Consider the following 245,971-nt stretch of genomic DNA (forward strand, 5'->3'; position numbering starts at 1 on the left):
TTTTTTTTTTTTTTTCTCCCCCAGTTGTTTTGTTGGCATGGAGTTTTCCTCTTAACGGCCCGAAGCCGCCGCAGCTGCTTGTTTTACAGACGAGGCGTTGAAAAAGAAAAGGTCTGTCAGATTGTCCCTCGGAGACGAGCCGTCAGGAGTGACAGCCCACTGATTCCCTCCTAGGAACGCAGATGGATCGCTCCAGACGAGTGTCCGATGTAGAGCTGCTTCCTCCTCCTCCTCCTCCTCCGCTTCCTCCTCTTCCTCCTCCTCCTCCTCCTCGGCGGCGTGTTGCGGGACACGAGCCCAGAGGCCGGTGAGATGCCGAAGCCTTGGGGGGGAATCTGAGAGCCGGAGCGGCGACCCAGCGGAACTTCTCAGGCGGCGGCCGGAAAGGAGACCGACCATGGACTTGTTATGGTTTGGCATCGGACCCAACGTGCGCTTTTGACCCATTGGTAGTACCCCTCCGCCCCCCCCCCCCCACTCCACCCCTCATCCCTCCGTAACCCCCTGCCCCCTCCGCCCCATGTCACACACCTCCCCTCCCCAGAATTATGGAAATTTTGTGGAAGACGCTGACTTGGACACTGAGCCTGGTGGTGATGGCCGCTTCCGAATTCCAAACCATCAACAGACTTTCCCAAAACTCTCAAGGTAAGGGAGTTTCCCCGCCCCAAAGTAGATCGATCGCGAGGGCCGGTCGATCGATTCCGATATTGATATCGAGCGGTAGCTAGACGCGGTACGACCAGAATACCGTTGAGAGTCTTTGGCATCTGGATGAAATGCATCGCTTTGTGAGAGTAAACTTCGGGAAAAAATACTTTTATTTAATTTTTTAATCTTTAATTTTTTAGTTCAGTAACCCGAGGATTTTAATATTTGTTTAAGATAGACAGACTTTACGACAGAATCCAGTTTATGGACTTAAAAACCAACGCATCAGCAGGGAAAGACGTCAGCGTGTGTGTGTCGATCATCAACATCTGAACATCGGGACGACGTCGCGTTTGTTTGCGACCCGGTCGAAAAACAACCCAATCGACCAGATCTGACCGACTAATCAGATCGTTGGCCGATTGATTATTGATCTCTAATGGCCTCATCTACCGATGCAGATGTGTGTTTGTGGTGAAGTCGTCCAACAGGCCGACCGATTATTAAGATATTGATGTTTTAAGTCGGTCGTTTGTGCTCGATGATTAACATCGATACGGATATTGATATATCCTCGAGATATTGATTACTGTGAAATGCCAATTGGCTCCGTTGACGCCGCTCTCTCTCCCCGCCTCCAAAGAGGAGTTCCTGTCCTACCTTCAGAACTACCAGCTGACGGTCCCGGTGCGAGTGGACGAGAACGGCGAGTTCCTCAGCTACATTGTGAAGCACCACCGGCCGGGCCGACGGAGACGGGGCGCGTCTGACCCCCCGGCGGGCCCGCTGCCCGACCCCCCCGAGGCCCGGCTCTTCTACAGACTCTCCGCCTACGGGAGGCACTTCCACCTGAACCTGACGCTCAACCCTCACCTTGTATCCCGGCACTTCACGGTGGAGTACTGGGGCAGAGACGGCCTGGAGTGGCGCCACAACACCGTGGAGAACTGCCACTACGTGGGGTTCCTGCAGGACCAGCACGGGACGTCCCGGGTGGCTCTCAGCAACTGCAGGGGCCTGGTGAGTGCCCACCACCCCATTATTACACATGTATAAACACGTTTTTGAAGTTAAGGGTCAGCACCAATCTTGTATGAGGTGCGTTTGATCGACAGAATCTGGGTCCGCTTTTAGCCGACTCTCGGCAGGAGGATGTGTTAGCATAGAGACAACCGTTAGCAAGGAGCGTCACCGCTATTAAATCATTTTTACCGATATGTCGGAGTTCTTCGGGTGAAATCTGCAGCGCCACGTCCAGAGGTTGGGAGAATTACAGGACAGACCGGAGTTGGGATTGACATCTCACAAAATGATATGCCCCAGATTAAATGGATATCCATGCTAATCCAATCGTTTTGCCATAGAATGCAAAGGCCTTCTTTATCAATCTTCATTTAAGAAACTAGAGCTCATTAAAATAATACGAAAAGTTTATTTTGATAATGTAGATCCAAATGCGAATGTAATCTAGTTTAACAATCCAAAATGTCTCTTTGCCAATCAGATGGTTTATTTTTCTTGATCCGAAGGTTGATTTGATGATTTAGCAGATTATTTGAACATTATTCGAACATTGCCACGACAAAGCTAGAGGGGGGGTGAGCAAGGCCTCGACATAATCCTGGAATATCTGGACGGCTTTTGACGAGTCAAAGAGCCGCAATCCTGACTTGTTTTGCAAAGAACCATGAGCTTACCGTAATGAAATTCAAACCGGTCAAACTTTGGGTTTTGCTAAAACCGAACTTTCCTTGACATCATCATTCGCGAATATTGTGTCAAACTCAGGTCCAATGTAAACCCAACCCCCAATAGCTTCCCCCCCGCAGAACATGAGGCTTGCTCGATGTTACCTTGGTGCTTCTCTCAGACTCCACCGGCTCAACCACACCGGAATTTAAAATCTGGCCAAGGGTCGCAGAGGTCGTGTGCGTTTATAACAAAGGAGACACTAATTGGCCCATTTTGCAAATGAGTGCTTTTGCTTTTGATACTTTTAGTGGATTCTGCTGACGGCGCTGGAGCGCATTTAGGTAATGTAGAAAGAATCCTGGCCAATACATATCCGTTAGAACCCCCCCCCCCCCGCGCCCAAAATATCGGAACGGAGTCCAAAAATCCTTTGATTGAAAAAGCCTCGGTAGCAGAGATCACGTTTCTTCCCCCGACCGATCCCTTTTGTCATCTGTGCAATAATGCCACTTTAGGCAATAAGTCTCAATCGCAGATCTCGCTCCGATAGTATTTTTAAAAACGCTTCGTCCGAAAAAGCAAAACAAAACAAAAAAAAAAACAAAAACAAAACTGCACTAACAAGGCATCTAATTATCCTGTCTAAGCTTTTAGTCCTCTGGCTCAGGGCCATGCGCCGCGCCACTGTCCAGCTTCTCCTCGCTAATCAAGAAATTGGAAGAAATTTTAATAGCTGCCGTCCCTCCGTCCTCCAGAATAACTCTAAAGAAGGCGAAGGAGAAAAAAACAAAAAACAAAACACAAGGAGAGGAGGCCCCGCTTTCATATTGGCAGATGGAGCGGCGTGGAGAAAACATGTTCAAGCCTCCTCGTAGCCAAAACTGTTGGCAGGACCTCCGGCGAGTATCATAAATTCAATTAGCGTTTGCCCTTTTTTTTTCTAACAGCACCAAAAATGGGCAAAACTGCGTCTGCTGGAATGTGATCAGCTGCTTGGACGGTCAAAGATCTTGACATCACTCACTATTAAACCCCCCAGATATATATAAATATAATTTTTTTTTTTTTTTTTTTGTTATGCTAGCCTTTCTGAAGGCTCAGCGTGTGGTTTCGGTCCAACAGCGAGGGTGTCCGAAAACGGGTCCTGTAATCGATATAATCGATTACTTTGCCGCAGAGCGCCGCTCCCATCCGAAGGTAGAGCACAAGTGAGATGTTTAAATCCCAGCGACGGCTCATACCCCAGGATATTGACAGTTTTTGGATGAAGAAAAAAAAAAAGTTAGGTTCTGCATTTCCCATGATGCAGTGTAGAAGCAAATGCTGGGAGACGTACTGAATAGTTTCTGGCGTTCGCTCATTCATTCATTATCTATTCTGCATATCCTGTAATGGCGAGGGTGGGACGCCGGAGCCCATCCCAGCTGTCATTGGACGAGAGCTGCGGTTTAACCATCAGTTGGGCCTCATATAGCGACACTCACTCAATCGTCCAAGAGACGTATAAACTTCTACTCTCTCATTCGCTTGTTACGCAGAGAAAAAAAAAAATCCATTATCCCTCTCATTCATATGTCATATAGAGACAACCAATCATTCAGCTTCTCATTCACGTCATAAACAGACATGCGACCAACCATTCATAGGTCATATAGACGTAAATCCATTCACCCTCTTATTTACATGCCATATAGAAACATGCAACCATTCATTCTTTCGTTCACTTATCTTATAGAGACATAAATCTATTCTCTCTATCATTCACATGTCAGGGCAATTTCGGGTTTCCATCCTCAAGGTGGAGCTGAAGAGGTTCCAATGAACCTCCTGCTTTTTTTTTTTTTGGACTGCGGGAAAAAAATCGGAGAATCCAAAAGAAACCCACGCAGACAAGAGGAGAACAACTTGTTTCGCCTCAGTGAATGTCCAATAAAAACCTCAAAAGATATAAATAAAACAAACAAAAATTATGTTTGAACGTCTATTTGAATGTTGGCCTGTTGATGTTCTCAATGAGTTTGAAATAAACCAGCAGCTTCTTTACGAAAAACCCCACCGTTCCTCTACGTTTGCTCCGAACCGATCTCTTCGGGACGGATGTTTAAAGCGATCTGGTCCTTTCTACAAAAGCGTCTCGTAAAAGTTCTATATGGAAAAAGAATCATCCAAGCAGAACAAACTGATTGTTAACGTTTTACAGATGCTTCCTATGTAACGTCTCATCAGGTCATGGATAAAAGAGATGTTTTTAAAGCAGGTATGGATGCCGTTTGGCCAAAAAAAAAAAAAAGGCAACCGAGCGCTAAAGGGGGCAAAACATTTGAGTCCGAAACGTTCGGACGAAATGCTTGCATGCTGAAAAAACAGTGTCCGGTTCACTCCTCTCCTGACTTTCGAGGGAAGATTTCCACTCTAGCAGCAAAACGTCATGGAAACTGAGCTGTGACAGCGGAAAAAAAAAAGGCAATGTGACATGACGGCTAAATGCCAGGCTCAGAATATATTTACACCGGCCCCGTAAAATGGCTGATTCACCTCTAATGACAAGGTTCGTTACGACGAGACGTTCGCAGGTTGTCATTAGAAACGCCGTCTCGGCAGAAACACCGGTTATTTTCACTGAGGTCCGACAACGACGAAGACCGTCCGAACCTTCGTTTCCTTGGTCGAAAAAAAAAAAAAAATCACCCCGGCGAAAATGACGGGAACGAACTATTTCCTGTTTGTTTTGTGTTTTTGTTTATCGACCCCTATTCCCATCCGTCTTCCCTTCTCTGTACAGCACGGCGTCATCACCACAGAGGAAGACCAATTTTTAATAGAGCCATTAAGGAACGGTTCCGCCGCCACCTCCAGCGAGTGGAACCTGGAAGGAGTGCAGCAACATGTTATTTATAAAACGTCCGCCATCCCGTCGCCGCAGGAGCACAGCCAGGAGTCCAGCTGCGGCATTTCAGGTTGGTGAGCCTCCATCTGGGTCGGACCCTGGATGTGGGTTGGACTGACGTAAAGGGATGGCTATACATAGCAGGTCGGAGGAAGCCGGGTCTGGGTTTGGTCCCGGACTTGGGGGGGTTCTGGTGGATGTGACCGGGCCTGGACACCTCGCAAACCTCATTACAGCTTCAATAAAAGAAGAAGAAAAAAAAAAAAAAGACGGTCAGCATGTAAAGGCTTTTATAGATTCTATATTCAGACAGGCCAAAAAAAAAAAAAAAAAATAGCAGAAAGGAGCTCTCGCCTCCGTCAGCGGCTCCGCGGTGATTTGGAAACCAGGTGGATTTTTTTTTTTTTTTTTTTAGGCATTCGGCCCCAGAGAAGTGGCCGAGGGTGGGCAGGAAGCTAGCGAGTCCAAACATGTAGCATCCTTTAGCTTACTCTTTGTTCCCAGAGCATCTGGGTCATAAAGAGGGGCGAGGCAGGATCTGTGAGACTGAAACGGGAAGATCGTCCTTCCTGATCCTCTCACTTTCCTTCCCCCGATGTCTCCACCCTCAGACCTGGCTAAGAGCGGCGCCCCCTGCCCGCCCAGCACGCCCTCCCCCCCTGTCCGAGAGTCTCCGACCCCCCGGGACGACAGCGAGGCGTCCAACAGCACCCACCGACTGCGGCGCTCCATCAGCAACGAGCGCTTCGTGGAGACCCTGGTGGTGGCGGACAAGATGATGGTCGGTTACCATGGACGCAAAGACATCGAGCACTACATCTTGTCTGTCATGAATATTGTAAGTTTGATCCTCTTTTTTTTTTTCTTGCTCTTTATGATGTCGGAATGCTTATATCAACACACGGTTTCGCACTCCAACCGAGTGCAGGGGCAGGACGTGGAGAAGTTGAGGTATCTCGGGGTCTTGTTCATGAGTGAGGGAAGGATGGAACTGGAGATCGACGATCGATGTGGCGTCTTCAGTGATTCGGACTCTTCCCCGATCTGTCGTGGTGAAGAAGGAGCTCCCATTTGCCGGTCGGTCAATGTAATGTTCCTACCCTCACCTATGGTCACGAGCTGCGGGTCGTGACCGAAAGAACAAGCGGCTGAAATTAGCTTTTTCCACGGGGTGCCCGGGCTCTCCCTTAGGGATAAGGTGAGGAGCTCGGAGTAGATTTGCTGCTTCTCCACGTGGAGAGAAGTCACATGAGGTGGCTTGAGGATCTGGTTAGGATGCTTCCCGGATACCTCCCTGGTGAGGGACTATGTCCGTAGGCTGGTCTGGGAACAGCTTGGGGCTCCCCGAAGGAGCTGGATCAAGTGGCCGGGTAGAGGCAGATCTGGGCATCTCTGCTTTGGCTGCCGTAGAACATGGATGGATGGTTTAACAGATAGCATTTTTATTGATTTGTATTTATTTCTATAATTTTCCTGTTGTTTGTTGACTTCTCTTTTTGTTCTCAAAATTTGTTTTTGACCACCTATCTTCCTTACATTGACGTAAATGAATAATTTGAATATTATATGTTTATTATGATCATCATTATCATCATTGTAATAAGAATACTAGCTCTAAATAAAAAAAAATCGTAATAAATTGTATTTAGATATTATCTTTTTTTAAATGAATCGATGGTAGCTGGTATTTTTCTCCTTTCTAATTTTCAGGAAAATTCCTAAAAGTTTTTACGTTTGTTATTACTATTCTTATCAATTATCATTATTATTTCTCCTAATCACCTGTAACTTCCATTCAACCAGACGTCACCTTCGATTCCTGCCAATCATTCAGCATTATGTAATATCCCACCAACTGGGCCTGTAACACATGTACTCTATGTAATAAACAGTCTATTAATGCAAATAAATCTAGCCCTCTCTGAAGCCTTTATGAAAGATTCCAGGGCTCAATAGATGCTGTTCATAACAGTCACAGTCACATGATCGGTTAATAAAAACGCCCCTTAAGGGTAGGACGAGATGACATTCGGACGCAATTTGTCTGACTTTGTGTCTTTTCTTCTTTTCTGGAGGTCAGGTTGCCAAACTTTACCGTGATGCCAGTCTAGGAAATGTTGTGAACATTATCGTGACTCGGCTGATCGTCCTCACCGAAGATCAGGTAAGGAAAAAAAAAAGAAATAAAAGAAAAATCAAGATTTTGGTAAATCGCGGTTTTGTGAGTATCACCTAGAATTTTGCAGATAACTTCATTGAAAGAATAAGAATAAGAGTAAGAACAACTTTATTAATCCCGAAGGAAATCGTTGTGCCAGTTTCAAGTAAAACATAACAATAATAAATAATAGTAGGAAAATGTATAAACAGTAAAAAAAAAAAATTTAAAAAAATGCCATTGTTATCAGGAAGTTATGTTAAAAAATAACATTAACAAAAATAATCTTTCAGGGTTTAAATGGGAAATATTAACATCTTAGATAGGCCTGTTTGTCTTTGCACCTCCATGGCCTCGGATGTTCGGATGTTGGGACGCGGCTTATTCACTTAGGGGGTGGGACTTTCGAAGTCAATGGCGAGGAGCCTTGATGACGGGGGGGGGGGGAGGTTGCTGCTGCTTTTCAATGCATCCTACCTGCACGTGATGGGAGAAACAGCGTCTCCCCCGGCATCTGTTTTCCTGAAAGCAGGTCACGGCAGAATCAGGTCCAGCAGAGAAGAATGTGAAGTCGAGCCGCGCTTTGATCCAACAGGAAGGAAGTCCTTGTGCTGGATGAGCCGAGCAGCGAAAACAAAGTGACTCGCTGACGGCCTGTCGAGTTGTCCGGGGTGGGAGGAGAAGAGGGTAGCTGGAAGAAGAACTGCATGGTGACGGTTTCCTGCAGTGGGGGCGGTGGCATGATGAGACGTTTCTAGAAGCGCATATCCAATGGTTTATTTTTTACTTTTAACTTTCCGAAGAAACGAAACAAAAATACCATCTAAACAATCTATTTCTTATATAAAAAAATCTCTTTGACCATTCCGCCGTTATGTAAGTATGTATATTTACAATTTTACAAATCAAGAATCTATGAAGAAATCACCCCAAAAAATTGTGCGATGTTAGGAGTCAGGATTCTGCAAGAAATCACCCAAATAAAGTAGCGAATAAGCAAAAAAAAAAAAAAAACTGCCAGTTTGAAGGTGAAGCAGTCTTCCTCTCCTCAGAATCCTGACATCCAGGCGTGGGAAGGGCCTGATTTCCTCTCTGGCACCTCGGTTACAGGGGTCGGGACCCCAGAAGCTTGCAGCCGGGGGCCTCCAGATTATCGCCGGCGGATGCGTTTTGCAGACTCGGCTTCAGCTTCCCCCGCTAATCCAAGAGTTCTACTCCTCTTTCCACCTCTGTTTCTTTTTATAAAGCTGCCTTGTCCTTGTGCAACTCTTTATTTGAGTCATTGAACCCCTGTAAATGGCTTTACCTTCCCCACATCTGCCTCTGAATCACACAGCAGCTTGCTCCCCCTCCCCCCACGCTCTCCTGCCCGGCTCCTTGGCACCCTTTATTCCTTTTTGGTATTTTCATTTGCTTTTATCGCACTAAACATTCGAGATGTATGGAGGTAAACCCTGCAGGGCCGGGCCACACCATTCCATGGGACATGGGCGCAATAATTTAAACTCCACTCCAGAATAAAAATATAAACAGAAAAACAAAAACAGTGGTGTAAATATTTTGCAGTTTTTTTTCCCCCTAAAGCCATCTTTCAGAACACACTACTTGAGAAGGGGGGGGATTCTCAACTTAGCAAAAAAAAAACAACAAAAGTGCTCCTGGCAGACTTTTTCTATTTTTACTTTTTTTCATCACTCTTCAAGCTACCTCTTCCTCATATGTATGCTGCGCGTCTCCTCTCTGCAGCCGAACCTGGAGATCAACCACCACGCTGACAAGTCCCTGGACAGCTTCTGCAAATGGCAGAAGTCCATCCTGTCTCAACACAGCGACGGCAACAGCATCCCTGAGAATGGGATGGCTCACCATGACAACGCAGTGCTGATCACGCGGTGAGCCGGAGCCGTTTCCTTCATGATCGCTCTCGAGTCCTCGGTGGATGTCAGCTTCAGTTTGAGTCAAAGCGGGAGACACATTTAATGCTATCTATCTATCTAACTATCTATCTATGTATTCATCTATTTGGCTAGCTATTTAGTAAACTATCTAGATATCTGTTTAACAAGCTGTCATTTTTGGCTAGCTTTCTAGCTGACAGTATCTGCAGTATCTGTGGATCTATTTGTGCTTTTCTGCAGCACAGTTCCAGCTTGATTGTGTTCAGGTGGTTTACCGTTAGTTCCATGTACTTCCTCAAGGAGGGCTGGGTTGTCATAGCATGGCCGCGCTAAACTGTGACAATGTTGTTTTACATGCGTCCCTAAACACAAAAACAATGGAGAACATAGAGATGATGGTTGACTTACTGCCCCACCTGTGACTTGTAGTCAAACAAAGCAAGAAAAGAGTAAGAGTAGGCTACAGGCAGCAAGACACAGCAGCAGCCATGCTAGCACTCTTACAGGATGTTTTTTTTTTAAATGGCGGGTTTGATTTTTGTGGCCGGCATTCTGGTGATAACATGTTTTAATATTGGCTTGGCAAGCTTGGAACCTCACTAGAGCAGGTACCTAAAAACTACCGGGCACCAGGTACTATCCCTTATGAAAACGCAAAAAGAAAAGCTGTGCGGGGTCTTTATTGTGGAAAAACGGCTTATCTGTTTGGCTAGCTGTCAAGCTAACTGTCTGCCTTACTGTCTAGCTAGCTGTGTGTCTATCTATTTGGATAGCTCTCTAGCTAACTGACTACTCATCTGTCTAACTAGCTGTCTAACTGGCTATCTATTTGGATAGCTTGCTAGCTAACTGACTACCCATTTGTTTAGCTAGCTGTTTAACTGATGATGTAGATGAGTCTATAGCTAATAGTCTATCTATCTATTTGGCTAGCTACCTAGCTGACTGTCTATCTATCTATTTGGCTAGCTACCTGGCTTACTGTCTATCTATCTATTTGGCTAGCTACCTTGCTAACTGTATAGCTACCTATTTGGTTGGCTATCTAGCTCCACCATCGACTGGTTAGCATCTATGATGGAAACAAGGGATTAAAGCAGACAAATTTAAAGTTATCACCAATAATTACGGGTATGTGTGGTAGAACGATCACTGTCTGGATGTTGCTGTTTGATTTAGATCTTGGGGACGCTGGAAGCTGATCTTGGTGTTTAAAGCTGTTTTTAATTTGAATTGCTAACTTGCCAAAGTTCCACGGTCTTACAAACTTCCAGTTAGCCGCTACCAGGTAACATCTGGGCCGCCATCATTCAACGTCAGACATTAAATTGATGTCTTTTTGTTGACGTTATTGCTTGTCTCGGATTATTTATGGATCTAATACAAAGTGTTCAGTTGCCCGTTGCCGCCTTAGATCATGCGTAGAAGCTAAACGCAATCACGATTATCACAGCATTATTAATGCTGTACAATATTTTCAAAACAGTTTTTCATACCAGCAATGTTTTCACACGTGAGAATCCGGCGGGAGGTTTTGTATTTTTGTTACCTTGTATGATCCTGCCGGCTGACGTCACGGAGGGATGTTTCCCGCCTGGTTGTCCTCAGGTGATCTCTCATGGGTGGGTCAGTATCATTCGCCTTCAACGGCAACGCACATAGTGAATAATACAGTAATGACCACATCACAATGTGTCAGCTGTCCATTGCATAACCAGTCAGACCACGACGGCAAGAGGTACTTCTGAAGTTACTGCAGTGATGGGTGGGCGCCGCTCCATCAACAATCAATAACACTCTAGTAGCGCTAATGAAAGCTAGTTCCTTGGAACCACCGTCCACTGCTGCTTTATCTCCTCATGGTCGCGGCTTGGCGCGGATGATGTTCTGAGGAGGCAGTGATGATCTTGTAGGTTCAGCGGATCCATCCCGGGAAGAAGATGACGTACTAGTTTCCGCCGAGTGTTTTTGAAACGCGAGTTGCCATTGGTGAGCTTAAGTGATTTCACCAAGGGGGACTTTAAATGAAACCCAATCAATTCTTGGAATCATGGTCAAAATTACTAGATAAACCAGAAGTTAAGAAAAAAGCCCTTACACGTGGGTAATATGCTGAGTTTTTGATGAAGTCAAATTAGCTGGTTTCTTTCAGTCTTGCACAAGACGCCAATAATGAAGGGAAATAAAGGAGGTCGCATGGGTTACCTGGCCTGTCCGGATTTCCTGTAACGCTGCTTGCCGGTGGTCGTGATGATGGTATGGGGTGCGGGGGGGGGGGTTAAATTAAATTAGCTCTGCCCTTGGTTTTAATAGATTAAAAGCTTTAGGAATGATTGGATCATTTATTTGAAATGTATGAGGTGTTCCGGCGCTCGGTCCCCCCCCATCCCCTGCCCTCTATTGGATTACCTGTATTTGAGTCACAGGGAAGAGGTGGGGTTGGTGGAGGGCCAGAGCGAGGAAGGTGGGGAGACTCGGCACAGCCGCAGTCTCAGCACTTACCGGCTTGGCGCTTCATTGGGGGGGGGGTTCAGGAAACCAGGTGTTCCTTGCAGCCAGGAGGCCAACACCTTACATGCTACTGTTAGGCTTAAAGGTCGTTTGATGACATCGTCGCCCGGATGCCGTGATTAAATATGGAAGGAATGGGATGGCGGGGTGCTGCTGGAGCAAAAGTACTGTACATGCAAAAGAAAAAAGATTCAATTCGTTTTTTTTTCTTTTCCTCTGTCTGTCTGCAGGTACGACATCTGCACCTACAAGAACAAACCCTGCGGTACTTTAGGTGAGTGTTCCCGCGTGGCCCAAAGAGTCGTCCAGTGTCCTCAGACAAACCTTATTTGGCAGGCGTCGCGGTCTCCTCCAGAGGAGCAGCAGACAACTCCTGTGTTTTATTAGCTCGTCTGCGGCTCACCTCGGGCCCAGGACGGCTGCGGTCACCTCCTCGCGCCGCCTCCAGTCGGAGAAAACCTCTGTGTGTCTCCAGCCTCGGTTTGTCCAAGGTGTTTACGCTTCCACACAGGCGCAGGGAGGGAGGAAGGGAGGGAGGAAGAGGTAGAGGACAAGGGTTTGGGAGTGGTGGAGCGGGAGGGGATGAGTGGGGAAAATCAGAATCAGCATCAGATTTGCGCTGCGTTTACGTGAAGTCTAGCAAACCGGGCGCTGTTGTCGCAGCCGGGGTTTTAAAATACTCGCCGTCATCCACCCCAGGACGGAATTTACAACTGGACATCATGTAGCTCCATCACACAAGGACCAAACAGAAGAAAACATCTGGACAATTTGGACGAGGAGAAGCTAATAATTTTGTTGCAACAATACCCGGAATTATGTCCTTAATTACAGGCTTCAGATCTTTTCTTTTTTTTTTTTTTTTTTTTTTTTAGAAAATCTTTTTTCAGACGTAAATGAATGAGGCGAGCGCAGCTCTCTCTCCGCCGTCCCGGTTGGAAATTAGGTTTGGGCTCAGAGGGAATTTACATTTGGGGATGGGATAAACCATTCATTTTGGAGCTTCGAGAATTTCTGAACTACTCACGTGAAACGGCAGACTCAAGACGAGCCAATTCAGTATATTTTTATCCAATTGTCGATTACATCACTGTAGCGATGTGCAGTCATTTCATCTGCCGCCCTGCTGTTGCGTCAGGATTCTGGTTGGTTTTCGTCGCGTTTGCGGTCCGTCTGAGAGCAGCGACGTCGACCTAATACGCGTACCGACTGCGGTTACCTCTGATGTGGGTGTACATAGATAGAGTGGAAGCACAGTGGAAAAGACGCCAGACATGACGGGGCGCCTCTAGGTAAACATCAAAAATAAGAGTCATTTTTAATAGCATAGCATAAGTGCTTTTCCTAGTGACTCAGTGATCGACGGTGATATCATCTTTATGACCTGTAAAGCTAGGGGACAAGGAATTATTTAAATGTGACTTATGAGTGACAGGTGGGTGAGACATTATTTTATACGGTATACCCTTGTTTTTGGCGGGGGTTACGTTCCAAAAAGAACCCGTGATAGGCAAAATCTGTGAAGTAGAAACCTTTATTTTTTTTACAATTATTATACAATTAAATACTCTATTATACATTGAAAAGAAAGAACAAACCATTTTACAGGCTCAATCATTTGTTTCACAAATAAAAGTACTGTACCTAGAAACGTTTTTTTCAACAAATAACTTCTGTACTGTACTGTCAAATAATAATTTTAATCATCAATGTGAACAGAAGACTTCAAATTGCGGAAATTGGCACCGCCCACCGCGACCCGAGTAATTGGATTAAACGAGAGAAAATTAAAAATGATTATGAAAAAAATTGCGGACAGTTGCAACCCTTTTTGCATCCTTATTAAAACTTATTGCTGCTGTCGTCCTTATGTTTTTTTCTTCCTTCTTTACGGAACGAACGGAAGATTCATGAATTCCGTAATGCCAGCCTACAGCCGCATAGCTTTTACCTTCCCTTAGCATGTCCAGAAGTTTAACTTTATCTGCGATAGATAGCATCTTCCGTTGCCTTTTGGGCCCTGCCGCAGGTGCTTTTGTCGGTCCAGAGCGTTTTGTCAACATTATGGGTTTTAGAGAAATTCGAAATTGCGCGAGAATCTGCATGTACATAATGTAAATTTGGCAAGCTGTTTTACGTACGTGTACATATTAAACTGCAACGTTATTGACGCACAGGTAGAGAAGAAGAGGAGTGACTTTTTAGCCAATCAGAATGCAGAACACAATGCACGATGCAAATCCGGGAAGAAGGGAAACCGTGAAAAGTAAACCGCGTTATAGCGAGGGACCACTGCACTGTTAAGTGTTTTCAAAAATATCTTTGTATTCCTGACTCCTGTCATAGGAGACAGCTGCAAAGGCCCATAGGCCTCTGTGGCGCTTAGGGGAATTGTTAAGAGATGCTACCAGGTTTTAGCAGATTTTACACAATCGTATCTGTTGGGAGAGAAATATAGTTGCGTATCATCTGCATATCGGATGATATCGGCTAATGGTACCCTATTAAAAACTAAACAGCAGAGACCCGAGCTTGATCCCTGAGACGAACTGGGTCCAGGTGGACGGTCAGGGGATGAGAGATGATCTTGGGGAAGGAAGAGAGGGTGAAGTAGAGGAGGAGGAGGAGGAGTTGAAAGGAAAATGGAAGGGGAAAAGGACAATTACAGGGAGTGTTTGCAGGAGGAGATAAAGTAGGTGATATTGTGGTACAATTGGGGGTGGAAAAAGGACAGCAAGTAGCGGCAGATACCCCCCCCTCCCGCCATCACCGCCACCTTTTCCTCCCCACCTCCTCACCCACTCAAACCCTCAGCCCCTCTCTCCCAATCTTATCTCTGTAAAGGCCCCGCAGGCTCCACAGTATATCTTGTAGGTAATATTGTGACTTCAGGGGTGGTTTGACAGATTGACCGCATTCGTCACATTCCCCGGTAGCTTTAATTGCCCTGGCATCTGCTTGGCTTCCTCGTTGTCTCGCCCCCCCACCACCCCTCCTGTCCTCCCCTCTCCTTCTCGGGGGGAGGGGGGAGGATGGGATCATGCTCCCGGGTCAGATCCTTGGCCTTTGGGGTCGCGCAGTAATCACGGTGCTGGAGATAATACACAGTCCAGCCCCAGTGTTAAGAAAACAACTTGCGGTGTCTCTGCACATTTGTGTGTGTGTGTGCTTGCGCTTTGCCACAACCACACACACACACACACACACACACATAGGCATTCTTAACCTAATCGTAGAGTAGCCACCCTCCTTCACTCCCCTCCCTCTTCAACTCCTTTCTTCACCTTCAGGCTCCTTCATGGCCTCCTGATTTGCGAGTCTATTCTTGTTTAGCCTCTTAGCCTCGATGCTACTAAAGCCATGCCGCTTTTAGCAGCCAGGCAGCGGGGAGCCTGTGCAGCGCAATCTGGGGTCGGATGAATCTGGCGTGGCATCCGGCCGCCATTCACAGGTGCGGCGCATCGTCTGGCGTGAATTTATCCTTACCAAGACCGTGGTCTAACCCTCACACTATAGACTTTTGTCGTGCTGCTTTTATGCCTCTCCTGCAAGCCGCAGGAATTGAATCAAGTTGACTCAATGCATTAGTATTTAATTCCAGAAATGTCTCGATGCCTTCTTTTCCCTTGAGGAAAAAACTGACTCACAAATAGAATACTCGGAATGGACAACAAGCTAGCAGGGAAGATTCCCATGACAACAGCTAATGATATCTGCTAGTTGTGTTTTTTTTTTTTTGAGTTCTGAGGTTTAACATTAGCGAACATCATCTCAGCTGGAAAATGTGGAGTCGGGCGTCAAACCAAGGTTTCCAGTGAAACTTTGCCGCAGAAATCCTGCTTTAAATCAACAACATGCAGGAAACACAAGTAAAAGATGCGGGAGATATTTTATGATTGATGGAAACAAAGCGGTTTGTAAATGTCCTTAAAGAATTTTCTTTCTGATTACTAAAAAGAAAAACAGCAACATTTTTTTATAAAATAGTAAGACTTGACAAAACACGGGGTTCTCTTCCATCACCTTGTTTACTGGTTAGCTTAGCTTAGCCAAGCTTAGCATATGCCCACCAAAAGTTGTTAAACATACCTTTGAAAAACGGCCATGTCTCTTACCCACATGCCGTGACTCCTTGGTCTTTTTAAATTACAGTAAACAGATGAGAAATGATGCTGAACTCATGGCTCCAGGCTGAGAACTCTTATGAAAACATGAATTCTGCTCTTGTGGGTTTTAAACGTGAGATGGCAAGCGAACGACTTTTAAATTGCTCGTTTTCTGAGTGGAGTTCTGAATGGGGAATCGTCGTAGTAAACCGGAGCATTAACCCCAAAGTTGGTTCATCCCATTAAAAGGAACATTCTAGGAACATTTATAGATTTTAAAAATAAAAAAGGCTTTTATTTTTATGGTCACTGCCCAAATTATTAGATGTACCCAAAGTAAATGTTGTCTAAAACAACAGGCCGGTGATAAATCCCTGGCCCACGAGAGAGACGCGACGTTGACTTTTTTTTGTCGGATCTGCCGGAGAGGTGCTGATTTATCCCAACGCTCTTTTTCGGGAGGCCGTAACTTTTGTGGCGCTTTTTTTTTAACACAGCGGAATCAAACCGAGCGACGCTCTTAATATTTGGTCGTAACTCAGAGAAACACACACACAAAAAAAAAAAACGAGACAATGTCTTGATGCGTTTAACCCCTTAAAGTTCATTGGCTCCACAAATAAGCCCCCCCGACCCCCCAGAAATGACCATCGGAGTAAATCAAGGCCTTTCTCAGGCAGATTCAATAAGCTCCCCTCCCATCCCCAAATATCGCGGGGGTCACGACCCGCAGGTGGGTCGCAGGATAATTGTATTTAAGTTGCCAAATAAACGAGATGGATTTCTTCCCGTCTTTTGCTGGAGATTTATCTCCCCGTTGGGGCTGCGTCACGGAGGTTTTGTCGGTTCGCGCCATAATTCTGCCACGTCCCGCCGCCAGCTTCAGTAAATCTGACCCTCCAGCACTTCAGACGAGGGGAAAATATGAGGGGATATTAAAAACAAGTCAGATAAGTTGAGTTAACTCTGCCGGAATACTCTTTTTTTTTTTTTTTTTTTCCCAAAAATATTGTTTCACACCATGTGATTTATGAAGCAAATATCTCACCTGAGGATGGTTTGCATGTTTAATGTAATCTAAGAGAATTAAATAAAAGGGTTGCGGGAAATTCCAGTCAGGAATGTGTGTTTGATGCCAAAATTTTTTAAGATAAACCCAGTGGGTCAGGGTCTTCCTCGTGGTGGAAGATTTACTGCAGGCTGGTTTGCTTTACAATTAAGGGCCGGTCAGTAAATTGTCAATGAGCACTAATGGCCGGAAATGAAGTTTAATCCGTGCGGTTTTACGACTGTGTTTGAAAAAAAAAAAAAAAACAGAAAAAGATAGATGAACATGTCCCCATTGGTCACGTTGAAAAAGAAATATCAGGAAATCAGAGAAAGATCTGGAAAAAAAAATGAGCGAACAGAATCAAATTGTTATTTAACACCAACAGGGACTGTAGGATGTGTGTGTGAATGGACACACACCCACAAACACACACACACACACCTGCTTTGTGCTTCACCTGCAGATGGAATCTGTGCCTCCTCTCTCTCTCTGACCTCTCAGGCTGTTCAGAGGAAAAAAAAAACACACATACACCCAAAAAAGGATGTGTGACACCTGGATTGTAGAGAAACTCTCTCACCATCCCCCATCTTTCTCCCTTTCTCTTAAGCCCCATCTCTTAGTCCGTCTCTCTCTGTCCCTCCCCCCTTTTCTCTCTCTCTTCCATATCTCCATCCCTTTCTCAAACCTAAAAATGCGACATTTCCCGCTATCTTTTTTTTCCAAGCAAAAAAAAACAGAAGGCTCAGACTGCAGGCTCAGCAGCTGGGAGTGTGTGTGTGTGTGTGTGTGTGTATGTTAGAGGAATCCCACTTTAATGACCGTCACTCTGAGGAATGCCGAGCGTTGACCCAGTGTTTGTGTGTTTGTCCGTGTGTGCATATGTGTGTGTGTGTGTGTCCAGGTCTGGCCTCGGTGGCTGGAATGTGCGAGCCGGAGAGGAGCTGCAGCATCAACGAGGACATCGGCCTGGGCTCTGCCTTCACCATTGCGCACGAGATTGGACACAAGTGAGTGGCGACGCTCACATAAGGCCAGCATGGCCCCCCCCCCGAGACTCTCATATGTCGCCCTCAGGTCCAGACTAAAAAGCAAAGTTATGATGATGTATTGATCTCTGTATCCCGTCGCAACCTTATTTCACTTGGAGACGAACCTCCGCGTCAACAATTTTTTAATTTAGTTTAATTGCAATAAAAATAAAAGAAAAAGACACACAATTTCATTTGGAGTCTTCTTCTCGACGATGAAATTAAAAGGCCAGAGCCTGGCGGTCGCTGTTGGTAACAGGAGAGACGAGGTCATCAGATGCCCCGCTCAGACCTGCCGGCGCTGACTGACAGGCCGCCGTCACACTGGTGATTACAACTTTCTCATTCCTGCAGAGCTCCAGACGGGCTCTGACCTTTGACCCCTGGCTCTCTGGCTACAACAGCTGTTTTAGGCGCTTAGCTTCTTAGCTTCTTTTTTTTTTGTCTAACAAGAAGAAGCAGGATTGACCCGGGCAAAACATATTATCTTATTCTTTTTTTTTGTCCTCCCGCTTTCAGTTTTGGGATGAACCACGACGGGATCGGAAACTCCTGCGGGACCAAAGGTCACGAGACGGCCAAGCTGATGGCGGCGCACATCACCGCCAACACCAACCCCTTCTCCTGGTCGGCCTGCAGCAAGGACTACATCACCAGCTTCCTGGAGTAAGTGCAGAAGGGGGGGCGTGCGCACGTGTGTGCGTGCACATGTGTGCATGGGTGAGAGAGAGTGCCTGAATGTGCCTACAAACAGCTGTGTGTGAGAGTTTTTTTTCTGTGTGTGTGTGTGTGTGTGTGTGTGTGTGTGTGTGTTAGTGTGCACATACCTGTGTCTCTCAGTGTATGCCTGTGTTTTCTGTGTGTGTGTGTGTGTGTGTGTGTGTGTGTGTGTGTGTGTGTGTGTGTCTGTTCGCATGTATATGTGTTTCTGTTTGACTATTTTTCTGTATGTGTCTGTGTGTGCTTGCATGTGTGTGTATGCATGTGTGTGTGTTGCGTATGTAAGACAGCCTGTGTGTGCCTGGATCTGTCTGTCTGTGGCTGCGTGTGTGTGTGTTTATGTGTGCGTGTGTGTGTGTGTGTGTGTGTGTGTGTGTGTGTGTGTGTGTGTGTGAGAGAGAGAGAGAGACTGAGTGCGCCTTTGTCTGTCTGGGTGTCTGTGTTGTGTCTGTGTTTGCCTGTGATAGAAAGTTTGAAGAATCTTTCTTTCTTTTGACAAACGACATAGAATCCCAAGGTCATTTCTCGATTGTTTTTTTTCCATTTTTCCCATTTTTTTCAAATGTAGATCTTGTTTTTTTTTAAATTTATTTTCTTATTTTTTTGTCCCGATGAATCAGTTTCCTCCTGACGAAGGCGATCGATCACTGTTCGCTTGACTCTTCTCAACCTCCTTGTCATTTCCTGCCAATCTATGGGCTCATGTGTTTATATACGTTGTCAGATTCTTGTTGATTACCAATAGTTTTTGTGGCGTATTAAGAACATTTACAAAATTTTTGCTGATTTTATTATCATTCATTTATATTAATCATTATTATTATTATTATTATTATTATCATTATTATTATTATTATTGTTATCCGTCTTCAGCTGCTTATCCTGCACTCAGGGTCTCGGAGGAGCCAATCCCAAGTGTGATCGGAAAAATTGCCCAGATATATGAATGACAAAGTGAACGGTTGTTTGTCTCTTAATATGGCCCTGTGATCGGCTGGTGATCAGTCCAGGCTTTACCCGGCCTCTTGCCGGGTGACAGTTGGGATAGTTTCCGGTACCCTGTGACTGACCGCAGCATAAGCAATAGATAATGGGTGGATGGATGGATAAGAATGATGATAATACATCTTGTGATTTTAATTACATGGGAAAAATAATTCATACTGATTCTCTTTCCGTCTTCTTTTTACATTTTTAATTTTAGTTTTTAATTTAAAAAAGAATATACTGTAATCTTTTTTTTTCACCACAACGAGCCTCCTCGCTTGTCGTGCCGACGTCAAAGGGGGGTCGCCGAGGCAGGGAAAGAGTTAACGCGGACCCTCCGTCCAGCGATGGTGGAGAGTGAACCTTAAAGACAGAAGAGTGTGAATAATAACAGGATTAGAGGAGGGTGGAGGAGATGGAAGGGGAGACGGGCTGTTACCTAGCGGACAGAAGGTCACGGACTCTTCAGACTCAAGTGGGGTCTTTCAGTGCAGACGCCGCACTCATTGCCCCGTCGTCCTAACACACACACACACACACACCTATAGAATACACTGTCTGGCTCACAGGTTCTTTGTCCTTTGATGATTTTCAGGGACACAGTTTTTTTTCACCTTCTATTTTGTAGAGTTTCATTTGATTCTACTTTCATTATTTGCGATTTTGTGTTTTCATTGTAGTGCGAGATGTCGTTTCTGGCCGTCAGGTTGGATCTCACCCATCATGTGTTGCTATTCGTGCTTATTATTTTTAAATAATCAGCTCAATATTAAAAAATATTAAAAAAAAAATCTACTAATCTGATTTCAAATTTTCTCCTTGGGCTCTTAAACGCCATGCTGATTCATTCATTCATTCATTCACTCAATTTCCCTCCAATTTTTTTGCAGCAAAATTCTTTGACTTTACTGGTACTTTTACTAAGTTTACTGGTACTTTTCCTGTATTTATAATTTTTTTTAGCTTACATTCAGTGTTTTTCTCATGAATCCCTCAAACCGGCGTGATATTTGATCTAAGGCTGCTAACTCGTGTAGCGGGGAGGCTCTGCTGCAATCCCGTGTACGTGTGCATGTGTGCGTGCGCTTGTGTGTACTCATGCGGGACCCTCTGGGAAAGCGGATAACGGCGTCCGTGCCTGTCAGATGATGTTTCCGGCTAAAAGCTGTCAGCCGCGGCACCGTCCAGCGCCGCTTGTGGCGGACGAGCGTATTAAATGGCGGCTCCTTATCCGCCAGCACAAAGACACGCTTTTGTTCTTCCCGTTTCCTGGGAATCCGAGGACGACCCGACCTCCACCGGCTCCCTGTCCCCAGAGGTAGAATCTCTTAACAGTGCTTTAATACCTCCGACTCCCTCCTTCTCTTTTTTTTTTTTTTTATTTCAAGGCCTTTCGCCTTCATGTCCCAAACAAAAGAGTTCTGTCTGTAAACTCCAATTATCCCCCTCTCCTCTCCCTCAATCAGAGCTCTGGAAATCGCACAGGCCCCCTCGCTGCCAAGTAAACAACGCTGGCGGCGGCGCTGGCCTAGATTTCGCCGTCTTGCTGGAGCGATGCGCGGCGCTTTGTTTGGGTTTTTAAGGGATGGTTTATGGACGCGGCGAGCCGAAGGGGTCAGTCGCAGTTTACGCTCCCGAGTCGACACGCCGGGGGAGGGGGGGGGATTGTGATGAATGTTAAAAAGCCGGGCGGCGTGGGTTTATTAACCCCCCCTCCCCCCATGGAGGAGCATCAAACATGGGCTGGCGGCTCCTAAGATCCTGCAGCATAAACTCGTAGAAAAAAGGCGGGTTTTTAATGAGCGAGAAGAGGAGAACAAAAAGAAAGCGTGAATTTTGATATGGAATCGATTCACCTGTGACCTCCTGGACACAAGGGGGCGCTATGGGCTCCTCAGTCTGCCTTCAGTAGCCTGTTTTTAACCGGAAGGATGCGCCGGTCTGGCTTTAAAGGGAAAAAAAAAATAACATTTTTATGTAATTTCATTGAAATAAATCATCTGAAATTGAAATGAAATTTATCTTTTCATGAAATTTGACTGAATTTGATTGAAAATATCCAAACAACAAGAGTAAATCAGTTTGGAGTCAGAATTATATTACGTCTTGAAAATGTCGAGAACTTCCTGGACTAAAATAGAAAAATGCGGAGCCTCAGATTGAGGGCTCTAGATTAAGGAGTAAAAAAAGATATTTAATGCAGTCAATTAAACAGGAGATAAATCTCTGAATTAAGTTTCTCCTTCTACCAGGATACTTCAGGATTGCCATTACACCTGCAAAAAAAAAAAATAATAACGGGCTACATTTTGGTGTCTTTTCCTCAGGATATTTGGTAACTTTTTTCATTTTTGTTTTTTTAAAAGATAGCTTCCTAATTTATCGACCTTTTCTTTCATTTTTCTCCAAGTTAGTATCGATGTCAAACATTTCATCTCCGTCTGAATCACTGGCAATGGTGTCCACCCATTGCTTGGAAACAGGAAACAGGAAGAGACAGTTCGGGGTGGATCTTCAGTCTTCTTGAACGCTCATTTTTTGTTTTTTGTTTTGATTCCGGAGCCCAGACGCACTGGGGGGAGGGGGGTATGAACTGACGGCAGGGGCGGGGGTCTTTTAATCCCGTCTGCTGTCTCGTCCAATCAGCAAGGCCTCTGTCTCTATGAAAGGCCGGGTTGGAGTTCACGGATTGTTGATGTTCCCGCTTATTAGGGGATACTTCCCGTCGGCGTAATGAATTTGGGCAGGATCCTCCGAGTCCAACGAGTCCCCGCCGTGGCGAGGAGCGATGGTCCCGCCCCCTTAGAGGAAAAGAAAAAAAGCTTGACTTTATTTTGTCTCCTTCTGAAATAATAAATAGAGAGGCTGGAGTCGGTTCACTGGGAGTCTGCTCCCCCCCAGCTACCCCTAGACCCACATATCAACACAGACAGACACAAACCAAAACAAAACCAATGCATATTCACGCACCCTGAAGGTTTCAATGCCAGCTGATGGGCTCCTCAAGGGTTTTCTAGGACTTTTTCCTGGACCGCCAGAAGGGCCATCCATTCATCAATCACTGAAACAAACTTTTTCAAAACTTAATTATTTTTTTTTACAATTTTGAGACTTTCTTCTTTTTAAAAGAACTTCTCAGAATTTTTCTCTCACTTCTGTGGTGACATTTTCGACTCGTCGTGTTTTCTGAGTCATCACTTGCAAACAATGTTTAGTTATTTTATTTTAGGTAGTACCACTCTGAATTGTGCCAGGGTTTGCTGTCCTTCCTTAATATTCCAGGATTCCCGGTGGTTGACTTTGTAAATATATGGAATATGAAAGAGAGGCAAGAGTAGAAGAAGTAACTATTGTAGACCACAAAGTATTAGGGATTAGTAAAAGTGAAGTGAGGAAGGCATTGAAGTAGATGAAGATTGGAAAGGCAGTTGGTCCTGATGATATACCTGTGGAGGTGTGGAAGTGTCTAGGAGAGGCAGCGATAGAGTTCCTGACTAGATTATTCAACAGGATCTTAGAGAGGGGGAAGATGCCTTAAGATTGAAGAAGTGAGATGGTGGCCATTTTTAAGAATAAGAGGGATGTGCAGAATTGCAGCAACTATAGAGGAATTAAGTTGATGAGCCATACAATGAAGTTATGGGAGAGTGTAGTGGAAACTAGACTAAGAGCAGAGGGTGGCGCTTGTGAACAGCAGTAGAAAGAGTACAACAGATGCAGTTTTTGCTTTGAGAATGCTAATAGAGAAGTGCAGAGAAGGCTAGAGGGATCTGCATTGTGTTTTTGTAGACCTTGAAAAAGCATATTACAGGGTGCGGAGGAGCTCTGGTATTGTATGAGGAAATCTGGAGTGGCAGAGAAGTATGTTAAACTGGTGCAGGACATGTATGCTATCTGTGAGACAGTGGTACGGTTTGCTGTAGGGGTAACAGAGAAGTTCAAGACGGAGGTGGGACTCCATCAGGGATCAGCTCTGAGCCCCCTCTTGTTTGCAGTGGTGATGGACTGGCTGACAGATGAGGTTAGACAGGAATCTCCATGGGCCATGATTTTGCAGATGACACTGATCTGTAGTAAGAGCGGGAAACAGGTTGAAGAACATCTAGAGTGGTGGGCGTATGCGCTGAAAAGGAGAGGAATGAAGGTTAGTCGCAGGAAAATAGAGGATATGTGTGTGAATGAGAGGAACCCGGGTTGAACGGTGAGGCTACAGGGAATGGAGATCGAGAAGTTGGAGGATTTCACGTTCTTGGAGTCAACAGTCCAACAGGTTGGAATGGGTGGAGAAAAGTGTCAGGGGTACTATGTAATAGAAGACTATCGGCTAGAATGAAAGGACATGTGAACAAGACAGTGGTGAGACCGGCGATGCTGTATGCACTAGAAACAGCTACAATGACGAAAAGACAGGAAGTCGCAGAGATGAAGATGTTGAGGTTCTCTTTGGGAGTGACCAGGATGGATAGGATCAGGAATGAGTCTATCAGAGGAACAACACATGTCAGATGTTTTGGAGAGAAGGTCAGAGAAGCCAGACTGAGATGGTTCGGTCATGTACAAAGGAGGGATAGTGAATATATTGGTAGACGGATGCTGGAATTGGAGCTGCCAGGCAAAAGGGCTCGAGGAAGACCAAAGAGAAGATTTATGGACGCAGTGAGAGAGGATATGAAGTTAGTTGGTGTGAGAGAGGAGGATACAGAGAATGGGGTTAGATGGAGAAGGTTGATTTGCTTTGGCGACGCCTAAACGGAAAAGCCGAAAGGAGAAGAAGAAGAGATGCGCGGCAGTTAGTGCTTCCATCTCATAAGAGGAAGGTCACTGGTTAAAGTCCGACACGGGGCCTTTCGTTGTGGAGTGTCAGTGTTATCCCTGTGTCTGCTAGGGTTTCGTCCCACAGTCCAAAAAAAAGCAGGAGCTTTACTGGAGAACCTGAATTGCAGAGAGAGAATGGTTTTATTTCTCTATATGATGCTTGGCTGACAGAATGGATGGTTTTATGTTTCCCTTTGACGTGTGAATACTGTATATTTCTATATGTGTGTATGTCTCTATGAGTCAGGGTGAACCCTCCCTCTGGCCCAATAACAGCAGGGATAGACTAACACACCTGCAACTCTGGGTGTAAGATAAATGGTTTAGGTTGTGAATAAATAAAAGGATTTTAATCATAGATGATAAAAAATAATGATTTATAACAAGGTTCCTTGCTATTTTTTATTTTTATATCTTAAAATGTTGTTGCCAGTGATTTTGGCGGCTAATTCCCTCTATAATGTCTGATTTATGCTCAGAACATTTTCGGAAACTGCCCGTTTTTCTTACAGTTTCCTTAAATAAAATGAATTTCCTGTCGTAGCAACGCAATGTGGAATCGGACGACCGCAAATATTCGATTTGGCTGCGGATAAGATGGAGACAAGATGATTGACTTGGGGTTAGATGTAGGTAGATGATCGTCTGTGGGTAACGTGGAGATGATTAGCGACCCCTGAAGGGACGAGCCCAAATAAAAGAAGAAGAAAACGGGATATTCAATAAGAGTTTGAATTTCCTATGTGAATTATTTCTTCCTCTTGTAGTTTTTTTTTGACATTTTTCCGATCTGAAGGTCATTTCTCTGATTTCTGTGTTCTTTTTTTTTTTTTTTTTTAATGAGTCTAGTAATTTATTTATTTTTGAGTGAATTTGAGGGAGAAAAATAAGCAACTGTGTTGTTTTTGTTTCGAGTTACTGCAAAGAATGTATCTCACACACACACATATACACACACACACACATCAGAATCAGATATGTGTGCTTATCTTCTTGTGACATTTAGCTCTTCAAAGACTGAGAAAACATTTTGCCCTGTTTTATTCTTTTTCCCGGGTACTATTTAAAATGAATCTCTTTGCATTATGTCCATTTATTTTGGCCAAAGATTAAAAAAAAGAGGAATAAATAAACTTCAACAGTAACAGAAACGTTTGTGAGTCAGCTTTGAAAATGATAGATTTATCGAAGGGTAGGCAAGTGTCCCTTCCTGTGTGTGAGCTGCACCTTCTTTGTCACCGCGGCAACGTCATCCAGTATGCCGTCGCTGGCTCGGATGACCATTACCGGAAAACAGTCTGGGATTTGTCTGATAGCAACTTTGAAATAATCAGGAAATAAAAGAGACTCACTAGAGATAAATAAACGTTCTTTGATTAGGCAGAACATTTTCTCTGAGATGAACTGAGAGATTTGGAAATCTAATATAAACTACCTGAAACTAGTAAGGGGGAAAGAAAAGGTAGAGAAATCGTCTTTGGAACTGGAAATTCCTGGTTTGATTCCCGGCTCCTTGTGTGTCAAAGTGTTTTTGAGCAAAACACTGAACGAATTTGCCCACAGGGATAAATAAAGGATAAATCATCATTATTATTTTTATTATTAAATTAATTTATTTTTAAAAATAATTAAATTTATCTGCAATAACATAGAAAGTAGATCAGATTTCAATTAACAATTATTAATATCCACACTGAAAAAAATCTGAAATGACCTCAAAACAATTGCATGGTAATAAATGATAATATAATATGATATGATAATATCATATGATAAAAGTGTTTACAATTTTTTCCAAAAGATATCAACAACCTTGCAGTTGAAAGTGCGGTGGAAGTCTAGAGACAACCTGAAGACGAGGGAAAGGGTGGCTTCTTCCTCCCCGCTCTTCGGCCAATTCCCGTAATCGGATGTTGATTTTATCTGTTTCTGGACGGACGGCTGTGAGGCTGCTCTGTTTTGTGAGAAACAGTTCTATTGTAGGTTTGTGTTTCTGACAGCTCAGGTCGGGGGACGTGTCTGGACAATGAACCTCTGAAACGAGACTTCCTGTACCCAACAGTGGCGCCGGGGCAGGTGTACGACGCCGACGAACAGTGTCGCTTCCAGTACGGAGCCACGTCACGCCAGTGCAAGTATGGGGTAAGAAACTGCTGGAAAAATGGGCCAGAAGTTTCCTGAATATTACCTTAATATTATCAATTATTTAAATGTATTGATAAATTGCCGGAACCTTATTATAGAGTTTAGAAAAATGCTGTGAAAATGTGAAATACTGAAAAGTCATGTGAAAAATAATCAATTAAAATTATTATTGTTATCATAAAGCTTGCATACATTCATTTTAAAAATTTGAAAATTCAAGAATTTTCATATTTGATCACATGAAGAAAAAAAAACCTTCAAGAAAGTCTATGAATCATAGAAAGATATTCTAAAAGGAAAAAAAAGTAAACGTAAAGATGTTTATTAACAATTTCCCTGAAATGAAAACTACCTGAAAATACCAAAGAAAGGATGTGGTTGTCGGGGACGATGGGTTAATAATAACCTGCTAATAATAAATTAGATTTTATAAAGTGACTTTGTTGGGATGACACTTACCGCTCTGGCATCAGGCCATCCCTTTTTGTCATTTGACCGTACTTGTCCTTCTTCTTCTGAAGGATTCAGTATTACTAATTATAAACCAAATGTGAACTATTCATTAATATTATGATTAACAATAATAATAATAATAATAATGAGAATTGCCATTTGAAAAAAAAAACTGAATACAAATTGAATAAAAGTTTATATGTTTATTATAAAAAGAAGATAAATATAATAAATTGTCACATTAATTATAGTATCCGTAATAATAGTAATAATAGTAGTAATAATAATAATAATAATGATAATAGTACCATCTTCTGCGGGTATAAATCCCATGTCCTGATTGGTTCAGACCCAGGGGCCCAGGTGTCCAAGGGCCTTATTGAAAGCAGCTGGCCACTTTTTTGCTTTTTTGTTTAATATCGGGGATCTGGGGTCAACTAGCTTTACCAACTGACCCCTCCCTGCCCCCCCCACGAGGGGTCGGGGGTCACGAAGGAAGTGTCGGATCGTAAGTCTTTTTCGTGGCACTGCTCTGCTGCTGCATTACTGTCCTGAAAAAGACTTTTCTGAAAAAGACTGAAGTGGAGATCGGCTCGCGCACATACAACATTGTGTATGTGTGTGTGTGTGTGTGTGTGTGTGTGTGTGTGTGCTCACTTGAAGGTCACTCACACCCACTGCTTGATGCTTGACCCTCAGCCTGAGCCATTTAGATATTTTGCCTATAAGACGGAATCTGTTTTTTTCTTTAATTCTGTTGTTATAGTCTCTTTAGTCCCTAATTTTAACTTTTTACGGTCATTTGGGGTAATTTCTGTGATATACTTCCAAAGTAATAGTCCAGATATATATCCTGGAGTCTTTATCAGTGTCTTGGTGGGAGGGGAGGTTGCTCACACCTCATTTCCCTGAAGAGGCTGGACTGGGATTCCTTGAAGTAGCATCATAATCCCGGGGGGTTCTGAGGCCGACGTGAGCAAACCTGAGTCAGCAGCTGACTATTTTTTATTTTCTAAACGTCTCATGAGAGGGAGGTTAAACCTTCCCGGGTGACCGTCCAAGCTGCCGGAGGCGCTCGCCACCACAGAGCGTCTCAACCCAGCGCCTTGGCCTGCCGATTCAGATATGAAGCAGCTGATTTATCCCCCAGCCCTTCCCGCTGTTTCTCCTGCTCTCGCTGTGTGGAGAAAAACTACAAACGCCATGGATAAATCAGCCTGGTCCTACAGAGACCCCAGCTCCTCCACAATCTCCCCCCCTACCTCTCCCTTCCTGGACTCGGCCGACCTGATTTATTCTGACCAACTTGCTGTTTTGCCTTCTTTCCTAGGAAGTGTGTAGAGAGCTCTGGTGCCTTAGCAAAAGCAACCGCTGTGTTACTAACAGTATCCCAGCCGCAGAGGGGACGCTGTGTCAGACCGGCAGCATCGAGAAGGGGGTAAGTGACCTCACACCCAGCACTCCAGAACAGCAGGGGGCAGCATTTGTCCCGCCGGGCCCCTGTAGCGGCCAACGTTAGTGCTCGACCGCTTATATCAATCGGATTAGGTTGATTATGTCGGTCGATATCGGTAGGGGGAGAAACTCACCGTTCTATATTCAGTCATTGTCATTGATTGGATCATTGTACCTACCTGACCAGCGGGGTGCTAACATCCTTACGATATTGATATTCAGTCAGTTGTGAGTTGTGATGTCAGTGTCAGGAGTTTAATTAGATCTCACTGACTTGCATTGCTAAATAATGTCTAGTAACTAATACAATGTCTTCTCAGTGCTGCTGATGTGAAGGCTAGGGCTAAGGCTAAGGTTAAGGCTAAGGCTAAGGCCTTAGGCTAACCAAAATAAAATGAAATTAAATAAAGTAAATTAAATTAAAATGAATGTAGTCTCTGTCTCTCTTAGACTTAAACATTTAGTTATTTTAACATGTCAAAACTTAAGTTTAATCGTTGTAACCAAAGTCCATCATGCTGCTACTCTGCAACTGACTCAGGTTTGTCAGTACTACATGTTTGTTGTTGTTGTTGTTGTTCGCAGAAAAAAACTACATTACTCGCAATCCCCAAAGTAGGTGAACAAAAAAGTTTTTCAATTAATTAATTTGAAATTTGTACAAAATGTACAAAAATATTTTAAAATGATCCATATATGAACAACAATCAGCAAAAAATTCCCTCAGACCAAACAAAAAAATTTTTTTTTTCATAAATCGTGGGCAATTTCCTAAAAAAGTGTGCGGAATTAATACAAAATGCTCATTACAGTCACTGAAAAGTCAGTAGGGAATTTCTTTTAGAAATCATGAAATAAAGAATTAAAGCAAAACAAACAAAAAAAATTGAAAACAATCAATTAATTCCCTAAAATAATCAGCAAGAAATTCCCTGAAACGAGGGCCACTAGCGACCCTCGATCCACCTGATACCCCCCCCCCCCCGACCCAGAATGGAAGCGTCTACTGAAACCCAAAATTTAAAACAGATCCAGAAGCAATTTTTTCCCGGCGAGTGTTCGCCCCCGCCGCTCGCCTTGTATCAGACCAGACTGTGAGGTCACGTTCGGATCTTTATTCTGAGTCGGGGGGCTGATGGTAGTGGTGGTGGTGTGTGTGTGTGGGAGGGGTAATGGAAGTTTCAACGCCGCTTTCCAGAACGTTCCCACTGGCTCCCCGTCCCGCCGAAGTCGTCAGCGCTGTCAGGTCCACTTTTTGCCGGCGCTCCCTCACCCAGGGGGAACCGTGCGAGAATGTTTTCTCAACGTAATTGTCTGGGCGCTGCGAGCGTCGCATTAACTCCTGCTCACCTACAGTGTACTTTGGTAAAAGTCCCAGAGATGGATATCTGGAAAAAAGAACCCCTCCTCCTTGCGTTCCCCCAAGCTACATCCATTGGGAAGTGCCAGATATATATGTTGTTTGGTCGCTGCGGGGTCAAATCATAACAGTAGTTACCTCAGGCCGACCGGCGCGGGGAAGCAGGTCGGCTCGTTGTAATAGCATTCGCAGACTTTTCCCCCTGCGAGCAAGCGCTTGGCGACAGTGGCGAGGAAAAGCTTTGGGTTCGGGACCAGAGAAAAAAAAAAAAAAACCTTGAGGAGAAGCAGACTTTTGTAATTGTCTGTGGATTGGGGTTGGGGGCGGGGGGCAAACGACGCCACGCTCGCGCTGCAGGGTCGAAAAATGCGGCTGAAATCTGTCTTTCGTCACGACGGTATCGGCGCGGAGCGCCCTCCGGGTCACATGACTTGAACTTGGCCGTCGCTCGGAAGATCCCGTGAACCTTGACTACTCTGGCTTCAGTCTCAGGACTTGGAAGCCTAAAATCCAAGAATATATACAGGACTGTCTCAGAAAATTTGAATATTGTGATAAAGTTCTTTATCTTCTGTAATGCAATGACAAAACATTCTGGATTCATTACAAGTCAACTGAAATATTGCAAGCCTTTTATTATTTCAATAATGCTGATTATGGCTTACATCTTAAGAAAGCTCAAAAATCCTATCTCAATATATAAGAATATCATGAAAAAGTAATATTTGTTTGTTTTCTAATATTCTAATTTTCTGAGACAGTCCTGTATGATAGTAATAAATACTAAAAAATTACTGATGACTTGTGACTTTGACCTTTGACCCAAATTCTATGATAGTATTATGTCATAAAAGTGTAAAAGGAAAAAAAATTAGGGAAAAGCGCTTCTATATCCTGTTTATTACTACCGGTGACTCGTGACTTCACTCAATCCTTGGGACTTGAAACATTCGGCTGATCGACCTCCTAATGATCCACTGAGCGAGTTGCAGAGCTGAAATATTACTAACTATTTATTTTATGTTCAGACCCAGAAAGCCTTCTTTGTTTTTTTGCTAGTTAGCAAGTTAGCCATTGGGCTGAATCCCACGGGCTCTAGCATCTGAGCCTCTTTGCTAACAGGATTCTGTCCGGTTTTAGTTATTTACTAAAAACAACTTCCTCTCATGTAACATTTACGGCCGCAACGTCTGGAACCGGACTTGAACTCGACTTGAACTCGACTTGAACTCGAGGCAATGCAAAGAAAATCAGACAAAGGAAGCTAAAGCCCATTGGCTCAGTGCTCACAGCTCCGGCGCCAACATCGTCATGGTCATTCGCCATTCACAAAAAGATCCGAAACAAACACCGTGATTCGGCGCATTGTAGCATTTTAGCCGGTTTGCGCTTGCGCTCTCACTAGCTTGCGGTACTACTCTTCCTCAGCCCTGGGAAGCGCCGCACATGAAACGAAACGATCCCACTCATTTGCAGACACACACACACACACACACACACACATGCAAACGAGGCTGGCCTTATGTCATCGTCCCGTAGCCAGGTTAGCGGGAGACAGTTTTAACACGGATTACGGCGGCCATTGTCACCGGATGGTCCGAGGTCTAAAAGGGAAGAATGGGTGAGTGTCACGAGCTGTCACCCGTCATTAGCATTAGCTCAGTGGTCCCTTTGAGGGCTGGGGCCCGCGGACAGGGTCCTGGACAACACAGGGGGCCCCAGGTTGAGCCTAGGGGGCTTTGGAGCGGCTCTTTTTTTGGGGGGGGGGATGCCTCGTCTGCGGCTTCAAAGGAATATGGACGTCAGCCATTTCTGGCCCTGTGTGTAATGGAGATAGGCTCTTCCAACTGGGTGGGTTGTGGGGAAGCGGGTCATTTCTGGCTATAAGTGGGTTCAGTTCTTGCAGTCTTTTTTTTTTTTTTATATAGCTAATTTTCAGTCGATTCTCTGACAGGGCTTATCTCACCATCTTGTTATTTATTCATTCATATGATTTGACAGACAATTTCTGTTTATTTTTTGGGGGGAATTGTCAACTCATTTCTTGGAAAATTTAAAAGTGATATCTGGCTCTTTTTCGTGATTTTTGGGAAGGGTTTTTTTTTTCAGTGCCCTGACAATTCTAGATGATATAACTTTTCTTTGTGGGGAATCTTAGATAAATTTTTCTCCCAAAGTACTTTCTAATTTTTTTCTGGCTCAGGTTCTGATGATACATTCCCAGTTTACATTAAATTACACAGTCGTTTGGCAGACACTCAACCGAATCGACTTACTGTGGAGATCCCGGGGATTGTATACATGCAAAACACGCGCTCTACCACTGAGATACGACACAGCAGGAAAGAAAAAGAAAAAGAAATAATAAAAAAAAAAAAAACACAAGACAGGAAGTTGTTCCTCTGTGTGTTTGGGTTGACTGACAGACGGTTGTCGCAGGAAAGCAGATCTGCGTGTGAGCCTGCCTTTTCGTGTCCATCTCGTCCCGCCCGCATCAGCTAATCTGGTTTACAGAGTGTTCGAGGACAACAACACCTTGACGCTCACTGCCTCTTCGTGTTCTTAGCCCACTGACACGGTGGGAGGGAGCAGGGGTCACCCTCAATCCTAGGATAGCTAAGCGTTAGGCTTTGTCGTGTGATGGACTTCAGCCAGCGGTGACACCGTAGAATGGCAGTCATGATGTCAGTAAGTGGCATCCCAGGAAGGACGTTACCTGGGAGGCCCGGTTTGATTGGTTTGGTCCTATTGCGTTAAACAGGACGTGGGATCGGATTATTTTCCTCTAAAGCTGAAGCAGTCGAAGGCTAAATCAGGTGTTCGTGGCAGAATTTTCGTAGAAATGAATGGAGATGCGTAAAATGTTTGAACCCCATCGGTGAAAGTGCACCCGCCATCCTCCAAGTTAATTCCTGGCTTATTTTCCGTGCTAACGCTTGTAGGTTTTTTCGGGGGTGACGTTCTGCTGTTTTTAACTTATTTCATTCGATTTTTAAGGGATTTGTTTTCCTGTTCTCTCATTCTAAGTCTCTCATTTCTCTCATTTCTTTATTGATTTTTTTTTAATCTATTATCAAGAGTCCTTTTCTCATTTACTATTAAATAAATTGACCGTTGTAAATAATTACTAAAATACTACATAATAAAAAGTGTTTGAAAAATGTTTAATTGAACTTTTTGTAGAAATTATAGGTTTGAATTGAATTTAAAAATGTAATTTGAAAATCTTGGCGTCAAAAAGGTTTAAAAAAAATAGGTTGTAGATCATGTGACCCCAGGTCCACATCCGATTGGGCTCAAACCCAGGATGACCCAATAAGAATGATGCCCATTGTTTTGTCTGTTCCACAGAATAACCGGTGTGCTGCCAATCACACTCTTGTTTGTCTGTTTGTTTCCCCCCGGGCCGGCGGTGCAGTGGTGCTTCCAGGGGGAGTGCGTGGCGTTCGGGACCTGGCCTCAGAGTGTGGACGGGGGCTGGGGGCCCTGGTCCATATGGGGGGAGTGCAGCCGGACCTGCGGGGGCGGGGTCTCCTCCTCCGTGAGGCACTGTGACAGCCCAGCGTAAGTAGGCAAAGTAAGCCACAGCAAGCTGAACACACACATCCAGGGCTTGTGCATGTGTGTGTGTGTGTGTGTGTGATGTCCAGTGAAAGATGTAAAAGGTTAAAAAAGAGACACTTCGAAAAGCCTCTGCGTCACGTGACCCGGCCCCCTCAGGGCTCCTCATCCGGTGGCCATCTTGTCTGTCTTTCTGATATCACGTCAAAGAAAAAGAAAAAGAAAGGTGAAACAGAGGGAATGAAAAAAATAAATAAATAAAGAGGGGTGGAAAAGGGGGGGGGGTAATGTGGAACACCTGTGAGAGGTGATCGTGAGGGGAGCAGAGAAAACACGATTATTACAGCCTGTCACAGCTTGTGTGATGGAGTGGGGAGAGGAGGTGATAAGAGGACGGACAGGACACCCACGTAAAGATGAGGAGGAGAAGACGAGGAAGAACAGGAGGGAGGAGTCAGTCGGATTTTATTTATGTGGCGCTGAAACACATCGTAGTCGTCGGATGACACTTTCCGCGTAGAGCGGGTCTGAAATGATTGACAGAAACCTAACATTCTCGGCGAAAGTGGCGAGGAAACACTGGCAGAAACCGTGGACAGATCCCAGTACAACGTGAGCGGCCTTCTGCCTCGACCGCTTGGGATAGAACGAGAGAGTGCAGAGTGTGTTGGGAACAGAGGGGGTGTGAGGGTTGGGGGCCGACGGGCACAAACGACAGCTCAAATGCATCCGCGCAAATGATGTGTTAATATCTTTAATATTCATACAAGAAATTACAATGGCGGATGCCTTGTGTAAAGTCGCAGGAGGTCAAGCCACGACCCCTGAAAACCTGCAAAATGAGAGAGACCAGGGACTCGGGAGGAGATATGAGATAAGATAAGATACGATAAGAACAACTTTATTTATCCCAAAGGAAATTGTTGAAGGTTGAGGTTATTATCATGCATTAACGAAGGGGACGTGAGAAGAGACAGGATAGGAAGAGAGAGGTACATCATGGGATATCCCTTAGTAGAATCAGCTTATGGCAGCATACTGTAACTAGGCGTTTTCCTAGCGCTAACTGTAAGCATATAGTTATATATATATATAATACATATATTGTATTTTTTTTTTTGAATATTTGAGCTAAATGACCAATCGTGCTGAAAGATTGAAAGGTTTTCAGGAGGCCGTGCAACACCATCCATAGGAGCCAAATGACTTTCCTCTTAATTTTTTAAATGAAGTGATTGAACAAGAAAAACATTTATTCATAAGACACTTTAAAACACTTTATAACCTTGACTTTGACACTTTATAGTTTTATTTGCATGTCTTAGTCTCCCTCCTTTTTTTTTACTGTTTATGTAATTTCCTACTATTATTCATTATTGTTGTGTTTTGCTTGAAACTCTGGCACAACAATTTCCTTCGGGATAAATGAAGTTGTTCTTATTCTTATTCTTCTTATCCATTATCTATAATGCTTATTCTCATCCTGGACTCAGAGTTGTGAGGAAGCTGATGGCTAACTCCTACATAGAAAGGCATAGGGTCTTCTCGTAGTGAGGCAGAAGTGCTAAACAATGCGTCACCATGCCGTTCAAAATAATAAAATAAAATGTTATTATTTTAATAGCAGTCTGTTACTATAGGAGACAAAAATGGTTTATTTTTATTAATTGTATTTTAATTTCTTACCCATCTTACCCTCAGGTGTATTTAGTTTTGGCCAGTTTTAGTATTTTGGTTATTGTTTTTATCCAAACTTTCCTGGAAGCTGCGTTTCATCTGAGTCTTATCTATTAGTTTTATTTAATCTTATTTGATTTCATTTCCTCCCCCTGGTTTCACAGAGGAATCGGGGGCCAAGAGGGACCCTGTGGCCCCCGGGGACGGGGACCGGGGGGGGGGGGGGGTTGGTGCTGGTGGTCATGTGATTGTGGTGATGTGACGCGTCCTGTGTCTCCCCAGGCCGTCTGGCGGTGGAAAGTACTGTCTCGGAGAGAGGAAACGCTACAGATCCTGCAACACTGACGTGAGTGACGCACCCGCACACACAAGCACACACACACACACCCTTGCCACACACTGCCATTCCGTCATAACCAACTGTTCTCATGATGGACAACGCGCTCCCCCTCCTCCTCCCCCGCTCTCAGACGGCTGACACCGAAGACAGTGACATGTTTTGTTAGGACGGCGTCCTGACGGCGTGCAGCCGGCCCAGTCTGACACATGGTGATGAACCCAACCCCCCATTTGTCTATCTTGCAATTTGACTGTGACACTTCTGCTGCCCGATACGGCCTCCGTGGCGCCACAAAATTGAACTGAACATGGCACAGAGGCAGGATATATTACACGGGAACCTCTACTCTTTTATGCTTATCTCAGCCAAAAAGCCAAAGTATTCCCGTTGACCGCCATTTCATCGATCACTAGTCACGTAGACCGTAGCTCAGATACGCGGAGGTTTCATTTTCATCTGTCTTTATTTTTTAAATATAGATTTTCAAACTGATTTATTTTTGATATTTCCATGTAGTTCGCTCAAATATTTTTTATAATTAATATTTGAATAATAAATTTAGAAATAAATAGTATTAAAATTTAAAAAGAGTTGTTATATTCTCACATTAACGTCGGGTGATTTTCGGGTGATTTACACCCACACAATTCTTCATTGTGTTGCCATTGTGTTTTATGGGTCCTTGGGTAGCTTTAGGCTGCTCACTGATGTTATTAATTGTATGTTTTTTTTCGACCCTCCCATCGGCCCATCTATAAATTGATGAAAACTGTATTTTATCCCGGATATTGTATTGGTTAAAATATACCCAACTTTAGTGATGGTGTTACTTATTTTTACGCCAGTGTTCTCGGGTTAAAAGTTATTTAAAAGTTGTTGTCGTAATTATATAGCCAACATTACGATCATAACTACAAATATAATCAAATAATGGCAGAAAATGAATTAATTTTAAAATCCATATGCCCCACCAAATAAAATAAAATAAGATAAAATAGAATAAAATAAAATAAAATAAAAAAAATGAAATAAGATAAAATGGGTTAAGTGACCAACTAAAATAAAATAAAATAAAATAAAGAAATGAAATAAGATAAAACGGGTTAAGTGACCAACTAAAATAAAATAAAATAAAATAAAATAAAATAAAATAAAATAAAATAGAATAAAATAAAATAAAATAAATTAAAATAAAATAAGATAAAACGGGTTAAGTGAATGCCGCCTGGATGCAGTGATGTGTGTGTGTGTGTGTGTGTGTGTGTGTGTGAGTGAAGCTGCTGTCGTCTCCCCACACACTTGTAATAATATTATTCAGTCTCTTTGGACGCCGTCTGTATCTTTGATGCGCCACTTTGAAGCTGCCATGTTGGCACAAGTCTGTGGCACCCCCCGTCTCCCCCTCATCCTCTGGAGCTCCCCCGAAATGTTGTCATGCAGCTTTTTATTTATCTTGGGGAGGACGGGAGAACTTTTTCACACCAGTAAAACTTTTAACATTTTTTTTTCACCAGCTTCTGCACTTGCAGGACACACACCTAGACGGGCAACGGAAGAATATCCATTAACATTAGATAAAGTGTGTGACCATAAAAATCTACATCTACTTTTCATTTTATTATTTCCAGGTTATTCATCAGACTTTTTTTCTAAATCTTTTCCTTATTTATCCTAACAATTAGAGAATTTCTCCTCATTTTTTTTTCTTTTTCTTTTTTTTTTTCATTTTCCAGATTTATTAATCCAACCAAATTATAAATACAGATGTTATAAACATCTCTTCCAGTCTTCAACCCACCAATATTTGTCCTTCTGCAGGCCTGCCCCGCCGGAGCGCGTGACTTCCGCGAGAAGCAGTGCGCCGATTTCGATAGCATGCCTTTCCGTGGGAAATACTACAACTGGAAGCCATACACGGGCGGTGAGTTGCAAAGATACTTTTTTTTTTTTTTTCAACCTGGACACTAGGCATCCAGTTGGATTTTCTGAAACCAAGCTACATTTAACAGAAAAGACAGGGATTAGTGGGAGTGTATTTGTGGAAGCAAGGTAGAAGCCGTTGTGTTCACTGATCCGCTCGTGTTGGGAAAAAAAAAATCCAATATCAGTGTGCAACCGAACCGGATACAGAGTCGAAGGGGAGATACCTTCATGTGAAAAGCCGCTCGGTGTCACAACTTGTAATAAAATGATAAACCAGCTAACTTTCACGTCGTGAGCTGGCAGAGCTGATCATCTTGAAGTCTTTTCGGCCGAAATGATGGACAGGCGCCGTCGCAGTTTCGCCATTTTGCCACTGGGAGGACGAGCTTTGAATACCTCCCGTGTCAAGCCTCTGATTCTTTTGTGTTTTCATTTCAACCGGGAGTCACGGAAATCCTTCCTACGTTGCTCAACGCCGTGAGAGCTGCATGTTCTGCTACAGACTCTTTTAACCGCCTTTTACCTTTTTATTTATTTGGTTTTTTTTCTCGCTGCACCACGAGAGAAGCGACGGAAGTGCAGTTGAACCCTCACCGTTCTCGGCAGGACTTTGGAAAGAACTGGGCCATCTGTCATTTCCCCCTCCTGAGCTCCCCTCCTCGATGTCTGGAGATCACGGAAAAAAAAATCCACTTAACTAAAAACACAAACAGCTCAAAGAAAGAAAGAAAGAAGCGACAGACGCTCCAAAACGTGTAAAAACAGATTATATTTTTTTTTTTCGGAGACGCCGGCCCTCGGAGCTGAGCTCCCCTGAAGTCATACGGGGGGTTTCTGTTTTGGTCGAATCCATCACCTCCCTCCGCCCGTTGGAAGCCGTCGCGTAGAAATGGCGGACAACCTGCCCGCGTGGATGTCGGCGTAATTGCTTTTGGCAGGCGCCGCCGTCTACGCTGGTGTCAGTGTTACAGTGACGTCAGGGGTTTTTTTTTTTTCTTTCTTTCTCCGAGAGCAGGAGTGCCGCTGACTTTCCCTCCACATGATGATTATTGTCAACAAGTCAAAAGGAGATTCCAGAGCTGGCTGGAAGTCTTGGAACAATAAGAGCCTCTGCTGGTTTGGAGTTAAAGGATCATTCTGGCTTTTTTTTTTTTTTTTTAAACCCCGGGTTCTATTTTCTCATGCGCTCTGACGGAGTCACTCAGTTTTGCTCCAGAGCTCGTAAAATGACGACAGATTCCTGCTCTTTTTTTTTTCGGGTGAAGTTTTACGAACTTGGCTCTTTGTCTTTTTTTTTTTTTTTTTTAAACCTCAGCAATTTGGGGAAACATGAGCGTCTGATGACAGAATTCGAAGAGAGGATGACTGCAGTGGCTGAAGATCATCTGAACTTTTTGATCATGTCTCTTTCTTGCTAATTTAAATTGTTCATAATAAATAATTCATTTGGTTGCTACCAAATGAATTAGCATGCATTAGCAAAGTGCTCTAGCCTTGTTAGCGTAGTGAGCTAGCATTACAAGCTACTTATACAACTCGCCATTAGCAACTTCGCAGAAAACTGTTGACTCATTTAAAAAAAAAATACAAAAATAGTGCCACCACCATTAAAGAGGAGTTAACAGCCACAGTGGTTTATTTAATGTAAGGGGCGAACAAAAAAAAAAAAACGCAACGTAGTCAGCGGTGGAGATGAGTCATGTTGCAGACGGACGGCTTGGCTGATCACCATCTGTTGGTCTGTGGTAAATGATAGCAAGTATGCGATGACGGGGTTAATAAAACCTACAACCCAGGCATGAGGCAGGATTAGAAATAAATTCTGTAATTATTCCGGGGTCGTAGTGATGATCTGAATAGGCCTTGTTATCAGACTGAATTGTGTGTGTATGTGTGTGTGTGTGTGTTGGGTCAGGCGGTGTCAAAGCTTGCGCTTTGAATTGCCTGGCGGAGGGTTACAACTTCTACACGGAGCGTTCTCCGGCCGTGATCGACGGCACCCGTTGTCAGGCCGACTCTCTGGACATCTGCATCAACGGGGAATGTAAGGTAAGACAGCGCTCACCGATCAACGATCGATGGCTTTCCAAAGCCAACTTGTCAGTAAATTGATCAGCTGCCAACAATCGACCTGATCACCGACCCTGTTTCATTCCAAACCGATCTCGGAGGAAAATTTCATATCATTTGAATTCATCGTCAGGAATAGTAAAATGAATAAATAAATGAAAGAATGAATATTCAAAAACTGCAAAATCCTGGCATGATGTAGGTTTACACAAGATATCTCACATGTAAGATGAGATCATTTTCCCCTTAAATAAAAATATTTGATTGTTACAGCAAATAAACACAGACAAATTAAACAATTCCAGGATCAAATCAAAATATGATGCATATTAAAGTTTAAGAAATAAATTCAGTTATAAATTTAGGATTTATCAAGGTTGTGTTTCTCAAATTTGATATTCAAAAAAAACATTTCTCCTGTGAGGTTTCATTTAGAAATAAAATACAAACACTACCTGCTTTTTCAAATTGTTGTCGAATAGCAGCAATTGTTGCGCTTAGTCGGCGTGAATCCATTTTGATCCCGTCGGCCACAGAAACACTTATCACGTATGATAAGTGGTAACGTGGTCATTACCACGTCTTCCGATCGTGACGCCGTCAACCGCTTCTTTTCCTCCATCCAGTCCTTCCTTTTTTTCCTTCAGTGTTTTGACAGCTTAGTAATACCGATACCGCGTGCGCCGACGCTGCTGCCAAAAACCGCAACGTTCTCCAGCCGAGACCAGTCCAGGAGCTGATTGAGATCAAGTGGGCGTCTTATCAGGCCCCCGCGGGGTTTAACCCCACATGAAGATGAATGTTTTGATTCAATCATAACTTTATGTCAACATTGATGCATGCATACATATATATTTATTTAAACAAGACTGATTTAATAACAAGGAAAACCGACATGCGTGATTACAAACAAATGTCTAACTCACAATGCAGTCAGAACTCGGCGGTTTAGCCGAAGGGGTTTGGTTAGCTGGAGGTCAAAGGTCAAGTGGCTGTCAGATAGTTCGGTACAGGTCTACTTGTGCGCAGAGAGAAGGAGGATCAGACTTTTTGGATAAGTCACATGCTTATTACAGAAAAATGTTTTTTTATATATAGCAGAACCTTGACTTACGAGTTTAATTCATTCTGTGACTGAGCTCGTTACTCAGTTTGCTTGATTTGCTCGCAAATTAGATTTTCCTATTGAAATGTATGGAAACGCTATTAATCTGTTCCAATGCCTCGGTTTTGTCATATGTCTCTTAGAAAAATGTGCTTCATAAATAACAAATAATGTATAAAAAAATAATAATAAATATTAAAGGAGAATGTAAAGAAATTCACTGGTTTTATTAAGTTTATTTGCCTTAAAGATTGGACAGAATCGCTGGTAGCAGCGAAGGAGATTGGCAACGGGGAAGTTTTAATTTTTTGAACGCTATTACTTAACTTACTCATTTCACACTTAATGCCAAAATGTATTGTTAAATTTAACTTGCTTTTGCTAAACTGAATGTGCGGTTTGCTCCTTAAAATGATCAAACCGTCCCTGACTGTTGACTTTCCCGCTCTCTCCGTCACCAAAGCGCTGTAAATGTGTTGTGACTTCTCACAGATGATGCTCTCGCCCACAGTATCTCACCAAACATTCACAAACATTCACAAGCCGACAACATTCATACTTAGCTCATACTTTTAGTTTATTTTCGCCGGACCACTTAGTGGCGGGCAGAGCGTCCGACTGTTTTTAGAGCGACTTCGCAGATAGCTTCGGTGCCAAACAGTAATCCTGCTCGCTCAAGACACAGATCTCAGCTTCTATCACAAAGCGAAAAATCCTCTGAGTGATTCGGGGAAACTCGTAAGTCAAGGTTCGACCGTACATACAGTATACAGGTGAAAGGTCAAAGGTCATAAATGTTTTCAGTAAAACATCCTTTCAGGTTCATTCTTCCACTCGCACAAAAAAAAAAGACACCCTTGAGTTCATTGACGGCTGATGAGCGTCCTGCTGGTTTGTCTTAAAGCACGTCGGCTGCGACAACATCCTGGGCTCGGACGCCAAGGAGGACCGTTGCCGGGTGTGCGGGGGGGACGGCAGCACCTGTGAGGCCACCGAGGGACTCTTCAATGAGTCCTTGCCCCGAGGAGGTACCACACACGACCCCCGCTGTTTTGTCCTTCCGATTGCTCAGCTCGGAACTAGACTTGTCCACCCGAGCGATCTGGACTTGGGCGCTACCTTTATCGCCTGCTGCCGGAGCACATGTTTTTAGCATTATTTTGCCATATTATAGATAAAAAAAAAAAAAAAAAAACACATTATGTTTTTCAGATAACTTCCCCCGCAGATTGGAGCTATCAGTAGTAGACATTGGGAGGCTGGGCGGCTGCCTGGAGCTGTCTATAGAAATAAAATATTTCTCCTTCCTTGGTACAGCTACTAAACTGTCTAAAAACATTGCCTGCACATGTTTGAAAAAAAAAAAAAATTGGAGGGCGCGGTTTGGCCCTGCTGGATGGATTCATCCTTCTCTGTCACCTCTGGGCCCGAGAAGTGACCCCTCCCTCCTCCTCCCGTTGACAAAGCAAATGTAAAAATGGGGTTTTCTTCCTTTTTCAGGCTACATGGAAGTGGTTCTTATTCCGAAAGGTTCGGTCCACATCGAGATCAAAGAGATCGCTGTGTCCAAGAACTACATCGGTAAGACTGGAAAGCCGTATAACCTGATAATCACTGTCATTTCCCGTTTATCACGTTCTTTCAGTATCCAGTGGATATTTGATGTTTGATTCTGTTTTGGGGGGAAAGTCCACCGTTAAATTTAAAATGAATACGAAGGAGATTATCTATTTCCATATAAACTACGACAACCAGAAGTTGTCACCCACAAAAATCAATTGGAAATTAAAATATTACATTGAAGTTTTAACCCTCTTATTATGTTAAGGGTCAATTTGACCCATTTCACCCATTGACCCAATGGGTCAAATTGACCCTTAACATAATATGAGGGTTAAAAAAATACGCTATTACTGTCCAAAGCACGCTGGCACGGAGGTTTCTGGTGTCGTTCCTGTGGCGTGGGTTCTGTCCGTCTTCCTCCCTTAGTCCAAAAACAGCCAGCGGTATTATTGAAGATTCTAGATTGTCTGTAGGTGTGAACGGTTGGATGATTCTGTTCGTGGACCTGTAGTTGACAAGTGACCCATGCAGGATTAACCCCGCCTCTGTCGCTACCGCCGACTGCCAAACCACCAACCGAATGCTGACGTCTAAAGAGAAATCTCACTGCTGATGTGCCAAAGATCCATGTCATCTACAAATCGCCGGCTGATACATATTGTTCATATTTATCACTGAATTATCGGCGTATAATTCGTATCAAAGCGACCGCAGAATCTCGCTGCCGTCAGCCCGCCACCGACAGCCCATCATTCCCCGCCACCGCGAGACAGCGTTCCAAGCTGTTCCATATTACCTCCTCCGTCTCTGTCATTATTTTTGCGCGTTCGAGGAGGAGACTCCAGAGTTTTATCTCTCTCGTCGCCCTCGCGCAAAAAACTAAAACAGAAGCGGATCTCTGCACGTGTACCCAAACGTTCTGGGAGAGGGTGCAGACTAAACAGCGAACAGCGAGTGCAACAATCAAAAACAACGGGGGATCCGTCGATGAAACCGTTCTCTGTGTCTTTTCATTAACGGGAGAACGAAATGTGACAGTGCGTCGGATTTACAGCGACCGGTGTTGACGGAGGGCTTAGGCTGCGCTTTGAAGCTGAAAGCTGCGTCAGATTTATGGGGCGGTGGTGACAGCTGCCTGCTCCGCCGGGATTACCAGGGGATGTGATGTCTATATATCAAACTTTAATTTGGGGTTATTATGTGGACCTGATTTTTTGGGGGGTGCGTCGGGGAGAGGGGATTTCGGATTCTAAGCATCTGAGGTTTTGCTCCGGAGCGGGGTTCAATCGCTCACAACGGGAGCCAAAGAAAGGGGTGGAGCGTAGAACCGGCGGATAGAAACGGCGTTGGAGAATATCGGGGTCACAACACAGAGGCGCTCGAAATCAAATTTATGCAGACTTTTTGTTGGTCCTATCTGTGTGAAATGCTGCTGCAGAAGGTTGGGAGAAGGGGGTTTGGACCATTCGGTCTCAGTTTGGCCCACTCTCAGCTCCGGGGGTTGGAAAGTGGATATTTTCAGACCTGTTTTGCCTGGAGACCCGCTTTTGTTTTGACGACCAGACGCGACGGCATTCATGAGATCTGTCCAGGGCTTTCACCTGAAGTGTGTTTTCGTTCTCCGCTTCCCCCGCGCCCCCTTCTTAAAATAGACCCACGTACATGTCATCGCACGTGTGTGTGTTTTTGCTCAAACTCAAGAGCTGACAGCAGGGGATGAAGATGAGTGATGACATCACACCGAGCGATGGCCTCCACCTGTTGCCTCGGCTACCGTTCCTGGCTTCTCCTGACCTCATCTCCCTCCTTTCTTCCCCTCTCTCTCCTCTTATCGGTGCCGCCCTCGTTTTTGCGCGATCACTCAGCTCTGAAGTCGGAGGCGGACGATTATTACATCAACGGCGCCTGGACCATCGACTGGCCCAGGAAGTTCGACATCGCGGGAACAGCCTTTCACTATAAGAGACCCTCAGACGAGCCAGAGTCTCTAGAGGCGCTGGGAGCCACAACTGAAAACCTGGTTGTCATGGTAATGCAGCACTTGAATTTTTCCCTAGTTTTTCCTAAATCATTCCAGTCGTGATCTAAGCAAAAGTCAGCCGTATTGCTAATTGCTAATTAGCGCTAAGTGAGGACATTTTGCAGAATGCCAGATGAGTCGTCTGTAGAGAAATAATAATCACGATAACAACACAGCCACCATCAACAAAACAAGAACGCTATATTATTATTGTTGTTGTTGTTTTTATTATCATTATTATTATTATTATTATTATTGTTGTTGCTATTATCATTATTGTTATTATTGTTATTATTATTATTATTATTATTATTATTATTATTATTATTATTATTATTATTGTTATTATTATTATTATTATTATGGTGCGGCACAGTGGTTAGAGCTTGTGAGAAGTCCACAGGATTTCTCCCACAGTCATTGGAGTCTCGAAACTGCCGAGACATATGAATTAGAAAATAAATTGTTATATTTATCTATTTGATGTGTGAATGAGACATATGCTTATGTGCCTATATTTGCTGTGTAAATGAGACTGAATGGTGGCATGTCTATATGATGAGGGAGTGAGCGAGCAAATAGATGTTTTGTTTCTATTTCGTGTTATTGAGAGGATGAATGGTTTTACGTCTCTATTTAGGGCCCTGTGATTGATGGGCAGCGGGTCCAGGGTGACCCCGGCCTGTGAATGAATGGATAAATGAATACTATTGATGATGAATGAAGGATTAGTTGAAGTGCAACCCGTCCTCATTATAAGGAGAAAAACAAACGAAAAGCCAGAACTAGAAAATAAGAAAACATAAGAAAAGGGAAGGGATTGAAACAAAGATCTCGTTCGCTGACCGCTGATCAGATGACCGATCAGACAACTGATCGGACCCATGCTGATTATTTCCCTGATTAATGGCCTGTTTAAAACCAAACAGCGAAAAAAAACCAATCGTTTTCCCGAGTTCCGTCTCATAATTAGTGGTTGACCAGTTTTTTCCTTCCTTTCCTTTCTAGCGGCTAATGCCAGTATCACATTCTTGATTCCTTCCTCTGATGAAAAGCGTCAATTAAGTAGTAATAACAACAATCGGAGCAATAAAAGGAATTTTTTTAAAAAATATTGAGTTCTTTTTTTCCACCAGAGCTTTCAACAGCTCTGCTTTTCAGTCCTGAATTGTAGATTTTCCCTTTTTTTGAATGTATGTGCTTCGAACAGGTTGGTAAAGGTTAATGTTTGTTAACTAAAACTGTTTTGAATTTAGGTTGTGCTTTATTTTGAAAAATCCATTGACGTTTTTTTGACTTCCTACTCCTCTCAGTCGGCTCGCCGATCTTGGATGCGGTTTCCTTAAATGTGCACTTGCCGCTGTGCTGTTACTCTGTCGTTCTTGACCACCTTTTTTTTTTTTTTTTACAAAAACGGGGCCAGTCTAATTCCTGGTCTCCTCGCTGTCTTTCCCGCGCCGTGTTTTGTTTTTGACTAGCTAAATTCATCGGTTTCAGTTTGAAGGGTCTGACTTGGCCTGACTTCCACTCTACATCTGTAGAGCTGCAGACAGTCACTGAACCTCAACCTATTTCAATCAGGATATATATATTTAAAACGCAAACACACACACATACACACACATATTTTTCTGGCTGAGCCCGAACACTGTCAGTGAAGTCGGCGATCATCGTGTAATTATCCAAGCGTCTGTTTTCGCTCTCCGTATGTGTGTGTGTGAGTGAGAGTGTGTATGTGCACGCACATATGTTGTTTTTTTTTTTTGTTTTAGCTGCTCATGTGAGGCATTCTCTCGTAGTAATAGTTGGTGGTTTCTGCCTTGACATGAACGCTGAAAATACCAGACCACACAGCTCCGCTGGAAAAGACGAGAAAATGTCCAGTCGAGCTACAGCCATTTCTCTGCGGCTTCCGAACAACCCCCCCCCCGACACACGCACACACACACACACACACACACACACACACCCTCCCCCCCCAACTCCCTTTGTCTCTTCACATCGGCAGACTAATGTAAACCCACCACATCCTTGCTGATCCCCACTGTTCACACTCCAGCTAAAGCTGCTATAATCAATATCTCATACAAACACTGGATCAAGTGACTGCAGTGAGTAATGTGCGTCTGTGTGTGTGTGTGTGTGTGTGTGTGTGTGTGTGTGTGCGCACTTAAAACGATGAACCTACAGAAAACTCACTCTTAAATCGAGGAAACTGCGCCAGCGGTTTAATTTCTGGGTATTTGCTCGGGTTGACCTCACTAGGCTTTCCTGCTTTTATACCTAAAAAGTTGAAAATTGCCTTTGGTGGATTTTTCATGTGATCATGTAACAAAACACAGAAAATCCGGTGGATCTGATATTTCATTTACATTTGCTTCCCTTCCAGGAAAATTATTTGTGCAAAAAAAAAAAAGAATCTACAAAAGGTCTACGCGTAGCATCCGTAGCATTTTTAGAAAAGATATGCAAAACTATGCAGGCGCTTTCAGGTTAGCCATCTGAACATATATGCTCATTTAAAGCTCAATTAAAGTGCCACTTTGTCAACAAACGTTAAAGTGAAGCTAGAATTAAGTACTTTTAGGGTTTTGTTGGGACGCTAACAGTGAGCATGTGCATTTTTGTGCACGCTAACTGTTAGCACAAGCATGCATTTGTGTTTGCTAACTGTTAGCATATGCATATTTTTGCCTTGTTATAACTGTTAGCATGCTCATGATAACAGTAGCAGCATACTAGACTAACACACTGGAATTGCTGTTAGCTTAGCCTAAAGCCTAAAGATGCATACCTTACTTTTCATGGTAATTGGTGTGGGAGCATACTTGTGAGTACTTTGTGAGTACTGGTGTGAGTACTTTGAACCCTCAGCCAATGACGGGCGTTCTCCTCTTGTCTCTCGGCTGCAGATCCTCCTGCAAGAACAGAACATGGGTATTCGCTACAAGTTCAACGTGCCCATTCAGCGCACGGGGAGCGGCGACAATGAGGTGGGCTTCTCCTGGCACCACCTGCCCTGGTCCGAGTGCTCGGCTACCTGCGCCGGAGGTACGTCGGCATGACACTTTCACAACCATCAAAACCTCAACCCAAAGGAAACCCTTTTTAAAAACACGCTCTCGAAACAGAAAAATGTGATGCCGGCATCGGCGGTGTGTTGATCGCCATTATCAGAATTTCTTCATTTCCCTCCCGGTGCGGCGGCCCCCGCGAATGACGTGAGCAAAGAATTCCTTCTTCTCTATGTCGACCTTCTTTTGGGTAGCTCGGTGGAACCGAGCCCCCCCCAAGCATTTTGCGTCCAATGCCATAACACACTGCGGGTGTTTGAATTCCTTCAGAATATTTCTAACCTTCTCAAATATTTAATGCCTCGTATCCCGTGTGTGTGTGTGCGTGCGTGCGTGTGTGTCATTCAGTAAATCTTCGTTGACCGATGGTTCCGCAAATGCCGAGGAGCAGCGCGCGGAAACCCAGTATCATAATTTGCGACTGGTTTTCAAAATCATTACTTTTCAGAGCGGGAGTTTCGGACCCCCTAATAAATTCAATATGTATATTTTCCATATTTCAGTCAGAGAAATGAATATGGAGTCATTTCTGTGAATGACCTGCTCCGCATAGCTTCTGGTCTACCAGCACCGCGCGGAGATACGGACGCTCTTCCAGGGCGCTCGTCCTCAGTCGAGTCAAACATTCACGATGCGACGAAAAACCGCAGCGAAATGTCGACCGCGGCCCTCAAGAATGGCTAAACCAAACCTTTTAGCCCAAAAGCAATGGGTTTCATGTAACAATAAATACTGTTTCTTCCCAGTTGTCAAGCGTGGCCTGGATGGGTTTGTAATATTTTGTAAAAGCATGACTGAATAAGCATGTGGCTTTTTCTCCCGAGGAAGGGTTTCCAAAGAAGCCAAGCGCGGAGGTTCGCAACCGGGAGTGGGATCGGGAGGGGGAGGCGGCCTCCCTCTCCCCTCCCGACATCGTAAACATGCCTCCGCGTTGTTGATCCAAATGATCTAATTTGTGTCCACGGCGCGTCTCCGTCCACGCCGGGCCCTAAATCAGAGCCCCGTTGATTAATCGCGCTGTCGTTGGATGCGGCCGGCGCCGCTAATCAACGCGTGCTCCTCGATACATCACCGCGGTAATAAAAATCCATGAAAAACACCTTCTGATGGCTCGGAGAACTCCTCTACCTTCACACTCTGGGCTGTTCCTGCGAACCGCGTCTCGCCGCGAGGACAGATGGGTAGATTTTTCTCTTCCAAACACACACGCAGGCACACACATCCATACATATCTCATTACGTCTGCCAGACAAGTCTGCTGCGGGAAGGTCCCACGAGGGTCCAGGCGGACCCGTTCTGAGCTGGTATGGTATATACACATGCCCACACGTGCGTGTGCACACACTCACACACACATACAACACACACACACACAGTAGGAGGTGTGACAGTGAGACGGTAGCCCTCACTCCCTCCGCTGGCTTCCAAAGTAAAGAGCTCGCTACTCTGTAAAAGTGATTTGCCAAGATATCCTGCAAAGAATCAGGAATTTACATGTCTGGATTTACTACAGACTGAAAGTGATACCGCCGCAGTGCACACACACACACACACACACATTCATGCACGTGTGCACGCGCACACGAGCAAAGCGCTCAACACGTGCGTCTGAGGGGAGATCAGCTGAGACTTATCGATGGGTCTTTTCCCCCGCAGGCTCCCAGAGGCAGGAGGCTGTGTGTAAGAGGCTGGACGACAACTCGGTGGTGCAGAACAGCTACTGCGACCCCGACGGGAAGCCTCCGGAGAACCAGAGAGACTGCAACACAGAGCCCTGCCCTCCAGAGTACGAGCGCTTCCCCTGTCAGCTCATCGTCGTATCGGTGATGGGTGTTATCAACGGGGGGAGGGGAGGTGTTTCGGCGGAGCAACAGGGGTACGATTCGGAAAATCTGACCCCCCTGCACCCACGGATCCTTACGGAAACAGCAGTTATGAAACACCTGAAGCGTACTCGAGAATAGACCCGTAAACCTGTGTTAAGTACATGGCGGGTACTTCTACTCCTAAAGGAGCAGTATCTGCTCCTTGCAGTCGTATCTGAGTCATCGACTGCAAAAGAGTATTTTCTCAGTCGGTTTTCCGTCCAAACTCACATATATTTGATTGCCGGAATGCTGGCGACAAGCCGTCAGGGGCCGTCAGGGGCCGTCAGGGGCCGTCAGGGGCCGTCAGGGGCCGTCAGGGGCCGTCAGGGGCCCTCGTGGGTCACCAAGGGTTGTCAGTGGTTGTCTTGAGCTGTCACGGGCAATCGGAAGCTGTCAGGGATTGTCAGGGGTCATTTTGGGCTGTCGGAGGCTGTCTGGGGCTGTCAGGGTTCATCTAGCGGTGTCAGAGGCCATCAGAGGCCGTCAGGGGTCATCTGGGGTTGTGAGATTCCCAAAGATTCCCATAATCTCACCTGCGTGAATGCGTTGACTTCATATGAAGTTTGCTAATCATGAAGGTAGCCTGGATGCTAATCGGGGCACTTGGGGCTAATGCTAACTCTTGCAGCGTTGCTGGAAACCCATCAAGCGGCCGCTTGTGGCGTCAGATCCCTTTTTTGGATCGATCCATCTCTTTTTTAGAGGGGGATCCCTCATCGCAGAAACTGGCGAAGCCTTGAGAGGGCCGAACCGAAATATGGCGTACGAGACCAGAATCACCGGGCAACTGGCGACCATGTTTGAGGCTCAAGCCGCGCCTCTTACAAAGCGTTCCACAACAGCTTTGGGTTCACACTTTCAAATCCCCCCCCAGCGTACCTGTGATATCAATTCGGTTTCAATGAGCCCTGCTTGTAAAAATGCATTTCGGGGGGAAAAATAATAAAATAAAACGCCAGTGATTTATAGCTTCATATGTTAACTATTTTCAGCGGTTTCCTGGTGCCAGAAACCGAGTGCTGTGAAAGTGACCACCTGTGTTTGCTTGTTTTGGCCTCCTGCCCCCCCATCCTCCAAGGTAACACACACGTGTACAGGTGGAGCAGTGTGTGTGTGTGTGTGTGTGTGTGTGTGTGTGTGAGAGGGGGGTGGCCGCCAAGTGTATGCAAACCCAGCACTGTCGCCGAAAAGCAAACGCCAGATTCTTCAGGGCAGAGCTTAGAATGAGAGAAGAGGTTTTTTTTTTTTTAGTTTTTTTCAAAAAGTGATAATGTGCAATATAAGTGGCGGGTTGTATTTTTTTTCTTTTTTTTGAGGCTCTCAGACGGTGCTGATTAGTTTCCCATCTGTATTAAGTGGACGCAGACCTGGCGGTGTCTCGTTTGTTTTGGTTAGCAGGTGAGGGTTTCCAGGGCACACATGATTTTTTTTTTTGTGTGTGTGTGTGTGTGGCTGTGTGTGTGTGTGAGTATGTGTGTCAGCTTTCAGAGGACAAACACCTTCTGCAGCCTCGGGGAAGGCCGACTGGAGCGGAGCCGTGTAAACACAATTGTTTGAGAACAGCCAGGGTTTTTATAGGCCGCGGTAATAAAAGCTCACCCAGATGTTTGAACATGTCGTTAATTCTGTATATATACCTCAGATGATGTAATACTTCGCTGGATGTGTTTTCGGGTTCGGGGGGGCTTGGGGTCAGCTGTTGTCTGGCCAGTTTAGACAGTTGAACGAGAACGGCCCCGTCTTTTTTTCATAATGCTGCCGTTACTCATCTCTGCCGTCTTGAGGGCTTTCCAGATCAAAAGTAACACTGTAAATTTGATTTGTTAATTTATCGTCTTCCCTAATATCCCTTCCTTAATATTTATTTTATGTGACCTAAATATAAACTCAGTTCTCATAAGGTGGTGGTGGTTTGTCAGTACAAATACCAATATTTGTAATGATTCAAATCTGATGGGGGTTTACCTACTTCAGTGTTTCAGTAACCAGATAAGAAATAAATGCATAAGGTTATTTAAACTTTGTTTATATAGAAAGGCTATCAAAATGATGCTAAGTTGATGCACAGGAAACATGAAAAACTAAACAATGCTTCTTGTGAAAAGGTAATTCTTGAAAATTAGTGTTTGGTCTGTAAGTACTGTAATACCAAGAGTAGGCTAGGCTAGCAGCTATCATAATATTAACATCTATCCGAGCTAGGCTAGTGGCTATCCCAGCAAGGTTAACAGTTGTCCTAGCTTGGCTACCAGCTTTCCAAGTACGGCTAGCGGCTATCCTAGCAAGGCTGGTAGCTGTCCTACAAAAGCTAACAGACATCCTAGCTAGCCTGACAGCTATCCGGGAATGGCTAGCAATGCTTGAAGCTACTGTAGCACGACTAGCAGCAACCTTAGCATACTCTGGCTAAACTAAAGCATTAATGGCAATTAAGTTTGCGTCTTCCCTGTAAACGAGATGTGACCCGAGTGGCGCCCCCCTCCCCACAGGTGGTTTATTGGCGACTGGTCGGAGTGTGGGAAGACGTGCGACGGCGGGACCCGGACCCGGACGGTCCTGTGCATCAGGAGGATCGGCCCGGCCGAGGAGGAGACGCTCGAGGACACACACTGTCTGACACACCGGCCCATTGAGCAGGAGTCCTGCAACAACCAGTCCTGCCCGCCCAAGTGGGTCACCCTGGACTGGTCCGAGGTGGGATGCCCATCCGACTCCACCCCCTGCCGCTGCCGCCGCCGGTTCCCTCCGCCAGGCCATTAACACCTCTCCTCTGACACCACCCCCAGTGCACGCCGAAATGTGGTCCGGGCTTTAAGCACCGCATTGCCTTGTGCAAGAGCAGCGACCTGACCAAGACCTTCCCGCCCGCCCAGTGCCCAAGTCACAACAAGCCACCGGTCCGGATCCGCTGCAGCTTGGGCCGCTGCCCGCCTCCACGCTGGATCCCGGGAGAGTGGGGACAGGTAGGATGGCATGTCCTGTCTATGTACGGATGTTGCATGGTTCTCTTCACACTCTACTGCATGGGCTCTCTACAGGTCCTCAATATTCCCATACAGTCCAAAAGCAATCATCAAAGTTGACTGGAGACTCAAAGTTGTCCGTTGTTGCGAAGTGGAGTGAATGGTTTCATGTCTTCTGTAGTGACAGAATACAGTCCATGTTAAATCCCACCTAGCCTCCTAGTGTCAGCTGGCTCCAGTCTGTGAGTGTTACATATACAGATGCATGCCAGAATAAAACTTAACAGATTCATAGTTTGCTGGAGAACGAGGGCGCAGAATGTCCCTCCACAGTTTGACTGACAGGGTTGAACGTGACCATGACAGCAGCTCCAGTCACAAACCTCCATCAGACCAAAAACAGCTTGCATCCTGATCACTTTTTCTCGTGTTACCTCAAGTCCACTTTGTCAGCTGGACTTGAAGTACTTTTACTGCATGTAAACAAATCTTATCGTTTTTTTCTTTATCGGTTCCAGAACCTCCTCCCTCCCCCCCGGGCTCTTTTCGTTAAGAGAGTCTCGACTAATCCTTTAAAAGAATGTTTAACAGACAAAAACACACTGAGATGGAGTCCATGCGCCGGCGAGTGGTTCCCATAATTTACACCCGAATGACACGCAAAACAGGGCCTGTGACGTGTGTGCGTACGTGCGCGCCCTCCAGGCCTGGAGCGTGTGCGCTCCCCCCCGGGGGCCCCTCCGGCACTTCGTCCAGTGCTGAGCAGCTGACTCATGTTGGCGAAGCCCAATTCGGAGAAAACTGTATCCACGAAAGGCGGGTTTGTTAAGTCGCGAAATGTTCGCCAAAGATCATTTTGTGCCAAAGGGGGGCTGGGGGCGGCGGTGATGCCGGTGTTTGGGGGTCAGAGGTCATCCCCTGTCTGTGGAGCCAAAGTGGAGCATCTAACATGAAATAAAGAGACTCTAGGAAAGTTCAAATCAGGTTTTTGATTGATGATTCATCAGCTTTTAAATCCGTATTCAACTTCTGTCTCACAGTGGAGAAAGTGAAAGGCTCCCACACACACACACACACACACACACACACACAGGCACGCACACGCATGCACACATAAGTGCACGCACAAACACAAACATAGCGGTCGTAAACAGAGCGCAGCGGCCCGATAACCTCGGGGGTGGTCCATCAAAGAGCGGGCTGCTTGCCACGCTGCGCCGAGGTTCACACTCCCGTAAAAACAGCTGGCATCTGATCTTACAGTGCACATTGTCTGTGTGTGTGTGTGTGTGTGTCTATGTCTTTAGCCATAATTACAACTTGCCCCGCTCCAAACATGTTGCCCCCCCCACCTTGCAAGCAGCAGATTGTTACTGTCCACAGAGTGCTGGGTCCAAAGGCTACCTGTTCAAATCCCCCCTTAAGTCGTGTCATTGACATTCGCCATCTGTCATGGGCGGCGGCGGCGGCGAGGTCTAATAAAGACTCTAATTGGGAAGGGATGACATGCGGGATCAGCGATCCGAAGCAGGATCAGTGAAGGTGACAGAAAGTCCTGGCCCCTCCTGCACGTGCAAGTGCACGTGAGGGTTGGCGATGGTGCCAAGGGTGCCTGTGAGTCCAATAGACTCCAACACCATCTTTTTTGCCGTGGTTCCAAGTTTCTGTCCTTTCGCTTTTTGGCCCCTCCTCCTTTGGCTGATGGGAATTAACCATCCCAGCTGGCACAGGCACCGTGCAAAGTTGATGTGCACAGGTGCTGTGCACGGACGCAGCTGTGCACAGTTTGCGTCCAGACCATGTCTTTTTTTGTTTTTACAAATATTTTCTCTGCAGAACTTGTCCAGCGTTATGTTTTTTTTCCATCTTTTGCCCTGAAGATGAGGCTCCCCCTGGCAACAGAAAAACAACCAATCAGTGAATACGTACGCTGTATAACAGGAAGTGATGGAATCAGTTCTTTTAAGACTTTCTAACCTTTATAACGCCGAACAAAAATCTCTGGCCCTCGTTCAGTTTTCCCATCAGTTTTAATTTCAAGGAGATGGTCGTCAATTCGGAAATAGAGGAAAAGAAGAAAAAGAACATGTCTTTCAATTTCACCCGGAATGGATTTGAATGAAAATGAACTTACGTTCATAAACGAAAATATAATACATTTCATTCATACATGAAATTGAAAATGAACACAGGTTTGAAAAATGTATTTGAAATTATTGTATATATACATGAGTATGTATGTTTTACTATATTTTAATTATAAATAATTTTTCTCAATTTTTTCAATTAACCTGCTACATGCTTTTGGACTGTGAGAGGAAACTGGAGAACCCGGAGGAAACCGATGCAGACGCGGGGAGAAAAATACAAATATACATTATTGTTGTCAATCTGTATTGTTATATTTCCAATTAATTTCCAATGCAGATCCTTCTAAGGAGAAAAAAAAATGATAGATTAAAACAGAGAATAGAATAAAAACATTTGCTTTAGTTTCTCCCACCATGCTGTTTTATTTCAAAATCAAATAAATTCTTTTGGGTATTATAGATAGTATATTGATTTTTATCATTTTTATTGATTTATTTTCTCAATATCCCCCCCGGCAATTTATTTTGGCGGTGTGAGAGCTCCTCCGTCAGCAGTGCACCTGCGGTCAGCTTTTTTCTTACTCGCCTCCGGACCCACAGCCGTGTTTGTATATAAAAGCATGAGCCAGTTTTGCAAGAGCATCCACTCCAACTCACACACACACACACACACACACACACACACACACACACATTCTGGCATCTGACACTATTCACCCCTGTCTGGTTCACCCGTGCCGTCTGGTCGCAGCTCGGGAGAAGAATTAGAGAGGAATTCCTCGGAATAAACAACAGGCAATTTTCTGTCTGACTCGACTGTTTTTCCCTCCGAAGACAAAAAGAAAAAAAAAAACAACAAAAGTTTTATTATCTGTGGAGAGAAAAACCCTCCAACCTGGATCCATCCAGGTGAGCTGGGACAAAAGCGAAGGTGACACCGGAGACTTTGGCTGATTGGATAAAGTGTGTGTGTGTGTGTGTGTGTGTGTGTGTGTGTGTGTGTGTGTGTGATTAACCCCCCCCACCCCTCATTTACCTGATTAAACCTTCTAACCCTCCGTCCGCTGTCCCCTCTGTGCCGCAGTGTTCTGCACAGTGTGGCCTGGGCCAGCAGATGAGGTCGGTGCAGTGCCTGTCGTACACCGGCCAGCCGTCAAATGAATGCGCTGAGTCCCTCCGGCCTGCCACCATGCAGCAGTGTGAGAGCAAGTGCGACGCCACACCAGTCTCCAACGGCGACGGTAAGATGGCCTGTCAAAAAAAAAAAAAAATTAAAAATTAAAGGGGGAAATAGGAGCGCCTGTTTACTGGAGGTGAGTGAAGGGTCCATGAATACTGACCTCCAGGCCACAGGGGGGCGCTGTTGCTTCACCTCATTCCACTCCTAATGAATGAAAATAAGGCATCATCTCCGTGAAAATGAGTGAGATGTGTTTGTTTTATGAAAATGAAATTTATTTATGGTTTAATTCAGCACTTTATGGATCGGTGAATCCGAAGTGCCAAACCTTCTTCATCTTTGCTTGTCGCCGCACCATGCCAATGCGCACCCCCCTTTCCCAAAGCGCCCTGCCAGCCGCATTAATCTCCCCAAAGTGGTTGGACTCTAGTCGGGTGCGGAGACAGCCTTAGCCCAGCATATACACTCGCACATGATGGATGGACGCTAAGGGGCGCTACGAAGGAACTTTTTCGATTAGCACACAAAAGCACGGACAACGTTTACGGGGCCGGCTAATGGGCTTAGCGTTGGGCTAATTGTTCCTTTACGGGCAGCAGTGAGGCAACGTCTCGTTTCATTTGGCCGCTTGCGGACCGGGGCTGAGGCCTAATAAGGGAAGACACTCTGATCGTGATAAGGCATTTAGAGCTTGGCCTGTCTGGCATCCAGCAAACTGTGTTTGTGTGTGTGAGTGTGTGTGTGTGTGTGTGTGCGTGCATGCGTGCTTGTGTGCGCGCGCGCACGAGTGTGTATCACAGCAATGGCAGGCAGCCCAGTGAGCGATCGAGGCCAGGATCTCAGACTCGGTCCAAGTATAGTTGCTTTCGTTCTGCTGAGGTGAGAGAGTTGCTCCCATCCTCCCCGCCAGCAGGTTCAGCTCCCCTGTTCGGCGCCTCGTGCGTATCGGAGGAACGCGTCGAGATTCAGCCGCGTGGCTGGAATGTGCATGCAGACAGTGCTAACATGGACATTTTCAATAGGAATCCAGAACATTAAATAGCCGGACGTGTCACTTTGCTGCTGCGGGTCGCCTCCTAAAGGGGCTTTTACTAGATTTTGCAGCCACACCCTCATTCATTATCCTCTGCGGGTGCGACACTGAGAGCGGTTGCCTAGACCAGTGGTCCCCAACCCCTGGGTTGCGGACCGGTATCGGTCCGTGGATCCTTTGGTACGGGGCCACCCAAGAAATTATCAATTATTTCCGTTGGATTTATTATCTGAGGCTGAACAATCTTTATTTTAAAAGATCTTTTATTTTTGAAAAATGACTGGGATCTCTCGGTTACATCTCGGTCACTTGAGCGCCAAAAATATAACCCACAAGCTAGCAAAATGAGTAAAAAACAGACGTCAGACGGAAAGTTTCTTTTCGAAGGGGAAAAAGGAAGAACTTCCAAGAAAAAGAAAGATTTTAACGGACAATACAAGGAGGTCTACTTGAAATGTGGATTTATCCTAACAGGTGATTCTCATAGACCAAGCCGCTCTGCATAATATGCGGCAATGAAGACTCATGTTATGTTGTTAGCGCAATGTTACGAGGAAGCTGCTATTAAATTGCATTCGAGCACACAGTGTATTCACGTTTATTATTATAGTCACGATGTAAACAATCTACATGTGCACCCCCCCGGTCTGCGGTAAAATTGTCAAGTGTTGACTTTTCCGCTGTGATAAAAAGGTTGGTAGTCAAAGAGTGTTTGGCCAGACCAGCGCCGAAGTACCATTCCTATCCTCTCCTGTACACGAGCAGATCCTGACGTGTCCTATGCACGTGCACCAGTCAGAACCCCCACCCCCCAAACACTTGCGGCGAACGGAGGAAAGTTAGCTTGGTTAGCATTGGTCCTAATCGCCATCCAGCGATGTTTCTGACCCGCCGGTAGAAGCCTCTAGCCCAATCAGAGGCGCCGATGGATGCGGTTAGTCCTCCCCTTTTCCTTTTTTCTGTATTTATCAGAAAAAGAGGCACCACTCGGGGGAGCGATTAGGTTTTTTTCCTCCTCCACGGGGCCGCAGAACGAATAAATTCCCGTCCAGATAGTTCAAAGAGGGTTCTGGAAGAATAAAAAAAAACCCTCAGAACTGCGGGGAGTTTGTTTAACAAATACTTCCAGATAAGTATGTTTTGGAAACGGACTAAAAGGATGAAAAGGAATGTCCCAACGTGACATTATTCACACTTTCATTTCTGATCCTTTTTCTCTTCCTCGCTCCAGAGTGCAAAGACGTGAACAAAGTGGCCTACTGCCCGCTGGTACTCAAGTTCAAGTTCTGCAGCCGAGCCTATTTCAGACAGATGTGCTGCAAGACCTGCCAGGGGCACTAACCGGGCAAGCCAGTGAGAGAAAGAGAGAAAAAGAGAGGCTGACTCAGCACTGAGAGCCGAGGGACAAGCAGCTCCGGAGCGGAAGACGGATTGATGCTGGTATAATTTTTTTTTTTTTTTTTTTTTTTAAATCACACCCGATCCTCCCCCAAACCACTTCTCAGCCCCGAACGCTGACCGTTATTTTATTTTATTTTTTTTTTGTTGTTTTTTATTTTCATTTTTTTATTTCACTTCTGTGAAGTGGAACTTGGAAGATGATTTGTTGCTGATGTTTATTTTTATTACAATAATAATTATTGATATCGTTGTTAGTCTTCCTCCGAGTTTTTTTTTTTTTTTTAATTTTAATTGAATCCAAAGTGCTGGACACGTCGCCGGCAGAGGAGGGTGTGCCCCCCCTCCCCAGACTGACGGACAGACTCGGGTGGAGGTGGGGTTGCGGCGAAGGGGGGGGCAGAGGGGGCGACTCATCCGTTTTTTTCCTGAACATTTTGGGATGACTGTGATGGTGCTATTGGCAGGCGGACATTTGGCTTCGGTGCACTTTTTTTTTTTTCTTTTTCTTGTGTGTGTGTAAATACTTTGCCAATTCCCGCTGGAGTAGGACGGAGAACCCCACCCCCACCCCCCAACCCACATCAGCGTACTGTATATTTATTGTACAACTTCAAAAACCGATTTGAGACTCTGTCCTCTGATCCTTCTCACCTACTGTCTCGGAAGGGAATGTGATTGAATTCAATATTCAACATCTTTGCTGGAATGAAAAAAATGATAATAATGATAATATTAATAATAATAATGATATTACATACTGTAAGCGTACCTTAAACCCTTATATACTGTAAGGACTTGTATATTCTATATGACATTGATCCAGGACCAGGACATTACGCGCGGTGAATATAAAAGGTTTAAAAGTCACCCCCCTCCCCCCCCTTCACTCACACACACATATACATACACATCCACACTCACACACACACACACATACACACACACACTTCTTGGGTGCCTTAGATCATGACGTGTTAAATGAAAATAGAGACGTTTCGCCCACCGTGAGCCAGCTGGGATTGTACTCTCACCAAACTGGCCTTAGCAGAGCGAACCATGTTGGGGCTTTCGGTTCCTGAGTGAAGGACTCATTTTGAAGGAGTTTTTCTGTCCGAGGTGCAGCCGCTAGCCTCGGGCTGTCTTTTATTTTTATTTAAGTTTTTTTTTATTTTTCTTTTTAGGGAGGCGTTACAGTCAGGTCTTGGTTGTTTTCCTGCTCGGTAACCATTTCATACACCTCAGAGTTTGACGCCACACCTGCCTTTGTGCAAAAAAGGTGCTACAAGCAAGAAGTGAGTTAGCGTGGAAACACAAAGTAAAAATATTATTTGCGGCGGATGTGTAAATATGATCCATTAGCCTGCATGGCTAACATTGCCAAATTACTACTCTCGTTGTATAAACACACATTTTCTGCGATCCAAAATTAAAGCTATATTCAAGAAATGCTTAGCTTAGCATAGCATAAACCTGTAAATAAGGGTTTCGCCTGTTTTTTGTTGAATTGAAAAGGGTGAATTAGCCAAAGAAAGCAACTGATGCAGTTGCTGTTTCGGCACTGTCATGCTAACAGTGCTAATGACGTTAGCATGTGCTCAGCTCAGGTGCTCCTATGTTTCTGTCGTGGCGAAACAAAAGTAACTAGATTTATTGCAGAAATTCAAACATTTGAAAATAACTGCAAACCAAGAAGGAAGTTTTAACAGCTTCTGGCAAATTTCAAATTGGTTTCAACATTTAGACCGAGTTCGTGTTTCTTTTGGCCATGTTAGCCGCCAAGTTGCAAGCATGAGCATACCATCGAGTCTCCCCAACTTGGCAAAACTTAATGAATTCTCATGAATGAGATTTAAAATGTTTCAGTCACTGATCGTGGCTTTGAGATTGAAAACAAATAAAAAGAAATTGTTGAATCTGGAAAAAATGACGACTCGAAAGGGCTAAGCTAACTATCCTCTAGTTGTAGCATCTCAGCACTCAGACAAACATGTGGCATTAATTCCCCCCCTCGCCCCTGTCCCCTGCAAAAAAAAAAAAAAGAGGATGGTTTCCAAAACTTCTTGCTCGTCCCATCCGTCGCGACAGTGTCGCCGGATAATCTGGGATTGTGAAAATCCCCCAGACAAGCCCCCATCCCCACCCAATAAAGAACAAAAAGCCCCCCCCCCCCCACAAAACAAAAAAAACAGCCAATTGGAGTGGCGGCCCCCCACACCTCCTCCTCCTCCTTTACTCCCCACCTTCCTTTTTGTGGGCGGGTGGGGGTTTAATTTCCACGGAGTGCTGTGTTTACCTCTCCTCTTCCTCCCGCTCAGCTCCGAGGGGTTACGGCCTTCCCAGGCTTCTGGTGCTATCCAGTGGGTGATTCCCCCTCCACCCTCTCCGTCGTGCTTTTTGAAAACGAAACGCAGAAATAAGAAAGACAGAAAGGAAGGCAGGAAGGAAGGAAAAGCAACATCACGTCAGAGTCATGTTGTCATTTCTGTTTGTGTCTGGGTTTCTTTTTTTTTATTACCTCATACTGGGATGTTATTCTTTAAAACTGTTGAACGTGCTGCCATCAGACAAACAAACAAGATGTACCTGGGTGGTGTGTTTGCGTTATGGGGGCGGGGTCATTTGAGGGGGGAATCCACCAATGAAAACGCCTCCCTGGTCTTGATGGACAGCAGCGTCTCCCATCGGAGCTGCCGACAACATCATTCCGGATTTTTTTTTTTTTTTTTGCTGCTGCTACATTTTGATTTTTTTTTTTTTTTTTTGGTAGCCGACGTCACCACGGCGACCACGGACAATTACATAACGCTACGAGCGAGGCAAGTTCGGGGAAAACAAAAACAACAACAACAACAATTGGCTGGATTGGAACGGCTTGGGACTTTTTTTTTCCTGGTTTACCGGCGAATAGCAAACAAACAAACAAGGAAGTGAAATCGACCAACCGGTACTCATTGCTGTGAACTTGGATGTTTGAATGTCACGTTGCTTCTGTCTGTACCTAAAGTGCAAAAAGAAATGAAAAAGCGTCATGTGATTAGTTGCGTATATTTTTATTTTATATTCAGTATTAATGTTGGTACACTGTTACTAATTTTTTTTTTCAAAATGTAAATTATATGCTAATTTATTGTGTTGTCTCACTCGTACGTTTATTTTCACTGCATGCAAACTGATCTCTAGCATAGTGAAAACAAAATGCAGTGGCACAGCCCGTCACCCACTTTTTTTTGTTTGTTTTATTTTTTTTTTTATTTCAAGGTAGATACAATAAAAAAAAAAAGAAGAAGAGCAGCTTTTAAAGAGAGTCCTCTTCATTATTGTTCCGCGACCGGACCATTCTGGCCGAGCCGTCGGGATTTTCAGGAATGCCATCCTTTCACTTCCAACATCGACAAAAAACACGCAACGGTCAGATGGGGCCGGTCTAAAAGATCTTTTGGTTTCTGAGGCTCCGCCAACACCGCCCGAAACCCTCGAGGCGCGATTGTTTTATTCGCTTTTCACAAAACAACAGGATACGGTAAGAGCGAGGCCAGACATACAAAACATGACAATGGCGATGGCAGTTTGCGATGATCGGAAGGGGCTCGGTGCCGCCCTCTAGTGGTCAGAGAGAGAACTGCACACAGGGAGCAGGTCCTTGTCGAAGAATCGACCGAGCAGAAATGCTCCAAAAGCAAAAAGGTGCCCTGATAATTAGCAAAATATAAAAGAAAAAACCATAATATGAGAAGGATACTTTTCTCTCTTAGGACACCCTTTGTTCAAGAATTTTTTTGAGCTATTAGCACAAGGCTAGCCTCTAGCTATGCTGCCGTAAGCTTGAAGGATATCTCATGATGCATCTCTTCTTTAGCTCATTCGTATGAGATCATCTTGCTCCTCGCCACATCTTCATCATATACTTGCTTTATCTCTTCCTTTCCTCTTTTGCTCTCGCTCTTTCAACCCCAACCGGTCGAGGCAGAAGGCCATCCACACTTAGGCGATATCTAATTAAGGTTTTGAGTTTCCTCGCCGCTGTCGCCAAAGTGCTTTTTATGTTCCAGCAAAACCATTTTAGCGGGATGTGACGCTACGACGATGTAGTTCCGTTGCCACAGTGCCGCTTCCCACCCTCCCACATACACACACACACCGTTCCACCCTCCTGCGCGACTTCTCGCTCTGAGGTTTCCTCTCTCCTTGGTAATTAATTCCAAATAAACAGTTACCGGGACGGCTGGCCGGGAAAAATCTCCGTCTCCGTCTAATCCTCGGTGTCCAATTACGGCGGGAGACAGATGGCCTGTTTGGTCTGAAGTGGTCGGTTTAGAATACCTGGATGTACCCCCCCCCCCCCCCCCCAGCTTCCCAGAGGGATCTGGGATTATGTTACCTGTTGAGCCAACCGCGACAAAATGTGGGGGGGTCAAAGAAAAAAAGGTGAAGGAATTCCGGCTGATGGACCTGCTGGTATCTGGAGATGATTGGGGGGGTTGGGGAGGTCCAGCTCTGGTAATTTATCTCTTCATTTATTTCATCCTTAAGTCACATTTTTTGTTATTTCTTGAATGGGATCATTTTAATTTTCCATTTAAATGGAGTCAAATAAATATAATGGAACATAATCTTCTGAGATGTTTACCATGTAGTCTATAGTTGTCATTTACCGATCAATTTCTGGTTGGAATGAACAAGGAATCAAAACACAATCAGCTCAAATATTGTCTCAACATCCTCCTCCTCACACTCCCCGTCCTCTCAACCTACTCGTAATCATTCTTTTTACCTCAAAATGCAACACACACACACACACATGTGGACACACACACACACACACACACACACACACATATGGCCTCCTGCTCCTCCTCCTCAGGCTTCATCAAGGTTCTACTGTTTGTGTAAGTTTGTCATAAAGATGTCCATTCTGACTCAAACTTAAATTTCTATTTGTTTTTCTTATTTTTTTAAATAAATAAATAAATTAAAAAATACATTTAAAAATGTATTTACCAATTTACTCCTGTTCAATCATTTCTCATTTATGAATTAATATATTTTTTCATTTATTTTTTTGTAGATGTTGCATCCCATTTTCTTTTTTTTTCAAATAGTTTTGTGAATAATGCTGACAAATTGCTAATTTTCTGCATTTTCTTGAAATATTTTGTTAATTTTTTGGCTTATTTCAATGTACTTTTTTTCTGATGTCAGTCCATGAATTTTCTTATTTGATTCTCACTTTTTTCGTTTGCAGGTTCGTAAAATTGTAGAGACGGTTCAGAGAGGGACAGGCTTTTAGAAAAGAGAAATCCTCCGATGGCGATCTGTCACTTTTGGGCCCTTTGCCTGTCACTCTGTGAACCGATTCCTCAAATGCTTGTTCGACACCATTCCACGGGTGCTAATCACCATGGTAACGGCTAAAACTTCAATCCAGGTTCTAGAATTATGGTTCCTTGGCTACAGATCCAAGAAAATTTGCTACTGGATGGCTAATTTATAGCAGCTAAGCGAGTGCTCTTTGGGCTACAATGGAAATTAAAGGCTGCGCTTTGCAAACAGAAGGTGAATGTCACCTGGAGAAACTGTTGCTTACCATTTTTTATAATTGCCTTGTTAGAAGAAAAGTTTTTCTGCTACTTTTTGGAAAGCAGGAGGAGATTTTAACCCCTCCGGCCTCCATCTTGGGTGGAGCCGAGCCCCCGGGTCGCCTCCTCTCCGTCCACTCTCTGTCCTCCGTCGGTGGAAAACTGCCGCAGGTAAGTGGATTAGATCCACCAAGAATCGATAGGCAATCACTCAGGCCGGTGGAGCGAAGCCAGGAGCCGCCGCCTGGTCGGAGCGGGCCGATCGGCGCGGGGCATCGTCGTCTGGCCGAGACGGTTCTCCCCGTGCCGGAGACTTAAGGGCGTGTTCCCTGAAGAACGTTATTAGATCCATCGGGAATGAATTATGCGGTAATTTAGCCGGGGCTCGCTCCCGCCGCCCACCGGCTAATGAATGACAGTCGGCTAACGAGGACAAAACGGTTATGGGGCTTCGGTGACGGTGTCGGTCAGGGAGGATTATGAGGGGGGGGGGGATTATTACTGGGCCCGCCGTCTCCCGCTCATGGGCGACATGTCCTTCAAGAGGGTGAAGATTTGCATAATGCCCAGATGAGGACATCTGGGACGAGACTTCAGCTCCAAACTTTGATAGCGCCGCCGCTACGGCGGGATCTGCTCTAATGGATCTGAATGAACCTGTCACTCATTTGACAGGGGGTTGTTGTTAACTGCCATCTGCAATATCATCTCATGATATATACATTTTTCTTAAAAATTGTAGGCTAAATGTTAGACCATGCTGGTTGGGTAATTTACAGAATGGCTAATGATCAATCAATCAACTGTGATTGTGATTGATGAGGCCATCTTTGTGCATGAGATATCAGATTAAACATTAGATTTAATTAGAGTATAATTAAGGGTTTATGTCAGTGGCGAACAGAAAGATGCTGATCGGCTGGTTTATTGAGTGATGCATTACGCAGACGATATTCCGCCGTATTTTAACATTCAGTAATGGCAGAAATGCTACTTTTAGACAAAAAGCGTTGATGCCATTTTATGTTTTTTCTCCATTTAAGTCTCAGTAGCATCGCATCAAGCTTCCTGCCTCCAGCTCTGTCAGCGGACCGATATCTCCGGAGCTTCGGCAGCCGGACGGTGTTTTTGAAAAGTAGCCGAATCCACATCCGCAAAAGAAGAAATGCTTGTCGTTAGGTCGCCGCTCGTTCTCTTACGAATCACCTTCTTTGGCCAAACCACCAAGTCCAAAAGCCTAACAGATCATCACGGAAGGCGAAGCTGTAGATGACTAAACCAGCATCACCTTCGAACTCCGAACTGCCGGTTCCTTGTCCAGGCCTCGTTTTCACCAAATGCCGCGAGGGGGCAAGAGAGGAGGTGGAGGGCGGGAGTCCGGGCAGGATGGAGGGTTGATGGGGCCTCGGAGCCGCCGGAGCCTCAGAGGTGCCGGTTCTCGGAAAATAAGCTGCAATCACTCACGGGGGGGGGTCGGGGGTGGGGACGGGGCGCAGGTTCCAGGGCAGGAACTTCCAGGAACCGCAGGAGGAACCGTCGTTTCTAGACGTTCTGTCAACCCAGACCTTCCAGGGCTTTTCCTGCCGCAGCTGCAGAGCTCAGAGCTGCGATTCATCACGGCGGAGGTCGGGGAGGAAAGTCTGGAGCGGGACAGACGCACGGGGCGGGACTGCAGGGGGGGGCGGGGCCAAGGCAGCTTCACCCAACTGCACCTTTACATTGATTTTATCTTTAAAATTTAAAGTAAATGATTTACTACCTTAATCCAAGAGTAAATTCTCATAGACGGACAGGTAAAAACATTTGAGCAATTTTGGACAGTCGAATTCTTTCCTGTTGCTTCTATTGATGTTTTTATTTTATATATTTCTCAATAATTGTGAAGTATTCTTTGTTGACTTCAAAAGAATTGCTTCATAATTTCCAATTGATCTGAAGCTATATTATGAGCTTGTTTGAATTTAAATTTTAGCTCAGTGTTTTGTATTTTTAGTGTTTTTAAAATCTTGAAAAAAAAATAGTAAGCTTACTACCTCATTCTATTTTTGTTCCCTCAGAATCTGGGAGCCATTTTGACTTTATAAAATCTTTAATCAAAGTTAATAAATCTGCAGTTTTCTGAAAATGTATCTGGAAATAAAAAAGAAAATTTAAAGTAAAAATGTGCAAAGTGACTCTTGAATGAGCTGAATAATCAACAAAAATGAGAGAAAAAAAAGTTTTCCCTCAGAGCAATAAAAATAAACAAACAAATAAATTCATGCAAATTACCTTGAAATATGCAATAAAAAAAATACAGCTTTTTTTTTCAAGAAGGTCCCTCCAACAGAAAGTATTAAAAGAAGTAATGGGGATATTTCTGAGAATACGATCTAAACTGTAAAATAGGAGTGAGAGAAATACCTCAGTTTCAAAATTGATTTGGATCAGTTCTGAAACACATCGATGCAAAGCTTTTTATCTTCATATGCATTTTAATTCTCCATTCCATATCATACTTTGAGCTCGGTTAAAATCGCTGATGCATTTTCCGTTTCTTTCCTTCCTCCTGTTGCCAGCGGTAGCGAGTTTGAACCCGGACCGGGATTGTGTCAAAGGTGTTTTATAAATAAAGCTTGATTGATGTGCTGAGAGGCCGCCACCTTGTTTACCTCTTCCTCTCAAAAAACGTCACCCTTCCCTCATCACCATCATTACAGGCTGCCTCCTGGGGGCCGTGAGGCAAAATATTTATTTTGTGTGACTCATTTATGTTTCTTTTTTTCGAAAAACCAGCCGTGTCGACGTGTTTCCGACAGCCGGCCCAAAAAAAACCTTCTCCAAAGAATGGAGGTAAACATGGCGGCGGCCGCGTCCAGAGCCACTGACTCATGAAGAACAGGGAGACTCTACTTTCCAACATTTTGTAATAAACTTATCCATTGGATTGGTAAATATCAGGGCAGCGAAGGACGCACACCTAAAATGTTTTTTAGGACCTTGTTAAGTGTTTTTGAATCTTGAATGTTCTCTCTCATAAATATCTTTCTCAATATTAATTTTCAAAATGGATGCCCCTGATACTTTTATTTGTAACGGCTTGTAATAAAAACAAACAACCAAATCTTAAGGAACATTAGCTATTTATTTTCTTGAAAAAGAGTCACGAGTAACATCGGAGAAGGAGGATGAGGACGGGGAAAGGGAGGTTAAGCAGAGGGCAGAAGAGCGGTCTGAAGGATGAACCTCCATCTGATGGAACCTCAACCTCCGGCGGCTCCGGGGAATCCAGCTGTTCGGCTGCGGCGGCATCTCCGTCCCGGGTCGGAGGAGACGGTCGGTCCAGATGTTGCTCTGCAGGCGGGAGGCCATGTGACGGCGGCCTGACCTTTGACCTCGGCAGGGGGGAGAGGAGGCGCCTCACCTCTTGGCCTTCTTCTCCTTCATGATCTTCTTGCTCTCCTCGCGGCGGCGCTTGTTGACGGGGTTCCGGGGGTCGTAGATCTCGAAGGTGTCCTCGTCCTGCATGTTGGCGTCCTTGACCTTTCTGGTCTGCTCATCGAACTGCAGGACGTGGCCCAACCTGCGGAGGAAGGGGGTCATAGGTCACGACGCACATTATCGGTCTGAAGCTCACAAAGAGCAGTGTTCAGGACATTCGGGTAAAAATAATATTCTAAAATAATATTAATAGTGATAATAATCATCATAATAAATAACAATACATTTTTCTTAAATACATATATTTTATCAAAAATAATAATAATAGTGATAATAATAATAAAAATCATCATAATAAATAACAATATATTATTCTTAAATCTAACAAAATAGTCATATAATCTTGTTTCCTATTAACATCTGTATTAACAGATGTTTCAGAGGCCTCCTGTGTTTTAACTTTAAATGAGATGAGATGAGAACAACTTTATTAATCTCGAAGGAAATTGTTGTGCCAGAGTTTCAAGTGAAAAACATAACAGTAATGTCCATTTTCACCAATTCTCAGATTGAGGGAAAACTTCCCTTTCCTGTTCACCTTTGGAATCTTCATTTCCATTTATTTATTTCTTTACTTTTTTTATTTTCTTCCTCTTTGGACAGATTATTGGATTATTTTCCTTCTCGACCTTTGACCCTGTTTACAATACCGCTGCCTAATTTGTTTGTTTCTCCGTCGTTCAGACCCACAGTCGACGCTCGATGTCTTACCCCTTGAAGATTCAAACCCAATTCTTGCTCGATGCCCGGGCCTCAAGCATGCGTGCGCGCACGTGAAGCGCGTTTGTGTGTGCGCGACCCGTTTTGAAATCGGCAGGAGTTGTGACAGCTAATCTAGAATGTCACGGCTGGACTCTGGCAGACCCTGAGGACTCCCACTGTGAGAGTAGGGGCCGCCTCTGATAATTTGTCTAGCAGTCTGGGTGATGACAGCCTGCCGGCCGAGCGGCGAGGGGTCCCGCGTCTTTTTTTTTTTTTTTTTTTTTTTTTTTGTATGTCCGTGTGTGCGCGGGTGCGTTTTTTTTTCTGAAAAAAAAAAACAAAAAAAAAAAACAACTCAGGCACCGCGTCGCTACAGAAGCCTTCTTTTCCTCCATTTATTTTCTCTGACATTTTTTTTTTTTTTTTTCGGTCTCCCGGCTGGGAGTTAAAGTACAGGAGCCCATGAGGAGGAGGAGGAGGAGGAGGAGGAGGGGGGTGAAGGGGGTGGGAAGGGAGCTTAAGTGGGAGTTTGCAGACACAGATGGAATAGTTTACCTCCTCTGGCCTAGACTTGACTTCCAATGTCTGACCTGTTGTAACCCACATTCTGCTCCTGAGTGCCACCCGCTTCCCACCGCTGTTTTTCTGCCACCGCCGGACCCCCCGACCCCTCCCCGCCCCCCAATCCCTCCTCAGCGGGTACGGCGAGGGGGGCGTCCTGGCGAGGTGTCTCTCAAATTCATTAGAAGCCCCCCTCCCCCCCTCCTGTAAACCCCCGCCTTGCCAGACACACTGGATGGAGTGAATAGCAACTCCAGGTTGTGTTGTTGTAAATCTCCCGGTCTCAGACACGCACGCGGTTCGTTTCAAAGCGCCGCCGACTTTCAGAAGCTCCTCTTCGACGTGGAGGAAGACGAGGAAGGATAAAGGAGGAGATCTCGGGCGGTCGGGTCGGCCCCCTCCGAACTCGAGATTCATAGTGACGTTTTCGGAAACGTTCTGTCGGTTTCGTCTGGTTATTCGGGCGGCGACGGCGGTGCACGTTTCTGCGGTCCCCGATTCAAATCCGACGATTTCTGTGCGGATTTGCCATGCGCTGCTTGTGTCAACGGGTTCTCCGATATCCTTCAACAGTCCAAAAACATGCTGGAGGTTCATGGAGGCCCTAAATTGCCCAGACGTGTGAAGGACAGAGTGAATGGTTGTGTGTCTCTATATGTGGCCCTGTGATTGATGGGTCCAGGATGAACCCCGCTTCTCGCCCAATGATAGCAGGGATAGACTCCAGCATCCCCGCGACCCCCTGCCTGCACGACAGGTGGTATAAGAATTGAATGTATGTATGAATGAATGTTTGGTCATTTAGTCTCTGTCACTCACAAGGTAGCACCAATCATTAATCATGCATCACATGTTGGCAGTAATGTTCACTTATCTACTGCAGGATTTCCAGTTCAAAGTTCAAAGATTATTATTCTGAATCATCTTTAAGATGATAAGTTTTAGTAGCTTTTGTGTTCATTTTACACTTTTTTCCCTCAATTTTAATTTGATGTCGATTTACAGTTAATTTCAAACAATTTCCAGGAAAACCTTTAACCAACTTTTAGGTAGTATTGTTGTCTGTCTTATTGTTGTTCGTAGATTGGTTCAACACACACGCCTGACTTTCTCCTGTTTGACTACACCGAAAGGAATATTGATTTCTAATATATGATCGATTGACGCCATGTCGATCAGACTAACCATCCTGTGTCGTCGTCCTCGGCCAGTTCCTCCACGCTGTCTTCCGGGGCTTCCGGGGCTTCGGCTATGGCCGACGATAGCTTGGACTTGAAGCGGTTGAGGAGGGCCATCGTCTGAAGCAAGGGGTTGAAGGTCAGTGTCAGGGGGTCAAAGGTCAATGGTTACCCCCCACCCCCCACCCCACCACCACTCACCTGCTCCTCTCGGCTCGAACCTTTCTTGTTCTTCCCCTTCCGCAGGTCCTCGTATTTCTTCCGCCCCTCGAAGTATTCGGCCACTGCCTCGCTGGTTGGCTTTTTAACCTCTGCGGACACGAGCACAAATCACACACACACACACACACAAACACACACACATGCAGTCATATCATAACTATAACTACAGTTTCTCATAATGCTGACGCCTGTTTGGAGTGTTAAGCCATCTTGGACTGACCCGCCCCCCTTCCCTTTTCAACTTAATTTCCTGGTTTGTGTTTTTCTTTCGGGCTGTTTAGACAAAGACGGTATTTTTTGTTGCTTTCAGATGACTCTGAAAACCATCCCTCCATCCGGGAACCAATGATTTGTGAAATTGATTAGAAGCATCCGCTTCCCCTCGCCGGCAGTGGCGGCCCTCCCGGCCCTCTGGAACACAATTCCTTCCTTCACCGGCATTTCACCCTTCGGCCCCGGTTTGGATCCCGCCGGACGCTGACAGACACGCTAACAGACACCGGTGACAACGTGGCCTCCTCAGCCGAGGTTAATTTACAGATAATAACTGTGATATTCAATGATAATAACACCGCAGCGTAATGCCTCCTATTATAGGACGCGACTGTCTGCATTGAACGCGGATATATAACGTTTCCGCGCATGCCGCTGGCAATGCAACCTCCGGCGAACCCCCCGCCCCCACCCAACCAGCTACACAAAAACACCAACTGCCAGACCAGATTATTTCTGCACTGACAGCATCATTTGTGTCAAAGAATCTGGGAACTATCAGATTCACCGAGGAAGAAGAGGAGGAAGAAAAGGAAAGGGGGGGGGAGAAGGAAAGAAAAAGCCGCAGCAGTTGTTTTTTTTTTTTTGTGAATCAGTCATTTTAGCAAAACAAGAGAGGCCCTCAAATCCCTGAGGAGGACAAGGAAAACACTTAATAGTGAAAGATTTGTCGTCGGGGTCGACGAGCCTCCGATGGGCTGATGAGCTGAGCAGACGCAGCAGGCCACTTGTGTTCAAGGCACCTCGAGCGAAGCCTCGCGGCCCAAGAGGTGACGGCGGATTGGAGATACAGCCGTAATGGGACGTGAAGCCAGGTCAAAAATAAATGTAAATTTTTTTTTTTCTCACTGTAGATTTTCCAAATGTCTCGTGTCACTTCCCGAACAAATTTTTTGACTTTTCCAGATAACTACTTGTTAATTCGAAGGTTGTTTTCTCTTAATTCCTAATGATAATGACACATTTCTTCAGCAAATTTTCTCTGATAAACAAACAAATATTTTTGCTTTAATAAATAGTTTTAACAAATAAAATCAGCTTTATATATACATGTAAGGGCTGGGACTTGAGTGCACTTCACTTCAACTAACTAATAAATTACGAAAAAAAAAAAAAAAAAAAGGAAAAGAAAAAACAATGAACACCGTGATCAAATGAGACAATGCGACAATGTTCATTGCACTTTATGGGGGAAAGAGTTTTTACTGATAATGTAAGCACTTCATTAGCATGCAGGTCAGTTAGTTTTGTACTAGCATGATGTTAGCTTTGTACGTGCAAGCAGGTTGATAATGTTAGCTTTGGACATCAGGTCTGTAGGTCCCAAATGTTAGTTGGTACTAGCAGGCAGGTCGGAAACGTTTACTCCGCCGTGGAGGACAACAGCGTCGAAAATATGAGTGAGCAGAGAGTCTCCAATCAGTACTTGAGCGCATATCAGGGCTCAAATTCAGAAACAAAACATCCAAGTTCATGTCAGATCAATCGACCCATCCACTGTCAAGATGGATCTCTGTGGAGTTTGGACCACCGTCATCTCGGTGGTACAAAGTAAATACCTAGAGGAGGTACTGCAAATCCGTCCACCTGCTGAGAATTACGAACTTCTCTAAACAAATTCAGCAGCTGAATAACGATGGAAGGGATGTACACCAGGTAATTTTGATTAATTAATTACTACTAGTCTAATTGATTCAGTTATTTTTTAAAATCCAACCAGATTTTTTTTTGGAAGAATCACACCTTTTACCTTGTTGGTTTCATCCGATCTTATGAGGTTGCTTTGCGTTAAACTACCAATCCAATTTCAAGCTTACAAACATCCCATAATTTACCAACTGGTACCAGTAAACAGCGCAATCCAGAACCTGAGAGAAAAATCGAGACGGATGACTGACACGCACTGATTGCCTTTGGAGAGAAAATATTTGCAGGCTTCACCTCACCTTCGGCGTACTGACGGATGGGGGGAGCTCAAAAAAAAAAAAAAAAAAGAAAAAGAGGAAAAAAAGGAATCGGGGACACGATCAGAGGGAAAAGATAAAAGGAGGTGAGGCATGATGTGAGGGGACGAGGTTCCACCTGGGCTCGGCAGGAATCCCAACCTCCGAGCCCCCTTAAAGACCTGCGGGAAGATGTAGTGGACCGAAGCCCCTGACCCAGTAACCCCTTTGCTTCGTCTTCCCCTCGTGACCTACATTGCAGAGCTGACAAACAGAGGCGGGAAAGCAGCGGCGTGTCCGACCCCGGCTCCCCCGGGCCAGGGAGGAGAAATTCGAGTCGGGCCGGTCTTATTACATAAGCGATAAATCACAGGAAAGATGTTCATTACATATGACCAAAGGTGCAACGGAAGGGTGAATGCATTCAACTCAAACGCGAGACTTTTATTATCATCTTCATCATTCATAAATAAAAAAAAAAAGAAAAAAAAAAAGAGTATGTTAATTTTGTTAGTTACAGTTAAAAGTGAAATAAAAAAATACGGACTAAATGTTTATATTTTTGACAAAATGTCATGTATTGCCTTATAATGATCACTTGTCACATTGGTGCTGGAGCCGATCCCAGCAAACCCAGAGGAAACCCATGTAAACAAGGGGGGAACATGGAGACTCCACACAAACGGGTCCCCTGTCGGAATCAAACCAGGGACCTTCTTGCTGCACCCTTGCTGTGCCTCCCGTATTTGGTTGTGTGATTTATTGTATGATTAATTATCAGGACAGGTTGTGGATTTGGTGCAAAAGTACATACTCAGGGAAACAAAGAGCCCATTAACGGCAAATGATGATTGAGAATAGAAATGCACGACGAAGACGAATGAAACTGCTGTGTTTCTGTGTTTTGATAAATAAGCATTCCAGCTCGGGGCCGGTAGGAGGTTTCCTCGGCAGGACGTGTGAAATAGTGAGGCGTCAGGACGGCGGCGGCCCGGCCGTCAGCGGCGTCCCAGCGGCGGTGTGGAGCTGCAGACCGCCGGCTGTGAGGCCACGGTGTCAGACAGTGAGAACGGCCCGCTGGCCACTGGCCACTCCGACTTTCCACAACAAGACGATGCGATGTTGCAGGCGCACGTGACGCCCCGATGTGTTCAGGTGCACCAATACATGATGCAACCGGAAAATCCTGCACGTCTGCTGGGAGGTGTCAGCTTTGCTGCTACTTCCCAGTGGTTTGTTTGTGTGTGTGTGTTTACCACAAACTTACTGAGTAAGAACTTCATGTAGGGTTGCAATGATTTCCTGACTGACGTCAGGTTGACGTCACCATGACAACAACTCAGCGGGAAAAGAGCTGTCAAGGCGGGAGGGGTGTCATTCTTCTAAGTTGGAAGACGTGGACTTAATGAGAAAGGAGTTGATCTAATGTGAAAGGGGGCGTGGCTTCATCCAGAGCAACAAAACAAACTATAACAGGGAGGCCTTGATTTCACGTCAGGTTTGCAAGAAGAGGAAAAAAAAAACAACAAATCGAATGATTTACGTCACCTGAAAATCTATTAAATAACCTCAAAATCTGCAACAAACTAAAAATGATTTACCTTTTAATTATTTTTTATTTACTCAATTGTTATCTGTACCACTCATCCCAGGGTTGCTGCACCTATTCCAGCTGTCATTGGGCGAGAGGTGAGGTCCACTGTGAACCATGAACAAACATTCGCCCTCCTATTCACACGTCATGCAGACATTTTTTTTTTTTCACATCATTCGGCATATGACCAGTCACTCATTCATACATATGTCATATAGAAACATACAAGCGTTCACTCTCTGATTCACATGTATACGGACATACAATTCATTCATTCATGCATCTGTCATATAGAGACATAAAGACACTCACTCTCATTCACAGATATAGTCAATTTCAGTATTTCCAATGTTTTTGGACTGTGAGAGGAAACCAGAGGAAAATCCAGGAGGAATACTCCAAACAGAAATGTCGCCTGTCAGAACTGAACCAGGGACTTTCTTGCCGTGCGCCGCCGAACTGACTCCTTAAACTTCTATTAAATAACACATTCATGAAGTCAGATTGCAAACTCCCATAGCATCAGTGTAAACGAAGCATTTTTTGGTAAAACACGATGTTTCGCAGAGAAGCAGGACAGAATCCATTATCTGATAGAATCCAGAAGCGTCCTTCTACGCTGTCAGTTTTTTTTTTTCTCCTCTTCCCAAATACAATCCCAGGAATTTCCAAGCACAGCCCTGGAAATCCAACCGGTTGACATGTAGGGCGGGTATGGGGGGGCTGGAGGGGGTTGATTTATAAGCCCCGGTGAGTGATGGCCTTCCGTGGCTGGATACTGAGTGATGACGCCCCGAGGTCCAACATGACCAACTCACATCACCCTCTCCAGCTGTTGTCGCTAACGACTATCTTTAAGTTTGATGGCCATTCTAACTACATTCCTCCCCCCTCCTGTCACCTGGACTCAGGATGCCGACAAATCACCCCCTGCACCCCCACCCACCCATGTCGTAGCAACGATTGGCCTTTTTTTAACTTCGCGGATGCCTCCCCTGCAGGACGAAGCGGCTCCTCCCGTTCTTCCATCGCTGATTATGCAACGATGGGAGTTTTAAAAGCATTTACGCAACCGAAAGGGTCTGGCTAAACCAAAATCAACCAACAATACCCCGTACTCAGTGAGACATAACAATCAGCCAGAAATTATTGTGAATTTTCGTAGAATGCGTGGAATTACGTGGAATTACGGGATAATTAGAATGTAATTACCTGAAACACCAGCAATGAATACACAGAGAGGCTACATGGATAATAATTCATGTGGGAAGTATAAGCATGAGGAATTAAAAAAAAAAAAAAACAGAGTAGTGTCAAAAAATAGAAATGAATTACAGGAAAATTAAAATGTCAGACCTAAAAAAATTGCTGGCCTATATACTAGATTTAATTAAAAAAAAAAAATCCTGCTTAGCGTTTAACAATCAGCAGGTTTTTTTTTATGAGTTAAAAAAAAAAGGAGCATGGCGCCGAGACATGAGGGCACTCATCCATCACAAATATATCAAAAATAATTTTGTCAGTTAGTGCTTTAGGGTCGGGGGGGTAGACGATCTGTCAACGGTTACACAACTGGGAAAAGTGTTAAAACTATTTCAGCGACCCGTTTTTTTCTTTTTTCTTTTTTTTTATTAAAAAAAAAAGGGGAGGAGGGGACCGGTGTCAGATGATTTACAGACGGGACAAAATAACAGGCTAATCTATATCGCATGTAATTGGCGTTTTATGTTCTTCTAAGTCAACAGAGTGAGTGACGGGGCACCAGTGTAATGAAGAACCTGGAAGTGGAATGAGGACTGTTGCCACATGGTTTCGGGCCGCGTATTGAATGGACGGTGGCTTTCTGAACGCTTCTCTTAGTTTTGGCTCCGCCACCCGGTAGGCGACGCCAAGAAAGGAGAAAACCAGACGACGGGGGAACATGCTATAATTTATTTGATGAAAACTCGAGCGATGACGGTTGAAAAAATAATCCAAATAGGTGAAGGAGAAGAAAGGGAGAAAAAAAGAAAATGCTAGAATTCTGAGGGAGGGGCTCATGTTGAGGTGAGACGCTATAAAAAAAAAAAAGAAAATAGCAGCGCATCTGGTTGGAAATCATCTAACAATCTAAAAGATGTTGCTGAACAAACTACATGAATCCGATTTCAAAGGGACTGAATATGTCGTGATAATGGAGATCGTTTCTTTCTAGGTTGAATCTTGTCTATTTCATTATCTAGCATTGGAATATTAGGATTGATATCCTTATCAATTCATGTTTTAGTATTTTTTAGTATGATTTCAACATCGGACTCAACCGCAAACGATCAATACATTATTGTATTATTTTTCATAACCAGTGGAACCTCGGCCTGCGAACCCCCCTGAATCACGGACATATCAACCAACGAACACTTTTCAAAGACATTTTGAATCGCCCCCGAATAAGCTCTCGGTGCACTAACACAGATCATTAACACCCCCGCTGCCTGTCACACTCCTACTGTCTAACTCTTTGCCCTTCTCTCTCGCTCTCTCTTTGTATCAGAGATGGTCGAGGCAGAAAGCTGCCTGCACCGAGCTCGGATCTGTCCGAGGTTTCTGGCAGTTTCGTCACCGATGTCGCTAAGTGCTTGCTCAAGGCGGGAATATTGGGTTTCTGTAAATCATCTTAAAGAGTGGTGGTCCGGACCTGCTCTACATGAAAAGTGTCATTCGACGACTGCTTTTGTGTTTTGGCGCCGTATAAATAAAATCTGACTGACTGGCTGGATGTAAAAGTCTGGACTGCAACTGATCGTTTTCTTCATTGACCGATCCGTCGATCATTTTCTTCACTAACCAACCCAAACATATCAATCAACCCCTGTCGGTGATGAATTGGAAGCTGGACAGCCAATCGATAATTTTTAGCACATTTTTGAAGAAGGAAAGTGATTGATCGGTAAGTTGAGAAAACGGCGGTCAGATTAACGGAGGGTGAAAAACAATCCCCAGCTGCAGACCTCCAAACCTCGTGGCCTCGCTGACCGGTTTGTGAGGCAGCTGAGTGAAATGTGACCCCGGAGGGATGGAGGGATGGAGCGCGGGGGGGGGGGGGGGCTTCTCGCAAGGGGTCAGAGGGGAAGCGGCGGGCCGATTCAAAGCGCTGTAGGAACGATGGTGTCGGCGTGTGTCTGCAGCTTCGGACGGCTGGGACGAGATGAAACAAGCTGTCGCGGTGCCCGCCGCTCCTCTGCAGCCGGGGTGGAGATTTACAACGCAGGAGCAGACGGCCGTCTCCCCCGGCAGCGGGACGTCTAAGAATCCCCATAATGGAATTAGCGTTCGCTTCCAACACTGAAGCGAGGATCTCCTGCCGCAGGCTGGGTGAATGCGAGGTCCCGAACAGAGTTTAAAACCATGATGGAGGGAAGCCCGAGGTGCTGGAGGGTTTTACTAGAGGTCGTTTTCCAGGACTAACAGGGGTTCGTGCACTCTGTACAAAACTCTCAATACTGCGAGTTCAAAACCGTTAAATGTCACTTCTGTCATTCATCTGGTTGAGTGGAAACAGTCTGATCCTATGAAAAACCCGTTTTCCCCACTGGAATCAACCACAACATGGGACAAACAGAAGATCCGAACTGATCGCTAAAGGAGCAACAGGTTATGCGACATACCTGTGTGATACGATGAATTAGTGCCATAAATGCACCAAAACTAATGGCGGTTGGTGTTAAATAATGGAATGGAATTCAAAAGCACGTCTTATTTCTCATTGGAAAAGATTTCGGGGGGAAAATAGGACGCTAAGGTGGTGCCATCTTGCTTCCTGTTTTGGTCCAGCCAAGATAGTAGTTTTCTCATTTCGATGAGCTTAGTGCTCTTATTTTCATTCATTCTGTCATTATTTATACCGCTTATCATGCACTCAGGGTCGTGAGCCTGAGTTGGGCTGGATCCTACCCCAGCTGTCAGTAGACGAGGTATGTTCACCCTGGGCCGGGCGCCAGTCAATCACAGGGCCACATATAGAGACATACCAGACTATTGAGCGCACCTCAATATAAGCCGCACCGGCTAGCCAATCGCTATCTCGGGCTTCCTCCTGCCCACTAAAACCGTCAAAGTCGTCTTCTTCGGTGTCGGAGTTAAACGGACTCAGAATTTCTCGGTCATTTCATCGGTCCGATGTGACCAGGATAAATGTTTTAGCAGCGTTAGCCCCCCCCAAAAAGTCCATCATATATTAGCCGCAGCGTTGTTTACATGAAAAAAGTTGTGGCTTATCGTCCGGAAATTACGGTACAACCATTCGGTTTCTCATTCACAAATCTGGGCAATTTAGGGTCTCCGATGAATCTACTGCATGTTTATGGACTGTGGGAGGTAAAAAGAGATCCCGGGGGAAACCCATGGAGATATGGAAAAAAACATGCAAACTCAACATAAAAAGGCCCCCTGTCAGAATCTAGCCAGGAACCTGCGCTAACCACTGCCGCCCCGCTCTCAGCTTCTAGTGTTGTTTCTTGATTGTGTAAAATTTCTAAATTCTGCTGTGGTGACGATCCGCAGGAGATCTCTTTTACAGAGCAAATGTGAAAAATGTAACAAATAGGGGAATTATAACGCACTAAATCAGGCCGCAATGCTAAGATACTAATAAATATCAGACTGTATCAGCTGATCTATCAATGTTGTTTTTGACTCCCGGCTATAAGAGTCAACATCAGCACATAAAACTCGGCATCCGACGGGCCCGTCTTTATGTGGTTGTCTGCCCCGGCCCCTGTGGACCTCTGCTATTTCACATAAAATCTTAAAATAATCCGCAGCCAGTCAAGTGTGGGCTCGGTGTCAACAACAACAACAAAAAAAAAAAAAAAAACCCAACCCATCAGTCGCCAAAAATACAACGTTTGGGCAACAATAGCCCATCAGTCAGTTTTGGCTGCGGTAAATACAGTGAGACTGAGTCCCTGAAGAACCTCCCTCCATGGACTATTGGGTCTGTTGCACAACAATAACACGCAACCTCAAGCTAACCTCCATGTCTTTGTCTCAGCAACAGCAGGGCCTGAGAGCTGGAGAGCCAGAGGTTAGGACACACTGACTCCGAAGGTTGATTTATTTTTCTTCTTTTGATGGAGTCACAAAGGCCCTGAGCTTCCAACTCAACAAACACAAGGGGGGGGGGGGGGGGGGCACTCTACACACCGCAAGTTTATGCCCACGCAATTTTATGCAAGGTTTAACACAAAAATGCAGAACGTTAGTGGGTTGGGTGGGACGATGAGTTAAAGACGTCTGCAACTAATTGACAAAAAAGAAAAAAAAAAAGGATCAGAAGGGTCTGTCTATCTTCGTGTCCATTAGCGGTGAATGTGGCCCAGACCACCCTCTTAGAGGCAACATTAAGGCTATTTGGCGAAGAAACCCATTTTCAAACATCATTAGAAAGCACCTAGTCGTGCTAAGATACATGTACAGTTTATTATAAATAATGGGTAACAATAATACACATAAATCAGCAGCGGCGTGGGAATAGATAGAAAAAAAAAGAAGTGTCTCACATACCCTCCTTCACTTCATCCACTGCAGGTTTTGAACTGTCCTCTCTTCTCTGTTTTATGGCCTGCAGTTCCTTCTTCAACTGCCGCGCCTCTTTCCGTAGTTCATCACTGTGAAGGGAGAAATTAGATTTCAGTGTTTAGACTGAAAACGTCTACGACCGCTTTGATGGACTTCACCTAAATGGAGGAGTGACGGCAGAGCGGCAGGTTCACCGGGGGAGAAAAAAAAATGCTGGCATCGTTAGGGATGGGGCCGGTTTCGCATCAGAACCCAAGACCTTGAAGGCATCAATCGATGGGAGACTTATTTTTAATCTAGAAATGTTTAGACCAGGGGATACACTGTGCAAATGCATGGGAGAAGAACCGCCGTGGAAGGTTCTCCAATAAATTGAATAGTCTCTCCTCATGTTGGCCTTTTAAGGGGAACTGGGTGGAGTGCGAAGGTGAAGCGGAGGAGCCGAGAAGCCGAGGGACGGGGGAATGTTTGTCTTGTTTACAGATGAGCAAATTAACTCAATAAAGTACTTGGGAAGCAGAATGACTGACCAAATTCTGAAGATATGCTAGCGATGACATCACTGAGTAATGGTAACAAACAATGACCCGGTAATGCCAGATCCTTAATGATACTTGATTTCCGGACACCGATATTTGGGAGTATCGATCCTGGATTCATTTCTTGCTTGATGTCCAAATTGGTCTTCAGATGCCAGACTAAGATTCATTTTGTGAATTTAACTGTGTATATTTACTTGTCCAACGACTTCAGATGGTGACTGGGCAGTGACTATACTCTGGTACGATGCGTACTGTGCTATTTTAGCCAAATGAAGGCTAAAATGAGCAAAGCTAAACAGCTAGTTTCACTGATGCATAGTAACACCGGAGAGATGCCCATGAAATGTGAGAAAGGGTTTTGACATTGGCGGGATATTCATTCAGCTGCAGAGAGACGCCAGTTTATAGTCAGAAAGAAGTAAACTTCACGTCTGAGAGATTTCGACCAGATGCTACATCTTTGCTGGAAATGAAAGCCTGCCAATGTTGGATTTGGAATCCCAAAAGCATCAACATCAGAAAAGATTTAAACGTTACGCCACATGCACATTAATATCTGGACGTTTGGAAGGTGTTGTATTATGGTTAGTTAACAACACGCGCTTTTAAACCCAATATTGTCCTGCCGCTGACATATAGCCAAAACATTCGACCCGAGTATCAACGCCTAAACAGCACTTGGTGTCCAGAGGGGAGCACAGATCCAACATAATGATCAGATATTTGATGGAGAAGATATTGATCAGGAACTGATATATCAGTTGGAGTTTAAAAAGACAACCTCCTCCAGATCTTTTGAAAAGTGCAATAACTTAGGGAGAATATCAGGATGCCCTGCACACTTGTGCCAGTAAAGCCAAGGGCAACAACTCTTGATGAAAACCATGTGATTATTAGTTCTCCTGTGTAACAAACTACATAAATGTCCTCAGACAAAACCTGTTAGCAGCCGCACTAACTGAAAAAATGTGACACCTCCTTTGCTTGAGTGGCCCTGCAGGCGCAGTCAGCTTTGTGAGACCTTGAAGGGGACGGCAGAGGCGGGCTGAGGCTCACTCCGACTTCCTCCACTCGAGGCGGCGTCCCTTTTGGCAGGTGTCCCAAAAAGCCCGGGCTAAACACTCGTCCAGCAAGGCTGATTATTGTTCCCCTTTCCATACGACGGAGGTTACAGCTGGTTGCAGAGTGGATATGTTATGCTAGGAAATGATAATATTTTCGTACTGCCTGACAGCTCTGTTTTGGTCCCATTCTCTCGCGGAGCCATAGAGCACAGGTAAGCTGCACAGTCTGGCCGCTCTGGCCCAGAAACATGTGAGGCATCTCCAGACCAAACAATGGCTGCCTTTGTTTCTTACATCTGCTTCTCTGGACTGACATTCATTTAAATCCCTTTTTTCTTGCCTTTTGTCTGAAACCCCTCTGTTTGTAGCTCTGCAGCCTCCCTCATGTGGCCTCCGTTTGATTCACTGACATTTTCAGTGGCTGAAAACACAAGAGGACTCAAACTGAGTGATAGTTTAACTGTAAGTGGCCGCGTAAATATTAACCGCTGTCGTCTTAGCTTTCCTGCTTGTCTGGATGATACACATGACAGATCACTCACACGATTCCAAAGACTACAGCTGCCATTTACAATTTCTCGTCTTGCGCTGTGAGCAGGGACATGATTTTTGTTAGAGTGGTATTTTTTGATTAAACACAGAATATTAAGACTTTGTTCGGTTTGCGGGCAAACCCGATACCTTCCCTTCACTCAGGGCCGTTCGGATCGTCTCAGTGTCAGATTTACGCGTCCTGACGCCAACAACCTGTCTCCAAGTAGCTACGGTAACACCAGAGGTGAGGCTAGATTGGAATTTCAAACGGAGCCTGACAGGTGAAAGTCCATCCTATCAATTTCCAGTTCTGCCTGAACAGAAACCTCAGTCCCAAGTCCCAGTGTACTGTTTTTTTGTTTTTTTTTTGGTCTTCAAAGAGGCCGCTGTTCCCAGAGTACTCTACCGAGCCACAACTACAACTTCTGCTAGTGGCAGGATTGATTCTGGTGCTCCAATTGTCCTGTGTAGCAACAGAAATCTGACGTGTGCTGCTGGACGGTCTGACTGAGCAAATTGGAATTGTTCTCTCAAACTACATCCAAGCATAACTGATTTCTTGTGAAATTTGCTGTTCAGACTTAATAAACAATACAAACCACAGATTTATTCTGTCAGCCTGAACACAGTCACATGTTCCTACATTAAATTAACCCTGTAGGCTCACTGACCATTGGATGGGCCAATGGAGCTGGGTGCAGTGTAAGCGAAAGGCAGGTACTGACAGATGCTCAGCTACAGAAGCTCTAGGGACGTGGAAGGTCACCTTTCTGGCAGAGAAGGAGCCCACGCTGGGGTACGAGGCAAATAGGTATAGGCTGGACATAATAGGACTCGCTGTGATGCATAGATTGTGCCCCTGCACCAAGGTCCTCATTGGACTCTTTTCTAGTCTAGAGTTGCTCGCACTGAGCACAAGTGGGCGTACTTATTGCCCCATGACTCGATACCCCTTACATTGGGGTTTAAGCTGATGGACAAGATGATAGCCTCCCTCTGCCTTCAGGGGATGGGATGGTAGATTCTCCAAACAGCAGCTTGCTGTACCCACCCTTCTGGAGTCCTTGGAGGGGAAAGCATCACAAACACCATACTTAGGCATAAGGGGGTGCATATGTGCACATAGTACCAGAACACTCTAGGCTGCAGTTCGATCAACTTTGTGGTAGTGACATTGAACAGGCAGTGACATGTGACACTCAGAGAGGGGTATCAAAGAGTTGGCTCCGATGGTCGGAAATGATGCTGGTCAGATCTGGCAGACCCCTATGAGTTGTGAGTGTCTGTTGGGAACAAATGGCAGAGTCCCCTAGTTTAATTCCCACCTCCGGCAGAAATTTGACCACATCCTGGGGGGAGGCGGGGGCAATAAATCAGAGCCATATTCTATGCCTCCTTTGTTGAGGCTGCAGATAGGAGCTGTGGCCATTTGACAGTTGGTGTTTGTTGTGCTGGTAACCTCCAAACCCATTGATGGACACTGGTGGTGAGGGATGCCAAGCTGAAAGGAGGAGTCCTACTGGGCTTTTTTGGCCTTTGGGGCTCCACAGGGCCTCTCTGCTTAGGCTACGGCCTTGACAACCTGACCCTCGATAAGCAGCAGGAGATGAATGGATGGTTGGCACAATATCCTAATTTTACCTTCTCCAAACAAATTCAACTACACATTGTGGGCATTTGGTCTGTGCCAATGAACTCGTGTATGTTTGGTATCATCGGATGGCCCAGGCCACTTTATTGGGGGTTGGAAATTTCTACTTATTCTAATGGATGTATTTATTTTAGTTAGCTCTTAAATAAAGTTTATGTTTGTCTTCCCAGACATTCCTTGCTGGTGAGAAACACACAGGCTCAGTAACATTATCTTATCAGCATCTGGAGAACATTTCTCAATTTGCTACTTTTTAAAATGATTAAAGGGATAAATGGTATATGGGGCTACTGAATGCAGGCTTACGTCGCTTTGGTTACATAGTTCATCTAAAGTACACCCAATAAAAAAAAGGCTCCCACTCTGTGTGAGCAAATGTGACACTGCCCATAGTGGACAATTTACCCGAGATTAAAAAAAGTGACAGGATTGGATGGAAAATTGTATTATCTCCTACATAATTAATAGTGATATATCTTGAGCACTTCTATTATACATAACAACATTTGCCCCAATAAATATAATCAAGTACTGGACATTCTGTTTATGATCAAACAGTTATCGAGCATCAGAATTGCTTTTTAATGTTCAAGTTAGCGGCTTACATAATATCAGTCATGTAATGTAACTGGCCCTGACAAGTTCATATTGATTATATTGATTATCGACCTCGACTGTTAACTTCTACATGTCCACATCTGTCTTGAGAGTATTTGCTTGTAAGTCATCTGTCCATTTTCTGACAAGCTGCAGTTTTATACATGCGTACGTTTGAGGCTCAGCTCCACTCCAACTAATCTTTCTCCACCTGCCCAGACAAGCCGCCGCATGGAAAACAAGTGTCTCTTCCATGGCAACAGCCAAACAATCAGCTCCGCGGGCTGGCGCTAATAAAGAGAAAAGAGGCAAGAAAGGACCGGAAAGAGTCCCTACAACACCTGTTAAGACGCACCTCAGGGCGCAAGCAAAATTCCTCCCGAGACCCTCACAAGGCTGTACTGTAAATTACTTAACTCCTGCTCCGAGGAGCCAAGGAACCGCAGAATGTTTCCACACTATTATGAACAATAAGAGCAGACGGCCCCAATATTTGGTTGGGTCACTGAGACATATGGTACCATAATTTGTTACGAGCTGAGAGATGTTTTTTGAAAAATCCAATTTTATTTCATGAATAACCCCACATTTTGATGGAATTTCTTAGTCACTTCTGGTCATTTTTTTTTTTAAATCTTTAAGTTTCAGAGTCAAATTCTCGATAATTTTTTTGTCGTTTTTTTGGTTTCAGCCCCCCATGAACTTTTTAGTTACATAACATTCCACCTCCATCTCATGATTTTTCCGGCAATGGTGTGTCTTCAGACTTTTTCCCTTTTAAGTCCATGAAACTTTTCATTTATTCAGGTCATTTTATTTCTATCCTGCAATTATTTTTATCAAATCCTGATTGGTTTATTTTCATTTCAGGTTATCCCTCATATATTGTCGGCTGTGTTTACATTGAAATTTTGGTTGATTTCTTGCAGTTTTTTCGGGTTATAACCCCCCCCCCAGCCCCTATTTCCTGGTATTTTCTCCTTAACGTTTAAGCCACAATAAAATATAATTTATACACTTAGGTTATATATTACAGCTGTTCTATGGCCGTCCTTAATTCTTAATGGAACAAGCAGACATATTGAAATGCTATTAAAACAAGAGAGAGCAGCTACTTAAAACTGAGGAAGAACTTTACACCGTAGCCCTATAATGGATTTACAGCCAGCCGGTGCCACTAAGGTTCAATGATGAATCAGCATAGGTGGAAAAACAACATCAGAGGGGGATTGGGGTGGGGGTGGCAATGGGGGTGGGGTGGGGGGGATCTGTGCACTGTGATTTGCTATCTGCCTCTTTTTCACAGACGACCAAGGAAAAGAGACCATCCATCCATTGGACTCTCCCTCAGCGGGAGACGAGGTTGGGTTGGCCAGAGAAATAAAGAGCGAAAGCAAGATAAATAAACCGAAACTGGGCAAAAACTGGGGTTTGTTTTAAATAAGTCCCCATCACTGCCAGCTACTGTCACTTTTTAAAAAAAAAAGGAGACCCCCCTCACCCCCCATCCCACACCCGCCGAAAAAAAAAAAAAGCTGTGGATGATTAAGTTTTCATAAAGAAAGCATATGAAGTGATTGGCAGGAAACCAAGACGTCTCGCGATTCGCGAGCGAGCATTTTAATACCGGGGTGTCTGGCAGGAGTCTGAGGTCCGCGCTGGAATTTAACAACCTTAAAATAGCGCAGCCATGACTGTACGCCGCATCAAATATTCAGACCGCAGTGTGTAAGCACCGGGGGCTTTCTCTGCGCTCGCACTCCAAAGACTTTGAAAATTACGATTATGATATTTTTTTTTAAATCAAATATATCTTTGGCAATTTATTGGCTGTTTAATTTAGCAGATTGTACTTTTGTGTGTGTTTGTTTTATGTTAAGATTCAATTCACGACCTGCTAATTCTGCAAGTTACTTTAGGTTAATCTTTGAGTGTTTGCTGAATTTCCTGCGAACCTTAGCATGATTCCACAAAGCTAATTTCCTGGTGATATTTTTTTCAGGGGTAATTTCCTCCTTATTTTAAAGCGATTTTTAGATAGTTTCTGTGAAATGTTCGTGAAATGTCATGGTCTTTCTTTTGGGGGTGATAATTCTCATTTTTGCAAATAACATCCTGCTGTTACCCCACAATTTCTCTGCACTCACATTCCCAAACCTCTAAAAATGAAATTACAGATAAAAAAAAAAAATTGAACTCATATTCAAATAAAACCACAATATGTCTGAAATCTATATTGAACTATAAGAAAAAAAAGGAGCTTTATTTTGAATAGGGTTGACCACAAAGATGGCAGGGAGCGGCGATGGCGGCAGCTTCTCCCTGCTACGGTGGACTCCAGCCCCTCTAATGACTGAGCAAGTGATGTGGATGAATGTGCTGGAATAACAAGATGGCTGGTTGAACTCCCCTCGGGGGGCACTTCCACGGCCTGGACGAAGGCCAAGGAGAACTGTGAGCTGCAGCGCAGGAATCCAACCTCAACACAGGAATTTGCATGACTTTGCAAAGTGACGCGTCGGCCAGCAGCGGCCTGGGAGTCATGTGATTCCAGAGTTTCAAACAGAAATTGTAAATAAAGCCTAAAAAAAGCCTGATCCTTGATTGTTGTCAGGTCAATTTATTCTTTAAGTCAACATTAAGGTAAACAGTAAATGATCTCTGCTTATACGGCGCTTTCGTCACCTCGCAGTTTCAAAGTGCTGTAAGGATCATTTATGCTAAATGCTAAACAGGCATACAGACAGAGCCCTCTATCTGTTTTCTGTGTTTCTTTCTGCTCCTGTATATTTTCAGGGAACTCGCTGACGCGTAGCCAAACAGTAAATGGAGCAGGACCACCGGAAGTTCTTGATGGGCAGTGTTGCGCAGAACGCTTGAGTGCAACTAGCTAAGGGGGATAAAGAGCAACAAATAAACAGTCCTAACTTATAGAGAGCATTCACACCTTGCAGTTTCAGTCACTTATTCAAGCATTGATGAGGGCAGAGTTGCTATGCTAATCATTCCACCGGGAGCATCAAGGATACGTCAACATGTAGACAGGAGGAGTCTGGAATTGAAGACCTTCTGACCTTCTGATTGGAGGGACACCAAATCTACCAACCAAGCACAAGCACCCACCAGCGAGAAGACAACAAGAAAGTATCTAATGGCCACATCACGGACTACTGACGTTACTCTACCGGAAGTTCACTCAGAACTCTGGTGTTTGTATTGTTTAACAACGCTGGCAACGTAAAGTAACCATGAGACGTATGTGGGCAGTGATGCCTGACGATGGCCATACCTATTTACCTGCATAACGTGAGCATAAATGAGTACTTACACTGGATTACATTCGCCCATCCACACTTGCAAGGCGCTAACCAGATAATCCAGAGCAAATGCAATCAGCGTCTTTGTCCAAGGGCACTTCAGCATCGCTAACTTCCTGAATGGCGGGACATCAACTCTGCCCAATGAGCTGCAGTTGTGTTGCCAATTTTTACAAATTCTTTTTTTTTTCCAGGAAATTTCAACTACTTCCATTTCTGGCTCATTTTTCAATCTTCTCACTAATTTGTAATGTTTGGCCAAGGGCCCCCAGATTCCTGGATTGTTTCTTGGTAACGTAAAGCTGGTTGTACACAGGATTTCTTTTCACTTTGTGCTATCTTTCAGGTAAGCGCTTACTTATCTCGAGGCTTATTTGCCAGCGTCAATCTCGGTTAGTTTCAGGTGCCTCCTTGCTCCTTTTCAGATAATTATGGGCTGCTTTGGGGGACAATTTCTTCCTCATTTTCTGGTAAGTTCTTGCTAATTCTGTGCCCGGGTGCCTTTTGCATTCTTGCGCAGGGCTGCTTTATTCTGAGCCTTGTCTGAAGTTTGTTAGACCTTGAAAACTCTTCGCCCACTTTTACATTTCTGTGAAAAAAAAACAACAAAAAAAACATAACAAACACACACACACACACACACACACACACACACACACACACACACACACACACACACACACACACACACACACACACACACACAGTGAAAGACATGTGCTTAATGTCAAAAGGATGAAATTGAGTTTGGTCCAAGGAGTTCTGCTGATTCTTCGCAGCGTCCTGGACATTTCGTAGTCAAAGTGCTTCCAGAGAGTCGCTGCCACACGGGGCAGACAGACAGACACACAGACACACACATACACAATGCTGGGCCAGCGTTGTGTAAACCTGCCAGCTCCAAAACATACACAATCCTGCTGCCAACAACTGGATTATCTCAAGTAGTTTTTTTTTTTTTCTTCTCTTTTTCTTTTTTTGTCTTTTGTGTGCACTGAATGCTTCCACGATCTCGGTGACCTTTTTCCGAGAAGCGCCGGGCTGTGACTGTGCGACGAGAGGCAGGTGCAACACATTCATACTGTAATTACCGGTAATTAATGTCCTGTGTCATTTTTAAGTGCGTGTCGCATTATACATTAGGTTCAGGGAGCGATGTCTTAAAGAGATGCACCAACTGGAGATCCAGTCAGAGGGAAAGACACATGAACGCAGAGAGTCATTTTTCAAGTTCAGCTCTTTGGGAAGTTTTAAAGAGTATCTTGGTTGATTCCTGTTGGCTCTTGAAGGAACCGTTTACTCATTCCTCCCGCTCTTCCTCTCCTGTCTGCACTCATATCCCTTCAGTAATGCACGATAGTAACCTTATATCTTCTCAAGAGTCCTTGGGCACTCTTGTTTCCCAGGTTCCCAGGGGGCAGGGCTTGATCTACTGCAGTGGTCCTACTGGGCGTCCACTGTTGTTATTTAAAGATAATACAGCTATTACTGTCTTGTGTCAGCTATTACCATATAAATGTCAGCGCTACTGGTGTTATTGGTAAGAAATCATTTGTTCCTGTCCCACCCCGCTCCTAATACCCAGCTCTGTCTATCACATTTATGACACCAGATCTTGCTTCTATCTCTCAACTGGTCAAGGCAGAAGGCCGCCACCATGGCATGGACCTCGGATCTGTCCAAGATTTCTGGCAATGTTTCCTCGCTGCTGTTGCGGAGTGGTTGGTAATGGGGGATATGTTGGGTTTCTGTAAATCATTTTAAAGAGTGTTGTCCGGACCTGCACAACATGGAATCTGTCATTAGACCACTGTACTTTGATTTGCCACTATATTAAACAAACTCTGTCTTGACTTTAATTCTTGATATGTAAAGTAATTTTGTAGCAATATCCACATTCAAATTTGTAAATTCATCCACATTCAAAACCAATGTCTCTGTCTTACTGGGAAAAGGGTCCTATTCATGAGTCTGGAAAAAATTTGAATACTCCCCAGAGGTGGATGACTGAGGAGCATTTTGACCAGATCACCTCTTTTGAGGCTGTTTATTTCCTGTCCTTTTCATAACTAATGTAATATCCTTCATCCCACCTTTCCTGAGTAATAAGGCTAGAAGCTTAGGAGGTGGCTTTAAGTTGTACTACCATGGTACTGACAAGAGGAGAAATGGAGTCGCAGTTATCTTGAAGGAGGAGTTTGTTAGGAACGTTCTGGAGGTGAAAAGAATGTAAGATAGACTTATGAGTATGAAACTGGAAATTGAAGGTGTGATTCTCAATGTTATTAGTGGCCATGCCCCGCAGGTGGGGTGTGGTTAGAGGAGAAGGTGAAGTTCTGGAATGAGCAGGATGAAGTGATGCAGAATATCCCCAGAGATGAGAGAGTGGTAATTGGTACAGAACTCAATGGTCATGTTGGTGCAGGCAATAGAAGGGATGAAGAAGTGATGGGCAGATTTGGTATACACCAGTGGTCCCCAACCTTTTTATCGCCACGGACCGGGAATGAGGGGTGGGGGGTGGGGTGCGTAGTTCGACTATAATAATAAACGTGAATCCACTGTGGAGCCACCTTTTCCCCTTCGAAAAGAAACTTTCGGTCTGACGTCTGGTTTTTTACTCTTTTTGCTGGCTTGTGGGTTACATTTACATTAAAGATTTTTCTAAACAAAGATTGTCTGACTCAGATAATAAATCCAACGGAAATAATTGATTATATCTTGTGTGGCCTGGTACCAATTAATTCACGGACTGGTACTGGTCCACAGCCTAGGGGTTGGGGACCACTGGTATACAGGATAGGAATGCAGAGGGACAAATGGTGGTAGAGTTTGCAAAAAGAATGGAAATGGCTGTAGTGAACAGTTTTTTTTCCAGAAAAGACAGGGTAACAAGCAGAGGTAGGAGCATGCAGGTAGACCACATCTTGTATAGACAAGGTAATCTGAAAGAGATCAGTGACTGCAAAGTAGTTGTAGGTGAGAGTGAAGCCAGACAGCATAGCATGCTGGTTTGTAGGATGACTCTGGTAACAAGGAAGATCAAGAGGACAAAGGCAGAGCAGAGGACAGAGTGGTGGAAGCTGAAAAGGGAGGAGTGTTGTATGATTTTCAGGGAGGAGTTGAGAAAGGCTCTGGGGGGTCAGGGAGAGCTTCCAGAAGATTAGACAACAACAGCTTGTTTTATCAGGGAGACAGGTAGGAGAGTGTTTAGTGTGTCATCTGGAAGGAAAGTAGATAAAGACACTTGGTAGTGGAATGAGGACGTGCAGGAGTATATACAGAGAAAGCAGTTAGCAAAGACGAAGTGGGATACTGTGAGGACTGAAGAGAACAGACAGAAGTAGAGGGAGATATAATGTAAGGTAAAGCTAGAGGTAGCAAAGGCAAAACAAAGGGCGTACGATGACCCGCATGCTCGGTTAGACAGTAAGGACGGAGAAAACAATCTATATGGGTTGGCGAAACAGAGGGATAAAGATGGAAAGGATGTACAACAGGTCCAGGTGATTAAGGATAGAGAGGGAAATGTACTGACAGATGCTAGAAGACTGATGGGACAATGGAACAGAGTAGTTTGAAGAGCTGATGAATGTGGAAAATGAAAGAGAGGCAAGAGTAGAGGAGGTGACTATTGTAGACAACAAAGTAGCACAGAATAGTAAAAGTGAAGTGAGGAAGGCGGTGAAGAGGATGAAGAGTGGAAAGGCAGTGGGGTCCTGATGATATACCTGTGGAGGTGTGGAAGTGTCTAGGAGAGGCAGCTGTAGAGTTTCTGACTAGATTGTTTATCAGGATCTTAGAGAGGGAGAAGATGCCTGAAGAATGGAGACAAAGTGTGATAGTGGCTTTGAGAATGCTAATGAAGCAGTACATAGAAGGTCAGAGGGGGCTGAATTTTGTTTTTGTTGACCTGAAAAAAGCATATGATAGGGTGCCAAGAAAGGAACTCTGGTATTGTATGAGGAAATCTAGAGTGGCAGAGAAGTATGTTAGACTGGAGCAGGACATGTATGCTTGCTGTGACACAGTGGTGCGGTGTGCTATTGGGGTAACAGAGAAGTTCAAGGTGGAGTTGGGACTGCTTTGAGCCCCTTCTTGTTTCTAGTGGTGATGGACAGGCAAAGATGAGGTTAGATGGGAATCTCTTTGGACCATGATGAGCAGAGAACAGGTTGAAGAAAATCTAGAGAGGTGGAAGTATGCACTGGAAAGGAGAGGAATGAAAGTTAGTCGCAGCAAGACAGAGTATATGTGTGTGAATGAGAAGAACTCAGGTGGAACGGTGAGGCTACAGGGAGGAGATCAAGAAGTTGAAGGATTTCAGATCCTTTGGGTCAACAGTCCAGAGCAACAGAGAATATGGAAAAGAGGTGAAGAGACGGGTTCAAGCAGGTTGGAATGGGTGGAGAAAAGTGTCAGGGGTACTATGCAATAGAAGGCTATCAGTCAGAATGAAAGGAAAGGTGTACAAGGCAGTGGTGAGACCAGCAATGCTGTATGGCAGGTGTGCCCAATATGTCGATTGCGATCTACCAGTCGATCGCAAAGGTGTGTGGGGAGGTAGCGTGGCATTAATTGATTGACAGTCGGTCCGTCACATCTGATATTTTCGGACACAGGCGTCACTGCGCATGTGGACATAACTCGCATTCTAGCAAGCTAACGAGTCAGCCTCCAATTCATGTCTTCTAAACTTATGGGTATAAAAATGAGTAGGGGAGCTGGACCAAATAAAAAGACTAAAACAAATCACTTCCATACGGAATGGGAGGTTGACTTTTTTTTTTTTACTATGTCACTTTCAATGTGAGTGTGCCTCATCTGCCAGTCTGCCATTGCTATACTGAAAAAGAGAAATTTGGAGCGGCATTTTCAGACCGTTCATAAAAACTACTACACCGACTTTCCTCGGAAAAGTGAGCTGAGAAGGAGAAAGGTGAAGGAACTAAAATCCCAGCTGTCAGGACAGCAGTCATTTTTCTCACAGCTAACTTCAATTATGCTGCTGACTCCGTTCAAGTCATCAGAATAGGGTATTTACCAAAAAAGCACCCTTTTGTGGCGTGCCATAAGGGTTCATGCAGTTATGCAAGATCCACAAACATTTGTTGTGTGAAGGATACTCAGTAGATATATAAATAAATATATATTCAGCATTGTTAGTGGAGGTAGATCATTTTCACATGAAAAGTTGAAAAGTACATGCTACTTGAAAAGTACATACTTGAAAAGTAGCTCAAAAGGTGAAAAAGTGTGGGCACTCTGATGAGTCTTTCAGAGGAACAGCACATGTTAGATGTTTTGGAGAGAAGGTCAGAGAAGCCAGACTGAGATGGTTCGGTCATGTACAGAGGAGGGATAGAGAATATATTGGTAGACGGATGCTGGAATTGGAGCTGCCAGGCAGAAGGTCTCAAGGAAGACCAAAGAAAAGATTTATGGACGTAGAGAGAGAGGATATGAAGGTAGTTGGCGTGGTAGGGCAGAATACAGAGAATAGGGTTAGATGGAGAAGGTTGATTTGCTGTGGCGACCCCTGAAGGGAAAAGCTGAAAGAAGAAGAACCAGCCTCACACTTTGACAAATTTCCTGGAGACTTGCCTTGACCCTAACCTTATCTCAACCTCAAAAACAAGTCTTCACCCTAAAATGTAATTACTGACGTCATGGGGAACTTGCCTTTTGATCCCAGCGGGGAGGTGTTTCCCCCCGCTGAGAGTCCGTGTGCTCAGATTTATGTCCCTGCAATATGAGGACGAGCTGGAAAACACGCACTCCTGTTCGGGGGGAGGGCATTCCCAGATACGATTTTGTCACCGTGGATTACAAGCAACAAGAGTTTCTAAAGGATCTATGGGTAACCTGATATTTGTACAAAATTCGAACACATTATCTGCACCATGCATCTGACAATCGAAGTACCACGCTACAATGCAGCATAAGTGCTTGGTTCGATTTGGGGGTGCAGGGGGTAGTGATTTTTGGGATATAATGACACAAATCGATATCGAAAAAGAAGCGTGGCTTGGAGTATGGACCACAGTCCCAATCCAAAAAAATTCAATTCACATCCAACTGGATATATCTTGGGATGAGAATGTGAGGCGTGCAACACGAAATAGAAAAGATTAATGATTGGTGTCTGCGCGATCGATCCAACATACCTTTTTTTTTCTCTGATAAAGCAGCAGCAGATGCTTCAGTTTGAGCTCTTGACAGATCTAACTGAATTGTCAGACAGATCTCTGGGGTCCAAAGGGAAAACACACAATGCCGTTATGGAGATCCATTGTTTTATGGACATGTATTGATAATGCCACTCAAAAAAAAAGATAAATGAAGAGAAAAATTAAACCGGCTTGACAGGGTTGTAATTGCAGCTGCTTTCAAACCCCTTGGTTCACGATGGCGCAGGTCTAATGGACGCACCTGTGCCATGGCGGGTCCTTCATCCTACACAGTATCTGGCAAAGCGACCTGAATACTAGGAAGCGCAACTGTATGATTGGGTCGGGCCGGCAGTAACCCGAGAGCGATTAGCGGAGACAGCAGAGGGAGCCAGGCCTCGTTGGCAGAGGCAGCTCCCACTGCGTCCCACAGCCATATGGAAGCATTTTGCTTCCCCAGTCATGCCCCGTCGGGTTTAACAAAAGTGGCGACTACCACATACACCACTTTTGGGACTTCATTCAGCACTGTCTCTTATAAAGAAACACCCCTAAAGAGGCCAACTTCAAACGCTCCAAACCAGACTTGATCAACAGCAACATAGCAGGAGTGTCAAACTGTGAGCTTGACAGGGAGCTGCCCGACAAACATCCAAGTGCAATGACATGGCCTTTCAAAGGATGAAAAAAAAAAAAGAAAAAGTACTTTGACAGATCTGATGGTTTAAGTCAAACCTTTCAGGTAAAGTTTCACTACGATTTTGGCAACTTGCTACGGCGTATCAGCAAGTCCAAGCGTTTTGCAATCATGGAATCCAGCAGGGGAATATCATCTGGCTGCTGGAGAGCAATGCAAGATAGTTTTGACCTGATGTAGAAAATATTTTGGTTTCAGGGAGACTTCTGATTTCAAGGTTGTCTCTGTGGCCTCCACTTTGAGGAAAGAAAGAAAGAGAGAGAGAGAGAAGAAAAAAAAGGACGCAGTCGACATTAAACTATGTTCCCCCAGCTGAGACGTGAGTAAACTGCAGATGGTAATAAACTAACATGGTTCTGTTTAACAGTTGATTATAAAGTCATGAGAAATGCTAATAAATAAATAAATAAACAAATCCTCACAATGTATGAAGGATACAAACCGACAGATTTGTCAATGTATAATCAAATACATAATAATTCGGGACTGGAATTTTAGACATTAATTTTGATTAATTAAATTACAGAAAAAATACACGGTTAAGAAAATCAACACACTTTAATGGTACCACGAAAGCCCTCTTAATGGTACTACGAAATTCCTCAGGAGGAACAGATTACACCTATGCACAGTGGGATTGACTTGACCGACAAGGCACATAATGATAGCTGAATGAATGACATTTACATTTATGAAACATACAGATGGGAGAATAAACAAAAATGCCGTTCTTTGCACTTTTTGGGGAAGGAGTTTGCGGAGTCAGATTTACCTGCTGTTACCAGCACCCAGATCAGTAGCGTTAGCTTTGTACTAGCACTTAATCCGGCAATGTTAGCCTCGTACAAGCACACAGGTTGGCAATGGGAACTTTGTGCTAGCGCGCAAGTCGGTAATATTAGCTTTGCAGTAGCACACACTGTCCAAATGGATCACTATAGACTGTAGACCATTCTCTTGTCGGTGGTATAAGATAAAGGCCTACAGGGGCGCTGCAGATCAATTCAGCCGATAATAATTACGAACTTCTCTTCCAGAAAGACAACTCAAAACAAATACAGCAGCTAGATGTCAATGAAAGGAAGTGACACTGCTCATGATCAAGAGGCACACATGTATTTTCTTTATCTGTTGTAGAGTGACAGGAAAACAAGATTATCAAGTTTAAGCTGATGCATACTGATTCATTCATCAAACAAACTTAAATTTCTTTTTTCTCTTGTCAAATATTCCGTTGAATGGAAAATTAGATTAATTTTGATTAATTCTTTACAGAGCCTCTAATTAATTAGATCATATTAATCAAGTCCAATTCCTAACCATAATAAATAACTAAGGGTCAGCTTTACCAATACTTTCGTGGCAAATTCCTTGATTTGATGATTTGATCAGTAGAGATTGACAGTGGGGGGGGGGGGGGTTACTTCCTGCTGCTGCCTCAATAACATCCAGGTGCAGGAGGTAAGAAAGATTAATTCATAAAAAAATTAAAAAAAAACAAAAAACATTATGACATTGAATAAGAAAATAAATTAAACTATAAACACTACTTTAATTTTATCACTATTATTATTATTGATTTTTCTATTCCCTGAAGCATTGGGTGGTATTCAATTTAGAAATGACCTGTTTTTATTTCCACTTTTTTTGTCTAGTTTGCTTATTCAGCGACTATTACAATAATCATATCCGCCCAGTGAGTGGACTTTTCCCATAAATCTGTATTTTTGCTGACGCACTTACGTCATATGAGCTTCCATGAAACCGTAAAAAAAACCTGCGTCGGAGCAGAAGCTTAAACAGCCCCTGGCTCCTAAAGTGTCCGAACACAAAGAAATTGCTTGCTTCCAGAAAAAGTTCGAGGAACTGAAAAAAGTTCCTACAGTACAAAAGAAACTGCCTTCTTCCAGAAAACTTTCGGGAAACTGCAAAAAATTCCAACAGTACGGCTGGTGACGGCAGCCTGCTCACTGTCCAAAGACGACCAACTACACTGTCCTACAGAATGAGATCAAACAATGATGCGGGTGTAATTGTTGTAAATTGCGTTGCAGTTTTTTTCTGGTTCCTCATTATCTTTTGACGCGACCCAACATGCATTTCTAAATGCCATAGTGGCGTCTTTGCCATTAACAAAAGCGATGGCTCAGGCTATTGTATGGAACCCAATGAAATTTGCAGACTTTCAGAAGGGGCAGTCAGTCGGGTGAGGCTGGCAAAGAGCAACCTCAAGGGTAATAGCTTCAAAGAGCTAAAAAAACAGCTTTAATCAAGAATAAACTGATATGGAGTTCAGGACAAATCCAACTCTGCTGACTCTAAGAGCTAGTATTTTAAATATTTTGTACTCTCTGCCATTTCACTGGGCTGTTTTTTTTTCCTGCAGCGTCCACAAAGTGTTTTCTGTCTGACGTCTACCATCTGCCGGATTCCGAGTGAAGGCAGTGTTAGGCCTCCATATGTCTGAGGGGCAGTGGACCAGCGACGGGCCTGGCGCTCGGCCTGAAAATCTGCCGAGCAGAGCGATACAGTAACGGAAACGGTTAACGACTCATTTAGCAGTGCCAAATGAAAGATCAGGCAGCGGAAGCCCTGCAACGACGGAGGCGATCGGACAGAACCACGGGGGGAATGCGGGGGGGGGGGGGGGGGCAGGGATGGGAAGGGGGATTGCTTTGACGTCCTCCCTCTCTTTTTCCCAGGTGACCAGATAGTGGCCGGAGTTCCTGCTCGCATACAGAGCAGCTGAAAGCCCGAGGCAAAGCAACAGTGGGAGAGCAGAGCTCACACTGCAACAATGCCCCCTTTGTCCCGGGCTAACACTGTACCTACCGGCCTACACTTTGATTCACTGCCAAGACAAACCACTGTGTTGGGTTACAGTTCTTGTAGCAAAACAATCTGCACTTGTGTTTAATATACTACGCTGTCCGAGTCAAGCTGGCTGTCAGTCGGGCCGGACGCCCCCGCTCCTTATCCCATTAGCGCTAATGAGAGAAGGGTACGCTGATTATGGTTGTTGAGGGCTACCTGTTAAGAGGATATGGAGAGATAACCAGCCGCCATCAAAGGGTGATGAATGAATGAATAAATCACCCCCCGCTAACAACCGCTCCAGCCCCTCCTCACCCCCACCCCTTCTCTGCTTTCTCCTCTTGGGGTCATTTCTTATACTAAATGTTGCCTCGCGCGTTATCGCCCTCTTGCCTCATCGTCATTTCGCTCACGCCGCCGGCTCTGGGCACATGTGCTGTTTGCCTCGTCTTCGGCTCGGTAAGTAATTTGCGTTGAGTGCCAACATTCCTGGTTCACACAGAAGGTCCACTGATGTTGGTCCAGTGAGCTATGACTGTGTGTGTGTGTGTGTGTGTGTGTGTGTCAGTGTGTGTTAAAACATGCTGGAATATACAGAAGGGTGACAAATTAAGGAAAAAGCAAATAAAGGGCTCCATTTAAACACGAAAGGACTAGCAGTGGGGAAAAGGTCGGTGTCTGAGTCACCTCACATCACCTGGACACCTCCAGTGCACTTGAATCTTGGGCGTACGTTGGACTAGTGGCTGTGTGGCGACACTGCAAGTATGGTGTTGGTCATGTGATGCCCAATTCTAACACTTAAATATAGAATATTGAAAACTTAGAAGTCTAGTTTGGTGCTTTTGGAATAGTTTAATTTTTTGTAGGATTTCATGACTAACAGATGGCAGTAGACAGTATTTTGTGTCTTTGTCTAGCTGCTGTACTCCTGACATATATTGCAGTCAATTCTGACTTAAACTTGATTAATAAATCAGATTTTCATTGGATTCGGCATTTGGCATTAGGATGGATAATATCACTGGTTCTAACTATAGTCATCTTGTTTTTTAAATGTTCTGTTATGGATGATCATGATTTGTTAATGTACTTTTGAAGGGTAATTTTTGTGCTTTTAAATAATTTTGATCTCAACGTCTTGCTGATTTCTTGATAATTTCCTGGTCTATTTTTTGGCAAATGTCTTTTTGTATTTTCGTTTGGATACAACCTTCGCCTCACTTCAACTTTAAGCTCCCAGGACACAGTGCTACTTGTGGTCCCTGGAGTTTCTAAAGCAGAAACAGGAGCCAAAGCATTCAGTTACTGAGCTTCTTCTGTGGAACCATCATCCAATCTGGATTTCATTATTTAAGAATGGGCTTAAAACCTTCTTTTTGATAAAGCCTGGAGATAAGGCTGGGCAAGCCCCTAGTTAAGCTGCCGCAAGCTTATGCTGCTGGGGGATATCCCATGATGCACCTCTCTCATTCCTACCAATCTTCCTATCCTGTCTGCACTCATGTCCCTTCATCAGTGCATGATAGTAACCTCATATCTCCTCGCGAGTCCCTGAGTTCTCTCTTTTCACAGGTTCCCCAGGGGCTTGGTTTGGCCAACTGCAGCGGTCTCGTCTGGCGTCCACCATTATTTTTTTCTCTCTCGCTCTTTCTCATTTTACCCCAACTGGTCAAGGCAGAAGGCTGCCCACATGGACCTTGGATCTATCCAAGTTTTCTTGCAGTTGTTTCCTCAAAGCTGTCGCCAAGTGCTTGCTCATGGGGGGAATGTTGGGTTTCTGTAGGTCATTTTAAAGTGTGGTCCAGACCTCTACATGGAAAGTGTCAGACAACTGTGATTTGGCGCCACATAAATAAAATCTGACTTGACTTTTTGGTATTTTATTTATAATTCTTGGTTTACTTTTTCCTGAGACTGAAGTGAGTTCATGGTGTTTTGAAGGGTGAAATAGGTTGCGCCATGAATTTTTGAAGTTAGTGAAGAAGTAGGGGTTTTTATTAGGGGGCGGAGGGGGGTTGTTTTTTCCCGTGTCAGTCTAAAAAATATTTCAGAAACTAAAAGTTTATTTCTTTTTCCCCCTGGAGAATTTCCTCTAACCTGTCAACTCTAATTCTGCTGTCTCAGTGTTCCACAGTATTTGCTGCAAGGACGTTGCTAAGAGCACGTGGAGGTTTACAGTTTCTGCAAGAAGCCAACGTCTGAAATCTTTCATGTGAGAAACGCAAATAAAGCACGTTGCTCACAAACCGATGTCCCTGTGTGACCTTGGGGCCGAGAGAGTGACATGTTAGACGTAGGAGAAAACATGATGATCACCAGCGGAAGGATTCCCCTCAGGGGCATCAGGAGATTGAATCAGTCAGCGAGGCCGATGCGCTTGGTTTGTAAATATCTCGGCATGATGGGTTTGTTTCATATAACACTCAGTAAAATGTGCAGGTGTACGGACTGGTGCTCTGACGGCAATGATCCGATTGCCCTCAACAGCAACACAAGCCCACAAATGGACACAGAAATGACATTTCCCAGTGTTATATAACTGTTGTGATTTTACAGCATGTTTAACATTTTTTTCCTTTCATTTGCCACCCGCTTGTAGCATTTACTCCGATTAGGAATACCTGAATCCAAAAATACATGACCTCCAGGAAAAATACCTGTGCTTAAAATCTTATGTGTTTCAGAAAAAGATTTACAGATTAACAGTCCCAAGTTGGTTCCTTTATTTTCCTGTTTCTTTTTCAAAATAAGGACATTGGATGTAAGAAGGAAAATGAGAGGTCTTTGTTTCCAATAACGAGAATTTAAAATCGAACTAAATCTGTACATTCCTGCCCTCTGGGTTTCAATTCAATCGATTGGAAGTGAAAAAAAAGACACCCAGTCCAAGAAATGATCGATTATTAGTTTTATCCATTCATTTGATGGGCCTTTTGAATATCTTGCAGTATTGGCCGGTGTCTCCCGAAGTCAAAATGTCAAAAATTTCCAAAAATGATTAACCTTATTGACTTCAAAGAAACGTAAAAATAATCGAAACACATAGTCATTGATGTACTGACGTCAAAAATTATTTTCTCTCGTTTGTAAGACATACAGTTCAAGCTAATTATTGATGAAATGCAGATGATTAATAAATAATTGGCAACTGATTGATTGATCACTGCAGCAAAAAAATGAGCTGCTTCTCCTTTGCATGGGCGGCAAAAAATAAATCTAATTCTTACAGTTCCACTTCAACTGGGTTAATTGACTGTCAATATATTTTGGCACATAAAAAACCTGATGACAGAATAATTGATTGATTTATTATTGCAGCTCTGAATGAAACAATGGTCATTAAAAAAATAACCAGCAATTTGGTATTTTTGAAGTTATTTCAAAAAGTGGAATTTTCAGTTTCCTTCCACCTGAAGATGGTTTGTTGCTCTTCATCTTAAACGAATACAATAAATAATGAACTCTATGGGAAACTGATTTGATAACTCAAACAATCTTGTTCTCTTGCATTGCTGCTGACTAAATGATGGCTAAAATAACCGACCAACCAAAGCAATTAACAAATATCAGTGGTTGTAACTGTAAATATAGGTTGTGAACAAAATGTTTAGTTTCTGTTTAATTTTTTAATTTTCTTTATGCCTTTTACTATAAATAAGATTTCTGCCGTTGGGGATTGATGATTTCTGTGTTGCGCCTCGTCAGTTATCTAAAGAACAACAGCTCCCCCATCAGGATGAGACACTGTATCACAGCACATTTATGCAGCTGAAGCTGTGCTTGACATCCCAGTCTCGCCCCCTGCTGATCCGATAACCAAACAACTCTCACCTGCGGCTGGACTTCTTCCCTCGTTCCTCGTCATCAGGCTCAGTTGGCTTCTCTGCGCCCTTCTCTTTCTTCAGTTTCTTACTGACAAGCTCCCTCATCCTCTCCCTACCCTCGGGGTCCAGCGCATGCTCTTCGTCATCCTCTGCGTCGCCATCAGCCTCGTCATCCGTCTGCAGGGATGGGATGTTCAGAGTTGAAGGGGAAACTTGCCGAAGAGTGCAAATCTTCATCCTTCTTCAGCTGATCCGACTTACCATTGCTGTGTTGCCAGATTTCCTAGTTTCCCTTTGAAAAAATATGCAAAAAAGATAAATATATGCACCAATTTTACATGCACAAGCAGAATCAGAAATGACTGAAAAATTAGGTAATTTCTCAGTTTAGTGTTTTGTTTTTTTGTTCAATTTCTTTGCCTCAAAATTGATTTCCTAAGCTTGTAAATCAAAGTGTAGAAAAAAAAACCTAAAGTTTTAATCTACGAAATTGTTACTTCTTAATTAATTAGATTACCATTATAAATCAACACCTTGGCTGAATCATATGGGAGGACACTTTAAAACCTTAAATGGGAATTAAATCACAGACTAAAAGCCTAGAAGCCTGAAATATCAAAGCAGAACCATCATTGAGAATAAAATTATGCAATTCAATTTTTTCAGAACATACACTATGAAGTGAATTGATTAAAAAAAAGGCTCTTTCTGACCTCCACAACTACTTACAGCCTCTGACTGACACAGATAAGTTCATGTGAAAATCTTATTATATGAGCATAAATGATGAACATACTTGTTGATGGCAGGCACTGAGCTCAGCAGGGGGTCGTTCTTCAGGAGGTCGTGGCTGCTTTTACTCTTCCCCTTCAGTGTCTGAGGAAAAAAAACAAACGGCAGACATCATGTTTCAAGCTTGGGCAACTGGAGACAAGACCAGATGATAAATGTCTATCTAAATAAAAAATAAAAAAAAGAAATGAAAAACGAAACATTTAAATGACAACATCAATATGACATTATCAAAAACGCTCCATTTCTGCTGATGTTGAAATAAGGACAGGGAATATGAAATGCTGATGTAGGAATAGATCAATACTACACCTGCACATTGATTGAAGTTGATTACTGATGTACACAGAAGACTTGTGTGTTTATGATCATTACAGTAGATTTTCAGAGTGAATACTGTGTCTACTGTTTATTTATTATATTGTTGGACGAGTTCATTTAACATCGAAGCTCATCAGATGAAACTGTGAGCAGCCATAACGGGGGTGTGTGTGTGTGTGGGGGGGGGCAGCGGGAAGGCTAAATTAACATTAATTCACAGTCCCTCTGAAAGTACAAGAACTGGGTAAAAAAGTTAGAAGTGGTCACAGGACTACCTGGCTGACTTGATTTGCCACCTCCTCTTCCTCTTCGGCTTCCTCCCCGAAGGACAACAGGCTGAAGTTCCTGCAGAGCGGCAAAAACGGTTCGAACAGCGCCAACAGACGAGAGACCAGTTCTGACGTGAACCAATGACAGCCAAACATTATGAGCCAGCCAGACTGAAGAGTGTCCGTAACAGAACATTATATTTGTAGAATATATGCTAAATCTATGTCAATGAGTGAATATTACGATGAGGATTCAAGCTGAAATATAAGGGACGGAGGCTGTTAAGACAGTAAATATAATTGCATCACATTTATTTTATATTTGCCATATTAAACGCTTGGTAGGCAAAATAAGGTAAAAACTGTATGGGAAATTTAAGTTTGTAGGAGGAAATGTAGTTTTGCTGAGAATGCATTTTTAAGGAATGCAGGAGGCAAAGAACTATTGAATTAAAGTGTAGGAAAAAAGGAGGGTATCTTGCGCACTTTGTGGCTTTTGACTGGGATTTCTTCACTTCTGCCTTTTCTTTTTCTTTCTTGCTTTTCTTTGATTCACGGGGCACAACATCATCAAAGGGACAGTGTAACACCTGGAAGAGGATGATATTGGAAAAGTTGAAAAAAAGAGGGATTGAGTTTGAAGGAGCAGGATAATAATTTTCACAAATAAATATATACCTCTGCAGTCCGTATCTTGTGGGGGTTCAGAGGTCTTTCATTCTGGTCACATGCAACTTCCGCTAACCGGAGCATGTTGTAGACAGTGTCTCCGGTCACCTGAGGGAACAAGAGTTGGAGGGAAAACAACACAAAGTTCCATTATGTTCTCCAGATATTTTACAGTGAGACTCAGTATTTGCATGAATTAACAAAACAGCATACTTCTGCAGGAGAAGTTGTGTAAATCATTTCAAATCATGCTTCATACAATGAGACAAAAACAGGGAACATAAAAAAATTAGTCTATCTTTACTTTTCAAGATGCACAACGGCTTGAGAGGCAGAGCAATAAGTAACTGCTGGTGAAGTGTTCTAGATGCACAGCTGATATGTCAACATTGGTGCCAAAAAACAACAACAAACAACAGATGCGAAACGTGCGTGCTTGGCCGAGGTCCTTTCGGGGTTACCTTGCCGAATATGGTGTGTTTATTGTTGAGTTCGTCTGCTCGACCCAATGTGAAGAAAAACTGACTGCCGTTGTCATGTGGCCCGGCGTTAGCCATGGCAACCAGACCTCTCCGATTGAAGCGCAGCCTGGAGTGAAATTCGTCCTGAAAGTAAGTGGTCAGTGTTTCAGTGCCAGTTTCTTTTTACTAAATGTGTCACTGCTTTTAATAATTCTGGTAGATTAAAAATGAACCTTGAAGACCCGGCCGTAGATGGACTCTCCGCCTTCTCCTGTTCCAGTGGGATCTCCACCTTGAATGATGAAGTCTGGCACCACCCGGTGGAATATGGTCCCATCGTAGTAACCTCAAAGACAGAAACATGGAGAGACAATAAGGTAATGTCTTTTTCCTTACCTGATATTTAACTTCAATTCTTAAGACAATCGCAACCGTGAAATTATATGGTACCATATGAACTACCTTCCATGGACAGTTGCACAAAGTTCCTGCATGCTTTAGGCGCCTCCTTGGACCACAACTCGATATCAATGTCACCTGCTGAGGTCTTCAACAGGACCTGGGGAAACAAGGCCCAAATTTGTTTCTGATTCAGCAGCTGAGGAACTTTCCCAATACCAGCCTTTTTTCTCTATATTTATATACACATTCACACTTTTATGACGATAGAAAAATATGATCATTATACATATTCATATCATAAAGGCATGTAGTCAGGTTTGACACCTCAATAGTATCAAACCTACTGAATGACTTGTAAAAGTGAAGCTTAAGCTGATACATACATAGCATTTACTATAACTACATCTGCATTCCAAAGGCAGTCTTTAAAATACCCTCTCAATTCTCAGGAAATCCTCATCTAATTTTGAGAACACAACAACGGACAGACAATTACTGTATTTTGTGCACATTCCTCATTAAAACCGTGCTGGGGCCTTTTTTTTTAACAAAGAACAACAAATACAACGCTGTCAAAGTCAGAAATCCCTTAAATTAATTGGATATGTATGCACCTTGCACAAAATGTAGAATTTCAGAGGGTTTGTATATTATTTAGGTGCAAATGTAAAGTAATGGATTTTTTGACGCTCAGTGCCACATAGTGCGGTTTGTATTTATATATAACAGTTACAACTTGTAAACTAATGTAGCTGAACCGACCGGAAGCTCTTAATCCACAATCATATAGCATTAATTTGAAAACTACATTTCCACCAACCGCACTCACCTTGCCGTTGGTCGGCGGCTCTTGAATATAAATATTACTCATCTTCCCATCGAGGCTGCGTTTATCGTGAAAAGACGCGAATTTTTACGCACTCAGTCTCTAATATTCCTTACAAAACCATGAACCAAAATATAATATTACTAGGCTAGCTTGCTGCACGAGTGAGAACTCCCATACTTTTCTGTTGCACTAATTTGTTTACTATCTAGCACGGAGGGGGTTCAATACTAAGACGTTGCTTGTGGGGCATTTATTTGTTATTTTGCATGAACAAAAAACCCTTTGCCTTTCATACTATACAATTGGGTTTACTAAAATATATAATAATCAAACTACAAATTAGTTTGTGACAGTGTAACATTTGAGCATTTCATTTGGTCCCCCCTACAAGCGATCTTTGGTTTCACCCAAGTGTTCTTACAATGATTTACCCTCAAAAACAACTGAGTACATTAGTTCCTACACAACGAGTTCAGAAGAAAAAGTTAAGTAAATAATATCGTCTGCGTGGAACGTTATTAATGCTTGCCCTAATGGCTTTTCAGTACAGACGTTTAGATTGGTCAAATATTAAAATCAATTAGAGTCGAGATAAACAGAAAAATATTTTAAAAGCGTTAATACAATCATTTGGGGGCTCAAGGGGCCGACCGGAAGTTGTAAAGGACAACAAGGAAGTTCGGCAAAAATGGCGGCGACTGAAAACAATGTGGAGTTAAAGAGGAAAGCTGACGAAAGTCAGGATGGCGATGGAGAAGATGATGAATGGGTCGGGCCTATGCCAAGCGAGGCCACGCAGACCAAGAAACGAAGAGGTTTGTTGTTTTCTGTATTATCGATTGTTTGTTTTATTTCGCCAGTCTATGGCTCCTTCAAAGTAACGATGATAAATGCTAACAAAGCTAAGGCTAGTAGGATCCCTCAATGTTTTACTGGCACATGAGAATTAGCAATAGTGAACGTGAAAGCACAATTCTTTTTCAATATAATCTGCGGAGGCACTAATTAACCAACACAACACTATATGCAAAGTTGTTGCTTGGATGTGGTCGCCACAGCAAATCAACAGCCTCCGTCTAACCCTATTCTCTGTATCCTATTCTCTCACACCAACTAATTTTATGTCATCTGTTATTAAATCCTTAAATCCTCTCTCTGGTCTTCCTCTAGACCTCCTGCCTGGCAGTCCCAACCTCACCATCCTTCTACCAATAAATTCACAACCCAAAAATTGTAGCTGACTAGTTGGTGTTTTTAACATTATTGCACAAGCATGAGAGAACATAATGAAATGTTAGCAGTTTCCAGTGCAGGGTGTCTTAAACTTAACACAGTTATGTATATGGATGTTGCAAAATATAAAAATAAAATTATAATTTTCTTCCAGTTTTGCAGTACGAGCGTGTCTACCTGGACAACCTCCCGTCTGCCGCCATGTATGAGCGAAGCTACATGCACAGAGATGTTATTACACAGATCGTCTGTTCCAAGTGAGTGATCCCCGACCCATACATATATTGATTCCATGGTAAGAGGAGGCTGGGAGAGATGCAATAATCACAATTTGGTATGAGTTAAATGAGTCATTGACTTAAAATAAGCCAAAACTTTTTTACTGAGTAAGTCAAACTGTTCACAAGATCTTTAAACTACACTGAATAATTATTCATCGCCTATTTTGAGGCAATTCCTCACAACTACCAAATAATTGGTTTGCCCTTGCCACTCAATATTTAATTAATGGTAGGGCTTCAGTTTTCTTCTTTTATTATAATATATTGATATTATTTTATATATATATATATAAACGAGCTTCATGCCCCTAAAACGTTTATCCTCGTCACATCGGACCGATGAAATGACCGAGAAATTCTGAGGCCGTTCAATTCTGACAATGAAGAAGATGACTTTGACGGTTTTAGTGCATAGGAGGAAGCCCAAGATAGCGATCAGCTAGCTGGTGCGGCTTATATTGAGTTGCGCTCAATAGTCCGGAAATTACGGTATATATTTTTTTCAACATTCATGGCTGAGGACCACATTTCAATATGTGTGTTTTTGTCCATATCAGGACAGACTTCGTCATCACGGGCAGCCAGGATGGCCACGTTAAATTCTGGAAGAAAAAGGAGGAGGACGGTATAGAGTTTGTCAAACACTTTCGCAGTCATCTTGGTAGGTTTGGTTGAATACTGATGGTGCATTATGGTATATTTCATGTAGAAGCTCCAGAGGAGAGATGGTTGGCTTGGCTGTAAATTGTGTGGAAATATTCATGCTGATTTCTGGATGAGATTGACAACCTCCAAAAGTAGAAAAAAATACCAGAAGTACCAAAAGTACCAGAAGAATTATCTGAAAAATCTAAAAATATGTCCATCTCTTCGTTATAAAACTGCCACAAATAAAAATTTAAAAGTGAAAGAGAGAGTAAAATGCCATATTTTGTATCTGTGCTGAAATCAATGACTGTTTGAGTCTCCTCTTCTCCTGTTTCTATGTGTTCTGTTGACATCCTGGTACTGCTGCCTGCAGGTGTGATTGAGAGTATCGCGGTCAGCGCAGAAGGAGCCCTTCTCTGCTCTGTCGGAGATGACCAGGCCATGAAAGTGTTCGACGTTGTCAACTTTGACATGATCAACATGCTGAAGTTGGGGTGAGTTTCAGTGTAAAGAACACACATGGCGTTTTCAGTCTGAATCTGAAACATTTCCACTATTTCTCCGCAGATTCCATCCTGGTCAGAGTGAGTGGATCTACAACCCCGGTGACGCCATTTGCACCGTCGCTTGTTCAGAAAAGTCGTCTGGGAAGATCTTTGTGTATGACGGACGGGGGACCAACGAGCCCCTGCACGTGTTCGACAAGATGCACTTGTCGCCCCTCTCTCAGATCCGACTCAACCCAAAATTCCGAGTGATTGTCTCTGCTGACAAGGCTGGGATGCTGGAATACTGGACGGGCCTCCCGAATGAGTTCAAGTTCCCCAAGCACGTTCAGTGGGAATATAAAACAGACACGGACTTGTACGAATTCGCCAAACACAAGACATACCCCACCAGCCTGGCGTTCTCAACAGATGGTATGAAGATGGCCACCATCGCCTCGGACAGGAAAGTCAGGATCTTCCGCTTCCTGACTGGAAAGTTAATGAGGGTTTTTGATGAATCCTTAACAGTAAGTTCTAACAGCCACAAGAAGCGGTTGAAAAACCATTCCAATTTGTGCATTGTGAAGCTGAAAACCGATTTCTTAATTTGTGACCATATGGTGGTCCTGTGGGTGGAAACAAGATTGCTCTTCATAAAAGTAATCAAGGAGTTTCTTGAGATGATGGCAGAAAAAAAAACTCCAAAGTTCAATAGAAAATACCTGACTATATAATATTAAGATTATATTATTACAGTTTTTTCCAGTCTGTAATGCTCTGGTTACCTCTCAGATGTTCACAGAGCTGCAACAGATGCGGCAGCAGCTCCCTGACATGGAGTTCGGGAGGCGGATGGCAGTGGAACGAGAGCTAGAGAAGGTGGACGGAATCCGACTCACCAACATCATCTTCGATGAGACGGGACACTTTGTCTTGTATGGTACCATGCTGGGCATCAAGGTCATCAATGTGGAGACCAACAGGTGAGCTTTCCTGCATATGAAAACTACTGAAACACCAAAATGTTAACTGAACATATATATTCGTAAAAGATTTGGAATTCGGTGTAAAAAAAAAAAAAAAATCATTGTGACAAATACCTGAAATATTTTAAAATGTTTCTGAAAATGGAAAATTAGCCAAAAAAGATAGACCCTTTCAAAATAGCCAGATCATTTCTCTAAACATTAAGTTAACTTAAAACTCATGGCTTGAAAGAAATAGTCAAATAAGACATGACATTTGGTCTGTTTTCCCCTCCAGGTGTGTTCGCATCCTGGGAAAGCTGGAGAATATCCGGGTGGTGCAGCTCAGCCTGTTCCAGGGCGTGGCCAAGGCCATGAAGGTGGCGCCCACTGTGGAGATGAAGGCATCTGACAACCCAGCCTTACAGAACCAGGAGCCAGACCCCACCATCTTCTGCACCGCCTTCAAAAAGAACCGGTTCTACATGGTGAGCTGGTTGGACACACATATCACTTGCCATCTTCGACTTCATTATCCTCCTTCAACATCTCTCCGCTCTTCTTAGTTCACAAAGAGGGAGCCCGAGGACACAAAGAGTGCGGAGTCGGACAGAGACATCTTCAACGAGAAGCCATCCAAGGAGGAAGTTATGGCTGCCACACAGGCCGAAGGGCCTAAGAGGGTGTCAGACAGCGCCATCATCCACACCACCATGGGGGACGTTCACATCAAGCTCTTCCCTGTCGAGTGGGTGTCTAGCACGAACCCACCCCACCCCCCTTTACACCCATATCACCCGTCGACCCTTCCTACAATGTTACCTATTTCCTTCTTTCTGTGTCATAATATCCAGTACCTCCTGAGTATGTATTACAAGCTGACCTAAATCATCTTCTCCTTTCGGCTTTTCCCTTTGGGGGTCGCCACAGTGAATCAACCTTCTCCATCTAACCTTATCCTCTGTATCCTCCTCTCTCACACCAACTACCTTCATATCTTCTTTCACTACGTCCATAAATCTTTCTCTTTGGTCTTGCTCGAGACCTCCTGCCTGGCAGCTCCAATTCCAGAATCTGTCTACCAGTACATTCATTATCCCTCCTAAGTACATGACCGAACCATCTCAGTCTGGTCACTCCCAAAGAGAACCTTAGCATCTTCATCTCTGTGATTTCTAGCTCTACCTCCTGTCTTTTGGTCATTGTAACTGTTCTAGGCTATACAGCATCACTGGTTTCACCACTGTCCTGTACACCTTTCCTTTGATTCTGGCTGATAGTCTTCTATCGCATTGTACCCCTGACACTTTTCTCCAGCCATTCCAACCTGTTTGAACCCACCTCTTCACACTGTCCGTTGCTCTGGACTGTTGACCCAAAGGATCTGAAATCCTCCAACATCTTGATCTCTCCTCCCTGTAGCCTCACCGTTCCACCTGAGTTCTTCTCATTCACACACATATACTCTGTCTTGCTGGGACTAACTTTCATTCCTCTCCTTTCCAGTGCATACCTCCACCTCTAGATTTCCCCCCAACCTATTCCCTGCTCTCACTACAGATCACAATGTCATCTGCAAACAGTAATGTGTTTAAATTGTCGTGAACATCATTTAACATTAATATGTATTAACTGTTCCAGGTGTCCAAAGACTGTGGAGAACTTCTGTGTTCACAGCAGGAACGGCTACTACAATAACCATATTTTCCACCGAGTCATTAAGGTGTGTCTTATTTCTCTGACTTCATGTCTCTTTAATGATCAAATAATCTGGAAAGTTTGAGGGTATTTCAATATTTAAAATGAACGTTTCACCCAACGTTATTTGATGTTGACAGTAAGAGGGTAACATTACAAGATTGATGTCGATAATATAAGTCAAATATAATGGGGAAAACGCTCATATCTGTTATCCTTGTCATAATCTTCTTGTCGCAGCTAGACTTTATTTTCTTCATTTGAAGATGTTTCACTCCTCATTTGAGAGGCTTCTTCTGTTATAATAGCCTGTGGGGAGTGTCTGTATAATTGGAAACTCCCCACAGGCCATTAGAATTCATCAAGTGAAGAAAATAAAGTCCAGTCACCACAACAAGAACGTTTTGACAAGGATTAACCATGACCTGGATGAGTGAGAACCTCCATAGACATTTCGCTCATATCTATTTTTCTACCTTTTTTAAACCACTAACATATCTATAAAATGCTGGTGTTCAGACTTTGTGCCAACTTGTCTGTGTTCATCGTCGGCAGGGCTTCATGATTCAGACAGGAGACCCCACGGGGACAGGCATGGGGGGTGAGAGCATCTGGGGGGGCGAGTTTGAGGATGAGTTCCATGCCACGTTGCGACACGACCGTCCCTACACACTCAGCATGGCCAACGGTGGAGCCTGTACCAACGGGTCACAGTTCTTCATCACAGTGGTGCCTACGGTAAGTTACCAGTTCTGGAAGGGCTTTCACAATCTTGTTTTAACTCACACACAGGAAAAGGTTTCTGAAAACTTAAATTCTAAACAAAAAGGGGGATTGTAAATGGCATTATGTTACATCCCTCCTCCAGCCGTGGCTCGACAACAAGCACACGGTGTTCGGACGGTGCACCAAAGGGATGGAGGTGGTCCAAAGGATCTCCAACTCCAAAGTGAACCCCAAGACGGACAAACCGTATGAGGACATCAGCATCATTAACATCACTATCAAGTGACGGGGCGTCTCGCTTTTGTACAGCCATGTTTTAACTGATAGTATTAAAGAATTTTTCTTAATAAAGCTGCTACTGTGTTTTGTTCTACTGAGAAATAGTCCAATTTTTCAAAATAAAACTGATTATATTGACAGGCTAGGAAAACCTCTTGGGAATTTATGTTACGGATTGCGAAAAACAATGTTATTATCCAAGAAGAGAAAGGAATTGACCCTTATTAGAATCAGCAATCACTTCATTTCTTTTTCAGACTCACTTGCCTTTTCTTATTGGCAATTATTTGAGCTCTTTGTTTTTCACTCTTGGTGGCTACATGTTTCAGTGTTATATCTAAGTTTCTGAATTAACTTTGTTTTGAATTCAATTATTTTTTACCAATGAAGGCCGTATGAAAAAAGTAGTTTTAAAAGTAGCCAATACTATTTCTTTCTAATTGCAAAACTATTTGTAGAGCTTACGGCCTTTTTGCCTCATTTTAGGTAGTCTGTTACTAAGGTTTTGGATTACACATCAGTCAGTCAGTCAGTCGCACCGTTAAACATCAAACTACCATACTCTAGTTTCCTTCAAGTAAATATACTTGTATCTCTACCTTTACTCAGTATATGCCCAGAGGTTAAACTTGCCCCACAACCAATGGTCTCACCTCGAGTTCTCTGAGAAGATGGCTCTCTTGTGTTGGCCCATCCGTTTGTGCATATGTTGTTTTGTCTCTTCAGTATAGAGGTCTTCACAACTCTCACAGCACACCATATTCTCACACTGGTCACACCAGCAGCCTATTTATCACTTTCTTTTCTTTCCTATTCTGAGCTTGACTAAATTCTTTCATAGATAATAAAGTAAAATAAATTGCATTACAGTGGTCCTCACTCCTCTTCAAGTACTTACCCCATAGAGACAAAGCAGCAAATAAGCAGCCATTAGCTCAAATGGCGAAGACTAATCTTAGCTTAGCTACATAGCTAGTTAGCTTCCTAATCTACTGTAGATTTTCACTTACCTTGCTCCCAAATATAGCACTTAGCATTCCTGGAAGTGGCATCAGAACATAGTTTCCATGTTACTTTTACAGTATTTAATCTTTGAGGTATAAAGTTCTTAAATCATAACTTTCCTTTTGTCGTGCGGGCCTAGGGACAGGTGATTAAAACTTTCAGATTCAATTTCAATTCCAACCCACTTGGAATGTGACAGCTGGTCAAACATGTGTCCCTGAAAATAAAATCTTAATTTATTCCTAATTTGGCATAATTTAATGAAGTACGCTTGGAATTGCTTGCTAATAAAAGAATAACAGTTTCTCATGAGAACATGAATTAATGAACTATCTATGTACAATGCTAATTTTTATACTTGTTTCAGGAGCTAGTGTCACCAGTTAGCTAGTGTGGTGCTGTTCCTCAAATAAAATGTGTTTAAAAATACAAAAATAATTGACAAATAACAAAGGAGGTCAATTAGTTTATTTTACAGCAACACATTACGAATAATATACAAAAGCCATTATCAAGTCCAGGGGTAACAAATGTCCAAAGGAGCTTTGTGCTTCTACTTTTTCAAAAACTGATGTTTTCATGAACTATGTGGAAAGTTCTTTCACACTAGCGTTGTTTTGCTTCCACTCTCATTATTTGTAGTTTTATATATAGATACGAGTAGTGAACATTACATAGCAATGAATAAGCCAAATGTCACCTCCTCCTTAACAAGACAATGTCAGTGGTCGCAATGCTTCGTCTTTACCCGCAGATGCTAATGTTAGCATACCATCTGGCTTGCAATTCAGACAGAATACAGTTCCTTGATGTTTATTACACCAGAACGACCAGAGGGCTCACTTTTAAAAATGTGCATTCTTAGAATTTTGTTCAAATTAAAATAAATATCATCCTGCCATTTATCGCCAAATAATTTAATTTGCTGAAGTTTAGCATAGTGTCATGTTGTTCAGCAATGATCAGATCTGCTCTCTGGGCTGTTTCGGGGTCAAATTAATAGCAATAAACATATCTGTATAAAATGTAGCAGATATTTGTAAAGTGTTTTGATTTCATCATGTTTTTTTTTACTCTATAAACTGTGAACAGAATAATATAGATCCAATATGAAGAAATTAGCCTCCAAAATATCAGTAAGAAATCATCTAGAAGTCAACGAGAGAATTGTCAAAAAAAAAATCAAATGTAAATTATAGAACAAATTGATATCTGCAAGAAATCACTTTATTATATTGAGTAATTAAGTATGATTAATTAAGTTTTAAAAATATTCTGCTTTATATGTGAGAAAGTAATGTTAATTGTCTGTAAATGTGAGTTTGACTCACATGCGCAGTGGCTCATGTACCAGAAACGTGTGGCAAGGTAAAGAGTCTGATGCAAAAATGCCATGAATTTGTCTTAAACTTGTTCCTTTGGACATAATTAGTTTGTGAGTATGTTGTACAGTATACTTTGAGAATCAGAAGACTTGTGGAAAGATCAGTACAACTGGTTATGTTGTGCATTACGTTATAACCTGGTCAGTGGCAATGCTATCTCACACTATGCTAACTGGCATCATGCGAACTCACGCTACGCTGCGTGTTGAGCTAGTACTAGCAGGGTTGATGCTACTGCTGATACACATGTATTTTACGGTTTCAGTTTTACACGTAGGTGGTGTAGGAGCTTATAAAACAAGAAAAGGAGACAATCTGTCATCCTTGAAGCCCGCAGCGTACATGTTATTATATTCTGAGGACAAATATATTTTCAAATTATGAGTCATATAATATTTCCTTCAAATTAGGTATTTTCACGTAGATTTATTTATTCTTACTGTTCCTACTTCTTACTGTTTTAAGAGCATGTTTGATTATCAACTTCTTGGCCATTTTTTTTGTTTTTTGCAGATATTTGATATTTCTTGTAACGACTCCATCAGGCTCTGTGGTTGTCAAACATTTTCACCTGGACGAGAAATAAACTTTTTCTAATGTCTTGATAATCATGATTAAGATTAAAGATCTATTTATCTTACACAGAATGTGTATATTATAGCCAAGCAATATCTGATGAGTCTCAAACTGAACGCTGTGGTCGTTCTGGTTATTTCCAAAATCCCTGTATTCTTATTGATAAATAGAAATATTTTCACAAGACATGTTATTTTTAAATTTTTTTAGTAGTGTGATTAATACTTTAATTCTACTTATAAACAGCAGGTAATTCATTTGCTTCCAAACAAAAACTGGCGGCAAACAAGTGCAAATTATGTTTTTGACTCTCTCTTAAATATCTACGTGCAAAACACTCCAGCAAACATTGTAGAGCTGGTGCGGGAACACAAAAACAAAAGCCAAAATAACAAAATTATGATAACAATAACAAAAAATATGCAGCGCTTGAATCAATAAAAGTTCCCGCTCATAAATAAATTCAGTAAACACATTTGTTCTGTAACAGAAAAAAAAATAAACATTACAACAACAAACAAAAAGAGAAAGTCACTCTTCAATTGATGGCATTAAATAGGGTACACACGCACACACACACACACATATGTATGCATTCACACAAACGCACTTTCAGAAATGTCATGAACAGACTGAAACATCAGCTGCTATTGCTAACTTTACACATCAAGGCAAAGTAAGAGAAACTGCCAGAATTAAATGGGGAAGGAAAGTCCTTAGCAGCTCAGAGGCCCCTAATATGCCTGTAAATACACTGATCTAGCTGAAAGGCCAGTCAGCCACCTCTCTGAGCGGATGTACGGAGTGGTTACATCTGGTTTAAGTGAAGATTATTCGGAAATAGAAATAACTTTGACTTTAAAAAAAGTCTGTTATCAGATGTTAACTGATAGCAATATTTTAGAGATCTATATTCATTCATTCCTTAACTATATTTCTCTACCTATCTATACCGCTTATCCTGCACTCGGGGTTGTTGGGGGGCTGGAGACTATTCCGACCCTGGCAAAAGGCGAGACTCACCCTGGGCTGGTATTCGCTCTCTCATTCACACATTTGGACAATTTAGGGTCTCCAATGAACCTCTGTGTTTTTGGAGGAAACTGGAGAACCTGGACACACAGACAACATGAAAATCCAAAAATGAAAGACCCCGTTGGAATCAAACGAGGGACCTTCTTGCTGTGAGGTGGAAGTACTAAGCATTGCACTGCTGTACTCTATATTTACAAGTAAAATATGCTAAACTGACGTCTGACACTGACGTGACTTTAAGGTGATGTCTGTTTGAGGTCAGACTGATGAAGTCTGAAGGCGAACCGTTGTCTCCTGGGAATCGATCAGGCATCTTATGACGTCAAATTGACGTCTCTCTGTGAGATTGAAGTCTTTTTCGGTCTTTTTGTCAAACTCAAGTCTTTGACAAGTTGGGGTGTGGATCCGACACATTCCCCATGTTCCCATACTCTACTCATGACCTTAAACTGAGGTCTTTCCCCACATTCTCCTCCGACCCCAAAGGAATCAACACCATTCCGACATTCTTGTGAAATGAAACTAAATGGAGGTCTTTCTGAGATCGGGTTCGAGTTTGCTCTTTGTCATACAAAAACATCCAGCTCGGAGGAACGAAACGGCTGAAAGGTTTGCAAGCTGCCTAAAATAAGAAGCCTAATGGGTGGGTGTCATTCTAAAGGATCAGTTCACATTAAAATAATTAAATAAAAAAAATAAATAAAGGATAATTCATCAAATGTAGTTTTCGTTATTTCACTTGTTTTGGAATCACGTACTTTTCTTTAACTTGTGTGAAAAACTCTTCGGCATTAATGTGAGAAGTGTCTGGAAGTCGCCTGGCAAGTAACAATAAACTATTTTGAGGAATGGGAGGAAACCTCTAAAGGGCCTTTTGTTTGATGGGAAACTGTATCTATCAATAAATTCTGGATTGTTTGTTTTTTTGTTTTCTTCACAATTGGAGCCGGTTTTAATCTCCTTCTCTCTGATACTGCCGGAAAACCACACTACGGCCAAACCAGGAATAAAGAAGAGTGTTTTGATTCGAGGGTGAACTGACCCTTTAACTCTCTGCACCTACATGTTCATTTCCTTTTTGGATCCAGGCTCCGCAATTGTTTCTTACCCCGGCTTTCCACCGGATCCACCGGCGTCATGAGCCGATCGCTATGGTTGCAGTAGAGGGTCCTTTTTCTGTCACGAAGGGTGATGTGGTGTGTCTCTGTGGCAGCCATGACTTTAGAAATAAATCACTAATCTCGATCACAGGCGGTCGAGCGGTCGGAGGATTTTCTCCCCTACGGGTGAAGAGTTCTCAGCAGTCGAAGACACAGCGAGTTGCCAATCTGCAAACACGGGCGGTGACTGAGCAAGACGAGCTAAGGTGATCATTTAAAAAAGACGAGTGGAGAGAGGGGGCATCTAACTGATAACACAGAGGAATGTGATGAGCCCGGAGTATACCCGCAGTCTGCGCCGGTGCAGTGGAGACGGAGGACAACCGCCGCGTGGTGGAGATCGAGGTGCGAGCGTTAGTGTTGTCAACGGATCAAGGCAGAGAAAGTATTTACATCTTCGCCTCCTGGCCTTGTTCCGCGCAAAAATGGGAAGATGAGGAGCGGTCAACATCACGACTGATGGACGGAGGGGGCGGAGTTGATGGGAGGAGGCGGGCGGGGGGTCAAAAGTTGGACAGGGTTCAGGCTACATCCAGGACGCCCGCAGCTACCAGCTGCCTGGAGAGCCAGTCCAGCCCCTCGTGAAGGCCCATCCCGCTGCGGGCGTCGCAGCCCTGGATGTGCCAGCTTCGCCCACAGCACAGCTTATGTAGACTGAGCAGCTCCGTCATCTCCTCCACCGATACACATCCCGGGACGTCCTATTGAGCGCACGTGGAAAAAGAAAAGAAAAAAAATTTTTTAAAGGGAGCAGCTCCGTTATCTCCTCCACTAACACACAGCCCTGGGCCGTCCTAACTTACAGGTATCCACCACCGTTCTGCTTTGCTAGAAGATACTGCAGCAGGTCAGAGGGTGGCAAACATACAAGTACTCACACAAACGTTTCGATCTCCTGGCTCCCTAGGTGTCGGCTATGTTAACGTATGCACTGAAGGACCAGCAGATCCATAGTCTGATTGATACACACATTATCTGGAATCTGGTTTTCACCTCATAACTGTAGACAACTTTGCAAATCCAGTATTTTCTCTGACTCAAAGGCCCTTTAAAGATGACACGTATTATTTTAAAACAAAAACAGAAATGTTTTCCAAAAAGTGGGGTGTGGATCCAGTACCTGCTTGTTAGCAAAGATGAGCAGCAGGGCGTCCCGGAGCTCCTTCTCCGTCAGTAGTTTGGCCAGTTCACTGTGCGCCTCCATCAGCCGGTCCCTGTGGCAGCTGTCAATCACGAACACCACCGCTACAACGACAGGTCATGTTAAAAGATTAGCTGCGCAAATGTATTAGCACTTATTTTTGGTCTTGCTTAATTGATTCAACATCTTGAGTTTATTCAATTTCAAAATGCCCCCCCCCCCCACAAAAAAATCTGATTTCATTGGCATGAATTCACTTTCAGTAAAATATAAACAAATCAGCATAACACAAACTTAAAATTGGGAAAAATATATCAATTTTAATCATTGTAATTTTTTTTCTATATCAAAACACACTTAAATTTACTCAGATTGGTTTGTAGCGAATTGCATGATGCAAAATTTTAGGAACTAATTGGCTACTGAGGACCATCCAAAAAAACCTTAAATAAAAGACTTAAGAGTTCAAAACTGGGTAAATGAGGTAGAGAGATGGCAGGCTGAACCTTGAGTGTTGAGATAATAATGTTTCCAAAGCGGCCGCAGCTTGTGTTTCCCTCCGACGTCCCAGATGGTGAATTTCAGGTTCTTATATTCCACCGTCTCAACATTAAATCCTGGAAATAAAATCCAAGTTTTACAAGTGAGACACATCTCCCCAAACAGACGTCATATTGCGAGAAATGTCCAAGACTTTTACCAGCAAGAAATTCCTTCTTGCTGGTTCAATGTCACCATTTGAACTTGAATATGATCTGTGACAAACGAACATCTGCAGCTCGACACTGGTTGCTGCTCTACAGTCTGACGAACTTTAATAATAATTATATCAAAAATTTCTGGCAGTTGGAATCAAAGGCAAAATTTGAAATGCTGGGTTTTGAGTTTTGAGTCAAATTGGGTTAGTCAGTGTTTCTGGTGTTGGATGGGTTGAGCAGGGGGGACGTGGAGTTCTAGAGCAGGGTTTCCCAACCTTTTCTGAGCCACGGCACATAATTTACATTAGAAAAAAATCACATGAGAGAATTCAACATTAACGAATCAATGGCATGGAAGTGAGGGAAGCGACAAGATGATCCAAGCCAAGTAAAGAAGACTAAACAGAGTTTCCGAGTAAACAAAGCGAGATGGCTACAGTTAAAGGACAAACTTGAACAGTGGGTTGTTGAACAGAGAGCAGAAAGTAGAAGCGTCTCTACAGTTACTATTCGAATGAAGCGCTAACTAGCGACATGAACATCAATGAATTTAGAGGCGATCCTTCTTGGTGCTTTCGTTTTATGAGATGCTTTGAACTGTAACCAATGGAGTGGGAAATACATTGTTTTCAGCGAAGGCGGTGCAAATACCGATAAGAGCTACCGGTACGTACGGTACCGTATTGTGAATGCACTAACTTGTTTTGGGAGAGAACAAAGTTGTCAGAACGTTGCTTTGTATTCTATTAATAAAGTTTGACTGACTTATCTGACTATTTTGTTGACATTCCCTTTAGCACAGCTCCATTTAGTGGATGCATAATGCAACCCCAGCCATTACTGTGACTTCTATTAGATGCGCCTACTATGCAGTACACCTTATATGAATGTTTTTAAGAAAAAAAGGCCATTCATTGAAGGTGCGCCTTATATTCCGGTGCGCCTTATGGTGCGGAAAATACGGTAGCTCTGTGTGAAATTTGGCCGTTTGGTTGAATACAAAGCTGATAATCTTGCAGGAACTGAAGAAATGAAAAACAACTTTAATCATTTTGTCATGAGCTCACGTTTTTTACTTTTTTTTGACCTCTACTTATACCTGTCCCTTCATCTGGGTCAGAATGTTGAGGACCAGAGAGTCCATTGAGTAATTTTTCTTTTGAATATTTATCCAGCATATATCACTGCCGCTGTTTCACTTGAAGCATTAGTAATAACTCTGCTGTTTGAGTAGCAGCAGGTAGATATACAGGTTAATTCACTACCTGTTGCTATCTAGTTGAAGTCAGTTCAATAAGTTAAGTCAATAAGTATTTTTATCCCCCTGTGATGCACTTGTGTGCAAGTTCTCCCGCATGGAATTCCTGGAGGGGTCTAAACTTTTCATCGTTGGTGCATTTCCAATGTGCGAGAAAAAAAAAAAAACATCAGAAATCACATTGTATGATTTTTTTTAACATTTTTTTTGTAAATTACAGGGTCAAATAAGTATTTGATCCCTTGCTTATCGGCCAGTTTTCTGACCCTCAGAGACTTGTTCCTCTGCTTTTGAAGAGTCCAACGACACTCTGCTCATCCTTCTAATAGAATAGCACCTATTTGAGGTTTTTAGCACCTGTGCACCCCACAATCTGTCAAAAGTTTAGCAGCCAACATGAGTAAAACCAAAGAGCTGTCAAAAGATACAAGAGACAAAATTGTTTACTTTCACAAAGCTTGAAAGGGGTACAGAGCAATTGCCAAGCAGCTTGGTGAAAAAAGAACAACTGTTGGAGCCATTTCCAGAAACTGGAAGAGGCTAATAATGACTGTCAACGTCCCTCGGACGGGGCTCCACAGAAGATCTCTCCTTGTGGGGTATCAATGATGCCAAGAAAGGTGAAGAATCAGCCCAGACCTACACGGGAGGAGCTGGTCAATGACCTGAAGAAAGGTGGGGCCACCTTTTCCAAGACTACCATCAGTAATACACTGAGATGTAATGGTTTAAAATCATGCATTGCACGGTCAGCCTATGTCAAGGCCCATCTGAAGTTTGCCAGGGACCATCTGGATGATCCAGAGGACTCATGGGGGAAAGTTTTGTGCTCAGATGAAACCAAAATAGAACTTTTTGGTCTCAACTCCATTCGCCATGTTTGGAGGAAGAAGAAGGATGAGTATCATCCCAATAATACCATATGTACAGTGAAGCATGGTGGTGGAAGCATCATGCTCTGGGGGTGTTTTTCAGCACAGGGGCCAAAACGACTTCAGTGTATTAAGGAGGGGATGAACGGGGCCGTGTATTGTGAGATACTGCCCAAAAACCTTTGTCCTTCAGTCAGAGCATTGAAGATGGGTCGTAGCTGGGTCTTCCAACATGACAATGACCCGAAGCACACGGCCAGGAAAACCAAGGAGTGGCTCCGTAAGATAGCATAAGAAGTAGCCATGCCAGTTTGCAGACCCAAATCCAACAGAAAATCTTTGGAGGAAGCTGAAACTCCGTGCTGCTCAGCAACAGCCCCGAAACCTGAGAGATCTTGAGATCTGTATGGAGGAGTGGGCCAAATTCCCTGCAGCAGTGTGTGCAAACCTGGTGAGACCTACAGGAACTGTTTGACCTCTGTAATTGTTAATGAAGGCTTCTGTTCCAAATACTAAAATTATTTGACTTAAGGGATCAAATACTTATTTGATACAATGTGATTTCCGTTTTTTGTTTTTCACAGTAGAAATGAACCAACAATGAAAATTGCAGACCACGCCATGATTTCTAAGTGGGAGAACTTGCAAAATCACAGGGGGATCAAATACTTATTGACCTGACTGTAGTTGTTCTGCCTGTCACTGCATGCTGCCCACATAGATAGACGTACGAAGACACATTATTTGCATTGAATAAATCATTTTTGGACCAATCAGTGGGCATTTTTCCAAGGCACACCTGTTGATCTCTCTATGTGCCATGGCACAGTCGTTGGAAAACAGGCTGTAGATGCATTTATAGTTGAGGAGCAAGATTTTGAAGTTCAAAGATTCCATGGGTAAACAGTGGAGCTAACAGAACTAATCTATCCAGGACGTGACACGGCTGTGGACAAGAACTGCTGCAATACGTGGAGTAGGGAAGGGGGGTAGATAGAAATAGGTGGACCAGGTGATAGTATTGATATGGGACTGGAAAGACAATGTACTACCAAGGAAGACATCCAGACTCAACCCGAGTAGAGAGGTTATAAATGTTGGTAGAGAAAGTAAGTTTTGTGAATGGTGGAGGCTGTACCCATAAGAACTTCAGTTTTGTTGCTAAGTTTGAGAGGGTAGGAGTAGAACCATGGTTTGATCTCTGTGAGGCCATCAGAAAGGGAATGGAGGGTTGAAGAATGGAGTGAATTTGGAGAAAATAGAAAGCTGGGTATCATCTGCATAACAATGAAAGAACCTTACATTATTTCTGCCTCTGCATCCATTAAAGGTGAAACTCCAGCAGTGACACAATGCTAGTTACTATTCTGGTAAGCTTGTCAAAATACCCAGCTGGGCCTCACAGGTTTCCATAGCAACACTCAAGTTTGGAGATTCTGTTCATTTGCTTCTGTCTCCAGCCAGCAGAAGTGTAGCGGTAACGTACCGATGGTGGGGATCGGCTGCATGAACTCGTCCTGCTTAAGCTTGAAGAGGATGGTGGTTTTTCCGGCCCCGTCCAACCCCAGGGTCACCACTCGGATCTCCATCTTGGGTCCAATATGGACGCGGTTGTCCTGGGAACAGCAAGATATATACATTCTATTGGAGCTCGAGGTGGCGCTGGTTGGGAGGAACAGCGGGCGGGGCTACCTTGGTGAAGGTAACTGGGATGCCGGCGTCCAGCTGGATGTGATCGGCCAGCTCGGTGAACTGATGCTGCTGCTTCTGGAGCGTCTCCAGGAGGCAGCTGATCTCCTGCTTGGCCAGGACAACCCTGCAGTCGTCCTGCAAGGATCATGCCCAGACAAGAGTGTTTGTGTTTTCCTGCCAAAATGAGTGAGTATATAGAGCTGTGCATGTGTGTGTGTGTGCCTTGGACCTGCTGCAGCGTCTTCTCACAGTGCAGGCAGGCGGTGGACACCTGGGACAGCAGGATAGTCATATCCTCCTGCTGCTGCCTCAGCCAGATCAGTCGCTCCCGGACGTGGGCATCCACCACGCTCAACGCCATCTCCTCCTGCCGGCACAGTGTCTCGTGGAGGTCGGCAAAATAGGCCCGCACGCACGAGCGTGCGCTCTCCGCCGTGCCCGGGACCTGAGCGCAACATGAAGACAAGGTTGATGCTATAACACCTAAAAAAAATACTTGAAATTACTCTAAGAAATCACCTAAGAATTCCTGAGGAAAGAAATCCCGATTACGGGCATCAGACGATTCCCTACTGACAATTTGTGACATTATTTGGGGTGACCTCATGGGGTCATTTCTTACGTGCTCAGTGTGAGCCATGCCGACGCCGTCCTCCACGATCTGCTCGCCGCCCTCGATCTGCTGCACGATTCCCACCAGCTTCCTGGAGTACTCCGACACCTCGTCCGTGAAGGTGCGGATGCAATGGGCCATGTCCAAGATGGATGCGCGGATCTGATTGGCTTCGGTCTCCAGAACAGCATGCTGGGAAAAGTGGTTGTGAAAATTGTATAAATATATGTTTGTGATTCGTGGACTGACCTGGTGTCCCTAGCTTTTCTTGAAGCTCATGTCCCTGGTGTTATTCTGGCCTGACCTCATGTCCCCTATAATATTTTTAATGGGCTGATCTTGTGTCCCTTGTGTTTTTCTGGACTGACCTCATGTCCCTGATATTTTTAACGGACCTACTTTGTGTCCCTCGTGTTTTTCGTGGACTGACCTTGTGTCCCTGGTGTTTGCCGTACTCCTTGCAGACGCAGCACATCAGGGGTCCAGCCTGGCAGGCCTCCTCCAGGCAGACAAACTCGATGGCGTGGACCTGGTGCTGAGGGCATAGGGTCTTTTCGTGAGGCTTGTCGGCCAGCGGCACGCGCCGGTGTTTGGCCAGGGTGCGTGTCGAGTGTGTGAGCTGTGAACACTCGGCACATAGGTGGGTGGCGCAGACGGTGCAGTACATGGAGGCGGTGTGGCTCTCGTCCTCGTCGCAGCGGATTATACACTGAAGAGAAGGGGGACGGAGAGGAGGGTCAAAATAACAAAGCAACTGCATTGAAAGGACAAGAAGTCCTGTTTTTTTTTTTCTTTTTAAATGGCTGCCTTACTTCTCCCATTCCCTTCAGAGCATCCTCCGCCATCCCAGACTGGTTGGAGGCTCCGTTCTGCAGTCGCTCCAGAAGCTCTAGCAGGGCAAAGTTCTTCTTCAGACCCCAGACCCCGGAGTCCCCTGACCAGAAGCAGAGCAGCAACATCCACAAGTTATTTATTTAGAAACAGAGTAGAATGTAAAACCATGTATAGTCATCCCTCGCTGTATCGCGGTTCACCTTTCGCAATCTCATTGTATCGCATATTTACAAACCGCCTTATGAAATTGCAAAAACCCATAGTGTAGCAAAAAAATCTATGATATAAAATTATATACAGTGATCCCTCGCTCTAACGCGGTTTACTTTTCATGGTTTCGCTACTTCACGGATTTGTACCGTGCATTGTGTTCTGCATTCTGATTGGCTAAAAAGTCACTCCGCTTCTTCTCTACCTGTGCGTCAATAACGTTGCAGTTTAACATGTACACGTACGTAAAACAGCTTGCCAAATTTACATTACAAACGTGCAAATTCTCTTGCAATTTCGAGTTTCTCTAAAACCCATAATGTTGACAAAACGCTCTGGACCGACAAAAGCGCCTGCAGCAGGGCCCAAAAGGCATCGGAATATGCCATCTATCGCAGATAAAGTTAAACTTTAAGAAAAACAAGGGTATACTGTACTACAGATTAAATCCGTATTCTTACTTACAATACAATTTCATTTCGCAGATTTTTTGCTACACCACATGTTTTGAAAATATGTACTTTTACATATTTATTATTTGAAGTTTTGGGGGGTAAAATAAGTCATTTCTAAGGTGGACACCAACATGAGCATGGTGTTCTGTATCCTGAGCTCTGATTTGCTCAGCAACCATAGCATCATTCTCTGCATCTCCTACACAAAGCATGGATTCAGCATCTTGCTTTGTCCATTTCACACTGATATGCGATCGCTACCTTTCAAGAGTGTTTATAAGAGTGTGGGAAATGTGAATAAGAGTGTGGGGAGGGTCGTAAAGCTTTATAATATATATGAAAAATAAAATAAAAACAATGTCACGTCACAAATTTTAGTTCATCGTAGTTTGTTCTGGAACATAACTCTGGCTCAAATAGAGAAATTCACTTAGCAAACAGAATATAATTGTTAAAATTCAAAAACAGAAAAAAACCCTATAAATACATATGTATTACACCATTTAATACATATATAATTTCTTATTCCGGATAATTGTTCTTCTACCTAGCATGTATTGGAAAAAAACTAGATCCACTCAAAGCAAATACATAACTTATATGTATAACGAAAAGCAACTCGACACAAATGTTTGCAAGCAGGTGTGCGTGTGAGCATGTGTGCATGTGATGTTACTGCGTAGACACACTACAGTTTTGATGTTCACAGTGACGATGTTAAAGATAATGGGGTGCCTGTGTGTGTGTGTGTGTGTGTGTGTGTGTGTGTGTGTGTGTGTGTGTGTGTCTGTGTCAAGATTCCCTCTCTAAAGGAAGGTAAACACAGGTTCCTGATGCCACTAAGGCCGGGAACTGTTCTAGGCTATCTAGAGAAAGAATATCTAATATATCTGAAGCTTATTTATACTGGCCAGACACGTCCAACGCAATTCAAGCTCTTCTTTAAAGAGTAGGGGATCATGTGACGCTGACTCACCGAGCTCGGTGACCTGGCGGTCGAAGGGGCAGCGGACGGCTCGGCCGTGGAGGGGAAGCCTGGTGAGGCAGTCATGGCACACCGTGTGACCGCAGAGCAGCAGTCGAGGAACCTTGTCCCCCTGGAGGGAGAAGACATCCTCGCACACGCCACACTCCAGCACCTGGGCACCAAAACACAACGCACTTACAGTATGTGTGTGTGTGTGTGTGTGTGTGTGTGTGTGTGTGTGTGTGTGTGTGTGTGTGTGTTTGTGTGTAAACTACTGGAGTAATCTTGACAAAATTTAAACGCATTTGATTATTATTTATGAGCATTGACAGACTGCAGAAAATTACGTAAATATACTGCAACTCAAAACTTAATTAGAATTAGTGAACTATCTGCAAATATTAATTTCAAAAATGACTGCAGGGCATAATAAACTTGTACATAAAATTGTACATTCTGGAGTTTGATCTGAGTTGCTACATCTTGCATTAATGAAATGCGGCCCATGCATCATCATCATCATTATTTAAATATACATCAAGAAATTACATAGATTTGTGAATGAAAGGGAAGGGGGTAAACAATTAGTCTGGAACTAATCTCTGCATCTTTTATGAGATTTGTGTCATGGAATTTGATCGTGCACCCATCACATTACTTAGAATGCAAACCCTACGGATTGTAGGGTTTGCATTCATGTCATGTCAAAACAAGTCACTTCAATTTAGAGATGTGTATTTATTTTTTTCCCCAAGCATCGGGACATTTAACAATGCTATGCTAACACACAAGCGCTGCAGTGGCTTCCATAGCTGGTGCATGCTAGCGGCTGCTAGCATGGCGCAGGCAGGTCCCAGCATCCATCATAACAACAGTACAGCACAATCACTGACGAAATCCTTTTGAAATACTATTTTTGCCATGATGTGTAGCCAAACTCCTTATCGGATTTAGATACATGTTTTGCATCCGCTGCCAATGACGCCAACGCAGCAGGATTCACCCCCAAAATCCAGAGCCACGAAGGCAAACCTGATGTTTGGTGCAAACATCCCAAAAAACGTGAGCGATGAGATTTAATTAGAAGCTGAAGAGTGCGTCGACGATGTTCTAACCTTAACGGTGCTTCCACTCGCCCCTCGTCCGTGTCTTACACACGGCTCCATCGTCGCTACGGCGCCCTGCTTGTTTATTCCTGCTGCAGCAGCGGCCATTCTTGGACGACAGCGAGGCGGAGACTACAGGCAGGCGTAAGAGAACAATCCCTCACGTACTTCCGGTTTTGTTCATTTCGTATTAAGCGGCATCAAATACACAGCGAAGGATTATTCTCATGATAATAAAACGCAGCTCATAATTCGGTAAACCTTACATGTTTAAAGTGCTGTTGTTATGCCCCAATAGTCATTACTGCCCCTCTCTGAGCTGCGTGTGCGTAATGTAACTATCTTGGTACAGCTAGACAACCTTTGGTCGTGGTTTTGCACCGGTTTCGTTTTACTTCCCCTTTCGGCTTTTCCCATCAGGGGTCGCCACAGCGAATCAACCTTCTATATCCAACCCTATTTTCTGTATCCTCCTCTCTCACACCACATACCTCTATATCCTTTCTTACTACGTTTAGTTTTGTTTAGTTTTGTTTAGTTTAAAAAGTTTAATAGGACAGTGTACAATTACATTTAGCACAGAGGCAGAGATGTTTGTACCAGATTGTAGCTTATAGCTAATTTCCATCGGTAGTCCTGGGAAGACAATACAAATATAAAACTGTACAAATAGACAATATATATAGAATATACAAATAGGCAATAAAACGTATATAAAATATACAAATAGGCAATAAAATAACTATGCAATGTATAAACAGGCAATGAAATAAGTAAAACCCAAGTTGAAAGTGATATTGTTGTGATATTGTTGTGATATTATTAGTTTGGTCATCTGGGGGCCATCAGATGTTACCACAGAAGGGTAACATCTGATGGCAAAATACCCACCCATAAATCTTCTCCAATTCTAGCATCCGAACCTTAGCATCTTCATCTCTGCTTCACCTCTAGCTCTGCCTCCTGTCTTTTCGGCATTCTAAACCATACAGCATCACTGATCTCACCACTGTCTTGTACACCTTTCCTTTCGTTCTGGCCGATAGTCTTCTATCAGTGCCAGAAAAGTAAACTTTTCTCCACCCGTTCCAACCTGCTTGAACCCGTCTCTTCACCTCTTTTCCACAATCTCCATTGCTCTGGACTGTTGACCCCAAGTAATAATAAGAATATGAATAAGGAACATCTTTATTTATCCCTAAGGAAATTGTTGTGCCAGTGTTACAAGAAAAATATAAAAATTATAAATAATATTAGAAATTGTATTGTATACAATTGTATTGTATTGTATAAGGAGCAAAAAGGGAGAATAAGAAATACAAATAAACTATTAAGTGTCTTAAGTAACAAGTGAAACTATAACGTGTCTTAAGTAACAAGTGAAAGATAAGGAGTGCACAAGAGTATGAAAAAATATTGTACATGTAGCTGTTATGAAATATTGCACAGTTATGAACATATATACAGAAGTACATCTGATATTACCTGAAATCCACCAACTTCTTGATCTCCACTGACTGTGGCCTCACTGTTTTACCCAGGTTCCTCTCATTCACACACATATACGCTGTCTTCTTGTGACTAACCTCCATTCCTCTCCTTTCCAGAGCATACCTCCACCTCTAAATTTTCCTTAACCTGTTCTCTGCTCTCTGATCACGATGTCATCTGCAGACATCATGGTCCATGGAGATTCCTGTCTAACCTCATTGGTCAGCCTGTCCATCACCACTACAAACAAGAAAGGGCTCAGTCTGGGACTGAGAGTAGAGACCTTGATAATTGGGACTATGACAGGAAAAGGTAGAGTTGGTCGACATGATGCAGAGAAACTATAGCTTAGGAGCAGGCTTTAAGTTGTACTATAATGGCACTGACAGAAAGACAAATGGAGTAGGAGTTATCTTGAAGGAGGAAGGACAAGGCCACAGTTGTTTGAAGAAAATATTATTGTTATTATTATTATTATTATTAATAATGATAATAATAATAATAACATAAGATAAACTTTATTGATCCCCATAGGAGAAATTCCTTTGTCATTGCAGCGTAACAGTTGTGTCAAAAAAAAAGTAAAATAAATATGAATATAAATATAAATAGAGAGATGGGGAAGATAGAGGATAGAAAGACATCCATGGAAAAATAGACAGTAGCAACAACAACAACAACAACAACAACAACAGCAGCAACATCAGGGATAATTATAGACAACATGAAGAAACAGTGAGGGTGAAAAATACACAATCAGAACTAAATGACAATAAAAATAGAGTGACAAAAGCAATGAATAAAACAAATAAGCAAGCAGGCTGTGGGCACAAAGGGGCATTGCGCATCAGCCACAGCTCGTTGTGCAATGGGTGGGAAAGATTGTCCAGAATAGCTCCCAGTCTTTCCTTCACCCTCCCCACTGCCATCGGGTCCAGGATCAGTCCCACCACCAAGCAGGCTTTTCTCATTATCTTATTGAGCCTATTGACCCCACCAGTCCTGGCACCACCCCACCAGCACACTATAGCTAAGAAGAGTGTGCTGGCTAACACTATTATAATTATCATTGTTGTTGTTGTTGTTGTTGTTATGATTGTTATTACTATTACAAGCTCCCCTCAAGGATGTGTCCTCAGACCCCTGTTGTACACATTACTCTATCGTAACAATCGCCAGAGCTGTCATATTGTCAAGTGTACAGACAACGCGGCCATGGTGGTACTGACAGGGAGTACAACACCTGGAGAGTTGGTGCAGAGAAGACAACCCCGTCAACGTGGGTGAAGACAAAGGAGCTGATTGGGGATTTCTGGAAGAGCCACCCACCACTCACCAACTCAGTCAAACAAGGCTTCTACTTCCTGAAGCCTTGCCCTTTGTGTTCTACAGATCTAGAGTAGAGAGTGTCCGCACCCAGTCCATCACAGTGTGATATGGCAGCTGCTCTGTAATGGACAGAAATGCACTGCCGCAGATTGTCAGGACAGCTGAAAAAAAAAAAAAATCAAATTTAGCAGTTTCTTGTCTGTCAGCAACATCTACATCGGCCGCTGCAGACGCAAGGATTATAGAGGACCTGATGCAGCCCTCACACAGACTGTTTGCCCCTTTTCCCTCTGGAAGATGGCTGTGCAGCTTTACGGCCAGGACCTTTCGCCTGAGGTCCTGCTCCTTTCCCAAGGCTGTCAGGCTGAAGAAACACTAAGTTGTGGACTCGAAAAAAAAACCCAAAACATCTCATCATGCAGCTGCACACAAAACTCCTGTGTCTACTTGTGCAATATCTTTGTGATATTTCACTCTTTTGTGTTTTTCTTTAATTTTGTGTCTATTATGTTTATTCTATCATTATCTACTGGACACTGGGTTACGGACTACAGGGAACTGGGTTACGGACTACAATTCCCAGAGTGCCGTACGCCTCGCTCTTACTGATGACGTATACGTTTGCGCGCCTTGCTGTAGCTCAACAAACCGAGGAAGGAGCGACTTTACCCTGAATTCAATAGTATGTACATTTAAAAACCCAATGATTTGACGTGTTTATATAATAGTACGGAATAAATTGGAGTGACTTGTAAATTTTAATCGGACAGTCTCTTTGTTTTCTTTATGTCAGAGGGTTGAAGCCGCGGAAGCCTTTTATTCTTGATATAAACATTTTAAGGTTTACGCCGACGGCTTCAGTTTAGTATAAAATAAAATGTTAAGATTAATTAGCCTTATTATCTTGCACCCGTAAGTTAAGTCAATATATCGTCAACGCGATAAGGACAGCTGTCAATTTGTGTAGAATTAATTTAACAACAACTAAACGGAGATAGAAAATGTGGCATCAGTCGATCAGAATTTGGCTTCAAAAGTATTTATAAACTGAAAGAAGATGAATGTAATTAACAGCTGAAAAAAACACCCTTCTGGTAATTTCCTTATGTCCATCAGGGTGTATTTACTCCTAACTGTTCCTCAAATTTGAAGGTATTTTGACATAATTATTATACTAATTATAATAATTATTATTACTATTTAAATGTAATTTTTTTCTGTTTTTGGTAATGTACCCCTCTGTCTGTTCAGACCTCCAGGCCAAATGTCCCAGCAGCCTCAGCAGACGGCGCCCTCTGCCCCAGACTCTCCGGCACTGGTGGTGTCTGCAAACGTGCAGAAATATGCCATGAAGAAGAAAAAGATCCTTACCGCTGAAGAGAGTGAGCTGTTCGAACTGACTCAGGCAGCAGGAATCACTGTGGACCAGGAGGTCTTCAAGTAAGAAACAGTAATCAATAATCTTTAATCTGTAACTGTGTATTGGGAAGCCCGGTAGCTGGCAAAAAAAAGGGATGAAATAAATGTATGTATGCGTATGGTTCTGAGATGGCTATCTGGTAGAGTGGTCACTTCTGACTTCCGACTACTGGTACTTCGGATCTTAGGTGACTGAATTGCACTTTTTATAAGTCGCTTTGGAAAAAAAAGGTCTGCCAAATGACTGGAATGTAATGTAATGGAATGGAATGGAAGAACAAGAGATCGTTACAAGTCCAGTCTCCAGCCCTTTAGATGGGGGCAACTGTAAATGATTTATTGAGGTTTTATTTTCTTTCTGTTTTTTTGATGAACACGCTATTCTTTCTTATTATGCATTTTTAATTTCTTACTAAATGTATTTAATTTAATAGGTATGGCAGTCTGTTACAAATGTTCTGTATAATTCCTTGGTAGTCTTCTGTTATGTATCACATCTGATTTGTATGTTTTAAAAAAACATTTAAAGGCAAATTATTTTGTTTTTTTGAAATGCTCTACATATATTTTAGTAAATCCTGTTCATTTGACTGAATTTAACCCCACCCTCTGCTCCACCTAGGATCATGGTGGACCTGCTGAAGATGAACGTTGCCCCTCAGGCTGTCTTCCAGACTCTGAAGGCTATGTGTGTCGGTCAGCGGGTCGCTGAGGGAACCGGAGGAGAGTCTCTAAGCAGTGTCACCACAGCACAAACAGAGGTCAGAGGTCAGTATCCGAGGAGGGAACCGGTAAGGTAGCTCATACAAATTTTCCAACTACTCAGAAAATTTTTTTGAAAGTGTCTGAATGAGGTGAAAATTAGAATGTGTGTTTCATGGTAAGGCATTTTATACACTTGGTTTTCTGTACATTACGATTTTGTTGCTCTATGTGTTTTCATTCATTCAAATTCAATGCATGTGACTCAACAATGTTACTGAAGGGCAGTTCCAGCACCTTTATGATGGGTACCGTGTGTTTGTCACAGGTACTACAGCAAATCTTCTTCTTCCTCTTTTGGCTTTTCCCTTCAGGGGTCGCCACAGCGAGTCTACTTTCTCCATCTAACCCTATTCTCCGTATCCTCCTCTCTCACACCCACTGCCTTCATATCCTCTCTCACTACGTCCATAAATCTTCTCTTTGGTCTTCCTCGAGACCTCTTGCCTGGCAGCTCCAATTCCAGCATCCGTCGCCCAATATATTCTCTATCCCTCCTTTGTACATTACCAAACCATCTCAGTCTGGCTTCTCTGACCTTCTCTCCAAAACATCGAACATGTGCTGTTCCTCTGATAGACTCATTCCTGATCCTATCCATCCTGGTCACTCCCAAAGAGAACCTCAACATCTTCATCTCTGCAACCTCTAGTTCTGCCTGCTGTCTTTTGGTCATTGTAACAGTTTCCAGTCCATACATCATCGCTGGTCTCACCACGGTCTTGTACACCTTTCCTTTTATTCTGGCTGAAAGTCTTCTATCACATAGTACCCCTGACACTTTTCTCCACCCATTCCAACCTGCTTGGACCCGTCTCTTCACCTCTTTTCCACACTCTCCGTTGCTCTGGACTGTTGACCCTAAGTACCTGAAATCCTCCAGCTTCTTGATCTCCACACCCTGTAGCCTCACCGTTCCATCTGAGTTCCTCTCATTCACACACATATATTCTGTCTTGCTGCGACTAACTTTCATTCCTCTCCTTTCCAGAGCATACCTCCACCTCTCTAGATTTTCCTCTACCTGTTGTCTGCTCTCGGTACAGATCACAATGTCATCCGCAAACATCATGGTCCATGGGGATTCCTGTCTAACCTCATCTGTCAGCCTATCCATCACCATTGCGAACAAGAAGCGGCTCAGAGCTGATCCCTGATGGAGTCCCACCTCCACCTTGAACTTCTCTGTTATCCCTACAGCACACCGCACCATTGTCTCACAGCTAGCATGCATGTCCTGCACCAGCCTAACATACTTCTCTGCCACTCCAGACTTCCTCATACAATACCAGAGCTCCTCTCTTGGCACCCTGTCATATGCTTTTTCTAGGTCTACAAAAACACAATGCAGCTCCCTCTAACCTTCTCTGTACTTTTCTATTAGCATTCTCAACGCAAATACTGCATCTGTAGTACTCTTCCTAGGCATGAAGCCATACTGCTGTTCACAAATGCTGACTTCTGCTCTCAGTCTAGTTTCCACTACTCTTTCCCATAACTTCATTGTATGGCTCATCAACTTAATCCCTCTATAGTTGCCACAATTCTGCACATCCCCCTTATTCTTAAAAATGGGCACCATCACACTTCTTCTCCATTCCTCAGGCATCTTCTCACTCTCTAAGATCCTGTTGAATAATCTAGTCAGAAAATCTACCGCTGCCTCTCCTAGACACTTCCACACCTCCACAGGTATATCATCCGGACCAACTGCTTTTCCGCTCTTCATCCTCTTCAATGCCTTCCTCACTTCACTTTTACAAATTTGTGCTACTTTGTGGTCTACGATAGTCACCTCTTCTACCCATGCCTCTCTTTCATTTTCCACATTCATCAGCTCTTCAAAGTACTCTTTCCATCTTCCCATCACTCTTCTAGCATCTGTCAATACATTTCCCTCTGTCCTTAATCACCCGGACCTGTTATACATCCTTTCCATCTTTATCTCTCTGTTTCACCAACCTGTATAGATCATTCTCACCCTCCTTACTATCCAACCGAGCATACAAGTCATCATACGCCCTTTGTTTTGCCTTTGCTACCTCTATCTTTACCTTTCGCCGCATCTCCCTGAACTCCTGTCTGTTCTCTTCGGTCCTCTCAGTATCCCACTACTTCTTCGCTAACCGCTTTCTCTGTATACACTCCTGCACTTCCTCATTCCACCACCAAATCTCCTTATCTACTTTCCTTCCAGATGACAAACTAAGTACTCTTCTACCCGTCTCCCTGATAACACTAGCTGTTGTTGTCCAATCATCTGGAAGCTCACCCTCACCACCCAGACCCTTTCTGAACTCCTCATTACATTACATTACATTACAATACATTTGGCAGACGCTTTTATCCAAAGCGACTTCCTCCCTGAAAACCATGCAACACGCCTCCCTTTTTAGCTTCCACCACTTTGTCCTCTGCTCTGCCTTTGTCCTCTTCATCTTCTTTGTCACCAGAGTCATCCTACAAATCACCATCCTATGCTGTCTGGCTACACTCTCCCCTACAACTACTTTGCAGTCACTGATCTCTTTCAGGTTACCCCGTCTATACAAGACAGTCTACCTGCGTGCTCCTACCTCCGCTCTTATAAGTTACCCTATGTTCCTGTCTTTTCTGGAAAAAGGTATTCACTACAGCCATTTCCATCCTTTTTGCAAAATCCACCACCACCTGTCCCTCTGCATTCCTATCCTGGATACCAAATCTGCCCATCACTTCTTCATCCCCTCTATTGCCTTCACCAACATGTCCATTGAAGTCTGCACCAATTACCACTCTCTCATTTCTGGGAATATTCTGCATCACTTCATCCAACTCATTCCAGAACTTCTCCTTCTCTTCAGATTCACATCCCACCTGCGGGGCATAGCCACTAACAACATTGAGCATCACACCTTCAATTTCCAATTTCAGACTCATAAGTCTATCTGACATTCTATTCACCTCTAGGACGTTCCTAACAAACTCCTCCTTCAAGATAACTCCTACTCCATTTCTCTTCTTGTCAGTACCATAATAGTACAACTTAAAGCCTGCTCCTAAGCTTCTAGCCTTACTACCTTTCCACTTGGTCTCCTGGAAACACAATATATCCACCTTCCTTCTCTGCATCATGTCCACCAACTCTCTACCTTTTCCTGTCATAGTCCCAATATTCAAAGGCCCTACTCTCAGTCCCAGACTCTTTCCTTTCCTCCTCTCTCTCTGCTTCCGAACACGCACTCCTCCTCTTCTTCTTGTTCTTGTTCTTCGACCCACAGTAGCCCAATTTCCATTAATACCCTGTAGGTCATCCCGGTCCGCAACTGATCCGGTATGGTATAGTTTTGGTACTTTTTGGTTGGCAAAAGTTTTACGCCGGATGCCCTTCTTGACGCAACCCTCTGCATTTATCCGGGCTTGGGACCGGCACAGGGAGGCACTGCTCCGTGCCCCCCCAAGGCAGGCTTGGAGAGACATAGGCCAGTGCCGCCCTGTGGCTGCATTACAGGTACTACAGCAAATAAAATCAAGAAATAAAAATTGTGTGTGTATGCGTGTGCGTGTGCGCGTGCACGTGTGTGTGTGTGTGTGTGTGTGTACACACACACAATTTATCAATTGTTCAAAATAATAGCAGTGTGGAGTTCAATCACTGAGGTAATTCGTTATTTGTAGAAACAGGTGTCACTTAGGTGGCCCTTATTTAAAGATGAAACCAGCACGTTGTACATGCAATTTTCTCTTAAAACCTGAGAAAGATGGGTCGTGCCAGACATTGTTCAGAAGAACAGCGTGCTTTACTTGAAACCTTGATTGGAGAGTGGAAAACATATAAAGAAGTGCAGAAAAGCTCGGCTAAAATGATCTCCAATGCTTTAAAATGGAGAGCCAAACCAGAGAGACATGGAAGAAAATGGAAGACTACCATTCGAATGGATCAAACAATGGACAGAATGGCAAAGATGTAGCCAATGATCAGCTCCAGGAAAATCAGAGACGGGCTACAGTTAACGGAGTGCTGTGACAATAAGAAGACACTTGTGTGAGGCTGATCTATCGGCAAGAAGCCTTTGCAAAGTCCCACTGTTTTAAAAAAAAAAAGACGTTTTGAAGAGGATACAATTTGCAAAAGAACGTATCGACTGGCCTAAAGAGAAATGGAGAAACAATTTGTGGACTGATTAAAGTAAGATTGTTCTTTTTGGGTCCAGTGAGTCTGACAGTTTGTCAGACGCCCCCCAAACACTGAATTCATGCCACAGTACACTCTGAAGACCGTGAAGCATGATGGTGCAAGCATCACAATGTTTTTTAGTTTATTGAGTAAATATTTGAGTTTGTAATGAAAAATGCAGACACAGCAATTTTTTTGAACAGCCCATTATCATTTTCCCTTCATTTTCTGTAAAGTAATCGAAATATTGATACTTTTTTCTTCATGTTTTGATGTAAAATATTATGTGCAGTGTTCCCAATGAATGGAAATAAGAAATATAATGATTTTGAGCTTTACTCAAAATATATATGATAAATATATGATATAATCTCATACATTAATATACTATTTATTATAGTTTATAACGGAATATATACCTAACCTATAAGTATTTCTGTTGGTTTGTACGTCTGCATCGGCTCAAGATTCCCCAGTTTTACCCTTTTCTTTTATTGTGACTCACAGTTGTCCTTTCAGTTTGCCTTCCATCTTCTTCCCGCATTTCACATCTGTTCTCAACGGATTCCCTGCCTCTATGTTCACTCTGTTGATGCGGTTCATAGTGGCATATTATGTCTTTCAACTGGAAACCAGCAGGAAATGTTGTGAAATCAGAGAGATCAGTTGAGAAATTCCATGAAAGGTGCACATTATTAAAATGAATGCCTTGCCAAACATGCCCAAAATGCAAGAAGCATTTTGTTCATTAAGAAGATGAGAATTATATGACTTGAAAATTGAAAATGAGAAAACATCTAATTGAAAATGAACTAAAAAAGTCCTTAAAGGAAACTTGAGAGAGAAATTACCTAAAATGTCAATGAGAAATCCAGCTGAACCCAACCCCTTCTCTGAACCCACTCTCATTCTTTCACTTCATACCATGGTGTGTTGTTTTGAGCACATGTATCTCCATCTTCCACCCCACCCCTACCCAATGCCCACGTTCCCATTGGAAAGCCCAAGGTAATAATGTGCATGACTCTGTGCCTCTAACATCTCTTCTTGACTCGTCTTCGCTTCTCTGTCTCCTGAAGAGGACGAATGTTTGGTCTCTGGAAAGAGTCCCAAGCCTCCCCCCTCCGCTGCTCCCCCCTCCGCACCCGGCTCCAGAGCCACCAGGGTCAACACTAAGATCATGGTCTACGGCCCCCAAGACTCTAGCGCGCCTCACTCTCAAGGTCCCCCACAGTGAACTTTGACCTCTATGCAGTGCTCCTGCCCACTATTGCATGCTTGCCTGCAGCTTGCGTGATTTTCCTTTTTGAATGGCGAGGTTTTAATCAGTGTGTCTGCTTGGAATTGAATCCGTGACATCATCCTGCTGTGTGTCTGTACGGCTGGGCAATACATTATATGTCATCTCACGGTGGAAAGGAAATAGGGCAATAATTTCCATTATAAATGGCCAAAAGCTGCCAAATAATTAGTGTCTGACCTCTGTAAGTATGCAAGAAATGACCTCCTGGATCAAAACTAGATGACATCTTAGGAATGAGGAAGAAATTCCACAATAATTAGTGAATTCTTGAAGAAATTACTTAATTTCCTTTAAATGTAATAAAATTTGCAAGGGAAAAAAACGTTAGAGACAGATCGCAAAATTGCTTGCAGATCAAGAAACAGAATATTGAGATGCCCTTATTTTTTCAGTATGGCCCGCCTTGAGTGTGTGTCACTGTGCTGTGGTGACTGCATGCACGTCGTCAACGTCCTTTGGACATGTGTGCTCATTTTGTTTTGTTATAGCTTTAGATGGGGTTTGAAGGGATCTAATTAATGAGATACATACGATCCATGATCGGGTTAAATGGGGGGGTGGGTCACATGGTGTGGTTATATGAGTCAAATTGCAAAGCGGCACAAATATGTCACTAGCGGCTATGAGTCGCCGGCTGTGACGGGAGCGTAACATAACGGGCGATATTAAGGATTAAAGGTCATGTTCTCGGTCTGCGGGATTATAAAACACTCTGTGTTCAAACCCATAAACTGCAGAGCCCTTTTACAGTGTTCAGAAAATATCCTGTTGTTTCTTCTGATTGGTTGGAAGTATATAACATATTTGCTATTGCTAGTCCAGTATCCAGTATAGAGAGACACATGCTTCCAACTACTCCAATTCACCTTTATATTTATAGTAACTTCAAACTTCAAACAGTAGGTTTGAATGGCTGTGAACAGCCACGGTCATTTCAACAGGACAAATTGAATATCTGTAACTGCCTGCCGAACCCCAAAACCATGTTCATGACAAAGATGTCTGCCGAGAAAGAGAAAAACATGGAAAAGCACCTGTTCAATGTGAGCGAGACGTTTGTTTATCCAAGGATACGCCTCAGATTTAGGCGGGAGACAGTTCTCTTATAAACTTGGAATTTTTTTTAACGCACATTATTTCTTAATTTATGAACTTGTGACTGCGCAGGTTCTTTAACATTTAGACACTAATAGCTGCGATGCTCTTCAATGTTTGATGTGTCAGAATCTTTGTCCATTTCTTTTTTTAAGTCATTTTTATACCTTAACATCCTTACCCTGGGCCCCCAGCCTGTAGCAGCCTCATTCCCTCACACCCCTTCCGGTCGAGTTAACAGAAAGTGTTTTGTGTCAGCAGTGCGAAGCAAAGGCGGCGTGGGTCATGGCGAGAAGAGTCGGGAGACGTCCAGCCAGCGTGTGCAACGGCAGTCCAGTGCCACTAGGGGGCAGAAGACAAAGAGCTCTGGCAGCAGCAGCTCCTCTTCGCAGATAAACTCCACGTAATACTGACAATAATACTCACTGTGTGTAAATACGGTTTCTCTCATGACTTGAATTTCTGTCAATGTTTACCTGTGCTTAAAACAGTTGTTTCAGAGGAGTGAAAGAAATGTAAATATATAATCTCACTTAATTGTAGTTCGCTTTTAATGGTTTACCGAACCCCTTTTAGCCTTGTTATAGAACAGGACAGTCAGAAGTGCATTTGTGGTGGCATGGAGACAATTCCAGTCGTAAACAAGCTAAAACTACAATATTTGAATTAAAAGAAGACAGAGTTCGGAATAAAAAATTTGAATAACAGAGCGAAGGTTGAAAAAAAATGACGGGATTTGTTTCGGACCGTGGGATGCTGCTGTTTACGTTTTGCCATGTAATTAAGAACAACAGTATTTAAAAAAAGTTGTTTTTACATGACAATTAAGGAACTTTTTTATGAATTATGATTATACTGTACTATCCTGATTTACTTAATAAACTGATTACTGTTGGCTGTGAACAAAACATTGATACACTATTTTCACAGTATTTCAATCTCACTTGGTGTACAGTAACTGAGTTTACAGTTATTCAGTATTTCAGACATCTGTACTCCAGCCGCAATCACAGTACTAGTATCTCAATGCTAATACCGCAGTGTAATATGCACCACAGACCTCATCACAGTAAGAAGTACAAGAGGGCATCGAAGCCCAAGTCCCGAGTCAAACAGCAGTACAGTTACTAACAGACCAGAAAGTTATGAAAGGTTTAGAACTGGGTGCGCAAAGTACTTAGACATCAGTGCACTAAGTACCTGGTAATATGTACTACTGTACTTGGTATACTGAGTATCTCTTCAGTTATCAGGACAGAAGTGAGTACACTATCACAGTACACTGCCTGCTCTGATATTGGAACACAAAGTATCTGCTCACAAATGAGCACTAACTACTTCAGTACTTACTTCACATGTGAGTACACTAACTTACTACACTAAGTACTTGCTCTGACATCAGTGTAACAAGCGCCTCCTTAGACTTCAGTTCACCGGAGTAGCTCGTGGGGTGGGATTGGTAAAGTCACTCAGTACATGAAGTACCTGTTTAGACTATAGTACAATGACAGAGTCAGATCTTAGTAACGTGGTGTCTCTTCTTTGTGTAGCTGAGAGGGGATATAATCTGATCCTCCTCTCAATGGCCTATAGTGCTGTCAGAACCTTGAAGAATACCCGGTACTCCATCCCAACGATTAGCCTGAAAGTGTCGCTTTCAAAAAAAAGAAAGGAATATAAGTGATTCTGGCTGAAATCTTTTCGTTGCAACTGGACTTGAGTTTCTGCTCTTGAAGACGTTTCACCTCTCATCTGAGAGGCTTCATCAGCTCTATTCATCCTCCCCTGGCATGTCCTATTGATTTCTATTTGCGTCTGCGTATGTATTTTTTTTTTCTTTTGTCTCTTTCATCCTGGGGGACTGCGAGAAAGGAATGTGGTGAAACGTGAGACTGGTGGAGGGTGGGGGAAACGTGACTTTCGCCTCTTTCCACAAGGGGGCAGTAGAGCAACACCGGTGCGTTCTGTTGCAACATGTGCCCCCGAATTTCTCAGCCCCCTTTTTTAAAAAAAAAACAAAAAAAACAAACAAAAACAAATTGAAAATGGTTGATATCATGAATGAAATGTGACATTCAGCAGCATGCCACCGCCGTGAGCGATGGTATAGGTGATGCAAAGAGGGGAGGTTTAGAGGAGGGTGGCCGGAGGAGTGGGCAGAATGTTGCGCGTCCACCGGCCGGCCTGCAAGGCTTTATGCGACTGCGGCTCTTTTTATGTGGCCGTTTGTCCTGTTTATGTGCTCCTGCCTCCCCCTTCCTCTCCCCTCCGCTCCGCATTGATAGCGGCGCGCCTGTAATTGATGGCACCATATTGCTGTGGTGTAGCAGGTTTAATGGGGCTTGACAGAGCAAGGGGAAGCAGCATGCGACCAGGGAGGGGAACTTAACCCCCTTTTCGCACCTTTTTTTTTCCTCCCCCCCGCTACCCCCACCTCTCCGTCTACCCCTTTTACCCGCCCTTATTTATCTCTTCTTGCACATGCAAATGAGAACCCAAACAGGCCCTTGCGTGATTAGCTTGTTTACCGTTCCCGCTGTTCATCTGCGGGGTTGCGGTAATGGTGGTCTGGTTCATGATCAAGGAACTTCCACTCACAAAAAACAAATACTTCATGCCAGCTGCTACTGTGGCATCCCCCCATTGTTTTTTTTTATTGTTTTTTTTTTTTTTGCTCAGAGGAAACCCAAATGTGTTTGACAAAAGGTAACAGCGCTAGTGGATTTATCATCTTTTAACTCTGTGCAGTTCCACCGAGCGACCCGTAGGGGTCAGTGTGGATCCAAGCTGGGAGCATTCGGATTTTCTTGGGCATTCCACTCTGGCATTTTTTTTGGATGTGTTTATTTTGTTATGAGGGAATTTCATTGCCAGTGCAGTCTCTTCCATTAAATAGAGAGTGTTATCCTTCACTCAGGCGTTCGCCGAAGACGCGCATGCGCGCATGTACGGGCATGTGAATTTTTTTTTTTTTTTTTTACCCCCCCTTTCCTTTCTCGTTCACACACTATATGCACCATTAATCAATAGAGACGATGAAATGATGCTATTGTGTGCGAGGCAGGGGAAACGGCACGTTGAAGAATGAGCCAGTCAAAGCTGTTGGCAAATCATTAATGTGAGGTGTTTGGTCTGAACCAAGTTCTCACACTCTCTGCTTGCGAGTTGCTCCCCAGGTGAGAAAAAAATGGAGGAGGGGGCACTATTTTAAGAGCTGGTATCACACCTTTTCTATCTTTTAAAAAAAAAAAATTATATATATATATATATATATATATATATATATATTCCCTTCCCTTCATCCCTTATATTCCCTACAGATTTTCTTTTCTCTTGGAGAGCTCTTGGGTGTGGTGGATGAGAATATCCCCCCTCTTTTTTTTTTTCCAGGCAACTTTCACCCCCCCCTCACTTGTTGTCTCTTCTACATTCACTCTCCGTCATCTCCCCACCTCCTCCCTCTCCTCCTCCTCCTCCTCCACACAAGCCATCACGCTCCTCTGCCAGGCCGGCTGCAGATTGGCTATTTCCTGCACGCGCCCAGCAGAGCCCTTATCAGTGCTGGAGTGCTGATTGTTGGACTGTCTCTCAGGCTGACTGACAGTTGGGGCTGTGCTGCTGAAATGCCTGATTTGGTCAATGTTTGTCTGTGGGGCCTTATCTCCACACCTTATATTAACTGCCTTGACAGTATGTGCAGGCAGTCTCTCTCCATCTTGCTGGGCCCCTGCCCCCGCCGCAGCCGCTGCCGCCACCGCCACCTTCCTTCCCCTCCTCGCCTACCTCCACCACCATCCTCAATCCTCCATCTCCATTCACCTCTCCGTACGCTCTTTTTCTTGCCAGTCCTCCAACCCTCCCCTCCCTCCCTCCCGTCCCGCCATCAGTCTTCCTCCCGCGGCTGAGTCAGCATCGCCGCTGCCATAAAGGCCGCTTTATTTCTTGTTTGTTGTCTTTTTTTTTTCCCCCAAAAGCGGTAATGGAGCTAGCATCGTCAAAGGGTCAGTAGACCTTAAATTTACAGAATGGAGGAGAAGAGAAGAGCTGCAAGGGAACAGTATAAACACTGCTGATGGCCTGAAGTAACATTTTAAGCCTTTAAAAGGCCAAAACATGTAAATTCTGCCAAAGATTAGTACCGTGTGTAAATTTACTGTAATTTTTGCCTTCATGTATTTCTTATCACTGGAAATCACAAGCTGTTATTGCATCATCTTCAAATATCATTACAATTAGAGGTGTCACAATTTTCCGGATCCAGAGTGAAAGTATGACATGGTGCGTTATGAAGCCGTGGAATGGAACACAAATACCGAGCCATTTCAACTTTCATTTTCCATGAAAATAAAGGAAACTGACCTGAAAATTGAAAACAAAACAGAAAAGTGACTCACTCTTGACCGTCAGGTTCGTTTGTCCATGTTTTGTATAGAAAATATTTAATCACAAAACCCGTTGAAAGGGATCTGTTAGATTAGCCGGAGTATAAGCTGACAATTACGGTTATTGGCCCCTTGGGAAGGAAAACTGTAATTATCTCTTGATCCGATCAGAAGAAATTCTGAAGCTTGCTGTTATTGTTGCGATATGTGGCGGCAGTTCAGACAGCGTCATGACAGCATGTCAGAGATGATCCGCATCAGACCGGAATTAGAAAAAAATAATTCAGAAAGTAAGACAGTACAAAAGCAGTGTTATGTGCAAGGTATATTTAAATTCTACATTTTTTAAAATATATTTGGTTGTAAATAAACTAATTGTTGTGGCTGTGGCTCAGTCGGTACAGCGGGCTTCCCTCTGAATCTGAATATTGGGGTTTTCGATTCAAGTCTCCTTCAGCCTTGCTCCTGATGGTCTGGTTAGCCATCTGCTGCCATTGATGTGTGAATGGGTAAATGTAATCCAGGATACATATAAACAAACAATAATTGTCATTTTAATTTGAAATACAGTGGAATGAGTTTTTAGTCGTTCCATGACCGAGCTTGTTACTCAGTTTGCTCATATATCAAATTAATTTCCCCATTGAAACCTTTTGAGCTCCCCATTTCCACCTCCTTATTTTGTAAATAACTAATAATGTATTGAAAATATAATACATAAGAACAGAGAATGTAAAGAACCTTTATCGCTAAACTTAATTTAGCGACAAAGTAAATCCTGGTCCGCTTTTTAAAAATGATCAAACCATCTCCGACTTGCTTTGAATGATTGCTCTGATCCCTTGTCCGTTGACCCTATAAATGTGTCCTGGTTTCTCACAGATGATGCTCTCTGTCGCGGTATCTTACGATATGCGCGCTTTGCTCATGTTTTTCCATGATTGTCGCTGGGCTACTGGTGTTTAGATGCAACTTCACGGAAAGTGGCGGCCATTTGGTGTCAAACGCTCATCCCACTCACTCGTTACTCAGATTTCGTCTCAAATCACAAAGCAAATTTGACTGGGTGATGGCTTGTATCTCAGAGAACTCGTATATTGAGGGTTTCGCTTTCGTCAGTAAACGTGCCCAAATGGGAACATTTCTACCATTGCAGACCCTTACACATGTAGTGTTCTATGTTCACTTCAATATCAAACTGCAACCTAAAGAAAGTAGTTCAACCAGTAAAGTTAAAAATGTTGTTGTCTGTCGCTGCCAGCAGGAGGCGCTAAACACGTCTCTATAACAAGTCCGAGGTTAAAAGAACACCCTTGTATGAGGATTCTAGGTCGCAATATATCGAATGTAGGTGATAAAAGACAGTGTTGACTAGCAAGTCACACACACACACACACACACACACACACACACACACGGATTATGGATCTGTGACCTTTTTCAAGTTCCTACATGAAGCGGCCATATGGTTTATTCCCAGTAACTGATTTACTTATCTATATTCTGTGCCATTCTGAAGAGTACCCCTAGAATCGAACGGATGGATAAATACTACTACTCAGACGGGAGAGCTGTAGTTATTATTGTTTCAGAGTGAATGTTCCTTCTGTACTACTGAAAATGAAAACAAACAAACAAAAATAATTGAAGTTATCAGCAGAGGAACTGTGGCGTGCCTTAATCTGTTAAGCTGCAGGTTGTCTAGATTCAAATGGTTTTCACAATAAAACCTGGACAGAATATGACTGGGTGAAATACCTAAACATTTTAGACGTGCTAACAGATTGTCCAGATGCCAGCGGTTCTATTTCATTCATTACGTTTTTAATTGTATTTAATTCCACCGCTGGTGAGGGAAACTATTTACTTCTCCATCCTTGTGTTTGAGCTCAAATTCAAGATTGATTTATAGAAAAGAAACAAAGGTCTGCGATTTCAAAACATAAACATAACTGTTTACATATTTTTGGTAAATTTGGGTCCCTCTTTCATTTTTGTAAACGAATCCCAACCCAGGGTTCAGACTTTAAATTGACCAATCTTATAGTTACAAAATCTGCAGCTGATTATCTAATATTTTTCAATGCTTTTTCTCAACTCAGTCACTATGTATTTCTCATGCATTGATTAATTATCATAATTTTTGTTATTATTATTAATATTATTAATATTGTACAGCCATTTACATCACCTCTGCATGAGTTAACACATACTATTTTCTTCTGCAGCTAAAGAGCAGGGCTAATGTTAACTACACGGTATAACCGCGGATGGTGCTAACAATAGCAGCTAAATTCAGTCGGTGATAATTAACCGATGAGTATCACCTGAATTAGCATCTTTAGGGTTTTTGTTTTGTTTTGTGAAGAACGGCCTTGCCTCCTTCGGCACGACGTCATCAAAAACAACAATAACAAACAATAAAAAAACAACCAAAAAGCAGTCGCTAGCAATATCAGCTAGCAGTGCCCTGTGAAAATTAGCAAGGAGGTTGTTAACGTGCTAGAACCATGCTAGCCAGGTTCTGTGAGTGTTAGCTTGCTAATATCCGCTACCCCTGTACACGTGCACTGTTTTGGCCTGGTTTCCAGCGGTTTTGTTTACGTCGTGTTTGTCGCGCAGCGCCGGGTGATTAATGGTGCTCTCTGTGCCCAGCGACCCGGGGTTATGATGTCAAAGGTAAATTAATGACACAAATTATTTCCCCCTGATATGATGTCCCAAAATGGTGTGCGATCATTCGTAAGGAGCCCAACAAATATGCTGCGTAACATGGTGATAATAACAAATGCAAAGCAGCTGAAATAATTTAAAGATTAGCATTTTGACTTTTTTCTCTAAACGATAAAAAACAAACGAACTACAGTTAGATCAGTCCCCTTGATTATTTCAACTGCTGAAACGTGAGAATAATCAGAGCAGAAAATGATCTTTGAAACCAGACTAATGTTCTTTAGCAGGAAAAAAACACAAAGTACTAAGTGAAATACTTTGTAGTAGCGGACGACAGGTAAGTGAGAACTTCTTTTGTTGTTATTTGAGCGGGCTGACGTTTTAATTAGGCCCTCTGATGTTTTTTGTTGTCTTTTTTTTGTGTGTCTGTGTAGGGACTCTTATGACCTGCGACGCCGCAAAAGTTAATATAGCACCGTCGCTGTTTTTTTGTTCACATCAGCTATCATCTGACAAGCAATTCGCCCCCAAAATACCTCTATTTCCAGTGTGACAATAATAATCCAGATGTATCAGTGCGAGTAGTGACGGCGGTAAAGACACACGCATCAGAAAATAGCCTCCCTGACCCTTCTAAAAGCTCCCTCCGCATGAGTCGCACTAATCGACAGAGACTGAGGAGGTAAACATGGCCTCTTAAACGTTATTTATCAATTCACTTTATTAGCGCGGGGCTGCTCTTCCCGTCTGCTAATGGCAGCTGCAGGAACGAAAGGAGCTCACACTCACTTGGACCCCTATTGCGTAACAGGCTGTCAAGCTACACACACACACACACACACACACAGACGTCTAAATGCCGAAGGAGAGAGACCGCACATCTGTCTGATCATTTTGCCTTGCGTTAATTGTTTTATGAAGTGCGTCTTCACCAGTATGGTGCCATAGCGTTGTTGTCATGTGATGCGGCACATTTAACTGACCGACTCTGCCGGCTAAGTTTTCCATATAAGGGCCAAAAAGCCCTCTTTTGTCCCATATTAGATCTATAAGTCATTGTAATGTCTTCATTCCACTTAACGTTATTTATGTAATTTTAAATTGGACCTCAAGACATTTCCATCTCAGGTTTATGAGCCGCTTGAGTTAAATGGAAATTTCTGGTTGCTGACCGAACTTGGTCGTTACAGTGTCGTAAATATGCAGTAAATATTGACCCTGATCTCGGAGAAATATTTAGCGCCGTCACTAAAAGCCGGTACAATTTTATAAAACTGGCAAACTCAACGTGCCAGTATAAAGAAAAAAAATAAAGCTTTGGCCCCTGAAAAGTTAAAGACTTGAGTCAAGTTAGTGTAAAGACATACCATTGCTGACGGTAGTAGACTGTGGTGCCAAATTGGTCCTTAAACCATTAACAGAAGTTGATTGATATAATAAATTATTTTCAAGTATGAAACTCCTGCATGTTTCTTTCCTCAGTATTTGTGTTGTATCGAATCAGACTTGTGGCGCTGCCTCTTCAGAAAAAATGTTTTGAGATGTTTTTATATTTTTATTGACGGGTGTTATACAGACCAGCTGAATTTTCTTGACTTTTATTGCATTTTTATTTTAAACAGTCAAAGCTCAAACATTTAAATACGAAGACAAGAAGAAAAATAAATGACTTTCGACTTTCGAAGGGAACCTTAATGGAAGTGCTGTTCATAACAAATTCAATCAACAATGAATGGGTTCTTGTCCTGTCGTCAGGGAGACAACCCCTTTAAATAATATTACTTTCCTCCTTTTAAGGGCTCAGATGGCCTTCCCATTTGACCCTCTTCATAAATCTAGATGATAAAAAACACCCCTTTGCCTCATTTACAACATAATACTTCTTTTCTCTTTTATTCGAATTTATATTCAAAAAATAACATTTGACTTTAAGTCAATTTTCTTTGCATTGGTAGAAAATAAACATTTCAATAGAGTCGTAGTCTTTACTGATGACATATTAGAGATGGGCCTCGGCTAAGTTTAAGGGACCAGTCGCTTCAGGAGGAAGCATATTTAAAAAGTAAAATTAAATAAAAAAAACAATCCTCTGCCCCGTAGTTGTGTTTTTCTTATTCTTTATCATTGAAAGTATCAGTGGCAGAGAGAACTGTCTTATATACCGTTAATGCTAACGCTAGTGCATGAAAGAAATAAACAACAGAAAATGCTAATGATCCTCAGATCCCGTTATTCATTGAAAACATGGGATTGTCAAATAAACTGTTTTGATTTGGGTAGTTGAAAGTTTACAGCGCTTAAGCATTTTCAAGCTCGGTCATCGATCGTCTGCGTTATGTCTGTTTTGATTTTGAGTAATTCTACATCTGTCGCCTTTTAATTTTCATTATTCAAATGTGTCTTTTTTTCTCACTTGCGCCCCAACCAGTTGGACTGACTGACTTTTTAAGATTTATTTAGATTATTTATCCCTTGTGCTTTTTGGATTTCTACACTCTCTTACCTGTGGACATGCTCTTATTCACAGGTGTTTGCTAGTCTCTGCTCCAAAGGCCTCCATAAGTAGCGTTAAGTTTTTTCTCACTCCCAGGACAAGACGATTTTCCTGGCCATTGCATACTCCTGGAAAGTCCTTGTCAGCCCTGCCCCCTGCAGCACGCACCACGTGCGCTAAGACACAACTCAGGGACAGAACGTCGACAACAACAGTTGTGTTGAAGGTCATTTTGTGGTGTTTGGTGGAGCCATTGTGGCCAGGTGTACAGTGCAGTGGTGGATTTCTTCCCGCCGCTCTACTTTATCCGTACACGCTGTTTGGCCTTTGCAAAGCTGTCGCAAAAGCATAACCATCTTTTGCAACAGATGCTGTCCTCCGCACACAAGATTCCTCTTATCGCTTTCCAAGAATTACCGCATATTACTGTCTTTTCATGCCTTACATGCCTTACTTTACATGCCTTACTTTTCATGCCCTGCACTAGATGTGTAGCATAGATTTTCATTCTTCATCCTTTCCACCCTCAAGACTATTCATTACTGTGCAACCTTCTGCGCTGGAGGAAAGTCGGGAATGACCATAGACCTTCCAGAACATGTCAAGCTTGGTATTTTTTTGTGGCCCCAAATCATAAAACAGTTGTCTGGTGACACTTTTAGCGTAGAGGAGATCTGGATCATGCTCTTTTAGATGATTGAGAGAAATCCAGTATTCCCCTGTGAGCAAGCCCTTGGTGCCAGCGGAGTGGAAACACTAGCCGTTTACCATGCAGACAACCTTGGCCAGATCCAAGTTCAATGTGGTAGGCCATCTGTCTCGACCGGTTTGGGTAGAAAGTCAGAATGATTAGAAAGTGTGATAGAGACAGTGACATGGCAGCGCTACAGTAGTAGATCAAGCTACACCCCCTTGGAACCTGTGAAATTAGAAATTAGCTTACAGACTATCATGCATTGATGAGTGCAGAGAGGTTAGGAAGAATGGGAGGAGAGAGGTGTATCGTGGGATGTCCCTCAGTTGAGTAGGCCTAACTTAGGGCTACCCTGGCGCTAACTATAAGCTTTCTTAAAAAGGAAGGTTTTAAGCCATTTCTTAAACAAAGAGAGGATGTCCAGCCCTTGAATGGAGACTGGAAGATGGTTACATAGAAGAGGAGCTTTGTAACTGAGTGCTTTAGCTCCTGGCCTGCTTTTAGAGACTCCATGGACCGCAAGCATCTCTGTATTCTGCAAGCATCCTAGGAACAATCTGCAAAATTTCTCTAACCAGGGGCTGTGTGAACACAAAGAGGTCAATTCAGTCGTGAGCAAAGTTTCACTTCTCGCAAGAACATGTAGACGCTCTCTAATTAATGACAAATGACAGCGAGCAGTCAACTATTGACTGTTGTCAACCATTGGAAACTCGGGTTGGATCGGGACCTCAAACATGAATCTGTATTGAGAATTGTGTACCGATTGAGGCCAAGGCCAGAGATTATGGGCTGCTAAATGTTCATCTTAAATTGGTAAGAAAGGCAGGTATTAATCTTTTGCACAGTTAAGAAACATCCAAAAATGTTTCTCATGCATGTGTGTGCGTGTGTGTATGTGTGTGTCACAGCGTTTAGAAATTCTTTTTAATTAAATCAGGCACAGAAGTGACTCATATTTGTTTTCCTGGAATCACCTAATAAATTTGTATTTTAGCCGCGGATGTTTTAATTGCTTTTAATTGCATGTATTTAATTAATATGTCTCTGGTTCACAAACTTTTACATTTTGCAGAGTTTGATTCAATATTAAGTTTTTTTTTTTAATGTGTGTGTGTGTGTTTGTGTGTGTGTGCAAAGCAAACCAAATGCAGAAGTGCAGGCAGAAATTAAAGCTGTTCATGTTTTTTAAATTTTAATTTACTCTCTTTTGCGTTCTATTCTTAATTGTTTGTCAACGTGAAAATATATCAAACAGATCTGATCCCTTTTTTGTTGTAATTTTATTTATTCATCCAACCCTGTGTCAGATGTGTGACTTAATATCCTTAAGTTCTAATATCCAATTTGAGATGATAACTAACTTGGATTCAAGTTAAGCACCATGTTAAAAGACGGCTGGGGTTTTAAAAGTAGTGCTGACCTTAAAAAAGTGGGGTAGGAAAACTCGTAACCTCTTCCTGTTTCGTGCGTTGTCATGTGAAGCTTGGAAGAGTGATGACACCGGGATTCAAAGAAGTCGATAAAAGACTTTACTTTACGTTCTACTTTTGCCGATGATTCTCGCACATACTTTTTTAAGTGCAATACTTTGACTTGCAAAGGAGTATTTTTCTTTTTATAGTTTCACAAAATCAATACTTGTACTGAAGTAAAAGGATCAGGGTCCATCAGTCTCCTCCCGGGGAGGCGTTTCATTTGTCGGGTTGGAAGCAGCGTCAGCAGAAACAGTAAACAACCATGCAACGGACAAATGGCTCGAGTTTGAAGGGATCCCTGGGGAGTGTGACGGCGGTAGCCGGGTGCCGTCTGTGGAATAGAACCAGTTACTGAGTTTGCTCTGCGGAAAGCTGCTTCAAGAAAGCAAAAGTCACTTGTGGTCAGACGTGATTTCCTTCTTGATTGGCTCTGAGATGATCAGGACATCCAGGAAGGGGCTGGGCATCAAACTTGTGAACATTGGGGGCGGAGCTTCTGTTAAAACAATATAGACTCACTCGTGATGCAGATTTAGTGTTTCAGAGGCCTCCAGTATATGCCTGAGGTGACACTTTTGGACAGAACTTATCTAAGAATTGTCCAGCTTGAATTTTTGCTCCAGGAACTACCCTTGTGCGGGGGAACCTTGTAGCATTCCAACAGCTAGTATGTTACCACTGCAGGGACTGGCGCCATGGTGGTTAGCACTTCTGCCTCCCAGCAAAAAGGTCTGTGGCTTGATTCCAACCGGGGCCATTCTGTGTTGTCTCCATGTTCTGCCTGTGTCTGCGTGGGTTTCCTTCGATTTCCATACACTGTCCAAAAACATGCAAGAGGTTCATTGCTCGCCCAGCTGAGTGAATGAGAGTGAATGATTGTGGGTCTCTATATTTGGCCTTATATGTGATCGACTGGTCGAGGCTGAGCCTCGCCTCTTGGCCAAAGACAACTGGGATGCCTTCCAGCAGTCCCCTTGCGACACTGAGTGCAGGATAAACACGATAGGTAATGAATGTTCTTTCTGCGGCAAGCCCTGGAAACCCCTCTGTGGCATAGCAGGCCAGAAGACCTCTGACTTCTCTGTTGGTCCATTTCTCACTGGTCCTAGACATTTTGTCACAAGAAACAGCTGATCAGTAACCGCAATCTGCTCGGAGGATTGCAAGACGTATCTGTTAAGGGGCATAGCTTATGAGTTCCACCAGTTAACAAGCATCCACGTCATCTCAGTTCCTATGGAACTGGAAGAAGACTCTGCCTTGGAGCTAAAATGGTTTCAGGAAAAAGGTCCTATTTCCTGGTTCCTATACTGCGCGAATGCACGGAAAAAGGACCTAGTTCCTGAAAAGATGCGAGGAATCAAAATGCTCCTGCAGTGTGAAAGGGACTTTTGTGACGTAAAGTCCCAAACGTGACATTTATGCTTCTTTCTAAATGAAATCAACGATGGGCCCGATGACCCGATGCGTGCAGTGTTGGGAAAACGTGCACCGTTCTCTTCCTTTAAACCCTCCCCCATGCCATCTATCCACAAGCATAAAACAGAATTATCGGCTAAAAACGCGAAGACGGGCCAGTCCGGCAGTATCGGATTGTTCCAGATGGATCTAGCCATGCAAGCGTCCACGGCACCAAAAATCCCCCCCGGAGGAATCCATTATGCGCCAGCGGTGTTATGTCACGTCATGTCAGTGGCCCGACTCGCTGACACAACAGCGGCAGGGCCGCTTCTTGCATGTGTAAAGACAGATTATCTACATTTTTTTTCTCCCCCCCATCCTTTTCTCCCCCTCCTACTCTTCACCACTGCGTTTTGTTGATGCGTGCATGTACGGGCGGGTGCATGTGCTCGGCCCTATCAGACCGCCGCGCCGCTCGACCCCATTGTGTCGCCTCCCTCGCGCTCTGGAAACACGCCAGCTAGCCCCCCCATCCGCACCCCTCGCCGCCACCACATTGTACCCAGAATGAAAAGAAAGAAAGGGTCTCTCTCTCAGACACATTCACCTGTCTGTCAAAACCACAGAGTGGAAAAAAAGAAATTAAAAACATACAATTACCCTTATAACACGCCAATATTTACATACATCGCCAAGCCTCTTAAGGTTAATACCTTTTTTTATGTGCCTCTTGCTTTTTGTGCCTGGATTTGAAAAAAGAAAAATCCATTAATCTGAGTCCTGGCGGTTTATTAATTAAATCCTGGGCGTCCTAGGATGAAATATGTGACAGCGAAGTGGTGTTTTATATTTCTTATTTTTAAACTGAGGCCGGATCCCTTTGATGTGAGTGACCCTCGCCTCGCTTGTCCAACGCCTTCTTGAATGAAACTAAATAGATAAATATATATAGAACATTTTTCGTAACATTAAAACATTTCTTCTTTGCTCACAGATGAAAATCATTATTTGTTTATGGATGACAACTGCTGATGCTCTGTCGGTGGCCGTGTCGCTGTGCAATATGTGAAATTATTAACTTCAGGTGACATCTGAAATCCCGCTCTTTGTGTTCGGCAACCTTGCCTGTGTAATTTATTTGCAATTTGTGAATGCAAGGCTAATTCTTTTTTATTACATTTTAATTTTTTTCATTTAAATGTAATTTTATTATTTTTTAACTATCATTATTGTCATTATTGTGATTGCTATCATCTTTATTATCATTATTATAAGTATTGTAATAATGCTAACAACAATGCTAATAATAATACCAATAGTAATGCTAATGCGAATGCTAATGCTAATAATAATAATGCTAATAATAATAATAATAATAATAATAATAATAATAATAATAAATACAATTTCATTATTATCATCACTATTATTACTGTTACTATTATCATTATTATTTTTATTATTATTGCTGGTGGAATTTTGCAGTCACCAGACCAGTTTTGCGCCGATCTGTTGTGAACACATAACTTGGTGTAATTGGGTTCAATGTGAACATTGGAACATACCACATTGAATGTCACGTAAATGCCGAATAACACATCAGATTCAATGTAAAGGCCAGAACCTACTACACTGGGTTCCACTCAAATATCACCACATTACGTATAAACTATTATGTACCGCATCAGATTCACCAAAAAGTCACACCAGAACATACCATATCTGGTTTCATAGAAACACCAGAATCTACCAAGTTGCTTTCTAATCAAACACCAGAATATAACACATCATGTTCCAGAACAAATGCCAGAACATACTAAATTGGATTTGTTGTGGACGTTGGAATGCATCAGATTAGTTTCACTGTAGGGACCAAAAAGTTCCCCATTGGGTTCCTCGTAAACACTGGGATGTACCATATCAGATTCCATTCAACCATTAGAACCTAGAATGTCGGGCTACATGTAAACACTGGAATGTACCACATCAGTTTCCAAAAAAACTATATCCGTCATTATTTTCTGTTGATATACCAGAATCTACCTACTCTATATATGTGTCATGTATTTTGATATATAATTATCATTAAACACACACACACACTAGCACACACAGTCACATTCACACACACCTATGGGAGTATTATTTTCTGCTCCAATCAGAAGAGGAGTCCGCCTCCTTCTCTCTCCTGTCTCCTTGTCTCTCACACTGTTTTTTTCTCCCTCTTTAAATTTTCACGTTCTCCTCCCGTCTGCTCCGACTTTCCATTTTGTTTAAAAAAAAAAATCCCTCCTTCCCCTCCTGCCTTTTTTTTTTTTTTTTTTTGCAGCCTGCACCCCCCCCCACACACCAAACCCCTCCACCACTGCCGCCACCGCTTCTGCTGCTGCCACCACCCCTCATATTCTGCCACACTTCCTCTATCTCTGCCACCTCCCCCTCCTCCTGCAACCCCTCCCTCTACCCCCCACATCCCCCCCCATCCTTTTCCCCTGGCAGGCTAGTGATTGACACTTACAAATTACCCGGCGGCAGTGGCATTGTGTGTGACCCCTCTCTCTCATCTCCAGCCCGCCGCCGTTTTGTCATCTAATTACTGTGAATCCCCGGCCTGCTCCCCACTGCTGCATTTTTAATATGCCTGCCTCCACCCCTCCCCCCTCCTACACCCACTCCTTCCTCTCCATCACACACACACACACAAACACACGCGCACACAGACACATACACTCTTCCAATCACCTGCAGTCTAACACCCTGCAAGGTGTTCAGGGTTAAACTGACCTGTTTTGAAAATTTGACTTAATGCTTTCTTACATATTTTCTGTTCTTTTCGTAGTTTCATTGTTATTATTACTTTACATATTATATATTACTGTTAGGTGTTGTTTTTGTAGATTTTTCTTTTTAATTACTAGTGGCATTTTCTCACAGTTCAAGAGACATTAATAATTTTTCCCTGTCTCACTGTAAAGTTTCTATCCGTTCTCTGTTAATTTTATTTATTTCGTTTTTGAGGCACTGACGTTAGAATCGAATATAATCATTTTAATCTCTAGACAGCAGCGCCTTGTGATTAAAAGGAGAAAAGGGGTAAAAACATTTACAAAACAACATGTTGCCTCTCAACTTCTTTCTAAGAAAACCAAAGTTCAAGATTTATATTGACATTTATTGTGAGTTTTATTGAAATACAACAGGACTGCAGGCTCGTCCTCCTCAGGTGACATCTGGCCTTCCTCTGGCCTTTTATCCAGTCAACACAACAGTGGACGGAAACCAATCGAATCCAAAGGGACTTGAGGAATTAATTTCCAATTAATAATACAAACAAACAAACAAAAACCCCAGGTGATTATATTGTTTTTATTACAAAGCAAACACAGTAATTACATAAGCAGGAGGTAAATAATGACTGAGGCGGAGGCTGCGTTTCCACTGGAAACTGCCATTAGCTGTTAGCCTTGCAACACCACCCCAACCACCCCCATTAAACCCTGATTTCCACGGGACGAAGAAAGTCGGCTAAAGATTCATTATTGATCACATGACAGGGAGCGAAGGAGGTGTTTACCCAAAGACTTTCACTGCGGCGAACACAGAAAGGCAAACACACACACACACTCACACACACACACACACACACACACACACAGAGGGATTGACATGGATTGGCCGGTCGACGCGTGGGATGGAGTGACACTCCAGAGGAGGAGGTGAGTTGATGGTGTGATAAAGGAGGCGGTGGAGGGATAGAGAGATGATGGCTGAAAGCTGGAATGCAGGACGGAGATGCAGGTAGAAAGAAAAAACATGTGGAGAAGGGAGAAGGAGAGAGAGGGTCTCGGATTGATCGACAAAGAACAAAGACATCGAAAGAAGAAGAAAAAAAAAAGAACCTGATTCTTATAAAACTTTGACACATTAGACACAAAGTTTTCTTTCTATCAAAACAAAAACCTCTGTCAATCTGAAGCCCCCTTTTCAGCATCCTTTTTCTTTTGGTAATTTTTCCTTATTTGTATTTATATCATAATCATCATTTATATACACACTATTCTAAATGAACATGGGTGTCCAAATCACCATCACCGCACACAACCGGGATTTTATTATTATTATTATTATTATTGTTGTTGTTGTTGTTGTTGTTATTATTATTATCATTATTACTACTGCTACTGCAGTTATTACGATTGTATAATAGTAATAATTATTATTGATATTATTATTATCATTAATAACATCATCAGGATTGCTGTTATTAGTATTAAGACAATCATTATTATTGTTGCAGTTTTTTTTCTGCAATGCGTCCAGCAAATTAACATGTATACAATTGTATATATATATGTATGTGTGTATATATATATATATATATATGTGTATGTGTGTATATATATATATATATATATATATATATATGTATAATTGTAATAATACTTATTATTGTTACCTATTATTTGTACTACTGCATCCGCTATTGCTAATATTTATACTACTGCATCCGCTATTGCTAATAGGCTAATGATGATAATGTTGTTGTAGTGGCAATGTGCTCAGCAAATTCACCTATTTCAAATGATATCTAAAAAGGCCTTGGGCAAATTTGCAACACTGGAAAAAGCTGGATCGATAAACAGAATGAAATAAATAATAATAATGATAAATAAATGAATGAAGAAGTAGCCCTCAGAGTAGGAGTGGATGAGTCGTATTCAATGGTTTGGTTTATTCCTGTCCAGTTGATGAACCTGATAAATGGATCTCTTATTTATAAAATAATTCAGTGCCTTGAAAAAACCCAACTTTTCATGCCAGATCTGAAACTGATCAAGATCTCAGGAGGGAGGATGCAGAGGGGAAACATTCTCAGGTCATTTCCTGCCAATCTTCATGTTTTCATTGATTTCTTTTAAAGTTGGCTGCAATTTGTATTTTGGAGATTTAAGATTTGGTAATATATCCACTGTTTCATTATTTATTTCAACCCGAAAGTGGTTGTCGTCTGAACGCATATGAGTCTAAATCAGAACGTTTGGGCGTCATAGGTTTGAATTCTATTCCTCAAAACCCACCAGTCAAATAAATGCGTGTGAAAATAGTCAGACACCAGAGTTCCTAAATGGCGTAAAATTACTTCAAATACAGAGTTGATGTGAAAATATGTTAAATTGAAAAAAAATGAGTGGTTAAAATCCAATTAAAACTAAATTATTTAAATTTCAATAAAAAAAAAATAAACTGCTGGATTTTTATTAATTCAATTCCAACCCAATCATTTTATTTGTATTCAGAGGTTTTAACCGGGGAATTCGTTATTAGAAAATGCAGCATTTGTAAAGAATATATTTATATAATTTTTTTTTTTTTTTACATGTACTTTGTATGGCTGGTTGTGTGCGTGTGTGTGCACATGCACGTGCGTGTGTCGGTGGCTCAGCTGCCCAGAGCCAGACTGAGCTCCCCCGTCGATCTCCATCTTCCAGCTAGAAATCAGCAGAGCATGGCGGCCTGCCGCTCCGGCAGGAAGGAGTGAGAGGGAGCGAGATAAGGAGGCGGGGAGGAGGAGGAGGAGGGGGGGAGTATGAAAAAAAGAGAAGAAGAAGAGGATTGTTAAGGGAGAATTCAAGTATTTTTTTTTTTTTTTTTGCAGATTAAAAAATTTTTTTTTTAGAGTATTTAGACGTGGAGGGGAAGTCCGAGGGTGGAAGCAGTCTCTTGGTTAGGGGTGTTGGGAGGAGGTGGAGGTGAGGAGGGAGCAGACCTTGCCCCCCCCCACCCTCCTCACCTCCTGATGGAGCTCCGGGGTGTGTCAGGATTTAACATGGCCTCATTACCTTGTCATGAGTTTAGAGAAATAGGTCTCCCGAGAGACGGAGGGACTGATGGAGACGGAGGGGAAGGAAGGGACGACAGATGGAGGGATAATAGAGGAGGGAAAGCGGGAGAGAGAGGGAGGAAAACAGTTGGGGGGGGAAAGGAGGAGTGGGACGTAGCTACCTCGACAAGTTGATGCTAATATCGGAGTAATGTTGTGAGTACTTCAGGTGATTTCAGGGCAAATTTTTCCTGTATTTTTCTGATTTCGTGCAGGAACAAGCGGGAAATTTCACATCTTTGCAAACATCTGATTGATCCCCGGTGATACGTTTGTTGGTTCCAGGTCCGACCCCCCCCCCAGTCAGCTTTCACGCTGTCTCTCGAAAACAAATAAGAGCGTGGTGTGGCGGAGCGAGGCCCGAAACTGGGAAGCGGGCGACAGATGCGGGGGGCGACTTGGGGGGAAAATGAACGGAGTCAAAGGAGAAGCAAGGCGGGGTAATTGAGAGAGAAAGGGAGGAAAAAAAATGAAATGAGGGGGGAGGAGAGACGGGGTGTGGGGGGGGGTGGCGAAACTAATGGTCCTGCCTGGAGAAATAGTCGTCAATCAATCATGTTTAAACAAAAGCAGCAGGCCCAGGAGGATATTTAAGAAGTGCTTATTTAATTAAAAGTCCCTTTGCTCATATTTATGGGCCATCTTTCCTTCAAATATTAACCTTCCGGGTCCTGAGAGGCCCTGGAGCACGGACCCCCGCCTGTCAGGCCGCTGCTCCTCCGGAGTCATCCAGGAAGTGTTATTCACTTCCTGTGCAAAAAGGTCAAAATATCTGTCATCAATATCCTGCATTTTCATCCATATAAAAAAGAAATAAAGAATATCAAAAATGATCACGAGATTAAAAAAAATCATCTTATGAACAACATCTGTGAATTAAGATAAGATAAGATAAGATAAGATAAGAACAACTTTATTAATCCCGAAGGAAATTGTTGTGCCAGAGTTACAGAAAATATAACAGTAATAAATAATAAAAAGAAAAAGGCAGAATTAGAATTGAAAATAAACTATAAACTATAAAGTGTCTCAGTGAAACTATAAAGTGTCTTAGTAACAAGTGAGGTAAGGAGTGCACAATAGTATGATAAAAGGAAAAATTGTAGTGTAGCTGTTGTGAAATGAAATATTGCACAGAATTGTATCTAACAGAAACCAAAATATAGTAAATATAGTAAATTTGCAGAAATAAACTTACAGATGTTTATTTTTCTGTTAACTGGGTCTCAGTAGTTGAGCAGAACTTGAACAAAAGTATAATTAAGAATGTTGAAATCCCACATGTATGATGTTAGTAATAAGTCCTTTTCAGGTGCTTTTGACTGACATTGTTTAAGTAAAAAAACCTCAATAAAATACACACTGAATTAAATGTAATAATTCCATCTTACAAAATATCACTGTACAAGTCAACTTGCTAACATAACAAGGCTAGCTTCCATTGTTAGCACCAAAAGTGGGGCTTGATTATTGGAACATTCTGGTATAACTGATAGCAACAAGCTAATACTAACAGAAAAGTGCAAACATAAGTCGCAATCTTAGGGTTAACCTTTTTTGACCACTATGTAGTTGATATTATAGTTGCAGAAATTTTTGTTTAATGCTGAATGGAGGGACAATGGAAGTATCTTGGTGCACAATATGAAGTTTGACAAAAACCAACAAAGAAAATGTAAAACTAGCCACTGGCGAGTACTTCCATAATGGGGTTTGGTGCCAGAATTAGCATTGGCACTATGATCCAGTTACTGCTGCGTAGCCAACATTAGCCTTCAACATCCTCTGCCAGTTCCTATTGCAAAAGTAAACAAATGCTAATGTGGGTAGCATTATGGCCACTCTGACAAAAAGGCAAAATGTGGAAAAATGAAACTCTCACTCTCTTTTTTTTTTTTTTTGTTATTGTTTAAAAAACTGTGGAGACGCTCATGTTGCTGGTGCTCTGGCGCGAACATACAAAGAGTGATATATATGTTCACGTCAGTCTGTTTTTGGTTGTTTCGTTTTTTTATGCAAATGGCCACAGATGCTATGATAAAGGGAAAACTTATTCTAATGATTTTTATGACATTTCTCCTTGAAATTGTGTTAATCTACCAAATCCACCAAATATTAAAAAACAAACAAAGGGACAAAGAAACAAAATAGATCTCCTGAATTATGGTGTTATTAAACAGACCAAAGCAGTGAATCCTCGTGTGGCATTTATTTGTGTAAATGACTTAAAGGGCCACTTCAACATTTTAACGCGTCACCCCCGTAAAGATATCCTGCCTTTACAGGCCCTTTATGTGTTTGCAGCTCTAAAGGCCCCTTGCACCCCCTGCCTGCGGTAACGGCCCACATATTTCAAAGTTAAGTTGTTAAGTCGGGTTGTCCTTTAAAAATATATATCCGAGCTCAGCCCGTAGATCGGGGCTAACGCTAACAACCCGCAGCTTCAGAAGAAGGATGTATCCTGGTGAACGGAGACGCCGTACAAGAGGAGGACAGACAAGATCGAGGACCGACACCTTCGGGCCATAATCACAGGGGCCCAGCTGATCTCACATTTAACGCTGGAGGTTCAGTCACAGAATGGCAACCAGGAAAACTAGACAGTATACTGGGAATGGGAAGCATGCTAACAGACAAATTTGCTGCTAGGAAGGCAACTGTGTGCAGTGAATCCTTATTACATAATGTTATATTTAATATACTATGTATGTATATAATGGGACACAGGCTAACAGACAAACTTGCTGCTAGGAAGGCAACTGTGCGCAGTGTATCCTTATTACATAATGTTATATTTAATATACGATATATGTATATAATTATACATATATAGTATTTAATAGATATTGAGTTAATTTTGCATGGCAGTGCGTAAACCCTCCATACGTGTACGTCTTTTGAGTCCTTGTTCTGGAAAGTCGCTTTTGCACGGCTACCTTTTATTATGACAGCACAGCAAGTGTTTATAATAATAAAGTGGCTGGTTAGTGAGAGAATACCTGATAACCTGCATGTAATCATCCCAAAGTTATAGAAAATAAGTTTTTTGTTTCCTGGAATTCATCTAATAATCAGGATGAAATTACATTTCAAACATTTGTCATGAACTAGAAAACAGAACACTATGAAAACAGAAAACAACCAGCCAAGCAACTAAATAACATAAAACCAATCCATCGGACAACAGAAAATGGCTTAATTTGGCCCTTGAAGGCCCTAAAACACAGAAATGGATGTTAGTTTACAGATATTTTCACCAAATACGCACTCCTTATCTTTTCAAAAAACAAAATATTACCTTAAAACCTGAAAGCAGTTGCAAAAAAAATCCAAAATATCACATACATGTTTTTTCCTGAAAAAACAAAACAAGAAGATATGAACCAAATTGTAGAAATTTCAATGAATTTCAATTTTTGCCTTTAAGACCCTGTTTACGCCAAGCGAAACTTCAGTTGTGTTTCAACCGTCCGTCTGTGGATGAATGCTGTTTGTGTTGCTGGAAACAGGAGCAATACAGAAATAAGTGCCAGAGTTGAAAGATTTTAAAACACCTCCTTCTCCATGTCGAAGAGGAACTGTGTACTACAGTTGTTCACAGGTGTGCACGGAGATCCTTTTCAAAATGTTGCCGTCCACTCGTGCCTAAAGAGGAGTGTGTAGTTACTTTCCACCACAGGAAGGATTCACGTCAATGTTCGTAAAGCCTTTACTAACACTTCACCGCTCAACCAACATCTGCCTTCTCACTTCACGCTTCACACTCTCAATGTAAAACCCCACTTCCTGCCTCCGTCATCCTCAGCTGCCAGTCGGAGTTTCAATAAAATCTGCATAATCACCCCGAGCCGCGCTTTAAATTACCTGCTGGGAAATTAGTGAAGAATTAAACAATTCCTGAAAATTAGCAATTTTACGAAAGGATCCCCGGGGAGCATCGGAAAGAGTATCCACGATCAGACGGGAAATTAGCTAGATTTTGGAATTACTCAGAAAATCTCCTCCCCCTACCAAAAAAAAACCTCCTGAACAAACCCCCTCCAAAGATATAACTGAGAAAAACGAACATTAACAGGAAATTACTTAAAAACTAAACAAAGGTCAGGAAAAATGATGCAAATCTTCAATAACAAGAGAACAACCTTCAAATTCACCAAACAAAAAAACAGCAGAATCTGACCTTAGAATTCTAAAAGAAGTACTGTTCCATTCGTTACCCGTTGTCTTAAATTAGACTAAAATGACTGGAAAAATTGGTCAAATTTCATCGGTAAAATGAGTAAGTAGTAGGTAATTAATCACCTATAGATGCGCAAAAACCCACAACAAGATAAAGAAATATACTGCAGAAAAGTCCACATGAAGGTTTGGATTGTGGCAAGAGGAGAATGATTTGTTTGGCTGGACACCTTTGTGAACATGTGATGGCATTTTTGGAACAATGGCTGCGCTGCTTCACTAACAACCTGTTGGCTTGAATTTCATGCACTTTGTCACTGATGGCAAAAAGGAGAGTCTCTCCAACAGCCGCCTCGGCCTGTCGTTTCCCACTGTCCTCATTTGAGGACGCCGTACTTCGACCGCTCCACGCACTGGACCTCAATCTGCTGCCCGGCGGTCCTATGCAGGAACTGAGCACGCTTTATGTCTCATTGTCTCCGCCGCTTATCCTGCACTCAATGAGGCTGGAGCCAATCACAGCTGACAATGGGGTGAGTGTCGAGGTTTAACCTGGATGGGTCCCCTGTCAATCACTGGGCCACATATAAAGACCTCCAACTATTGACCCTCTTGTTCACACCTACGGACAATTCTGAGTCTTTGATGAACCTGCCTATTGTTTCTTGACTGTGGGAGGAAAATGGAGAAGCTACCGAGAACCCAGACAGGAGGACATGGAGGGAACCCAGGCTTGCCTAGATAAACAATAAATAATATAAGAAAAAGAGTTGAAAACAATTCAAAAAATCTGAATTACCCACATATGAAAATATATATCTATTGATGTACTATAAAAAATATGACCATATCTAATCTAATCTAATCTAATCTAATCTAATCTAATCTAATCTGTAATGAAAAAAAAAAAATCAACAAAAAAAATCAACAAAAAAATCAACAAAAAAATCAACAAAGAAATCATCAAAAAAATAAACAAAAAAATCAACAGGTTGCAAACAAATACGTTGATCTTCTCAGAATAAATCACCTTAGAGGTGAGGAAGCTGAATAAAATAGATATAGAATAAAAAGCCACACATTAGGAGACACATTATCCCAGATCTGATTACATACTATAATCATATTATATGAGCTGGTTCAAGCACAGAAACTTGAGCAGGAAATTAACAAAAAAGAAATGAAGAGAAATAGCCACGTTTCATAGCATCACATTTGAACCAAAGGACATGGGATGATGGATCTTGAACCTCCTTCTGGAGTGAAGAACGTTCTTTGGTTCTCCTGTTCCGGATGATGCGATGTCAGGGGGCAACCGTCGCCGGGGTCACAGGAAGAAAATGTCCGGGCTCTTCATTACTCCCTAGATCGACAGGATCAGACCGGCTCTGCAAAGAGTATTTCTGTTAGATGCTGGCCAGGGCCTTGCGGACGTGGCTTGAGGGGCCGTGAGAGGGATCTGCCGTGGAACGCAGCTGGAGGAACAATCTGGCTAAGCCCTCGGCGAATCACAGGCATTACTTCGCATTAGGACGACCGGCGCCGTCACGCGGGAGATAAAATCACAATTTACCTGAGATTTAATGAGGAGACCCGCGCGTCTGAGACGTTGGGAGGTGGGATGTGGGGGTGACACCACCGGCTCTGTGAAACTCCTTCCTCCGTCAAGCTGCCATGGAAACGACTAGTGGGCTTTGTGTTCATTCACCATGTTGTAAACACTCTTTAATTCTGTTGATTCCCCGTCATTTATCTAATTAATCTTTTGAGGTATGCTTTATGTACTTCCGGGTGCTTTCTGGCTAAATGAAAAAACGTGGGGGATCATTCCTGGGTAATTTGTAAAATTCCATTTTCAATTTTTTTTGGAATGCTGTTGAATTTCTTCATGATTTGTAGGAAGTGTCCGATTACTTATAATCATTTGCTGATTGTAAGCCAATTTCATTCACTGTTTGGGGTTTATCCAGTAATTTTAAGAACCTGCCGGCTAATCTACAGATAATCTCGCTGGATAATGTACATTTTTGTCACGACAATAACTTCATTTCATTCATTCACTCACACATTCATTCATTTTCCATGCCGCTTATCCTGGAGTGCCGGTTACCGGTCCCAGCCGTCACTGGAGCGAGAGGCGGGGGTTTAACTCCGATGGGTGACCTGTCAATCACGGGGCCTCATATAGCTACATCCAGGGATTCACTCTCTCATTCACACTTATCGACAAATATAATTTGATTGATTTTTTTTTTCCTGAAAACCATCTTGTACCCCGCCCACCCCACACCTGCGTCCCGCAACCCCCTTAGAAGGGGGAGGGTGTCCTCATCCCCCGTTTTGAGAACCTCAGTTCTAAGTAATGAATGAGCATCGTAACTAAGGCAGCGTTTCCGTGGCCCCTCTGACACCCCAATCGAATTAAATCAGCCTTTCTGAGACGCCGTTGGGCTTTTTTTTTTTTTTTTTTATTATTGCTTTTTGGCCAAGATTCAAAATCCCATAAATGTCCGGCGACGTCCGTTATTTCTCAACAGTTAGCGACGTCAGAAAAAGGTCACCGTTTTCTTACTTCCCATTTCAACTGCAGAGGTCATCGCCCCGCCGTGCGTCTCCCTCGCCCGTCAATCAATTCAATCACCGATCAGTTTTCGCTCTGCATTCTGCAATAACCCCCCCCTCCCGGATGGGAGTCGACCTTCCGACTCTCTCGCCGTCACTTTTTATTTTTTTTTAAAGCAGTGCTTTATCTTCTGGCGGCGTCCGCACCGCTGCCGCTGCTGCGGCGTGAAAGACGTAAATTACTGCGCAAATGTGCCATTTTCTTTTTGAAATGAAAATGTTCGGAAATGTTCAGTATCAGCGGGAAAGAATGTGGTTTATTCAGTCTTTTTCACATAAACGTGACATTTGCATTGCATTATATGGGATTTATAGATATATATATATATATACAGAGATATATATATAAATATATATAAACGTGTGTGTGTGTGTGTGTGTGTGTGTGTGTGAGAGGGAGGCAGATGTATTTTCTGTATTTTTGAAGAAGGGATAGACAAGCAGAATGAGAAAAAGAAAGAGCGAGGGAGAGCGAAAGAGAGAGAGAGAGGTTATTGCTGGAAAGCGTGAAGACAATAATGCAAACTGACACTTTAGAAATGAGATGCCGGTTGCCTTGGCAACAGGCCCTGGGCTAGGGGCTAGCGGGGAAGGGGACGAGGGGGTGAGCAAGGGCGGGTGTGAGAGGCTGCGGCGAAGGGCTGAGATAGTGAGTAAATTATGTTTGATTAGAAGCGCAATCATGGGGGGGGTGGAAATAGAAAGCATTGCCCGCAGGGAGGCATCCGCTGATCGGAGACAGGAGTTTAGTCCAAAGGGAAAGACGAGTCCACGCCGCCGCTGTTTGACGCCGCACACCCCGCCGCTTCCGTGGTTATGGATTCTGTTTTCACCGCAAAATGTTCTTGTACTTTCTTGCAAAGTTTCAGTGTTTTTGTCCTTGGGTTTCCATAAAAAGATATTCCCGAAGTCTTGCTCTTCAGGACTGGAATGTGTCATTATCGACAGAAGCAGATGGATATGGTTCTCCGGGGTTTCCACAAACCTGGGAGTCCGGCCTGCAAACGGGCTTTCTATTACTGTTTTTATTTGTTCATTTATTCATTCATTGCCTGTACCTCTTATCCTGCACTCAGGGTCACCGGAGCCGGTCTCAGCTGTCATTTGGCGAGAGGCGGGGTTCATCCCTGGACCTGTCGCAAGTCGATTGCAGGGCCGAATATAGAAACGTAAAACCATTCATCCTCTCACTCACACATTTTAAAGAAACAAGTAACGATTCACTCGCTCATTCACAGCTCACATAGACAATCATTCACTCTTTCATGCATTGCTCAAATAGAGATATTAAACCATTCACTCTCTTATTTACGCCATATAGAGTCCAGCACACACCTGCTGGATTCTACACCCGCTGAATATTGTTGTATTTACCAAAGCAAGTTGGTAAACTAAAAAAGCGAAGTTGGAAGCTAATAGCTAATCGCTGAATGAAAGTCCTCCTCGCCGGAGATAAACATGCTTTGAGTGGTTGGGAAAATCAGTTTGCGGTTGGGAGGTCCTCCTGAGTACTGTGTCAAATTTGATTGTGATGTTTAAAATCGATGCTATTTCTTTTTCGGAGATTCCATTGCAAACCACCGGAGGGAGCTGGAGTACCGCCAGCGTCCCGCGCGCAATGTTTTTGCAAAACTGCCATTCGCCCTCGAACTGTCCACGAAGCCTATTTGCAGATTCGCCCGCAGGTGAGAGGACTTCGGTCTCCTCGAAGGTTTCGAGATAATTCGATTCATTTTCTTGCCACACGTGCACGCCAAAAACTCACGACCTTACAATATTCTATGATGACGCATGAGAATTTAGATACCATTACAAAACTTGCGACAATAAACCGCTATTATTACTTGTGTTGTGATCAAGAACAATTAAAGAACATTGGAACACACTGACAAGAAAAATCCTTTCCGAGTGGCATAGAGGTACGCAATACCAATATATTTCCAATTGTTTATGGTATTTTTTCAGTGATACTAATACTAATACTAATACTAATGCTAATACTAATACTAACACCAAAGCTAATAGCCATATCTGGACGTGAAAACTAATACTTATGGCCCCTTAAAAAGAAACTCACATGGTTACAAATTGTTCTTAAATGACTTAATTGCAAGGGTAAATTTGAAATATGGATAAAAGTCATGGACATAAATGCTAAAGAAATAGCTCAATGAGTAAATTCAATGAAGATACATTGTACAAAAACAATTACAGTGTAAAGCGGTTTTTATTCATAACCTAATATATACAGATAGATACATTAATTTCTGTTAATAACCTTCTGGAAACAAAACTGTTGTCAGTGTTTTCCTATACAGTTCACACATATGAATCTGTATATTAACTCAGTGAGTGGTAAACAATCACATAGCTCAGTTACATATACCAGTATGTGCAATACTTTCATAAAGTAATGGTTCATTCCATTGTAACAACTGTCACCTGTACCTGGATACTATTTGCACTTCGTGAAACTGAACTGCGGTGGCTTTTGACAGACAGCAGGCGGTGCAGGGGAAATTGTGGCTTGCTGGTTGTCTCCATGGTAACGTTCAGCCTCTTTATAAGTGTCGGGGTGTGTCGTCTTTAAATGCTTAAAGAGGTTACTTGTGTTGCTGCTACGGAGCGCCACTTTAATACGTTACCTTTGGTCATGGTATGTCTCTGTCGGACAGACGTGCTTTGACATCTGATAGGCTGCTGTAATCATGTGATATGGAAAAGACCATCCAAAATTCACCCGGGCTGCTTTTCACATGCATGAGTGTAAAAAAAAAAAAAAAATTATAAACCGGCGGGTTTCCAAGTTTCGATTTTGTCAAAATGCCAATCCCTAGGGGAGGGTCGAGTAATTCCCAGTGTAAACATATGAATTATTCATTCATTCATTCATTGTCTAGACGGTGTGTCCTGTCCACGGCAGAAAGAGGTGAGGTTTAACCCTCTCCATCAGCTGTCAATCAAAGGGGCCACACACATACAGAGGCATCCAGCTATTCACCCTCTCATTCATTCCTATGATTCGGATGATTCGATGAGCCTGCTGAGTGTTTTTGGACTGCGGGAGGAAGATGGAGAAGCAGGAGAGAACCCCAGCAGAAGAACATGAAGGCTCTATACAGGACCTCTTTTAAGTAATCGAGTTAATTAAGTTAATTTATATAATCAATTTGGTTAAAAAGCAATTTATAACATTTGGTATTTGCATGTCCATGGTGCTTATAATTATTCACATATATTTTCACATTGAAATTTCACATTCATATATTCACTATTTCACTATTTTTTAGTTGAAATAATACAGTGAATCTGCCTTTCTTATTTTCAAACTTCCCTCAGCGTGATCTCTTAGACTTATGACTGCTCAGCTAAAGGATATGAGCCAGGTAAAAGGAAAATAAGGGTTGCTGTGAAATAATAATGCGTGAAAAAAAAGATCAATTTCAAACTTCAAATCCATTGTTTCAATCTTTTCCCGTTATATACAACGGCAATCTATATACTATATAAACTAATTCTGAAAAGTAAGATTCAGGTATAAAAAATGAAAATTTCTTTATGGGGAACTAATTATGGCCTATCATTACCCCTTGAAAAAGGTAAGAAAATATGAGTATAATTGTAAACAAAAATAAACTCCATCATGTGTCAAGTGTCTTTTAAATTTCACTTGTGTTGCTTCTAAATTGATCAAGCTGAAAACTCCGTATTTGTGATGTCACAAACCTGGCTATTAATACCAAGAGCAGCTTAAATCTACAGAAATGAAAAAAAACAAACGACCCCTCACACGATGAAGGCACACACTGACTAGATTAACCATGAAATAATTTAAACAAACAACCAGGCTGTAATTAAATAAACAGCCTCTCGGAGACGGGAGCCAAAGAGCTAATTGACGAGCGGTTGGAAAACACACACGACTGTCACATCGTCACACCGGCGATGCTCGCACTGCAAACCCTGACTATCGTTTGTTTGTTTACATTATTTAAAAAAAAAAAAAAAGAAGACGCGGGATTTACTTTCTATACCGAACTGTTAGCATGATCTGTTTGGCCAAGTTAATAAGGAAGTGCCTGTCTGAGGACATTCAGAATCTATGGCGTAAAAATGGAAATGTGCTGAATCTAACAATATCTTCATATTTAGAATACAAAAAGTGAACTAACACAGAAAATGACTCATGCTGAATAGCGCTCATAGCGTGAAGGTCCCTGGTTTGATTCCAACAGGGAGTTTTTCTGTGTGGAGTTCGCTTGTCCAAACACATGCAGGAGGTTGATTGGAGACCCTAAACTGGGGGTCAGGAACCTTTTCGATTAGGACAGCCATAAAAGCCAAATATTTCTAAATATATTTCACTGTGAGTCATATGGTATTTTTCATGTATAATAAATTAAATGTGTCTTACTTTTAATGCGACCTCTGGTGCTGCATGGATTTGTTCGAAGTGTCACTTTATATTTGACCGTTTCATCGATGCAATTTTATCATTGCATGTTAGTCATACCGCAGAGCCAAATATAAATTCCTCTGTCCACGCAGCCCGGAATTCACGGTAATCATCGTTTTTTTTTTTTCTTTTCGCCATCTTTTCCGTTACAAGGGATGAAGCGGATAAACTAGCTATATGATAAAATTGATTTCTTCACCTTTACGATGACCCGGGCGTGCTCGGAAGACATTGGTTTGCGACCTGACCGTCGGCTGACCTGTGAAATTTGTCTTCTAATTTCTATTTACTTTACACAGTATTATGAGGAAATATCACAAGTATTTTAAAATCAGTTCCAAACTGTTTTTTTTTCCAACTGAAAATGTCTGGGAGCCATATACCGTCACCGGGAGAGCCATATATGGCTCGCAAGCCATAGGTTCCTGACCGCTGCCCTAAACTGTCCAAATTGACCCTAAATATGTGGTAGAGGGTGAATGTTTTCAGGACTGTCTCAGAAAATTTGAATATTGTGATAAAGTTCTTTATCTTCTGTAATACAAACATTTTTTTTAGAAAATTAATTAAAAAAAGAAAAATTACTTTTCATAATATTCTAATATTTTGAGATAGGATTTTTGAGTTTTCTTAAGATGTAAGCCATAATCAGCAATATTAAAATAATTAAAGGAAGGATTGCAATATTTCAGTTGATTTGTAATGAATCCAGAATATATGACATTTTTGTTTTTGTTATGTGTCTGTATATGTCTGTATGTATGTATGTAACGTGTCTGTATGACATGTGAATCAGTGAGTGAATAGTTAATTATCTTCATCAGCAGTTTGTTTAGGCATTAACCTGTCTCAACATATCACGTTAATCAAACTACAATCATTCGTAGAATATTCGTACCTCCGTGTTATTTTTACATCTGTGCTTTCATTTCCTATTGCGACCTCGAGGAGGCACTACACCGTCTTTGTGTGAAATTCGGATTGGAATGTCCTCGGTCGAGGACGTGGGGTTACTGGAGGTCAAAGTGTGTAAGTCCTCCCTTTGGCTCAATACGTTTTCTTCACATTTTCTTTCTCCACTGTCTTTTTCATGCGCAAATAAACGAAGCTTTGAGTGAAACGACGCTCGGCGACATGCGATGCTGGTGACCCCCCCCCGCCGATGTGGATATTGATGATGGAAATGAGAGCGGGTACTGATCGCGTCTGTTCAGAGCTATTGATCCGTGCACGCCTTGCTTAATTGCTTCATATTTAAAGCTGCTATGAGCGATATTTTTAAATTAACGGAGGGATCGATGGATCAAGCGCCTGCGTGGATACAAGTCGTCTGGATGATGAACCCATACATTATCACCGCACTCCGCTCTTCCTCACCAAGTGTGCGTGCATGCGAGTGTGCATGATGTGTGCGTGTGGGTGCTGTTTATGTCCCATTGCTGTAGTTTTTTTTTTTCTTAATTTAAAGCTCTGAACAGTATCAGGATCTGTTTTATTTTCAGCAGAGCTCTAGCAAACTGAGGTTTTCCATCATTGTGTGCTAATAAAGAAAAATTCTGATAAAATTAAAAGATGTGGAAAAGCTTCAAAGTCCTTGGGCGCTTTAAAACATTTAGAAACAATCCCAAAAAAATGTATACTTTACAATTACTGAATATATGAGTAAATGTGAAAGCTTTACACAATATTATCAATAGGTTACTTTAATAATTCAAGCAATTATTTATTTTGATTTTAATTTTTTTTTCAGTGTGTAAATTTAATATTTTGCAGGTTGTTAACTATTCATTCAAATCCTATTTTAGCTTTTAAAAAACATTTTTTTTCACCATAGATTATTTAATTTTTTCCATTACAGGATAAAATGGTAAATAGTTTCAATCATTGTAGAGCAATTTCACATCTTGCGGGTTCAAAGGGATTTACACTAGATAGCATTCACTCCTTCACACATATGCACACACACACACACACACACACACACACACACACACACACACACACACACACACACACACACAGCAACAACAAGGCTATCCAGAGCATGGTAATCGAATGGGCATGTAACCGCCAACCTTCCACTTTGAGGGACACCAACTGAGCCACAGCCGCCCAAAGAATTCAAAAAATAAATGAGTAGTAACACATTGTGTGAACAACATCACATCGTTGAAATACAAAATTTCCAAAATAATCCCAAATGATCTTGAACTAATCAAATTACACTGTGTATTTTGATTCATCCAATTGTTGTTGTTGTTGTTCTTGAGTTCAGAGTCCTTCTGTTTTTCCCAAAAGTGAGCGGCGGCCGATTCGTGACATCATGCGCTCCACATCATGATAACATCATGCGTTCCGCATTCCAAAGAACGTTTTCCCGCACAACCGGAGTCCACCGTGGTAATTTTCCGAGATGTAAAATCATGATCTCGGGCTGACGAGAAAACTCCTTATGTGACAAGAAAAAAGACATGGTGTCACAAATGTGAAAATCAGGTCTCGGACGTCCCTGCGATTAGCTGGTGACCCGTCCAGGATGAGCCCCTCCTCTCGCCCAATAGCAGCCCTGATAGACTTCAGCGTCCCTCACAACCCCAAGTGTAGAATAATAGATGGATGGATGAGTCTTGGAGAAAACGCATTAGAGAAGTTAGTTAGTTCGAAAAGTTAATGATTTCACATTTGGAAAATCGTTTATCATTTATCATTTTTACGAGACATCCCAGAGGGATCTTATTTACCATAGTAACTCAGAAGTAATAGTCACTATCACATCTGATTGCCAAGGATTATGTGATGCTTCAGGCCTTCCCCCAAAACTCTGGTTTTCTGTCTAGTTGCTGGCCTGTTAGCTATAGGATGCTTCGGATGCTAACTGTCTGTATGTTTGGGTTGAAGACAGCAGCTTCAGGGTCACGCTGTGGTATGTGATCACCATGGCAACAGATTTCCAAACAAATGCCGCAGTTTCTTGGTTTCAATTAGACAGGGGCGTTTTTTTTCTTTTTCCGGTAAAAGTTTAACTGTGTAAAAAGGGTGTTAGCGTTGAGTGCGTTGCTCACAGCTGGTTCCTGCTATAGTTCCCCAGGGTAATAAAAGGTTCTGCAGGAGGTCGAGACGTATGAAGGAACCAAAACCTGGTAGCAGGGGTATTATTTTGAAAACCATTAATCTCATGCGCAAAGATGAATAATCACAAAATCCTACATTCTCAATCAGGGTGAGGAGAATGCCTATCGAAATGTGCAGTTACTCTGTGTGTTTGTGTGTGTGAGTATATGGTTGTGTTTCGGCAAAAGAATCATACAAAATAACGTAATTCTTCATCATTTGCACTAAAATGTGTACTTAAAAGTTAGTTGTGATCATTTTCAACTGCAAGTAACATGTCATGACTGTCAACACAAAGGCACCAGTAAATGACTGGAGTTAATCACAATGTCCTCAGATGAGGACATTGTACTTTGTGGATCCTAAACTTCCCCTAAACTCGCTCTACCTAAATAATTTACCTTGTGACAAACTCTGACGCTGCTTATCAGACAGTCCATGTTTGAGGGTACAATGTCATATGGGGCCATGCTATTATGTGCTCTTTTTGCAAAAATCTACCTTTACCTTCAAAGCCCGCACCTTTTATTTTTAACATTTATTAGGCTGATTTAAATTTTTTTTTTTTTCAAAAAATCAACAACAAACAGCAAATTCATTTTTCAAAAGAAAAATGTGGGGAAAAAGATAATTATCCATTCAAAATAAAAAGAGCACTTGGACTGATGATATTTGTATCGTCACCAGCATCAGTCGTTGGTTGGGTAGTTTTTGCGCTCCTCTGTTGCCAAGGCAACAAAGACCCTCAAATGCGAATTACATCTTGCTTTTTACTCTCTGTTTTGCTAATTTTCATACAATTTTTTGGTCCTTTTGCCTATTTATTGATAATTTCATACAGGTCTATAAAAATAACGTGCAGATCATTAATTGAATTCTCACGGTTTTATTCATTCATTATCTTATCCTGCACTCGGGGTCACAGGGGGATGGAGCTTATCCCCGCTGTCAATGGGGTTCACCCTAGACCAGTCGCCATTTGATCACAGGGCCAAATATAGAGACAGACAACCATTCACTCTCTCACGCATGTGTTATATCGAGACAAATAACCATTCAGTCACTTATTTATACCTCTGGGCAATTTAAGAGGTTCCAGTGAACCTCCTGCATGGGTTTTGTTAGGAACCTAGAGAACCCAGAGGAAACCTACGCAGACACGGGGAAATCATGTAGACTCCACACAGAAAAGCGGCCCTATCAGGCTCAAATCAATAACCTCATGTTTTTGCAATTTGGTTAATTTTTTGCTTATTTTTGTCATTTATCTCTGGTTTTAAGGTCAGCTCTTGTGCACTGCGATTATGTACGATTTCTCAGGGAATTTTTAATATCTTGACGATTTCCTGTCTACGTTGTGCAACGGAGCCGAAGGACTTATAAACCGCAGACACGCTTTCAAGTTAATTTACGTTTTCTGTCGTCGGGGCTCGTCTCCACGTGTGACGGGCCTCGTCACACTGCAGAGCGACGTGCGAGCTCCTCGCCGGCCGGCGCTCCACGACGAGTAATTACGCGCCATAGCGGGGGGCCGACATCATTACACACACCTGGTGCAGTTAGAACGCTGATAGCATTTTAGCACGGCGGTTGTTTACCTCCCAATCAGCCATCTTTAACTACAGGCCGACAGGAGGCGGGAAGGGACGGAAACAAACATCGTGAGCCGCGTGACGATTAGGGTTTAACCTGGATTAGAAGGAGATCATTTGCTGCGGTGGGAAAGAAATAAATGAAAAAGGGCCGGCGGCTCAAAGCGGTGTCACCTGCTTTTTTGCTTTTTTTGCGCCTGAGAACGCGGCCCTGTTAGATGTCCGACCTTCTGATCGCAGCTACGTATCCCCCTTTTAAAAATCACAGGTGCGGTCAGAGCGGAAACCTGGTCTCGCTTTGGTCAGAAATTTTTGCAAATAAAAATCGCTAATCATTATAATAATAATAAAAAGAAATGTTTTTTTAAAATTGCAGAAAAGTAAATTCACTTTTTTTTCCCCCAAAGTCCCGACATCACTTTTGCATAAATTTGAAAGTAAATAAATCACGTGCGCAAAGTTTATAATGAATGCCTGCATATGTACTCAAAGACACACACACACACACACACACAAGCGCACACTTGGCCGTCATTGTAGTACACGTATGCACGCGCGCACGCACACACACACACACAAACGCACACGCGCGCGCGCAGGCAACAGAATTGAATGCGATAGGGAAGTGAAAAATGATTAACCCGGGGTCAGCTCTCAGCCTCAATCTCGGCGGCGCTCAAAGAACATCCTCGCCTGATTTACACTCGTCATGTTCCACAGCACACATTTGCATATATTTATTAAATTCACCACGCGTTGGAGAATAAAATATACCAGGAAAGGGGGCTGGGGGGGCTAGGGGTTCGGGTGGGGGGGTGGGGCAGCACAGGAGGGAATGAAGGGAGGAGGGGGGGTTATTTAAAGGAGGCGTGTTTTTTGATAGATTTGCCTTTCATTCATATTCATTTGCTTTCTCTTGCCTTGTTTTGTTCATTAGCGTGGAGGTCGTCACTGCCAGCAACTGATGCGACGCTTTAGATTGGCACCGCTGGGGGGGTGGGTGGGTGGGCGGGGGTGTGTTTGTGTGTGTTTGCGTGTTGGGGGGGGGGGGGCGCATGGCCGCTGATGGTCAGCCCTGGTTTTGAATTGACCTTGTTATCGTGCTGACAGACTGTTATTTATCGGTTGGTTATCTAATAAAAGGGTGGCGGGGGAGGGGCGACGGGGGAGGTGGAATCGTGAATAATTAGTAAATTACAAAAAGAAAAAAAAAAACAAAAGTGTCCGAACGTGACTTGACTGCTTTTAACCCTTCCGGGGTTTTCAAGGCCTGTTTGAGTTGACTACTCTGGAAGGTGAGGAAAAAAAACATGGTCCTTCAGATAAAGTATCATCGCTTAACCAGGAAGTGGCTGTGGAGAAGAAATACAATCAAAGAGGCCGAAAGGCCTCACGTTTGACCACTTTTAAGTTCTCGAAACAGAATGTGAGAAGATTGGAAGATGGTTCTGTGGTCTTTTATGATACATTTCAGATTTTGCAATCAAATTTTAAAAAGCCTTGAACACAACTATTTCAATCTTTTGGAGTTTATTTTTTTCATAAATCCTCAAGTTTTGCACATTTTCAAGCAGCAAAGCGTATTTGTCAAAATTCTTGTTTGGGCCACTTTTTTTTTTTCTGAATTTCAGGTCATTTGAAAGGTTTGTTTTTAGATTTTCTTGCTGAATTTTCAAAATTTCCATGACATTTGTCTTTTTGATTCAAAAGCAACACTTGTAGGGCATTTCCTCATAAAGCCGGAGTAAACTGCATCGCAAATATTAATTCTTAATATTTGATTTTGTTTAATACTTACAATTATGTTTTAAGACAATAAAAAACATTTGATACAAATGGTTACGCAATATCTAGTAAATATGTCTTCAGTGACAATAGTTGGGCATAAACAAATGCAGCAACACCGCTTCCCCCCCGGTTACCGTGGCGATGAGTATCTACTCATCCTCGAGCATCACTGGAGGCCACACGCAGGTCAGGCTCCAGTCACTGTGGCGCCGCCAGTTATTTATTTATTTATTCATTTATTTTTAAGACGAAAAGCGGTGGAGTATCCTTTAAAATCAGAACTGAAAATAGATCGCCGGGGTAACAGGGCGTCTCAGGAGACGACGCACTGAAACTAAATGTTTGTAATACGAAAGAAATGGCTCGATCTCAATTTGCAAATGGATTCCTCTTGCTGATGTCAACATTCAATCAGTCCTTTTATTTCATTCCTTTATCTATTCATTCTTTTCAGGGGTTCTGTGTTATATGAATAATGAAAAAATATTTATTTAGTTTATAATTGATTTATCTACTTATTTAAAATGGAGGCATGAGTGAATGAATTCATTCATCCATTAACATACCAGGTGATTCCTCGTTTATTGGTCATCTATAATTTTTTATAATTATTTATTGTAATTATAATTTTTATTATTCATGTCATTTTTATTGCTGGCCTCTGAATTTTTTGGAAAATTTCAGAAAGGTTATTATATGCTTTTTTTAGGTTATTATAATATTTTTTTTGTGTAGCTTCAACCTTTGTCGGGGGTTAATCATAGTCATTACTAGGTCTTTTTTTTGTTGGAATGCACTGTAATGACAAGACGTTTCTGTAAAGATGCCATCAATTCTGCTGAAATTAGCTTAGCCACTTACACACACACTAGCATGACAGACACACACACACACACACACACACACACACACACACCAGCGCGCACGCTGATGTGAGCAGCAATGGCAGGTGAAATCAATAAGGCTGAAACCTGTCCAGAACTTTAATCCATCAGCGGCGAGGAGGAAGAGGAGGAGGTGGAGGAGGAATGGGAGTCGAGGAGGAGGAGGAGGAGGAGGAGGATGAAGAAGCCATCGCTCACTTTCAGACCCAGACCCTTCAAGTTGGTCTGTTTAAACGGACATTTAGATACGATTCATTGATTATCTATCCGTCTATCCGATCGATCCGCGGGCCAGTGTTTTATCTGGAGGACCCGGGCGCCGTCATGTCTGCACTCCCAGGCGTTGTCCGGACGATACTAGGCAGTTGAGCGGTGGCTGTGACATCTCACCGGACAACGATAACTACCTACTGACTGTTATTTTGTTAGAATGTGCTTCAATACCAACATTCTCTCACACACAGGCCGCTCCTTTCCTACCTCCATATCCATCCGTCCATCCGTCCACCGCCGCTTATCCCGGGTCAGGTCACGAGGGCAGCAGGCTGCGCAGAGAGACCCAGACATCCTCCCTGCTAGTCCGCAAGGTCCAGCTCTGCCGGCGGGGGAGAATCCTGAGGCGTTTCGATCCAACTGAGAGATGTCACCAGCTTTCGCACTGCAGGAAGTTTTTGCATTTCCAGGAACCTTTTCAGATATAGGGCTGTTTCTTACCGCACTGGGAAAGCAGACCATGGACCTCAGCTCCTTGAACATAGGTGTCAAACTCTGGCCTGCGGGCTAAATTTTGCCCGCACTGTAATTATGTTTGGCCCGGAAAGCCATACCAAATGAGTATTAGAGCTAAAGCAAGCACTGTATAGTCTACAGTGCATGTATTGCTAATTCTACAAATCCCAGAATTTTCTGCTGGTGTTTTAGCACGAAAATCACAACAGGACCCATAAACGCCCTCTCCTCTGTGTACAGTAGTTATAGCGACCTTATGCTAATACCCTGCTACTTTGGCAGAAAACAGGATTTCACATGTGTGCAATATTAAATTATATATTGTATAGTATTAAGCTATGCTTGTTCCATATTTAGGTTTTAGGCAAAACTTTTTTGGGTCTATATAAAAAGGTTTATTATATCTGGAGGAAGTTTTTTTTCAATAGATTTCAATGTTGGTCCACGACTTTGTCCCTGTTTTGAATTTGGTCCCACTGTGTATTTGAGTTTGACACCCCTGTCCCAGAACCATAAACTCCTGCTTTGAGGAAAGATCCATAGGAACTCATATGCGGAGGTGCTTAGTGATTGGTAACATTTATAAGCCACGCACATTACCGGATACTTCTTGCAGACTGTGGAGACTTTTGGACACAAAAAGAAGTCTGAGGTCTCTCTAATTTTTCACCAAAATAAATATACAGTTACATAATGGCGTGGGTTTTTTACAAGGTGAAGCAGCGCAGGAAGAAGATAAAAACACCCATCTGATAGTCTGTGATTATTATTTCCGCCATGCCAAAGCACCATCACCCTCCGCGCTGTCCGTGGCTTCTTCCTCTTCTTCTTCGGTGGTTTATTTTTGAGCGTGGCTCTAAAGATACATTGCAGACTCCTGCCTCAAACCGCTCCCTACTGTGGTCCTTCACTGCCTGTTGGAACGCAAATCCAAAAGGTTCCCCGGAAGAAGCTGGTTCCTGGAATGACACCCAGCAAGGAAGGTCTTTGCAGCCGCTTGTATCTGCCATCTCATATCTCGTGACCACAGGTGAGGGCGGGAGCGGTGATCGACCAAAAATCGAGAGCTTCTCCTTTCGGCTCAGATCCTTCTTCACCATGATGGACCCATGCCTTCTTTCCTTCTTTCCTTCCTTCCTTCCTTCCTTCCTTCCTTCCTTCCTTCCTTCCTTCCTTCCTTCCTTCCTTCCTTCCTTCCTTCCTTCAACATCATTTCTTGAAGTGCGAGCAAGCAATGATGATGTTGATGTGAGATACGACCCGCGTGCTCCTCTGTTTGTACATGCACAGACACGTGCACACGCCATGAAGAGTGCATGTGTAATTGGACAGAATAGGGTAAAAAAAAAACAAACAAAAAAAAAACAGTAACATTGGAAAAACTCCATGTGCCGGCCGAGTGCCAGGGTGCCCCCCCCCCCCCCCCACCTCCCCGACAGCCCCGTCTGGTACCAATGCAACCTCTGGCAAAGAGTAACCTGTGCACGTGCACAAACACACCAAGGATTCCTGATCAGAGCAGCATTTCCAGTTAGATCCGAACACAAAACGTACAATTCAAACGTAAGGAAAATTATACAAAAACAAACCTATAACAGTGTAATGACACCGTTATGTTATCAAAACCCTGACACCGACATTGTTTTTTCAAACCCCCTCCAGGCTTCTTGACAAGATATAAACAATGTCAGGGTTATTTCAATAGTTTTAAAAAAAGATTGATCATATTTTGTCATAGAGTGATAGAGAGCTTATTTGAGATGTTAGCATCATGCTAAAACTTGCACTCTATCCGCTGTGGTTCTATGACTGACAGGTGCGATCAGAGATGTCTCTGTTTTTAGCCCCATTCAGCCACGCCGTGGTAATTAGCTCGACTAGCATCTGGCAAGGTTTGCGGGATGTGTAACGACATGATTACATAATGTGACTTATTATGGGGTATCAAAAATAATGTGTTAATTTACATTTGCTGATATGAGACGACACATGAAAAGGCTGAACCCCAGTCACTTTACTCCCTACTTCCCGGTATCCCCAACCTTCTTTCCTAGCCACTTTCTTCCCTCGCTCCCGTACATTTTTCCCCTCCATCTCCACCAGACTCTCCTTCCTTCCTTCCCGAACTCTATTTCCCACGCTGGCGGCCGCCGCCAGCAGAAACCTTCCCAGCCTGGCAGCGGCGGCGGAAGCGGTCGCGAGGGGGGGGTGCAATGGCGGCGGACCAGAAGCCGGTGCCAGCGGGCGCCGCCGGAGAACCCCGGGGGCCTGTGTGGACCCACCCGACAGCGGCTGCGGGGAGAGATGGGATCTGTGACGACAGAGAGCGAGGCATGCACGCTGCCATCACACCGCTCTGCACCTTACCTACCTTCCTACTAAGCCGCTATGCCAAGTAGCCACATAACTTCTTTTCCATCCTTCCTTTCATTGGCTACTTGCCACTCTCCCACCTACCTGAATACCCTCCCATCTAATTACTACTCCCTCCCTTGCCAAGTAGCTCCTTGGCTAGCTACCCACTTAGCCATAGGTACCTATTCTACATCCTTCCTTCCATTCTTCCTTCCCACCGAACGCTCTTTCCCATCCTTGCGGCCGTTGCCAGCGGAAACCCTCTCAGTCTGGCAGCGGCTGCAAGGAGGGAGAGGCAGCGCCATGGCAGCGGCCCAGCGGTCGGTGCCAGCGACGGGGAGGAGGGGGCGCTGCGGGAGGACCCACGGGCCCGCCAGGACCGGCGTCGGGAGTTAAGACCCGCCCAACTGCAGCTGCAGCCCGAACAGACAGAGAGAGAAAGAGAGAGAGAGAGAGGGACAGGATCCATGACGACAGGGACAGAGGAAGACATACGCTCTGCTATCATACCACTACACACACACACACACAAACACACACACGTCTCTCTGGTCCTTTGCCATGTGTCTCAGCTGTGCCCCCCCACCCCCTACCCGACAGCCCCAACCCTCGGGCCCGGACCTCCCGCACATGCCAACCCCCCCAACCCTTTTTTTTTCCACAGTCCTCCACCTCCTGCTCTTGCTCCTCCCTGCCGGTAGCCTTTGTGGGCTAATTAGCGGTGAAATTGGTGAATTGCAGGCTCTGGCACACACACACACACACACACACACACACACACGCCAGCACCACTACCACACGCACACACACACGGTGGGTGAATTGAAGGCTCGGGCGCAGCAGTGAAGACACTTCAGCGTAGCCAAGCGCCACTTCAGCCTCTGAAAAGGCTTTGAAATGGGGCACAAAACACAAAGACTGGGAATGGAGAGGAGAGAGGAGGTAAGGTAGGAAGGACAGCAAGGGTGCAAAAGGGGAAAGAGGAGACGCTTCGCCTCCTACCTGCTCCCAACTTCCGCCTCATCGTCACGTCACGGCGGCGATTGTTCCAGACGCTCGGGCCGCCTTCAAGGCGTGAGCCCCCCCCCCCCCCCTTTTTTTTCCCTGGGAAAAAAGGAAAAAAAAAGAAAAAAGGGAGGGAATAAGAAGAGAAGCTTGGCCGTCTCTAATGATTTCCGTGATGGACGACACTCATTCCATCATCCCGCCGTCCTGCGCCTACACCCCATAAATTACCTCTTATATTAACAGGCTGTATTAAAGCCATGCAACGTGCCAGGGCTCTCATTTAAAATTAATAAGTGGTAATTATGGAGGGAGGAAATCTGATGGGCAAATAGGGGAGGCTGGAAAAGGAGCCCACTCCTCAGGATGGAAGGTGGAGGAGTCCGGGGCAGGAGAGGCGGGTCGGGTCGAGGGGGGAGGCTTTTTTTTAAGCACAGAAAGCGATACAAAAAAAAAATATATTTTCGCTCCCCGGTGCTTACGGCCGATATTGGTAGAGACAACATGGCTTCCCTCGGCCTCGGCGTGGAAAGAAGCGAAGGGAAGTGGATGGATGACAAGGAGTGGGGGTGTGGGGTGTGAGGAGGGCAGGTGCATTGTTGTGTTTGTCTGATGGCCGCCACAGGCGCAAATTGAGTTTCTGCCACTGCAACAACAGGGGGAGAGAAGAAAAAAAAAAAAAAAAGAAAAAGAAAAAAAAAAAAACAATAAATGACTGCGCAGCCTTTTCTTTTTATCTTGCAGAGTCAGCTCATCCACGACTTTCTGCACCAGCACCCAACTCACCTCGTAAATGTCTTGCTCTCTGACTATATAGATATAGATATATATACATATATATGCACGCACACACACTTATACACACCGGATGACGGTAAGCTACAATAGCCTGCTTCTTTTTATGACTTATTTTCACAGTTTTGTCAGGTAACAGCGCTGTATAGGGGATGGGGGGGGGGGGGGGTGCTGGGAGGGCAGGGGCACGGTGACATTGTTGAAAATACATCAAATAAAGCGACGTGAGTTGGGGAGGTGGAGGTGTAATGGCCGAGATGTAGCCTTGGAGGCGCGGCCTTCGTTGATTATTATCGTAAAGGTGAAGAAGTAGACGAAGAAAGAAGACGAAGGAGAAACATTTGCATTTCCTGTCTCCGCAGGAGAGTCTCAAGAGTCTCCAGACTAGTTTACGTCCACGCCACTTTCAAATGTTAATGACTTTGTCGTTAATGCAGGTGCACTTCCTTTTACGCTTCCTTCCTCATGGCCACCTTCAGTCCCGAGCTCTAGAAGATCAGCGGAGGAGGTGCGGGGGGCAAATGTGCATTGATTTATATTATGAGAATTGTTATTACATGATTATTATCACAGTATAACGCAAACTAGCCTATTTCGTCTTGTGCCAAAGTTTAAGGCTTTCTGATTTTCATAGTCTGCTATTGATAGGATGACAGAACAGGTGGGGGAAGCACAAATGTGCGTTCATTTGTTATTACAGGGTGCGGGATTGTAATATAATTATAATCACGATATAACACATAGTTACAGTGAAACCTCACCCCTGATCACAAACAAATCGGAGTTTTCGACCAAATTTTGAATCAAGCTCTAAAAAAAGTTTTGGTGCACAAACACGCAAGAAACTTGCGGACTTTATGCGTTTTAGTGCATCGGCAGTCGTGCATGGTTCTCTGTGTTTTTTATATAATTCATGGCTGGGTTCTCGTCTTATAATGTTTTTTTTATGCTTTTTTTCGCCTGCTAGTGCTGTTGGTGTTCAGAAAAAAGTTAAGAATTACATCTGAGCCGGAAATAATAGCTAAACGTGAGAGTGGAGTTCGTGTTACAGATCTCGCCAAGCAACACAACAAAGTCAACCATTTGTGCAATCCTGAAGAACCAAGATGCGCTTAAGACAGCTAATGTGGTTAAAGGGGTGACTATTTTAACAAAGCAAAGGTCTAAAGTCTTAGAAGAGGTAGAAAAGTGATTGTTAGTTTAGATTAATGAAATACAGCTTGCTCGATATAGCATTAATGAGGGTCTCATATGTGAAAAGGCTTCACTTTTGCATGTTGATTTTGTGAAAAAAACACAGAGTGCTGTCAAGAAGCGAAAGAACACCAGAAACACGGTCATAATGAAGGTTATCTTTAATTCCTTTCTGAATTTTTGTCACAAATAAACCCATTAAAAAAGTTTCAAAAGATATTGTTGTGTTTTTTGAGGCTGGAAAACAAATCAATGGGATTTACGTTGATTTCAATGGGAAAAATAGATTTGGTTTTGCAAACTGAGCCAGAGAATGAATTAAAATTCATAAGCCGAGGTTCTACTGTACCTGCTTTGTCACGTGATAGAGTTTCAGGGTTTCTGATTTTCATTTTTGTTGACTAGCTCGCTGTTGACAAGACATAGGGGAAAAATAGGAACAAAAGCACTACTTCTCATTATTATGGGTTGCGATGAAAATATACCTGGTCTGCTTCTTTTATTTTGCTCTCATGGTGTGTTTTTCAAAACGAAGAGTTTTAAAAAGGGAGGTTTGCGCATTCAGATGTAAACAAAAGGAGGCAAAAAAAAAAAATGCATAAGCCAGGATTCTGCTTTTTTTTTGGATGCATTTGAATGTCGCCAGAATCGTACCTTGCTAATTATTTAGTTGTATATTATTAGAAAAAAGAAACTCCACAGACAGCTGCCCATTATAAGACCTTTTCTTTAAAGTCATTATTCCTTGAATAAAAGAAGCAGATCCGTGTCGTCTGCTGAACCCCCCCTTCCTCCTCTTCGGGCCCCCAGGGGACACATTTGTCTCCTAATGCTTTGTCATCAGCGCAGGTTAATGGACCTCGCAGCAGTCTGTTAAAAAACGCCGCTGATCAATACGCAGTGTGTGCAGGAACGGATAAGCTGCCGTTATTTAACACAAAAATAGAATCAACCCCTGGACGGCTTTTCTTCGCTGCTGATGAGGCGTCAGTTTTAGTGACGACGTGGGCGAACAATGACATGCCCCCCACGAAGGCTTGGGGGGGGGGGGGGGGGGGGGTCAGCCCCTTTACACTTGGTTGTAGGTCAAGATTTTAAGATAAACGGCATCTTTGAAAAAAAACTCTACGTTTTCCTCTTACCGCTGATCCCTGTGCTGTTTTGGTTTCTCTGCATCGTTTTGATTCTTTTTTTAACGCAGTTTGTTTCTTTTGTGATTTCTGGTCATGTTCAGGAAGCTGGTAAGGAGTTTTTTTCCCATGTAATTTTATGGAGTGTGTTATATATATATATTTTTTTCACTCTCTCCACCGTGGGTGGTGGTGAGCTAAAACCTACTATTTGTGACCTGTTTGTTACCTTAGCGTTGAGAGTGACGTGGGCGCCGGTGTCTGGCACGTCACTCTCGAGGGGCCGAGTTAATCCCTGGCTAATTTAAGAATACAGATTTTTTTTAACTAATTCATGAATTTGTTTCTGCAAATTTCAAAAGGAGGAATTCTTTCTTTAATTTAACTTAATTTTGATTTTCATTTTTTGTCTTTTTTTTGGCGAAACTGTCGGTCAATTTTTCCGAGTTTACTAGGTTTTTAGTAACATTAAGTTGGAAAAAAAAGAAGGCCATGCTGCCGTCTCTGTGCCCCCCAGAAAGGACGCTGCAAATATTTTTCGAAGCATCACATGACCCCCCACCCCTTTTTTCGCCTCCTCTGATTGGCTGGTGTGTCATGTCATGTGATTTTGTTTGTGAAGTCAAAGTCATCAGGCAGCACCAGGTCAGAGGGGGGACGATCAACATGGGCCAAACAGGAAGTAAACAAGCCACCAGATCCACAGCCACTCCCCCCTATCTTGCTCTCTCTCTCTCTCTCTCTCTCTCTCACACACACACACACACACACACACACACACACACACACACCCACTCATTACTTCTATCCATCTCCAGCAGGGTGAGTCTCTTGTCTTGTTCGGATGTCTGGCACCTTTTTTTTTCTGCCCCAAATCTCGATCAAAGTGGCAGATGAAAGAAATGAGGGAAGGGAAGGAAACGAGGAAGGAAGAGGAGGAAGGAAGGAAAGAAGGAAAGGAGGAGTCAAGGTGTGAACATCAGAACAGCCCTCCCTCCACCACCCTCCTCCTCCTGCACCCACAACCGAATGAACCTGTTAATTCATGAGTGTCTGCATGTGTGTGCGCATCCACGTGCACGTGCATTGAATTTTCAATGTCATTCTTCCATTATTTTCAGAAATGTAGCCCCCTTCCTAAAAAAAAAAAATACATATAATTTTTCCTATACATTGCTTTCCTTCCCTTGTGATTTCTGACATATTTCCAAGGGGAACTTTTGCAGCTCTTTTACTTTGGAAAACTTCCAGATGCGTTTCCTGTTTCTTTCTCTGCTGCAAAAAATTAAAACAAGTGTGCACATGACGCCCAACTCTTTGTCCTTCGCCGTCTTTGTTTCTCCCCTTCCTTTTGTGTCTGCTGGTATGAAGCCCCTTCACCTCCATCCTGTCGCTCTCTTTCTTCCTCATTGGTGCATTCTAACAGTTAATGACTGGTGTGTGCTTGTGTGTGTGTGCTTGCATGCATGTGTGTGTGTGTGTGTGTGTGTGTGTGGAGGGGGGCAGCACTAGAGGATGGGGGTGAAACTCATGTTGATAAATCATATGGTCAATACAGGCCTGTGTTTATCTCCTGCTGTCAGTGGAGTGTGAGGCCAGAGATACTGCCAACACACATGCGCACACGCGCAAGCATGCACACACACACACACACACACACACACACATGACTGTTTCCTGAGATTTCTTGCTTCCAGTCTTCCCCTGTTTTCTTAAAAACTCATTTCTACTATACCTTGGGTTTTTTTTATGCCTTGTGGTATTATTGCTATTTTATCATCATATCATTGATTTGAAGTGAGACTCATGTATTTTTTTATTTCATTTGATTTCTCCTTTTTGCACATTTCAAAAATGTTTATTTTAAATTGTGTTCTCCTGACATGCAGTAAATGCATCGTTTGTCCCCTTTATTGCACTGGAGTCTATTAATGACTTTGTTTATTTTTCATTAAACACAATTGGTCTCCTCTGGTATTCTAACATCGACTTATCATTTCTCTCTCTAATTTAGTTGCGATAATTAAAAAAAAATAAAATCAGGAAAATCATGCAGATCCTCAAGCAATTTGACAGCTGACTTTACAAAAGCAAATTGAAAAACAAACATGAAAGTACCTAAAATAGAGCAACCCAAAACAATAATTTCAATAATCAGTGAAAATCCACCTGAAATTCCCCCCAAATTACCATAGGAATAAACGACAACCACGCAACAAATTACTCAGAAATCTCCCCCTATTGATTTAAAATGGGAAATAATATTACAAAAGAATGAAAATTAGTGATAAATCACTCAAGCATCTTGAAAATATGCATCATAGTCCTAGAAAATACCCTAAAAAATGTTAACTTTCTTGAAGATATAAATTACTAAAAAAAAAAAATATCCCCAAATTACTGAAAAATATGCAACCTACTCAGAAACACACTGACAACTACTTGTACTTGAACTACTAGTAATAAATAATATAGAAACATAAAAAAACAAATTGAAAATGTGCACTGAATTACACCAAAGCGACACAAAATTTTTAAGAAATGACTCCAACCATTTAATTTTCATCATAATTCAGATCTGTAATGTTTTTTACAGTTTGAAATTCTTGGTATTATTTGTTTCCCTTTGCCAGTCGATTCAAACCCGCAGATTTATATTTATATTCTCTGCTCACCTGTGCCTCGGTAACTCATCAGGCCCACTCGTCCAATCAGCTTCCCCGCCTGCTGTCATGTGACCCAAAGGCACAGTCTTAGCTTATGTAAAAAAAGACAGGCGCTATTAAAGCTTTCAACAATTTCGGCCAATTTTCTGGAAGAAATTTGCAACTAATTCCAGGGTTGGTGATTTTTTTCAGTTAATTCGCGGCCATTGTCGATTTTTTTGGGGGGTGGGGGGGTGGGTTGATGGTTATTTTGATTTAAAACTTTATCTTTTCTGGATAAAAATGAAAAATGTCCGTCACCACATTTCAAGTAATTTTCCGTCCGATTTCGGATAATTTCGTCATGGTTCAATTAGGATATTTCAGTTTTTCACACCAATAAAGTATAAAAAAAAAAAAAAAAAAAAAAAAAGGCGAACAGCGCATGCGTGTGTGCACGTGCGTGTGCCTGTGTGTCATCTCAGCTATTTCGTACTGAACTGTAGCAGCGATCTATTTCACCATGTTGTCAACGTTCACACCCCTGTCTCTGCACATTATGCAGAGCATGTGCATTTACATATGTCTGTGTGCATGTGTGTGTGTGTGTGTGTGTGTGTGTGTGTGTGTCACACCTATATTTGACAGTTGGGAGTGTCGCTGTGACATCGTGGCCTCGGTGAAAAGATGACTATGTGCGCCCTTGTGTGTGTGTGTGTGTGTGTGTGTGTGTGATGGCAACAGGCCGTTGGGAAGAGAGACAGATTGCGTTTTAACAGCCATCGTTGTCATCTCAAACAGCTGTCCTTTTCTCATTCTCCATTCAGACGGCCTGTGTTTGCATTGTCTCCCCCGTGACCTCCCCTCAAAGAGGAGAGAAGGAGGGAAAGAGCGAGGGAGGGGGGATAGGGGATGGGGAGTGGGAGAGAGAGAAGGAAACAGAGATTGAGGAAGAGAGAGGAGAGTGAAAGAGGAGAGGGAGACCAAGGTGGAGATGTGGAGTGAGAAGAGTGAGAGGGAGATGGAGGTGGGGGGGGATATAGGGAAAGAGAAGGGGGGAGAAGGATTGAAATAGGGGAGGGGGAGAAGAGGGAAAGGAGGGAGGGAATGAGGGAGAAGGACAGAAGGAGAGGCAGGTAGGAAGAAAATGAAATGGGGTGAGGGAGAGTGAAAGTGAGAGCGATAGAGTGGATGAGGGAGGGAGAGAGAGAAAGGGGAGGGGGTTCATCGGCCAGTCGAAAAGAAAATAGGAAAACAGATCGAGAGCAAGAGAGAGAAAAAAGGAGTGCAGCAAACAAGGAGAAAGAGGGTGATGTCACCTCCGCCACAGAGGAAGAAAAGTTTATTTTCTATTTCTTTCATTGTCACCGGTGGAGAGATTGAAGGAGCGGGAGAAGGAGGATAAACCGGCTCACCTCCGCCGGGACCGGAGAATCGCGAACCCAATACCGCCAGAGAACAAAACACTGTAATCGTACAAAGAAAAGTGGTAGTATCGCGTGTCGCAGTATTACAGTCAAAATATTACATGATCTCACTGGAAATATAACGCGAAAAGGTCATAATATGACAAGAGAGTGAAAAGAGACGCAATATTTGGAGTACGAGTGTGACATGAAGCCTCGGGAAAAACCTGCAGCACAATATATACACACCAGTACACACGAAAAAAACATTGCATTAGGAGATAAAAACTTGCACTGTTACAAAAAAAATGAAATGATAATATTGAGTTACAAAGTTGTAGGATTAAGATCAAGTGTTTATTGTTGCATGTATAATGTAGAAACGTGCTTCCCTGTACAGTCAAATTCTTACTTTGCTGTCCGCAGTGCAAGTCTACTGGAGGAGAAGAAAATATTTAGTGAAGTGGTAATTACTGAGTGTATTAAAGTATTTCATGTTCTAATAATGAATACTTCACAAAACATCACATGTACAATTTCGCCAGGAAACTAAAGAATATTTTTCCTTTGTACTGAGGGCTTTTCTTACAGTGTGTACGGATGGAGGTGTCGGTGCGTGTATGAGCAAAGACACACACACACACATTGAACATCTATTTAAGGCCCCCGGTCTTAAATTCAAGGGGAAATTTAGGCACTCTGTATTTTCCCAAGGACCGCTGTAAGGCCCTCGAGGACCCCCGGGGGTCCGTCGTCCTCACTTTGAGCAGCCCCTGCTCTGTAACATACTGTACCCCCCTCCCCTCTTCCTCCATCCGCCTCCATCCTCCCGCCGCTCTGCGTCTACCTCTCCATCACCCCTCCGCCTCCCCTCCCCCGCCATGTTGTGTCTTATCAGGTAGAGGAGGAGATAAGGCCTCTATCTCTCCATGCCAGGGCTTTGACACGACGCTTTAATGCATAATAAGTTCACTCATCTTTTAATCAATGCGGCCAAACGATGCGTTTCTGAAGGGGTTAACAGTCACTGCCGCTGGCGGGCCCCCGCGCTTTAAAAAAAAAAAAAAAAAAAGGAAAAAGAAAAATAAAAAACACGCAGAGATAAGCCTCGCCTTTCGCCAAATCAGACGCAGCGTATGCAAATGGCAGGTTTGCGTTTCCCCAGACGACGCTTCCATTGTCTCGGACGTTTTTCTTCCCTCCATTTGAGAAAAAAGATTGTGTTGACCGAACTGAGAATAGGTCCAAAAAAAAAAAAAGAAAACAAATTTCTTTCATTTTTAATCACCTCTCAATAAATGCCATATTAATTCCTTTCTGGCCCGATATCCCATCCATACATCTTAGAGCCTTTGAGGTTCCATTTGCTTGCAGCTTTCTTTTCTCAAGTGTTCATTCATTCATTCATTCATTCATTCATTCATTCATTCATTCATTTATTAGCTATAGTGCTCGGGGTAAAGGTAGGGGGGCTAAAGTCTATCTTAGCTGCAATTGGGTGAGAGGTGATGGATCACACTGGAACGGTTGCCAGATCCATAGATACATATAACTATTCACCCTCTCATTCAATAAGAAAAAAAATAAGAATAAGAATAAGAATAAGAACAACTTTATTTATGTCGAAGGAAATTGCTGTGCCAGAGTTTCAAGTAAAAAATAACAATAATAAATAATAGTAGGAAATCGTATAAACAGCATTGTATAACAGAATAAGAAATACAAAAAAAAAACAAACAAAAAAACCTATAAAGTGTCAAAGAAACAAGTCAAGGCTATAAAGTGTCTTAAAGTCTTTTAAGTACAAAGATTTTGAGATTCCCTGCGGCTGAAGGGAGAGGAATTATGACACCTACAACCCTTCACTGTGTCAAACGACATGCAAAGACACACAACCATTTACTATTCACAAGTTACATGCAATTTAGGGACTCCGATGGACCTCCTGCATGTTTTTGGGCTTTAAGAACCTCATGGATCTCAATGTAAACACAAGGAGAACTCAGAGCCTCCACACAGAAAAGGACCGCCTATCCTCTTGTTGCTGTGAGGCCGTAGCACCGCCCTTATTTATTTATTCATTTATTTAAAAAAATTCAGAAAACTCAGAAAATCCTTTTTATTTCAAATTTCAATATTTTTCTTATTTTTGAAGAGTTTGGCTTCTTTTTTCAACTGCAAAGCACCCGCCGTTGTTCTTATTGGTTTGGCGGACTGATAGCGTCGGAATCGCGCCACCAGAGATGAATTCACCTCCCGGTTCTTTGAGGGGAAAAAAAAAAGGAAGAAAGAAAGAAAGAACTGGCACGTTTTAAAAGAAGCAGGTTTTCCCCTTCAAATGTATCAAACAATGGCTCAAACGATGTACCATAGATAGAAGGTTCTAAACGTGAACATTAAAGTTAACCCCTCGTGACTTGGCTCTCTCATACGAGGACATTTTCGTATTGTCAGCTGTCCGTGACTTACACCTCATCTCGCCTGGCGTGGAACCGTAGTCCTCATTACGCCGAGACAGATCGTGCCTGCGGGCGGTGGCAACAATCAGGGCGAAAGCAATAACGGATTGGGAGCTCTTTTGTTTATCTGTTGAGATGATGGACGTCTAATGAGGGGGCAAATGGTGCTAAAATTGATGCTTCAACAGTTCAGTCGGACTGTTAAACGGTAAAAAAAAAAACCCGTTATCCTGACGCGAGGATGCATTTTGTTTTTTGTTTGTAAAACTACTGAACTACATTCACCCTTAAATATGCTCTGGGCCATCTGTCTGTCCCCTGTGTTTGATTCTTAACGAATTTTCAATGTTTCAAGAGAGCTTATGGACAAATAGCCGAATGCCGCAAACGGAGCAGTACCGCCGGGAGTCTTGGGGGAGCAGTGTCGCGCACCATGAAAAAAAAAGACAATGTGGCTCAGTATAATAATCGCGAGGAACCTTGGAAAAAGACCTCGGAATTGAACTCTGCACTGCCCTCTAGTGGAGGTATTGTTTAGCAATTATGGCAACGCATGAGTGGCGATGTTTGGCGGTGTTCGAAAGGGACGTATCTATTCATCACCTTCACAGATGATTACAATGCAGGTTTTTGTGATTCGATAAAAGCGTCGGTGAACGAAGCTCGGGAGGCTCCGAAAGAATCTGTTGTTGCGTTCAAACTGAGCGGGAATGAGACACCGGTGTCACTCCAAGTGCCGGAACAAGGGATTCTGTTGTTGTTTTTGAACATAGAGAAAGTCACGTAGGACGTTTTACCTGCTGGAAGCCCCCGAGAACCCGATCCAGGGGTTCCCCCACCCCCCGAGTGTGAACGTATTACCGGCGCATACAGGTGCGCAAACACACCTCCACCGCCCCCTGGTGTTCCAGAGGCACGGTGCGATGCAGCAGCCCAGCCAGCGGGGGCGGTGAGGTCCGGTCAGGAGTTCGGCCAAATCTTTCTTTTCTCAAATTATTTATTTTGCATTTCCTAAAAAAAAGAAACAAACACCTCCTGGTTGCCTCCATCCCTCCTTCCTCCCAAACCACCCACTCGGCCGATCTCCTCTTCAACTTCCCGGCGTCGCCCCCCCCCCCCCCTTCTCCTTCTCCGTCAGCTCTCCAGTCAGCCATTCAACCTCCCTGCCCCCCTTTCCCCCCCCATCCCACCCCACCGCTCCCTCCGCCTCCCCCCTCCCCCTCTTCCTCCACCTCTTCCCCTCTTGATGGTTAGTTCATGGGTCACCCGGGTGACAGGGCCTGAGTTGCGAGATAAGAGGAGGCCAGAATGGCATTACTACACCCGACACTCTGAGGGGGCGACGCCGGGGCGGCAGCTGGATGGGGAGATGGGATGAAAGAGGAGGGGTGGACGGGGTGGGGTGGGGGGATTGGACAGGGAGGTGGGGGCTAATCTGCCATCGTTTGAAGTAATAATACATTAGCGATAATCATCACTACATGCGGAGGGAGAGGAAGGACACACACTCGCACGCACACGCACACACACACACACACACACCACACACACAAAGACAGGGACAACAAACAGAAATACAGAGCTGATTCTTATTCTTATTCCGTCTCGCACTGTAAATCACGGCTCTCTGTACTTCCTTCCAGCCCGCCCCTCCCCTGCCCCCCCCCCGCCCCCCACCCCCCCTCCAGTCCGGGGTGGATATCAGGCTGGTGCAGAAGGGCTCAGCCCAGCTGATAGCAGGTCCTTTGGGGGTTGGAGGGGGGGCAGAGTATGAGGGTGAGGGACGGGTGGGTGTAGGGTTTGCGGCGGCGGCGGCGGCTGCGGTGGCAAGTGTGTGGGCGTGGAGGGGTTTGGAAGCAGGAACTCAGGGGACTAGAAGGCTCACCCTGCTTCTTCAGATATGGAGGTCAAGGGTCAGGTGGGGTAGGTTGACCGGTGTGATGCTGAATACCACAGCTGCTGTGTGAAGAGCACGTATGTGTGTGTGTGTGTGTGTCAGTGTAAATATTTGCTTTTGGCTGCACCTGCGATGACAAGCTGTCAAATGTAGATGTTGCCGCAATTCAGCGGATAAACGGGCATACGCCGGACGCCCCTGTTCTTACGGGGAGAAGATACGGGTCCGAGACGTTGGCTTCATGAAGAACCGGGGGGATCATTTCAGTTGGCCTTTCACCTTCAGCACTCCACTTTTTCTTGATAATCCGTCAATAAAATAGTCCATATAACCCCTCGTTTGTAAAACTAGTACTACAGTACCGTGTAATTGCAGTACTAAAGTCACACTACACCATCATTACGCGCTCATAAATTTTTTAAAGTCATACATTATTTGTGTACTGAGATGGCTGTTGCTGCTCGAGAACTTGCGATTTGAACGTACCTATGTTTTTGAATACCGGAAATAAAAAAAATGGTTTACGTCGTAGCGTCTTGAGCGTTTTCCGTCATTTGCGTCTGATGCCCTCTTGCAGTCGGGATCAGGCTCCCACAGTGACACCCGCAGGCCAGCGGGAGTACGACAGGATGGGCCGGCTGCACGTTTTTTTGGTGATTCTGTATTCACCATTAACATTCGTGTTTACGGCGATTGTGTGACGGCGCCGTCAGGGCCGAGACTCTCCCTTCCATAAAACACTTCTGATGCCACGCCAGCTGCATCTGAAACCAATGAAATGTTCAAATTATGTTCTATTTTCATTTTTCCGCCCCGCGTATACGAGAACTCTGCGAGGCACTGGAAAACAATTGGATGTTTAGCCGAGGGTATCGCATCAGGACGGAGGCGGCTATTCACATCCCCGCAGTGCACGTAGGTGAGCGGCGTGTGTCTTTGCGCTTTATAATTTTAACTTCCGACAAAAATAAATAAAAATGAAAAAAAAATCTTAATATGTATGTTCTGATTGACACTGCAGGGGCTGCAGCTTCGGGCCCAGCGCACAGCGTCCGGCTCAGCAGACGAGCGTGCACGCAGGTGTGACGACACATAAAGAGAAATTGTCCGTTTTCCTTTTTTACCTTCCCCTCATCTCTCCCCGATGATCGCAGAAATATAATCAATCCAGAAGACACTTCATCTAGTGGAAAAATGGCAATTTGACCCCCGCGGAGAGCGGGTCCGATGTGACAGCCGCTGCCGCTGCTGCATTGTCACAGGTGCAGAGACGGCGCCGAGCCCCACGCCGGCATTAAAAAGAAAAAAAGCAATTTCCTTTGTTTAATGTCTATTTGCTGCTCCCTCTCGCCGGGGTTTGGCGACACCGGGCAGAAGTTTGCCCGAAAGAGCTAATGTCCGGATTGGAGCACAGGAGGATCCGAGTGTCGAATTACCTCCGAGGCCTAATTTGTTTTGATTTCCTGATTGCTACTTCTTACCTTTAAATATCAAAATATCCCTTTAAGTATTTTTGGCGGCGCTGCCTCCAGCAGATTATCAACGGGGCTGCCTCGGATGCCCACCCCTTCTTGAATCATACCGAACACACTTGCAGGATCAGGGGCGCATTCCTACCGCAACGCTGATTTGTCACATTTAGGCGGCGAATGGTTTTGTTGAAATTCATGGCTCCATAACAGCTTCACACTTCTTCACCTATTTTATTTTTTTTTTTCCGTTCCCAACAGGCGGAAGTCGTTATTTTTGCAGCAGCCGGAGGTCTCCTCTCGGTAGCGGGTTGCTAACTAGCAACTAGTTTCAGCCGCACGCTTAAAAAATAACTTCTTTTCAAATGTTTAGAAATCCTGACCGCCGGGTAAAGCAGATTAAAATCTCTTCTCCTTGTCGATAGTCTCAGTGCTCGACTTAATAAGAAATACCTTTTCAAATCTGAACTGTTTTTGGTCATTTTTCATTATGACATCTTGAACACGGCAACCGAGGGGCGCGCACACACAGGAAGTGGCACGAAACACAGAGAAAAGAAGGAACCCAGTGGACACGGATATGACAGGAAGTAATACGGCGGATCCCACATGAAACTAAAAGGAGGACACGTAAATGAAAAAAAAGAAGTAATTTGGCAGGAGCACGGTGACAGGAAGTAACATGGGTGGACAGAGTGAAACAAAGAAACACAGTGGACACATAAAATGACAGCAAGTGATTTGGTGGACACAAAAATGACAGGGAGTATTATGATAGACACAAAATTGACAGGAAGTAATTTGTTTGGCACACAGATATGACAGGAAGTTACATGGCGGACACACAAACAGGAAGTAACATAGTGGACACATTAAAAAATAAATAAATTTAGTGGACCCAAAAACATGACAGGAAAGAATTAGGTGGACACATAAACAGGAAGTGACCAGAAGTGATGTAACCTGGTTTACACACAGTGAAAGGAAGTAGCAAAGTTGATGCTTAAAAAAACGACAGGAAGGAATTTATTTTGGCACTCGGTGACAGGAAGTAACATGGTGGGCACATAGTGACAGGAAGTACGTTGCTGGACATACAGTGACAGATATAACATGGTGATCATACGGTGTAAGAAAGTAACGTGGTGGACACATAACAGGAAGTAATTTGGTGGACACAAAAAGGACAGGAGGTAATAATATAATCGCCAAACGGTGACAGATGCAACATGGCGGACATACAGTGGAAGGAGGTAATGCAGTGGACACATAAAACTGACAAGAGGTAATTTGGTGGACACAAAAATGACAGGAAGTGACATGATTGACATGCAGTGACAGGAAGTAGCACAGTGGGCACAGAAATAGCAGAAAGTAACTTAGTGGACATAGAAATGACAGGAAGTGACATGGTGGGCAGAATTACCGGAAATGACATGGAGAAAGAGCGTCTTGAACTTGCAGCTCTGAGAGCGTTCTCCTCCGGGTTGTGTCGGCTGCTGGAAACAGCCCAACATTTCAATGAATGAGCACAAATTCATTGCACGGTTTTCAAGCTTTAAAAGAAAGCGTTTTTCTGTTATATTTGTTTGTTTTGTTTTTAACCATTTTAATCTCCTATTAAACCATCCGTCTAGATTCCCCGGGCTGCGAGCGACCGACTCGCATGTTGTCGCTTCCTCTCATTTCCAGTCTTTTTTTTTTCTTTCTTTTTTTTTTGATAATATTAATCATAAGGGAGGGAAAAACCACCAGTCTTATCCCTTTTTAATAATAATTTCCATTTTCTTTTGATGCCCCGCTGCTCCTTTCCTCCATTGTCACCTGCCTCTCCATCCTTATTCTGTCATGCCTCGCAGTTTTTCTCTCTAATATAGGCTACCTTCACTACTCCGCTTCCTCCTGCTTTTCTATAGTTTCTCCAACCTACCCCCCCCTCCTTCCTCTCCCTCTCCCTCTCCCTCGCCATCCCTCCCTCTCTCTCTCTCCCTCTCTCTCGCCATTTCAGCTCCTGCATTCTTATCTCTGTGTTGCCGTCCTCAGTAATTATTATTATGTGCTGCAGAGATAATTCGAAAGCTGTGAGGAGAGAGAGAGAGGGAGTGAGTGAGTGAGCGAGAGAGAGAGAGAAAGAGAGAGAGAGTGAGAGAAAGAGAGAGAAAAGAAGGGGGATGAAAGAAATGGTGGCTATGGCTTCCTGGGCTGTGCTTCTCTTATCTGACCTTGGGCAGAGCCACTTATTGTTAGGCAAATCTCATGTGCAGAAAAATGGAGTGAACGGCTGTGAGAGAGAGAGGGGGGGGTGGCAGTGGTGGTTGGTAAAAGAGGAGAGGAGGAGGTGGGAGTAGAAAGCGAGAGAGAGAGAGAGAGAGAGAGAGAAGGCAAAGGGAGGGAGAGGAGGAGATGGATGGAAGTGGAGGGAGAGTCGCAGGGAGAAAAAAAAAAAGCAGCGGGTAGAGAGAGTGTTTTATGGAGCGATATGGGGGAGAAAGGGGTGAAAAAAAAGAGAGGGATGGAGGTGTAAAAAATGCAGGGAGGCAGATAGGAGAGGTGGAGAGGTGGAGTGTATGCGCGACGCACGACATGAAAGAAAAAGTGGAAAATGAGGAAAGACAGAGATGGAATAGAAATCATTTTTATGGAAAAAAGGAGAGTGAGAGGGAAGGGGAGGTTTATTTAACTGGGGTGTAATGGGGGGGGATTGGGGGGATGTGGATGGGATGGGACGGGGGTCCTGAGTCTGTGTGTGTGTGTGTGTGTGCATGTGCACGTGTGTGTGTGTGTGTTTGTGTGGTGGGGGGCATCCAGTTTTCATTGCCACTTCGAGCTTGTTCAAATAAATCCCTCTGCTGAAGAGGAGTCATATAAAATCAATTCACTTTTTGTTTGGGGAAAAGAGCGCACACAAATTTGTCTATGCTAAAATTGTACGTCTTCACGTATTGTGTGTGTGTGTGTGTGTGTGTGTGTGTGTGTGTGTGTGTGTGTAAGCGTTTGGTTTCCCTATTCTCTGTTGACTACATCCCCATTGACTGCAGCTGTGTATTATCTCCCGCTAACCTCTCCACGCTGAATAAATATTATATTAGCGTGACATGTGTAGAAAACGTTTTGTATACATAAGAGTCTGCATGATTGTGTGTGTATGTATTCGTATGTGTGTGTGTGTGCGTGCGCACGCATTTGCGTGCATGCGTTTTTCTTTTCCACAAGTATTTTCCTCATTGAGCTGAATTTATTTGCGTTTAACTTCACGGTGCAAGTTGCAGGCAAGTGATTTCTGGAGTGTGTGTATTTGTATGTGTGTGTGTGTGTGTGTGTGTGTGTGCATGTGTCTGTGTGTGTGTCTTTGGGGGGGGCATAAATTCCCATCAATGGCTCCCAGCCCCGCGAAAGGGTGATGTGTGGCCTTTTTTTGTGTGTGTCGCGGCTACAGCTCAGCTTCCTTTAATTACAAGCCGTTCTGCAAGAACAACAGTCTGTCCTTCCACCAGATTTAAAACGACCCGCACCCAGTAATTAATCGGCCTGCGTGTCCTTCACAAGGTGTAAGGTGTGTGTGTGTGTGTGTGTGTGTGTGTGTGGGTCTGTGTGTGTTTCCGCGCAGGTGTAAATGTGTCATTCTCTGTTTGGATTCACAGGAATAAGAGGGGAAAATAAAAGAAAAAGATGCTAGACAGTGGGTGGGTTTTGAACCCCACATATGTCAATCAACCGGATGCCAGATCCTGGTCCTGATCCTGGGGTCGACCTGCTGGCTGCGGACGGGACTAACATGGAGAAGAATTGGTGCTGGAAGGATGAGTCGCCCAGAGGTTTCATCTGGACAGCGTGACTGAACCATCCAGTCTGCCCCGCTTTGGTCGACCCATTTGAAGGAGGTCAGACGCCGAGTTGTGCCTGATGTCTTGACCCTGATGTCCGGTGACGAATGCCACGCACACGTTCCTTTAACCAATATAGCAAAGTGAAATGGAGGTTAAAATAAATGTATGTCGAGATTCAAGATTTTTATTGTCATGCAGGCTGTAACAATGTGGTGATTCAAACAATGCAATGAAATTCTTACTTTGTTCGCTCCCTTCACATGGATCGCAACAAGAATAACTAACGATAACACGAAACAATGAGACAAAACACACCAGTATGGGAGACAGCTTGCATAGAAATACTAAAAACAATACAGGCAGTAAGTAGATTATTGCAGAGTAATAATCCTGTCTTAGTAACTAAGAAGGAAATGCTAACTGTTTTAGATTAAGGAGGGGGAGTAAAGTCGCAGTCAATGTGAGTCACCGAGTTCTGAGAGTTATATTTATTGTGATGTTGATCGGCAGTCAAATAACCCCGTGTCGTAGAATTTTTTCTTTCCTATTGGAGGCTTCTTTAAGAAAGTCAGTGGATGAAAAAGACCGGTCAGAATGCTCTTTGGATATTTATTTGAGGCCTTAAAGGTACAAGTCTCACAGAGTACAGAATAATCTGTAGGAGAATACAAAGACTCAACTCGAGGGTGTGGTTTTTTCTTTATACCTTAACAGAACCGTTGGGGCCTCCTTGAGGATGGACTCTTGTTTAACATTCACGTGTTCCTCAGGGCACCAACATGAGCTTCTAGACAATGGGTTAGTTAGAAACCAAGAGATTGAGGAAAAGCACCTACATCAAAAGGAGGGGCAGTTGGGAGGCAAGTAGATAACAGGTACGGTCCCCATCAAATTTATGAAGCCTCATTAAATTCTCCATATATGAAAATTACCGGGTACATGCAAAATTTTCCATTATACAGGCTTCACTCTGACTTGAGTTCCATTCATTCATTCATTCATTCATTCATTCATTCATTATCTTTACTGATTATACTGGAGCCTTTCCCTGGTGTCATTGGGTGAGAGGCAGGTTCATCCTGGGCGGGTCGCCGGTCGATCACAGGGACACAAATAGAGACAAACAATTATTCACTCTCTCATTAATCATGCGTCATGTAAAAGCATGCATTCAAGTTCTCATTCACACATCAATTGGAGGCTTACAACCATCCTAACAACCATTCACCCTCTCATTTACCCGCCACATGTCGTAAAGACATGCAACCACTCAACTTCTTATTCACGCATCAAGCATCTCCAATGTTTTTGGACTGTTTGAGGAAACCGAGGACATGCAGGACTCCCGCACAGACACTGAGCGAGCATGGATTGTGATCGTGTAGCTCAGTGATAGAGCGCATGTTTGCATGTATGAGGTCCTGGGTTCAATCCCGGAATCTCCGCTGTAAGTAGCTTTGTCTGTATTTATGGAGACTCCACACAGAAAGGCCCCCCGTAAGGATCAAACTATAGATCTTCTTGCTCTTAAGAGGAAGCGAGAACCACTTTGCTGCTCTGAGTCCCAGTCATCTGACTTAAATCCACACCTCAGTTTTGCAGAGTTGAAATATTCACATATCAGTCAGGGTGTTGCAGGAGGCCTGTGCTCAACACAAAGGACCTCAAGACTGAGGCAAACAGTTTCTCCTGACTAGCGTGATGCCGCTAGCATCCCGACGATGCTAGCAGGGCCATCAATCACTGGAAAAATGCTTTCTGCCGAGCAGCCATGTTGGATCCCACAGAGAAAACGCCACGTTCAACCCGGATTACCGAACCTCTTTATAGTGAGCTGAGGTGCGTTGCCCCCGCAGCCCCCCCATGGATTGTCGAGCCGTGCTCTCGAGCAGAAAATTAGGCTCCAGCGTTCTTTTCTAGTCTCACAAAGCCACAATCTCGAGCTTTTTTTTTTTTTTTTTCCAAGGTCCGTGAATGGCGGTTTGTTTGCTACGTGTTGACGCCTAGAATATTCTGGTGCGCAGGTGGGGACAGATAGCTGGCAGAAAGTTCTGGATGAAAAGCGGCCTTGTGGGCGGGGAGTAGGGGTGTGGGGGTTGAAAACCTGCAATTAATATTTGATTTGATATTATTTATCATGTATGACATTTGGTTTTCTTCTCATTTGGAATCTTAGATGTCACCATGACCTCGGGATCCTTCTGTCCTGCTGCACTCTACCCCACCCTCCAGCTCCACACCCAACCCATGGAGCCATATCCTCGATCCCCTCACTTTACCCCCCCACCTCAACCCCATCACCCCCCCCCCCCCCCCCCTCGCTCTCCACCCTCCAGTCCCCCTGCCTGCTGCTCAATTCAGATCCTTTAACCAAGGAACAAACAAACAAAACACCCCGGGGTAATGAGGCCGCCTCCTGGGACGCACCCTGAAAGGGGCTCGGCGTATTGATGTGGGATTGACCATTATTGAGGGAGAAGGAGAAGAAAAGGAGGGAAAGGGGAGATTTGAAGAGAGGAGCCCTGATCTGATGGAGTGGATTGAGCCGTCTGCCGCTGTTCGGGTGAATGGGGAAAAAGGTGACAGGACAAAAAAAAAAAAAAGAAAGGAAAAAAAAAACCCAATCGGTGACTCAGGCCATGAGATAACCAGCTCTGGGCCTTTGTGGCCCGAGCGGCAGGCGGGGATTTAAACCCGGTCGTTTCCCACACTGGGAAACAAGACCTGGCCAGAGGGGGAGGGCAAGGCGGGGGGGGTGACATGACACGGTGACCCCACGGGTGTCGAGTGGGGCCGCCGATCGCCGGCTCACGTCGCGGTCCATCCGAGGCCTGGACGTGTGCGAGGGTTGATAATCACGCGGTTGAAAATGCCGTAAAACGACCATTGGAGCTTTTGCGTTAGTCTCATTTGACCCTCCGAGACTTTTTATTTTTCGGGCTTTTCCAGCTTCCCCTTAGTTCTTCGGCATCAGTTGGACCCACGAAGCTTGAAAAAAAAAAAGGCAATGTCCTCATACAGGGACATCGGGTATAATTTAGTGCTTATCAGTTATAGGGTCCGATCACTTACATGGCGGACATCTACAGCCTCTGCCGCTAGCACCAGTGTCGTCTTGGATATCAAACTAAAATCAACATCAATGCATTTTCAAGATCAGATCCGGTGTAGAAAATACCTGCGATGTCAAGAATCCTTTGGCGGGCCCCGCCCTTTTTAGTAAGACCAACCGCAGGGAAAGTCGAAAGTTTAACTGATGTTTAGTTTTTCAAGTTCCGTTTAATTTAAAGCGACGGAAAGAGTGTTCGACGGTCCTTGCTCGGTTCCCAACCTCCTCTCGGCCTGTCAAAGTGTTTTTGAGCAAGATGCTAAACCCCTAACTGCTCCCCCGGGGCACAGCAAAGTGGCTAAAAACCTTTCTTTTTGGGAAACCTTATAGTTAAATCCTGATTCTTGAATCTTGATAGTAGCCTCATATCTTTTCCCAAGTCCCTGGGCGTGGTGTGACCTTCTGTATTGGTCTCCACCGCTGTTACCTATTATTGTATCATTTCAGCTATCACCATGTAACTGTCAGCACCGCCGGTATTAGTAATAAGAGATCTTTGTTCCCAGTCCTCGTACGCCCCCAACTCTATCACATTCTTCCTCTCTATCTGTCTGTCCATCTCTCTGGTTCTCTCTCCCCAACCAATTGAGACTGAAGGCCTCCCATTTTTAGCTTGGATCTGTCCAAGGTTTCTGCACCGGTAAAAGGACAGTGTTACCTCGAGTGCTTGCTCACGGGGGAATGTTAGACTCTCTGTAAATCATTTTAAAGAGTGCACTCCAGACCTGCTCTACATGGAAAGTGTCATAACATAACTGTGATTTGGTGCCATAAAAAAAAAAAATCGGACTTGACTCGGGTCATCCACGATGGGTTAAACGCAGTGATCGGACTTCGGCGATGTTGTGCTGTTGGTATAAATGATCGTGACTAAATAAAGGGCTATTGTCTTTCTTCTTATTCTATTTATTTGACCCACCTGCTGCAAGATGAACTCAACTTGCATGTAAGCTAAAAACAGGCCACGCAGTGATTCGCCGCACAGATGTTTTAATCAAACAGAGCCGATCGGGTCGTTGTATATTTAAAAAAATTATGAAAAAAGAAGGTAATTCAAGTATTGTTATCCTTTGTTGGCGAGCTAATTAACCTCCTCCTACGTTTTTTTTCCCTTTAATTCCTTACGAGCACTTAAGATTTGTCCCTTTCGGATTAGAGGAGTCATGGTGTTCTTTTTTTAGCACCGAGCCCCTCACATCAAGCGCCCGCTCTCCTGTGCCGTCTGCTATTTATTTTAATGTATTCTTTCTCAAGCAGACTGTGATTCTCAACCCTGCCCGAGTTTCTCGACTAAAATTTGCAAGCTACGTATTTTATTTTCAGACGGAGTGGAATTGCGATACGAGACCAAAGACGAACTGAAAGAGTGAGTCATCTGCATCTGCTCACAACTGAAACACCTGTTTCAGCGTTAGTTGAGGCTACCAGCTTCAGCTTAGTACGATAATTTAAATGGGTCTTCGTTTTCTATGCCTAAAATAAACGACCCACTTCTACTAACAGTGCTAACTGCGCTAACTGTGCTAACTGCATTTACTGCACTGACTTGACTTTGCTACTGACCTAGCTTCGCTAATTGTGCTAATTGCACTAATTGCGCTAACTGTGCTAAGTGCACTAACACACTGAGAACTGAAAGAAACTTTCCCATTTTCACAACCTGGAGGACACGGACCCCTTTCACTTGTATTTTTACGTTGGAATGGGGGCTGAAACCGATAAGATCAGATTATGTGGGCGTCTGAATTCAATCGGAAAACATTTCATTTGAGTTGCATGAACAGTTTTGTGTTACACTCGCCATTTTAAACTGCAAAGGATGCAATGTTTTTTTTTTCCTTTATGACATTTCATCAAGGCGGACGGCGATGGAGTGTTGACATGTTTTGTAAAATCCCACCTGAAGTTTTTTCCCCTTCCTGCTGTTTCCTGTGGGCTTCCCCCCCCCCCGTTCCCCCCACCAGTCCCCCCCCCATCCCTCCATCCCTCCATCCGTCCATCCATCCGTCTCCTGCTGATGCATGAAATCACCCAATCAAACCTCGGCGGAACATTGGCCCCCGGCTCTCCTCCGCCGTCCCTCTGATTTCATCTCTCAGCTGCGGATCCTTCCCTCGGACTCAGTGCTTGCATTTTTGGGGGGGGTCGGGGGTCGGATTTACTCACTTTAACCTCTGTCTCCTTGGCCTGCGGGACTGCGGTCTGGAGTCCAAATCCAGGTTTTTCGGTGACATTCCAGGATCCCTGTTCCCCCCTCTGCACCGTGCCTCTGGTGTCTCCAGTTTAACAGACGCTGCAGACTATTAAAGTGTCCGTCATGTGTGGCAGGAGAAGCTAGCAGAGGGTCGGTGTCCTGTTGTAGCAACACACCCACACACACGCACATGCACATGCACGGGCACGGGCACACACAATCACACACACACACATCCTCAGATTGCAGACCGTACCCTTTGACAGAACCCTAGTGTCTCTAGCAGCAGGTGAGACACGGCTCATACCAGTATCGCAAACCTTCTTTCAGCGGTGCAAAATACAAAAAAATGACGCTGATAGGAAACACTTTATTTTCAACCTTTTCTTTTTTTCTTTAAAGTCACTTTAAAAATGCTTTTTTTCCCTTTGTTAAAATACAGACGGTGAGGGGATATTTTATGCGGCCGTAAAATCCGCCCTGCGAAATGTAATCTGCGCTTTAAACCACTGATTCTCATGCTTTTGTTTCTATTCATTTGTTTTTTATTTCCACATATTCAGAGACAATCAAGCTGTTTTGACGAACAGCTATTGACCCCTGACACTAATGTATTCCACCTGATGGGCGTGTCGATAAGAGGCAGCGTCTATTGATTATCTCGGAATTGACCGTTGCGCTCATTATTCCATCAGTTTATTGATTGATTTGATAAAAAGGCGTATACTTTGTTAAAGAGCAAACCTTAACTGTTTATGTCTTAAACAGTTTACTTTCTGGAAAAAAAGCCAATTTTGATTTTTTTTTTTGTGGTTTTTCCAAGATTTTCCCAGGACTGGTTTGCTTTTTGTGTGTGTGTGTGTTTTCTGTTGTTAAAAATGCTCAGCTGTATTCCGTGTTTTTCCGTAACTAACCAGGATGTGAGGGAGTCCTGCCACAATGCGATACATTTCCTCACAAATGTTTCATCTTACTGCAACTCAGCTTCCCCCCCCTCCCGCCTCTGGTAAAGGCAGGATGGCTCTCGCATGCGATCCCCGGCGTGCTCTTATTTTGAAAACCCCTATCAGATATTAATTGTTGCTGTCACTGTGAGCGATCCAATCCACTGTGGTATGAAATTATATCCACCTTAAGCATGATTTGAACAGCTTTGCAGACTACGATGCCAATAACCGCCGCGGGCATCATTTGCAGGGAAATCTCATTATTAGTATTTTGTGTGTGTGTTTTTTTTTGTTGCTCATTATCTTTGCGCTTTAGTAATCCCATTGCATGCATCTCAAATCCCGCTCCCCCCCCCCCCCCCAGCCCTTTGTCACTTTGTTAAACTGCCGCATTTCTATTAAAAACGTCCAAATAACCATCAGCGGCACATTAGACCCAGTTGTTACCTGTTTTCACGCTAATATGACCCTCTTTCCCCCTCCCCTGCCCTTTTGTTGTTCATCACTGTCCCCCCCTCCCCATTTCCCGCCTCCCCTGTAACAGACGATGAGCCCGTCCAGCAATCAAATAATTGGCGGCTGTTTTTCCATCGCTGCTGTTAAAACCTATAATCCTCTCGTGTTTGGGAGTTGTTAGCGGGCGCAGCGGCGGCTGTGTGGCGGCTGTGTGGCGGCGTTGGGGGCGCCGGGGCCACGGTGAAGGGCAGCTGCCAATGCTGGAACCTGTGTGACAGTTGTAAATGACTGGCCCAATCGGCTCCTTGTAGTAATTATCTAAATGGGCTCATTCAAAACCTCTTCATTGTGGAATCAGTTAATTAATTAGCTGTTTCACTGACAGGATAATGGTGAGAGCATGCTAAATAGATTAGTCTGGAACTTGATTTATCATTGCAAAGCCCCCCCCCCGAACTCACATATACACACACACACACGGACCAAACCACCCACCCACCCAACTCTGTTTATCACCACCTCTCACCCCCTTCTTTCTCTGCATTTCGCTCTCTGCTGTTTTTTTTTCTCGCCCTCTCTTGTCTTTGCTGCATCTATAACAGCCACCCACCTACTCGCCGAACACCCGCTCCGACCCCACACCCGCGACACAAACGCACACGTGTACATGCGCGCGCACGAGGCACAAAGCCGCCGGGCTGATAAGGCAAAAGAAATTTGAAATCGGGGATGTGATGGAGAAAAGGAGGGGTATCTGGTGGAACAGGTGTACCAGGGGCAGGTGAGATGTTTGCGGTGCTCCTTGTGAGCGGAGGCGAACGGGCCCCGGCAAGTGACAGCTGCATTATGTTGAATTTAAAGATCGCAATCACAAGAATTTATCTTGCAAATGGAGGGAAAATATATATATTTATATTGTGTTACTTCGATAAATGGAATATCATTTTCATCTTATCTTTGGTTGTCTGAGTTGCTCCGGAGAAAGTGTGGCTCGGTACACGACCGTGTGTTTTGTTATTGTCTTTTTTTTTTTTTTCCAATGGTAGAATTAGGCTGTTAGAATGCAGTCCTGTGGAAGAACACAACCGCAAAAGAAGAATCATTGTACTTTTTTTTTTAATGGGGAAAATTTGTCCTCGCGTCCACGCAAATCACGCAAATTCACACAAACTAGGTCAGGCTGAGGCAAAGCAAACCTACGGGTAAATGTCTCGGAGATGTGGTGTTTGGATGTACGCCGCCAAAAAACAATCACCCAATATGGCTGCCTTAGGGCATTAAATGCAGTGGCTACAACCGCTACACTTTGAAACGTTTGAAACGACAAAGAAATCCCACAGAAAATGCCGCCAAATCACATAGATCGTAAAAAAAAACCATTGCAAATCCCAGCGAAAAAGTTCGATTGCCAAGCGAAGATGTAGCAAAGCATTTTGAAAAAGATCTGTATCCGCGCCAAGAGTGGACGCAGAAGGCTGAATTTCTGTAAACACAGACGACAATGAGGAGAAACAAAAGTAGCAATTGAAATCACGACGTCTTGAAATGACGCGAATGCTGTCGTTTCAGCTCTGCTGCGACTGACCAACCAAAAGAAGCCTGACAGCACGAAATACTAACAAACAGAAATCATGATAGGATGTCACGGTGTTGCAATAGTTAGCGCTTCCGCCACATAACAAGGAGGTCCCTGGTTCAGTTCTGCAGGGGGTCATTCTGTGTGGAGTTTACATGCCCTTCATGTATTGGTGTCCTCTCGTTTCTCCAGTTTCCACCCGCAGTCCAAATATATGCAGTAGGTTCATTGGAGGCGCTCTGTATGCTTCTATATGCCGCCTTGTGATCGACTGGTAGCTGTGGTAGGATCTAGCACCCCTGCAACACTGAGTGCAAGATAATGAATGAATGAATAAAATTCCTTATTTGAGTGGGAACATTCGCAAGTCGTATTAATATTCAAGTAGCGGCTGCGACTCAGTTGGTAGAGCAGGGTGTCCCTCCAATCACAAATTTCGCGGTTCAATTCCTGGCTCTTCCAGTCTGCATGTCCTTGGGCAAGACACTGAACCCGAGGCTCCCGCTGGCCTGGTTAGCTGCCATCGGTGTATGAGTATGTGTGTGAATGCTATCCAGTTAAACTGCTTTTAAACCGCAAGGTCTGAAAGCACTATATAAGTGGAGACTATTTACCATAGCCGAGGGCTAAACAAAATTTTAGCCCCTCTGGACTTCTTACCTGGACATCTCACATTTATTTTCTTATCTTCTCCTGAGTCCCTGGGCTCTCTCATTTCTCAGGTTGCATGGGGGCAGGGCTTGATCTACTGCAGCCGGCCTTCCAGGCGCACACCATTATTTCTTTTATGAATATTAAAGCAATAATTGTATCGTGTCGGACACAACCATGTAACTGTTAGCGATACTGTTTGAGATCATTTTTCAGATCATTCTGATCATCCCAAATCACTCTCAACCCCCCCCCCCTTCTCTATCATACTCTTTTTTTTCTCTTTATTTTGGTGTAATATAAATTAAATTTGTCTTTATATTTGAATTTTATAGAAATGATTGAAAGCCCCACAAAGCCTTTACACACAGAAATTTGTTTCTGGGAGCAAAATGACATCAGTCTGTTGTTGTAGCCCTTCTTCGGGTGTTCTCCCAGCGTGCTTTAAATCGTCTGGGTGGATCCGTAATTCTTGTGAGGGTGTCGCAGAACTATTGTGTGATTGGTCGGTATTTTGAAATGGGTGTGGATAATGTGGAAGGCTTTACAGCGATGGATAGTTTCTTGAGTGAAAGGATGAAGTATTAAAACCTATGTAACACATCTAGTAAGGTGTGTAAACACACAAAAATGTCTAGTAGGTTTTGGAAAGAGGTGCACGAAAAATGATGCACAGAGAGCATCTGTTGCAAAAGAGGCCGTTACCTTTGCAACCAATGGTGTGTAAAGATGAAGAAGAGTGGCAGGATGAAATCCATCCCAACACTGAACACCTCGACGCAGCAGTTCGATATGAACATTAAACAAAGTGAAACGACTGCTAGCACAACAGCATTTTGCTGTGCTTTTGGTATATTGTTGTTGTTTCTTAGCTTGCGTGACATGTGCTGCAATGGGTGGGGCCCACAAGTATGAACAGTGTGTACTCTTAGCATATGTAAACTCCAAATGCTAATTGCTAGTTAGGAAAGAGCTGAGTGTATACCATATAAACTCAAGTTATCAATTAATTCTAATTAATTAGTTATAATTGATAATTATGCAATGGGTGGGGCCAACAAGTATGAACAGTGTGTACTCTTAGCATGTGTAAACTCCAAATGCTAATTGCTAGTTAGGAAAGAGCTAAGTGTATACCATATAAACTCAAGTTATTAATTAATCCTAATTAATTAGTTATAACTAATTAATTATAATTAGCTAAAGGGGAACTCCCATCGCAGGTAAAACAGGCGCAAATGCAGGATGTTTGGGTTTTGGTCGAATAAATTGGCTACAATGTTAGAACATGGATGCTATATGCTAGCTAATATTTAGTTCAAAAGTAGAATTGCACTATATATATATATATTATATATATATATATATATATATATATATATATATATATTTATACCCGAGTAAACTTTGAATGTTAATCATCAAATATAACCTCCTCTCCATCATCATCATCATCATCATCATCATCATCATCATCATCATCATCAACAACGTCAATATATACATATATATATATCTTTACATACTACTTATATTTTTTCTCTTTATTTTCAAAACCCGAAAATAAGCGTGAAGCACCGTAGTTTAACTTACCATTTAATTTCATTGTGTTGCTAGGAGACTGCCGGGCTTATTAACTTTGTGTATAAATACTGCAAATGGAAATAAACCTTTACATGTTTACGCTTGGGACAAAATTGAACTTTGTGACGCGGTTCATCTTGCACGGCTTATATAACCGCATCACCATAGATTATGTCCTGCATTCTTTACACCCCCCACCTCCGCAGCCCCCCCTCCCGTTGCCGGAGCTGTAGCTCAAGTGGATCAAGCACTCAATAAAAATAAAAAGCGCTCGGCCCTCCCTGTTTTATTTGCTACAGCCGTTCACGCCGGCGCGTTACAGCCGGCGGTGTGTTCCAGGAGCCCGAATTGAGCCGAAATGAAATTAATTGAATTGAACTGGATGTGCTCGATAGTCTGATGCGGCGTGAGAAATAATAAAAAGAGTAATCTCTGGATCGTGACTACAATTTCTCAGCGTGTAAATCAGGCATGGTGGTGGGGTGGGTGGGGGGGACAAATACACAGGGGCCAAAGAAGAAGAATAAGAAGGAGAAAAAGTAAATTTTTCATCGAAAGCAACCCTTTCCATCCTGTTGACCACAGGAGAAAAAATTAAAAAGGATAGAAAATGAAAACTACAGTCAATCTAAGATCAGACACTTGTAGGTACTTGTGATTTATAAGGGTTAACTCTTGTGAAGTAAAACCTCTAATTTTAGCTGTTTTCCTAAGGAGAGGCAGGTAGAAATAACAATTTAAAAAAAAAATTAAAAAAAAAAAAGGAAAAAAAGGAAAAACACCCACGCACACGATTAGTGAAAAGTCACACAAAGCAAATGGCAAAAAAATAACTTCATAAAAATATCGAATCAGTCAGCGTGGTGTTGAGTGGTGGCGGTGGAGCCGGAGGGTGTGTGTGTGTGTGTGTGTGTCTGTGTGCATGGGTGTAAGGGGGTTTTCTGGGAGTGGGGTGGGAGGGCGGAGGAGGGGGGGGCGGCAGGAGGGTTAGGGATTATTGAGACACAGAAAGAGTGTGTTAAAAAAAAGAGGTGTTACTGAGAGCACTGGAATCACTTGATTAATCAAGAAAAAGCCAGGTGGGGGTGTTAGGGGTGTGTGTGTTGGGGGGGTGACACTCTCCCGCCGGTGTCCAATCAAAGCTGGCCGGCTGGACGTGGCGCGGCCGCCCAAATCCCCTTGTTGCACCGCCAGGAGCTTGAAAGCCAGGAGGGGAGTCTCCTTTCTGTCGGCACAAAGGCTACCCTAACGTGCTTTCACTGTGACAAGGAATGGGAGGGCTGTTTTGGAGTTGATGGTGGCGGCGGTGGCGGGCGGAGGGGAGAGGGAGGTGGTGGTGATGATGGCGGTGGTGGTGTTGGTGTGGGGGTGTTCCTGAAAAACAGCCAACAAGAGGTGCGAATAAGATGCCCATTCATCCCCCCGAGCTTTACACTAATTCCCCCGACCGTCTCCTTTTCTTTTCGTCGTCTGCGCCGCCACAAAACAACAAACAGCGAGAGAGAGTGAAAACACTGGGATCCTGGTGGGGGGGGGGGGGCTGTGTGTGTGGGGGGGCTTAGTGGAGACATGTAATCCCTGCCACTTCTGACCCTCCATCGATGTCTAAGTCCCTGACCCCCCTCCCCATTGAGGACCTGGGATGTGTGACTAAAGGACGGGTGACCCCTTTGCACGCACATTTGCACCCACACACACACACACACACACACACTGTTGCCCCCCAACTAGCCAACCCCTCCACGAAGAAGCCCTCCACACACCCCTCTCCTTCCCCTCGCTAACAAATCTCACACACTCCAAGCTTTTGTAGAAAAGCTGAGCTCAGGAATTCGGGCTTTTGGAAACGCCTCCTGAAAGGAGGCCGTCTGTGAGGAGTCCATGAGGAGGGCCCGGCCTGATCGCGCTCCTTTTCTCCCACCATTTAATTCGTCTTTAGAGGCCATCTCGTTAACACGATCTTCCCTCACTTTTTTGTCGCTCCCGCCCACCACCACCGGCACAGCCGCCGCCCTCCTCTCCTCCGTCTCCTCCATTCGCCGTCGTGCCCGACTTCAAAGCTCCCCGCCAGCCGGGGAAAGAAAAAGTCACCCTTTTCTTCCATTCAGCTTCTCCCGTCTCCTCTTGCTCCTCTCTTTCTCGCGGCAGCCTCCCCTACATCCCTCCCCTCCCTCCCCGTCGCCGCCACCTACTCTTATCCCCCCCCCTCCCTCAACGGCTGCTTCTTCTCCTGGAGCGGCGGCCGAGAAATCATCTCACTTTCTGCCACTGCTTTGCATTTGAAAAAAAAAAAAAAAAAAAAGAGGAGTAATTAGCCAGGGGCGGCAAGGAGAGGCGGGGGGAGGAGAGCCGAGCAAAACAAGGAGGCGTTTGTGGGGTAAAAGGGAAGGAGAGGAGGACGAAGGAAAGGAAAGGAGGACCATCTCCTCTATGCGCCGTCGGTCCGAGCTCCTTCCGTCCAAGATGGTGGTGGTTGAAACACCTGGGTTTCCTGTTGCATTGGAGCCTTGACCTCCTCGATCTCCTTGACCTCCCGATGGTCTCAAAGTTCCCGAAGTTCGTGCACACGTACAGCCAAGTTTAAAAAAAAAAATTCAAAACTGTTGAAAACCTAGATCAGGTCCCAGCTGTATTACATGAATTTGTTTGAAACCAAGACTTCCTAGTTGTACTTCCTGGATTTCGCACTTGACCTTTCTGGGAAGGAAGTATAAAGCATTAGGTAAAATAAAGATAATAAAAAAAAAAAGGAGCTGAAAGGGTGTGTTGTGATTTTTTTTTTGGGAGTCAGAGGCTGACAAAGCCAACAATTGACTGATGTTAGAACCTGAAAAGGATACCGAACTGAACGCTGCCAGATGCACACCGCTGAATGGGAGGGCAGGAAGTGCCTTTTTCGAAGGAGGCGGCGTTCGTACTGGGGAAAAAATACCCAGGATACTGAAGGGAGAGCATGAGCTTGTCAAATGAGAGGATGATCAATATAAATTGTTGTCGTTAATAGTAATAATGATAGTCATTAATACTGCTGCTACGAAAAATAAATAATAATGCTAATAATAATAATAATAATAATAATGGTATTAGTCAATATAGAGCACTTTCCAACAAAGCGCTGTACAAATGTGAAAAGATCAGAATAGGCTAAGCCCTGCCTCTTAACCCAGTGTCACCTGGGATTGGCTCCAGTCACCCCATAAGCTGCAGTGAGCAGGATGAGCTGCGTACGGGATGAATATATGAATGGATGAATGGGTGACTGAAGTCAGGAAGAATCTATCCATGCTAACAATAGCAGTCTAGAAAATTTGATAGATAGATAGATAGATAGATAGATAGATAGATAGATAGATAGATAGATAGATAGATAGATAGATAGATAGACAGATACACATGTGTATATTTCTATAATGTATATACTATTTATTTATAATGTATATATTTATATATAATATATATAGAGAGAGATATATTATATTTATCATATATTATTATGTATATTATATATATTATTATTCTATATATTTTTTATTATATATATAATAAATATCTAAAATATATATTTAATATAAAATATATATAATATATAAATATATATATTATAAATAAATAATGTATATATAATTACATATAATATGTAATGTATATGTATTATAGTAAAATATATATTTTATTATAATATATATAATATATATATGTGTACCTATCTATCTATCTATCTATCTATCTATCTATCTATCTATCTATCTATCTATCTATCTATCTATCTATCTATCAAATTTTCTAGACTGCTATTGTTAGCATGGATAAATTCATATATATATATGTATATATATATACATATATACATATATATATGTATATATAAATTCAGCATGAACAAGCCTAGTTGGATCTCGGTTGGATTCCCACAGGGAGCTTTTCTATGTAAAGATGCATGTTCTTCCTGTGTCTGCCTGGATCTCCTCGGGGTTTCCTCCCCACAGTCCAAAAACATGCAGATGGTAAATTGGGGAAAAAAAAGGGAAAACTGCCCAGATGTGTGAATTAGTGAGTGAATGGTTGTTTGTCCCTTGTGTGAACCGGGGTAAATCTTGTCTCTCGTTCTATGACAATCAGCATCAGAACCAATATCTCGCAACCCTAAGTGCAGGATAGGGATCAGGGTTATTTTATGTGTAGATAATGTATGTGTGCATATGTATATATATATATATATACATATATATATATATATATATTTAGGTCTGTAAAGAGGGCAGCCCTCGAAATCAGAAAGAAGCTGTTGGTTCGATTCCCGCCACCTCCTGTTAAAGTGTCCTTGGGCAAGACACTGACCCCCCGTACTATGTGTGTATAATATAATACAACCGTAATATATGGATTTAATATATATATTTGTACCATTCACATAGTCATATCTAAACATAGATGTACAACATACACAGACTGAGTTAATTATGTGTCTATACAAGACTGTCTCAGAAAATTAGAATATTGTGATAAAGTTCTTTATCTTCTGTAATGCAAAACAAAAATGTCATTCTGGATTCATTACAAATCAACTAAAATATTGCAAGCCTTTTATTATTTTAATATTGCTGATTATGGCTTACATCTTAAGAAAACTCAAAAATCCCATCTCAAAATATTAGAATATCATGAATTTTTTTTTTTTTTTTATTGCATTACAGAAGATGAAAAACTTTATCACAATATACTAATTATCTGAGACAGTCCTGTATATGTACATACAGAATGGAATATGACAAAGCCACTTTTTTGGTTTTGATTTTTTTTCCATTTCCGTCACTAAAGGCGAGACAAACAGAGAATAAATAAATAGAATAATAAATTGGATAAATAAATTGGGAATAGCGTTTCGCGCACGATTAACTTCCAAAGATCCGCGTTGCAGTCGAAGCCCTGGCGTCATCGCTGTGATTCCATTATTTCTTTTACATTTTTTAAAAAAAAGAAAGAAAAAGAAAGCAAATTACACGATTATAAGTGTGTGGTCGAATCGAGCTGATTTTCATTACTGGCGGGGTCTGTGTGGGTGGGGCCCTGCGTGGACCCCCCTTCTGCTTGGGCCCCCCAGGCGCCGCCTGGCTGAGTCCGCCGTGCGACAGCACAATTTCAATAATCTACACGCGTCGAGCCGTGAGGCGCAGATAGACGAAGCCCGGCGTCGCTAAAGGTGCGGTGTAATCCCGTAATATGCAGAGTAGTGAGGAAAATTCATTCTCCCCTCACGCCCATCGGGATCTTAAGCCCCCCCGATGCAGCTGATAGGGATCCCTTATCTCAGCGACACAGAACATTTCCAGCGCTCTCACTCCAGCCCTCCCACACATACACACACACACACACACACACACACACATGCTCTCGAACGCACATTAGCACACAGCTGCCGGTTGTCATTCAAATGCTCGTTACACTGACCGTGTCATTCACTGACACCCCCCACCCCCACCAAACACACACACACCTGACACACATTTCACAAAAAAAAAAAAAAAAAGCCAAATCATAAAAAAGAATAGGAAAGAAATAGAACAATCTACAAAATTGCATATCAACAGCTATTTTATTCTTAGAAAATATGGTTTGTGTGTATGTGTGTGTGTGCACTCATTTGAGTCTTGTGCTTTAAACACCAGACAGAGGAGCAGGAGCTGGAAACTCTTGTCTGTGAGGTTGTTGAACAAACACCAGACTGACAGAATGAATAGTCCTATGTCTCTATAAGCCATTGGAATGAGAGAGTGGACGATCCCATGTCTCTATACGTGAATGAATGAGTGAATGGCTGTGCATCTGTGAGTGAATGAGAGAGTGAATGGTTATACGTCTCTATATGTGGCCCTGTGACTCGTCCAGGGTGAACGATACCTCTCACCCGATTACAGTTGAGATAGGTTGTATAGAGCGTAAGTGTCAAACTCTGGCCCGCGGGCCACTTTTGGCCCGCAGTGTAATTATTTTTGGCCCACAAAGCCATACTAAATGATATGTGCAGGCCTGCTAATACCACAAATCCCAGAATGCTCTGCTGTTTTTTTGGCACGAAAATCTTGACCCATAAACATCTCTGCCTCTTGACAGTTATCATAACAACCTTATGCTAATACTGGTATCGTACTGCCCTCCCAAAAAATAGCAAAAAGAAAGATCAGAGTAGATCTGTGTGTAGCAAACTGAGCTATAATTAATGTTTTCTGGATGCATTATCATTATTATTATTTCATTTTTACATTTATTATCAGCCTGTGGTAAAAGGTTAAAATTTAACTCAGAAGGTTGCAAATAAAAAGAAGCACATGATTTTTATGTAATTTTTATTTCAATAATAAATGCCATTGATGTATTTTTAAATTTGAATTTCAATTTTAATATCAAGTTATATATTGCCTAGTATTAACCTTTGCTTGTTTCATATTCAGATTTTAAGCACAACTGGTTTGGGTGAAAAGGGTCAGTTTTATATCCGGAGGAAGATTTTTTTTCAATAAATATCAATTTAAGCCCGCGACTTTGTCCCAGTTTTGAATTTTGGCCCACTGTGTATTTGAGTTGGACACCCTTGGTTCAGATCATAAATTAATGGCTGAATGAATGAATGAATGAATGAATGAATGAATGAATGAATGAATGAATGAATGAATGAATGAATGAATCAGCAAGACTCTGTAGTTGAGGTAGATTTAAAAAAAAATCTGACTCATAGTTCTCTCATGATCATCACTTTTTAAAATCCCAAATGGAACTTTGCGTCTTTGAATCTTGTCTTGTTTTTCCAACACCAGACTTTAAGGCAATGGGTCAGATTTATAACACTCAGCGCCACATTCTTAGAATTCTCAGTCCTGGACCCGGCGATGGCCGAATCCTTCCCTGTTTTTTTCTGACAGGATAATCGAACTGTGTTTTCCTGTCTGGTGGCTGAATTTTCTGTCCTTTCAGCCAAACACCAGACTTCTGAGCGGGAATGGAAGCGGGTTCCAATGTAGCCAACTCTTCTCTTCTCATATTGACAAATGTCTATATCTGAATTTGAGTTTGAGGGATGCTGGGGAGGCACGGAGGGTAGACGAGGAGAAAGTGAGTCTGGTGTCTTAGCCCTTGGGAAAGACTGGATGTACCATTATGCTGCAGTTAAGATTAATGTGCTGATTTGCTTTGTGATTTTAAATTTTTTTTTTTTTTGCAAAAGTTTAACCAATTTCTGTAACTTTTTCGTTTTGTTTTTTCGTTTTAATTTCATGCTATTTATTCTTCTTTCGGGAGTCACTTCTGAGCTAATGCGCTGATTTCAGGTGAGTTCTTGCTAATTCTCGACGAACTCCCCCGCTGGTTTTTATCAAGTTAATTTTCCACGCAATTCGGCGCTTGTTCTTCCCAGGCGTTGATTTTATGTCGTTTTCTTTTTTTTTTGTAATTTCTCAAAAATTCGTTTATTTTGCTCTCAGACCCGCGAGGAAACCGGGAGGAGAGAGAGAGTAGAGAAAAAAGAACAGAAATCCGTGAATAAATGCGAGGAGAGCAGGGCTTATCCCGGGTCTTGTGCTTGTTGGTTTAGTCTGGCTCCCTCTGTTTGTATTGTCTGGTTTAGGTGCTGTTGTTTGCTCGAGCTTATATCGCTTATGTATCTGCCGGGGAAAAAAAAGTCGCTTGCTCCTCTGCATCCGTCCGAATCGTTTTGCTCTGCTTGTCTTAAAGCCTTTTTTTTTTTTTTTTTTTTTTTTTTTTGGAAGGGGGGTGGTGGGGGGTGGCACACTCTGCAGCTCTCCAGTATAAAAAGCTTTGTGTTTATTCCAGTAGTTCTCCCCATCCCGGGGATGATCCTCCAGCTTGTGCCTAAATCAATATTCCTCTTGTGGTTGTTGTTTTTTTTTTCCCTCTGGAAGCGTGACACGACTTGGCATGCCGGCGAGGACGACTGTTGATCCTTGTTACGGCACATATGGGCCGCCATGTTACCCCCCCCTCCTCTCACTTCCCCTACTGTAGATCCCGCCGATGTTGAACCTTCTCCAGTGTTGACTCTGGATAAAAAAGGAAAGAGAGAAAAAGCACTCGCTTGTTGATTCGGTTGCGGTGCATCTGCTGTCGGGGACCCCCAGCCCCCCACCCACAACACACACCCAACCCTATGGTGGCAGCCTGGCCTGCTAACATAAAAAATAGGGGGGGCTCCCTGGCAGAGCGAAGGGTTGTTTGTCTGCTTCCAAACATATTGATCTCCTGCAGAAGGGAAAACATTAGCGGTAGCGGTGGCACGGCGGCGGCTGGAGGCGGGTAAACAGCAATGTCAGGTTCTGGAGAATCTTCTCAGCCTCACAGGAAATGAGTGGCAGGTGTGTTTGCAGGTGAGCTGGGGAGAGATGCGTGCACTTTCCCCTTTTTTGGCCCCTGTTAATTTTTTAAAGCGTAACCGGAGGGGCGCATTGGCGCATTGGCCGTCCGTCCAATCGGAAGTTTGATTCCTGGCAATCCAGGGTAAAAATCCAGGCTATTTATGTTTTTTTTTTTTATCAGTTTTTGTCATTTTAGGGTCTTTTTGAATTTATTGCTGTTAAGCCCTTTGCAACATTTTTAAACTCTATCTATTTTCTTGGTAACTGCCCTTGAGAATTTTTTTCTTTGTATTTGCTGATTTTTCACATTTTTTTCCTACTTAATTTTGACAGCTCTACTTGTTTTCAAAATGTTTGTTGCAAGGTTTTTTTTTTTTTATTTCAATTTGGTTTGTTGGTTAAAGAATTTTATTTAGATTGTTGGCCATGACTTCATACTTTTATCTTAAATTTTTTGGGACATTTTTGAAGAGTTTTATGTCTTTTCTCAAGGATTTTTTTTTGCAATGTTGTGTCAAGATTTTGATTTTTTTTTTTCAAAATTTTTACTTTATATGGCTAGATTAGCACCTTCTCCTGACTTTTAACTGTTTTTCTCATATTTGAAGTTTTTTTATAGCCTATTGGTCACTTTGATTTGAAGCTACATACACATAGGTCCCTAATTTAATTCCGACAGGAGGCATTTCTGTGAATCTTCATGTTCCCCTTGTGTCTGCGTTGGTTCCCTCTGGGTTCTCGGGTTTCCTTCAACAGTCCAAAAACATGCAAGAAGTTCAGTTGTCAGGTCCTGGAAAATCTTCTCTGCCTTGCAGGAAATGAGCGACAAATGTGTTTGCAGGCCAACGAGGCATTTACAGCCCCCACCGCACCTCCAGCCCCTCTTTGATTTTTTTTTAGAAATATTCTGCCCTTTTCTATACATTCAGGTGAAATTCCTGCCATTTTTGGAATGTTCTGCACTATTCTGCATATATTCTGAATATTCTGCATATATTCTGAATATTCTGCAATATTCTGATGATCTTTTGGAAACTTTTCAGTGGCGATCTCATTTTTTTTTTAATTTTTTAGGTTTTTTTTTTCATAATTACTGTATGAAAACATCCCATGTGTATTCATTAATTTATGAATTTATGTATTTTGAATTTATGTATTTACTCAGTTTTCACATTTTAATCGATTTGTATCTGAATTTTCCTCTCGTTTCAGAGTAAAGTCTTAAGTAGAGGAAAATATCTTTTGATATATTATTATTATTATTATTGGTAGTATCTTGCTGTTTACAGGCTTGTTGAATTGCAAGAAATGTTTAAAAAGAAAGTAAAAAAAAGTCAATTTCCAATTCCCAATTCCCAATATCGCTGCTATTGTTTAGGGACATTTAAACAAACATACAAACACGCACACACCCGGAGACAGAGTCCAGGATATGAATATTTAACAGTAGCCTCTTGCAACGCTCAGCCTGCCAGTCATTGTCAAATAGGACTTAATCTTTTCAATTTCTGGGTGCAAATATTCACACTGGCCGCTGTTTGTTGCCCAGATTAATGAGGGCTCTCGGCCCATAATCCTCTGCTGCTAATTCAAGTGGCCGCCAGTGCGGTGAGTCGGGTGGAGGAGGACGGGTGGGGTGTGTGTGGGTGTGTGTGTGTGTGTGTGGGGGGGGGGCTGAGAGCACATACGGGGCTCAGATTATTTCCTCCCTTCCTGTTATTTGTGCCTCCTGGTTTCCCGCTGACCGTTAAAACACAGTGAGATGTAGACACAAAAGTAAATAAAAACACAGGTTCGTGATGGGATGTTTCCAGAATGCTCAGTTTCTCTAATGAAATCTGTATGGCATTTCAGGGGGTTTCTTGACACTTTTTAAGATAATTTCTAGTATATTTCTCAAGGGAAATCGTTGCGCCCGATCTTCCAAGTCTCAAATTTCCTTTCCTTTCCTTTCCTTTCCTTTCCTTTCCTTTCCTTTCCTTTCCTTTCCTTTCCTTTCCTTTCCTTTCCTTTCCTTTCCTTTCCTTTCCTTTCCTTTCCTTTCCTTTTCTTTCCTTTCCTTTCCTTTCCTTTCCTTTCCTTTCCTTTCCTTTCCTTTCCTTTCCTTTCCTTTTCCTTTCCTTTCCTTTCCTTTCCTTTCCTTTCCTTTCCTTTTCCTTTCCTTTCCTTTCCCCTCCTCATTGACTTCCCTCCATCCATGGGTGGGGTCCATTAGTGCAGCCAGAGAAAGGAGGTTGCCTCCTGGTGACCCTCCTGTGATTAATTGAGTAGGTCAGGTTAAAGGTGCCCCCCCACCCACCCCCCCAATGCGATCCGGTTCATTATATCCCAATAACGTGGAGTCTTTATTCCACCTGAAACATTGTCATGTTGTTAAGTGGCTTCGTCACTGTTAACCCTTTCACCCTTTCACTCCCCGTTCCAACGTCAGGCCGAGCAAACATGTCTCTGCGGAAAGCAATGGGAACAGAAAATTAAAAAAAAAAAATCTCAGTAATTAAAATTAAATTGAATTTAACTGCATGAGAATTAGCAAAAAATGATCAATAAATCCCCTCTCTACTGTCTGTAAAATTACATTATAAACAGATAAGTTCCATCATTGTAGCTAATTGCTTTTTCGTTTTTTTCAAAGAGATCCGGGTTTCCGCAGCAGTATTATGAATATTATATACTTATGTATATCATATCCAACTTCTATTTCTACTATCTATATTTCTTCTCTTCTCCGTATGTCGCATAGAGACATACAGCCATTCATGCTCTCCTCCACGTTTTGTGGAAGACTGTGGGAAAAGCTGGGTGAATATGGAGGGTCCACACAGAAAGCCCGCCGTTGGAATCGAACCGGAGACCTTCTTGCTATCAGACAGAACCATTAACCAATAACTATTATTATTAATGTGTTGACATTTGACAAAAAAAAAAAGCTTTGGAATTGATTTGTCAGCGTAAATAGATGTAAAAAAAATCAGTATCAGAATGCATCTGTTTGTGTGTGTGTGTGTTTGTGTGCACGGCTGTGTGTGTGTGTGTGTGTGCGTGTCAGCTAGTTCAGACAAATCCTTCACCTGGTTGTAAAATCGGAAGGTCATGGTTTTGCGCGTTGGGATTCCTGACATGGTTTGTTTTGTTCGATTTTTGTGAGAGATTCTCTTAGAGGAAGAAAAAAAAAGAAAGGGAGAAAATACTTCATTCCATTAACATCTCTGGAAATAAAGTTATATAGTTATATCTAATTCTAGAATGAATTGAAGGGTTAATTGAAAATAAAAGGTTAGATTGTAAAATGTTTTGGAAAAAAAAAAAGCATTGAATGTATTTCTGTTGTCGAGAAAGGCTGGCGGCTGGTGATGGTGCTGCCCCCTGCTGGTGGACTCCCAAAGGTCAGAGGTCAAAGTCCTGGAGCTGCTCCTTCCTCTCCTTTCCTTTCCTTTTTCTTCCTCCCCCTTGTCTATGATCCTCTTTTATTCCCCGTTTCCCCTCCTCATCTTCTCCTACCCTGTCCTCATTTCCTTTCCCCCATTGTTCCTTTCTCTTCGTTTTCCCATCTTCTTTATTTCCTGTTCCTTTCCTTCTTTCAGTCCCTCTTCTCCGAGTTTGCCCTCGTCTCCTGACCTCTCTCAGCTGTCTCACCCCTCTATCCTTGCTTCCTCTCCTCCTAGTCCACGCTCTTTCTCCCATCTCCTGTTTTCACCTTGTCTACTCTCGCCTCCTCGCTTGTATCCCCTCATCTCTCTCCCTTTGTGTTCACTCTCTTCCTTGTTTTGTCGCCTTTTCTCCTCTCTTCTTCCGTCCTTCCCCTGTTGTTTCCTTCCTCTTCATCCTCTTTTCGCATCCTCTCCTCAATCTCCATCCATCTCCCCTCCTCTGCATGTTTCCTAGCCCTCGTTTCCTTTCCATCCTCGTTTTACTTCATCAGCTCTCCTCGAATATTGTCTCCTTGTCTCCTTCCCTTTTTCTCATCTCTCCTTACCTCTCCTTTTTTCTCCTCTCCCAGTTTCCTCTTCCCTTTTCTGCTTGTTTCCTCTACTCTGCTATCTCATTGATTCCTCTCATCTCCTCCGTGTGCGCGCGTGTGTGTATCTGAAAGGGCACGAGTGTGAGAATGGCCTTTTTTTTAATTTTACATTTCTTTTCTATTTCTATTCTTCATGTATATCAATTGATTTTGCAACTTCACAATCAATAACAGGCCAAGAAAAAAGACAGAAAGAAAGAAAGAAAGAAAGAAAGAAAGAAAGAAAGAAAGAAAGCGAGAAAGAGAGAAGCAGAAACCCCTGCTAACCAACCTGATGTTGTGGTAAATTTCTCCGCACGTCCTCTCAGGTATGCGTCCTGGGGACGCTAGAGGAGCGAGAGAGAGGGACAGGGAAAGAGGGAGAGAGCGAGAGAGAGAGAGGGAAGGAGGGGGGGAAAGAAAGATGTGGATAAAACCACCTCCTCTGATGGTGCGTGAATCCTTACATACACACCGGAGTGTGAGGAGGCCCTGAATATTTATGTATCTGAAAGAGGAAGGCGGCGGGGAGCGGGGTGGGGGTGATGGTAGCTGTGGCAGCAACCGCAGCAGCAGCAGGGGGAGAGAAGATGGAGGCGAGGATGAAGGAGGAGGAGAGAGGAGTCCCTCAGGCGTGTCCGGGGCTCTGATGGCTCCCCTGACAACCTCCTCCGTAATGGTCTCCCTCTCCCTCTGAGTGCTGTGAAATTGCGGGCCGGCGCTCTACAGCTGAGGACTCGCAGGAGACAAACGGCCTTTTAATTCAGAGCGCGGAGAGGTGACGGAGAGGGAGGCCCCGGGGGAGGCCGACCAATCAGACATCCATCATACTAACCTCCCCCTCGGGACCCGCCCTGCCAAAGAGGGGCCCTGAAGGTGGTCTTCGGCGTGTTAGTGTGTGTGTGTGTGTGCGAGAGACACGGCATGCATGGAATGGATGCTGCAGGGAGGGGGGAAGGAGGTGCGCGCGCGCGTGTGTGTGTGTGTGTGTGGAGGTAGTGAGGTCCGGCGCTGCTCAGGTGTTGGAGCTGTCACCGTGCAGTATTGTGGGAGGAGGGAGTTTAAGGGGTGGCGGACATATTTTTTTGTCTTTTTTTTTTGTCCTCCATGTCAAATGTTTCTATAAAGTGTGAAAGTTCATATTTCTATCAGAGGGTTCTTTGGTGAGACAAACTTCAACACCTTCACCCTTTCTGAGGCTTTTCTTTGGTAATCTAGAACATGCGACCCTATATAAATACTAATATTACTAATTTATGGCTACTTTTTTCCATTAAACTGTCACGGAGTTGACTATTTATGCCTTGTATTTCATGACGAATTACCATGTAAATAACTAATTTGGCTAATTTGTTGCATTTTTCTTGATTTCAGTCCAATATCAGCTGAATTTTTCAGACAGACTCCACCAATTATTTCAAGTTATTTTGATTTCAATCATCACCACCGAAGATTTAACGTCCTTTCATTACCGCTACTTAATTTTCCTCCAATCTTCATTTTCAGCACGACGGTAAACAATATATTAGCAAGCAAACTGAAATATTATTGGATGTCTAGAGAAATAAAACACACAGCATGTGTGTAATGGATTCTTTCAGTCATCAGAGCTGGTGGTTTTTGTTGTTTTCCCCCCTCCATGTTTATTGACATGCATCACGCCGTCCCTCCTCTTGCCCTTTTTTACGGCTTTATTTCAGCCAGTGCTGCGTGAAAAACCTGCCGAGCTCTGGGAAACGTACTCCAGCCCCTCGTTCCTGAAAGGTAATTTGTCTGAAACTCAATCACGGCAAACGCAGGATCTTTCCCGGCATGGACGGCACGCTCGCGGACGCCTCTCGCAGGCGTTTAGAATTACCCGTGTTCGCGTGGCGAAGCGGGAAATAATGGGAAGGCGAGGTCTGCGCCGCTGCACAGATATTGCACGGAGGCTACTCAACAAGACGAAGGGGCCAAGGCTTTGGCCGCTTCACATGCGCCCTGAGAGACCAGGGGTACGAGTTCGTATCTACTTGTAAACATTAGCGAGGTGGGAACAAGGCGACATCCCCCTGAAAGAAAGTGATTATTCTTTTTCATTTTACATCAGAATAAAGTCTCCATTTCATCCCATTGAGAAACTTTTTCTTGCGCCAGGAGGCATTCCTCCAAAAGAAAGACAAGAAAAAAGAAAATGGGTTTCAGTCACCTGGATGAATTAAGAAAGGTGGACATGGGAAGACGATGCTAATGACGCTAATGCTCCCGGCGGGCAAACCGTGTCGCTCTTTTGGCGGTTTGGCGTAAAAAACTTTTCAATTTCAAACTAAATTGAGAATAAACCAATTCAAAAACCTCTGAAACAACCAGTTTAGTCGCCCTGATTTGATTTGTTTGGTCCAAATAACATTTAGAATTGCTAGAGGACCGGTGAGATTAAATTATTCTATCCCAATTCATGTAGCTAAAGGCTAATCTGGATGTTGGTGGCAAAAATCACTTGTGCTCTTGTGCTCTTTGGACCCACAACAAGTGGGTCAACAACAAGACTAACACAAAACATTGTGTACCTTGTGTTAGTCCTGCCCACTTTGGTTTAGCTTGCTATATTCCACTAGCTTGTTGTTTCACATCTTAGCAGTAGCATGCCGACATTTGCTTAGAAAACAGGGGCCTTAAGCAAGAAAACTATCATGCTACTACACTTCTTGATTTAACTATGGCCGAGCTCAGATAAATGAAGAAGGTTGTAGCTTACTGAGGCAAGTAGATTGTTTTTGCAAATTAAATGATTATAAAAACACACCCTAGAACTTTTGTACCCAAACATTTTAGCAACCCACATTAGCATACAAATCTGCAGTAGTTTAGCCACCTACAGTAGCATATTAACAATGCATCTTGTAATAACGGAGACTTGATGCCATAGAAATTTGTAATGGCCTGCTAATTTGCGGCTAACACCCACTATGTTGGCTGATGTAAACAGTCAAGTGTCTTTCTCAAACTGATAGCTTGCCAATATGTGAAAGACTGGGTGAATGGTTGAGATGTCCCTATGATTGACAGGTGACCGGTCCAGTTTAAGCCCCGCCTCCCTTGCCCAGATGACAGCTGGGATTGGCTCCAGCATTCCCTGCGACAGACGATGGATGGATGGATGGATGGATGATGAAATGTTTCTACGATTCTTCCAATTGTTGACAGGTTCTGAACTGTTTCTTTTTACCAGTTTATATACTTTTTAAAAAATTTTTACTGATCACCTTGTGAGGGCGGGGTAGGGGGGTCACCCAGGGTGACACAGGTCACAGCAACTTCATATGCGGGGTTTGAAAGCTTGTGATGTCTGACATTTAGGACCTGAAATACCTCACAGGAAGCATCAAATGGAAGAGACATTCTTAACGTCCTTGAAGGAAGAAAAATTGCTTTTTTCATGATAGTTAAACAAGAAAAAAAAAAGTTGAGTTCCTATAAGAGGCTGAAACGTGGGCTTCATGACTCTTGCCTCTCAGGAAACAAACGGAGACATTTGAAGCCATTTCTCCCTCTAAACCAGTGGTCTCCAAACTACGGTCCGGGGGCCGGATACGGCCCGCCGTCACATTTTGCAGGGCCCTGCAAATGTGCAAATGTGCAACAATACCACTGATGCATTATGATTTTTCTGTAATTCTGGCCACGTAGTCATGACTTGTACATGCATAGAATGTAACATTCTATTCGACCCTTCTGCAGTGTGTGGCTTATCAGAAACCCCACCTTCAAAAAAGAATCCTGGACACACCCCTGTCAAATAACCCAGAATAATGACGAAAAGATTAAGGAAGAGAAAAATAGATTCAGAATGCAGGGTATTTAACTTGGTAGGCGTTGGTATCAGTTCGGTTTCATAGCCTGCTTGCTTTCTGGTTTTCACAGTGAATTTGATACGAGAGAGCTGCAAACAGATGTGTCAACAAGAAAGTTAATGTTCCTTGGTCTTTTTTTCTGTGAAAAACTTAAAAAGGGTTATTTGGTCATTATTTATTTCATTAATAATGTTATTATTTATTTTCTGATTTTTTTTCCTGCCAAGATCCCAGAAAGGATTAATTTTTGGTTATGTGTGGTTTTCTGGACAACAATAAATGTTAACGTTCAGACACCTCTGCGATCGCCACACTTTTTGTTACAAACTGTCCTCCCCCCCCCCCCGTAAGAGAAGGAAAAAGTTATTTGGCCCTCGCAGGAAAAAGTAGGGGGACCCCTGCTCTATACTGTCCAAATGTGGGGTTAAGAGCATTGTCAGCCCTTTGGCCTTGTTTGGTGATTTCAACGCAGTGACAGAACAAGACTGAGTGTGTGAGTCTGAAAATTAGTAGAATAGTATTAATGAATTTACTAGTAGAAATCATCGCAGAAACTGCAAGCATGCCATGAAGTCGTGCCCAGAAAACATGCAAGAGAAATCTTTAAAAAAAAAAAGATTTTTAGATTTTTGGGTGAAAAAATGCTGGGGTTAGTAGAGTTTAGAGGTTTGTGTGTCTGCCTCACAGGAAGAAGGTCACAGGACAAAGAAGGTCCCTGGTTTGATTCCAACATGGGGCGTTTCTGAGTGGCGACTCCAATTTCTCCCTGTGGGTTTCCTCCAGTTTCTCTGCTTTAACTCCATCAGTACGTTCCTGAATTATCCAGATGTGGATTAATGTTTTTTTTCAGCTTCATATGACATGTGAATGAGAAAGTGATTGTTTGTTTATCTCTATTTGACGTGTAAATGAGGCAGTGAATGAGTGTTGGTCTCTACATGACGTTAGATTAAGAGGGTGAATGGTTGTTTGTCTATATATGAAATATGAATTAATATGAGTTTGAATGGTTATGTCTATGACCTGTGATGATTGTACATACCTGTCTCTTATTATATGTAGGAAAGTAAAATGATTTCTTGACAATGCATTTCCGCATATTCTGAAAATGCCCCCTTGAAAATGAAAACCCACCAAAACAAACACAAATAAGTTCACGTTATGTGCACTGGTCTCCTACCATACTGTTTATTCTGAGCATGAAGTGGTATTTTTCAGGGTGTGCTTGTGTGCGTGTATGTGTATTTACAGAGTTGTTCCATGGTAATAAAGGGAGAGATTTATTCAAGTTCTATTTCTATTGGTGAGGCCATCAAAGGGTCAGCAAGAGCGTGTTGTCAGGACAGAGCATCGGCTACGTGATGGTGTAATGGTGGCTGTCCTTGGTGCCTCCCGTTTCTCCTCCGGCACCACGGACAGCTCCCTCACCCCCCCCCTCCTCCACAGGTGGGGCTGCAGGGCCGGGGGTGGGGGTGTGTGGATGGAGTGGAAGGGGGGCGTCTGTCGTTAAGTGGAAAGTAAAAGCAAATAGGTTTTTTTTTTTTTTTTCAAATTTCAGAACACAATGCAACATGGCATCATTCAAACAAGAGATTGTCCACAGTTTGTCTCACATGCTCTGTTTCCCACTGTGGGCTTTTCTGCTTCCTGTCTGACCGCCTCCCCCTTTTGTGTTCTGCTCTTTTTTTTTCCTTACAAGCTAAAGGTCGTTGAGATAGGAGCATAATTGTGGATGGGGGGGGTGTATGTGTGTGTGTGGGGGGGGGGCTCATTCAGCCCTGTCTCTATTCAGAAGGCTCAAACAGCCAGGTTAAACTGCTGCCGTACCTGGAGGAGAAAATCCACTCTGATTCTGATAGGGAAAAACGTTAATTACGCAGGCGGTGGGAGTCGCGCAGCTGAGGAGCGTCTGCAAGCAAAGAAAAAAAAATAATAAAGAAAAGTGTGTGTGTGGGGGGGGGGGTTCGGAGGTAATAAGAAGAGTGGAACATGCTGTCACTTTGGTGAAAAGATTGTGAAAAGAAAAAAAGAAAAAAAAAGAATCTGACTCTCTCCCCTGCTGGCGTTTAAAAAAATGATTTTATAAACTTGAAAGAATCTTCAGTTCTTTTAACCCTTGCGTGTTTTTTCCCTTTAAACTTCAAACTGGATAACCTGTGGTTTTTTTCTTCTTTTTTTCTCTCTCACTCTCTCTCTCTCATTCTCTCTCTCTGTGGAGAACCAAGTGAGACCAGATAGTCTGGAACAAAATGAATATCAGGGTATTGAAACAGAAAAAAAAAAAAGAAGTAACAGTCCGAATGCCTGGACTTGCCCTTCCCCCATCTCACTGTGGGATTTCTGCGCCGCTGCATCACCTTCATATCACATGGCAATATGTACTTCAGAAGGTGATGCTAGCCTCCTGCGATCTGATGTCCTCATATGAGGATGTCGGGTTCTCTCCGCCGTGTGCTTCATTCTTATTCATGACTCTCGTTTATTCATTTGTTCATTATCTATACCGCTTGTTCTGCAGTCAGGGGTGCTGGAGCCTATCCCAGCTGTCATCGGGTATGAGGCGGGGGTTCACCCCGTGACCGGTTGCCAGTCGGTCACAGGGCCACATATAGAGACATACACTCGCTTTCTAATTCAAGTAATATGGAGACAAAATACCATTCACTCTCTTTTTCACACCCCGACTTCAGCTGGAGTACCAACACTTTCCTGGCTGGTCAGGAAGGCCAACCAGCACCTCTACTTCCTCAGGAAGCTGCGGAGAGATGGATTTTGGAATCCAGTCCTGAGGAGCTTCTACCACTGTGTGGTGGTGAGCATCCTCTGCAACTGTGTCACGGTGTGGCACAGCTCACCGTGCTCTTCTTTTAATTCTTTATGGCTTGAAACCGGACCTGGGTACTAATTTCGTTTCACAAACTGTATGGTGTGATGGTATGAAATCCTTGAATCCTTAAAGAGGCAATTCACCCTTTCATACACATCAAACAGAGAAACAACCATTCCCCCTATCATTCACATAGCATATTGAGACAAACAACCATTCACTGTAAATTCATTTGAGCAATTTAGGATGTCCAATGAACCTACTGCAGGTTCTTGGACTGCGGTAGGAAACCTGGGAAACCCACACAGTCACGGGGAGAACATCTGACTCCACACGATTACTGGTTCGGAATCAAACCAGAAACCTTCTCGCCATGAAGCGGAAGAGCTTACTATACCACCATTGTGTTGCCTGAGCTTTTTTATATTTACTTCATTGTCGAAAAGGCCAGGCCTTCAATTGGACGGCACAACACAAGACTCAGAGATGTAATATGACCAAGATACAAAAACTCATGCCCATCTGTACCTGAGGATCGTTTTTAATGTTAAATAACATTTGATTTTAATGCAATTGCTAATCTCAAGAAAAAAAAAACAAAAAACAAAAGAAAGTAATATACTGTGAACTATAATCGGTTTAGGACATGAGGATTTTCATGCCTGGCATCCATCGTTATTTTAACACAATGAGAATGGCACAGAGGTGCAGTTAAAAATGCTTTATAACACAATAATGGCAATATGAAAACACAGTACGAAAGAACCTTCGTCCCTGTTTGAGGACATTAATTTTTTTTTCCGCCCAGAGCCACCTCTCATTTTAAAACGATAATTTTTTATACGTATTCAGGTCGGATTCATCCTAGACAGCGAAGAGGAATTAAAAATGCATAACAAACTAAAGCTCGGGTCGGAGGAGGTCAGTATTTGCTTAATATTATTAAATGAATTTCAATAACGCAACAAATAACTGCAAGAGCCTTAATAATGAATTTGCTACGTAATGAAAATTTTTTGATTTCTGGTGATAGTAACAATATATTTATCGTTAATAATTCTATTTTTATTTACGTCCACCAAATATGTCAATTTGAAGAAAGTTTGGCCAGATATCGGCAAAAAACTAATCACAAACAAAATACCCATAGTAAAATGTCGAATGTATATGTATATACACATATATGTTTAAATTTATATTCATGAAATCACCCTCAAATATCCCAAAAATCACATTAACATTCACTTAAATTGTGAAGGATTGGGAAAAGAAATGGAAGAATCAAGCTGATCTTGGGACTTGCTAATGACTATTCATCTGTGAGTATATCAAATATCGATTTCTATAAGTTTCCAAAGTACACAAAGTGATATCCCAACTACTTTCCCCTCAGGTTGCTCATATATGTATGGTTTCAATCAATATTTATACTACTACAATGACGACTACTACCACTTCTATAACTATGACTACTATCGCCATTGCTAATACTACAACTACTTGTAATAAAAATCATTACCCTCATGTTAATTAGTTTTTTTCAATTACCTTTATTCCACTAGAGGAAAACAGAATAGAATAGAATAGAATAGAATAGAATCCGTGTTGTTGTCTTTAAATGCTGACGGAGGGGAGATGTGAAGATTACAGTGATGGGGTAAAAAAAGAGAGGAGACAAGGTGGACGAGCAGAGGAGGTGAAGCAGTGGAGGGGTAGAGGAGGTGGAGGAGTAGATAAGGAGGAGGGGTTACGGGGCCTTTTCTCTGGTCCAGCTCTGTTTACAGGGAAATGAGGGATTAGCTGCAGCACCTCCATAGACAGTCTCTCCCTCTCTCCATCCACCCCCAATCTCACACTCACAATCCCTCTTTTCTACACCCCCTTTCTCTCCCTGTCTCCCTCTCTCTCCCTCCCATACCCCTCTATCTATCTATCTATCTATCTATCTATCTATCTATCTATCTATCTATCTATCTATCTATCTATCTATCTATCTATCTATCTATCTATCTATCTATCTATCTCACAGGAACTTACTGTTTATCTTTCCTCTCCTCTCCTCATTTCCTCTCCTCGTGTTCTCCCCTTACTGCCTCTTATATCCTTACATCGTCTCCAAAGCGCGCGTTTATTTATATTCTATGCTCTTACTTATTTATTAATATACTATTGCTATAACTAATTTATTTTCATTTTACGCAAAAAATAAATCACGAATATTTTTTCGTAAAAAAAAATTACAATAGTTGAAAAAAAAAAATCTCGCACAACTTCTCGCCGAACTTCCGCGCGCATCGAGGGCGCCGCCGCACGGAATAACGGCGCTCCCCCTCCACCCCCTTCCCTCCCTCCCCGTGCGCGCGTCGGCGTGTGCGCCGTGAACGTGTAACCATGACAACTGCGCTCGGATTGGCTGTCTCCGCACGGGAATTAAGCGGGGTGCCGTCCAATGCGAGCCCAGGAAGCGCGCTTCTCGCCGCCACAAACCTCGTGATAACCGGACACGGCGACGCGAGGCGAGCCGAGGCGCGCAGGAAATGACCGGAGCCGCCGGGGAACCCGCGCGAAAAAAAAAAACACGGGCAGAAACAGTAGAGACAAAACCAAACATCGGATTTTAATTTTATTTTTATTTTTAAATTTTTTAATGTATTTATTTAATTTTTTCTTATTTTGAGCGCTTTTTGATGGTGTTTTAAGAACGCGCTTGTGCGGGAACATGGCGGGGCCGGGTGTCAGCGCACCCTCCCTCCGCTGATCTGGATTGTGGATTTGTGACGGGAACCGGAAGCGAGCCGGAACCAGGACTACATTCTCCCGGATTTACCGCCCCCCCCTCTCCCCCTCACGCCCGTGAAGGAGGACCTCCCCCACCGCCACCAACACCACCGCCACCACCCCTCCATCAGCAACCCCCTCATCCCCCTTCGGTTCTCACCTGACGGCGCACCCCCTTCCCGGAGCCAAGACGTTGTTCCGCGTGTTGGACCCGAGCCGCCCGAGTCCGAGCACCGGAGTCCGTGCGGGGGGGTCGGCTCTTGGCGCCCCGCGGGCCGCGGACATGATGGTCCACTGTGCCGGGTGTGAACGGCCCATCCTGGACCGGTTCCTGCTCAACGTGCTGGACCGGGCCTGGCACGCCAAGTGCGTCCAGTGCTGCGAGTGTAACTGCAACCTGACCGAGAAGTGCTTCTCCAGGGACGGGAAGCTCTATTGCAAAATTGACTTTTTCAGGTAAAAAGAAAAAAAAAAAGAAAAGCAAAAATGAAAGTGGAGCGACGTTTTATTTTGTTTTCCTTTCCATTGAACGCAACACACGAAATATCTAATTAATAACCACGCTATTATGTCACAATTTAAAAAGACGTTATTTTCAGCTTAAAAATAAGAATCTTATTTAACAACATAAACAGATTAAAATATAATGAAACGTGCGCAGAAAATTAATCCGCATTCAGCGATGATATATGGATGATGATATACGGACACGCACGGTTTAATAAAATGTAAACACGATTTAGAAACAAAAAAAAGAAACACAAATCGCCGTTTCCTGGCAACAGTTCATTTAAACGTGTCGACGGTTGCTTCGTTCAAACATTTATTTTGAAGGGCCTCAGTTATATTTTTTTAGGGCGGGCGCATTTGCAATTGTAAGCCCGTTTGTGGATTCCGTCCTTAAACGCCTCACGGATTCCCGCGGAGAGAGAGGGAGAAAGGAAAGTGTTAAGGTAATTGACTGAGAAGTGAAGCCCCCTTGTTTGTTCGGACGCATCATTTTCATGCGTATTTTGGTTATTTTCCACCCCCCACCCCCCCACACATACGCACACACACGTCTCTACAAACACACACACACACACAGCTCTATACACACTCTCATCACCACCACTTCTCTCCTTCTCTTTTGTCGACTATTATTTGGCCCTCGGACGAGCGCGGCCTTGGTCACATCATATTAACCCCCCCTCTCCCAAACACACACACACACACACACACAACCATCATCATCATCATCACCACCAATATCATGGAGTGGTGCAGGAGGGGGGGCCATTAGCGCGATAGAAACAGTAATCACCCTAATGTGTCCATTTGTTGTGTAAGTAGAGTTGTAGCCTCACGCCAAAGGTGGTGTTGGTAGGTGGTATCTGTAGAGTGTGTGTGTGTGTGTGTGTGTGTGTGTGTGTGTGCGTGTCGGGAGGGGGTGCATGTGAAAAGAATACCCCCCACCCCCACACGACCAACACCACAACCACCACCACCCGCCTTTATTTGCAAATGTAAAGACAAGCTTACATTAGTGCAAAAACAAAAGGCGATTTTCTTCTTTTTGTTTCACACTCCCCGCAGATCGAGGGGATCGTACTTGGAAAATAAAATGAAATAAAATAAAATTAAATAGAACAAAATAAAATAAAATAAAATAAAATAAAGTGAGGTTCACGCTGTCAGAGAAAATTAAGGTGGATTTTTTCCGTTTAGGTGGGGGGGGGGGTTATTTGTGTATGAAATTGATGACTCCCCCCACCCCCCCCCTCCAGTGTCTAAGCGGGTGAATATGGATTAAGAGAAGATTTTCACGCTAAGATGCTCCCACTCCTGCTTAATCCCATAATATATCCGTGGCTACAATGTGTTGATTGTCACTAATGCGTTTTTTTCTTCTTCTTCTCTTTTTTCCCCGCGTCGGGTTTATTGCAGATGCACCTAACGCAGAAAAATCACGCACTTTTAAATAAAAAAGAAGAGGAGATTAAACCTGCGTTTTTCACGCGGATAACGATGTTTTTTTTCTATAAATTCGCTTTAATTTGGAATATAACATTAAAGGGAATATAACGGGAATAATCCCGTTAGCGCGCGGCGAAACGTCTCCAGTTCTCGTCTGTACGCGCTGGAACCACATCCCTGGACCGCTTTGTTTTCCTTTATTTGTGGTTTTTATTTATTTTCTCATTAACCCTGTGTGTTTTGTTTTGCACCCCCCCCTCCACTCCCTTCTCCCCCGCCCCCGTCCAGGCGCTTCGGGACGAAGTGCGCCGGCTGCCTGCAGGGCATCTCGCCCAGCGACCTGGTGCGCCGGGCGCGCAGCAAGGTGTTTCACCTGAACTGCTTCACCTGCATGGTTTGCAACAAGCAGCTCTCCACCGGTGAGGAGCTCTACGTCATCGATGAGAATAAATTCGTCTGCAAGGAGGACTACCTGAGCTCCGGGGCGATCAAGGAGGTCAGCCTCAACTCAGGTAAACAAACAAACAAATCACCGCACTGATGCGTATTCACCCGCGATCAGTGTTTGGGAATTATCGGACATGTTACTTCCGGGTATTTGTTACTTCCGCGTATTTGTTACTTCCGGGTGTTTGTTACTTCCGCGTATTTGTAAACACAGCGGGGAGGTTTCGATATCCACCACCGCCACCATCTGCGGTATGTGTGTGTTTTTGTTTGTTTTTCTAATACATCACGTTCCGCAGGAGGATGCGGCGGCAATTGCGCGAGTGTGTAGTCCTTTTTCCACTAACTGACCGGCGAAAGGGCCTCGTCACACCCGCCCGCTAAGAATACAGTAGAAATTTAAAATATGTTGTAAAAAAAAAATGAAGAATACAGTAGAAATTTAAAATATGTTGTAAAAAAATGAATAATCTCAGCCCGAGTTTTTAATTCGTGTTTTTCAAACGTTTTTGACTTTGATTTGGTTGAATCAAAATTTAAATGTGTAAAAAAAAACAACCAACCAAAAAAAAGAGTCATTGGAGTAATTTATAACGCGCGGTTTAATTATTGCGCCTTTTTCGGTGCGCTCTAAACAGGTAACTCCGGTAATTTATCGGCAGCACATCTCTAAACCAAATTAAATCTCGCACACGCTCTCTCTCTCTCTCACACACACACACACACACGCAGCCTCCGTGACATTCATGGATCGTAACCTTCATCTCCTTCTCCTCCCCAGTGTCGTCGTGTACGGACAGGAGTTTATCGCCGGACCTCCAGGACCCCACGCAGGACGACATAAAGGAGACGGACAATTCCACGTCGTCGGACAAGGAAACGAACAATATCGAGAATGAGGAGCAGAACTCGGGGGCCAAGCGGCGGGGGCCCCGGACCACCATCAAGGCCAAGCAGCTGGAGACCCTAAAGGCCGCCTTTGTCGCCACGCCGAAACCAACGCGGCACATCCGGGAGCAGCTCGCACAGGAAACGGGACTAAACATGCGGGTGATTCAGGTGAGACGCACCGCCGGTAACCGGAAGATGAACGTTATGATGATGATGAAGATGATGGTGGCGGTGACGATGATGATGATGGTGGTGGTGATGATGATGACGATGGAGGGATTACTCAACGCGAGGGGATCGGGTGGGTTTGGATGAAGGGGAGTAATTAGTGACGGATTATAAATCGGCGGGATTAGGCGTTAATCGCGCGCGGATAAAAGCGCCCGGGAGTCTCTGGGACCGGAACGCGGAAGTGACGTACGTCACTTTTCTCCTTTGTTTTTTCTTAAATATCAGCTCAAAAAATGAAGAGGTTTTATTTCATTATTTATTTGATTTTATTGATTAATTAATTTTTTTTGTGAAAGGGAAATACAAGTAAGGTTTTATTTTCTTACAAGCACCCGCGTGTTTTCTCGCCACGTTTTCTTATCCGAAGAAAGTAAAGAAAATGCCGAGGAGACGCCGTCACACTCAGTCCAAAGAAATGTAAAAAAATGCAAACCGGTATTTTAATATAAAATAAATCTAGAGATAAATAGAAAAAAAGAAATGGTATAATAACAATTTTACACAGTAATAGTAATAATGAATGCAATAATATTGATGACGAACTGACATTTTCAAAAAAAGGGTTTCTTTCAAACCGAGTCAGCTACTTCCATTTTTTTTTTATAAATTGCGATGTTAATTTTTTCTCCCCCGCGATTAGTTTCTCTCTCCTCCATTATCCAACCTATAATTGGACTAAAATTCCAAAGAGGCATTGAAGAGACGTTGAAGTCCCCTCGAAAATAAGACCGAAACAGCTTCTCAGAACCGACAGTGTGTCTGATATACAACTATTACAAAATATGAAAATTATTATTGCTATCATCATTATTGTTGTTGTTGATATGTCAGGAAAACATTGACAATTTAACTTCCAAACTCTGGCAGATAAATTCCTCAATATTATATTTTACATTTAAATTACCAATAGCTTTACTTGCTGGCCTCTGCAAGCATTTTGTATTTTTTTCAATATCATCATTAAGAAAAGGAAATCCAGTTTCTTGTTGGAGAGATAGGGAAATCAATTGTTTTGTTTATTTGTTTGTTTTAATTTAAAATTCAATGAAGGGCCTCCCACCTCCTAACCAGCACCTGCAGTTTATTTCAGTTTATTTTAGATTTCTAAAATCAAACATATGGTAATTGGATTTCCAGATGAATGAATACAAATAAAAAATACTTTTTTGTTTGGGCTGGTTGTTGTTTAGATTCATTTTTGTTGTTGGCCTTTTACTCATATCATTTATGAATTTTCCAAATACGAAAAAGGGGGTGCAAATAAAAGTATGGCAATCATCTGTTCGTTGACATATGAAAATAATAAAACAAAAGAAAACAATAATTTTAATGGGATTAAACCAGTGGATGCTGCAGATGTTTGTCATTGTTAAAATATGGATATTAAATCCATAGATGAATAGATACAAGAGAGGATTGTATGTGTGTATAAATATATGTAGGGAGCTATAGCTATAGACATAAAACCCTCAAAGAGATGGAAATATAACTTATTTATATATGTACATATGCATTTATAAAACCGCCAGAAAGATGGATATGTATCAAATAGAGACATAGATATGGAACCAATAGAGGAGAAGACAAATAACAGCACAGAGATAGATATACGACCAATAGAGAGATAGAAAAGTAACCAATAGAGAGGTGAATATATAGTACGACCATCAGAGCGATAAATAAATAATAGTGCAATAGATATATAACATATATATGAGAGATACATAAATGACCAATAGAGAGACAGATAAGTAATAAATTGAGATAGGTGTATAACCAATTGGCTGGTAGATATAGAGCAATAAGAACTATAAGTGAAACAAATAAGATGAGTGAAATTATAATTTCAGATGAGTGATTCTGCTCACTGGCGTTTGCAGGTGTTTTTTCATTTTCCAAACAAACAAACAAAAAAGAACACCCTGATAAATAAATAAATAATAGTCCCAGGTGCAGTGATTTTATAAAATACTTTTTCTTTTTCCAGAAACACAATTCTGTTTGTCGAAAAAGGCACGCAGACATGGAACCACTGTTATTTGTTTTTAGACAATATTTGTTTGTTTGTTTCTTTCCCAAGCATTTTAACCTTCACTGCTATAGAAAACAACAACAAAAAAAGCATGATTTGCAATATAACAAGTTCATGATGGTTTTTTTTTTTTTTTTTTTTTTTTTGGACCTCACCATCTCTCTCTCTTTCTCTCTCCCTCTCTCTCTCTCACTCTCTCTCTCTCTCTGTCTTTTCATCCATCACACACACACACACACACACACACACACGCAGCTCGGTGTCTGGGTTCAGACTGTGTCAGGATGATTAGCACCATCTCTGCCAACTGTGATGTGGCTTTTTGTGCGCTGGCTGTGATTATGGCTGATTTCACAGATTTACATGGCGCCACCCCAACCCCCCCCCCCCACACACACACCTCCTCCTCCCCCTCCTCGCTTCCCTTCCTCCATCTCCTCCTCCTCCTCACCTCGCTGCTCTCACTCACTTACAGCCTGCTCCCTCATTAGTAGAAGGTGGCTCCGTATCAGTCGCTGCAGGCGGCGGCGTTTTTCAGCCACCGGGTCCAGCCGAGGATTCAAGGCCCCCCTTTTTTTAACAGAAACCGTGAGCCGTTCAAAAAAAAAAAAGGAGAAGAAGCCCGGGACTCATTTATACCTGGAGAGAGAGGGAGAATATCAAGAAATCACCTTCAAGAATGGAGAGACTGACAGTATTGTTTTTTGTTTTTCGGGGCCTTTTGTGGAGAAATGACCTGAAATTAACCCAAACCCAGGAAAGAAATAACCTACGAAAACACCATTATTAAGTATATTTTTTTTTCTTAAAAATTATGTTTTGACAATCCGATTCAGACGATGAAAAAGGAATGAAAATGTTTTCCCAAGAAATCTACCCCGAGTTTCTGTACAGCCTTTAAACAGTGAATGGTAGAGGCGCGATGCCTCAGTGTCTTCACAGAGAAGACCAGAACCAAAAACCAGAATGCAATATTATCCCTAAAACAGCAGGAAATGACATGAAATATGAAATACCTGTCGGTACAAGCTCGCTGTTTGTCAGGAATCGCCTTAAATCCGCACCCCCCTCCCCCCCCCCCCGAATGAGCTGAAACTGCTGATAAAACCACCTCGACACCCCGCAGAAACTGGGAGAAGATTACGGATGAAATTACAAAACATGAAACCGAATAATCTGTAGAAATCCTTGGAAGATGAGGTTTTAAAATATGTAAATAAAATGGAGAAAATTGCCTAAAAGTCACTTATAAATAAAGGAAGAAAAGGGATCATCATCAACATAATAACAATAATAACAATAATATTAATATTGATAATAATAATACTATTGATAATAATGACATATTATAATGATAATAATAAGAAAAGCAACGGTAATAATCATCATAATAGTAACAATCATAATAGTAATAAAGCCATTTTGCTAAAATTCAAAAAGTAGAGGTAAGAATCGAGGAGAAAAAGTCTATTAAAACAAAAAGAGCAGAGAACAAAATTAACCATGTCTGGGTCATTATCAAACTCCTGCAGGTCATGAGTCTGCAGCCCCTTTTATTTCAGGGGTCGTGACCTCAGACAAGCCCCTCCGTCCCCCCTTCTTCCTCCCACACACTCTGCATGTCGCCCCGAGCCAAGATGGTGGCCGGGTTTCCTCCTGTGGAATCTCTGAGCGCCATTCTCTGGAGGGAAGACGCCGCCGTGTTTCCATAAAGACCCTCCCCGCATTTCCCTGATTGTGCTCCGTATGCCAAGGCTGCTGTGTGTGCGTGTGTGTAAGGGCGTGCATGTGTGTGTGTGCGCTTTGTGTTAATCTCTAGCTCCACGGGATCGTGCGGTTGGTGCAGCCCGAGCTGCTGTGAGCATATGCGGGTGTGTGCATGTTAGTGTGTGTATGTGTGTGTGTGTGTGTGTGGGTGGCATAAACAAATATGGTGGAAAATAAGGCCTGGTTCCTCTTTAAACACCATTAACTTTAATGGAACTACATTGTCAGCAGCGCCAGTTGTATTTTTTTGTTTGTAGTTTTTTTTTCTAGTATGATTTAGAAATATTTTAATTTAATATTTAATCTACATCCTGTTTACTTTTTTTATTTAAATGAAACATTTTTAAATTATTATATTACAAAATTGTTATTTTTGATCATTATTAAACTCAAATAACAACACGATTGGTTTGACATTACATTGTAACAGCGCAGTTGTTGCAATGCTATGATTATAAGAATAAATGTAATTATAATTTATCCTTGCTTTATACAAGAGTTTATTTCAAGTGCATATTTATTCATTTTATGTCATACTCTCAGAATATTTTGGCATTTTACCTGTGACCTATTTTACAATGTCATGGTGCTGTACCTTTTTGGGGAAGTCTCAGATTTTCTTTCCAAATCATCATTATCAAAGATGGATATGTGGCATTTCTTTGAGAAAGATAAAAAAAAAAAACGGTTTCCATCAGGGTGAAACGTCCTCGTGCGAGGACATTACAAATGAAGCTCATCTGGTCACCCTCATGTGTTGACATCTTTTTTTTTTGCGCCCTCTAGTGGCAGTAAGAGCACATGACATGAGTCAGAGCAACTGGCAACATGGAGTTGCCTGAGCAGATCCTGAGACTCAAATCCCTTCTGTGGTTCCACCTGTTTTTTTATATTATGATTGTTTTCTTTTGATATTCTCAGAACCTTAAAATACCCGTGTGAGGACACTGGGATTACCCGTTGTTCAGAAACACATGGCCACCGCATGCACATACAACACGGACATTTTGGCAAAATCTGTTGCCCCCATCTTCAGGACATCTTTTTGTAAAATAAACATTTTCCATGCTGGGGTGGTGCAGTGGTTAGCGCTTCCACCTCACAGCAAGGAGGTCCATAGTTAAATTCTCACAGGGGGGATTTCTGTGTGGAGGTTACAAATTCTCCCAGTATCTGCGTGAGATTCTTCTGGGTTCTTCCCAAAAACATGCAGTTGGTAAACTGGAGAGCCTGAATTGCCCAGACATGTGAATGTGAGTGTGAATGGTTGTATGTTTTTAAATGTGGTCCAATGCCCCACTGTCCAAACTGCATGAATATTTCCAATTCTAGTTAGGGTTTTGAAAAAAATAAAATATAAATGAAAAAAAGACCACCTGAAAAGACAAAGTTCTATCGTTTGAAAAGAAACCTGGAAAGTCTTGTTTTTTCCGTGATAATTTCAAGGACCCACCATATGAAACGCTTGTGAGATACTAAATATCATTATAATGATCACACTCCATCACAGTGGATTTTGCTGTGTTATTTAAAAAGTTTATTGTCATTTTTAATTTTTACTAATTTCAATGAAGGTGATCATTGTTGTTGATTAATTCATTTGTCGTTTTGAATAATATTTTTCTGTCATGCAGCCTGCAGTTTCACAGAATTAAGTTTTGCGTTTCATTGTTTGTCTTAACGTAAAAAGATTTAAATATTAAAAGTCTTATAAGATAAAATAAAAAATAAAATAAAGTAATGAAATTATGAGCCTTTTAGAGGCAAAACACTCCCATGGTCCATTGAAATAGTGATGTTGCAGCTGTGGGTTATTTTTTCATTATGACTATTTTAAATAAGTTGACCTCTGGTTAGAACTGCAAAATCTGTGAATGTAAGAAAAAAAATAAAACGAGAGGAAGCAGCAATTAATAAGAAAGAGGAGCAGAAATATTTCACCTTCTCTTTTTTGCATACAAAAAGGGAGCTATTTGACCTTGGCTTGCTTGCCGTTTTAAAACACGTTAAAAAATTAACGAAAAATGGACTGTATTTGTAATAATTGGCTGGTAACGACTTGCTTCATTTTTGAATATTTTATGGAGTGAAAGCATGTGGAAATGGTGTGTAACAAAGACATCAACAAACACACGGTTGAGGAATCCTATGACAGTTTCTTAGAAAAGAAATAAATAGCCTAAATTTAATTGAAATAAATAAGTGGAGATGGGCAGGGAAAATCAATAAAATCAGCAGGAAATTGGCAAAATGAAAATATTGATTAATAATTAGTAAATTGGCTGAATGTAAGAAAATTGACAAAAAATATCTTAATTTGCCAAATAAATAGTTTCTCATGGAAACGTCTAGAGACCAGTGAAGAGTCTCAGACCAGAGGTGAAGAATCCAATGTCTAAAGCGAGGCTCTTCCTGCTCTGGTTCCGTTGTAGGTCTGGTTCCAGAACAGGAGATCCAAAGAGCGACGGATGAAGCAGCTCAGCGCTCTGGGGGCCCGACGACACGCCTTCTTCAGGGGCCCGAGGAGGATGAGGCCCCTGGGAGGAAGGCTGGAGGACCCTGACATCTTGGGGCCCGGGGCCTACGGCTACTACGGAGGTAAGAACCGACCAACCAACCTCTGCCTACCCCGTGTTCTCATATGAGGCAATTCATTATCGGCTTGACTCGGCCTCGTTGTTGTCACGTGCAGAGACATCATCGCGCCCGCTAGTGGTGGTAAAAGTGAACAGACATCAGTGTAGTGTCAGCAACAGATCTGGCAGCAAGTTGATAAACATTGTACTACATGGTGGGAACCAGCTACAGCTTTTTTGATTAGGACGTATCCACTCAAGGACAACCACCTTCTCCGCTCTTCCTTCACTCCCCTCAACCCCAGTGTGAACGATCACCCGCGACGTTTAACCGTCGGGTCGTCCCATTCGAAATGAGAGCAGGGATCGTAGCAAGGCGCCGCAACGCTAGTTGGTAAGACCCCCTCTCCTTCTGTTTGAGGACGTCGGAAGTGAAGCCTGAAACCCCCGAGGTGTCATATGTGGTCACTTTAATAGTCGGGTGTATCTGACAAGCGGTAAAATGATCCCAGCGTGCCCATACTAGGACATCCTTTCCGCGAAAAAGTGCCTCCTGTCCAAAGACCGTTATTATATTTCCTCCCCGTTCAGAGCCCTGTGATCGCAAATACAGAAGTATTCCGATAAACTTTGATCGATTTTATTTTTTTAAATCACTACCCGGCAAGGAAAAGCCCTTGTTTACTTAATTAATCAATGGACTGATCAGCGGGGCAGTCTATCAAAAGTAATCGATAGCTGGAGCTTGACAAGGACTGACCTGCGGGATGTTCCAGAAGTCCAGGAACAAAAAAAAAAAAAAAACATCCCTAAAACATTAATTAAAAAATCGTTTATCATTTGCCAGCGATTCCCACTCCTGGCCTCCTACACCAAGATACAAACTTTCTTTTCCAGGGGCGGGGAGATGAATAAATAAATATATACATGGATAAGCGAGCGAATAAATTAATAAATGGATGAATAAATAGAAAAAAAATTAATAAATAATGGAATGAATAAAACTTTTGTCAACTGACACCATAAACGCGGAGAGGCGAGTGTGATTTCCCTGGGAGAGACGGCGAGCGAGGGCTCCGCAGGCTCAGTGCCGGATAAAAGCCGCTCAGCTGTCAGGCGCTGTCACCGGTTACAGCTGAGCGGATAAATCATCCGGGGGAACGAGTGTATTCATCCTGTGTGTAAACACTGGCAAGTGACGCGGCTGTGTTTTTAATTTATTTATTTATCTTTTAACCCAAAGAGGCTGCGTTTTGTTTTGATTTATATTTAAAAACGCTTTCGGGTGGGGCGGGGGGGTGGGGGGTGGGGGAGTATTGTAGAGAAGAAATCAAACAGCGGTATTAATGAGATTTGGCTGGTTTCCCTGTAGGGAAAATAAAAATAGAATTATAAGCCCGCATTTCCTTAGAGGGAATTGAGGTGATTCCGATTTTTACTGCTGTTTTATTTATTTTGTTTATTTTTTTCCTCATTTCCAGCTTGACGCGTTGCTTTCTGGTAACTGTGGAATCAATCAGACCCGAGATAAAAGTTTCTATTCGTTTTGGACACATGACGATGTACCCAGCGCGTAGCGGCGAGGAAGTTATTTGGTAACTCGTTTCAATGAATTTGCAAATCTGACGATGTGCCGTATTCCTTGATTAGCTTTTGCTTTGTTTTTGTTTCAGCTTTTGTTTCAGCTTTTGATTGATTTAATGTTCAGGCTTAAAACCCGCTATTAAAAGTTGAAGAATTCAACATTAGCCATCCAGGCTGCTCAGTTCCAGTTGTTCAAGTCTCGTGATTAAATCCATAAAAAAAAATTAAAGGGTTTCAAGAAATGGTGAAATATCTGATGTCACAAATTGGCTGCTGTGCGTTTGTCTTTCCACCGCTGAGCAGACGAGATTTTATTTATTTTCTTTCTTTCTTTTTTTTACCGTCTCCTTTTCATGTCCCTCCCTGAACGCTAGAGTGCAGTTTGACCTCAGCTCGATGCGAATTGACCCCCGGATCAATATTCATTCAAATAAATAAATAAATAAATAGATAAATAGATAAATAGATAAATAAATAAATAACAAAAAAAAAAAACACATACTTGTATAAAAGGAGAAGAAGAGGAAAGAGGACAAGAAGAAGAAGAAGAAAGAGAAACACAACTCTAGTTTCATGGTCGTTTTTATTGTACGACATGCACTCATGTGTCGTAAGACAATAAAAGAACCTCAGAAGATTATTAATGTTGGAAAGGTGATGTTTATCATGGGAGGAAACGGTAAGATAATTTAACATCGATTTCACTTTCACTGATAAGCAGGCGCCTACTTCAGTTACCACTGTTGCAAGATAATGGAAAAAAAAATAATGGATCCATTTTTTTTCTATTTCATTTAAGATTTTCAGGTCTTCTTTTTTTTTTCCAAGGTCATTTCAAACCTGTAAAATTCTAAATTGACTCCATGGAGACGTCGGTGGGTAAATGAGCAAAGTCTTTGTGCTTCTTTGGTGTTTCTACATCGTCGGTGTTGCACCTGTAAATTTATTTCACTAATGAGGTTGTGACGCATCTTAAGGCTTTACTAAAGTGTTATTGCATCTATATTAAGGTTTATCATTTCAAGGATTGAAATATGAGTATTTGGAAACAGAATGATTCTCATTGATGTTGCTGAGAGCCTCAATAATGCACCTGTTGTAAAACCATCAGCCTTACTAAGCAATTACGAGACAATGTTAATAACAACTTATAAAGCGTTGTTATTACCTCATCAGCTTCAATTAACACTTGTGTGAAGTGTAACCTAATTGGAGAATCATCATAAACATTTCGATATTGCTTTATTAAATACTTATGCTAATTTAAGCATTTCATCATATTATCCTATTATGATCACATTGCATCTTAATTAGTTCATGTTGCAAGATTAGCTTAAATAAACACTGATATGCATTACATAAAGCCAATAAGTACTCATAACGGTCTAAAAATAAATAGAATAAAAAAATTTAACCAAGTCCTCTATGATACCAATGTTTACTTGTTACAATGTTTTACTATTAAGCCAACAAACGCATTACATAATCCTATTGAGGTGTCTTTTGTAATAATAATTTGTATAATCTTAACATTGATTTGTTTGCATTTATCAGATTATTTAATATTGTTCATCAAAGATGAGAATTTTTTTTTTTTTTTTTAATACATATTACGGTATATTGCAAGTTCCTTTACTTGGGGTCAAATTCAATATTTGCCAAAAAAGACTTATTGTTTGGGAGTTAATTTCTGATTAATTTTTATTGATCATGGTGACTAACCTTCATATATCAGGGTTACTTATACTAACTACATTACTGCTGTTATAAAGTGATACTACCGGGTCCATGTTGGTCACTTGGGATTAAAAAAAAAAAAAGCAAACACGCAAGAAAAAAAACACTTTTATCAGCAACGCAGCATTAATACATGTGTAATTAACTGTACGGAGGCGCCATGTTTACATCAGTCGCTCGCTTTTTCATCAGACGGCCTGAGAGCAGCGGCTCCTGCAGCTCGCGCTCATCTACCTAGGGACAAGGGGCCGAGGATACAATGAAAGTGGCAGCTTCAAGGCTGGAAAAAAAAAAAAAAAAAAAAAAAAACAAGGACAAAAAAACCTTCATCCCTTGCTCTCGTCACTCTCTCCCTCTCTCTTTCATTTTTTTTTTTTTTTTGCTTTTTCACACCCTTTATGAGGCTCGGCAGCAAAGGCCGAAGCCTTTATCTGAGCTCCCCGCTTCCCTTATGTTCCTCCGTCGCCTGATCCCCCCCCCTCCATCCCCCACCCCCAAAGCTAGGAATGCCTCTGTGCAGCGGCGATGCGTCTGGATGTGTGACCATAATTATAGTCCACCACAAATCCCGCCCAACCCGTTCCCTTGTCGTCCCCCCCCCACACACACACACACACACGCACGGTTTTTACAAGCTTATTCTCAAGGTCGACTAAAAAAGCTAACGGGGGCTTGTTTACGGATAAAATCATTAGCGTGTTTGTGAGAGTTGACGTTTCTCCCGATCACCCACGCCGTCTCGCGGAAACCGATGGAAAAAGGCGTCGCTATAATAATCCGGGCACGTTTCGATACGTACTCGTTCCGGACTCGGGTGTTCGGAGGGAAAGGGGAAGAAGATGATAGAAGGTAGGGCCATATGGCGGGAAGAAAATAAGATGCTAATGCGACGTCTGGGGCTGGGGCGGGGGTGGCGGCCGCAGGGGTTAAAGCCTGCTGTCGGTCACAAGTCGAGGCAGCGCAGCGGCAGGATGATTTAACGTCGGCGAAGACGAGGGCGATGTAAATTCGGAAGGGAAATATGGCAGAGGTGAGAAGCGGGAGACAGGTGGAGGTTTGTAATTGTCAGCGAAGGCGGGCGGTGGCAGGAGGTGGTGGCTGGCGGCGTGCAGACGGCACCCGGAGTGAAAACTAGCCACGCTGTTTCAGAATTACGGTCTCTTTAAAAAAAAAAAAAAAAAAAGTAAAAGAAAAAAATAAATTACTTTTTTTAAAATAGACCAATCGAAAACCACTTCACCCACTCTTCCCTGCTGCTCCCAGGTGTCATAATCCCACCGCTCCTCCTGGAAAGAGGCGCCCCAGATCGCTCTGATTGGCCAGGAGTCCATTTCCCGTGTCACTCATCCAATTATCTTTTTTTTTTTTCTATCCTCGTTTAACCTCCCGAGCTGAAGGTTATTACGCATCTCTTTTTAATTTCTTCCGGCTAATTGGGATTAGTGGGACCTAAATAAATACAGAACTGAGACGTGTCTTCGAACACGTCCTCATATAGGGATGCTGGATTTGAAGTCCTGGCGTGCTTAGAGGAGGACCTCATGGCGGCGAGCCTAGGAAGTAGCCACAGCCCAGGAGGGATGATGGGTTGAAATTGTCCGTCGGTGTAAATGAGAGGGCGAATAGCCGTCTGTGATTGACAGGCGATCATCAATGGGTTAAACCCCGCCTCTCATGGGATCGACTCCTTTCGCACTGTGAATCGAGAGCGCACGATAAGCATAAATGAATGGATGAACAATTTGCTCATTTTGTCAGGGATCCATCCATAAACCAAACTGCAAAACACGAAGCCGCGACTCCATATTGTTTTTTTGTTAAGACAAGGTGTCGACACCGCTCGCACATTCGGAAGTGATGTTTCCAATGGGAGCGTTTCATTTTAAGCGTCGACTCATTTCGTGCGTGTGTGTGTGTGTTTGTGGGAGCGCGTGCGCACGCGTCTTTCTGAGCGCAGGACATTTTCCGCTCGGTTCGGTTCAATTAGAGTCGGACAGGAAAACTTCATTAACTCCCAGATACCGAAAGTACTGTGTTTACTTTGGCCAGGGAAACACAGGGTTTCAGCTCTTCTTCTCCCACCAACAATTCACTTTCTTCCTGAAGTGCAACGTGTTTATGATAATCCCCTGACCCCCACCAACTCCCCCCGCCAGTCAGGATTTGGTTGTGACCAGAACTGAGCGAATCGTTCACCGAACCTGCCGAACCAACAGGAAGCGTTTGGCTCCTTCCAAAATGATTAAAAAGAAGCTGTTTTTGAGTTCCCGACCATTTCCTCGTGCCCCCGAATGTCCAAAATGTCCATTTCTGAAAGGTTTCGAACCACCCGGCGTCGACGGTCAGATTAGACGCTGGCGTCGGTTTCCGGGGATTAATCAACGTAACGGGATTTCGATCCCCGGGGGCAAACGATTCTGCGGCAAGCGGAACAAACACAGGCGACTCCGGAACGGTCTAATCTTAATCCTGGTTACATTAGTCTGGAAATAATCTCATGTTTGTTTGTTCAATTTCGAGTTGCCACGGAAACACAACTTTTGTTCTGGTGTTATGTACAAACATTGATAATGCAAGTGGATTTGATGCTAAATAGCTGCTAAATATTAAAAAAAAACAATTATTTTTGATGAAGAATCAAGTATATCTGAACAATAAATGTTGTTTAATTTGCAACACAATTCTTCTGGTCGCCACAGCCAATCATCTACCTCCATCTAACCATCTCCTCTGCACCCTCTCGCACCGACAAACGTTACGTCGCCTTTCCGCCATCCATAAATCTCGTCTTCGGTCTTCCTTTAAGGCCTCCTGCCAGGCAATACCAACCTCGGCATTCTTCTACCCTTATATTCTCTATCCCTATGTAATTGTAATGTAATTACCCTTGAAATTGAGAAAGTAAAAATGAGCGGTTGAAATGGAAACGCCGAGTCAATTGTAGTGAAAATGGGATTTTTATGTGTCTGTTTTAAACTTAATGTGTCTCCTTTTAAGATATTTTTGCTCACAGCCAGAGAAAACAACATTGGGCGAGCATTATTTTGAAATATTTTCCCGCCATCTCTCCAGGAGATGTGCTTTACCCAGCTTCGCAAATATGAACACAAACACACACACTCCACACACCCCTGCCTGATGAATTTGCGGACGTCGTTCTCTCATCCTGACACTTTATAGACCCCGAACGTTTGATCATTAAAGGAACTGCCCGCGAGCGGCGTCCTGGGCTGCACCGCACGCCGGTAATGACGGCGAGCGATAAGCCCAGGAAGTAGCCACAGCCCAGCGAGGTAGGGATGATGGAGGCGGCCGGGTTGCACGGGGGCTGCAGGGAGGCAGGGATCTCATTTTGGATTCCCTCATCCGGATCTGGAAGTTTTCACCTCGGGGACGTGGGGCGGGGATGCCTGGGGGTGGGGGTGGGGTGGGCAGAGGCCACGCATGGTCGCCAGCTGAACGAGCGGGGGATGTGGGGGAAGGAGGGGGGAGATGAATGCAGTGTGAGGAAGGCGGGGGAAGTGAGGCGGAGCGGCGTGGAGTTGTTTATACACTCAAATGAGGCTGCTGGAAAAAGCGGCGGGGTTGAAATTGGGCATGATCAATTTCACCACTTAGAGAAAGGAGGGGCTGCGGGTGCACGTGCACATGTGTGTGTGTGTGTGTGTGCACATTTCTGCCCACCACTCAACGGAAAACACAGATTTTACTTTGTTGATAAGTGAAAAACTGATTGCAATGTTAAAAAACAACAGCTATGGCCATTTGTGGAAATAATGGGAATACCTTTCTAACATCTTTAACCTTAAATACAAGGCTTGCGATGTTTTGTGTATCAGCCAGGCCAGAAGGGGGCACTGCAGTTTTTAAACCATGGTCGTGTAACCTGCTTTTCGCTGGAATCCAACGAGCTGCTTCAAAATGGAAGGAGAAAGGATGTGATTTCATCCGAATTCCAAAAAAAAAAAAAAAAAAAAAAAACTTACCTGACAATTGGCAAATGCCAGCCAACAATGCTGGACATCACACCCTGGATGATAAGTTATAGAAATATTATCAATATTTATATATTTATTTACTTATTAAAAAAAAAAGAAATTTCAACAAAATGGAATTCTTTTTGCAAGACCATGTGATATCCTATTATTAAAAAAATAGATAAGTAAAACAATATATAAATCAGAGAGTAGGGAGGTTTCACAGATGACCGCAGGTGCAAATGACGGTAAAAAACAAACAAACAAGAAATTCATCACAGAAAAATGGATGGGAATAAATCAAAAATAAATAAATAAATAGATGAACATATAATCTATCTTGAAATCAGCAAAATTGGGAGGTCATTTTAAAGAGGCAATCTGGACGGGCCTATGTGTCTGTGTGTGTGTCAATTGGTTGAGACCTCTATGTTGCCTGCCCACAGGGACAAGTTCTTTGAGGAGGTCTGAACCCCTCCCACCCAATTTTCACACGCCATCATTTTCACTTTGTCCTTAATCAGTGTATCGCGACAGCTGGGATGAAATAGCTGTCTATTTACATCTCTTATACTTGCGTGTAACTCTGACCTCCTGCTCTCCCCCCACAGAATACCAAGGTGACTACTACGGACCAGGGAGCAACTACGACTTCTTCCCCCATGGCCCCCCGTCCTCGCAGGCCCAGTCGCCAGCCGAGTCCCCCTACATCCTGGGCTCGGGCCCCGGCGCCATGGAGGGCGCGGGCCACCTCCCTTCGGACGACCAAAGGTTCACGGACATGATCTCCCACGCTGACACCCCAAGCCCGGAGCCTGGGCTGCCTGGCCCCCTGCAGCCCGTCCCAGGGGAGGCGTATGGTGGCGGACCGAGCCCCCCTTTCTCTTTGGCCAGTAACTCCAGCTACAGCGCCCCCATGTCCCACCAAGGCCAGGAGATGGGCGAGACCACTGCCTGGTAGAGGACAAACTAACCCCTCCCCCCCCCCACACACACACACACATACACAACTACCACACCCCACTTGCCCTCCCTTCCTCACCCACAAGGTAGGGGGGGTGATAGACATGGAAACAAGAAAAACAAAAAAAATAAACAAACATCATTTCTATGGAGGACTTTTTAGAAAAAAACAAACAAAAAAATGAACGGACAAAGAGACAAGTGGGGAGTGGGAGATTTGCCCCCCACCCCGACCCC

General features: G+C 43.2%; 6 protein-coding genes across 11 annotated transcripts; 4 read left to right on the top strand and 2 right to left on the bottom strand.

The window, feature by feature from the left end:
- The first annotated feature begins 548 nt into the window (after positions 1-548).
- On the top strand, positions 549-60,918 carry adamts6 (ADAM metallopeptidase with thrombospondin type 1 motif, 6). 3 transcript variants are annotated; one of them, XM_086152605.1, is made up of 25 exons: positions 549-648; positions 1,295-1,671; positions 5,126-5,300; positions 5,842-5,869; positions 5,924-6,068; positions 7,311-7,394; positions 9,135-9,280; positions 12,028-12,071; positions 17,859-17,964; positions 18,505-18,651; positions 26,508-26,649; positions 28,436-28,543; positions 33,339-33,484; positions 35,441-35,504; positions 37,317-37,419; positions 39,337-39,470; positions 41,501-41,624; positions 42,097-42,177; positions 44,025-44,188; positions 47,092-47,230; positions 48,910-49,039; positions 51,611-51,815; positions 51,908-52,084; positions 55,259-55,415; positions 57,619-60,918. In XM_086152605.1, the coding sequence occupies exons 1-25, from the start codon at positions 549-551 to the stop codon at positions 57,726-57,728; spliced, it is 3,336 nt and encodes a 1,111-aa protein (XP_086008731.1). In that variant the 3' UTR covers positions 57,729-60,918. The 3 variants fall into 3 exon arrangements, with proteins under 3 accessions (XP_086008731.1, XP_086008729.1, XP_086008730.1); XM_086152603.1 differs by having other exon boundaries at positions 5,842-6,104; positions 7,266-7,394; XM_086152604.1 differs by having other exon boundaries at positions 5,842-6,068.
- Positions 60,919-66,469: 5,551 nt separating this feature from the next.
- On the bottom strand, positions 66,470-104,041 carry cwc27 (CWC27 spliceosome associated cyclophilin). Its single transcript, XM_086152606.1, has 14 exons — positions 103,830-104,041; positions 103,061-103,157; positions 102,832-102,944; positions 102,599-102,742; positions 102,147-102,245; positions 101,955-102,058; positions 101,475-101,544; positions 100,883-100,962; positions 100,348-100,378; positions 100,094-100,263; positions 78,859-78,962; positions 69,487-69,596; positions 69,293-69,405; positions 66,470-66,926 (listed from the first exon to the last, which is right to left on the bottom strand). The coding sequence occupies exons 1-14, from the start codon at positions 103,869-103,871 to the stop codon at positions 66,764-66,766; spliced, it is 1,440 nt and encodes a 479-aa protein (XP_086008732.1). The 5' UTR covers positions 103,872-104,041; the 3' UTR covers positions 66,470-66,763.
- A 303-nt stretch (positions 104,042-104,344) lies between these two features.
- Positions 104,345-110,188, top strand: ppwd1 (peptidylprolyl isomerase domain and WD repeat containing 1). 2 transcript variants are annotated; one of them, XM_086153103.1, is made up of 11 exons: positions 104,345-104,644; positions 105,217-105,319; positions 105,901-105,968; positions 106,365-106,485; positions 106,559-107,006; positions 107,272-107,462; positions 107,743-107,932; positions 108,011-108,192; positions 109,086-109,167; positions 109,698-109,880; positions 110,011-110,188. In XM_086153103.1, the coding sequence occupies exons 1-11, from the start codon at positions 104,518-104,520 to the stop codon at positions 110,152-110,154; spliced, it is 1,839 nt and encodes a 612-aa protein (XP_086009229.1). In that variant the 5' UTR covers positions 104,345-104,517; the 3' UTR covers positions 110,155-110,188. The 2 variants fall into 2 exon arrangements, with proteins under 2 accessions (XP_086009229.1, XP_086009228.1); XM_086153102.1 differs by having other exon boundaries at positions 104,347-104,644; positions 105,901-106,004.
- A 3,126-nt stretch (positions 110,189-113,314) lies between these two features.
- On the bottom strand, positions 113,315-125,264 carry trim23 (tripartite motif containing 23). The gene is made up of 11 exons (XM_086152607.1): positions 125,164-125,264; positions 124,058-124,220; positions 122,395-122,516; positions 122,013-122,291; positions 121,592-121,774; positions 121,199-121,414; positions 120,970-121,104; positions 120,764-120,893; positions 116,956-117,066; positions 116,429-116,553; positions 113,315-116,009 (listed from the first exon to the last, which is right to left on the bottom strand). The coding sequence occupies exons 1-11, from the start codon at positions 125,260-125,262 to the stop codon at positions 115,830-115,832; spliced, it is 1,743 nt and encodes a 580-aa protein (XP_086008733.1). The 5' UTR covers positions 125,263-125,264; the 3' UTR covers positions 113,315-115,829.
- A 3,322-nt stretch (positions 125,265-128,586) lies between these two features.
- mzt2b (mitotic spindle organizing protein 2B) lies at positions 128,587-137,612 on the top strand. 3 transcript variants are annotated; one of them, XM_086153104.1, is made up of 5 exons: positions 128,587-128,656; positions 129,226-129,414; positions 130,016-130,161; positions 135,391-135,534; positions 136,968-137,612. In XM_086153104.1, the coding sequence occupies exons 2-5, from the start codon at positions 129,239-129,241 to the stop codon at positions 137,114-137,116; spliced, it is 615 nt and encodes a 204-aa protein (XP_086009230.1). In that variant the 5' UTR covers positions 128,587-128,656; positions 129,226-129,238; the 3' UTR covers positions 137,117-137,612. The 3 variants fall into 3 exon arrangements, with proteins under 3 accessions (XP_086009230.1, XP_086009233.1, XP_086009231.1); XM_086153107.1 differs by having other exon boundaries at positions 136,971-137,612; XM_086153105.1 differs by lacking the exon at positions 128,587-128,656 and adding an exon at positions 129,030-129,126.
- Positions 137,613-227,294: 89,682 nt separating this feature from the next.
- On the top strand, positions 227,295-245,920 carry lhx5 (LIM homeobox 5). Its single transcript, XM_086153108.1, has 5 exons — positions 227,295-228,029; positions 229,818-230,041; positions 230,758-231,035; positions 237,330-237,495; positions 245,383-245,920. The coding sequence occupies exons 1-5, from the start codon at positions 227,857-227,859 to the stop codon at positions 245,730-245,732; spliced, it is 1,191 nt and encodes a 396-aa protein (XP_086009234.1). The 5' UTR covers positions 227,295-227,856; the 3' UTR covers positions 245,733-245,920.
- The last annotated feature ends 51 nt before the right edge of the window (positions 245,921-245,971 follow it).

This window comes from Fistularia commersonii, chromosome 9 (assembly GCF_037954325.1).
Source record: "Fistularia commersonii isolate RoL2024-O1a breed Wild chromosome 9, RoL_Fcom_v1.0, whole genome shotgun sequence".
NCBI lineage: Eukaryota > Metazoa > Chordata > Actinopteri > Syngnathiformes > Fistulariidae > Fistularia > Fistularia commersonii.

Bases quoted from the DNA above. Each gene is read 5' to 3' on its own strand.
- cwc27 (XM_086152606.1), bottom strand. From the start codon at position 103,871: ATGAGTAATATTTATATTCAAGAGCCGCCGACCAACGGCAAG. The intron at 102,743-102,831 runs GTTCATTTTTAA...ACTTACTTTCAG, and splicing joins TCTACGGCCGGGTCTTCAAG to GACGAATTTCACTCCAGGCT. The intron at 100,264-100,347 runs GTAAGTCGGATC...CCATCCCTGCAG, and splicing joins AATCTGGCAACACAGCAATG to ACGGATGACGAGGCTGATGG.
- mzt2b (XM_086153104.1), top strand. From the start codon at position 129,239: ATGTCCCAGCAGCCTCAGCAGACGGCGCCCTCTGCCCCAGACTCTCCG. The intron at 130,162-135,390 runs GTCAGTATCCGA...TGTCTCCTGAAG, and splicing joins AGCACAAACAGAGGTCAGAG to AGGACGAATGTTTGGTCTCT. The intron at 135,535-136,967 runs GTCCCCCACAGT...GTTTTGTGTCAG, and splicing joins TAGCGCGCCTCACTCTCAAG to CAGTGCGAAGCAAAGGCGGC.
- trim23 (XM_086152607.1), bottom strand. From the start codon at position 125,262: ATGGCCGCTGCTGCAGCAGGAATAAACAAGCAGGGCGCCGTAGCGACG. The intron at 124,221-125,163 runs GTTAGAACATCG...TTTGGTGCCCAG, and splicing joins CGAGTGGAAGCACCGTTAAG to GTGCTGGAGTGTGGCGTGTG. The intron at 121,105-121,198 runs GTCCAAGGCACA...TGATCCTTGCAG, and splicing joins GTGAGAAGACGCTGCAGCAG to GACGACTGCAGGGTTGTCCT.
- lhx5 (XM_086153108.1), top strand. From the start codon at position 227,857: ATGATGGTCCACTGTGCCGGGTGTGAACGGCCCATCCTGGACCGGTTC. The intron at 228,030-229,817 runs GTAAAAAGAAAA...GCCCCCGTCCAG, and splicing joins TGCAAAATTGACTTTTTCAG to GCGCTTCGGGACGAAGTGCG. The intron at 231,036-237,329 runs GTGAGACGCACC...GTTCCGTTGTAG, and splicing joins TAAACATGCGGGTGATTCAG to GTCTGGTTCCAGAACAGGAG.
- ppwd1 (XM_086153102.1), top strand. From the start codon at position 104,518: ATGGCGGCGACTGAAAACAATGTGGAGTTAAAGAGGAAAGCTGACGAA. The intron at 106,486-106,558 runs GTGAGTTTCAGT...ATTTCTCCGCAG, and splicing joins ATCAACATGCTGAAGTTGGG to ATTCCATCCTGGTCAGAGTG. The intron at 108,193-109,085 runs GTGGGTGTCTAG...TAACTGTTCCAG, and splicing joins ATCAAGCTCTTCCCTGTCGA to GTGTCCAAAGACTGTGGAGA.
- adamts6 (XM_086152603.1), top strand. From the start codon at position 549: ATGGAAATTTTGTGGAAGACGCTGACTTGGACACTGAGCCTGGTGGTG. The intron at 35,505-37,316 runs GTGAGTGACGCA...GTCCTTCTGCAG, and splicing joins ACAGATCCTGCAACACTGAC to GCCTGCCCCGCCGGAGCGCG. The intron at 44,189-47,091 runs GTAATGCAGCAC...TCTCGGCTGCAG, and splicing joins CTGAAAACCTGGTTGTCATG to ATCCTCCTGCAAGAACAGAA.